The 288358-nt window shown below is 41.8% G+C and overlaps 1 protein-coding gene across 1 annotated transcript; it reads left to right on the forward strand.

Moving 5' to 3' along the window:
- Positions 1–50295: 50295 nt before the first annotated feature.
- On the forward strand, positions 50296–205859 carry XYLT1 (xylosyltransferase 1). Its single transcript, XM_030460103.1, has 11 exons — positions 50296–50732; positions 130348–130876; positions 156717–156889; positions 157529–157731; positions 172648–172728; positions 183400–183616; positions 185637–185813; positions 187749–188011; positions 191354–191549; positions 197068–197401; positions 205425–205859. Exons 1-11 carry the CDS (start codon positions 50502–50504, stop codon positions 205745–205747), a joined length of 2727 nt encoding a protein of 908 aa, XP_030315963.1. The 5' UTR covers positions 50296–50501; the 3' UTR covers positions 205748–205859.
- Positions 205860–288358: the final 82499 nt, after the last annotated feature.

Here is a 288358-nt window from a genome sequence, read left to right on the forward strand (position 1 = left end):
CATCTATCTTGTCTGTTCCTCCCCAAAGGAGGGTTCAGGTGGGACCTCTGTATCCTCCTGGACGGTAAAATGTTTTCCTCAGAGCTGAGCAGTGTCCTTGGCTCTGCATACCAGTCTCTAGCAGTAACTATAAACATCAAGTGTTATCAATCCTAGAAACACACACTGTCTGAGAAACTTGCTGTTAATTTCAGCAGTGCAACTACTTACAAGAAACTTAGCTAAAAGCAAAAGTACAAGACAGAAAATCACCTTTATCCTGGTCCAAACCAGGACAAAATATAGTATTTCCTTCCCAAAGCAGTCTTTCTTACCATTTAAACTGAGCAACAATTGCATCCAGCATATTTTCCTCTTCCCAGAGGTACCTGCTAGCTATTTTCTTATCAGCTTTCACTTACCAGAATATTATACCTGCTGTAAGAAAGAAAAAGAAAGGGTAGCCTAGAGCTACAAATAAAGCTGGTGGCAGAGGTGGGAACTTAATAAAGGCTTGAGTACTGACTATGGGACTCACCTTTTTTTCTTTTCAAATATGCCAAGTAGGGACAGGATTATAGTCTGATTAGAAGTCATTCAGACTGGTGTCCTGAACTGTCTTGGGCACCTGTAGAAAAGCTAAGTCTCTGTAAGTAGGTAACTAATGGACATTTGCTGTCTGTTCCCAGGCATGAACCTAAAACGTTTTGATGTGTTTTGATGTTTGAGAATACGATGTAGCTTCACTACAAAAATCAATATTCTTGAATATTTCATTTGAGAACCCCAAAACAGAATATCTGATATCTATGAGGTCTCTCAGAAATCTCATCTATTGAGTCCATAAAAGATGACATTGGTAGAGAGAAAATGTTTTCTGTTTTCTGGGTTTTATAGCGTCTTATCAAAAGGTTTGTGCACAATATCTATTTTACTATGCTGCCCATTTAATTCAGAAAGTATCTAGAGAATACTTTTGCTTCTTTGCAATTGTTAATAGCACCATCAGGAGGTGAACCTAATTGTGATTAGTATCTGCTCCTCACTGATTTTTCTAATTGGAGTATTTTTTTCTGTGAAGAACCCAGAAACAGTAATTTATTAGTTGTGCCTCACACCTACCTTGGCAGGATCCTGCCATGTGCTGTACTTCCACTTCACCTCAAACCAGTGCCATTGACAAGAATTGTTCCTTCATTATGTAGATACCACAGATCAGCATGGGCATCTGGGGTCCAGGTCAGCCATTCCTTAATAATATCTTTAAGTTTTATTTAAACAATGAGATTAATGGTAAATTTAGAGGAAATTAGGATGTTGGCAGTGTATGTGTGCCTTCTTTAGAAGTACAATAACTGAGAATTTCTTAAAGGAAATATTTTCAGTACTCATACTGCTGGCAGTTGTTATAAATTAGGGCAGAGCAGTGGTTCTAGAAACACAATACTAAAGGTAAAGTAAATATCCCAAGTTTTCAGATAGTCCTTTGACTGTTCAAACAGCTCAGCCCTTGGAGTTCAAAATATGGAGTTAAAGGAAGCTTCGGTCTGACTCGATTAAGACTGTTGTAGATTTGGAGCAGTGTCATAAAGTGTCTCATGTTGTAATTTCATTGAAAAACCTGAATATTGGAGTCAAGAGTTTCAAATGAAGTAGCACTATATGCAAAAAAATGTTTCAAATAATGAGTAAGAAAGAACCTCAAGGCAATGTATAAACTATGTGCACCAACAGGACTGGAAGGAAGAAATCTTCTTGATGTAGGCACTGGCACTCAACCTGAGGCAATCCTCGATAAGGTTAAGTGGTCAAGAAAAAATTGGATCTACTTTACAAAGACTGAAGTGCCCACACTGACCCTGACTTCTCTGTAAACAGCTCTGTTATTGATCCTATGAGATGGTAATGTGGAAGGGCAGGTAAGAGCTTTTATTCAGAGGATATTTCTACTGAGCAGAAAGAAGTTCTAACTTTCAGTCAATGGAAAGGAACAGAAAATGTTGTAGTTGTTATAGCTGAAGGAATTTGGTGCTAACATGTTGATGTATTTGTTGCTGAGTATGACTTTCCCATGATGTATTATGAAAACTCCTTGTTGATGTGAGGTTTTTGGAAGCAGGTAGTGGCTGTGGGTGTCTCTCCTACCTGGCACTTTACCTGGGATGTGCTACCTGAACAAGGCTGATAAAGCTAAGTGATAATTGGTACAAACATAACTAATTTAGAGCAATGTGAAACCTTCAAGGTTCAGGCAAGTTTTTTTCCTGGATGCTGTTTGCTCCAGAAGGTAAGAGAAGGGAGAAAATCTGCTCTTGTTCTTTATCAGTTTCCAGAAATTTAAGATTACTTATATTTAACTTGAGATCCATATGTTCATCAGATAGTGATAAATGATAAATAGTTTTGAATCGTGACTGGTATTTTGAACATATGACATTCATCATCAAATTATTTTGAACAATATTGTTACAGACACACAGAACAGTTTTGATTCAAGGTGATCTACTTGAGTCACTAAAATTAGATGTTTATTTCTAGGGGAAGAAATTCTTTCTCCCTCTCCTAGAAGTCAGCAGTGGATGCCAGCATGTATTTTTACAATATTGGTTTTATAAGAACAGTTTCTCACTTTTACTCATTTGAGAACTGAATTAGTTTTTGCTGCTGCTTCACTGACTTCACAGAACATTTCCCTGCAATCATTTAACATGCTAAATTAAATTAAATTCCAGAGTATGTTGTCTATACATCTGATAATTTGATTTTGAGTGATGTTTGTGTCATTACTAAGCATCTTAGTCAGCAACAACAATGGTAGTAATATGTAGTGATGCTTTTAACAGTGAGCTCAAAAAGAGATGTAGGAACCTGAGTGCAAGGCAGGCAATGACCAGAATGGATTACTCCTGAAGCTATTATCTTCCAACAGCTTCTGAGGCTCAATTCACTTAAACTTGCTGATTTTGCATTTTCATCCATTTCTTTAGTTTCTTCTGCTTAGTACAAACTGTGCAAAATTGGATTTCAGAAATCTATTTTTAAACAGTTCAGAGCTTTGAATCTACAAAACATGAAGTAGTCTGAGGATTGTGCTTCTCTCTAGATGTCTTTATATTGCATATTGTTATTCAGGGACCCTTACACACCAGAGAAGACCTAGCAGATTATTAACTGTGGCCATCTATTTACTTTCCAGTTCTGGGTTTCATTACCCAGTGGAGCTCATTCCCCTGAAAACACATACTATTAAAACCATGCCAGTGTGAATGTATTGAGCATGAAAGATTTGATGTGTCTGAATACCAAATCTGGTGGAGAAGTTACATTGGTTTTAGCAATTTTTCATGTGGAAGATTGGTACAAAAAGGAAGAAAAAAGAAAATCCTGTTTAATCAACAGTCAGATTTATCTTTCTATTAATCTTGTCCACATTAAAGGAGAATGTGTTTATGTCTGGGGTATCATGTTACCAATCTCTCAACAGCAGTAGTAGTTTATGAGGTCTCCATCTCAACCCAAGGGCTCCTTGGTACCTTCTCCAGTGCCAGGAGGAAGTGCCTGTTCTCTGTGAGTGAGTGGTTGGGCTTCAGTGCAGATCTCTGATGTGATCCAATGAAAAGTAAAAGAACAATCAAAATACTTGTGACTAGAAGGCAACATGGCTTAAATTCACCTTTACACATTCTGGAAGTGTACAGGCGCTGCTGTGGCTCACATAAAAGCCAGCACAAGCTCACATACCAGTTGCTGGTGGTCCCAAGAGCAGGTAACTTTCTGCCTTCAGTTGGCATGTAGAAAATCCATGATCTGTTCCCATTATCACCTCTGCTCTGCTGACTTCACCATTTATGCAGAGGTTCACTGAAGAAGCTGGAGGTCTCCGCTAGGTTTTAAATTGTCTATCTGAACCTTTCTGGATTTTGTGGCAATTCAGCTTTCTTTTAATTCATTATAACACTATAATAACTAACTGAAACCACGTGCTGAAAGGAAGTGGGCTCAGCTCTGCTGGTGGTGCCATAGCTGCTGTGGGAATCATAGGAGTGAGCAGGGGCAGCACAGGAGGGGACAGGGCTGAGCCTACCCATGCCTGGCATCATTCCTAAGTCCATTCTGCTATAATGAAGGTTCAGCAAGTAAATAGGCTGAATATTGGACCCTTGGTGATCATACAGCTCTGGTTAGGACTTACCTGAACACACTTTGCTCTGGCCCAAAGGGATGTGGACATGGACTAGTTGTGGGCTTTTCTTAGTCTTCAGGCCCAGGCACTCTTCATTAGGAGGACAACCATCTAATAGAGACCATATTGCTTTGTTTGTTTTCTCTTTTTTTTTCCTGGGAAGAGGAGAGGTGATATGCTTTGATTAGCAGAAAGCCTCTTATTTTGCTCCTTGCTGGGTTTTGTGTACTTTTGGTTTCTCCCTACAAGTCTTGTCCTAGATTATTTTCCTGTGGTTTGTGAATGCTTTGCTTTGTGAACATTTAATCTGGTGTGGGCTTCAGCAGTAATCATAACGTGGATATTTGTGGAGACATTCTAACCTGCATTGTTCATGAATATTTCACCATGGTGGAAATTTCATACCCAATAAATCACTAATGAAAATGTCATTTCCCAGCCACATTTACCTGACGTGCCGTTAATCTTTCTGTGCCCATTGGAGGCAGAAATGCTGTCAGATTTGCAACACAGAAAGGAATTGATTTTTAATTAGTGACCCTGATAGTGTAGGTTAAAAATTATTTTTAAATGGTAATTTAATGGCCCTTTTCACATAATGCTGTCAGCTTCATTGCCTGTAGTGATGTTTTGTAGACTATCAATCAAGCAAATGCTTTGAAGAGCAACGTAACAACAGCTGGGATTAAGGGGAAGAGCTACGAGATGGGGCAGGTGTCTCCACAAGCAAAAGGTGTCAGAGAGACCCTGTGAAACCCTGTGAAACCCCTTGCTCTCTCTGTATTAGCCAAGCTCACAAGGCAAAAAGTCCCAGTCTCCTTGCATTTGGTCTCTCCCCAAAGAGGTCCTGAACTGGGCCATCCAACTTTGGGTGACATTTCATGAAGGCAATTATTACAAGAGAGATTATCATGTTTGAAAAGATCATAAATTGTTTTGTCTGGTTTAGGAGTTGTACCCTTGTTTGTTCATGTCCTTGATACCATTGCCAGCATTCATACAGTCAGACATCTGTCATTAAGCAGAATGGCATGGCACAAGAAGAGTGCAATTTCCCTAAGATCATCACTGCAGCTTAACTAGTTGACTGAATGAAGAAAAATTAATGAAATATTAGAATAGGATGGCTCCTGTTAAAAATGATCATGAAAAAGAATATGAATCATGCCATATGAGGGAGCTATAGCATTCTCCTTTCTTGAAAATCAGTCTTTAGCTGCATTTTATTATCCTGTATATTACTAACTGCAGATGCTCACAGTAGAAAACCCAATAAATTATTAGACACTAGTCAGTGTCTGTGAAGCTTTCAGTTCATAAATTTCTGAGAAAATCTGAATTTCCAGAAATCAAGCCCTGCTTCTAAACATATACGTGTATATACTCTTGCATAGGCAGATACTGTCAGTGTAAGTATTACAAAAACTACCTCTGCAGGCATCCAAGCCATTGTGATTAGGGAAAAGAGGAAACCTTTCTCAGAAGAAACCTTAGGATATTCACCTGAGTTTCGAGTACTTGACAATTAAGGGCTGTTTGCATCTGTGGCAGTTCAGCCCTGAGTAAGATTAGAGGCTTTGCACATGGCTACTGCTGTGACTTTTCTTGCAGGAAAGATAACCCAGATTACCTGTGGGCTAAATTTTTAGGTGTCTTACTAATTTTTCTTGTCATTAAACTGGCAGGTTTGCCACAATTTGATTTGTAGAGCAGATACCTGACACATCTAACATAAGACCTCTGCCACAAATACAAATTTAAGAGCTTGAACCAACCAAGTTCTACCAAAATAAAGCCCAGGTTTGCTGTTCATGTTGCTAGATTTTGAAGAAAAGCTTAATCCCTGAATTTAGAGTGCTCATGTTTGAGAACACTATCTTTCATGGCTAACAACTCTGTCCTGTCACAGGCCATGGAGCTGTGACATGACTAAACACCCTTTCCCAGACTGCAGGCTTTTGTGTACAGTGTAACTGGTGTTATTCACTGCCTTGAGATAACTCCTCTCTCTGAGGTACTTGCTCTGAATCAACAGTCCAAAGCCACTGTCTGTCACTGTCACCTGTTTTTAGGTGATGTTTTTCATTAACTGGAATAAATTACTCTGTGTTGGTGCAGTTTGGAAGCAGATTTGTTCCCTTTGTGCTCATTCAAGAGCTCCAAGCATCCTGACACCACTTGGGCATGGTAAGTTTGCAGAAATGGATCCCCAAACTTGTATTGTCCAACACTGACAAAATGGCAGATGAAATTCATTGCTGATAAATGTGCAGTGATGTACATGGGAGGAAAAACACACTCAGTGATGGTCTTTTCTGATTTACTGACAACTTTGAGAAAGGCAACATAAGCTGAATTCTCAAGCAGCCTTTTTTTTTCACCGGTTTTTCTTCTTAAACAGTGAAGTGAAAGGGGTAGCAGAGGAAAGCCAAGTAGGATGCGGTGTCTCCCTTCTCACTTGAAGAACTGTGGGACTGGTGGTCAGAGAAATCCTTTAAGACATTGAAGGCATTGAGGCAGGTGGTTGTGTGAAGCTGATATATATGTAGCAAATTAAACTTCTCACACAGCTCCATCTCTCTGCATGTTGTGGTACCCATCTACCTTATGAGCATCAGCAGTTGTGCTCTGGCTGAATCACTTTGTGAAGCCAAACCTGGCAGCTGACTTAGTGCTGGAAGGGGCCAGGAGCACTCACACAATCTGTTGTGGTATGGCAGGGCTGAGGGCAATAGTGAGGTCTCTAGGAGTGTGGTGTCCTGCAGCCATAGACAAATGAGTGTTTTATTACAGAGGTAACAAAGCTGTTGCTGGCATGTGAAAAGAGATTGGCACACTTCAGTATTTATCCTTTCACAGCTGCTTCATTTCAGTCTCGATCTTGGAGTTGCCCCTACTGACAGCTCACATTCCCTGTCCCCTCACTTAATGCTAAATCCTTCCCAGAATTCTTTCATTACTGAGCTTTCAAAATTTACAAATTGCTTTCTATCAGCTTGTCAGGCATAGCCACTGTTATGAATCCATTCAGCTGACCCCTACAAAACATACTTACTGCTTTAAATCCTGGTTCTCAGTGATGGGTTTACAAACTCCTATTCCCTAGGTTTCTCCCTGGTCTCCCAGGGAAGCAGTGGGCAGCAGATGGTGTCCCTAAGGTCACTCTGAACATGTCCTCATGGATACCTGTGGGAAGCACTGCTTTGCTCTTCCACACAGCAGTCTCCAAATCCCAATATTGTTCAGGTCAGAACTCTCCAGACCAGGAACACAGCATTCTCCATTCAGATAGCATTCCCCATCTGCTTTTGATCTGTTACTCTTTAGTTTGGTTTGGTGACTAAACATGAGCAATGTAGTGACTGCAGTGGGTGTCCCTGAGTCAGTGTTAGCTTTGTAATGGAATAGACACTGAGTCAAAACAGGTTTAATGATAGTAGAAATGGTGGTACAGATCTGTCATAGCCATGGTTTATAATTGAAGGTTAAGATATGCTCCTTACTCATCTTCCCTCCTCACAGTGCCTTTTGGAAAGCAAACTTGAAGGGGAGAACACTGGAAAGTGGAGCAGCTATGTGCAAAATGCTGGCACTGAGAGGGCTGGTGCATCCCTGGGTGTGTTTGGAGGGGGAGTCAAAGAGGGCACAAGGTCGATGGGACCTATTGGATTGAGAAAAGTTGTGTTGCTTTGCCTTGTTCTTCTGGGCAAAGCAATTTATGGGGAGAAAACACATAGGTTTTTGTCATTACCTAGTCAGATGGATGACTTTTTTTTACTAACTACCAGTACTAATAATTATATTAATAGTGTTACTAACTTTTTAATTACAGTAGTATTCAGAAGTGATTTTCCTGGATGGAGTATAAGTAAGTGTTTAGGAGAAGCTTAACTATCACTGTGGGTGCTGTGCTGGTAGCTCATAGCTTGACTCCAAATGCCAACACTTGTGTGACATCAGCTTCATGTCATAGCTGGTGTGGTCTGTCAGGAAGCCATTATTACAAGTGGAGGGCAGTTGCTGTATCATCCTTCATTATACCTTCCAAATAATTGGAAGATGAAACACATTTCCTCTTGGTCCATCTCTTTCCTGAAAAGACCTCATTAAAATCTGAAACTCCTGAGCAATGCAGATCACTCAGTTGTTACAAGCAGTGAATTTTAAATAAATTAGAAAGATAGGTTTTCTGGATTGGATTGAGCTGGTAGCTTCACTCCTCCCCAGGTGTACTTGCCAGAGGCAGGGTGGTCCCTACATGTCACTGATTACCCCAGCATTCCTGTGGCTCCTTTGGGAGCACACAGTAACAGAAATAACTGGAGGTCAGACAAGCTGGGGGTGGGTGCCCTGCTTGTTGTGCACTTGTGTTGCTTCCCTGGTCATTTCCCCTGGCAGTGCATGGAGCTCCCTGGTGGTGTTGCAAGCTTTGTTGTGAGTAATCTCTGAAACCCACTCCAGGGTAAAATTTGCAGGTGAAAACTTGCAGAGGTGAAGAGTGGTAACGTACTGCTTGGGCTACAGTGAACCCAGTGTCTGTGTTGCTGGAGGATGGTGCCAGTGGCATTGTTCTGGTGAGGGCTTAAGCTCATAAAGAAGTTGAACAAGCCAGCCTGTCCTTGCCCAGGGAAGGAAATTAACTTAGCACTTCAGTTTATGATAATGATGGAGACTTCTGATATGAACAGACTGTGCCTGGCATTTTATGTCTTTCACTCATCTTTGCTGTAAAAGCTGCTATAAAAAGGAATTAAAAGCGTTGCTGCACTTGGGTTAGCTCTGTGTAGCTCTTCCTCTGGGTCGTTTACTAGTTCCAGGTAACTTGTGAATCCAAATGCAGGTAAAGTGTAGGCATCTCAGCAGATGTCAGAAATCGAGGGTGCTGAATTGCAATGAACAGTGGTCTTTCTCAGCATGTAACTTAACCTGGCCTTTTGGCAAAACCAGCCTTTGCAGTCTGCAGGTATGAGAGCCTTTTTGTACAGCAGCTAACAGCTGTGTCCACTACCCAACTACTGTTTGTCCCTAGATCTGACTTTGCAGCATCACACTATTTAACTAGTAACTACACAAATGTCATAGACCTCTTCAGAGTTCAGTCCTTAGCTCTAAATCTCTTCCAAAACTAGTAAAAACACTTTGTCCCCAAGCCACTGCAACAACTGCTAGAGATACTGTACTTTCCACCCTTGACCCTTTATCAGATTTAATTGGAGTTTTAGCTCATTGCTTACACCACTGAGCACTCAGCACATGCCATCTGCTAATGACCCATCAGCTGCTGGGTACAATTAGGAGTCATCCTTAGTTGCCTGAGCATCCCCATCCCTAACAGCCACATCTGCTCAGAGTAGTGCCCATAAGGCTGTCCTGGACCCTCCCTCTCTGCTGCTATTCCAGTCTTGCTCTCTGCCTTTTACACTGCTGTTCATGTGGTATTTATCCCTACTCCACCATGGCACGCATGTAATTCACTGTCCTGCTCCTGGTTTATAATTATATTTTCTGCTTTTCATAGAAATTATTACCTCTCTGGAAGCCACATTTTTTTCATCTCCTCTCATGCCCTTTTCCACATCTGATCCCACCTGGACTCCAAAGCCCCACACCTCTGGCTAGGAGATCAAGTCCTTCATCCTCACACACAGGATGACTGCCATAGTATCCATCCAGTGCTTTCTTTGGGGAGGAAGAAGCTGTCTCACGTATGACTTGGTATTCCCAAGCAATAACTGGTTTTACTCTCTTTTCTTCCCAGTCTAATGTATAGAATTCTTCAGTTTAGCTGTGGGCCAACTGTTTGATCCCTGCCAAAAACAGAAAGGAAAAACTGGTTGCAGTCATTCTTCTCACTTCATCTTGGTAATCCTGATTGAGGTTAATTTGTCAGCAATACATTTAGGAGAAGTGCACCTGATCTGCATGGATGGAGCAAGAGAAAATACAGAGTGTTCTGATTTAAATTAATATTGATCCCACTAATAGGAATCAGAGGACCAAAATAAATTACATAAATGGAGTTAATAAAGACAAAAAATTTCCAAAGAGTAACCTTTTGTTAATGGAGCTGATTTTCCTGATGTCAAGTGAAAGACACTGAGCACTGCTGCCTCCTGCTCTGGCTGCTCAGGACTGCTGAAGTAGGGAATTATTTCTGAGGACCCAATATAGGACTTTTAAAAAATATATATTTTTTGCTATTTTATGTGACTCTCTGTGAAAATACCTAAGAGCCTGAGGCTGCCAGCATGTTTGCTGTGGCTGATTGATAGCCTGGCTTCCCTTTGTCTGAGGAGTCTCCCCAGCTTGCAGGTGGCAGTGATCTTTGGTGGCAGGGAGCCCAGGTAAGGGCACATTCAGTGCCTGTGAGCTCTGTGCTCTGCCAGAAGGGCAGAGGAGCAACACGAGCAGCAGGTTAATGGTTGGACTGGGTGATTTTAAAGGTCTTTTCCAACCAGAAAGGAACTGTGACTTTATTTATATGTTTCAGATGGCATCAAACATTGTTATATTAGTGGATGTGGAGCTGTACTGGATTGTTGTTTTTTAAATGTATTTCAGACTGCTGCTTGTTCTTGAAACCTAACATTTTTTCGTGACATTTTTTCCAACATAATAACTTCAGTCATTCAAACTTCATTAGTACTTTCTTGCATATCTAATTTATTTCAGTTTTATCTCTGCAGAGGTTGCCAAAGCATTCAGACAAAACCTTCAAAACTATAGGAAGTATGTATCTTCATTAAAAATTATAAGATTATTCCAGATATTTTCTCATGATAATGATTTCCATGTGTTAGGAAGGGAGGTTGTGTGCTGTTGTATGCTGCACGCAGAAATTCAAGGGACATAAAAGAAAGCCTGAGATAGTGAGCCAATAAAATAATATGGCTTCATAATAACTGAAAAGTTACATTATCCCAGATACTCAGAAACAAATCTGTCCTATCCATTAACTGTATTGTTACTAGCAGAGCATTTGCTATCAAAAACGAATAAAACCAGTCAGTATGGACATCTTAAAAATATTATTTGGAGGAATGCCAGGAAGTGAAGAGCAAAGCATACACATATGCAGTGTGCAGATGTTCTCCTTTGCATTATGTGGCCCACAGAAGTGTGCAAAGACAGCTCTGCTTATCATCATCATATCAAGTCAGTAATCTGCATTTAACACTCACAAGGTCTTCTATCATCTCCTTATTCCTTCCTCATTTTCACTGAAAATCCTTCCAACATTAAAATAATTGCTTCTAGCTTTGAAATGATATGTGCCCCAAATCATCTTCTGACCCCTTGAGATTACACCATGTAATAAAGAAATAAAGTTTTCAGCAGAAGAAAGCTGCTTTGCCTACCTTGAGGGTGCTCTTTGCCAATGGTGTGTGCTAGAAAAACAACTCGCAATCAATTCTTTTCCATTGCAAAGGCACTGGCACTGCTGCACCTCCATCTGCTTTTGGTACGTGGATAATTTATCTCTGGAGGACTGCAGCAGTGTAATTGCCCCCAATTATTGAGCTCACTTGAGGGGCTGATGTGTAGTATTTAATGGTTTGTGCTTTATAGAGGGGAGAGGGAAGGAGAAGGAGGACAGGGTGATTTGATAAGCAAATAACATCTTCTGAATTTTAAGTCCCATTTAATAGTTTGGGCTGTTGTTAGAGCTCAATCCATAAGAATGGTGTTAACTTGTTGAACTTTAGAAAAGTAAAAAGAAAACATAGAAAGAGATCTGCCTTGCTCTCTTTTACACCATGTTTCTGTCTCTTCCTTTGTGATGCTCAAAGGCCAAAGTAGCACTTCTTTAATTAAAGAAAATGAATGACTTAAACTCACAGTTGATGATTAGAGAACCAAAAAGAGACTCATGTACTTTCCAAACATACTTAAGTTCCCTAAAGTCTGCATCAGGGAACTGGTAAGGGCTTTTGTCTGAATTACTTGGTCTGTTGGTGTTGGTTCTTTTTTTCCCTTCTTTCACGTTATGAAATCTAACTGAAAAGGAGAAGCAAATTCACAGACTTCTGAACTTGTCGATGTGCTTGGTATGCATTACAAGTAACAGAAATAGGGCTGCTGTAAATCAGAATTGGACTTTTCTCCCTTTCCCATATCATAAAACATAATGAGTCTCTGCAGTCATGAAGGTGGCCCCATTCCCTGCCTTGTGACTGAGCCATGCTATAAACTGCAGCAGCAGAGAGCTGGCTGTGTCAGGTTTACTGGGAAAGACCTTGCTGGAATTGTTTAGGGCATATCTGCAGGTCAGACAAGAGAGCAAGCTCAGCCCAAGCTTCCATGGGGGGAGGGCTCTGGGCACCTCCTGTTTTATCACTGTGGCATTGTCCCAGGTGGGTTCAGTGGCACCAGGTTCTCTGTGCTGAAGGCTTGACATCGATTTCTAAAGTAGGGAAACTATAAGGAAATCTAACTTGCCTCCTCCTCAAGAGCATTATGAGTGTAAGTCTGTGTTGGTCTGAAAGTACTGTAAAGGAATGCTATCAGTGTTTTTATCAAAAATCAGGTGAGACTCAATGATTTACTGTACTTAAAATTACTGACAAGGTGCTTTTATCTTCCAGGTAAAATTTATATCTTCTCTAAAACAAACAAAAAATACCCAAACCCCAAGGAACTCTCTTGTACTTCAGACCCATCTTTTAGCTTAAATGAATTCTTAAAAAAAACCCAACCAACAGTCTTTCATCAAATCCCCTGAACTGCCATGGAGCTGGAATCAGTAGGTTCAGATTTACTGATCTGAATTCACTGGGCCAGCTTTTTCTAGAAAGCAGTCTGGCCTGATAAAAGTTGTGTGTTTTTGACTAAAGTTCTCATGCAAATACAGTTTAGAAGACCTTTAAATGAAGAATAAAGATCTTCTATTTCATACATGCTTTTGCATTCACATTAATCTGCAGCTAAGTTAACAAATGCCATTTTTTTGCCTTAAATACTGAGTTTGATGAAAACAGTATTTTGTGCCAAGCTGGCTCTAATGACTGTGTAATTCAGAATATATATGAGACATTAAAACTGTGACATCTCCTTCCCATGCTAAAGAGTGTAAGAGGGATTGATGGGGCCAATAAATCCATTCCCATAGGGAAGACTCTAGCAAAACAGGGAAGCAGTACAAGATACAGTCCACCTGGTAGTTTTATGGCTCTGTCTGAATGCTGTAATAATTTTTAAGAGATGCTGATTAGTATCAGCAACTGGAGTTGAATTGGCAGCATCAGTAACATCAGTTTCAAGAACAGCACTGGAGGTCCTTAAGTTGCCATTTGTGACTTGGATGCAAATTATTCATCCAGTCAGCAGATGCTGTTCAGTCTGTACTAAATCTATATAACTAACCCATGAAGGAATGCAGAATGTGCACTTAAAGAAATAATTGAATGCCTCGACTGTTACCAAAGTTCAGTTATTTGAAAGGGAATTTTAGAGTACAGACAGAAAGTAGACAAAAAAGATAGAGGCCCAGGTCTTCAGTGAAGCTACTGTGGCCACATGGGTTTATCCTAACTGTGAGTCTGGCATGGAGATGGTTCCTTCGCTTTTGTCATGAGTTTCTGCAGGTTTCAGCAGCTGCCCCTCTTCCTGAGAAATCCCAGTCAAGCAGCAGTGATTGGCTTCAGCCAGACCATCAGGAGTCATCTGCCTGGACACAAAGGAGGAAAGGCAGAATCACCCCTCCACAACCCAAGATGGGTTTCTGGTTTAGAAGCTTCATAAAAGTGTTTCATGAACCTTAAAAACCAGCTGATGGCATGAGGCCATCAGTGAGAAGAATCAATGATTATGATTTGCAGGCTATTTCTGTCTTTCTATTCAGATGCTCTCATTTGAGTTTATGTATTTTCAGTGTCTTCCTCAGTGTGCTGTCTGAGGCACAGAAATGCACACCTACAGGCATTTCTCATGAAGGGAGAAATTGACCACTGGCACTTCATTTTTTGCACTTCTTTTCCATGGAACCAGTTTCTACAGGATTTAATGACAAATTGACCTTAGATCAGCAAAGCCTTGAGTGTGCTGGCCATTGATCTTGTGGAAGAATATATTGTCCCTCTTACTCGTGGTGTTTAAGCCTATCACCATTTATTTTTTCTTCCTATGTTGCTAGTAAAAAGAGAGTGGGGAATATCTGCTGTGCTCATGACGATTTCTGTTCCCCTACTTTTCTGCTAATTTCCTGATATTTTAATTTCTTTCTTTCTCAGTTTGGTTCATTTTCCTTTAAGGCATTGTAATTAATGGACTCTTCTATTTTCCTTTGAGACAACATTCTTAATTGCTGTAATTCTCACTTATGTGTTTAAGGCATCCCTGCTGGCATTGATTCATTTCAATTTGCATTCCTGAAGCTACAACTATAAATACTCACTCGATACATGTAGCCAACTATTCTCTTGTCCTTTGGAGTGCCATGCAGGCTTTTTCTTAGATTTTTTTTGTAGCAAAACTAAATGGTGGCTTAAAGTTGTAGCATTATCTTAAAAGCTGGCATATGTTTGCTGTTGTCCTATTTGGTAGGGTGTGCTTTGAGCTGGTGGTAAAAGTGAGTGACAGAGAGTTTAATGTCATGTCTTCCACTGTGGACACCTGACATTTTGTTATTAATGTGAGAATAATAACCTCCAAGGGTTTTTTCAAACTGTGTTCTCCAAACAAAGGAGTTTTCCAGGGATAGAAATCCACGACTTGCAAATCTGGAAATAAATAATACATGCAGGTGAAACACCATTTCTTTTATAAAGTATGAATAAGGTGATATGAAGTTGAAGGTCTCCAGCTCAGGAGTTGCTGTACATCACAGCTGCCATCTCTGCCTTCTCACAGGACATGCTCACCCCAGGGATCATCCTCTCACAGTGTGGCAGGAGAAAGCAAGTCAGGGGGCTCCTGACCTCATCTTCCATTAGCTTTAGACTGAACAGCTTTGAGTAGATGTTTTTCCACTCTCCAATCATTTCTGCAGGCCACCAGAAAGTCCTCAAGGAAAATCGGTTTTATTGACAGCTGTAAATAAAAGGAAACAAAGCAAAGCAGCTGTGTCCTGTTACTAAACCTCTGAGTCACTTGATTCTCATGGTTTCTCATTTGGCCTTCCTCTCTGATACAATTACTTGTTGCAGACACAGAACTTGAAAATGAGATGAAAATTATGGATATACTTTAGAACAAGTGCATCCAGATTACTGCAAATGAAATAAAAATATCCCCTACAGAGCAGCCTTCTTTAGAGATCAGAGAAATACATCATATAATCCACTATTTTTTAGTGTTCTGCAAATGGATTCCTGAGGAAGGAACTATGAAATGTGGTTCTCTGATGAGCACTGGAAGCAGTTGCAGTTTCTGTGTTGATTAGAGAGTTGCAACATGGAAAGATTGCTGGATTGCAGTAGAATGGACAAGGATTGACCAGTTGTCTTTTCACCAGTTAAGGTGATTAATCAACAAATTAGGACAAGAATTAAAAGCCTAATGCATTAAAATAATATTTATACTGGTGATTTAAACTGCTTTCATACATTAGCTCCATTCAAATGTGTGATCAGTGCACATCATTTAAAACATCAAGCAATAGGCAGCCCACAGAACAGGCAGGAGGCAGAGAGCAAATAGATCCATGCTAATGTGGGCACCACTACCAAGCTGTCATTGTGCCCTTTTCTGTGTGTGTGCATTTGGAAGTTTTGTAATTTCTGAGTATTCTGATTTTTAATGTTTTATGGAAAGTGCTTGTGAACTATCATTGTGTTTAAGAAATTTTCCCACTTTACACCTCCCCTTCTGTTTTTGTTGTAAACTTTCCATTCACTGACAGGAATGAGTTCTGATTGCCTTGTTCTTTATGTACAGTAAATAGTTGTCATTGCAGCCAGCTTAAATGCCAATTAGGATGATATAGGACATTGACTGGCAGAAAAGCTCACCAGCCAGAAAGATTGGAGTCCAGATAAGGTAGTAATGTGCCCTGAGAACAGTCAGTGCTGCTTTTACACCTTCTGTAGTCACCTTTGCTCTTAAATGATGTGATTTTACACTGCCCAGGGGCTTTGGCTGCAGGGCATGCTGCCAGCCTCAGGCAGACACCTCTCAGGACTTCCTCTAAGAAAGAAGAAGCAGGGAAATAGTGAGGTATTATTCAGAAGTACTTTGGTAATACTTGTGGGACTGCTTACCTGTTGGTAGTTGCAGGGGACATTTTCAGGCACTTTCTGAAGAGGCTGTTGAAAAACACTGGGAAGAGGCCATGGTGTGATGTGCAGGGCTGTGGGGTTTGGGTTGCAGTGCATGTGCTCACTGAGGGTGCTGGTCTCCAGCCTCATGTGCCCCTGGATGTGAGTCTGCCAGCACTGCTGTCCTGACGTTCCAGATGTTTTGGATGAAACCTTTCAAAATGAGAGGTTGTAGTGATGAAGTGGGCTCATCTGTCTTGTGTCCCTCATCTCTTTCATTTCCACGCTCTTTCCTTTGCTTGTGTTTGGTAAGTCTTGAGATCCAGCTGCAAATCTTGCCTGAAGGCTTTTTGCTTCTGTCCTTGGCTGTTTGCTGGGGTGGGGACATGCATGGCACAGTTTGCTGAGGCCCAGTCCTGCCAGAGCCTTTAGTGGGAATGAGGAGTGGCTTTGGGGTACATGGCAGTTGCAGGAATCGGTTCCTAGTGTGGAAGGAAGGAAGTTTATTTCCTGAAGTGAAGAATATGGGAGAGTCTCAGACTCTTAAAGCCAGATCAGAACAAAATAGCATGTGTGTATAAGCTCTGCACGTTGCAAACCACCAAAGAACTTCTTTCCTAATCCACTGAAAATTAGGAAATATTTTTGCCCATGCCTTAATTGCACTGTTTTATTCATGCAATACATACTGAGTTAAAAGCAAATTCAAAACACCTAGGGCCAAGTAAGAAAGAGAGGAAGAAAGAAAAATCACGGTGAAGGCTGAAACAGATTTTGCTGTATCATGTCCCTTGTTTCCTAGTTGCCAAGGGGTGCTATTTGACAGCTTTTTCCTGCACCCAATTGTGCCAAGATAGCTGAGGATATAGCCTTGTTCTTTCCTCGACTGGGAATTTCTTTGCTTTTATGTTTTCTCATTATGCTCTTAGTGTTTTCTTATTGCAGTTTTTAGAGTGTGAATAAAACCAGTGACAGGACACGTGGCACTTAGAAAATTATATCTTGTGTGTCTAGACTTCCAGCTTCTGGTTTTTTGTTGTTGCTTCAGTGGTCTAACGTGGCTAGAGGAGACATTGTCATCTGGTTCAGATGTCTGTAATAAGGGGGAGGAGAGAAACCTTTCCTACGTGCAGAGAGGCTGAACGCTGCAACACATCATTATTCAGGTGTGCCTGCTGAAGTGCCCTGGCTGGTCAGCAGCTTTCATGTGTGCCAGATCTGAGGCTATGAATCTATGATACTGGACCTGCACTGAATTGTAAACCCAGGGGTTGGGTCTGATTCTGGGCTTCCTGAACAGAATATGTCACGTTGCAAGGAGATCAGATTGCGGGGTTTGGGTCTCTGTCTATAGCACCTTGCCTCAAGTTGGGAAACTTGAGTTGTGCTTTTTTTTTTTTCCCAATTAAATCGATATTTAATTTATTAGCAATAGCATTTAGCTTTCAGCAGTGGCAGTGTGATGCTGCAGGACACCCTGGAGTGACTGGGTTAAAGGACTGACCATCAAAAGTCAGGTTTTGCAGGGAGACCTGTAAGGCAGCAAGCAAGTGCTGCAGAAAACTTTGAAACCCTTGTTTTTTTTTTAAGAACTGAACCCTCCATGAAACTTTGGACTCGTTTCTATACCTGCCAAATGCTGCTGCTTCTGGCAGAGTATAAGTGTAGTGAGAATAGAATTCAAACAGTTTTCTACCTGTGGTATTTTGAAGGTAATTGTCAAGGAAACATAACTCTCACTCTACCCAGGAAGTATAGTATAGGTACTTCTATAAGCTGAATGTAGGTAAAGCAGTGGTTTTGTTACATAGCAGATGGTAAGACCCTGAACGCTTTGAATATTTGTGAAACTCTACATTTTTCCAAACATATATAAATTTTATTTGAGAACCAAAGCTTATTTCTGGAGTTACTCTCCACACTTTGATGTCTTTATAAATGCTGCAAAAATGTCTCCCTGTCTGCTGTGGCTCTACATTTATATCCTGCTCACAGCAAAATCCTCTTTCTGTTTGTAGTTGTAAAAACTCCCAAGCTGATCCTTAAATAGATCTGATTTCTCTGTACTTCTTACTGCCTCAATTTGTCTTAAAAATATTGGTCTCTCCTTTCTAGTCATTAAATATATGCCCCTTCTGTCTGCCACCAAGGATTTCTGTGCTGCGAGTACTCTGTGGAGAGTATTCCATATTTTCCACGTGGGGATTAGAAGAGGCTTAGTAGAGTGTCAATCTTTCTAGAATAAACAGATCTCTGCCTCTTCGAGAATTAATTTTGTTCATTAATTTGCAGCAGGTCTAGCAGACCTGCCCTTGGGATCAGTGAGACCTGAGGTCAAGAACTGCTGGAAATGAAGGAGCAGAGACAAGCTGAAGTTATAGCAGGTTTTCCAGAGCTGATTGAGAAGTGCTGTCCTCTTTCTTAAGAAGCCTCAATGCATGGAGCTGCTCCACGTCTCTGAGGTCTTTAAGAGACCTGGCTATTGTTTTTATTTCTTTAGGTATTACTTACCACTGGCTTGAAATGCCAGCATTTCAATAGGAGACACATTTTAAATTCTGAATGTGGTATAAGGAATTAAACATCTAGAGAAAAAGTAAATTAAAAAAATTTAAATCCAAAGTTTTTTGAAAAAGGATTTGTGGCTTTTCATGTAGCCTGTTTATAGACTGTGCTATTTGTAAGCTCTGGCCCAGGGGAGTGGTTTGTCTGGAGCAGCAGTGGTTTGTCCAACAAACCTCCCTGCCCCATCCAAAGCAGTCCCAGGAGGAGCACTGGGCCAGAGCCTTCCTGGAGTAAACCAGCTTCACCAGCTTGGGTCCCTGCCAGTCCCTGCCACAGTGAAGAGCTTGTGGCTCTTCAGCTCTTCTACAGCTGGTATTTCTACAGCCATCAAACAGCCATCATTTAAATGGAACCATAAGGTACTTTTTGTAATTGATTTTGAGGTCAGAAAGATGTTTTGGTTAGGTTTTCATTTGGTGCTTTTACAGTTTCTCCTGGCATCATCCATGGTGCTGTTTTGACATCCCAGATTGGGTTTCCCAGGTAGAAGAATTAATGTCACATCAATTTGACTCCTGGAGGCACACTGCAATTCTGCTGGTGCCACTGTGAGCTAAACATAATGTATTCTCTTCTCCTTTGGTGCTGCAAACTGACATTAATAGGCATGCTTATTTATGATAAAGAAATTATCAGAAGCATTCTGCTACTTAAAACCCTATTGTTTGTTTTCCTCGTGCTCTCTATGTTTAGCTCTTTAATTCACGCTTAGGAAAAGAGTCTGTGGCAGAGTGACCCGAGATCTCTGGGATCAATGGGGAATTTTGTGTCAGTAATTTGTTTAAAATATGCCTTAGAAGAAGTTTGGAGGGAAGGAGGAATCTATCAAGTGGTTTGAAAGAAATTGAAAGAGTGGAGGAAGCTGGTGAGTAATTAGGTGCTGTTGCTGATAGATATACAGACATTTCTCTGAAAAAAATGACAAATAGCCAGGTGCTGAGATCTGGTTTTGTAAAGAATGGGGCTGTCTGTCTCCGAGAGAAGAGGCATACATACATACATGCTTTTGAAGCCCAATATTGCTGCGGGCTTTACAGATTTTGCCAGGGAAGGCATTTTTTTTAGGAGCTGTCACTGTAGAGCATGTCACTCCTCCAGAGATGTCCCCATGCCAAGAACTCTCCTTCCTGAGAAAACTTTGCACACCTGCAGTGGCAGACATTGAGACTATGCACTGTCCTTTATCAATCTCTTACAGCATCCCACTGTTTTGTTTTGTTTTTTTTTAATAGAAATATTGTATGGGATAAAACTCATTAGTTTCTTCCTTTCTAGCTTTTTAATCAGAAATTGTGGGAGCAATGTGTCATCCCTGTATGGTCTCTGGTTGAAGTCTGTAGTGATATCCCAGAGATGCCTGCAGTTCTTTCCAGTGCAAGTGATCTCACAATAGCTACTGTTGTTCATACCAGCTGCCTTGTTTATAACCTTCACCTCTCCCTATTAAAGAAACAGCTGAAAATACCTGTTTTCATTTTAGAGGAACTTGCAACTTATGTTTTGTCCCTCTGAGATATTTAAAGCTCAAGTGCTGTGCAGTGTTTTAACATAATTGTTGTGTACAGTTCTCCCCGTGTACTGGCTCACCTCAGCAAAAAGAATTGCACATCATTGATGTATAGAGTCTGCAAAATTTATTCCCTAGGGTTGTTTATACACTATGCTTGTTTTATTTTTCTCTCCCAATGCGCATATCTGCCAGATGACAGCTGGGAAATTCAAGATAGTGGTGCCTATGAAATGAGAAACCATTTTCCTTTGGTCTAATAGACAAGGCAGCAGTTCTAGGATGAAAAAAACACTGTTTCATCTTCCCCAATTTATGACCTGGCAATGAACAAACAAACAAGCTGTGTATTTCTTGTTCACTGTGAAGTGATCTTCCTGTGCAGGCAGCAGTGAGATCAAGTCTGGTAGCCCAGGCTGGAACAAGAATTGTCCCCAGGTTTTAGGTGGGCAGCCAGGTAGTTGTGACATTTAAGTGTCAGCTGAAGGTTGGTCCAAATCTTGTTCTGAAGCAATGATCACATGGAAGATATTTTGCATTCATGTAGGTGATAATGACCCATATGAAGGTCAATACTGCTTGAGAGCGATTAGTCAGGTACCAAGTGCTCAGATCTCCTTCTGTCAAAAAGAATCCAAGAGATTTCTGCTTCAGTTGCTTAAAGGAAGTGTAAAGGGGAAATACCATCTAAGATCTGGTGGCCTCAAAGGAGCAAATAACTCAATACAGAATAGTTGTTAAAATTTGGGAATCCCATCACGGGAAGGCAGCTTATCTGGTAGCTTCTTTGCACATGATCTTCCTTTTCAGTTTTGCAAAGTTAGATATTTGGTCCCACCCAAGCACACAAACCTATGAAACCCAGCAGGAGGATATGACTAACAGCCTAGTTTTCAGGTAGGCTGTCAGACTTTGAAGAAGTCCTAAATGAGTTCACAGTTAGTCTGAAGCAACATGAGTGAAGCAGATGGGGGTTGCTGCATATGAGCAAAGGAGAATCAGATTTATTGCCTGGAATTAGGTGTGTTTCTGAAATGTAGGCTATGAATAGGTGTATATACATACCTTGCACAAGAACATGTGTGTTCATTGAAAACAGAGTCCTTACCTCTTCACAAGTGTAAGAGATCAATAAGATGTTTTCATTTGCAGTGTCTTAAAAATCCATTCTCCTTTAGCCATCTCTGTTGATATGAGTTGCTAGTTTTGTTAATACTAAGAATCAAGCTCTTGTGTAGTGTGATTAATGAAGTTTTCAAAGATGTAAAAAATGCTACCACTCACCTAGTAATTACTAGCAGCTTGGCTGACTGAAGAAAAGTTGTGGAATTTTATCTCACAGGAAAATATCGCATCTGGGGGAGGTACTTTCTGTTCACTGGGTGGTTTCTGTAGGTGGCATGAGAGGAAGGGATGGGATAACGTTTTCCAGTTGAAATCTCTCCAATGCCTACAAATTGAATGGAGTTTGATGTTTTTTCAGTTGACAGCTCCACGCACAGACACAGTTTGGGATGGTCAGTGGGTGAGGAGGGATGCTACTTCAGAGCTTAGGATAAATCATTCTGTTTGCCTTTTTTTTCCTGTCAGACTTTAAATTTGACAATTTTCTGCATGGCTTTTGTGTCATTTCCTCCACCAAGATGAAATGAAATTATTTCATGCATGATAAATAAATCCCTGGTCAGTTCTGTTCTGAGAGAACAGTGTTGGAAGCTTTTAGAGTGAGATAAGTGAAAAGATGACGTAGCTTTTCAATATCTATTTCAAAGACTTTTTTCCCCGCTTAATCTTCAAAGACTTTTATTTTGCCACAGTTGACATAGTTTTCATCACTAATGTATCCACAATGCTCTCTGCACAGATTGTGGGCTTTCAGAGATGATGGGGGCTGGGATCTGTCCTTACTGACACGGAGGTACCAGTCACCTGCAAGATGAATGGTGATCTCCAGTGTTTGTGGTATCCTCTTAAGCACAGGTAAAAGCAAAGTGAACTTGGGATTCAATGCAAGCCTGACCATAGTCAACAAAAAACCTAAATAAATAAGCCCACTCCAAACCCTCAAGAGGCATAAGATTGGAAGCAAGTGGTCCAGCAATTAATTTCATAAAAATTTCTAAATGCAGAAAAAGCTTCATGCCTCTGAGTACTAATTGGAAAAGTTCAATTATTTCTGTGTGCATTTGTGACAGGCAGCAGTTGCTGAAGCAGTGTGGCTTGATGCTGGGTGCCCAGTGGGCTGGCACTGGCCTCACAAAGTGGATTTTGTGTCTGATGTTGGCTCACCCCTCTTGGGCAAATGCCAGTGGAATGATGCTGCTGCAGACTGACTGCAGGTCACTGGTAGTCTTACCACACTGTGAGGCTCTGTCTGGTTTTTTAGGAACTCCTGTTACACCTGAAAGCAAGGAATTTCAGTGTTTCCCTGGACTGTGTCTAAAATAGTTTCCCCATCCCATGGAACTGGACACTGGGGATTTCTCAGTGCTCAGATCTTGCACACCTCTGGCTCTGTGTGTGTGTGGCCAGGCTGCCCAGGGACCGGGGAGACACTGCAGGACACCCTGGACAGGAGCACCAACCAGAGGTCCCTCACACTCTGTCATGAGCTCATGGTTTTGAAAGTATACAAAGCCTACTCAGCCTTATTTACAGCAGGAAATTTTCATTTTTTTAGTGCTCTAGGAACAATTCCTTATCTCCATGTAACCCTGTTTATAAAAATGATACTTATGCAGGCATCTCTTCTGCCTCGAAAGGCTCAGCATCCTTCAAGCATTATGTTCCCCTTTAAATACACATCCTGTTTCCAGCACAGCACCCTGCCTCACCACAGGACTCAACCTTCTGCCATGCCTTCAGCCTTTGAATGACAGCAGGGAATCTGCAGCTCATTCCCATCCATGCAGAAGCAAAGCTGATCATTAGCTGCTTCCAACCCAGTGCCTCTTACCTGAGATAAAAATCTGTCCTTCACAAGGCAGCACGTGAAACGTGTCAGAAGAACAAGGTATCACACAGCCAGACTTGTCATGTTAGAGGAGAGTCTGATCTCTCCTTCAGACCCTGTCATTCCATGTTACAGACCAGCCCGAGCAGCTGCAGGGCTCTCTCATTAGCATTCCCTGTATTTAGTACAGAATTGTAAAGCATTGAACTCAAATGAAAACAGAATGCCTCGAGTTATGTGGCCAGCTACAGTCTGTCCTAGGAACACGCATTCTTCCTGTGATGGTGGAGCAGCATTAGGCCAAATGTGAATGCTTGTGGGTTTATTCAGAAGTACTTTGGTAATACTTGTGGGACTGCTTACCTGTTGGCAGTTGCAGGGGACATTTTCAGGCACTTTCTGAAGAGGCTGTTGAAAAACACAGTGGGACAAAGGAGAGAGGGAGGGGTTCTGAGCACTCCTGGGGGGCTGAGTGCCCTCAGCCTTGCAGCTCTGCTGGGCCTTTACTGCCCTGGCTTGATTCCACATACTGGGAGGCTTTCAAAATTACAAATGAAAGAAGAAAATTTGTCCCTGGCCACAGTCACAGTAGAAATATCAGCACTAGCTGCTTACAGGGGGAGTGAAAGAAAATGGAAAAAGGCAAAAAGGAAGAAAGACTGAGCAGACCTGGTGTCTCTGGGCTCTCTGACAGACCAAGTGCTGGCACAGCCAGGCATGGAGGTTTAACAGGATCCAGCAGGGATCCAGCTGACAGCCTGGGCAGGAGCAGGGAGCTCCTTGCAGTAGTGGGGAGGCACCTTGAGCTGTGCTGGGCTTGCCCTGGTTACTGCTTTCTGAATTCCAGTCCAGGTGCTGCATTCATCCAGTTTGCAGTCAGTCCTGTGCCATGTTTGCCACCATTGTGTCACTGTGGAATTCAGATCTGAGCAATCTGAAATGGAGCAGACAGGAGCCATTGGCTCCACGCTGACCTCAGCGCAGGCTCAGGCAGGCACTGTGAGGGAAGGAGCTTTGCTCTCCCTGCTCTTAGTGTTTGGGTACCTCCAGCTTTGCAGACCCTGCTAGCACCAGCCTGTTCTGGGACATATTAAATGCCACAGTACTGAAAACACACCAAGAAATTCTCCGGGGCTCAGCTTCATCAGTGAATGGCACAACTTGTAATTCATCCTGTCGATAAGTGGGTGGGTTAATCAGGGGGAAAATCTGGGCAATTGGCTGATTTTGATTCCAATTAATTTCCCATTAACAGATTTCCTAAATCATTAACAGGATGCCTACTTACAGATGATGCCAATAACTCCTTGGCACATACGGCCTTCCTGCCATCATGGGAGGGAGTGGGCTGCTGCAGTCTGAAGGGAGAACTTTCAGGATCCTGGTTCTTTTTTAAAAGTAAGGGTTTCTTACCTGAATATTTTTGTAGAGGGGTCTGCTTACTGCAAGACTTGTATGTTGGTTAAGGTTGATCTCCTTCTAAAGGGAAATAAGGCTTTTTGTGATAAGAAAAATTTTATAGTAGCATATGTATTGTGAAGTTAGATAATTTTTATTTCTATCTGTAATTATTCTGGCTCTGTGTAAACCTGAAAAATGTCATGTTCCATTTTTATCCCTTTTTTTCCGAAATGATGAAGGCTTTTCATACTGTAAATGCCTCGGGGTAGGTGTGGGATGGGATGGGGTGTGTATTATTTTAGTGAATCAAATCTGTCCTTTTCTATCCATCCTAAAAAAATAGATTAATGGCTACGGAAAAGCACTTTGGAACTGTTAATAATTGGAGGTAATAATTAGGTGGCAGGGAGTCAAGATTCTGGCTTATGATTCAGAAGACTTGCTACAGGATCAGATCTCTAAGAAGTGTAGTGCTCAGTGTGTCAGAGAAGGAAGAAAGCTGAGTGTGTGTAGGTATTTTAAAAGTTTTACAGTTCCTGCTGTTTCACAGTGCTCCACTGTTGAAGAGTTCCCATTAAACTCAACCTACCAGGTGGGGTTCTCAGTTGAGAGGAAGTTTTGGGAGCTGCAACTTGCTGAGTAGGAACACAGATTTAGAAAATGAGCAGGATGGCACAGCAAAGTAAATTAGTTTTCATGTAATCGTTTTATATGTCTGGATATTTTAAAAAGTCCCTTATATTAGATATTGGTTGTTAGAAATAAAGCCTTTTTTTTTTCATGTGGGAGTTGTGCTGTGGATTACAGCTGCTGGAAGAGTGATTTTATCCTTCAGCTCTGTGGTTTGCAGTGAGTCAGCAGGGTTCACCCCCACTAATGGACAGTCTAATTTGGGCTGCTTTTGGCTTCTAGCTGTGCTATAGACCACTGAGGAAGGAGTATTGGAAAATAAAACTTTTAGGGCTGACCCCAGTGAAGTTAAGAATGGTATCTTCTGTTGTGGGGGTCTTTATTCAGAGTGTCCATCTCAGGGGACCTTGGTGTTGTTCCTGTTGTTGGGGGTTGGTTCTGGTTAGAGTTCCTGTATCTCTGTTTTATGCACATTTGTTGTCTCTCTCTCTCCGCTTGGAAATCATGTTTGAACTGTCTATTTTCTGTGTTTCTGGGTATGTGGCAGCCCCTGCTGTGTTGTACAGTGACAGAGTATATGCATAACATCACAAGTCAACATGAAATAACTTAAATAGTCCTTTGACTCTGTCGTAAATGGCAGACTTTAGTTTAATCATGATCCTCTTTCAGCAAATTTCAGACTTAAATGCTTACAAGTGAGGTTTAGGACCCTGGCAGTGCATGCAGCTTTACTAATGAACCCTGCATTAACTACTGGCCCTGGGAGCACTGCAGTAGGACCTCACAGCTCGGTTACACAGCCCTGGAATTTAAAACAGCAGCATGACAAAGAAGAAAAAAAAATCCAGAGCAAATAGTCTGACTGAAAATAATTTTCTTCTATAATTAAGTTACAAAAGAGGATGACAGACTTCATAAGCTGAGTCCTGTTTCCCTAGACAAGCCAATTAATGTACAAGGTTGGAATGATAGGTGTTTTAACAAGCAGCATGAAAAATAGTGTGTTCCATGTTAGGAAAGTTGTATTCAAAGCCTTTAACGTGCCCAGTCAGCTAGGTGTACAATGCCAAGACATCTATCTTAACAAGCTTTTAAAATATATTTGGAGTAATGAGGAGAAAATATAGGAGGACTTATAAAAACACATGAAAATAATTCCAGCAGTTATAGATTGCATAGCACAGGGAAAGTATTTTAGTTACTGAGCAGCAGTAAAACGTGTTGACTGTTTAATTTGTACACAGTTTTGTTTTATAGCATTTTAAAAGTTGCCTTTTGGCAGAGAGAATATGTAAGGATGTAGCCTTATTGAAAGGCAAATGACTGATGAGAGCTCATCTAATCTTCAAGGTTAGAACTATTGTGAGAGAATAATGCTTCTGAGGATTGGGATGTACATGGCTGTGTCTATAATCACTTCCACTGATCCCACCAGCAAGGGCATACTTGGATCCCTGCAATTCATTAACAGCTGTGTTTCAGATGCTTTGCAGGGCCTGATCCCAGCCTCCTGCTGGATAGCCTGTTCTTTAGTCTATGGACTTCAGATGGGTCTTTTAATGACAAATTGTCCTTTTACAAATGTGCTGTGATCAAATAGAACAGGTTCCTCTTTTTTGTTTGTGAAATGACTGTGACTTCCTGCATGTTCTTTTTTATCTACCAACCACAGAGAAGTTCCAGAGTCCTTATGAGGTATTGAAACTTCGTTACAGATGATTTTACAGTTGGAATCTTCAAGAATAGCTGATTTTTTAAATAATGCATTTTGAAAAGTATATAGTAGTTCTTCACCCTAGCCAAGAAGTTTGGGTTCCATCCTTCCATCTGAGAGGCAAGAGCTTTTGAGTCATAAAAGCAGTAGTTAGCAAGACAATGACAAAGTTCTATAGATCTCCTTGATTGTGTCTCAAGTTCCTGTTGCAGGGTGGGCAGCTGTTAAGTCTACTTAAGAGCTCGTGTGCCAGGAAAGGGAAAGAAGATGGCAATGTTTGACTTATCTTCAGGTCTTGAGAGGAGGCATCAGTCCATAGTAACTAAATAGCAATAAAAATGGGCAAGAACAAACCTTACACTTAATAGCTGAGAACAGTGCTCTCTCTGCACACTACAAGGCTTATTTATGGATTTTCTCCTCCCCTACCCTGGCAATGCCTAAGGAGATAGTATCTGAGCTGGAGGTGGGTGAAAGGGCCAACCTGGTTCTGGTCAAGAGCAGACCTGAGCTCCTCTGAATTTGGAGCCCTGGAAGAGCTGTGCCATGGGAGTGCCTGTGGCTGTTCTGTGTCCTGTAGGGAACACTTGGCCATTTGGACTTGATACCAACTGAAATGGAGCCATCAGTGTTTCAACTTGAAAGTGTTAGATCAGGGGTCACAAATCTCTTGTTCTCATTTGTTGTAATCATTAAAATGTTATTTGTTGATTGCTCTAAGCTAAATGTATGTGATTAGCAGCACTGTTACACATTATTGGGTTTTATGCTGATCCTGGATTTCACACATGACTCCCAAACACTGTAGGCACAAGCCAAGAGTCCTGGACAAGCTCCATCAAACCCATGAAAGGCACTATTCAGTTGTGGTGTTACTGCTGAGCTAATGGCTGGAGGAAAGCTCTGCTGTCCTGAAGATTAATATGAGCTCTCAAATAGCAGGCCAAACTTTACCTCTCTTTTTGGTTAGGTGCAGTGTCCTATGAATCAGTGCTGGTTACGGCTGTTTCCACCTATTTATTTTTTTCCCCCCTCCATGAGATAAAAGCCCAGGGCCTCACCCTCCTTGAGTAACAAAGTTTCACCAGCAGTTCCTCACCACCTGTAGATGGACAAACTCACTTCTCTGAGCTGGTGGCCAGTTTGCAGCCATCTCTAGGCCGACTTACATCATAGCATCTCGTTGTCATTGTATGAAAGTGAGTAGGCATGGCTTTTCTGGCTCTCTCACACTTCTGCTCAGCTGGACTCCAAAATGTGGAGAGAAGCTCCTTGCAGAAGTGTGAGACCAGAAATTGGCCACTTTCTATCTTGCCTACTCCCTCTGGTGTGGTGGGCAGGATCAGCATTCCTGTTCCTCCCAGGGTTAACCTGCTGCTGCAAACAGAAACCTGCCTGGAACCCCACAAAACCCCTTTGTAGTGTTCTGGCTGCTGCCAGGCACTGTTTGGGGGAGGAGCAGAAAGCAGCCTTTAGTGAGAAGTACTGAGGGGCAGTGTTCATTCCATGCTGTTGCTCATTCCCATCCCTTGGTATCTGGGTGTGCAGTGCTAAGAACTCCATGTTGTGCATCCATTGTACTCCATGGGAACTCCGTGTTGTGCATCCTTTGCTTTCTCCACTGCTTAACTGATACGTAAAAGAAGTATGAAACCAAACTGCTACAGCCTCCATCTGTTCTCCTTTAATCTCTAATCCCTTAAAACACCTCTGCATGTGTTTAGTGCTCAGTGTGCTCTGGTTGTCTCCCTGATGTTAAAGATCTGGGTGTTCAGCCATGTGCAGGGATTGCATGGGAATTCCAGGAGAGAGAGTGGTGTAGGCACAATTGCCACCTTTAAAGCCTTAGTCAGTAAATATCCTTGCTGTGTTTTAGTCTGTTACTCTTCCCAGCATATATCATCTGTTGACATCTCTTCTTTGAACCACAACACCAAGTGTGTACTTCTTGGTACAAGAAAAAAGTAATGTGTAGGTGAGCTTGACTTCCATGATGCACAGAAGCCTTAAATGTAACCTGACATCCCTTGATGACAATCCCTTAAATGTAACCCAAAAAAAGGAAAATAGATCACTATTCCTGTTTAAGTTGGTAGCTTCATTTCTCTGGCTTTCTATGTATTTGTCTCTACTTTCAAAATTCCTCATGCAAATTATCACTGACTCTGTTTAACTCTGTTTATCTAATTGGTACTTGTATATGCAAGATTAGTGATCAAGTATATTAATATTGTTGACCCCTGTTTGCCTTCTAGTACTATCTGTTTTTCCCAGGTGAATGCAAGTAGAGCATAATTAATTATCAAATAGCTGTGTTCCTTTTATTCTGAACACTGTAACAATTACACACTGAGATTGGCACAAAATCCTGAATAAATAATTCATCGGTTTGTGCTTTCCCTATAGAATCTATGGGAGATTTGCTAGAAAACAGACACAAGTATCTGATACATAATGTATTTAAAGACCTATAAAAGTTTCGTCTTTAGGGTCCACTGGGAATAGGATGGTTTGAATTTAACTTTTAATTGTATAGCTGAGAAACAAAATACAGATAAAGGGATGATTAGAGCTACTGGCACCAGACCAAAATAAATGTCAGACCCAGCTGTCCATAGTCTTGAATACATGAATAACTTGATGCTCTTGGGTTGTTTAATTGGATTCTGTGGGACTGTGAATTTGAGTAAAAGTATTCATGCATGGGTGTTTTTCAAGATCAGGCTGTTGCAAGTATTGTCATTGTTGAACAAAGGAAAAAAATTCACAGTGACTGAAGATGAAACCACGTTTGACTCTGGGGGGTGTCAGTTCTGCTCCCATCCATCCTGCATCAGTGCACAGGAATCCCACTTACCTGGATAGCAGCTGACTTCAGGTGCTGAGCACTGTGGCCATAGCAGCTACTAAAATTGCAACATTAGAAGAAGAAATTATTTCTGTGCTGTTTTCAAGGCCAAATCTGAATGTAAAATGGTTTCTTCAGTTCAAGTAAAAATAGTGATGAATTTAAAGTCTATGTGCTTGGTAAAGATACCTCATTAGCCACCCAAAACATCACAGGCCGGGAGCTACATCAGCTTTACATATCTTGTCCAAATCAACCCTGGATGCTCATCGTGGTGCAGGGTGCCTGTTCCTGACCTGCTGCTGAGCCCCAAGCTCCAGTACTGTAGGGAGAGGCCATGGCCACAGTGATCCTGGGCAGGAATCAGACCTTTTCTGTGCCTGCTTTATCCCAGTTTATCCAAACTTTTTCTGCTAGTAAGACAGTAACATAAATGTTCTTTTAATGAAGTACTTTGAGATTATTTTTTATTATTATTACTGTGACAGCCTGGGATCTGAGAGCAAAAACATATGAAAAAGCACAGTGTTTCCTTAAATTTTAATTACTGTTTTGAAATGTGGGTTTAAATTACAAAAAAGGGGAAAATGACCCGTTGATGATCTTTGTTTCTCCCTCCACCCCTCCCCAGATGAATTTAATAGATCTCGGTGTCTCTGGCCAGACCACCTGCTGCCCAGGCTGCTTTAGAGATGCGGCTGTCGGGCTTGGTTTGTGTCCCGATTCCTTTCCCTTCCTTTGCCCTTGCAGATCAGGGAGCAAAACGCCGAACCAGCAACCGCCGTTCCCTGTCCGGGACGCGTTCCCCGCGCAGTTCCGGCCCGGCCCGGCTGGGGCTGCGGCCCCGGCCCGGTTCTGGTGCTGCGGCGCCACCTGGCGGGTCCCAGCTCCTGTGCAACCGAACCCTTGCCAGCAGCCCGGCCCGGTTGTCCCAACCTCAGCGCTTCCCTGCGGAGCGCAGGAGCAGGCGGTAGCGCTGAGTCCCCAGCAGGGTTTCTGCAGCCCTCATTTGGTGACCCCGCTGCAGGGCTCTGTCGGGTCACCCGCCCGTGGTGTTCGTAGCAGCTAGGAATTGGTATTCGAGAGAAAAAGAAGCCTAGTTCCCTGCTTTAATAATTTTCAAGGAATTTTCTAGGAGAGGTGCTCTGCTAATGCTGAGCGCAGCTTTCCATGGTAAGTTTTACTTGTTGGAGATGGAAAATTGCTGTTAAAATGAGGAGGTGGAGAGGGAGGAAAAAGAAAACATCCAAACTCGAGCAATGACTGCTTGGATTACAACTGGCTGAACTCCTCCTGGCTGGAAAGGCCTGAAATACTGATGACTGCAGGAGACTTTGGGAATGATACTACAAATATATTCCATATTGCCCCAAAGTTTTAATTTGTAGGGCCAAATTTCATTGGTAGAACCACATCAGGGAGCTCTGCATATATTTATTCTCTTTTGTCCTTGTACCTATATATATTTTTTCTAACATAAACATGTATTTGAATATGTGCTGGGCAGTTATAAAATTCCTGTGGTGGATACCTGTCACAAATTAGGATTTCAAGGTTTTATAAAGTTACTGCTCCTCTTGCCAACTTAATATGGCTGAGAACTTCTGCACCATGCAGCCCAGCTTCCTCATATCCATAAACATGTCCATGATCAGAAGGAATGATTCCAGGTCCATCAGCTGTCCATGTGGCCTTAATGATTCCAACTTCAGTTTTTTCTTTGTCAGAATCTGAATTGAATAGAGCATCAAGCCTGCCTGTCTTTAACTCCTTCTTATTATCACAAATATCAATGCATGAGGGTAAAGCTTCTTCCCTTAAAGAGGGTTTGTTTATCTGGCTGTCATGGTAAAATAACTCCAGAACAATATCTGGAGGTACCAGACCTTTCCTTTTTCAGCTGTATCACTTGGAAATTGCTCATTTGCTGTATGAAGGTTATTCAGGATTGACCCAAGCCTCTGGATCAGGCATGTGTCCTTCCACTCGTTTTCAGTGGAATTTGCATGAGAAAAGATTACATTCTCTGCTCTCATGTACTTTTATTTCTGCTTCTCATTCAGAGTTTTTCTTAGTTTCTTGCAGTTCTAAAGAATTGCTTTTTCTCTTCGTTTAGGGAAGGCTGTTGTCTTTGACAGCTGCCAAGGTATACAGAGTCTGTCACTCCCAATAGCAAGTCACTATAACTAAAATTCTGGCTGCATCTCTCCAAATAGGTCAGGTAGTTAGCTGAAGCATTAACAGAGCCATTCCTATAAATTATGATTAATTGAGCATGAATTATGAATTACAGTTCACATTTGGTGCTCAGCATGCTGCTTAAGAACACTTGTCACATGTGGTACTATTCCATTTTCCAGAGAGAATTAAAAGATGTTTATAGAGGAGAAGGAAGTATTTTGATGTTACTGTGGCATAAATTGGAAAAGCTCCATTATGCAGTGATTTTAATCTAGATTTCATCCAGCATTACTTAAGAGATAATTTTACCCAATTTCTATTGTATTTCTTCCTTAGATGCTTTATTTTGTTGTTGTCATTCTTGTTGGTTTGTGGATTGCCATCTCTCCACTCCCATCTCAAGTCAGTTCCTGATGCTCAGCTTTGTGACTTCATCTTTGTTCCAAGTGTCTGTGTTATAGAGGCCAATGATAGTTCTGTTTTGGGGGTGGAGAAATAAGTTTTAGGCTTTTCATCTATTTTTTGAACCAGGCAGAAAATGAGAGCTTTAAAATAAATGTTATTTCACTACATCATTAACATAATGATAGTGAGGATGAAAGAACTGTAGTGAGCCCAAAAGAAAAATTTAAAAATATAATATACTGAATTAGATGTTAGTCAGGAGAGGTATTTATTTCACAGTTAAAATGTATATTATGGGTACATATAAATAAATATACCTGTTAGGACTGAAGACATTGTTCTGTTCTCATGTAGTGCTAACATGAGATTTTTCAATTGAGTTCTAAATAGAAGAATTCTGGTTAAATAGAAAAAATATGGTAATTTAACCAAACTCTCCCCAGTTTCTGAATCTTCTCATCTCAGTCCTACCCTGCTTTTCCATCTTACATATCTCTCCAGGATACCTCTGTCCTCTTAGCTCCACCTGTCACCTTCTGCAAAATCCTTGGTGCAGAAACTGGATTGGTTGGGCTGGAGGCAAAAGCTGATTTAATGCCAGTGTTGTTGTAGGACTTTCAGGACCAACACAAATGTGACATAGCAATTTCTGTTATTGAAGCCTGAGGGGCTGATCCAAACACTTGTTTTAGCTGAACTGATTTGCACTTCATTACACATTACAAATGACTTAAATCTTCTTTAGGATTTGTTCTTTCTTCATTTTTTTTTTTGTTATTAAAATAACCATCAACACTTACAGGTCCACAATGAGATGAAGTGAGGAAAGAGCTCTTCAAGTCACTGATTCCTTTTTGAAATAATGCTGCCCTACACTTACATATATAGATATATGCTTGGTCCTGATTAAAAGAGCTATAATTGCATGAAAATGGGTGTTTGCTTCATACTGGGGTCTTGAAACTTCTTTGTGAGCCTTGTGCTCTCCCATGGGATCTTGTCCAGGGATATTATCCCCATGGATAATCAGACCTGGGCAATCAATTGCAAAGCACAAATTCTGACAGTGACATAAGTTGCAAGAGTCTAATTGTTAAGTAATTGTTAAGAGAAAATTCAGAAGAAAATGTTGTGTGTTTGTAGAAAGCTGCTGATCAGAGAAAGCTTTTAGATTATGTTCTAAATTGGGATTGTTGAAAATGGTTCACCCAGGTTTAGAGACCTTGCTTTCACAGGCTCTAATACTTTTGATTTTAAGGAAGATCTTGTGAAATAAGATGTTATTTCTCCTGCTGTGTGAAGCTGTGTGAGCTTCCTGGTTTCAGTTCAATGACTCTTATCTGTGTAACTCAGCAGAATGTTGCCCTAAATTCTGGAAAACTGGATTGCATTTCTTTCTGCTTAATACATACTTTTCAATTGAGAATATTGCTAAAGTTTATCTTTAAGATTCCCACAGTAATCTAAGCAAACAACTTCAAGGCTAAGAGCTCCATTTATTCACAATGTGGACTTTCTCATCCATGCTTCATTTCCTCCAGACAACATTATTGTAACATGTTGCTGAGTGCTCTTTCTGTTCCCCCCCCAGATCCTGCAGATAGGACTGGAACCAGAAAACAAGGTCTCATCTTTATCTGCCAGCCCCAATAGATTGATTCCCATTTCAAACACATTGATTTTTGCAGCACTTACAGGATTTTGCTCTCTGTGCTTTGTACCCTTGACTGATCAGTGTTGGTCTTCAGCTGGAGGCATGGAGGTATCTCTGCTATGAACTTCAGCTTCATGTTCATTTAGTGCTCACCAGCCTGAAATACAAGTGGTTATCAGCAGCTCAAAAGGGAGGCTTGTCCTGAAAATACGTAGGAACACAACAGTTGCTGGGTCAGATGAATCAGGTTGTGTCTTCAGCCACATCTTCTTGTGTCACTCCTTTACAGTCACTCTGTCTTTGGCAGTGCAAATCATCACAAGTGGTAGAAGTGAGTGCTGCCTCCTGACCTGACACCACACCAGGCACAGAAAAAAAAAAAAAATTTAACTGCCTTGGTCAAGTACTGAATTGAAGGGAGTGCTTTTTGTAAGTCTTCTGGTCTGCAAATATTTCCCTGGAAAAGTATCCTGTTCTTCCTCTGCATATGACAGCCTAAATTTATTTAGAGGCAAATATGTGCCAGGAGGGTACAGAATGTAAACTAGAAAATGTAGAATTACAGTGAAATCTGAATTAAGTGAATCAAAGAATATAGCATCAAACTTCTCATTCATCAAAGACAGAAAGATGGAAGGAAGGGTCATCCAGTTGCTACCCACAGGTTCTTCTAGACACATCTCAGCAAAGCCTAGAAAACTACTGTTATTTATTATCTAAAGGTCAAGAGTACATTAGCAGGGGAAACAGGACATATTACTTGGAATGTAAATGTTTCAGAGGTAGTTATGGTTATTGTATACAGAGGATAAATGTACATTAACAGCATTCTTGAAGAAGTAGAATTGGGTTGCTCTGGAAGTTCTCAGTTAATGTTCTCAGTTCCTACAAACTGGCCACGTACCTGTTGGTACTTAATGTCACACTCAACTTGTCCTATCTTATAATATTTTCATTACTTTTTGTTTCTGTAACACTAATAGTTACAACTTTAAATGTGTGAACTAATTTGAAATTCTTTATAGTTGAAGTATAAATCTTTAAATTTATATTGGTATAAATTGGTTACTAAAACTGGTAATCTGTCTAGGAAATCTTTTCCCTGTGTTCATAAACTAAAAAAATAAATCACAGGGACCATTTTTATAATCTTCTCTTAGCTTGCACAGACATGGATTAATTATGTCTTGAACCTTTTAGGGGCAATTTTTTTTCCTGAAACCTGCCTTGATATGACCTTTAAACTACAGATGATGAGTATTCCCTAAGAGTCCTCAATGAGAAGTTGTATGAGCTGCTTCAATCACTGCTGCCAGCCTTTCCTTAAGATGCCCACCTGCAGTCTGTCTTGCTGACCTTCTCTGCCATGCCAAATAACCTGGTCTCAATTTTTGTCTGAATTTGTACCAGTGATTTAATTCTCCTTTAAATAAACCTTTTCAGCCTCCAGAAACTTTCAGCAGAAAGGGTGTTCCTCCCACGCCCCACTCCCTTTTTATTATTTCTTGAGGTTTATTTTTTCTAGTCCCTTTCAATGTATTAACTTCACCCACTGTGAATTCTGGTGCTGGATATGGTATTCTGACAGTGGCTGGGACAGTGTAGGGTCTATATAACTTAACTATTTTACATGCTTGAGGCACATCAAGGTCATATAAAGCTGTCTTTATTTTGGCCAGGAGGAGGGATAAAAGAAGGACAAAGATGGCCAGTGCCCACAAGACTTCTCCAGTTTCTGTGCCTACTGTTTTCATCTGAGCTTGTATTGTACCTTTCCTGCTGATAGATTTTCTTGCCCAGGGAGGATATGCTGCAGTACTTCATCTTCTCTGTGCTTGTGCTGGCTCTTAGGGGATATTTGGTCTTTTTAGTATGCAGTTCAAACACTGTCTGCAAATGCATCATGGTTCATATAATAATTTTTCAAACAAATACAATACACTGATTTCCCTGGCATGAGGAAACTCTGAAGAAACTGTGTAATCCAAGATGCACCTAAAGGGTAACTTGTTTGAATTTACTGAACCCAAATTGAGAAGAGATCAGTTTTTTTTCTAACTTCATGTCATATTTGAGAATCAAATAAGCAATTACATGAAAATAAGTTGGATTTATTTCAATATCAGATTTGCAGTCCACTTGTTTTATTTGTTTGAGAGAAAATAGGCCTTCATTTCAGAGTAACCATGCTCAAATACTGTATTTCTTCCTTGCCTTCTTCTGAGCTTGTAGTTGCTCAGCCTTAAATTGGAAATATTGCTGATACTAAACAGTAACCAACTCACATAACACCAGAAACCCTTCCTGTATTAAGGTGGTGAATTGACCTGAATCTCTTTTTCTCTGTGATGGTTCAGCCTGATGATACAACTGTTGCCAGTGGATTCATGTCTTCTTCTGTCATTTGCATTTACCAATCCCCAAAATTTGAATATAAAATAGGACCTCACATATAATGTATCTGCTTAGTCCATAGATGCAGTCGTGTAACTCTAGGCTAACATTATATGACACAGAAAGGGTGCAATTGTATCTTTTGCTTTAGAAAATAAGGCATTTTCAGATTCTTCCTGGGCTTTTCCAGATGTTCAGATGCCTCCAAATTGTCCTACTTAAAGTATGTAGATGTCAGCAGTCTCCTTTCTGTTGTTCAGCAAAGAGCTTTTGTTCTAATTCGTTTTTCTAGTTGTGATTTACACAAATGTTTCTGCTCCCTAACACTATGTAAGAATCCTAGGCAGCTCAAAGGATTACTGAAAGAAAACTTAATGGTTCACCTCTAGACCTCCTCATCACGATTAATGGTAACAGAATTGCTTCCTTCCCCTGCTTTCACCCACAATGGATGCTGCAAAATGTCGTCATTCTCTTCCAGTTCCATGTGTTATCTGAATTAATTCCCATGGTGGAGGGACAAAGATAATTTTGCTTTAATCTTAGTTTATCTTCTATACAGAATTATTTTGGAACACATTCTATTACAAAATTACTTCTGTATAAAAAAGCACATTCTTCATCTGGAATTATAACGCCCCTCTAGGCCAAACAGAATTTTGGTGAAATATGTGAAGCTCTTTGCCAAATCCCCGAGCCACTGCAAGTCACTCCATTCTACACAAATCAAACTCTTGCATTTATAATTACCATTAAAGAAACTCCAAACATGACAACTGAGGTTTTAGCAGCCTGAAAATTATAGCCTGACCATGATAACTAAAGTTCTGAGAGCAATGAAACTGAAATTTGGCTGCCAAAAGCTGTATTTAGCTGTTCCTTCTAATGGCTGTAATCACCATGATTTCTGAGGGGAATTTGCAGTCTCAGTCCAGTTGTGGCAGTGTGTGGAACCTGCACTAAACAGGCCAGGGAGCTACATGCAAAATAACAAATAAGGAATCTCAGTCAATGAAAGGCTAAATCAGACTCAAGGAGCTCCTCAGAGGAGGTGCCTGCAGAAGCCCAGGCTGAAGCTCAGGGGTGCTGCTTTATCCCATACTCATTGCCTTACTGGGTGCTGGCAGCTTTTCAGAAACACTGAATTCACATCTCCTGATAGATAAACAATACTCTGTGCAAACATCTCTTAAGCCATGATTTGGACATTATTACAATTGTTTCTTCACATCCTTTCAGTAAAATCATTGTTTGTTACTACATATGGCTTTGAAAGTGTTTTTCTGGCATCCCATAATTTTCAGATGAACCACTGGGTTCATCTGTGTTTCCATGTGGAACTTGGCAGGGCTCCTGTCCCTTTCATTCACCCACTAGCATATTCTGTAGAATCATTTAATATGGGGTGAGAAGGGATCTTGAAAGTTTGTTTTACCCTCAGGGAAAATCAGAAACACCTAAGCCATTCCTGATAGCTTATTTATCTAACCTGTGCTTGTGGAGATTTCACAACCTCCAAAGATTATCTCAGTGTTTAGAAAGTTTTTTTTAATATCTGTGTACACATTTTTTTAGTAGCTCTCTTGTCCTGTTTTGATTTAGGACTCAGAGAACAATTTATTGCCTTTCTCTTTTCAATAGTCTTACACATATTTAAGGGCCATGAGCATATTTACTAATATTTGGTCCAAGATATATATGTTTTCATTTATCTTTTCTTTTTGCATCACAGGACATGCAGTCATCTAGGTTGTGTCATATAAATGACCATCTCCAGTGTAACTCCATACTGTGTTAAGGACTCTGATAAAGAGTTCACCCTCTGCCTTTATCAAAAAGTGGTACAAACCCTCATCATCCCAGGAGCAGGCCAATAAAGTTCTTACTGTTCTACCCCCTTGGGTGCCTCACTGCTTCAGTCAGGAAGTAATTTTCTTGGGTCTACACGTTGTGTGCACATTGCTTCTCAGATGTAGGAACTGAGTTGTTACGGCTGCTTTGGTGGTGGCAGCAGGAAGGATTAAAACCCAATCTTTTACTCAGATCTGGTGCATGAGGCCTGGTGCAACCTGGTGTAGTGGAAGGTATCTCTGCCCATGCAGGGGGATTGCATCTTGATGATCTTTAAAGTCCCTTCCAATCCAAACTATTCTATGATTCTGTGAAAACTTTCTTCCTGCCCTGCTCTTTTCCTGCTGGAGCTATGGGGGTGTCTCCTGACCACAGAGACAAGTCAGACTTAAGATCTACACCTGCCTAAGGACTTGGCTCCATTACTCTCTGTAGATCTCTTCAGTAGCAGGAGCAGCCCACGTAAGCACAGTGTTTCATAATCTGCATCCATCTTTATTGCTTTGTGTTGCCTGAGTTCCACCACTTTTTTTTTTTTAACTTCTCACCTTTGAGCTATCTTGGGCAATAACTCAAAGTGCAACCAGCTGAACTGTTTGTATATAAAAAATGAGAGAGACATTTTGAGATGTTCGAAGCTTTTTTGTCAATGTGAAAGGCTTTCTGTATGTACTGCTATGTACCAAGTGCAAATCTATTGTGTGATTCTCTTTTCTAACTATTTACGGTCCTTTTGTGATATTCCATGTCAGTTCTAATTTGCACCACTGCTGGAGTTATCTGACAGAAAATTAGAATTCTAACTTGCAGTTACAGTGGTGTAAACAAGATCTCATCTTACTGATAAAGAAAGCCAGCCTGAGATGCTCCTCTTCAAGATTAACACAGCAGCAGATGAGAGTATTTCCTGAGGCTTTATAAAGAGTATAGGGTTTTTTCCTCCAAAGGTTTTTTATAGCTCCCATGGTATTTGTGCTCTTGTTTATGGGTCTCAGTAATTTTCCTGGTTTGATGAAAATATTCCACAGGTTAATTCAAAAGGGGAACCAGATGGCAACGTGAGACAAACAGCAGCAGATCTAGAAGTGGTCCTCCTTAGTCAGAATACTGGGTTTTGTTTCTCTATAGTGAGACTAAGTGGTTTTTTCAGAATTTTTTCACAATTATTTTGAACCCTGGAGAGGAGTTGCTCTTTGCACTCCTTTCCATTTCCTTCCCAATCCAGCTCTGTCAGAGGACAAGGTCACCATCCTCAAATGCTCTTTACTACCACTCTGAAGGAGAGCATTTTTTTGAGAATGCAAATAGGCAGTCTCACAAAGCTCAGAAAAGAGTCAACTGGACACCTTTAAACTGTTTTAAAATGGATGGCTTGAGCTACCTCAGACAAGTTTGGTTGAAAATCTGTAGGAGACTTCCCATAGATATATTCAAGAGAGTTATCTCCACCAAGGAGTGGTGATGAGGGGCTGGCAGTGATGATCCCTCATCACTAAGGGATAGGGAGATGATCCCTGTCTCCAGCACGGTCCCCAAGCCAGCAGTAAGTGCCATTGGCTGTATCTTCAGAGGTGCCTTGTCTGCATGTGAATGTTTTATCAGTCAAATGTTCTCTGTTGATGCTGAATTTCTCAGTTAATTGTTAACCTTTCCCTAAATACCTAAAACTAAAACAGAAGACCCTGTTAACCTTCCAGGAATTAAGGTGGTATAAACAGTAATGGCAATTTACTCCTGAGTTTAGTCCAGTGTAACTTTTCTTTGCATCTTGGAGCTTGCTGTGCATTGGCTGAATTACATGAGCTTACCCTATATGTGCTTTTAGCCAATGCTAAATTTGGTGATTTCATCTCAGTCATGCAGTAATAAAAAATAAATGTATCAGATCATTTAAAGGCATTGTGACTATTTCCAAATGAATCTCCACCTATTGTTTGCAATGACTTTGCTATCTGAACAAACATTCAGTTTGAAAATTGAAAGTGGGGGAGAGATGGGAAGAATCATTGAATCATAGAATCGACTGGGTTGGAAGGGACCTCAGAGATCATCAAATCCAACCCTTGATCCACTACCGTTGCAGTTACTAGACCATGGCAGTGAGTGCCACATCCAGTCCCTTTTTAAATATCTCCAGACACAGAGAATCCACTACTTCCCTGGGCAGCCCATTCCAATGTCTGATCACCCTCTCCATAAAGAAACTCTTTCTAATATCCAACCTAAACCTCCCCTGGCACAACTTAAGACCGTGTCTTAAGCACTTGAAACTGTTATTTTCATGTTATTTTCATGTCACTATGCACAGCAAAAATGGATTAAGGACCTGTTTCTGACTTAGGGTAGTAACTGTGATTCATACCAAATTTAAAACCTATGTGATGTCTAGTTTCTTCATGTTTAATTATTAGTGAAATATTCTGTTTACAATGACACACGTGCCAAATAAATTAATCCTAATCTAAGCTAGTGATGATAAAGGAAACATGAGAGAAAAAGGAAAAAAATTAATGAAATGCAGTATTACAAATTTCACCTACATTGATCTGGAATTATCCAATCCATCCTGCACTCAATCTTTAGAATGCTTCCTCTGCATTTAGAGCTCATATGGCAGAGTGATTCATTTTGTCATCATTAAATCAGGTAGCACTTGAGGCTGCTTAAGCAGTGCAGTGATTGCAGTTGGATGGGTGGCATAACCCCTCTGAAGGTTATTCTGGTGCCTTGGTACTGTACCATGTGAAACAGAAAATGCCTATTGTAATTCACCTGGTTATTTTGCCATTTAGAACACCAAAATGACTCTATCTGGCTAACAAGTCCTTGTGTGTCCATTCCATACACCAGGTTAGCATCACTTAGGCAGCAAAGGTTACACCGTCATTCTTCAAAGAGGCTTAAATTGGGGATGTGCGTTCAGCATCCAGTGAAACTCAGTGGCATTTGGGCACCAGATTCACTCATGCACTCCTAAAGACTTCAGTCTTAATGAGCAATAAACTTCAGAATGCTATTTAATCAACCAGCAATCCTCTACCTAGTCTTAGTTTTGTTCTCAAATATCTTTGTGTGTGAAATAAGTGGAACTCATGCCAAGAGACCTCCTTAATGCAGTAATCTAGCAATTTTGTGTTATGGATGTGAGCCTGGCTTTCAAGCAACTCCTCCTTTGTTTTGCTTAGGGTTCTAATATTAGCACTTAACATCTTTGATGGACTAGTGAGTGAAAACAAGGCTGTTGTGATATGCCTCTGGATCTGTGTCTCTTAAAGCTTCTTGTGGCAAAGCTGGTTCATAAGGTTTCAGAGGCACAGGGAGCAATGAAATTTTTAATATGTACTCAGGTACACATACTCAGAATCTTGATGTCTTTGGAAGAAAACTTGGCTTTTCTCCACAGCATTAGAAAAATTGATAGTTTAGAGTGTGGAGAAACAAGAAGAGTGCTAGTCAACAACATGAAAAAAAAAAAAATTAGGCTTGAGACCCAGAAATACTAAAGGTTGAGATCCTGCCACGGTACTGGTTTTAGGGGAATGCTCACAAGCCAAAACACTATGAATAGGCAGCAGTTTTTTGCAAAGGAAGGGTCTGAAGCCTGAAGTATCTCACTCGAATTGGTGTAAGTTAGGAACAAGCACAGGGAAGTACAAAGATACACACTGCTGTAAGAGCAGAGTCAGACATCATTTCTGTGTCCTGTGGGATTTATTTGCTGTTCAGGATTTACAGTCATGTCTGACAATTGCTTCTTTCAGCCACAAACCCAAGAACATCTTACACTGAAGCACAGCAATAACAAGATTTGAATGTCATTAGGGGCTGCTCCTACACATCTTGTATTAAAGCAGCTAAGTGTTTAACCCATGAATAGAGCTGCTATTATCTTTGCTTTTAAAAACTTAGTATAGATCACTTAACCACTCTGCAAGAAATCCCATTAGACCAACAACAGCAGGGTACAGAGTCAAGCAGAAAGGATTGTATCTGGTAGAGCTTTTTAAACATATTGTTAATATCAGTGCAGAGTCACCATGAATATTACTCTTTCTATAGATTAACCTAAGGCAGATTTCTGGTGGGCATGAAGCTGTAACAGAATTTGGCCAGCTGGTTTTTCACTGAAAAGCTCTGACAATTATCTGCAGCACAAACAAGAGACTAATGCATTAAATGCATAATATGCCTCCTTCTTCACAACATGGGGCTTGAAAAAACACATGACAGATCCTATTTGCATTTTCTGTCTGTGCTCAGGTAAATCCAAGTCTAAAATAAGAGTAAGTTATGCTGTAATAAATCTAGCAATGATCTACATATTTGTGGGTTCAGTTTTCAGGCAAAGAACTGAGAAATTTCAGTGCTGTATAGGATCAGACTTCAGTCTTAACATCTGGAGGAACTGAGGTTGAAGAGGTAAAAGAAGTACCTGTATATATACTGTACTTATTATATAAGTAGTTATATATTACCTGTATATAACTGATTGAGAAGAAACCTAGAGCCTTTCAGCTGTCTAGCAAAGACATTTTAATATATTTTATAAATAATAACTGATCATTAACAAATGCAGAGTACCCTGGCTTTTTACTTATGTTATAATGCTTTAAAAAGATTTCAGATTGACAGTACATTGAAAAGATATCTTTGTTTAGTCACAGAAAAAGTTATGTACCAAAACTAGTGAAAAAGTCTCTTTTTTTCCTCTAGCCTTAACCCAGTGACTTAGGAGCACTGGCTTGAAGAGGCTCCTTCCAAAGGAGGATAGGGTCAGGCTCCAGCATTCCTTCTGAGTTTGCAAACAATTGTGATAATGGAAGTTGTGTGCAGAGTGGGGTGAAGAGATTAAGGCTATGAAATGTAATCAAGCTACCAGACAGCTGCAACCTACTCTTTTTATGAGTGCATTTGCAACAATGTTATGGCAATAGTTTTATAAATTAAAGGTAGAGCTACGAAGGGGCTTGCAGATGCATGCATAAAATCTGTTAAGAGCATGCTGTGTCCTGCTTCCTGGAGAAGCAACTGTTCTGGAAAAGAGATTTGGGATCATAATATGCTGTGAACCTTCCTGCACACTGTATCAGATCATTTTCAGAGTACTTTTGGCATGAACTGATTATGGACTAGACTAGCTCTCAGTCTGGATGTCACCATGGGACTTAGATACAAATGCACCTCTCTTGGGAAATGTGGGGGTGTTCACTGTTAGTGAGAGGAATTACAGAATCTCATACCCTAAGCAAAAGCTTAGTAAGCCACTGCTAAGCAAGGAGAAATGGAGGTGCTGACTCCCCCTCTTTATTCTGCTTCTCTGAGGTTTCTACGGTAAGTTTGAAATGAAGGAGAAATACATTTCTTCTCAGAAACAAGGATAAGGTCTTATTGAGTTGAGAGGTGGTTTTCCACAGGCAGAGCTCATCCAAAGACAACAAACATGTTGCATAGGAATTTCCAGGAGAAAAGACCTTGCACCTACTGGTCAACAGCAACCTGAAAAATGTTTCTGAATATGCAGGTAGGAGAAAAACTACTTTAAAAAAAGATGCAGTTATTTTACAAATGCATAAAAAAGAGCGTAAGAAATCACTCTCCTTCAATTGTTACATTCAGTTTCAAGCCAAGTTTAGTTCCTACATATTTTAAAACTGGTTTGCATAGCATCAGTCAGTAAGGCCTCAGTTCAGCAAAGCTCCTAAGCCTATGCTTTATTTGAAGCACTTGCATATGCCACCAAATTCAATAGGATCATGTATGTCACTAAATGCTTTTCTGGGCTGAGACCTTATTCTTTGAATTTACAGGAATTTCCAGGTGCTTATTTAGGTCATAAGAGATTTGAAATATTTTATAGTAAGTTCTTTAGTAGAAGAAAAACCTAATGCAAAACTTTGCTGCCACTATTCAGCAAGAAATATGTGTCCCACTATTACATCGAATTGCAACTATGTATTAGAACCCATTCTAGGGGAAAAAAAGCACCTTGAATTGCAATAGGCACTTTGAGAATGTAGATTTTATTGAATTGGATTGTTTATGTGTTGTCAAAATTTACTACATGGTTCAGAATTAAAATTTTCCAGTGTAGCATTTTGCTTGATCTTAGGGTGGCTTGCACGTTATATACACATACATTGCTGTAGTAACTTCCTGAAGAATCAATTTTATACTGTAATTTAGTGTAAAAGACTTAGAGACAATAGTGATATCTTAGAATTGTTTTACTAGCACAGTGTAATCACTGTAGGGTCTACTTATTTTCCCTTTCAGTAATATCAAGTGTCTTTTCTAAATCTTCTCTGTCTTTACAAGAGAAGTAACACTTAGTAATGGCACTCCTGGAGCAAACTACTGTAATTTAAGTTCCAACCTAATCTGTATTTGGTCAGCTAAGGTGTTTTACCCATGGCATCTCTTTGCCTATTTAAAAAATGTTCTTACATGAGAAGTGGATGTCTCCACCTGGCAAACAGACTTGATAATACCATGTGTGGAAGGAGCCAGTGATTTTGGTGCTGATTTCTCATCGCAAGATGTCTCATTAAGTTTGGACATGTGGAAAATGTCACAGGTGACCAGCAGAACTCTCTACATATACTTTGCATTGGTATGTCACTATAATAAATGTAGGTTAAAAAAACTCTCTGGGGTTTTGACAAACTGGCAAATTATGCAAACACAACCTACAGTGCCACTCTTCCTGAAAGAAGTCTTTTTTTTCCATCCCTTTCCTTTTTGGGGTGCCAGATGTCTTTTTCCATCAAATTGGTAGACAGAAATACAAACAACAAAAAACCCCAAGATGCAGAATGAAAGCCCAAGCTACAGAAACCAGTTCCTTCTGCATCTAAACAAAGTGCTGTGTGCAACAGTCAGTGGCTGGTTTTAACTTAGATAACCCAACATGGGTCACCTTGTGAGTCAGCCAGACCTCCCAACTTAGGAACTCAGAAGGATAGTAATATAATTTTTAGTTAACGAGAGAATATCAGATAAAAGGACTGCAGGAGGCTGTGAACTGCTTGCTGTATCTCCTTACTGAAGACAGAATGCCACATGTCAAGAGCAGATGGGTAATCCTTCCATCATTATCCTCTGCCACTGGCTGGAAGGAAAAGCTGGCATAACAGTGGGGGCTATAAAGTACATTTACATGATATCCCTCCTCATTGGTGGTAAAAGGTTATATATGCTAAGAGATTATAAAGCCAAAGTGATGTTTTAATGTAATGGTGAAGGGAATAATTCTTCTTTTTGCCTTTACTTCCTGAAGTGGAGCAGGTACTGAACTGCCAAGGTCCTGAACTAAATCTGCTTCCCAGAAGGAAGAATTATTATATATACCACATGCATATTATTTATTTTATATAAATTGAACACAGAAAAGTGTTTGCTTTTATTGCCTTTGACTTTGCTGTCCCAGAAGTGAAAAATAAGGATTATTTCTGTTGCTAATTTATAAGTAATGTTACCAGAACTAAATGTTTGTGTTTAAAATTTGGGTTTTGTATATACATTTGCAGCAGAGTGTGTTTTTGCTAAGTATAAAGATATAAAATGGAATAAGAGTGGATTAAGAATGGCTTGCTGGAATCTCAAGTTTTACCAGAACTAAAGGCATTTCTGCATAGGAGTCACATCTCCATTGTCTTTAGCTCTGCCAGTGCAGGCTAAGAGAGAACCTGGTGTTTGTAACTCGTGTGGGAGCAGCATTTCCCCTACCTTTAAAATACAGTGACAGAAGAGTGTTCAAGAACAAAAAGCAGTATGCTGAGAACTTGTTGCAGGGCAGACACTGAACTGTGGTCTGGGATGGTGAAATTCTTGAAGAGTAATTCTCCACCCTGTTTTGCTCTTCCAGGTTTGACACACAGAGCAGTAGGACTGCCAGCCTCCCAAGGAAAAGGTATGTGTCCTCCATATGCATCACACTGACATGACTATGGGTGCTGTGTTGTCCTGGCTAGTGAAAGAAATAAAACCAAAACCAAACAAAGCAAATTTGCCACTTTACAGGAAAAGTCCAAACCTCAGGAAGGTGCCTCTGCTGCAGATTATGCATAAAACACTGCTCACACTTATGTCCAATTTTCAATATTTCCTCTTCCTATAGTGCATTCCTTATGTGCTATGATTTTTTTAAATCATAGGAATATAATCAAATTTGCTAATTGTTCTGGATTCTTCACAGGTTTTCTTTTAAGATTGATTACATTAGAGGCACCTATCCTTAGACAAATCAGTTCATTCCCAGATACTCCTTTTTCCCGTTGCCTCTGGTAGCACATATCTGGAATCTAAATTTTGATGTGATAGGGACATGACTGTCTTTACAAGAAATGCAAATCTTTGCTCTGAAATAACTTAGTCTTTCACTGATTAGAGAATGTGCTTCTAAATGGCCTATGAGTCAGTCTGTGAGTTGGAGTCCAGCTAAGCCTGTAGCGTTTGCTCACCAGATGGCCCATAAGCTCTTCAGAGGAGAGGAGAGGATATTGCTTATTAATGTTGCTCTCAACTTCACTTATTTCTTTGTACAAAGTCTGGTTACTTGATGCAATTTTAGACTACGTGTACACTGTAAGGAGGAAATTTTTTTTCTAATGGGATAGGTAAATCTAGTGATGTAAATCAGAGTACAGATTTTACTGGAATGGATTATGGTTCTTGTTTTACATCATTCTGAGTAGCTAAGACTGATACCCACCTCCTCTCTGACACACCATGGCTGAATTTACTTCCTTATGGAGTTGTAAAAAATATTTAAGGCAATTGACTGCTAGGGTTTTAGAGCAAATTAGCCAAGTCACATTAATTAACCTTGCTCAAAATGCCATCACTTTGACAATTAAGTGTAACCATGATAATACTTGTCTGTTAAGAATCAAATCCATTTTTTCTCTTACATATTTTGTGCTAGATACTAATAGTCTCACATAACAAATGCATTGTCAGGAACTTTCAGTGGTAACTCTCAAATGTCCTCTGTGTAACCAGATTAAGTATTTTCTGATGCAACATAGCTCACTCAAGATGCCATTAATCATTAATGTGATAATAAGAAAAGTCCATTTTATGGTTTTTACTCTGATTTTAGTTTGTTCTTTGGATTTGTACAGTTTTTTTTTGTTTGGTTTTTGTTTTTTTTTTTCATCTCCAAATTAACAAGAAGCCCAGCCTTGCCCTTTTTAATTTTCAGATTGAATCAGCATAGGAAAAATGTAGTTAAATTATTGTTCTTCTTACTTCTATTTCTCTAGCAACAGAAAAAGGAGGTTCTCAGCAGTTAGCAGTCATTTGTCATAGCACAGTTTTAAAAATGAATGCCATCCCTACTGCACTCTCTAGATTGTACATAATCTCTATAAATACAGGGAAAGGAGGATGTCAGAGAGGAAGCCTGCTCTCCTCTGCCTGCTATGCTTTTTCCCTCTCTGCAGATGTGTCTCATACTGAGGCTCCCACCCCTTCGCAGGGCTGACTTCACACTGAAGACTCAGATCTTTATGGCCTATAAATTATTGTGGTTTGCATACAAAGCTTCTCTCCTGATACGATTTCAGGAAGACACATGTGAGACTAAGCATGCATTGCTCTTCCTCACTCTAATCAGTCACAGTAATTATATGCAGAAATTAGGAAAAAACAAAGGCACTTTCTAGTATAAAAATTGCCTCTGAAAATCTGGAGTAAATTTTCTGATAGGTAATAAAAGTTTTAAGGAACATGGATCACGATTTGGTCATAATTGCTGCTGTGCTTCTTTTACAGAGATCAGTGTTAACCCTGTGCTAAAACATGGCCTGGCTTGAGTGTTGATTTTAGGGCTTTTAGCCACTTTGGAGCATCCATTTGAATGTGTCACCCCTTTCACAATGAGGTGTGCAGGATCACAGAAACTGATGTTTGTGGCTCTTCAGAGCTCTTGGTGGTTTGGCCAGTTGAAAGTCTGTTTTTCCTGGCTCCTGAAAGCTGGAAAGAAGGCTGGATGGGGCAGCCACATGCTAAGATCACAGCTTCCTTTTGAAGAGTAAGGCATTTAATCCCAAGTGGGAGATACATCTCTCGAGTAGCAGACTTGCTTAAGTGTATTTAGAATGCCCAATTATTTGAATAAAAATTCTTCATCAACTTCTGCACATCAACTGCACATTAACTGTGCTGACTCTTTCAGAATATTCAGTAACACTTTGAATCTTTCTTTTTCTTATTCTGTCTTGGTTTTTGTTTAAGCAGCTCAGTTCACTGCACTGTGTGACCAGCAGATCAGATGCATGTACAACTGGTGTGGAAGCCTGGCACTGTCCAAATTTGTTATCACGGGCTCTGTGCCCATAAAGAGCAGTTTGCCATCACCACAGATGGCAAAAATGGACACTGTGCCATTGCACAAATTGAAGGTCAGGCAGATGATGCTCAGCCTTCACACAGAAAGAAGCCTTTTCCGTGCTGACTTTACTCAAAGTTCCTAATGATTGATGTACTTTGACTTCCCTGTTTAGAGACACCTTGAAGTCAGTGATCTTTGATTGTGACTCTTTGGAACTGTGTGTGGGCATTTGGGCCTCATTAAGATTTCGCTGCAGTGTACATGAGGAGTGACTGCATTGCCTAGTGGCCATCATTTAAAAAAAAAAAAAAAGCAACGGAGGATATCAGAGGATATTATTTTTCACATTTGGATTTCTTTTGTAAAGTAGAATTAGGCTTACAAAAAAACTCCAAAACAACCAACAACAACAAAACACAAATACACAAACAAACCCAACACAATGCACAACTGTGCCGGCAGATTAAAACAACCTCCCTACTTCAATACCATCAGGTAGTGAGATCTTTCGGATTATAAAGCCAGTACCAGTATGGGAGAAAAAGGCAACTGCAGTCATCCATTACATACGCTTTTTGAGACACTGGGCATTTAATTACAGCCACCTGTGCCTATGCCTGGTACTTGAAAACTTCGCAGGGCTGTGGGGGCTGCACCTCCCTCTCCTTCTCACTCCTCTGGGGCCAAATGGATTTGGATCATTCCTGTTTGCACGCATTTGCGCCAGACTTGTCTGTGGGGTTGCTGTGCAGCAGCCGTGGGACAGGGACAGTCCTCAAGCTCCCCTGTGCCGCCAGCGCTAGGACCTCGTGTCCCGCAGCGCTGCGTGTCACCCGTGGGTCTCTTCGGGCAGTCCCAGAACAGTCTCTCCAAGGGAAAGGTTGGGCAATAGCCACAGATAGTTTTATTGAGGGGACGCGGAGTTGCAGCTAAGCTGTGGAAGTTTGACTATTTATTGATTAAATTTTCTTTCATTCAGGACCGTTCTGCTGCGGCCATTTTTAGCGCGACCAACGGAACCGAAAAAGCTCCACCTGGAACGGCTGGAGGTCAGTCCGGTGCCATCGGCTCCAAGTCGGTTAAGAAATAAATGTATAACAATAGTAGTGACAGCAAAAGGGGGTTAGAGGGAGGGAGGGAGCATCGCACAGGGACCCACCCGGGACGGGGTCTGAGGCGGCACCTGGGACGCGGCCCCACCCGCCAGGTGTCTCCTCGCGCGGGTCTCCTCCCGCCAGCGGCGCGCGGCAGCTTTCCCTCAGAAGATGGCAGTCGCCTCACGCCCCGGCCGCCCGCCGCCCCCTCCCCTCTCCCGCCCGCCGTGAGGCGCGGAGCCGCCCCGGCCCGGCCCCCTTCCCCTCACGCAGCTCGCCCGTCGCCGGCGGCAGCAGCAACCTCTGTTTGCCGCTCCTCCTCCGTCTCCAGCTCCCCCCCACCCTCCCCCTTCTCCTCCTCTTTCCTCTTCCTCCGCCAACCCCACCCCTCGCCCCGGGCTGGCCCGGCCGCGGGCTGCCGCGCCGCCAGGGCTCCCCGCCGGCTTCCCTCACCCCCACGCACCGCACACACCTCCTCCGCCCGCCCTTCTTCCCCACCCCCGCCCTCCTCCCACACCTCCGCCCTCCTCCTGCTGACGTCTGGCTCTGCCCGGCTGAAAACTCCGTGCCGCGGCGGATGCGGCGGCTCTCGGGAGCGCGGCAGCAGCGAAGATGGTGGCCGCTCCGTGCGCCCGGCGGCTGGCGCGGCGCTCCCGCTCGGCGCTGGTGGCGGCGCTCACTGTGCTGCTCTTGCAGACCCTCCTCGTCTGGAATTTCACCTCCCTCGACGCCGGCGAGGAGCAGCGCGGCGGCACCAACGGCCGCGAGAAGCGGGACCGCGGAGGAGACCAGAGGGAGCACCCGCAGCGCCGTGGACCCGGCGCCCCGCACGGCAAGGCGATGGTAGGCGCGGACGGGGGCCAGCGGGAGGGCGAGCGGCTGCGCTCCGGTTTTACGGTCTTTCTGCGCTGCTGCAGAGGGGGCTGCCCGGGAGCCGCGGGGAAGTTGGGCGAGTGAGGCGCCGTCGCCCGGGTTTCGGGTCCCCCCACCCCGCCTGGACGGCTCCCGCCTCCCCGCAGGTGCTGCGGTGCGGGTCCGGTCCCGCCGCGCGGGCTCCCACCCCCGTCCGGGGTCCCGGCCCCACGGAGGGGCCTCAAGGGAGAGCTCGGGGGTGGCGGCGGCTGCAGCGCCAGAAATGCATCAGCGCGATCCTCTCCCCACTGCCCCTTCGGCACTGCCCGCCTCCGCAGCGGGCGCCTCGGCATCCCCGAACTTGGCTGGGGGGCCGCCCGGCCGGTATGTTCCGGGGGGTTTAATTCACTACTACTCTTTTTTTCTCGACCTCAAGCCCGCCCAGGCGCTATTCTTTATTGCACAGCTTTATCAGGCCCAGTGGGTGACAGGCAATGAAATCTAATGCAATGATTTCATTCGCTGCTTAAAACTCAAGGATACTGAAACCGTGCTGTCTCGCACTGTCTCTTACTTTATTTTGCAAACTCACAAGTTTTCATTTAAATGACTGGAACCTGGAACTGCAAAGAGTTGGAAAGCCAGCACTAATGCTAGTTGCGTTTCTGAATTTTCTGACAGCCATGTGAAAAAGCATCTATGTTCTTGATCAATTAATGCTAACCTTGGAAATCCATGTTAGCATGTGCCTCTGGTATCCAGTATTCTTCAGTTTAGGAGAAGCATCTTTTTGTTTCTGTTAAATTCTTTTAGCGGTAGGCTTATGTTAAATAAGGGTGGTCAAAGTATGTGTGTGTGGTTTTGTTTCTGCATTTCTGTCTACATCTTGAGAGAAAGCAAAAGCCTGGAGCTCAGTGATGACTTATCCTCATCCTCAAATGTCTGTGGGTGTGTCGGCCACAGTCTGCAGAGAACCATGTCCTGAGCACACGTGTTCTCTGTCACTGACATTGGGATAAGTTTCTTAAAGGTAGTACGTACCCATCCAGTGCGTGCAGATCCTGCTGTACTTTCTAGATGTGAAAATTCAATTGTTGAGTTCAGTTTTTGTCTTAGTGTGTAACCTTATGTTGGTACTTGGTGTATTCATAAATGTAACTATTCAGGGTCCATTCTTTTATTATGTATTTTTATTATTTTAATATTTTGTCTCTCATTCTTCTCCAGCATTTTTCCTTCTTAGTGTCTCCACTGTGGGTCATAAAAGAGTGTGATGTACTTGCACCCAGGCGGATAGGGGGCCGGGAGGGGGCAGGCTGTCTAGCCCTACTCTGGAGCTCATCACTTTTAGGAAATAATCGTTCTCTGTGGGCTATGGGGCAGCATCAGGCTGAGTACTCTTAGCAGTTGTCCTACAATTGTCCTGGCATAGCATCCGGTTTGTGCCCAGTGTGCTACAACAAACCCTGAGAGCTGCTTCTGTCTGTGCTGGTGACACGGGGATGTAGAATATGCTTATTTTGATGCTGGCAGTAATGAATCATGCCTTTGTGCAGACAGATTTGATCAGACCTAAAGATGGAGCACTGGGGTTCTGAGTAGAAAACGTGTTTTAAAACACATGCTGAATGTACCTATTTCCCCATCATTATCTAAATGACCAGTATGAGTGTTCCACAATGTCTGACATTGATGTTAAAAAAAAAACTACAATGCTCAAGACAAGTGTCAATGTACTTTGTCTAGATGTGATTTGGCAATACTTCTTCAAGATGACTTGATGATACTTGTGGCTTTGCTTAACCATGCACTGGGAAGTGGTCACCATCCTTAAAATCACAAAATCCCACACTTAAAACATCTGCTTATTGGTGAAAATGTGTTCTTGTTGGCAAAGTGCATGGGAAATTGGATTTGTGTAGATTTCTGCCTTAACAACCTGAGAACTTGCTTAAATTGGTAAGAGAATTTCGTGCACCTCCTGATGTGTTATTGTTGATTTATCTAACTCTGCCTATGTCCTACCTGTCTTGGAGGCAGGACCAGTTTCCATATCAGACTCTCTTTATGAGGGAAATATCTGTTTAATGGATATCTGTACCTGGTACAGAATCAGTGTGAAAGAAGGTAGGGATTTTTTTTGTTTCTTTTTTCCACTTTACGATACAATTTATGTAATGCCCAAGTGAAGTTGCTGTCGTCAGTTGAGGTGTCCCATTGTGTACATCAAAATGTTGTGTAAAAGTTGGAGAATCTGAGCGGTGTGAATACAGTAGTCCTGTTTCATCTGAATGACTTTGGGTCAAGCCCATCTGAGAGGCCTCGCAAGGATTTTTCAAAGATTTATTTCTTTCTTTTAACAACAACAACAAAACCAAAAAAACCCCACAAAAACCAAAACCCAAGCAATTAGAAAACAAAACACAAAAAAAATCCCCAAACAAAGGCCATTAATTTTAATGCGTCTTTGGTGTGTTAATGGACTGGTATGTTTAATACCTTTTTGGGGACCATTCTCTCAAAAGGCTGCTAGATGTTTGTGTGTGATGTAATACCTTTTTTTTTTTTGTCACTGAAGAGAGCCTTTAACACATGGATGCCCTGACTGCCTTTACAATAGCCTTTATCCTAAATAGTTATGCAAACAGATTTTGGACATTTTGCATAAGATTTTGCTTCTCAAACTTATGTCTGATATTGGCCATATGAAGCTACAGTGGTTTTATTTATTTTGGTTTTGGTTTATCTCTGGCCCATATGTAAGACTAACGTGGTGGTATGTGTTTCATTTACTGAGCCAGACATAAATAGTGTGAGGGCTTTTTAATTTGGGTCTATGCAAAAAGAAACACAGTCCTTTGAACCAGGTGTTTAAGAGGTATTTAGAATTTTATTAAATGCTGTCAGATATGCATAATAAGCTATTTCATTTGGAAAATGAAATATCATCATACCATAGTAAAAAAATGTTGCCACTGTACCTGTGCATAATTGAACATGAATTGCCAGCTTGGCAGGAAGAAACAATTTTGAATTGAGCTGTTCTGTGACTGAAAACGTTTACTGTGGTAGCTCCCCTGGCTAGCTCTGTCTGGAGCTTTCATTGCTATGAAGCAGGTTCCTGCAGTTGTTCCACATGTAATTAAACCAGGTTATAGATATCTTTAAAGAAATCTGAATTTTGTTGGTAGTGGTGACTTCAGCAAATGTTTGCAACCGTGTACAATTTTTGCAGCTGTTCAGCACCCTTTGCACAAACATTATTCATTCCACAAAACTTGAGCATCAAAAGCAAGCAAGAATTAAGCTACCTTTGGAGATTGGGTTGTTTTTTCCCTACCAGCCTTTATCTTTGAAAAGTATGCAACAGCTTTTTGTGAAAATATCACAATGATGCTGCTGAGCCTTGGGCTTCTTTAACACAGCCTGCTAGCAATGGTGGAAAGAGCTCCTTGATGGATGCTGAGTGTTGGGAGCCCAGAGGAAGGAGGAATGCAAATCCCTGCTTCAGGGCTGCAGGTGACAGGAGGGATGTGACAGCAGAGCATGTGTCATGGTGTGGTCTTAGCTCATGCACAACACTGCACTGAGAGGCAGTTGTGTGTCACAGTGCTCTGCTCCTGGTACCAGCTGTGGCCTCTGCTTTGGGATGAGGTGTCAGAGGCAAGGGCTGTGGGTTAGTGATGCTCCTCTGTGCCCTGTGGCACTGCTGGGATTTCATTACTGCCTGCTTTACCATAAAGCAGAAATGCCAGTGCATTGTTACTGTGTTAGATGAGTGAAATACAGCTCTTGCCTGCTGGTGTGGGATCAAAGTATTTATTTAGTTTGCAAGTTTGTGTATTCAATTTAAAGAAATGCCATGTTTCTTGCAGCATGAAGCTGTCAAAGGAAATCAATGGATTGGAACCTTCAGAACTGTAAAATGAAAACGAAGTGTCGTTTGTTTGGGAATAGTGAGGATTAGCTACTCAAAAGTTAAGCTAGGGAGGACAATCCTGAGGCTCTCTATTGCCTCTCCTTATTTTCATTTTTGTAGTGGGGAATGTGGTATTCTTCTGAGAATGTGGAGAGTAGGGCTGGGTCCATTGCTTCTCCATGGGTTGGTCAGCTGTATGTGCACAAGTAGATGATGTTTCTTATTGCTTGTTTCTTCTGGCTGACTTAGGTGATGCATACTGAGATCCACCAGGTTAAAGATGTAAGAAGCCAGAAGGTATTATCTGTAATACCTGTTGGTTACAGAAACTAGTGAGGGAATCCAGTTGCTACTCTACTCAACACTTACAGTTATAAAAACAGTGATTGGTTGTTGTGACTGAATGCAACAGTAGCAGCCATTCTTTTGTGTTGTAGCAAACTAAGGGAAGAAAAGAAAAATATACATGTATATGATATAGGAAAGAAAACCCAGGAAACTTTACTTCACTTTCTCTTAAGTCCACCCATCAAATATTCCCCCCTACCTTTTCCATCTGCACTGGAGTGGGAGCAAGCTGGGCATCTGTGGAGGGAGCTGCTGCCTTTGGCAAGGAGCTGGAGTGCTCACTATGGTTGGTTGCTGGGAATTTGTTCTACAGACTTGCAGTAAAGCAAAAAATAATTTTTTTTCTCCAGTAAACAAAAGTGATTTCAAGGCAGAAATTATTATTTCACCCCTAATTTTTCTGTTTTCTTTTTTTTTTTTTAATTGGTGAATGTATAGGTTTCATATATTATGAAACAACCACATGATTCCTATTTGAACATCTTCCTCTGTAAGTAGTTTGCTGATTTAGAAATGTGGCCTCAGTAATTTCATCTCTTAACACAAGAAAGGAGGGAAAAAAGTTTTTGGAAAAATTTCTAGACCTGAAAGGTGCAAGGGAGCTTAATGTGAGCTGGTTATTTATAAGTGAAACTTCAGACCAGTGTGAATAAAACTCTGGAAACTGGTTCCTCACATGTTTTAGTCCACCTGCTGGTCTCAGTGAAACAGCTTAGTTAAAGTACTTTAGAGTGAATAAAATTAATGATACTGAGCTATTAGGTGGCTGAAAGTATGTATTTCTTAGGGAGTGGGTCCATAATACTGTCTCGACAGTGAAATACAGAGTTGCTTGTTAGCAGTGCCTTCATCAGGCTGCAATACAGCTTTAATAACAGTGAAAAAGGAGAAATGGAAACAACTAATCATTTTGTAATGAGAAAGTGGGGTGACAATACCAGGAAATCACATAAATTGATTGAATAAATCTGCAGCTAGAAGCTTCCTAATGATTTTTTCTAAGTATTAGCACTTAACAAGGCACATGTTAATAAAACAAACAAATCTCAGTAAGAGAGAAGTAATGTATGCATTATTTAAGAAGAGTATTAGAACCAGATTGGATTGATGGACTTCTGCAGCAGCTTCCTCGTTAAGCATCTTTTCTGTGGGGATGTGAGAAGGTATTATACAAAATGAATCTCTGTTAATTTGGTTGTGCCATCAGAAGTCTTTTTTTCAGGCCACTGGTGTATTTTTGTTTTGGTCTTTTGTTCTTTAATGTATGATGGGATTTTGCAGATGTTTCTTTTGAAATAGAAGCATTTTCATTTTTTTCAGCAAGAGAAGACCAGCTGTTGTACAGGAGACACACGAATCCCATTTACTTCTTGTTAGCTGTTGCAAAACAGGCACTTCTTGGTGTAAAAGGCCCTCATTACATGCCACGTCTCAGCTGTTTTGAGAAATATTTTTCAAAATTTTTTTTCCTTCAGTATAGGAAGTCCATGATATGTGATAAAGCATTTTATAAGTACTTGATGAAGGGATGGGAGTACAGTGAAAGCATGAAATGAACTTAGTTTGTAGTAACAGTCAAATTATATAACATCAAGGAATAATTTTTAAACAAACACTTCTTGCTTTTTCTTTACAGTGTTAAAATAAGATCTGGCACTTCATTGGAGCTCTTCCAGTCACTCTTTAAATGGGATACAATGTCCTGTATTTTTAATTCTAATTTAGGCAAATGGGATGTCTAATTTGGGCATATGTAGGAGCATCCCTGCATGGATACTTGCTGGCACTTGTAACTGCTTATATTTGAGCAGTTTATGAGTAGCAGCACTTCCAAGCGTTCCAAGTCTGATTTTTAGACTTGGGAACCTTAGTCCTGCTTTTTTTTTTTATTCATTTATTCTTCTTTAAGCCTTTGTTGTGATGCAGAATGTGTTGAACAAGCTCTGTGGGAGCAGGGGAAGTCAGAGCCCTGGTTGCCTTCTCCCATTAGTAACTTCTTGACATCTGTAGCAGAGTGTTTAGAGCCACATAGCTAAAAGCCACTTGTAGTTTTGGGTTTTTCAGTTATTAGCTGTCCAGACTAGTCCTCTTTGGTCTGATAACTGTGTTTTGTTTTGGTTTTTTTTTTTCCTTCCACAGGAGCCGTTTCCTCTCAAGTTCCAACTTTAGTTGTCCCTTTCATGTTTGCTGCTGGTGATTATGGCTGTCTCCTTTTGAGCTCTTAAGCCTGGGCTGAGTTTCACAAGCATTGGGATAATAATTCAGACAGTGTAGGGCCTTTTAACAAGTGACAAGAGATAAGTGCCTCCAGAAAGCAATTCAGGTCACTTCAGGTCTGAATCTGCAAAAGCCTGGTCCCTACATTGACCAGGGAGAGGGTGTGTGGCACTGATGCTGAGTTAGAAGCTGTGCCCTTGTAGGAAGCCATTCCCTCACATACCAGAAGATCTGGCATTTCTCTTCCCCTGGCTGCAAAATGCACTTAATTTTAACTTCCCATCTTTCATGAAAGTGGTGTGGGTTTGAAGTACGCAGTCATTGTGAAAAACAATTCAAGATCTTCAGAAAAGACTGGAACCAGCTTGTCAGCTGCCATGCACTGGCATAGCTCCTGTCAAGTCAGTACAGACCAGCTGAGGATTCTGGACCCACAAATGTAATTATTGTTATAATAATAGCATCAAACAAGTAATCATTATTTTTACTCTCTCTTTTAATTTCAAAATGAGAAAATGATTTCCTCTTGGATCAGTGAAAGTAATTTACATTAGGCACAATAATGGTCTACATGGAAATATAATTATTATTCATTTGTATGGCACCATCTGGGCACTAGAAGCTTTACAGACACATGTAAGGAAAGGTCCCTGCCTTAAAGAGCATGCAGGCTGAATAGCAAGTAGAGATGCTAGCACTTAACAAGGGCCACACCTGTAACTTTTGCAATGTTACTGTCAGGGTCCTGTTCCACACAGGACTTCCACAAACTCCTCTTCAGTGATTTCCACTCTCTTATCAGAATTTCCCTGTGATTGGCACTATACAGTCTAAGGGTAGGATGGGTTGAAGGATTGATTGATTAGTGTACATGGATTAAGAAAGAAATCAGCAAGAGGCTGGTGTTATAAATTGCCTGCCCAGCTGTTTTCAAGGAGAATTCCAGGCTTTACTTGAAAGCAGAAAATGGTCTCTGTGCCTTCTGGACCTGTGCTTCCTATGGAGTTACTTTCAAGGTTTACATCAGATACAGCACTAAGCTTGAGATAAAAGCAAAGAGACTGGGCTTTCTAATTGTGTGGATATAAAAACTGAGCAATGTATAAAGTTGCCTAAACTTATATGTGGTGTAGCCTTGCTCACTTTATCTTTTTATGTAAAGTACCAAAAGAGTGAGTGCAGGACACTTATTTTTAGATATGATTAAAGGATTCCTCCAAGGGATGAACTATTTATAGTATGTCTATAATTGGCCTTTTTTTTTTTTTCTTTTTTCTTTTTTTTTTTGGTAATGAAAATAAAATTAACAATAAATTAATATCAGTTAGTAAAAAAAGCTAAAAAGATTTCACAGTAGTGTGTGGTTGACTCTGAGGTCAGATCTTGAACGCTTCCCACAAATATTTTTTTTTCCAAGCTACTGCTCTATTGCTGTTCTGTTCTAATATTAGACAATAAGTGGGATGCTTATTTAAAATATTTCTACAAAGCTGTACAAAACTGTAAACTTGAGTTAAACTTGGGTTTGGTTGAATGACTCATGGGCACTCATTTTTACTTCATACTGCAGCTTTTGCTTGCCCTTCAGATGTGCTTTTTGGTTGAGTTCTGTTATGTTGGTGGAATCTGAGTGTTCTTCCTAGAGTTGATGCCATTTGCTGACTTTTCTAATGGTGAGTTTTTGATTTCATGTTCTCTGAATTTTATATTTGTTCTTAAAACTCAACCTGTTTATAGTTAGCTTTGTTCTTTATAGTTGCACTCTGATTCAGGAGGACACATACTTCAGTTAAAACATCTTATTTGAAAGAAAAAGTGATGGAGGTCATGACTGTATTGACTAAAGCGAGTTCCCTGAAATCATATCCAGCTTGTTGACCCTTACCTGGGAGATGAACTGACAAACTTGAAAAATGACATTTCCATGGCAAATTTTTTGTTCTTCAGGGATGTGTCATATAGGCAAGTAGAGTCCTTGTGTCACGTGCTCTGTCTCTAAATTTTTCAGGATGAAAACTGGCCACCCTTGTTGAAGAACTCCCCAGCTGCCAGGGTCTTTATATTTTTAACTGAGAAACCTGTTTCTCAGTCTGGCAGTGTACTGGGAGCTGTAGCTAGCTAAAGGGCCATCTGCTGATTATGAAAATCTGAACTGGATTCATGTGTAGAAATGGAGTGCTACTGGTGATCTGGATCAGGGTCATCTTGAACAAGCATTTGAAGAAACAAAAATCTGTTATCAAGCTAGTATTATCTGATAGAAAACAAAAATCCTCTGACAAAAAACAACAACTTGTAACCTGCAGAGTTTTTATTTGGAAATAAATCTAGATACCTAATTGTATTGACTTAGATGCCTAAGGGGTTGCTGATGCACTAAAAACTTCCTATGGATGCCTGACACAGATGTTTAAAAATGTAAATATGGATTCAGGTGGCTACCTTAAGGCATCTAAGTTCAGCAACTTGGCCTACAGTATGTAAAACCCAGGCAAGCAAGCATAAGAGGAGTAAATGTAGTAAACAAAGCTGTTAGTGTGTATACACCAGGAGAATAATAATACTATGCACAGCTACTGTGCCTCAAATTGCTTACATTTTGGCATTCACTTGTGTTGAATTTAGTCACTCAGTTGTATAAATAGAAACTTGGAGGTGCTGTCTGCTAGCAGCATACATGGAGCAGTACCTCAGCAATGAACTAGCTTTTTGGCAGCCTTACAAGAAAAGATGTGCAAGTCTTCAGCGTAATATTTTGATAAGTCATTGGTTCTTATTAAAATAATAATTATGGCAATTATAACTGTAGTTGGCTCTGACTGAGCTGCTAACTGAGTTGGGGGTGGTGAAAGGAGGATTATGAAACATTCTTGTAAAACTGACTGAATCCTGCTTTTCTAGCACACAGATGAGGACATTTATGTCTGTATTTCTGAGGTGTCATGTGCCAGCATATGGCAGTGCCTGTGTGCTGCATGGCTCAGCATAGAAGGGGGCTGGAGATTCCTGGGCAGTCTGCCTTTCAGCTTGATCAGCATCTGTGAACAACATCATGTTTCTAATAACAGAGGTGTGGTCAAAATGGGTGATAGTATTTTATAGCAGTACAGTGATTAAATGGTGTAATAAGCTCATGGCTGCCTGGCTTTCTGTAGGTAGCACAGTGATTTTTCTGTGTCCCTGGCTTTATATCAAGGTAATGTCATATTGTTCCCAAAAGCCCAGGTCAGGCCCTGATAATATTGAAACCAAAGGAAAGTTTCCATTAGCAGGTAGCACTCTGGCTACCATGACACTTCCCTGAGCCTTTCCAATTTAATTCAGTATTAAACATTTATAGTAGCCAGGCTGCCACTCCATGACCTCCCTTGCTAAATGATTGCAAGTGATTAATGACTATTAATTTTAAAAAGTTTATCTCAAATCTGCTTGTTTTCCAGACAGTGTAAACAGTGATTTCCCCTCCTCACTCTCAAGTCCCTGTTATAATATAGGGTATTCTTCTGTTTGTTATCTTTTGAAGTTGTTTTTTCACCTGGGGATGTCTAAGAAAAACAGACAGCACTGTCTGTTTCATGCCCCCCTTACATGAGGCTGCTTCTGGAGTGTGAGTTTTGGGATGCTTGCTCCCTTTGCTTAAGGCTTCAGCAAAATACCTTATAAAATGGGCAGAAGGAAAGTCTTTTAAATTGCAGGACAGGTTTCTGTATGGGGAAGAACATTAAGTTAAGAGGTCATCTGTAAAGCTTGGTGTGACCTCTGGGAGCACAGCCAGTTTGAAAACTGAATAAATCTATATGCATTTATCACGCTTTTGGAGCACAGGAATCCTCCAGAAGTGAATCTCATTACAAGTGCTCATTTTGAGAGGTAGTTGAGTTGGAGAAAGAACAAGGTTTATTTGGTGTTTTGGGTAGGTTCATATAGCTTGGGAGTTTGGTTCTGTAGCTGCTGTGGGATCCAGGGATTTATGCACATATTTCACACAGTACAATTTGACCCAGAGGCATTTTATGTGAAAGTTTGGTTATCGGGTTTGTTTGCTTTTTACAGCAAATTATTCAGGTAAAAAGTGTTTTACGAGAGTTGATACAAGTTATTTAAGGCAGTTTGTTTTCTGTCCATTTTAGTACCATCACCAATCTGTCAGACTGAATCCATGCTATCCCTTGCTGTCAGATTGTTATCAATAGGGTGTTTCATTCTGTAGTTTAAGTTCTCCAGGGGATTTTCACTTTCTAGTTTCTCTGATGTAAATTCAGAGTAATTCTCATATCAAGGACCCATGAATGAATGCATTTGTGGAGGAAAATAAGGGTCAGATGGTTTTTCAGCACTCTCTATGTGGACATCTCAAAGATCTAGGGAGCACTTGGTTGCTTTTGAAATATCAATACCATTTATTGTCCTGTGTTCAGCAGTGATGTACAATACTCTAGATTCTTTCTGTTTGTGGGGTGTGTGTCACGTAAAAGGGGTAAGTGAAAGGAAGCCCTTGTCCTGGATTCAACTTGTAAGTTGTGTTTTCGTTTTCATTTCCAGATCTAGCCAGGCTTTGGTGTGAAGTCTGCCACATAAACAAACCTCTTCAGTTCTCTGAAGTCTCTGGTAGTCAATGGGGAGGTGCTGTTTGTTTTTCTTGTTATAGCTGTTTGTATTTTGTTGTTAGTTTTAATGTAGTCTTGTATATTAACTTCTTCCTCCCTGAACAATTGGCTCCTGTTTCTGAAGGCTTTCTCTGGCTGCAGGCTGGTTCAGGCTCTAATTTGAAGTCACTGGGTGTTAAGGCACTGACTTAGTGGCTCTGCTGGGGCTGTGCTGGTAGCATGGTTTCCAAGTGATGCAGTGTCAATGATTTCCCCCCATCCTGAATTACTAAAAATGCTCCATGCAGGAGGGCTGAGCTCTGAGCTTTCTGTTATCCTTGATGAGTGCAAATACTACGTTGATGGCAGGTGTGTTAAATGCATCTATTTTGCGTTATGCTTTTCCTCTTTTGAAATGTCATAAACTTCAGCTTACTGGGGGACTTCTTGGGTGGGGTTTCTGAACGATTTTGAAATGTCTGCTTTGTATTCAAGTGCATTACCTGTGCTGGAATTTAATTTAAATGTATTGATCCCTACTTAAGGAGATACCATTATTATTAACATGGTGGTCTGCCTGGGAATCAGCCAGGGCTAGGTTAAACCACAGACTTTTATGTTGAAGACAGTGTGTTACTCTGATCAGCTTGTACTCTGTGTCAGGCTTAACAGTTGTTTAGTGGTGGTTTTATTGGTTGGACTTGATGATCTTAAGGGTCTTTTCCAACATAAATGATTCTGTGAGTCTGCCTCTATTGAAAATAAACCAAATCCTTAGGGACTAGAAGAAAGTGCTGCATGGCAGCAACTGGATGTGGATTCAAGCCTGAGTTCTACAGGGTGCTCCTTGTGTGGCCTTCTTGTGGAGGAGGAAAATACAGGGCTGTCTGTCTCTGCTTCCCATTAGTCAAACAGAAGGACTAAGTCATTGGATACTGTACCTGGTTTGTGGTACCACTTCCTGGCAGACTACAACACATTTATTGAAGCTGCACTGAGAGGTGATGCTTGCAAAACATCCTTGTCTGATTTTTTGGGGCAAGGCAAGTATCCTGGGTAGGTAAGTCAGCCAGAGGAGCCTGAGGGTTTAAAAGGCATTCATAACCTGACCAGTGATGCACTGGGCAGAATAGAAGGAAAGGTGTATTTGCAGAAAAGTCTAAGATTTTTATTTTTTGGTTTTTTAAAATTTTTTTTTTTTTGTCAAAGTGCCTGTTAAGGATTACTGTGGTTAAGAAGACTGTGTTGGTGTATTTTGCTGTGACAAATTCTTATTCTAAGACCAGTGCAAAAAGCAGCTGTTTTATACTGCTTATATGTGTTAGACATGTGCCCACTGTAGCCCTGTGCAAGCCTTCAGAAGCAGACAAGTTCTCTTTGTTTCAGTTCCAGAGTCTTGAATTTCTTTGAACCTAAAATAAAAAATGACTGTTGACAAAACAGTTACCAGCCCTTAACCTGCCTGATGGGTTGTGCTGTATCTTTCCTACCACAGGAGAAGAGACCCTGCTTCTTCAGCTGTCTGATAGACTCTGGTTTGGTGGGGTGGATAGTCCAGGCCTGGACTGTGATAGGAGCCACTTTCTAGTTTGGTTTTGTCACTAGTTGCATGGGCTGAGGTTGTGTCTGGCTTGCCCCACAGCAGCTGATTCTGTTTCAGAGCAGCTGGTGGATGGGGACCCATTTTGTCTTCTTTCTGCTATGTCTGTAATTAGGATAATTTTTCTGTGAGCTGCACACATCTGTGGCCCAAAACCTGTGCTCAGCCCTGAGGTAGTCACTGGAAGGTGACATTTCCCTGTCTGGCATTTGCTTATCATTAGTAGAAGCTTGTGCTGCTTCACTCTTGTGCGTTTTATTTTTGAGGATCCAACACCAATACTTATGCAATCCTTTGGTTTGCACATTTCAACATAAATAAGAATATCTTCTGAATGTACCTAATGTATTGCAAGCCTAATACTCCTTGTAGGATTACTGAACTCCTTAAGCAATTGGTGTGTGTGTGTATGAAGGGGAGGGGAGAAAAAAAAGAAAACCAGAACCCTTTGGTCTTTTCAGCTGCTGTGTTTTGAGCAATAAGTCCTTGAGAAGATGCTTTCCTATTATCTCTAATGCTCTAAAGCTAGTTGAATAAACAAAATGAACACAGATGTTTCCTCAGTGGCTCATAAGACTACATGCTGAAGGCACACTCAGCTGCAACTTAAACTTCTGTCTGCAGAAATTTGTTGACCAAATGATTCAATCTTACCCAAGAAAACTTCCTGCAAATTTGAACAGACTTGTTGAGTAACACTTTTTGTGTTAGTGGTTTATTAACTATTTATTCAGTTATCTAGATGTGTTTAAATTAGCCAAGAAGCTGTTTTGACACTTTGGGTTGCTGATATTTGTCCCTCTCCTGGAGGAATGGGCTGTACCCTCTAAGTAAAAATCAGTGCTGTGCAGAAACCCTTCACTGGTGTGTTAGTTCTGGCTCAGTTCTGTTTATGCCAATTTTAACAGTTTTGTAAGGAAATTTCTTCACCCAACGAAAGAGGAGTAACTATGAATTGGTTGCATTCTGTATGCAGTAACAAAATCATTTGCTGCTACACTGATCAGGCTGCCTCTCTTCCTACTCTTTTTGCAATTATTTTCCTTGCTTAGACAATTTGTTGCAAAATTAAGATATTTAGGTTTGCAGAACAGTTTGACAGTATAGTTGGGAAGAGAAAGCCAGGAACCAACACAAACCAGTACTAGGAGACACTTGATGGCTTGTTACATTAATGTGGTTATATTGCTTGCTGCATCTGTAATGCATCCTTTGCATACTGTGGCTGATTTGTAATGTCTTGACTTGTCATTAGCATCTTATTTTGCATTTCACAGCATTTTAGTGCCATGGCTGATGCTTACTTCTGTGCAAATCCTGTGTCAAACTTATTGCAAGGTTCTCATCAAAGCAAGTGATGGGGTAAAAGCAAAGCAAATTGTGCACAGGAGTTTCTCATGGTGGTGTTTGAAATACCATGTATGTTATTAGTGGTAAAAGCATTTAATGCGTTTAATTTCTTAGGAAGGTGGTGAATTTTCTGATGCTGAAGTCTCTTAAATGAAGACTGGAGACTCTAGGGTAAATACAAGTCAGTATCCCAGGGTAATGTTCTGTGGCCTCTGTCGTGGTGGCTTTAGGGGTGTGTGTCTGTGCATGAGGTGTGTTGGAAGGTCAGAGATGAGACACAGGTGGCAGAGTCAGGGCTTTAGGTGAAATGCTGCCCTTGGATACCTCTGTGATTCATCCACACCCCTGTGCAGGAGCTCTAATGCTCCTGGTGCCAATGTTTCTATTAGCCAGGCTCAAGGACACCATAACTACTTGATATTTCTAGTTCTTGTGGTTTTGAGACCACTTAGGGTGAAATTAATCCGAGAATTTCTGTTGTCCTTTAAGATGTAGTGTCCAGTGTGAATTCTGAACTCTTCTGAAGCTGATAGAAAAATTCCAATTTACTTTGGAGGAGTAAAGATTTCACCTTAAAGCTTGAGACGTTTGCTTCAGCTTTTGTCCCTTGAGTTATAAACTCCTGACACAGATGTAGGACCTGAAACATTTAGTAGTAATTGGTTGTGACTGACTGCATTCAGAGTCACCTGGAGCCCTTCACCACTTTGACATTCGTTTTCTAAGCTCAGGTTGATGTTTCCTTTAATGTTTTTTACTCAAAATCAAGTTCAGTTTTGATTCACATTGTCAAAGAGGCATTACAAATTCTGCCTTTATCTAAAGCAGTGTGCCATGACGTGACATTTATATGATGACAGGGGCACAGACATTGTGAGCTGGTGTTTAGGGTCCTTGTGCAAAGCATTTATGGATGTTTGCCCCTGCTTATGAGATGCACTTGCCCAGAATGAGGCATAAGGAAATAGATGTGGAATGAAAGGTGTTGCCTGGGCTCCATTTATCAACAAACCAGTTGGCTTTACTGGAGTTTGTGTATGTACATATGTGTCTGTAGATACACACATACATAGATTAAGCACACATTTCCTATGGTCTGCTCAGAAGCCCAAGGGAGGAGAATTCTTGCAGTGTGAAAGTCGGAGATCAAAGGGTTTAAGCTCTCCCCCAAAGGCAGTAGGGTGTCAGGCCATCTCAGTTACTATATAAAAGGATTGATGCAGCTCTTTCATGCTGCATGAAGCAGCTTTAGACTGCCAGTGAATATTTTGTTCTGTTGCACAGAAGACAACATGGACACTGTCTCCATGGAGAGCGAATCCAGAGGCAAAAGAACTTCAGATAACAAGGTGAAATTTGTATTCATAAGTGGCTCAGGTATTTGGAGAGTATAGGTTGGGTGCAGAGGTGAGCTTCTGTGACAAACTATACCTTTTTGATTCTAACAGAATTGTTGCTATTAGTCCTGCAGCACATCCAAAAGCTCTTGTCACATTTGATTATTTGATTTCAGGTTAAAGCTGTGCAAAGCAAACTTTTTTTTTTTTTTTTTTTTTTTTTTTTTTTTTTTTTTTTTTTTTTTTTTGGCACTTACATTTTCTTGCTGTCTTAGAAGTGGTGTCTGCCTGTTAGTTGTTTGTTCTTGTAGCTTTTCTTGGTGGTGATTGTAGCAAAAACTAGCAACAAAATCTTGTTTCATGTTTGCAACATGAAAAAGGGCATCCTAGGCAGGAATTCTATCTAGCTGGAACAGAAAAAGCACAATAAAAGGCTGATTTGGAAAGGAAAGTAGCCTGGCTTTATCTAAAAGAAATGCTGATAATCTGGTGACCTTTTTAACAGCATAGAAGTGTAATATCTTGTTACTTATTTGCAGTTTTTTTTGTTTATTGAGGTTGTCAGTGGGGTCGTACCCATCTCTTGCCAATTTGTCTTTTCCCCACCAGTGTTTGTTTATGTGTTATCAGGAGTTTGAAATGTAAACAGTTCTGCTTCTGTAAAAGGAAAATGACGTCTTGCTAATCTGCCAGAAGTTATCAGCAAAATAGATGATAAAGAGGTGAAGAATTATGAATCTGCAGTGTATTATGATTTCAGTGGAGCTGCTGACAGGACACTGCTAGAGAAAGTTACTTGTCAGGACCAACATGCTGCCATGATCAGGCGTTGCCTGAAAGATTATAAATAAATGTTAAAATAAATTAATAAGTTTACTATTACAAAATGTATGTTAAGAGTTTTCTCTGATGTCCAGAAACCTGGAATAGGTTTGTAATGCTCCTGAGAGAAGGACTGTGTGCTGCTTGGTCCTTGTAACAGCTGCTCTGTCCTCGTGTGTGTGAGGCCACACTGGAGAAACTGTACCTTGAAATGTCGTTTCATTACATACAGAACCTCACTGCTCTCCACCTGGGCAGCTGCTCTTCCAGCAAATTCCTTTAGTCTGAAGACAGTGGCTGCCTGCTGCTGGAAGGTGAAGTGGGAAGCAGAAGGTTGAGAGAGAGGGTTAGGTGGGGGGAAATCCAGGGGGGAAAGGATGTAGTCTGTTGTACTGAGTCTGGTAGTCTTACTCATATATCCTCATGAAAAAACTGTGGATATTCTGACTGCAGGGACTCAAGGGGAGGGTCTTGCTCCTTTCCCCCTCTCTGGATCTTGGACCTTGAATTCCTGTCCCCTGTTATGTGCCCATGCCCACAGCCAGAACCTGGGGGTTGCCAGCCTGCTGCCCTCCTGATCCAGTTGTTGGATACAAGGGATTGCTAGGTGTCTGCTTAAAATCCAGGCTAAAATCTAGGATTGTAGAAGCTCAGGAAGAGAGGAAAACAGGTTTGACTTTCACTTCATGTTTTGTGTTCTTGCACAGCAAAATCCCAGTAGACAAAAAACAAACAAACAAAAAAAAAACCCAAAAAAACTAAGCTTGTTCTTTTTTGTGGTGCTACTGCTGACTTCTGCTTCAGATGTGTTGGAGTGCAGTTCCTTCATTCTTAAGGAGTGGTTCTTCTAATACAGACCAACAATTCCTTGCATCTCCAAGATGATAACTTAAAAAACGTATTAAAAACCACCTCTTTGTCAAAGAAATAACTTACCTTTCATCCTTGACTTTCCTTTTTTCCCCTCTTCTTTTAAGACATCTCAAGAAGTGTTTTTCCTTTACATATGTGCTGCTTCTCTGTATGAGGCAGAGGATGTCAGCATGAAGAAGAGATGAAGGATCCTCTTTGTAAGGAATGCTTAGAACATGTTACAGTTGAGGATACTTGGTGCAGGATGGCAGAACTTGATAACCTTAGCTAAATTAATGCCTAATGAGAAGTATCACTTTGGATGTGGAGACATGATGCCAGTTAAAACCACACAGGAACTGCTGCACAAGGTAACTCTTAGTTGTGTATTTTTTATGAGCCTGTATTTCCAGTTGCCTGTTGGCATCTCTCTAGCTTGAAAAAAATTGAAAGGGCTGATATAATAGCAAAATATAGCATGCAGAGGCCTCAGAGTATTCTCATAGAAAATAAAATGTGATTGCAGTTAGACAAACATGTTATTTTATACCCCAAATTTAGTTCTGTTGTAAACTTGGAGAAATACAAGATGACATTGCAAGTGAGGTGCTGACTTTGTTAGTTTTTCTTTGTCATCTGGCAGTTTTTCAGGAACTACCACTGTATATATTAGTCACTATTTTAATAGTTCTTGTTGTCATTTTAAAGTTGTATTGTTTTCTGTAGAGTGGTATTTTCAGTGTTGTATCTTAGGGTGAGAATATAGACTGAATCCATCACTATTCATGATAGAACAGCCAAAGATAAACTACTACTACATGAAGACTCTCTAGTTTTATAATTTCAAATTAATTCATAGCCTGATTTTTTTGTTGTTGTTGTTTACTAAAGCAATAATTTACTAAACCATTAGTTTCTGAGTTCTAGTAATAATTTCAAAATTATGTAACAAGTTGCAGTTCAGGCCCTTTAGTGAAGTTGTCCAGTACCTCTGTAGTAACTTCACCTTAGTCAAATTAAATAGTGATCTTTTGTCCTTAACTCCTGCTGAGAAGTGAACTTTACACTTCAGCTTTGTGAAGAAGTCTATATACCCATGACTTTTGTTCTGAACAGTGCAAGAGCAGCTTCTCTCATTGTCCTGTGTCTCCTCCTGAGTTCAGAGGATGTTACACTTCATTCCTGGGAGTGGGAGAAAGGATCAGATGATGCTGAGAGACCTCTTGACTCTGCAGGGGTAATACTGGATACAGGGGGACAGGACTCAAGTTTTACTCTTGCTGACCTTTTTTGTGGCCTTTGGTAGCCTCTGTGCCTCTGTTTCTTTCTTCATTTAGTCTTTTGTCTCTGTGGATCTTGTAAGTTGTCTTTGAAGCATGAATGTTATTTTACCATTATGTTTAGCACAGAGAGGCCCCACTCACAGCAGGGGCATTCAGGGGCTTTTGTGTTTAGATGTAATGAACAGTCTGTATTGTAAAAAAGGCAAAGTAAACAAGCAGACAAGTGTATGTGTTTCAGATTTGAAGGCAGGTTTGTGCATAAATATCTTTTCAACTGTAGGAAAGTGAAGGGTATTACAGAAAAAAATGTATAGCTCTAGCTTTTTCCCCTAGTCCTCCCTGCATCTTAATTGCCCAGCAAAATGGCTCTTTCAAATAATTATTTTGCTTTTCTAATGTGTAATCGATTTTAGGACTTTTATAAAGTTATCATTAGAAGCAAACTGTTTCCTTTTCATTGGATTTTCTGCTGTTTTGGGGTTTGTTTTGTAACTTAACTGAAAGACTTTTACAGCTTTGGTGTTTCCTGAAGTTATGCTTTCTAGTGTTCTTCTGTCACTTCAAGGCTCTGTGTCATCCTATTTGTATCCATTTTCGTAGAACTATTCTCCAATATACTGTCTACTAGAAATTTCCATTCACCAAGCACTTTTTGTCTCCCAGCAGGCTGATTTACAAACACTGACTGAGACATGTTGCTATTTGCTGTTGTCAGAAATGCAGTCATGTTGGAAATTGCCTAATTATGATAGTTAAACCAGTCCTTGAACTGCAGGGATGGTAAACCTTTTAAACCTTGAATCTTACCTCGGAGGTCTATTAGGCTGTGAGAAAATAAATTATTTATAACATTTTCTGCCAAGATGTTCTTCCTTTAGCTTTCTGATTATTCATTGACATGTCAGATTCCAGCTGCCATTTATCCTTTTGTATTAAAAATCATAAGTTTTTATTGATTTGCTAAATGTTTCTAGTTTGGAAGAGAATAGGTTTGGGAGCTCTGAAGCTGTTGCTACAATACCAGCTCCTGAGAAGTGCTGTGGTTTTGAATACTGATTCCAGGAAAAATTGGTTTGGAACATTATTTCTCTGTTAAATGCTGCTCCATAAAATTCTCAGGGATCTCACATAAACATTTAATTCGTACAGACAAAGCCCCAAGCAGATGCTTTATCTAACTCATTCAAAGTTAAAAAAAAAATTAGTGCTCTCTTTGGAGTGAACCTGCAGGAGTTTGGAGGAGTCACTTTATTAATGTGATTGATTTTTACTTCAAGGATAAATCTTTCCTTTAACACCCAAATGCAAAGGTTCACATGCCTGCATAGAATAAATAAGTATGTGCATGATTTCAAAGTCTTCAGGAGGCAGAGTAATAGAGTGTTTCCAAACAAAAATGCCAGTTCTGTTTCTCTGGAGAGCAAGAGGCTGTGTGTGGATTCTGTCAGGGAGAAAATTCTGGTAGGTTTTACTTCAGTATTATTTTTTGTGGGCTTCTGTAGAACACAGCTCTTCCTCCTCTGGGGACTCTCATGAGTGGTGGCTTCATTTGCATTTGGCCATTTTTTGCAGGTGCTGCTTGGGATGTGATGCTTCAGTCATCCTGTAAAATCCGAATGATAAACATGGGCTCACTTGCAGCAGCATCTCAAAAACACTCAACCCCAAATACTGTCAGAATTGTATCACTGCAGAACTCAGCACTGCAGAAGAGTAGTGGAGAGCCCATCAGTATTCCAGCCACATGGACTTGCCTTGGACAGACCTTGCTAATGGGCTCTGAACCAGCCCACTGCCAGCCTCTGCGGGATGGTGTGGGACTGGGAATGGGGCTGCCTGGGAGTTCCAGCAGCCAGTGCCTACCAGCACCACACTGCATCAGGGTCAGGAGGCAGCTTAATGTGATATCAGGCAGCAGCAGCTATGCAGGGAGTGTTCTTGGAGCATGTGCTGCAGGGAAAAAGGGATGTTACACAGTGTCTGCTGTGCTTTTATAGGAGTGGAGTGAAGAGATTATTTGTTAATAAATAAATTTGCTTCTTTCTGCCAAAATATTCTAGGCATAGCTGATGGAAAAAAATAAGTTAACAATGTACTTACCTAAGACCTGTTAGCCTCTGGCTTCATCTGCATCTTTGCATTTAGGAAGCATCTCAGAAGTTTTGCTAGTCTCATCCAAGATAAACAGGTTATACATCCTGCACACCTGCAGGTTTTGTTTGTATTTGGCTGCAGTCATACTCTGAACACTGCAAACTGTTTCTGAGTTAATTACTGACCATTAGTGTGTTGGTATCAATTTCTCAGTTGCAGCAGGCCTGTATGTTGGGTGGTGGTCCAGAGGCTGAAATTAGGATGTACTGCTCTTACTCCTTACTGTGTTAATTGGAAATACTTCCAGCATGGCTTACTTGCTTAAAATCTGTAATTTGCACTATACAGGTTTGTGTAACAGTAGCCTTCCATACTGCTACTTGGATAACAAGAAGGTGAATGCTTAAATGTGAGTAAATGACAAATCAGGAGTTATATTGGGTGTAGGGGAGCTGTTCTGTGCTGGAATATTGCCATTTCACCTGCCTGTTGAGAAAAGGATGGTTTTCTCATCGTTTTTCACTGGAAATCCAATTCATGCATGGCTGAAAGTCTTGAGCAAAGGGATTGTAGATGTTATGCAGAGGATTCCCTGAAGACATTTATGACAAAGCTGCAATATAGGTTATCGGATGTTAGTTACCTGTTTCTAGGCCTGTTTTTTCTTCAAAGGGAATTTTAGAGGTGTCACACAGCTGCAAATTTTGAAATTCTAATCCTTTGGATAAGGTAGCAGGGGCATCTTTAATGAAAACTGTGTTGGAAACAGCTAGGACTACATGTTTCTTTGCACTCGAAATGATTGATGGTAGGAGACGAGCAGAAAAGCAAACATCAGAGGATTACGTTTCAGGGCACAGCTTAAGCGTCGGGGAAGAAGATTTTATTTTTGCTGAAGTGTCTGTCATGAAGGTGACATCAGTGTTCAGTGCTTCGCTGTGCTCTGGGAGCCCCTTTAAAACAGGTAGATGCTCAAGAATATGAGCTCACTTTTGTGCATCCTATAAAAATCCTTCTCAGCTTTCCTCTTTTAAACTTTCTGTCTTACGTGGTTTTCTCATATCTCTATCCTGGTCTCTGTTCTCCTAGTTGCTGCCTAGTGGTATCACTGTTCCTCATCCTCTAGCCCTTTTTTTTTTTTTTTTTAATTTCTCCCCCAGCCCATGTAAATCCCAGCAGCACGTGTGCTGCAACGTTTCCTGGTGAGGGTTTCTGTGAGGTGCCTCAGCCTGGCTGCTGCTGCCTGCTCACAGAACCATCCTCCGGGGCACAGCCACAGTTCCTGTTTCCTCTTGGTGCTTCACCGTGGGCACAGAACCTCGTGGTTGTGGGGCTGCCCAGTGCTGCCAGGTTTGTGCTTCTGTTCTTCACATACACCCTGGATACTCAGCACAGAACATCAGAGTAATTATCAGTGAAGCAGTTGACACTGGAAAATGCTGTTGCATGGAGAACACCACACCTGGCATGTGTGAAAATCCAGTGTAAGATTTAAAATAGATGGAGACCAGAAGAGGCAATTCTGTCTTTCCATCCTTATAGCACTGTTGTCTTCTTTCATTCTAAACCATTAGTTACAACATAGGCTGAATATATATGCCTAATAATAACAACTATATGTGGATAAGATTTTTTTTTCGTAGAGTTACATTTAAATTTTTCAACTTCTGTTTCATAATAAGAATTCATTTTAGCTTCAAAGCATCAGACTTGGTGTGTACTGGAAGATCCATTTTCTGTCCACATCCTCAAACAATAGTTGAGCAGATACATACTTCAGCTCTAATAGTTGTGTCTGAAATCTTATTTTATTGTTTCACTGTGTGGAAGGGCATAAGACAATGTCTGTGGTTTTGCCAAATGGAAAGAATTTCATCAGGAAATGTCTCCACTGCAGATACATTCGGGTTTTCTTTACTGCAATCAATGCAGTTATTCATGGGTCTCTGCTCCCAGCTCACTCGCGGCTGTATTTAACTTGTGTCACTGTGCTGGGCTACATCGTTTGGAGAATACTTTTTATTGTTGTACAGATGTGTGTTGCAGTGAGGCCGGTGTTGTATACAGCCAGAGTGCTGTATAAATCTGTCTCCTGCTCCTGTAAACACGAGCAGGGGTGCTGTGTGTGTTTGGTTTTGCTGATGGTTGATGTCTGTTTTAAATTCCTGTAGTGGCTGAAGCCAGCTCAGCAGATCATCCTTGGTGTATGTTCAGCAGGCTTGCAGCTTTGCATAAATAATTGCTGGGATGATCTACATAGTTTGTGTAGTGCTGAAAATAATTTGCATTTGCTGATGATGAGGCCTATAGCATTAGATATCTGCTTGTTGTGATGATGTGTCCTCTGTTGACTGAACAGGTTGGGTTTTTTCCCCAGGAATTTTGAATCCTGTGAATTGGAATTAATTTTGACTGACTACTTTCTTTTAAAGTTCAATGGTTTTACCGACACAGTTAGGACCAACTCTGCTGTTTTTATTGAACCAATATTACCTATAAAAAGCAAATACTTTTTTTTCTTTTTCTCTCTCATCTGTTGCTTCCAGATGATATTTATTCAAATGCGATGCCAGCCCGTAGAGTTAATTAGATTTAAAGCAAGGACTCCTCCCAAGATGAACTTTGGGATTTTTTGGGAATCCAGTTTGTATAGATGCCAGCTACCCATGGTTTTCAAGAACTTCAGTAAAGGCTGAAGATCTCTGGCACCATCCAGAGGGCATTTTTAGTCGGGTCCCAGATGAATATTTGTTAACACCTGTAATTTTGGAGAGTGTGTGACACTTAGGCATATGGATACTATTAATTTTGAGTGAAGTTGGGTCCTTTTGAAAATCTCAACTGTGTGTCCTTCAGTGCTAAGATTGGGATCACCAGTTGCTTCTCCCTTAAGCCAAGTTTGGATCCCCCAGTTTCTCACACTTTTTTCCCCTTAGTAACTCACCAGCATTACCTGCAAGAAGTCATATTGCTTCATTCTACAAAAATGGCATTTAAGTAAATAAAGTAATAATGAAACCCCCCCGTTCTATTACTTGTTTACTCAGACAATGCTGTTGTACATGGGATCTGGGGTCAGCACCTAATATACTTGGTTAGGATTGTAGTAGGTGTTAAGCAGCCCATGTGGTGTCTTCTGTAGCAAGGTGAAGATTTGCAGCTCCCCTGCAGCTGTTATGAAGTGCTCAATGAGCTGCATGAGGAAACACCCTCAGAAGCAGGGAGTGTGTTTGTGGTTTTTTGTACAGATGTTTGAGACACATTTGTTGTTCTGAGCCACAGAATGCTGGTGCCAGTAGATGTTTGATGGGTAGTAGTGGTTTAACTTGGTTCATTTCCACAATTCTCTCCTAATACGATGCAGCTTAATAAGGTAGAGAGCATGGACTGGCTGGAAACTACCTTTGATTAATACAGCCAAATTTACTCCTAAGTTATAGGTAGGAATTAAGTTTTTTATTACTTACTTTTATGCTCCCACAGTTATATGTAATAGACTGTTGTGGAGTTACATTTATATTAATTTCAGGTGTCAGCCCTTTAGGGTAAAGCCATAATACATGATTTTGAAAAAGAAGATAAATGCAGATATGATAACAAAAATAATTTTCATCACTTCAGTTGCTCTGTTTCAGACTGCAGGTTACAATTTGAGAAGTAAACAGGGTTGCAGCCTTTTTTGAAATGCTGTCACACCTGTTTTTGTGGTAAGCCTTTGATCTCTGAGAGGAAGAGAGCCCTCAGGGGAAGGAGGTACCTCCTCTTTGTACCATGATATTTTTCTGAGGTTGGGCTATAGCATGAATTTGAAATATCTCATATTTTTGCCATCAAATTGATTTAGTTTGAATCAGTATCTAGTAATCCACTTCACAATAATGCTGGGAATCTGGTAAAATGACAGATCAATATTTGATTGGTTTTCTTCTTTTACTTTTTCTCCTTTCAAGACAGTGTGTAATACCAGCAACAGTAGAAGTAAGTACTGGTGAGATTGTGGGAGCAGTAAGCCTTTTCTTTGCTTCATTGAATCCAAAGCTTTCAGTAAACACTAGGGCAAAATTAAGACTCCTCCTTTTCTTTGCTGTCAGTCCAAGTGTAATGCCTTGCACATGTACATGAGTATGTTGCCATATCTGATGAAGGAACTGCTACAGAAAGGTGTGCCTGAGGCCTCACAAAGGGGTGGTGGCAGATTCAGAATAAGAAATCAAGACCTCTTAAGTACCCGAATTTGCTCTCTGGATCCCTGCTTTCTTTTCATCAAAGGCAACGTGTATCTCTCCCCACCATCCACAGCTAAGAGTGCCTTTAGCCATTGCAGACCCAGCAGTTTGGAAAAATTCCCAGGTATTCACCATGAATAAAAAAATGTATTGGTGCTGCTGGCTGCTAGAATTGTGACCCAAGGGTGTGGCCAAGTGTCAGGGGGTCTGGCTTCCTGTAAGTGTCACTGTCAGCAGCTGATGTCATGTGTGTGCATGCATCATTCTTAACCAAAACCAAATCCCCTTTCATTTTCAGGATTGTGGTGCCCTGTGTCCCAGCCTGGCTGCTGTCAGTGGGACAGCTGAGGCAGCCCTAGCCCATAGCTGGAGCTCTCCCACAGGAGAGTCTGATAGTGAGAGCTGCCAGGAGGACAAACCTGTTTTGTGGGAGCAGCTCAGCTCCTCATGGTTTTAACTCAGCTACCTGCACAGGGTTGACTTAACCCTCCCCCTTCATTTTAAATAAACATGGTAGCTCTGAATGTGGAAGTACAACTTCAGTGTGTGAAGTGATTCCATTGTTGCAATAAGGGTTTTTCATTTAATTCAAATCACAACTGGCCATGGTTTACATAGTGGGCATAAATTGAGCTCTACAGACAGCGCTGTGTTGCCTCTGTGACATAAAAGAGTGTGTCAGGCAGAAATATTTCCATACATCCTGCAAAAATACCCAACAAGTCCTCTCCTGCTAAGCACTTGGTGTAGGCTGGAGTTATTAATAAAATTGTTTATCTTAGTTATTTACTGATTCATAGGCATGCAGTTTGTATCATCTTGTGAGCTACACAAATTGTTCTTGGTGACAATTTTTGGTGGCCATGTATAAAAGGTTTTAAGGAGCATCTGTATGACCTTGAGCTGGCTGTGTGGTTAAGATGGCTGTGGTGTGGCCATTCATCTGTGACAAGTGGTACCACTGGCATCCAGCAGTTGTCTGTTCCTGGGAGGATATGAATAAGGACATTCTAATTGATAGCCTTGTGAGTAATCAGCTTAGCCCTGTTATTTTTTTATGGGGCAGACTGAGGAGCTTCTGTGTTTAATATTATAAGTGTAGGAGTGCTTTCTTTTTTTTTTTTTTTAACTGGAGATCCTTTTTACCAATTTTTTCTTTCAGAATACTCCCTGGTGACATGCATCAGACTTTGGCTGTTTCTGATATTCACACCTGACAGTTAAGCAGACATGTAAATTATGTAGCATGCCTAATATCACTGTTTTCTCTTTTGCATCTGATTAAATGCTTTAAGAACTAGACAGAGCAATATGGGGATCTCTCGGGCTGCTGACTGGGCTGGGTTTGCCCTGGGTCCCTTTGGGAGCTGAGCAGCAGAACATTGCAGAGTGCCCCACACCGTGTGCCTCCTGCATCACTGCAGGTTGCTTCCACTCCTGTCTGTGTCCCAGCACCACTCATGAGCAGCTCAGAATTGTTCTGGTTGCCTTCCACTGCTCTTTGTAATTTGTTCTTGCTGCAAAACTTGTCCTGAGCTTTGAGATGCTGCGAGAATGTTTGTTTGGTTCATTTTTTTGCAAGACAGTCCTGTTTCTGGGCTGATCTGCAATCATGTGTTGGAAGTACATTTTTACTTTGTGAGGGCATGTAAGAATACAAAATCAAATGTCAGGATACATGGCTGGAAGAGAAACCAACCGAGTCTGAGGCAGGTTCCTGTGCCATGAGGAAGCAGCAAAAATTTGTGTTGGCACTTTGAACTTCTTTTTCCCCCAGAAAAATATTTTTTTCTTCACTGGTCTTGAAAGTGGTGTCCTTTAGTGAGTATAGTGTTAGCCAGATGGTGAAGTTTGGTTCAGTTTGCAGCTTGAATAGAGCTCTATGGTTGATTTACCTAGAAATGAAATAGTACTGCCACTAAACTGACTTCCTGCAAACCCAGTATTTATTACAGGAGGTCTTGAAACTTTCACTTAAATGTTTACATTTATAAACTTTGAACTTAGCTGAGTATCTAGGCAGGATACTTTGAGATACAACCATGCTATCTGCAGGCAATTGGGAAGGTCAGTTCTTTAAGTAGTTAGCAGAATAAAAAAGCCAAACCAATAACACAAGTCAGGTGCATTTGCTACTAGCAATCCATTACCTTGATGAAATTCTAGGGGTGCCTAGTATCAGCTCTCAGATATTTAACTATAGTATAAAATTTTAGGTCTGGTACATGTGGAATATATATGTATATATATATACAGTTTCATATTGTGAACTTGAATGGGCTTGGCTGTTGGTATCTCTGTGCCCATTAGAAAGTATTTTGAAAACACTGTTCATAGCCCTCTAAAAGTTGAAAAGCAAATACACCAGTTGTTGAATAAAGCATAGCCAAAAGAGAGAACTTTTGGCTAGTGTTTTGCAAGACCTGTAGGCAAAGTGGTGTGTAAATATAGTGAGAGAACATGGCATGTCTTCAGGTGTAGTGCTGTCTTCAGGTGTAGTTCTGTCTCAGGTGTAATTTGAGCAGCTGAAGGTTGGATCTCAGTATAACTCCTAATTTCAAGATTCAGTCCCAGTTCCCTTTGCCCAGCAGGCCTTACTGTGTGGGGTTCAGTGAACTAATTTTTCATCCAAGAAAAAGAACAAGAGAGGCTTCATAACTTCCAAAACTGCTGTATTTAAAACCTCATCATCATTATTCATTTAATTTGGCCAACTCACTTTTTAATTTTAATAATCCCAAGTGTTCCCCTGTCACCCTGGGCTCTCGCAGGTGAGTGCAGTTTCACAAGGAGCCCTCTCTCTGCCCCTGCTTCCCTGGGATGCTGCCTGAGCCTGGGCTGTGTGTTGGCAGGCAGGCTCAATGGCTGCTTTCACCAACGTGTAAAACTTGGCTGTAAGGCAAATTTGGAAAGACACACTGCCTTGCTGTTGCACAAAGAAAATTGTTGCTCCTTGGGGAAATAACAAAGTTAGAGCAGTGGTGCCAAGTGTTATAGGATGCCGGCACAGCGAGTGTTTGCTCTCAGAGATCTCTGCCTTGCTATTAACAAGGACTGATTGTGCAGGAGGAAGGAATTTGCTTTGACTTCAAGACCTGTGTAGCAGTGAGCAGAATTGCCATTGGAGTTTATTCATCGCCTGATACTTTTTTCTTAGACACCATCAGCTGGCATACTTGGATTTAAATTGGAAGGAATTTGGAATAGATTGCTGTAAAGTAATACAATAATCTCCCTGTTCAGTAAAAATCTGATTTATATGCCATCGTTTTCATCCCAGGATGTACATGTGAAAGACAAGAACATCCTAATTGCTCCTACATCCCATGCAGTAAGAAAGTGGATTTTGGAGAAGTTAATGCTAAAAGCCAAGTTGCTGAGTAGTTAAAGGTATTTTTAAAGTGTTAAGCATTACAAAACGTCCTCTTGGCTCCTGAGTAGGTGATCAACTTGTGCAATTACATGTAGAGCTTTGTTAAAAATGGCACTTTTGGTTTTTCATTGGCAATCATGCTCAAGGCTGTGTTATGGCCTTAACAGGGCTTTTGAAGATACAATCTGTTCTGGTGAATTCAGAGAAAGGTTTTCAAAGCTGTCCTGGTGCAGAATAAGAAGGAAAATTATCCAGTCCATGGCAGGTTTTCTGGGATTATGGTTAGAAACGCATCACAGAGTGCCCTCAGGTAGTAGAAAGGGTGTAGACACGAATGAGCAGTTCCTGTAGAGTAGTGCTCTGAAACTGAGAGTTCTGTATTAATGGATACAGATGAGCAAAACATTGGAACTTCCTTAATATTAAAGAGGCATTTTGGACTTTCTGGGAGTACTGTTGCAGCACAGCAGGGCTTGAATGTATGCATTTGAGTGATCAGGAACAATAATGCTGTCTTTTTTCTGCAGTGCATTTGAGTGAGGTATTCATCTACTACATGTGTCAAACCTGACTTCATGGTGTGTTTTCCTCTTCATCAGTGATGTTCTTTCATCCTGTCCAGTTATGTGTAGATCTGTACTTTATGAACCAAGTAAAACTTTGCAAGCCTGGCAGTAACCTGCCAGCTGCAAAATAAAATGAGAAATACCTTCCTTGGATTCTTACTTTTATTTTTTTTCTGAAGCACTTACTTCATGGGTAGTATTGCCATTAGCAGTATAATGTTCAGTAAATTATCTGTCTCTGACAGAGCAAGTGTTTATTTATGCTTTTTATTATTGATGGTATCTTCAAAAATAGAGATGTTGTTATGTCTAGCTATTTGATATTTATTTTTGCTAAGCCTGGCTAATCAGTCCACACACACACTCATCTCTGGAAGTGCTGTGTTTGTTCCAGCACGTAAGAAACTCTTCCTTGGGCTTTCCTGAGAACCTGGCTGCAGCTTCCAATAGTTAACAGTTTCTGTGTTTGCTTACTGTAATGTGTTGTGTCGAAAACTGAAGTACATGTTTCTCAGATTTGGGGTTTTTTTGGTTTTTTGTTTGTTTGGTTTTGGTTTTGCTTTTTAAGTGGTCTTTCTCCTGAACCAGGCTGCCAGGAAGATGTTGCATTTGTGTTCACACTCCTCCTAACTAACTTCAGTTGTGTTTTAAAGGCAATTCACAGTTCTCAGGACAGTAAAAAAACCCAAAACCAACCAAACAAAAAAACCTTATCCAAAAACCCCAGTACAAACCTGCTTTTTTCTCTGTGAGCATACCACAGTAGTTCCTACTACACAGTGGAAATTTTGCATCATAGCAGAGGGTAAATTGTTGTACATGTAGATCTGAAATGGCACCTGTGACAGTCCTCATCTCAAAAGCCTAACTCACCTAGTTCTTTAAGTATTTACTTTCTGGTAGTCAGAGTTTTTTGTGCAGCTAAGATGGGAACTAGAAGTTGTGTAAGTCAGTCTTGCTGTACCATCATATTTTTCATTCACTGTAGTAATTCACTGCCCAAGATAACAGCACTGACTTGTTGGCAGAAAGCGTGCAGGGACTATTTTTGTGTCCAAAAGGCATTCTAAGTGGCAGAGAAGTGAGGGCTTTGTGCCTTCATGTTCAGTGATACCATCTCAGCGGATTTCTTGGCTACAAAGGAGTTCCTCTCTGAAACAATAATGTGCTGTTTGCATCCCAGCCATCTGTATGCTGTTATGAATGCCATGTGTTTTCTTCCATGAATTGAAAGGAAGTTGTAGTTTCACAAGGACCTAGTTGCCTTTCATTCCATAAGGAAGAAAATGGAATTTATTTTGTTTTCTTTTCTTTACTGAGTCAGCAATTATAGCATAAAAGGTGTATGGCTGCAGTGATTAAGATGATTGAGCTAAAACATTTATCAAGCTACTAAAGCTATGAAATCATAGAGTTAGTGGTGAAGTGGTAACAGCAAGCTGGCCTTTCATCTCAATGCACAGTTCAGATTTTTCATTCAGAGAAGTAGAGTAGAAAGTCCAATTCTTAACAGTTGATAGAATATTTGCACAAGCAAATCTTCAAAACTAAGAAACCCTGTGGGTAGTGGAATGCTGCTGTTCACTGTCAGAGGTGATCATGGGAGCACAGTTATAATTGTGTGTGCAAAGGAGCACTGTCCAGCCTTGGTAACTTACCGCTGGAGTGCTCAGCCCAAGAGAGACTTAAAAAGGAGTTTTTTCATATGGAATGTTCTGTTTATATTGTGTTTGTATTATGCCATAAAGATACAGCCCTTAAAATTGCAGTCAAATCAATAGGAGCTGAAAGAGAAATAGGTTACATTTCAAACAGAAATCTAAAGGCAGTTTTAAGTGCTTCAATTCCAGCAACATCTGGCTGTCTCTTGTAACGTGGATATTTTGCAAGAGCTTTGCATTTTAAAGGATAGTTCTTTATTCATGTAGTTTCAGACCAAAGACTGAACTAAATTAAAAGTCTGGTTTTGAATCAGACATGAATCTCTGCTACATGGAGGTAAGGCCTCTATGTCAAGATATGTTGATGTCCTCATGGCATGTCGTTTGCTCTCACCGTAACTTGAGAATGTAGCTCTGATCTACTTAAGCAGCTATTGAACTTATTCAGACTGTGCTATTACAGGATTTACAGAGAGCCTGTATTAGCCCATAAATTCAGCCTTCAGTCTCTCCCAAATCAGGTATTATGGAGGAAAACCTTTCAGCACTGGATCCTGAATGCAGCAATAATGTACTTGCTTATATGGTTTTTCAGGCTGCTTTGAGAGCTGCTAAAAGTGTAGGCAGATTTCAAACGATGATTTAATTGTTTACACGTGAGTGTTTTCTGCAGCATACAAAAGAGATGAACTAATCCCAGAAGGCTTTTTGATATAACTTGAACAGATGATTTCCTGACATTGTTATATATCCTGGTTTAAGGCAATGAATAATTAGCTATTTAAGTTTAAAAAAAAAATACCTTGAGAACTAGATGTCAGCTGAAAAGCTGTCAGTAAATTTGGAACAGCTTTGCATGTCAAGTTGATTATAGCAATGAATAAAAGGAATTACCAGGAAAATGAACCGTGCAGTGTGCAGTCTTTAACTTCAGTCTCCCCACAGTTTCTCCTGTCTCATTCTCCAGATTCCTGGGGTGCTTGTGATATTTTCAAGATGTGGAGTTCCCTTTCACAAAATCCTTTACTGTGGGCAACTCTTTCTTGCTATTTACTCCACTTCATCAATGTGCAGTCACTTGAAACTTTACATTCAAGGATTTTTTCCCCCTCCAGACCCAGTTGCCATTAATAGCATCTTTTGTCTGACATCCTGAAATCTGGAAAGCCACTTACTGTACAGCCTCACTTCCAGGCGACTGCCTGGGACCGAGCAGCTCAGCTGAGGGCAGTGGGCAGGGGCTTCTGCTCTCCTCCAGGTCTAGAAAGCTGCGGTGTTTACCCTCTTGTAACAGAGGTTACTTTGTTTCTGGAGTAGCTGCTCTGCCTCTTGCTTGGTCTGAGCTGAGCAGTTTGCAGGCTTAGTGGGATGGTTCTACGTGAATTTAAATATAGAGGTTTTGAATCCTTTCTAACAAGAGCATTAAGTTATAATTGAAGGTATGAACACTGCTTGTGGCTGTGCATAAAGGGGCACTATGGACACAGAAGCCAGCAAATCAGGGTCTTAAAAACATGGTTCATTTATGTAAGTGGGACTGAATTAATGTTCTATGAATTATTTAGCTTGGAAATAAAATTGAGCATCTCCATTAAAGCCAGGAATTTAGGTGGGCCAAAGCTCCTGACACTGACATGTGTGGAAGCAGTACTGGATTGTGCAGTGACTGGAGATGCTTTGGCAGGAACTGTGAGGCTTTGTTCATGTTCTTACATGAGCAGTGATCACCTGGATGCAGCATGGCATCTGAAGGGAAGTGCAAACAGGAGCTGCTGGAGGGCCATCTCATGTCTAGATGACAACTGCTGTTTATCCCTGGTATGCTGGAGTGGTGCCTTTCACCCATCCTCATGACTGTAGTGAGCCAAAGCAGTCCTGGAAACCTGTTCCAGAAGAGAGAGGGAGGTTCTGGCAGAAGCAGCTGTGCTGTTTGTGAAGGGACAGTTTATAGAAAATAAATTGCAGTTGGTTTGACAGCAGTGGTTCACAGAAGAAAGTTGAGGGGGAAGCAAGGAAAAGAAGGAAAATGTGGAAATTAAGGATGGGGATGAAAAGATCTTTGCTGACTGCTTCTCCATTCAATGAGTGAGCACTGGATATAAACTGGATTACTGCACTTTGCACTGGATATTCCTGCAGCCCTTTTGTTTGCCTGTGCCTATTTCTTGCCATTTAAATGCGTGATGTGAAACAGGACTTGTTCAAGAATGCTTTGAAATTACTGGAATTTCCCATTTTAGTACAACCATCTTGGCTTCAGCCAGTCAGTTATCACATGGGCATGCTTCCCATGTGTTGAAAATTAATGATAATTTAAAATTGTGTTAATTTTCACACTAATGCAGCATTAATACAGTAGCAGTGTATACTAGTGTATAGTGATAGTAATGTGGTCTGTACTGGAATAGTGATACAAAACCAAAGTCTTACAGTGCATTACTAAGTATTTGGCTGTTTATGAGGGGCTTAATGGCATCACATGAATGGATTGGTAGTTAAATGAAGGATTGACTAAGCTAATCTCTGTGAGAATCCTCTTTAATGAGTTAATGAGGTGTTCTTATGGACTGCCTGCACACACAGATGCTAATGAGAGTTTTTCCAACTTTACAAGTGATGAAACTTGGATCTGCAACCAGGCTGCTAATAAAAATTATGAACAGGTTCTGTTACTTGGGAAAAATATGTTTGAGTTCAGGCATAAGAACTGCATAAAGGAACCTAAATTGCTGTTCTACCTGCATCTTCTTTATCTTTTCCCATAGCATATTGGTTAAACTCAGAGCCTTTTCAGACCTACGAAGTCTGCAAATCAGTAGCTGTACTAAAAAAAAAATGTCTGTAATTTAATCATTTAAAGATCAGCATTACCAAATTCCATGTTTAGAAATTTTCGTGGAAGACCTGGGTTTGGTTTGGCAGAGGGGGGGGGAGGGAGGGGTGTATTTTGCTCCTTTTTTATGCAGAGGAAGTGAATGGTGCTAAACTGATTTATAAAGTTTAAGCCATACCAGGGAAATGGAGTAAATCTTGGTGCAATTTAAGGTACTGTGTTATTTGCAGTGGTGGGATACTGTGCTTTCTGGTTGTGCCTGAATCAGGGGTCTCACCCTTCCTGCTGTCAGTGAGCTCCCACATACCTGACATCTACTAAGGACTGAATTCCTGCCGTGCATCCTGACTCAGGAAACAAGGTGAGGTTATTTACAGGTGGCTGGTGGTTAATGAGGAGATGATGATGTACAGTGCCTGTGTCTTTGGGAGAGGGACAAGGGAGATGATGAGTGGCTGTGGCCAATTCAGTGTCTGCTCTGCCTGCCAAGGATCTGGTGCCACTATCCTGATGCTGGATGTGTCCTTTTCACCTCATGGCAGGATCGTGTCCATCGTACACAATCTCTCTTTAATGTAATCTTCAGATTTCCTTAGTGTGCTCTCTAACCCCTGTTCCAGGTCATTAATACACTTGCTGAACAAACCTCCTCTCAACTGCCATTTATCATTATCATTTGTTTACATTTGTGCAGCCCATTCTCTATTCCAGTGCTGTGCACTGATCCTTCCCAAGTCTTTTTGAATTAATTTTTCAATTAGGATTTCATGAGACACAGTATAAGATGCTGTCCTAAAATCCAAAACCCAAAATCCTAGCACTTCTGCTGTGTTCCTTTAATCTACTTGGTAACTTTATCAAAGAACAAACAAAGCAATTAACTTTGTCTGGCAGGCTTTATTTTGTTTAAAGCTGTACTTTATGCTGCTCATTCTATTACGCTCAAGATTTTTAGCTGGATTTCCTTCATGAGGCTGACTTCCCCTGGTCGTTGGTTTTGTTTTGTTTTGTTTTTCCCTTTCCCTCCTTCAAGACCTAGGCCACTTCCTGGCCTTCTGAAAGATCCTGCAGGTGAGAATAGCAAGATGGAAACACTCAAGGCATATGTGACCCAGGCTCAGTGCCAGGCTCTGCCCCCTTTCCATAGGCATCTGTGTGATTGCAGGAGGGTGCAGGATGGTGTGGAGCCGAACCTCCTGCTCAGAGCCTTCAGTGACTCCAGTGTGGCTGTCACTGTACAGCCATGCATTGCTCTGCTATGAGACCAGAGATTACATGGGTGTCTTTTTCTCTGTGCAGTGCAAAAGCTGGTGAAAATGTGTTTTCTTTCTTCTATTGTTACTGGCATTGTGCAGACATCACTTAAGCTGGCCTACCACCAAATCTTTCTTTTCCAAGTGCTTTGATGCAGATTTCCATCTTGATTACCTGTGATAGCTGCAAGCAAGATGTGCAGCTCTTCAGCCAGCTGGCTGACTTCAGTTGACACCACAGCAGTGCCTGACTCAGCTGAGAAGCCTGTCATGACTGAAGTCTGTCCTCCTCAGCTGTTCATTTAAGTTTTGGATATTTTCCTTAGTGCAGGCTTTAATTTTTTTCCTGGTAACTTATTTGTCTGGAAAATTTAAGTGATCCTGCATCTTGAATTCTGTCACTGCCTTCCTGCTTATTTTCCACACTGTGTCCTGTTCCAGATAATATTCAGGCAGAGCAGTTTGGGATTGTTTTTGCACGAGATGACAACTGGAGCAGTTGTCAGCCAGGACAGTTCTTTTTCCTTTAAATGCTGTGCTTATACACTGAAATGAATGTCTCCTTCCACGTGCTCATTTTTATGCAGCTTTTTATAATACTTAGGTACTGTATAAATACATGTCTATTAAAGCTGTGAAAATGTTGCATAAGGACATGCATATCTTTGTTTTTTCTTTTGCCTTTCTATCACTGCAAATCCATGTGCCTGAATGTAGTTATGCTCAAAATCATACCTTGGCTCTACCTCCTGGAGTGTCTTCTTTGAAGCTTCCATGGCAGCAGATGCTGGGGAAGTGGTCACAAAACTGTCTCACAACAGCAAGGAGCTGTGGGGCTTTCAGAGAGAAGCTGATACATTGAGAAGAGAGGAAAACATATTTTTCAGGATCATCTGATACACTTTGCCATCTCTAAACAACCTGGTTGTATTGTTCCATTATCCTGGTATTCCTCACCTTTTTACACATTTGCATTTTGTGCTGAAATGTGGTTTATGCCTGAAAGAAGTTGCCCAGTTAAGTTACTTGACTTAGTAACTTAATCCCCAGATAAGTCACTGTGTGTGAGTTAACTGGTGGTGTAGATGTGACTGGTAATGGGACTTATACCTAAGGGTTACAATTAAGGTTACTGAGCACTTCCTGTAATAAGCTGTGGGGTTTTGTTGTAGGGCCATACTGCACCCCCTCTGTCTGCAAAGAAGCTCCTGACATTGGTGCCCTGGGGTGCTCCTGCCACCTCTGTCCTTGTCATGAGTGGGAGGTTCCCCCTCATGAGTGGTGAGATGGGAAGAAATGTGGGGAAATGGCAGTCTAGGAGGTCCCTTTCAACCCTGCTTTTATTTTTTTGTTTGATTTTGTTTCATTTTGTTGTTGTTGTTGCTTTGAGCCAAATTTGAGCGTAGGATGGAAACCACAGGCTGGCAGGGTAACAAACCCCTAGGTCATAAAATGAGTCAGCAGAAGAGACAAAGCCACAGTGCCTTGGGATAACTGTAGTGCTCAAGTGCAGTTTGTAAAAACAGCACTGCCCACACAGGGAGCTGCTCTTATGTGGTCCTGCCTTGCAGGCAGCAGAGCTGTTGGAGAGAACTTGTGAAATGTCAGGTTTAGGTGGATGTTTTGTGTCTTCCTAAGAAACTGTGGTTTCAAGGGAAGAAGTATTTGGTGTTGCTGGCATCTGTTACTGCTGCTTGCTTCCTTACCCTGTCCCCAACCACTGGTTCTTTCTTCGTCTCCATTTTTTCATGTCCTTCATTTTTTCTAAGGTAATTCAGAAGCAAACAAACCATGACATGTGTATGATGTGTGTTCTTAATGATGGGGGCACACAGGTCCCCCTGCTATGGTACAGTGCAGTTGACCATCATAACGTACAAGTTAATCCCAGTAACTATAGCCAAAATGAGGAGGAGTAAAATAAACAGGAAAAACTGTAGCATCACAGTCCAGTAGGCCCATGCTGGTGCATCATGTTCCACATGGTGGAATAATGCTATTCAAAATCTTGTTTATATATTTCAATTTTAGTTAGTCAAGAAGGCTCTTGATATTAATAATTACTGTAAGAAATCTGTTTTGTTTAGCAAGCACTGAACTTTGTCAAACTAAAATAGTCTCTAAGCCTTATCTATGACAGGAATCCCCTGAACTTTCCAGGATGTTTTATACGTACAGTAGCTGCTTCCTCTTATAGAAATAATGTCATTTGGAAATGAACAGTACATGCTGAAAAAGCTTTTGTCTGAAGTCAAATTGGCAGCTACTGAGAAAATCCAGATGATCTCCCAAAGGGGAGTCTGTGCAGCTGGGCCATTCTTTGTTACAGAAGTAGTTTGCTCTATTTAAAGACACTTTGTATTCTCTCTGCCACACACACCTGCCAGTATTGTGATCTTCCTGCTAGGATACAAACATGAGCGGGACAATGCAATTCGTGTTGTGATCAAGCTAGCATCATTTAGAGTCCAGCTGCAAAATGGCTGAGTTTATCCCTGCTAAGTCTGTGAGAAAAGCTGTGAGTGTTGACATAATTTGTTTCTAGAAATGTGAAGCTATCCAAGGTCAAGATTCCTCTCACCTTTGTTTGATTTTTTTTCCCCTAACTTAGCTGATGACATATTTGGATTTCACTGAGATTTCTTGGTTGCCCTCCAGTCTTGATATCATTTTGCCCATTGTCAGATAATTTCTACTACATGTCTATGATACAGGTTCTCTGGTGTTAGAACACACTGAGGAAAGATTGTGTTTGAGTTAGTTGTGTGACAGAGGTGATCATAGACTTTTCCACCCAGGCACAGTGTGCTGCCTGGCCCATGACTTTCTGGATGGAAGAAAGTTGTATTAAGGGTTTCAAGGCCAATTCCTCTTTGACTTTTTTCCTGGGTTAATAGTTTGTTTCTTCATTACTATTTTTACAGTGAATACTAAAGCAAAAGCTGCCTTATAGGCATAATTAAAAGGAATATAATTGCTCAGAGGAAAGCCAGATTATTTTTGTTTCTTTCTGTTCTGTGGTTTGGCCAAAATGAGAATCACAGTGGCCTTGGGGGTATCAGAACTCAAAATTAGTCTCAGGAGCCCTACAATCTGACAGACAAGAATTTACTGAACTAAAGCTAATTTCCATACATGTGATGGATTAAAGAGAAAGCATCATTGGCCTGGTTCCACTCTGTTAGACTTTTTAATTTAATGGGATGTTGTAGAAAGTGAGACCTTGTGGAGTACTTACCTGGACTGAGGTTTTAGATGTCCTTTATACTTTAAAAGATGTTCCTTTAAAGATTTTGCTTGAGCACTAATCCCAGAACACTAGTGATGGAGTCACCTGTAAGAATGTTTTCTCTTTCTAACCTCTTAATTAACAAGCTAAATAGACATATTTTTTTTTTGTGCATTTGTGTTTAGAAACTCTTTAATGAGGTTTGAATTGTCTGGCCAAGCCAAGCTAGGAGTTCAGATTTCAGCACCAAGGAAGATGCCAGACTGCACGATGCACTTCCATATATAATGTACAGAGCTGGAGAGAGTCATTAATCAGGATAAAACATTAATGGAAAATAAAAACAACCATGGCATAACTGCAGCTATTGAAAAATTTTGCCAAAACTAATGCCAGCCATCAGGTCCTGATGAACTTTCTGAAAACGTTCTAATGCCTTGAAATTTCAGGAGCACCAGTCAGTTGTAATCTAAGAAATGTAACAGAGGATTGTGATTTGATAACAAAAGATTCAAGGGCTGTGGGTGACCCAGGGTTTTTCTGTAGCAAATCTGTCTGGATTTACTTTGGTTACTGCAACTTTATTCACTCATCCAGATATTGTAGAGCTCCTTTAATTTCTGTGCAGTAGTAGGATGCCTGGGAAAGGAGGATCTCTTAAAAATATTTTTTTAAAATCCTGTCATCTTTGTTCAGGCAGGTGTGTGTGTGTTCCTTCTGTTGCTACTTTGGACCGATAATGGCTCAAAGCTCCTTCTTTTCCAGTATTGCAGAGTAATGGCTGTTTCTGTCTGCTCTTTTTGTAGATGGAACCTCCTAGTCCTTACACCAGCTTGGAGACTCAGGTTAGTAGCACCCCCACACACACCACTTCTTTCTTACAAGAGATTTTCTGAGAGGGTTGCCCTGCTGTTGCTTCCCACATGTGTGATAATCAAACTGTGTTAAATATTCTGGTGCACCTGGAGAATGTGCAATTGGAACAGCAGGAGCAGTACCTCCCAACATGACTGACTAGACAAGAAGAGAACTAAACTCTTCTCAGGAAACAGTAGGGGCAGATGGTGAGGAAGGACTTGTCTTACAGCTGGACAGCAGCAGCAGAGACTTGTGTTTGTAAGAGAGGGTGCAGCTCTCAAGGCAGAGCAAGCACCCACCCCTGAGCTTCTCATGGCTTTTTGTGTACTCAGCTTCCCAGCTTTTGTTAGGATCTCTGCTGCCAGAGTCTTGCTCTAAAATACTGTTGTGCTGCCAGGTTTCTCATTAGACATTACAATGAATGGTAATGAATTCATGGAGATACCTGGCACCAGAAGGTCAAAGTGACAGAAGGGATTTTACAAAGTCACTGGTGTTTTGATTTGTGTTTTTTAACAAGGCAGGATCATTGATTTCCGTTCTTGCTGATCTCTGGGAGACAGCAGAGTCTATGGTACTTGCATACCAAAGGTTTTTCAGAACATGCATTTCCAATGTCCCTTAGTGACTGTATAAATATTTCTACCCTTGTCTTCTGCTGTCCTTTCTCTGGGGAAAGCTTCTGACTGTTTTGTTATTTGTTTCAACAAGCCTAGTACATCTTGTTTATGGACTTCACTTTGGAGCCAAGCCTTTGTGAATTGAAACTGGCAAGGAAGGACTGCACAGAGATTGTTATACCCAGTGGCATTATTAAAGTGGTATTAAAACACAGTACCTAATAAAGTACTTGTCTGAGGATGATGTAGAGCTAGAAATATACAGTAATGAGACTTGTTTTAGTACTAAAACCAGTGTAAGAACATCAACGTTTGTTGGTGAAGTTAATAGGGGAGAATGCACATGTGAGAACGAGGGAGATAATTTCACACTTGGAGGAGAAAGAGGTGAAAGGGACATCATCAGCTGCAGCTGGTAGAGCTGCCAGCTGCAGCAGGTTAGTGGCTGATGTGATGCCTTCAGCCCCAGAATGCCACTTCCTTGTCCTGCTCTGCCAGGCTGCACATTGCCTGCCCTGCACAACCTTTGCCTCCTTGTGAAGATTGTCAGCAGAAGTGCCAGGTGACTCCAAAAATTTTCTATTCTTTCAAGGTGCCTTAATATTTTTTGGGTTAGGGAGGGCATAAATGCATTGCTTAATGTATAATGAAGGTAGAAATTAAATGTATGCTTATATGTGTTGTGGCTTTCAGTATAACTGAAAGAAATGATCACTTTTGAATCAATTTTCTGTAGAAAACTGCTCACTTCTGACCTTGAGATAGATGAGGAGGGACAAACCCAAGTTTTTATACTTCAGAACACAAGTTTTAAAATACTCTAGACTCCTGGGGACTGCTCAGATGTAGGAATAGAGACCAGGCAGGTATGGGTGGGAAGGGACTGTCTCTCTCTGAGAGCTGGAAGTAAATCAGGTATCACAGCTGAAGTTTAGGCCATGGCTTTAGATTCTAGAGTTATATTTCTCATCAGATGAAGTGGTCAAACCCATTTGGATTACCAGTGGAAGTTGTCATTTTATATCTAGACTGAGATGTTAGCAGTTTGAGAGTGGGCCACAGACTTAGCTGCAAGTGTCTTATTTACTCTGCTGTGGAAAACACTGTGAAAACAATAACAGCAGCTTAAATGTTTTGCCAACTTGAACAGGATGTTAACTAATATGGTTAGTAAAGAATCCTCAAATTTGCAGAAGTTTCCTTGCATGTTTTATTCACTTCCTTTTTCTTTGGGGACAAAGGGGAGCAAAGAGTAGTGCTGCATTCATTTGAGAGAAGTTAAGTAGACTTGTGAGCAGCCTCTCTGCTTTAGTGGTGTCCTGCACAATCTTGGAATGAATCGACTCATTGGAGAGTTTCTCTCCACTGTCCTCTTGTTTCCTGTCTCAACTTGAGTTTGGTCAATATTTTAAATATGAGCATTTCAAACTCATGCTGTGTGCTGAAAAAAGGGATGATATCATGGAGGCTTTCTAATGAGTTTGTCATATAATTTCTCCTTTCCTTAGTCTTCCAGTCAGCTGTTCAGCTACTAAAATTTTACAGGTATATCTGCAACTGATTTCCTAAAGAGAGAGTGGGCACACTTCCCATTCAGCTCAGCTTCAACACTTCTCTCTGAATTTCTCTGTAAAGATATATTTTGGGTTGTGCATAACTGAACAGAGAGGAAGAATTTCCTTGAGAGCTAAGGAAGTGTTTTGGCCTGGTATTTTTCAAGGAAAAGACAACAGTTATGGTGGATTTCCTTCATGTTCTTGTCTCTTTCAGAGACCTATAAAAAACCCCTATATTCAAATTGGACCTGCCAAATGGTACTGCTCATGTTCACCTCATAGCAGTATATTACAGATGGGTCTGATATGTTTATATCTGCCTGTGTTGGGACTGTGTCAAAAGATGATGCAGTAGGAAGTTCCTATTCTCCCTGTTTTCTTTTTGTCTGCTTGTTTGTCTGTTATTTTGAGATTTTTTTCTAAGTGGGATTATATAGCTCACAACAAGTGTTCTTTAGCTTCTCTCATGTTAAATGGTGTGTAACAAGCATGAATCCTGTATTAATTTGCAGCAGATTAACAGCTATTTAGTCAGCTGTGTTCAAAGGAGTAGGATGTGGCAAATTTATTTCACTGTTGCAAAATGATACTCGTCTAGACTGAAACCCAGGAACTTTGTCTTTACTGTATTGAAAAAAATAGTTTTAAACCAAACTTCCCAAATTTCTTGTCTCTAAATGTCATTGTGTGCTAATGCCAACAACAGATATCCCCAAACATCCTTGAGGTGTTTGATAAGGTCATATTGTCAGGGTTCATTTGGAGGGTTCAGGGGTGTTCATCTGTACTCTCATGCAAAGAGAAGCAGGGTGTGATTTGAGGAGAATGAAGAAAATTAAGAGACAATGAAAGCTGTTTGTAGCAGCTGAGGTAGTTGTACCTTAGATCGGATACAGCTGTGACTCCCAGTACTTCTCTCAAGAAGCCTTCAGAAGCTAAATCCATCAATTAAATTATAGCTGTTTGCATTTTGCACTTTCCATCCTTCATTTCACAAAAATATCAGGACCAAATGGCTCCTGCAGCAGTTAGCCCGGATTTGGCCCAATTTTTCATTACCTCAGAGCAATGGAGTTTATTATCCTCTTTGGGTTACAGAGATCAGTATCTGTCTCCTTGCAAAACTGCAGCTTTGTGACTGTTAAAAGTTGTTTGCCTGGGTGCTGGGGAGCTTCACTGCTAGGAGCCCATGGAATATTGCCCCTGGCAGAGGGAATGAGGCTCTGTGTTAGCAGGTGGTGGGACTGAGGAGTTGGTTCAGCAATCCCAGTCCTTCCCTTTGCCTTCAGAGAGGTGAATGTCTTTCCCTTTGGACCCTCCTGGGCCCCCTCCCCAAGAGCCACCATCTGCAGGGTGCTGTGGTAGGCAGGGTCTACCCTTGGGTCTTTGGGATGAGCCCACAGTGGCTTTCCACTGCTTGGAAGTCAGCAGCATGTCTTAAGATTATATTAATAGTTTTAAAAATATGTAGTTCTTCATGGAATATAGAATATTGCTTTTTCCTGTTATGTTAGAAGTCAAAATATGAACAGATTTCTGCTTTGCAGTTTGAGAAGGTGCTCTCAGTGGTGTAGCTTAGTGTGTGCAAGAGCAGCTGGTGTCTTGCAGCCTCCCTTTAAGTTGTGGGGGCAGTGCCCAGGTGCTACTGATGTGTAAAACTTGGAAATTGCTAAAATAATGGGTACACTCAGAATCCAAACAGCCAACCTTTGTATTATGCATAGGCTGTGCCAGGAGGATTTCAGCTGAAAAGTTACCTTAGCTGTGGGGGGGTGCCAGTCCTGAGAGGATTATGTTGGCAAAAAGCCAGCACGAGAGATTCTTTGAAGGCCTCTTCCCATGGAACATAAAAGCTCTCCCACCTTGAAGTAAATATTGAGTATGGGCAGCCATGTGCTTCTCCTAATACAGCAAAAGCAGACTGCTTTTTTCATACCCTTCTGTAATTAAGGTGTACCCTGCCTGCAGTGTAGCAGCTCAGTACCTCTTACCTATGTCAACCTCTTTTCCTAGAGAACAGCTCAGATGCTAATTGCTCCCAGAACAAGTTTGTGCTTTAATAGTAATGCCTTTAAGGATACCAAGGGAGAAAACTGCTTGTTATTGTCCTCTCTACCACTTAATTTCTTTTAAGAATGAGCTCTTTTTAGAACAAAAATGTCCTACCCTGGAGAGCATCTTGTAAGGAACAAAAATTGTCATATTAGAAGGTATTTATTATCCTGTAATTCCTTTCTCTGAAATGGATTTCTGGCTAATTCAATAACAGACTGGGAACTGCAGGTTTGTGGTGTGCCATGCTGGTGTGGGTGTTGCACTTCACAATGAGGTGGCTGCTTTGGGCAGCAGAAGTGTTCTCATGGTGTGTGTTTGTGCATACCTGGAAAGATGCTTTTGTCGTGGGGTATGAATCAAATAACTCCATTGCCTGTCGAGCTCTTTAAATAATCTTATGCTCAGTTCTTTGGCCGTGAATTATTTCTTCTGCTCAACCCAGAAATTTAAAACCATAGCCCCCAGCTGCATGTGCTAAGAGGGCCCCAGGTCTGTGATCTGCCCTGGTAGCCTGCAGGCAGGAGAGAGGCTCCAGGGCCAGGCTGCTGCCTGGAAAGCTCTCACACTTTTTACCTGCTTCTTGTCTGGGAAGGATGAGGAGCTGTCAGCCCTGCTTGGATCCAGAGCACAAGGATGGCACCAGCAGCAGCTGTACCAGTTGCCTAATAATGCATCTCCAGAGATGACTGCAGGCAAATGAGTGTTTTGCCCTTTGTGCATGGACTTGGGCAGCATTTGCTTTGCTGGGGGCTGTGACAGCTGATTTCATCTGAGTGCCAGGTGATCAGCATTTCCCATTGCTAACTTACTGGTTTCCCACCAGCAGAAACCCTCCCTGTGTTGTCTGTTAGAGTATCATGTGGAAGAGTCATGAAATAATAGACAAAATGGTTTTTAAAAGGATATGGATAAAAATAGTCTTTTGTGTCTCTGGTTTTGTGTGTGTTTGGGATTACTTTCCGAGTTACTTCACAAGTTAGAAACTTGGGGATTTGTCTGGCTTTAGTTAATATTAATAAAAAAAAAATCTGGAATCTTGGAAGCTGTAGAAGAGAGTCTTGCAATTTTGGTGACAAGATGCTTCTGGTTAGTAGCACTGTGGAGTCTTTCATAAAATCATCTTGCGAAGATAAAGTAAACTTCCAGGGTATTTGCTCTGTAAAATGCAGATAAATAGTTTTTGTCTAATTCATGAGTTTTTGGGGCAAGGAGGGGTGCATGCCATTTGATAAGGGGCTGAAGTGAGTAAAGACCTGAAATACCTGTGGGATATATGGCCAGTAGGGAAGATTCTTCAATTTCTTGTGGCGACTACTCCTTTTAATTGAGTGTTTTACATTCTGCTGTCAAAGTGAGGAGGAAACAGTATGTTTTCTTTCCTGCTGAGAAACATGGAAATACAAGTAGAATTCATGGGCTAACCTCTGAAATCTTTGCAGTGCAGTCCCCATAGAAACATCAGGTGCAATCAAATAGCTGGTATGTTATTGTATCATGATCAGATAGACTGATTTTGGCAAAGATAAATCCAGAAACAGCAACTATTAATGTCTTCATTGTTAAATCACAGAAGAAAGAGAATTGACATCTTTTTAGGAGAATGAATCTTTCAAATCTGTGTGTTGAATGGGGCTTTTTTTGATACAGCAGCATTAGCCAGGTATTGTTTGCATTGAAGATACCTAGGTACAGCCTCATTCAGCATTTTGGAAAGTTTCACCTTCTGCTCCACACAGTCATTGTGTGCTGTTAGAGTGTGTACATAGAGAGAGAAAGGAAGAGCTCATGGCTTTGAACTTGCATTTTCTGCCTTGTATCCATGAAGAGCCTGGGTGAGAAGTTTGGCACTGAAGGCCAATGGAGTCCTTTGCAACAATCTGTTGCATGAAGAGGGTGCACACCATGTGTCACTTAAATTCCTTCCTACAAATGCTCTGAAACCTGAGGGTTTTAGGAAGGACAGAAAAAGCCTAGAAAGCTTTCTCACTTACATAGAAAAAAAAAAAAAAGGTGCTTAGCTGTCAGTTCACCATGGCTTGAGTGCTGTGTAATAATGTAATTCCTTTTTCATGTTCTGTGGAGGATATTTGATATTTTCAGCATGTTTTCAGTCTACTTGTTGCTTTTAAAAGCTGTCCCATGGACTGCACTGAGAATGAGATCTCCACACCACCACAGAGGTACAGCTTGGGCAAACTTCACACACCCAGTACATGGAGAAGGAAATTTTTCTGATGAGTTGAGATTCTATTCTGAGTTCTGCTCTGAGCTCTGTTCAGAGCTCCCTTGCTTTCATTTATTTGAGCCTGAACTGTAGTTCATATTCTCTGGATGTCAGCTGTGTGCTGGTTTTGGTTGGGTTTGTTCTGGGTTTTTTTGCCCTCAGAAGTATTAATGACCTGTCCAGTGAGTTTGAGTTGTCTGTCCCTCTTAATACTCATTTAAGAAAATATTCTTGTCCTTTCTAGAAACAAGAACGCTTTGAATTGTCGAAGTCCATTTGTGTGTGATGCAGCTTCAGGAGCATGAGATGCTGCTCTTATGAAGTTGTCTTTAATTACAAATATTTTTAATAGTAGCCCTACCAAAGCCCTATGCTCCCAGGCTAAGATCTTGAAAAAGATAAAAGTTCTGGTATTTCCCAGCAGAAACCAATTTGCCAGAAGTCCTTTTATTTGAACAGCATTCCAAATGCTTACCAGCAGTATCTAATGTTTATGAAGTGTTTATCTCTGAGGGAAAAAAAACATTGTAAAATTTAGTTCTGTGCTTGCCCATTTTTATTGTATCAAGGAAACTAGCAGAATGGAAGATAACATAATTTATGGTAGTTACAATCAATTACCATCAGAACCAAATGGTTTGTTATGATTGTTTCTTTGCTGTACAGTAAAGCCACTGTATTTTATAATGCTCTGCACTTCAAATGACATCACAGAACAGGAAAATTCTTGATTATTCCAGAATAATGGTAAGTGGGCTAGAGGAGAAAAGATAAATATTTGATAGGATGAGGTCTGGCTAATTGCTTAAATAAAGCCTAATGCAAAACTGTTCTGACAACAAAAAGAATTGTGCCAACTAACAGAAATTTTTTGAGACTAATTGAATCCTTGAGTAAGTGAGGTATGTTTAGAAGTTGTTCTGATAAATCTGTCTCGAAATAAGGAAGTATTTTATATCTTACAGACTGAAAATGCACCATGTATTTCTGGGAGCTGCAATATTGCAGTGAGGGGTTGAGTTTTACACTTCTTTTTCTAGTGCAGAATAGCAAGATAGGAGGAATTGATGTTGCTTTTCAGTTAAATGTTAGTCCCCTGCCTCAAGAGAGGACTTATTGTATGGATGTGAGCAGGGAGTAAAATGAAGGTCAAGTTGCCAGCGTGACTGGTGTGGAGCTATGGGAGATTGTGTAGCAAGGAGAACAAAAAGCTGCCTGCAGGTAACTGGTGTGTGATGTTACCACTTGTGCAGTGTTTTCTGTGCACCATTTCTTGGGTGACATCTGGGATGTGTCTCACGTTGGGATTGGTTTAAATCATACTGAAATATGGGGTCTGTTTCTGTTTTATTTCTTTTTCTGTAACAGCAAATGAAAAGGCTTTTGTGATGCTGCTTCCCTGCTCTCCCCCCCACCCTCTCAGTTTTTCTCTGGTGATGCTGTGATTAGACCTCAATGGCATAAATAGCCCTTCTGTATCAAAGTGGATTAAAGTAATAATTCCATTTGTTGGGCGGTGAATCATAGCTCAGAAAATAAAATGCACAAATAGTTTCCTAAAAACAATGGGATAGTAATTGGGTAAATACAGACATGTACAGCTGTGTTTTGCATGCAGCATTTCCCAGATCTTGTTACAATAATTTTGTAGCCAGAGCAACTTCGAAATGGCTACATCCACTTTCATGTAACACGCTGAGAATTTTTTCTGGTTTTGTAATTACCCGGTCCTTCAAGTACTGGAGACCACAGTACAAGGGGAACCTGCTTCTAAAGCTGTTGTTCTCAATTTACAGGAGTAGGATGAGTTATGCAGAAGGTTCCTTTGCTCAGATGCCTGGGCTGCTGCCCAGGTTGCACGTGTCCCTTTTCACGATCATGTTGCTCCTCCTATGAGTGCTTTGTTTTACAGCCTTGTTGACATAGCTTTGTATTCCCTGTAGTTTTGTTTCATTGTCAGAGTTCACTGGTATTGCTAGAAGAGGAATTAACTGGGCCACAGGCTGGCAAATAAAAGTGTATGACTGGCTGGTAAATCAAATGGAGATATGAAGCTAACATCTGTATTACCTTCATGGGTATCTTGTGTTCTGATTGGGAAAATTACTGCAACTGGATATTGCAGTGCTCAAGCTAAAACAAGATTTAAAAGAAAAAGATGCAAACGTTTTACTGTCTTGAGTTACAACTATGTTTATTGATGCAGTTGGTGTTGATGCTGGGGTGATGTGATGGTTGGTTGGCACTCCCATGGGTGCTAACTGAACATTTGCAGGAATGATGGAATTTGTTTGAAAGCTGTTTTCCATAGAAAACTAGAAAGTAAGATAGTAACCTGGTTACTTGAAATATTCCCTATGCTTGCTCTTCAGGAATAAGACACCAAATTGTGACTTGCTGTTCTGGACCCTTGTTAATACTGCTGGAAACTGTGTGGTTCCATGTAATTTCCGTGACCAGGGCATTCTGGCTGTGGTAACAGCACAACCCCTGTGTGCCAGCTGCTCTCCCTCCCCTTCAGATTTCTTTTTTTTTTTTTTTTTTTTTTTTTGTGGCTTCCCAGTCATGATGATGAGGGTGGTCCTGCCCATGAAGCATTGCATCCAGTAGTCACCTAGGCAGCCCTCAGCCCCTATCAGGTATGTTTCAACTGCATCCAGCCACAACAGAATTTGTGTTAGATAAGGTTAGCTGAAGAGCATGAACATTTGGAGGCTGCATCCATTAATCAGCAGAGCATCTGAATTTGAGGCTTTTCTTTCAAAGCTAAAGCCAGACCCTGTATTATTGCCTAAGCTCTGTGTATTGTGCGTGTGTAGAGAGCTGTCAGCCTCAGAGCAGGATTAGCAAAATCTGTCATGCAGTGAAAATACTGAGAATGTGAGATTTCTGAACCTGGTGCCACCCTAGCCCTTGGGCAGAGCCAGAACCTGCTCTCTCTGGCTCTTTGCCATGTGCAGCCCCCTCCCCAGAGCTCTGCTTACCATTTTCTGAGGAAAAGGAACCCAAAGACAATACCTTGCCAAGGCTTACTGCTTCCCCTGAAAGGTGTGGGATTTTCTTCCATGGGATTTGCTTGTTCAGGAGGTGGGAGCCCCAGGGGACCCTTTCCTTAGGCTGGCAGGGTGCAGTGTTCTGTGCCAGTGTCCCAGGGTGTCCTGGGCACCCAGCCCTGCACCACCCGAGTGCTGTGCGGGGGCTTTGCAGATTGCAAGATGTGCTCACCCTCAAGGGAAGGGTCAGTTCCCTGCTCCATGCTGCAAGATTGTTTCTCTACTTTGTACGTGCTGATAAAAAGGAGGAAAAATATCTGCAGTTTTAAGATTCATATCAAGATGAAAAATGATGTCTGGGGAGCCTCTGGTGTTGGCTCCTGTGAGGGAGCAAGTGCCAAGTGCTGACATTCATAATGGGTTAATAATTTGTATGCATTACAAAAAAGCCAATCTTGAAGGGAAGTTCCAAGAAAGGCATTAATTATTTTGTTATACATATTCCATGACTTCACAGGAGCCAGAAAGAATTTTTATTTTTGTTCCTGTGTCTTTTGGCATTTAATTGTACCTTATCCTACGTAGTAAATGTTTCCTAATGTTTGTAGTTGCTTACGTCTCTAATGTTTGCCATTACATACAGCAAACAAAATATTTTTAGTGCTGATAATGAAATCATCATACTTGAAGGGCAAGCACTTAGTGCCTATAAAATGACACTAAGTTCATTATTTGCAAGTTATCTAGATGCTAATTTGGTTGTGGCCTTCAGTATCATTTGGTTTCTTGGTAGGCAGGAAACGTGCAGTGTTTGATCGTAGCTTTCAGAGCCCCTTCCTGGCAGCTCAGCTTTGAACTTGTGTTGGCACTTTTATCATGGTGCCTTGTAGCTAGACAAAGTGTCTTACAAAGGTCAAAAAGCTAGCTTTGACTAATGGTTTTGACTAATGGTTTTTTAAAAAGGGGTGAAAAGCAAGACAATTTTTAAAAAACCCAAATCAGTGAAGCTTGTTTTATCACTAAGTGCCAGATCAGGCTCATAGTAGCCTTTCTCAAGGCTTGCTGCGTGTTCCTTGCCTGTGAAAACACAGAAATAAATATCAAATGGAGTCAATGGAGGTCATTGCTTTTTTATTTTAGACAGCAAACTGATGGCTGATGTACTTTTCTTGTTCATTGTTTTTTTCCAGTCACAGTAGCTCATTATAGCCTAGCCTTTCAAAACTGATACAGAGACATAAAACTTTTAATGTTTTGTGTATTATTTTTAAATACTGATATGATTAAATTAGAACACACCCAGGTCTTTGCTCCAGATTTGTTGTCACCCTCTGTGGGAGTCCCTTTCTGAGCAGTGTGGCTGGCAGTGCTGTACCCTCCCAGTCACACAGCAGTTTTGGGAGCCTGGGCTGGAAAGCAGTGCTGATGTGCCAGTGCTCTCATAGCAGATGTTTACAGATTGTAACTGTATATATACTATATATAAACATCTTTTTAAATGTAAGTCTCACACTGTTTTGTCCTGTGGTGCTATTACTGATATTTTTGGTAAAATTTTGTTCCAGCTTAGAAGCAACAGTTTTTTCCCTGTACATAGTACCACTGTGCTACATGCACTGGTTTGGAAGCTGCCCCTCTACTGTGCAATGAAATAAATTATTAAAGGCCTGTTTTGTTTTGTTTTTATGCAGAGTGCCAGTATCATGTCTGATCCATGGGTCTGTGCCACTTTTGAGTATTACCTGAAAATTCACTCTGTTAAACTATGAGAGCATTATTCCAGATTACACTTACTCAGAGTGAATTGGGAGGCTTTGGCAGAGTGCCTAGTTTACACTAAGCTTGCCAGCAGAGGAAGTTAATCAAGAATTGTTGGTCCAAGGTGAGTTCTTGCTCTGTTTTAGCTTGAATGGCTCTCCACAGTAGATGGTCCTACATCTTGAGCTAATCTGTGTAAGCCTAATTTCTTTGAAGATACTCCTGAAACAGCCAGCTGAGTCTGTCTGCTCTCTCGTTCTCAGCTGTGTTGCTCTGTGCAGCCAGAAGCTCCAACACCAAATATTGGCTTCATTTGGAAAACATTACCCCATTTGCTCTCCTGATTTTTTTCCAAGTGAGGGAGTCTGAGACTGAAGCTCTTCAGTGGGAGAACAGGCATTGAAAAGAGTCAGTAAAGGACCTGGTGTGTCCTGCCTGCCTGTTTTCATTTTTTATTGGGATCATCAAGCCACCTACCCCCCACCCACAAGATTTTAGCCAGTCATGAGAACAGAGCATTAGCAAGCTGGAGAAGGGCATCCTGGGCACTGAAGCTGTAGAGGGTCAACAGAGTTTGCCACTTGGCTGAGAGGAAGGTTTGCTGTCTGGTGGAGTTGCTGGTTTCCCAAAAGGATGTTTATTTTGTCATTAAGTGCCCTTTTTGTGTCCCTCTTCAGTCATTGCTGCCCTCCTTTGTCACTCCTGACATAATTGTTCTGGTTCTTATGACATATGCTGCTTCTTTAAGTTTTCATGGTTTTAATTTGGTTTTCAATTTTAGTATGATTTTTCCCATTACCTGAATACTTTTTAAAAATGAGATTTCTTTAGCTTAATATCTGTCTTCTGTGGCAGTTTGTGTTGTTTTGTATAGGTAAAAGTACTGGCTGGAGCAAAATACTTTCTCAGTGTCCTTATTTTCATTATTGTCTGTCTGTGTACATAGCTGAATAATTAAGTTTTTTGATACCTGAAACAAAACACACTGGGGCTAAATGCTGTCAGTGCTGTTTGTTGGAAAATGCTTTTTTTTTCTATTCTGATAGAAAATAATAGGAGTTGGGCCCAAATGAGACTTGTAGCTTGCCTTGCTGGTTATGAAGCTGTTGTTTTCAGTGGATATTTTGGAATCTTGAATAACTGCATGTTTCCACGAGGGAGAAAGTTTCCAGAGCTGGGGACCAGCCCTTACTTAGCAAAGCATAGGGTGACTTCCAGGTTGGGCAGTGGAAGATATTGTTTAAGTGTTTTCCTGATTCTGGCCCTTGATGCAAAACATTTGCTTATAATTTTGGTGAATTGGCTTTTGCTGTCTGAAGAGACTTTTTAATTATTTAGTGGCAGTAATGCTGAAAGGGAGTGAATTTCAAAGATGCATGCACTTTAAGTCAACACAGGAGAATAAAATAACTGGATTTAAAATGCCTGCTTCAGCAATCAGGAGGGAAGAAGGATCCATTAGGGCAGTCACAGGAGTGCAAATGCTGTGGTGCAAAGGCATATGGTGAAGTTCCTAAAAATGCTGAGGGATGTTTGCCAGAGTGCTTAAAGGCCTCCAGCCCTGCTTTTTGAATCAGAGACTGGTAGAGCTGAGTAGGAAAGACTTTTCTTAGCAGTTACAAGTTTTAGAGGTTTGAAGTGGTTTTTCACTTCAAAATAAAACCAGATCTTTTGATATTTTCATAACAGATGAGCAGAGGAGACTCCTTAAATACAGTGCTGTGTTATGCATGCATGTACCAGAGAAATCCTAAAGGTTCAGGTATTCTCCTCGCTGACCTACTGCTGAGCAGGAGGCTGTGTGAATAATGAGTCAGCAGGTAACACAAATTTCAGAGGTTTTTCCTTTCCTGGCCTTTGGAGCACAGTGAAAATGCGTCCTATTGCTGGAGAGCAGTAGCATCTGTGCTGCACCCTCCTGGTCCTAAGCATCCATTTAACCTCCAGTAATTCCTTGGGGAAAAATGAGAAGTTAGAGCAGTGATTTTATTTTCTCAGTCCCCTACTTGTTACGCTTTTACCATAAACCTCAGCAATGCAATAGCAAAGATTGAAAGTCTGCCCCAACCTGAGGGTTCACTGAGGGCCAGAGCTCTGGCTCAGAGGCTGGGCAGCAGCCCAGAAGTGGTAGGTGGTATCTCTGTAAATGTAAGTGCCAGGTAGCCTGACCAATAGCCAGAGGCATAGTCTTACATTACAGGTTTAATTAAAGAGTCTTGGGGAATATGCATCATCTGAACATTAGAATGCTCAGCAGGAACTTTGAGTCAAAGCCAAAGGATAATAAGGATTAAACCACATTTTAACCATGTACATTACAAGGTTTTATGTTCTTTGCTGGAGCTGAATAATGCATTACTGTAGTGCTGTAACTGGTGTTATATATGACCTTATAAAATGTTGTGATCCTTTCAAGCATTTACTACGAAATAAAACAAGTATTTTTTGCAGCTATCCCTCTTTCATAGTTTTTCCAAGTTTAAAATTGGTTTTGGAACATAGCCTGGAAAGAACAATTACACTACCATCGTTATTTTTAGGAAAATTTGCATAGCTTACTTTTCCATGGGCATATAAAGATGTTACAGTACTATATGTAGAAGGGAAGCTGAAAAGTGCTTTGCTTTTCTTTGCCAAAATTTCATTTAAGCATAAGATATCATCTCAGTGATGGAGAGCAAACTTGTAATTTCAGAGCAAAATATGAAAGCTGCTTCTTTAGTTTGAACTTCTGTTATGTGTTACCAGAAGCTAACAAAAGTAATAGGAAATAACAGCTTAAAACAAAGAATATTACATGTCCATGTAATAAAGCCTGTGCGCTTTTGTGCAAGAAAGTGCTCAAAAAGGAATCACCACAGTCAATTATTACCAATCACAGTTTGATCAGGTGAAGAAGAAATGGAGTCCCAAAGCACTTGCAGTATTTTTTTCAAGATCACTGTCAGTCAGCAGCCAGGCCCCTAAGTGTTTATTAAGGTTTTTGGTTCTCCTGTTACAGCCACTGCTCCTTACAGACCAATAAGGACAATGTCTGACTGATTGGCCATAAGGACAATGTGGGATTGTTTTCTTGATTGCTGCTGTTGATTTCCAGGCATTGCAAGGTGCTAAAATAACTGTTGAAGCTTGTCTTTGATAAATGCAGTTAGAAAAATGGAACTAAATGCAAAGAATGATTATAGCTCTGGAAATAAAGAGAAGAAAAAGTAGCAGTTCAGCATGACTCAGGGCAAAATATAGATGGTGAACCCTCAGCTGAATCTCTGAGGTCTCTGGAGTTTCGAGTCTGAGAATCCTCTGCAAACTCTGAAAACTGCAGTGAATTAATGTAAGTTAGGGCTGGGACTGTTCACATGAGTCCCTGTCTACCTCTGTGAAAAGAACTGACACTGGGGTAATAGAGAGCTGTACTGGCAGAGGACATGGCTGCACTGTCCTGGACTTGTCCCCTGGTGGCAGAGGGTAAAAGAGGTTCTGAGGAGATGGTTCCCACCTCTCACTGGTGGTGTTTTCATAACAAAAGCCAACACAGTGTAACACTTTGTGCCCAGGCTGGCTGTTTCTTGAGCACCTGAGCATTTCCTCCCAGGGATGGCTCTGCTAACTGGACTTTTTCCACAAGAACCTTTTATTTTTATTTTTTTTTTATTTTGATTCAGTCTTTCAAACTGTACCCATGACATGTCTAAAGCAGGACTGCTGTGTAACCTGTAAGCCTATGTGTTAGGTAGAAGGTGAGCATATTTCCCTTTTCTTTGGTCTCTGATTTTTTTTCTAGTAGATCTACTGAACTTTCAATTGTTTACCAAAAGCTTGGAAACATCTCATTGTTCTGTGCCTTCCTCTGGATCACCTGGCAGCAGTCCCCAGTTCCTTAAATACTTTCCTTTAACATAAACATTGCTGGTCCTGAGTGCAGTCTCCCTGCTTTTTATTATGATTTATTGTTGCTTATTAGATAGATTTACTTAGTATATAATGCTAACAAAAATGTTTGTGCTTCAGCAGGAATATTTGTTTTGTTTTGTCTTTCTGGTTTACAGTCTTGGCATAGCTGTGTTGTACCAATATCAACTTCATATGAGTTATGTCCAGTTGCTGGTATCAGTGAAAATAAGTCAGTGCTGATGTTTCTCCAGAAAGCTCCATAAATCCAAAATCTCTTGGCATCCATGTACCAGGATCCCCTTGTTATTTAACAAAGTATTAAGCATTTGTAAAGAGAGAGTAGTAACAACCTTCAGGCAGATTTCTAAACACCAAAACAAGCTTAGGTATTTCTGTATCACCCTTCATTTCCTATTCTTTGGCTTTGTTTTCTTCTTGTGTGACTCATAAGCAAATGGTAGCCAAGAATAAACATGCTAATTTTTATTTTTGTCATTATATAGTATGGCTGAGTAACTACACTTGTACTGGATGTGATGCTGTGGTCTGAGCTTGAGTAAGTGGTCTGCTGATTGCTCTTCTGTAGCTGGGGCCCTACAGTAGCCAGAGTACCAGATAAACTCAGACAAGGCTTGATTTTGCATACATTTTTGCCCTAACTGGGCAGATGGAAATTTGTCTTGAACTTCTAGGTGTCATAAAATAACTGCTATTTGTGCCAGCTCTTTACTCTCATCTTGATGAAAGGGGTTTGAGCCCCATCTTATTCTTCAGTAGTGACCTGATGTGTCATTGGGTGCAATTCTGTGCTTTTCACAAGTAACTTCCTTATTTTTTTATGCCAGTGTTTAAATCTGAGTTCTGTTGCTTCTGGTGTTTATCTGACATCTTGAACAATGATGCCTTTGGAAGGGATGTTGGTACTCTGAGTGCCTCATCAGGCCCTACTCCAGGAACTGAGTCCCACACTTAGCAGAAGATAGTAAGTTGTGAGGCAACTGCAGTGCAGACTGTATATCCAGCTTCAGCTAAATAATTTGCTGTGCACTGTTTCTCTGTTTATGATTCAGTTTTAAAGGCCCTTTTAAGTGAAATTGGATACACTACAAAGTGTTGGTTTCATGTGTTTTATTTGCAGTTTAATCAGCGTGATCCAGCTGCCAGTGCAGGGGAAACTGGAGCTCGATTTTTAATTATCCCTGCTTTGCCTGAGTTAGGAATTCCCAATAGTGCTTTCTGAGAAAAGATGCCAAAACCCGCATTGTTCTTTAATTAGCTGTTGTAATTGTTTCAGTCTAATCTCTGTGATTAGCAGCAGCATTAAATACAGCAGTAAGAATAGATCTGCCCTCTTTGTGCTGCCCTAGTAAACACAATATTCTTACTTCTGGAGAGGGACATAATATAAAATCAATTAGGAGCCAACTACTGTTGATTGGAAAATGATAAAGAGCAGCTACCATGAAGTGCAGATTGCTTTGTAAAGTTGCTTTATAACCATACTTCTGGGATGGCTTTATTGCCCAGCTTTGGGGGAAAGCACTAGAATAACAACCTATGTTGCAAAGAAGCCTTTGGGGATCTCACAGACTCCATCCTGTATGAAACCCCAATAAAAGCTTCAGAAAGTCTTGGCTGTCTCTAAGGGCAGTGCCAGTCCACTGTTTAGGAGAGGGTTGTTCTTATCACCCTGCAAAGCAAGTGTGTTGTCAAACTTGAGTGACTGGAGAATATTCCCTAAAGAGACAAGTTTTTATTGTGTGCTTATCTGAGTTATTGTGAGGTTCAAAGCTGCTCTGCCATGGTACATTTGTAGCAGGGAATTCTGCTTTGCAAGGGACTTTTTTTCACAAGCATGTGTGTTAGAGCCCTTTCAGAGTGGATGATGGTATTTAAACATGAAGATACAAGTACTTTGTGAACTAGAAGTACAACTCCCATGCCTCTTTTGGTGGTACCTGCTAAAGTACCAGTTATTGTCTTCAAGTCCCTAAATAGCTTGTAAATTTACAACTTCAAGTATCACTGCATGTGGGGAAAGAAGGAATAATACTCTTGGAAAATGCAGACTTGAGGTAGGTCATGCAGTTTAAAATGAACATTTGTGAGTGTAAAATGAGCACTTGTAGGGAAATGTAATTGCAGTACTAATGGCTGTAGTCACAGACTGTGGAGATATGAATATTTTGGCTGGTGCTATGTTTTTTGTAAAGTAATTGCTACAACTTCTTGTGTCTTTTGATAACATCTATCACAGCCACTATGCTCAAGTGTCACCAGCAGAACTGGCATCTTAAATTCAGGTTTAGTGTGTCAAAGTGCAAGTGTGGGAGGCTCAGGGGCTTGAGGAATTTATTCTTACTTAAGCATATGAAATAAGGTTATCTTACTGCAATTAGGAGATTACAGAAATCAGCATTTGTTGCACCTAACGCAGATTTCCTCAATCTAAACCTAGTGCTTTGGGGAAAAAACAAACCAACAACAACAAACAAAAAACCCCCCACACAACAAAAAGCCCCCAATCCAACTAAACTTCCAGAAAAGCAGTTGCAGTTATGGATGAACTAATGAAAGAATAGAAGTGAGCTCGTATATGTATCATATTACTCTGTGTATCAAGATTACTCCAGTATACAGATACAAAATATTGTAATTTCCTGAATTTAACTGCACAGTTTTTTTGTTCACTGCTTTGTTATCTGAAGAGTTCTCTCTGATTTTTAAAAGGGTCAGGTGAGTACCTCCAAGCTAGTGTCTGATGTCCTGTTTGAATAGGACTGTAGAGGAGTGAATCCAGGTTTACAGAAGAAATCCATTTCAGTTAAACCACTAACAAATCAGGCTTGAGTACTTGTCCAGTGTGAAATAAACTCAGTTAAAATCTCAATGGATTTATTATTTCATTTGAAAATAGCTTGTGCACAAAAGCAAATCTCTTGTGACCGTGGTCATTGTGCAAATCCTTAATGTTGTGAAGCTGAATGTTACTGAAATCAGAAATTCTCCACAGAATTGATTAAATAGTTCTTGGCTTTATACTACTGTTTTATTCTTTCTGCCTATAATATCAATATGGAAGAAGAGAAGAAAAATGCTTTTTTTCCTTATCAGTTTATCTATAATTTCCAGTTTATAGACCTGATTAAAAATAGAGAAAATAACCATGCGTAATCCTGGTGACCTTAAAAACATGTGTAACCACGTTTGCTCCATCAAAAGCAGCATTTGATATATCCAATTTAATGCCAGTTTCACTATTTGCTTTACACTAACATTATTAAAATAGATCAGTTGAAGCAGGTCTGTACCTGGGAAGGACTGAAAGCTAAATTCTGCGTGGCAGTGACACAATCTTCCCATACTATTTATCATCTAGGGTTTCTTCTGTTTTCTTTTCATGGTGTTGCAAAATGTCAATCTATTTAGCTAAAACATGCACTTGGCTTTTATAGTAGTGTCTGATTTCACTCAGAAGATAATAAGCTCCAAGGTGTGTACCTGTGGAGAAACAGAGGACAGTTTCTCCACCAAGCAGCCTGTCTGTCCAGTTGAAGTTAAGCAACAGAGCCCAGCTACCACCAGGCTGCTGCTGTGTCTCACTTAGAGCTCAAGAAGGCTCCTAATGAGGCAGAACACTGCTAGGTCTTGGGCTGTGTGTAAGCAGGGAGGGGACACAGACTTATGCTTTAAGGAGATACTAAACATTATAGGGTGGTTAAAGTATTGAAGAGTTGAATCAATGTAAGATGGAAAAGGTTGGAAAATTAAGTCTGGTTTCTCTGCAAGAAGCAGTTATTGCTTTCCATCAGTCACAGGAGGAGGCTGAACTAGGCATTAATTGGGTGACAGTTTATATTTATGCTGAGGTGCAACCCTGTGAAGATTTGTTTAAATCAGTGTAAATAAGCTTGGCTGGTTTTAGTGCTTCCTCGATTAAAGCCGGGGGATTTTGGAATAGAGGAATTCTGAGATGTCAGGAAATGTGAGCTGGTACAGCAGCTGGGTTTTTGGTTGAAGTTTCTGCCAGTATTTAGGAACCAGCATCTGACGTGTGTTGTGGACTCTGAATGTCTTCCTACCAGCTCTGAAATCACAGTAAATGTAAACAACTTGGAACCAACTGCTTCTGACACAGTATGTTCATACTATTTTGAGTTCCTGCAAGAGAAATTACAGACTTAGCAGGCTATGCTGAATATAAGAAGTTTTCTGCACAAAAGCTGAAGGGAGCTATGTGTAAATTATTATGTTGCATTCCTCCAACTGCCAAAAATCATGGATCTTGCTGTAAGTTAAAATCATTGCAGTATTTTCTTCATATTTCAGGCAATGTCTTGAAAACAACCAAGTCAGGACAGTTAACAAGCTCGATACCATTCACACCATTTGCATGGGCTTAAAATGGGCAGAGGATTTGAAGGTACAGAAAACAGCAGCATCAGATTTTTACGTTAGCCCTTTCCTCTCAGAGGTAAGCCAAAACCTTCCACTTGATGGAAGCTATTATTGCTTCTATAGAGGAAAGATTTCTGACTGTCATGGCTTTCAGTTTAGCAAACTTCACAGAAATTCTTTCATAAATAAACCCCTGATATTTCTGATTGGAATGAATAGAGAGCAGCAGAGTACTGCTGTGCAGTGGAGGGATTGTTAGCTTTTGTAAATACTTAACGTATTGGACATGATACATTGTGGTAAGCATGAAATATCTCATTGCTATAAATGTATATTGATTCTGTACTTTCCTATTCTGCAGAACACTGCTAGAAAGAGAAGCTGAATTACCCAAAAGAAGCAAAAGGGCAGAGGCCAGCAGGCAGGGTTGGTGCTGGCAGCAATGAGCTGTGTTCAAGAGGGTTTGCAGGAACTGCAGAGATTTGGGGCAGTGGGAGGCAAATGCCCTTTCTGACAGTAAGTGCTCTCTGGTGTTTGACACTCCTGAGAGGCACCTGGGAAGGGTGGATGGATGCTCCTTATGTTTTTTTCATACTTCTGTATGAAGTTAAGTAATTCTAACCCCACTTAGGCTCAGCAGCCATGCATCTAAACAGCAGGACTGTAAAACCTGCTTTGTTTGGTGTAAAATTACCTGCAATGTCATTGCACTTGTGTAATCCTGTCTTGTGGCTGTTATTAAAGAAAATGTGTTTCTGAACAGGAGTTTAAATAACTCATTACCATGCAAGCACCGATTGCATAAATGCTGCAGGGGTCTTCCTGCTGCTTTCAGCAGTGGTCAGGCTGTTCTGGGGAGAACCACCTCCTCCTCCTAGGAGCTCTGGCAGCCTTGGCAGGCCTGTGAGGAAATCCTCATTGCCTAATCTTGCATCTAGAAACAAGCCATACGCAGTAATTGGCTGCCTAAACTTTTTGAAACTGTTATTTTAAGATTTTCAGTTAGCAACAAAGAACATGAAACTTTCTGTTCTTTGCTTCTTGGGTTGCGGTGCAATTACGCCGCTGATCTGCTCATTATAATTTGTCTTCAGTAATCCTCAGGGACTCCAGAGAGCTGCTTCCATTAGCCTATTTAAAGTTCAGGCTGCACCAGCTGTATCAACCAGCAGAGTTTCTCTTTATAGATAAAATTGCATTAGAATCAGAGTAAATTTATTTTGAATTCCGCTCATGCAGATCTTGCTGTGGGAGTTTCTGTGGAGCTTGCTTAAAAGATAATACTTAGTTTTCTGTTAAAACAGGCATCACTTTGCTTGTTGTTCAGTTATGGGCTACCATGAGCTGAGGGTGTGGAAGAGATGATTTCATCAGCCCCAGGGCCAGGTCCTTTCCCAGCCAGGGCACACCCCACTCTGTTCAATAAAGAGAGCTCCTGCAGTTCTGAAATGTGCAAGAATCTTCTCAAATAAATATAATTTGGCCTTCAATTGTAGGAATGTCTGTGGGGTTCTTGCTAGTTTAGTGCTCTGTAGTGCATAGTTTTGTAAAGTACCCCAAAAGTTTGTGTGATTGAGAAAAGCCAGGGCCTTTGGTAGCAAGCAGGTAATCTGAAGTGACCGAGGTCCTTGAGGCCATAACCATGTAGATAGGGGGTGAGGGCCTGTCAAGCCATGCAGCAGGACCAGGAAAACTGTTACTTTCTACTTGTTCTGTCACCATCACTACCTATAAAACAACTGAGTGAAATAAATGGAAATCAATTTGCTCCATCCAAGCATTTTTCTGGTTTAAACTCAGTTCTTTACTCAGCAGCATAGCTTCTCTGATTTACCAGCTGAAGATCTGTCCTGACAGAGGAGGCTTTGTTTGGATTTTTTCTTTGAGGACTTTTTTCTGTACTTTTAAATTTTTTTTTAAACATAACTGCTGAGTGTTGTGTGAATTTCCAATTAGTCGCAGGAGCAATTATGGATATCAAAGGCTTCTACACAGAGCAGCTAACAAGCTACTTTTTAGAGACTTACATTGAGGAGTACCCTGAAAGCATCCACAGGGAGATTGTCTTTCTGCAGTTCTGGGGGATGGTAACAAACCCACTGGTTCTGAGACCCACACTCTCCTCAGAGCTGGCCTGGGGATTTGGACTCGTTCCCCTCTCAACCAGACCCGGTGTGTGCAGCGATGCTGGCAGAGCTGGACCCTTCCTCTGCCTGCAGCTCTGCTCTCTCTGAGCTCTGTGCTCTGTGCTCTGTGCTCTGTGCACAGCCCCTTCTTGGCATCCTGAGACTTGAGGGCTTGGTCAGGGATTGCTTCCCAGGGCTACGCGGGGAGGGTGAGGATTGCATCAGGCAGGTCCTGCTTGGGGCTGCAGCTGCAGACAGGGAGCTCTTTCTTTCAGCAGCTGGGTGACAGTCACCTTATTCTTTCAGCAAATGCAGGACTTCGAACCAAATCTCCAAGGTAGAATCTGTGGGGGGGAAAAAAAAATCAGCAGTGAACATGAATTTTCAGAGGAAAAATATACTGTACCAAAGGAAACTTTGTTAGCCTGAGTTAACACTGGTACTAGGTGGTGCTTCTTTTAGCTCTGAAAATATTTGCATTTATCTATTCCACGTTTGTTTGCACCTTAATGACATACCTGGTCTTAAAAATCCTAATTGTCTTCTTGCCTCCTTTTCTGTTGTGTCCTGGTTGTTACAGTTCTGACTCCAGAACTGTCACTCCAGAATTGGGTGACAGTTTCGGGTTTGTCTCTGCTCAAAATACCAACTAAAAAAGAGAACTTCTGAAATGAATGAGAAAGAAAGGGCGAGGTAAAAGTGGCAGACTGGTTAACTGGAGGACACAGCAATGAGTTTGTATTTTATAGCCTCCATGGCTGCAGTATAGAAGTTAAGATCTTTAACTAGGGGTATAAACCTGTCATTACCCAGCATATTATCCTTTAGGTGTATCTGTCACTCCATAAATAATTTCATAATGTGTTTTCCAGCATTCTAGGTGAAAGGTAAATATAGAAAATCCAGAACTTCAAGAAAAAGAGATCGTAATTTTCCTGGTCATCTCTGTTTCACATACATTAAGGCTGGAAGAAAAGATTTTAAAAGAAATTAGAATTTTATAGATGCTTTCTTGCTAAGCATGGTGTTTTTTTAAAAAAACTATTGAATATATTAATTATTTATCTCATTATTTGAAAAAATTCTTTGAAGATGCTGAGAAATCATGTAAGAGTTTAGTCTTTGTAGCTTTTGCACAAGCTATAGATTTCCTCAGGAGCTAGAACATGGACAGAGCCCGTGGAAATGTGCCAGTGATGAGCCACCAGGTCATTTCCAGTTCCTGGCTTCCTCCTGGCACTGCAGAGGGCTATTGCTTTGGGCTATTGCTTTGTAAAGGCTGTTAAGAGTAAGCACATGAGTATAGTTTTGATTAGTCAAACACACTAACCAGAAGAAATAGCACAGGACCAATCCTTTCTTCTCTAGGTTTTCCCACATCCTTCCAACTTAAAGGAACAATTTTTAGTGCTGTGATACATCTGTGTCCCCCCCCCCAGTTTTGCAGGTAACTTTAGAGCCTTGACCATCATTCGTTTTTTATATATTTATGTGAGTAAATAAAGTAGAAAGAATTTAGGAGGTACATACCTCACAGACTAACTCTATAAAACTTCAGTCTGGATTGGTACCTACTTGGGCCCCTGATTAGACTCATGCTTTTTCTGCATTAGGAAACTTCTTCACATGGCAGTTTCTTCACATGGCATTAAGAAACTTCTTCACGTGTGGACTTGAAAAAGCATTCTCATAATAGCTTATTTGTTAAAAACCCAGGACCTGCCAAAAGCAAAGCTCTCATTCATTATCTGTGAGCCCTTATGCTCCTTCAAATTGCCACAGGAATTGAGAGCCATTTGTACATACCATTTTACAGCTTCTCTCAGTTATTTCGCAATTTGTGTTATTCTTCTTGCATAGCAGACTCTACATCTTAAATTATTCACATTCCCATCAGTTCCAAAAGAAAATCTAAACAAAGAATTATTTCCTGACTTGACTCAGTCTCACTGTGTTTGGCCCTGCAGTGAGGTTCCCAGGGTGGCAAACTGCTGCATTCTCCTGTGCTAACGTGAGCAGGAGCGCTCCTGTGCCAGGAGTTTCATACAACATGAGGCTGTGGAAGCACAAGAAGCTTCTGTGGGAAACTTAAAATCAACTACAGAGGGGTATTTCTTTCAAGAAGAAAGTTCCTGAAGTTGATGTTTTCATGTCAGCAATGAGCTGGCATGTCCTCAGAGGCCTCTTGCTCAGAGTTGTCCTGCATGGGAGGGGTGTGCACCATGTGGGAGGTGGTTCTTACCCCAAACTGGTTTTAAGACAGGGGTCTGATTCTAAGAAAGGGTTATCACTACAGGTGGGAATAGAAGACCTAATGTGTTCCTGTCTGTCTGGTTGTTTTAATAGCTACTAAGATACTACTAGGTGAAGAGAATGATCTTGATGAGATGTGTAAGTCCTGGAAAATTCCTCATTTTGATACTGTTTTCCAATTTAACCCATCTTATCCTTGTGGAAAAAGTAACTTGATTTCCTGAGCTTTATGTGTGAGAAATACAGCACTGCATGTCTTCTGTTGTATTCCAGAAGGTAAAATTACTGAAAAGGGTAGGCAGTTCTGTTGGGAGGCACATGGGTGGGCTTCTGCCATGGCCTAGGAGGTGGCCAGCAGGTTTATCCATACCTTCCAGTGCTTGCTGACTAAATAAATCCCAAAAGGCAGGGAGGAAACTTGGTATGCAGGTTGCTGGCACTACTGAAAGACTGACAGTGAAGGAAACAGCAGTTGAGGATGATCAGCAGCACTGGCCAAGGCTAGCTCAGGTTTGCAGGGAGCATGGAGGCTGTGTCAGTGACTGGACACATGTATGTGTGGTACATGATATTGATGGTTTCTAAGCTGACCCATGAATGTTTGTGTCACATCTGCTGTCTGCATAAGAGCTGTGACAGTTGCAGCTTTCTGATCTCTGGGACTCTTTGGGACCAAGCAAGGTTGGCAGCCAGATAATTAAACACTCTCCAGTATTAGGTGACAGTTACCATTTATCTGATGTTCATTAGCTATCAAAATATCATACTTATTATATATCATACTTATTATAGAAGTTGCTTCTTCAGGCCCTGACATATGAAAACCATGATGTCCCTGATATCCTTCCTCTTACATTTCTCCTTTCTGTCACTTCTTTATGTGCATGTGTGGTTTTCCATTTCTTCATCTCGCATGCAACAGGAGAGAGCACAATAATTCAGTGATGTCCATGGGTTATTCAGAAGCTTCTTGGTCCTGATTTCTGTGCCTCAGAGTAACCAGTGTGGTTCCCTGGACACCTCATTCCTTGCTGCAGGTGAACAATCATGATAGCAGGCATTGCTTGTTTCTGCTCAGTAGTTTTTAAACAAATGATGTCATCTGAGTACAGCAGTTGCATCTCTTATTATAGCAGCATACTTTTGCTATATTGGTGGCTAAAATCAGCTGCAGACCATATGGGGCTTCTAAGCTCTTTTGGATTTGCTAAAGTATTGCTTAATGATTGTGTACTCAAATGTCTCGCTTCACAGTGTCTATTATTTGACCTATAAAATCAGTGAAACACAAACTGTCAGCTGCCAGAACTCTGTCAGAAAGACTTCATGGCTTATCTAAATTTAGATGTTGGTGTAGATTCTCATTTTATATGGACTTTGTGAATTCTCCCTGATGTAAAATGAGCTACAAGTCCAAATGAGATTGTTGAGATTTTTTAGAAAGGGAATGTTACTTGTAGGAGTCCTGTTTTGGTATTTATATAGCATGCTTAACTGGAAGTCTTTTGCCCACCAGCTTTTTCCAAACCAGCTCAGAAAAAAAAATTGTAGATTTTTGTGGTAGAAATTTTTTATTATTTTTTCTAGTATTGGAATGCCCAGTATTTCAGTGGAGATCTGTTTGTGGAGTGTTTGGGATGAAAGTTGCATTAGACACTTATTGCATTTTGGTGATAGCTGGCCACAGGCTGCAGCAAGAGTTCAGACACAAATCATCCTTGTTTTCTCCCTTTGAATTTGCTGAATCTGCAAACCTATTTCACTGCCTTTTATTTTGTTCAGTTGAGCTGTGGTTTTCCCATGGAAAGTGCCTTTCATTTCTCTTAGAGATCTGGACAAGTGTCTCACCTGTTTCTTTCTGATTTTTGAATTCTCACAAAAGCTATTTAGTTAAGTGTGTACTGCTTCAGGTTGTTCTGCTTACACAGTGCTGTGCTACAGATTTTCTATGCCTCAGGCCTCATTCTGGACTGATCTCTGCCTGTGTCCAGCACAGTTTGTAGATGCCTGAAGGAAATGTCTTCAGGAGTTGGGCTGCTGGAAAAGGAGTGTGAACTGGTAGCCTCCCTGAGCTGTAGCTGGTCTGTGCAGGCTCTCATCTAGCTCTAGTGTGGGTTTTTTTTATTTGCTATTTTATGCACGTATTAGTTTTAGTGAGATGTATGTCAGCTGCATGATAATTACAGCTATCCTCACTTCAAAATTAAAAAAAAAAAAGAGACACCAAAAAGCCCTAGGCTTCCTTGGGAGCCCAGGCTGCATCAGCAGCCATGAGTCACCAGGAATTGCTTAAATGTATGAGATGAAGCAAGTGTGATGAGTTTTTCCTTTGTTCCCTGACCTTTTCTGAATAAGCAGGAATTGTCTCTCTGCGCCTTAGCACCTAAAATTTCACTGGGGCATGAAAAGCTTCCAATCACAAACCTTGTTATTCTTGAACATGGTGTTCAAATACTGGGAAAATGCCACATCAGCTTTATCTGTTGCCGCTGCAAAACAGCAAATAATGTTCCTACATTTTAACTACCTGTTGGAATATCCAGCTCCCCTTAACAGGATCAGCACGGAGGATACCTGTCAGAAAAGTTTTTTTCCTTCCACCCACACTTTTGCTTGTTTTGTTGTAAACTGGATTCTTCATAAGTGGGGCTGCAAATTTGTGAGGTTGCAGTGAAGACAAACAGGCTTTTCCCAAGTTTTGTTTAAAAAATTATTTGATGCATAAATCTGTTGATATTAAAAAAAAATCAGGAAATGAGTAGTATGTAAATTATATGTAAAATGCAAACACATAAGTAAACGTAATAATGTCATCTGCTGGTTTTATTTTGGCCTTTAGCATACGTAGTGTATCTCAGTTTTAAAAATAGTTCCATTGGACAAGGGGTAATGGGTGTAAATTGGAGCATAGGAGGTTCAAGTTGAATATTCGAAAAAATTTTTTTCCTGTGAGGGTGACAGAGCCCTGGAACAGGCTGCCCAGGGGGGTCGTGGAGTCTCCTTCACTGGAGACATTCAAAACCCGCCTGGACACGTTCCTATGCGAAGTGCTCTAGGTGGCCCTGCTCTGGCAGGGGGGGGTTGGACTAGATGATCTATCGAGGTCCCTTCCAACCCCAAGGATTCTATGATTCTATGATTCTATGATTCTTAAGGACTGTAATGGGACTTGAAAAGTAGGAGGAAGGTCTCTGGTATAAACCCATTAAGGGAGTGGTAAATCAACAGAGATTGGGACTGTGGTGTTAGAGATGGTGGGTGAAAGGAAGGCAGAAAGTTGTGAAAACACTTTGTGATCTTCCACATCGAGTCTGCTGGCTAAAGGTCATTACCAGCAGAACAGAGACTTGCAGGGTGTCAAAAATTTGGCTGAAATGTCTGGAAAAGGAGCAAGGAATCCATTTTTATTTATTTTCTGTGATAACATAAGCCAGATTTTAGAGGGACAAAGTTTTTAGATTGAAGCAGCTTTATCCTGACTTTGAATTGTTTATCTCTTCATTTTACATGTATGAAAATATCCCTGTTAAATAATATATGTGGTCTGCATGCCTGTTTGAATGCCTCTTTCTTGTCTTTCCAAGACCACCATCATACTTGTGTAAGGGAGATTGATTAATACGACTTCATTAAAGATCTACATAAACATAGACATAGTGTTACCATGCAGTGAGTGTAACCTCAAAGCATTTTCCCTGTAACAGGACAAAATAGGTATTTCTTTGAACACTGGGAACTGCTACGTCCTGCTGTGGGGTAATAAGGGTCTACAGCTCCAGCAGATCTGTTGTTGCTGTAGTGAGCTGGCTTTGCAGCACTATGGTATATAGGATTTATTGATTAGCTTTGGTTTAGGACACTGTTAGCTTTTCCACTGACTTCCATTTTGCTCTAGCCCCCACTTCCTTCATACCAATGTCATGGCCACAATGGTTGTGGCTGTAATACCGCTTCAGTCTGCTCTTTGTGTCACTGGGGGGGAGTCTGTTTCCTGTGGACCAACACAGCCTGCAAATTCATTTCATGTGGGTGGAGGCTGTATTTTTTTCCAGTGTACTGCAGTATGTGGCCTGTGTATTTGGAAAGCCCTAGGAACCCTGGGCAAAGCCAGGACTCCCACCCTCATTTCAGCTTTGCATGGGGCAGTCTCAAAGCTTGCTTTTGACAACAATGGAAATGCAATAATGTCCTGGAGAGTTAACTGCTAGAAATGTCAAATCCATGTTTTCATTTATACTCAAATTACTTGTGGTTGGACTAATAAGCCTTTAGATTTAAACCACTAGACTCATTGTGAAAATGTTATTTTAACAAGAGCTTTGGAAAGACTGGTAAAGTGTTGGGTGCCAATTTGTTGGGTCACTCAGAAAGAAGAGGTAAGATTTTGAGTTTGAGGGTTATTAGGGAGAAACCTGTCAATTCTGTTTGGCAACTTGCATTGCTGACAAAGAACTGAAAAATGCTACAGGCTTTTTTGATCCCAGCATGTCTCTGGGTGGTTTTGTTCAGTCAGCCTGGCAGAGCAGGGATGTTAAGTCCTGATAAACTCCTGAGCCACGTTGGCAATGAAGCCTTTTCTTGGTGCAGCTCTGCCAGTCCAGCAGTGCCAGAGGCAGCTTCATGTGGATTTAGTGTAAACACAGATGGGGTAGGGAGGGAACTGTCCTGGTGCACTTGTCCCTTGCTTTGATGTCTTGTCCTCACCTGAAGCTGTGTTACAGCTTTGAGGCTGAAAAGTTTTTGGAGATTTCATCTCCTTTCACCAGTGAGCCAGCAGATGAGGAAGCCTGACTCATCTTGACAGCACTTCACAGAATCTGGATGCTGTTGTAACTTCAAGCAAAACCTGACCCATGGCTATTTTTGTGTTCCCTTATCTATTTAGAAAAGAGTCTTTTGTTCCTTGCCTGACAGGTCTGCAGATCTGCAAAGGTTAGGACCTGAGCAATCAGACAAAAGGTGAACTATGGAACACCAAAGCAGAAGCCCAGAGGTGTGACAAGATTAAAAGACAAACACAGAGGGCATTGTATCAGCTGTAGATGGCATCTGACAGGAAGGCTGCCCAATAGCAAGGTTCAAGATTGGGTCACATATTACAGTCTGAAGGGGATAGAGAGCTAAATAGTGTTAAGTAGACAATCCAGAGTTCATTCGTTTAAACTGTCCAAGTTTCCTACAGAATAATCTTAAATATTTATTCATGGAACTCCTCATTCTTACTGTTTATACCGTGTAGCTTCTGATAAATGTGTGTAACTTTTATTACATACACATTTACACATACTACGTTTACTGTATTTTAGAAAGCTGCCTGCTTAGTGCTTTTCTGCTTTCTTGCCATGTTTTGTAAAATGCTCAGGACCTCAGAGGTTGTTTAGCATGTCTGAAAGCTGCCTTCATATCCACACCTGCTGAGGTCAGAGACTGCATTTACCTGATGTAAGTTACCATTGAAGATTTCCCCCCCACACCCCTCCCCTCGTAACTCCTTTTTCTGAAGCATACATTGCTCTTGCTTTTGTACATTTTGCCATTAAATCTGCTTGACCTTTTTTTGTATTTACAAGAACTATGACACTCTAGCCTCTGGCAATTGCACTGTCAGTTTCTCTAAACAAATAAATACAATCTGCACAAGAGAGGTAAGTGAATAGTCTGTTGGTTTGCTTGCCAGCCCAGAATTGAACTCTGAGAAAAATACTGGAATTCCTGGGAAAATTTATCCCTTGAAGAAAAAAAAAGTGCTCCTAGACAGAGTGGCACAGGATTTTCTAAATCTGGGAAATTGTTGTTTCAGCCTTGTTACTTCAGTGTTCCTTTTGCTTCATATTCTTTGTAATGAAAAGTGACAGTTGTTTCACAAACTGGAAAATCTTGCATGATTGGTCTTGGCTCAGTATCTGCAGGAGGAAATTAAGATTACACTACCCACACATTAGTGATGAAGTTCCCATGGCTTTTTAATGGCATTTTACTTTATATACAAAGGCACTGTGTTGGTGAACAAGATCACTGCAGTAAATCCTAATGATCATGATCAGATCGTATTTGTGTTAATATGATCTGTAATTTAAAACTACTCCTCTGTAATATGAATTAAAGCATTCCGTGAGTAATTATATGCTGCTTCATGAAGACTTTTTTATTGCATTTAATGAATGTCAGACTGACAGTGTTAAAAAACTTCCTGCAAATACTCATCAGTTGATTTTTCATGTCACTTGCCCTGCAGTTGGCACGTTTGGCACTGCCCTTGCCCTGTTTGTTGGGCTGTGTATTTGTGTCTTTACTCCTCTGTAGTGGCTATGCCCTTTCCTTGCACAGATTAATTTTTTTATCAGACTTTGTGCATGGCTTTTGTCTGGTGTTAGATATTCTTCATTTTACTGGTCTCACATGCTCTGCTACCCCAAATGCCTAGAAGAGCAGTGGAAGTAATTCCACATTTCTGCTCATGTTTATGACAACTTTGTTACAGCCTTGTCCCTGCACTGATGGGCCCATGAGATCTCTCTGCTCCTGTGGATCCCATTTGCTTGGGAATTTCTCCAGCATAGGTGCCGCCTCCTTCAGTGGACTGAATCCTATAAAACATCTTCGAGACACTAAAGGAGGTGGTGAGGAGGTGAATGGCAGCAGATATATTTCCTGCTGTTTCATTGCTCCCCACTATGTGCACTGTTCTCTGCTTGTGCAGATGTTGCTGTAGAGAACCTGATGTGGAGTTTGTGGTCAAAGAATTTCTGTGTAATAAAAGCAGTGGGATAAGGAGCAAGGGGAGTAGAAAGCTCATTCTTTGGCAAGTTTCTCATGCAGTGTCATCCTGTTTGTTAGTGATTCCTTGCTAAGAAGTCTGTTACTTTGGACATACTTGGAAGTAATTTCCATGTGGTATATTTGTTTAGAGCTTCAGAAATTTCTGTGCCAGCCAGGTCACCAAACAGCTTTAAAATATTTGGAGATATGTTGGAAGAAAGTACTGCTTTCTACTAGGAGATTGCATGGAAATATGGGCATTGCATAGAATAATTAGCATTGCAGTTAATCCAGTCACGTAGTACACTTAAAAACATGCACTTAATTCACTTCTTTGCTTTTAGACCATGAGGTTTTGCTGATGATAGGAATTTTTTAGCTTTAAATTAGAAAAAAACCCCACCCTATTTTAACCTAGCAGTTGTCCTTTATGATTTAAAAAAACAGTCCACAGCTGGCATCTTTGAATGGACCAAGAGCTGAATGATATTGCTGGATCAGCTGTAGAAGTGTGGTGATGCAGGTGGGAGGCAGCCTCGGCCATGTTTGGACCTGCTGCTTGGGCAGGTGCATGTGCAGCCAGTCTGGTGCTGTCTGATGCTGGGCACAGGAGCTCTGATGGCTCTGGGTTGTAGCTCATGATGGGGACTTGCTCTGAGCTCAGTCACTGCCTTCCCCTCCAGTGAATTCCCTGCTCTAACGTGCTGGATCTACATGGGGCCAATGTGGCTTGCCAGCAGGGACAGGCTGACTTTCTCCTTTCTGTTGACTGCTGGGTGGGGGCTGCCAGAATTTCATCTTGATTTGTAAAACTGGCACTGAAGTAATTAATTTATATGTGGGAACAGTCTTGTTAACTGTACAGCTAGAGGAATTAGTGTTTATAGCTGTTGTGTAACATTGTCATTCCCTCTTTTCATGGGCAATTGATGACAGATAAGGTGAATAGGGTTTTTTTCAAGTACCACTTCCTCCTGCTACAATATACTGTGTCAATGGGGACTTCTGGCAAAATAGCACACGCTTTTTTCACAAAAAAAGGAAGGAAAAATAATTCAAGTGGCCCATTACATCTTTTAATCACTTCTATGAAATTGTCCCAAACCACTTGATTACTGGAAGCAGCCCAGCTCATGCATTGGGTCAAAGAGTAAAGGATGATAATAATCTTATTGCTTTTCCCAAAACATTCATTATCTTAGACTTCCAAGTGTTGCCTAATAGATTCCAATGTCTCTGCTCTTTTTGATTTTCCTTGAGCAAGGATAGGAGCCAATAATAGCACATATACTTTGTAACAGTCAGTGTCTTTACTTTGAGAGGAATGTAAAATTTCTCTGGGAATAAACTGAGAATCTGGGCCACATTCAGGGCATAACATTGCATCTTTGTGATAAAAGCTTTTGCTGTTATAAAGGACAACTCATGAATTAAAGTAAGTGAAGACAGCAGCTCATTCTTTGCTTTCTTCACATGCAAAATGCATCCTTGACATCAGTATTTACAGCAGAGTTCTGCTTGCATCAGATTTCTTCATATCTGCTTGGCTGACATAATTTGATGCTAATGAAGAGTAATAAAGGGCAACAATTTCAGATGTCATGACAATAATGCCTGGTCCTGCTTTTATAAGTGTTAGGAACCTCCAGCTTGTTTTCCTAGAGGAGCCTCCTGTCCCACCAGGGCTGAGCTCCAGCACTGCCATGCTCTGAATTGCAATGGGGTACCTGCTGGGAAAGCTCATCTCCGGCTATTTGTTTCTTTCATGGGAGAGGGTTTTTTTCCCTCCTTCCTGTTTGCTTTTTAGCCCATTGCTGGGCTGCATTGGTATTCCAGCCAGCACACCCTTGGGTAAACATTTCTGTGCCATCCCTCTTGTGCAGCAGGGCTTGCCCAGCAGGGAGGTGGTGGGGAAGGAGTGGGGGAAGCAAGAGCAGGGGAGTTGGTAAAGCCCTGGTTTTCAGCATCTTTCCCAGGATTTTTCTCCTTAAACTCCCTGAAGTTCAGAAAGTGAATTACGTGCAATCTGTCACCACAAAGGTCTTTTCCAGGAAAGTCTTGAGGCATCTGTAGGTTTTACAGGTTGCTTCCATGGGAGGGGCAGTGCTGCCTGGCAGGTGTGCCCAAGGACCCCAAATCCTGAAACTTGCTGCATTTACTTCTATCATAGCATTATGTCACTGAGAGACAGTAGGTAATTAGACAAAGTAGGAGAATAATAGTTGTTTTTTTCTTGGATATAGGGAGAGCAAACAACCAAAGCCTGCAAACAGACAGTACAGATCCACAATGCATGTCTGTGTCTCTTTGGGATTGCTTCCTGTAGAGCTGCTGATATATTCATCCTTGCAAACCATGGGTTAGAAACTGTTAACTCCAAATCTGTACTACTGTTAGTTCCTGTAGGCTGATTCCTGGCACTGTTTTGATCTTTGCAGTTTATGCATCCTAGCTAAGATTTTAGAGATTTTCTTTGTAACTAAAGGTGTCATAGCCTTTCACTGTGTCACAGGGCTGAGATTTAATGAGTGCTGCAAAATCAAGAAAAACATCCAGATGACCAAAGAGCAACTGGTTAGAAAGCCAAAGGTAGTAACTTTCATTCCTGCATGCTTGGTTCAAAGACTTCTTGTGGTGCTGGGCAGGTGAAAAAAGATGTGATTGAATCTATTTCTTGTAGTGCTGCTCATAATAATAGGCTTTGTTCTTCGTGCTTGTTGCATTGTAATTTTGATTTAACAACGTTTATCACTGGAAGATCACTGCAGGGTCTTTAATGATTGTAGTTGTTCAAGCTGATAGTCTGAGACTGTTAAATAAGCTCCAATTACTTCCCATTTGTTTGTGTTGTTTTCTCCCTCCAAGTAACAAAATGTAATCCTGAAGTTCATTATTATTCTTTGCATTGTATTAATCTAAATAGATTTTCTACCTAATTAAGGCTGAATACATTTGTGCTAAACTGACCGTATTTTACAAGGTTGTTTTCATTTGTCTGTGAGGGCGTCTTTGGTTTCTATCATCCATATTTTAATTATGTTTAATTTCTGTAGCTGCCAGAGATCCTATTGTGTGTCTCAGCAATTCACCCCGGGCTGCTCGAGATTGTTTAGATTGGAGTTGGAATAGGCCTCCAGATGAATTTAGTTGGAATCCAGTTAATAACAAGTCACCAGGAAGCAATTCCGAGTGCTTACTACTGCTTTGAAAAATATACAGTGTATATTGGCTGCATTTGGGGTGAAAGAAACGGAGATGAAAGCAGAGGAATTCAGTTCATACTAGCTGTGGTGTGTTTTATGGGGTGGGTTAATGAGGGGGAGAGGTAGGAAAAAAAATTGATGCACAGGTTGGCTGTTAATGGGCATTTTCATTGTGGTTATCGTATTCATATTCTGAACATTCAAATGATTGAGCTTTATTCCTCTGTTTATTTTGTGATATTTATATATGATTGCTTTGGGGCCCCTTTGTCAAATAATGAAGCAGGACCCATTTTTTTTCTATATCAGAGTCCCCCTTTTAAGTAAAATTATTGCTTTTCCTCATAACCTTTTTACACGGCTGAAAGGGACAGCTGTGTCCTACCTCTTTACCAGCCGGTGAGTTCAAAGCCAATACATTTGTTTTTGCCTTTTGTATCTTCCTCTTTAACTTACTATATATTTAACTATGCATTTCTCACAAAATGTTTCTCATGTCTTCAGCCACTGACAATTAAAGCACAGTGTCCTTAATACAGCAAAACAGAAAAACATATGGAAAATTCTAGCTACATTAGCATCTGCTGCCTTTCTTCCATCTGCTGTCTTTGGCCGTGCTTTTGTCCAAACCTGCCAAAAACTCTAGTTTTCCAAGGGTCTCCAGACACATCAGCCACGTCTTCACCATTCTTGAAGTTCAGAATTTCTGGTTTGTTTTGATGGCCTGGCAAGAGGTCTGCACCCCTGTGGCTGCAGGATGACTTCAAACAGGGCAATGGTTGTTTTGTAGTTTGAAAGCTGTGGATGTGGTAGCACAGGCAACAATAGGGTGAGGCCTCTACCAGTTGATTTTGTATTGGCAGGGTCCAACCCTAACTGGAAATGCACCCTCATTGACCCAGTAGCCTTTTGAGCCATTGAAATGAGTGTCTGAAAGCTGTAGAAATCCATGCAATGGAGCACAGGAGATGATACCTGCTGTGATGCTTGTGGATGGACCACTGTGGGCTGCAACATACAGGGGAGGTGCCTGAAGCTCCTGCAGAGCCAGCAGTGTCAGCCCTGCACACTCAGTCAGCCTGGGGAATGAATGGGCTTGCTTGATCTGACAGTGGGAAGGGGGAGGAGACCTAACCCATTCTCCTGCTTGGCTCAGCAATTCTTTGCTCTGACTTTTTTGTTTGTTTTAAAGTTATTTTTATTCTAATGCTGACCATCCTTCTGTATGTCACCAGGAGAGGCTGAGCTTTTGGACAATTCCATGCAAATACCCCATGGTTTTACTTTACAGCGATGGGGAGAGATGGTTTTTCTTGGACTCCTGCAGATACGTAGGACGGATAGAAACTGCTTCCCATGACAGCCTTGGTAATCAACTGTGGGGCTTAAGTTGCTGTGCTCCTGCAGCTGTCTGTTGAATGGGTGGTGTGAAGAAGTTGCTGTGGCCATGTGCCAAGGGAGATGAGTACCCAGCTGTTTCAAAAAAAGGGGATGAGATTGGATTTTTGAGCCCACTGGTGCATGAGGAGTATTTACAATTTCTGCTCTCAGTCTGAGGACTATAGTGTAACATTTGTAGTTCTGCTGGAGGGAAAGGTTTTGATTTCAACTAAGAATATGCAAAGGTTAGAGCAGAAATAAAAATATTTCATCCAGGTGCAGCCGTTGCTTGTAGAGATGCCATCCTCCAACTCCTCTGGCAACTGGAAGGTATAATTATTGAATAATTAACAAGCATTACAAAATAGTATGTTATGGAGCTGTAATTGATACTGAACAGAAATTTGTTTTAATTATTTTATAATAGTGGTGTTTAAATTCTTAGTTGCAGGATAAGTAAAATAGATGTTCCTATATAACCTGAGCAGGTCTCTTCCAGGTGCTGGTGCCTGATGCAGATTTTGAAGCTGTTCAGAACCTCCTCAAGCTTTGAGCTTGTTTGGAGCCTGCAGTGCCCCAGCTCAGCCCAGCAAAGTGCCAGATGTCTGCACCAGCTCTGAGTCTATCAAGACATGGGTGATCCTGCCCAAGGGCTGCATATTTTCAGATGTGAGCAGTAATTGTTATGTATTATGTGACAGAAATGAGAAGAAAAAAAAAAAAGTGGTTTTATAATACACAGGTTTGATTTTTACCAGGTCCTCAAGGCCAGCACGTTGGGTATTTTGTATTCAGGGGAAGGTCTGTGTGTTTTCTTGTTGCTCAGTGTTTGTTTTGCTGGTTTGTTTTGCTCTGCCTTTAAGGTACCAAGATTTGCCAGGGGAAGAACGTGAGAAATATGTTCCTAGTACAAAAAGACAACAAATCCCTCCATGCTGGGTAGAAAATCGGTTGTGTCAGATAAACTGAAACTGTGAAAGTTTGCCATTCAGGGCTTGATTGCACATGGTCCATCCATCTGGGTGGTATTTAAAGGACTTCCTTGAGACAGAAATCATACAGTGAGTGATTTTTTCTGAGAAGTTTTATTGTTGGGAGGAAATGCTCTGCACGATGCAATGAAGGCACATTGCAGATGAACACCAGCTTTTCCTGCGTGCCTTTGGGATCTGATCAGGGGTTCCTGGAACTTTCCTACAAAGCTTCTACACCAGGAGCCATCTAGTGGCACTGTATTTCCACAGGTGGGTACCAAGTGATGCTGGAGCCTCCCTGCTCAGTGTGGGCTCTTCCTCGTGGTTTTGTGTCTTGACTTGGATCCCTCAGCCACACAAAACCTGCCTGCCCTTTCTGGGGTGCATCAAGCTGCTGATGTTTCAGTCTGCTGTTTTATATGTGCTTTGTTACCTCTCTGAAAGTACATTTGAAATTGGCCTGGTGTTAGCTCTTTGCACTGCCAAATCCTGGCTGCTGGCAGTGGCAGCCCTTCCAGCATCGGTCTGAAACTGGGTTGGTTCCTGATGGCTTTTTAGTGTATTCTAGTCTTAGGGCAGGATACCCCACAGAGAAAGCACTGGTTGATTGTGTTTTGCTTGGTCAATATTGCAACCCAAATGCACATTTATACTGGAACATATTTAACTTAGAAGCAAATGTACATGACAGATGCAAGTGAAAAACATGTGGAGAGAGACAGTGGGCAGGTATGTGAAGTACCTGGGGTCTGACTGAGCAGGTGTGTGTGTTACTTGAAAAAACCTTTGAGAGTGTTAACAAGCTGCCATTAAAATCCATTCATCACTGCAGATGGCTGTGAAGTTCTTCTGTATTTGTGCTACATGCAGTGAGCTGCAGCTGCTGTTGCATCTGCAGTAGGTGACAGCATCAGTTTATTACATGGTCTTCTCAGTAGGTAGTAAAGGTGGTAGTAAAGTTCCTTGTCTGCAGGAAGCTGGGTTTTCTCCTCTGAGGTAGATGGGACTTGGAATTCAGTCAGGCTCACAGTACCTGATTCCCAGACCCTCAACCTCTGTAGAAATAGTGGGTAATATACCACAGAGCACATGTTTTGTGTGAAAGATTTTAATAAATCACACTGAAGGTGGGATTTGGGGAATTAAAACCCATGCATTCAACAAGGAGCAGAATTTGGAGCAGAATTCAAACTCCTTCATTACATGCAGTGGCTCTGAGCTTATAATGTTATTTTTGCATTAATATTATACTATTATTTTTTAGCATCAGTGGCAATCAGTAATGGGCAATGATCTCATGCACACTTCTGGGTACAAGCTGTTCTTTCCAAGTTTGGGAGTATTTGTTTGTTATTGCTGAATTGCAGTGTGCATACATGCAGAAGAGGCCACCCTGTTATTAAAACAGTTCCTTTTACCATCCAGTACTTGGCAATTAACTTCTCCATGTGTCTCTTGAGGTCCAGTTAAAGTTAGGACTGAAAATTTCTGTCTCTGGAAATCCTTCTCTCAGGCCTGTGTTCTGTGATTGTCCTCAGTGTCATGATTGAGCCTTGAAATACAAAGTGATGAAAAGCTTTCAAAGGTGTCTCTATAAAGGCTGTAAACAGAGTTGCCTTTTAAAATGTAGGAAAAAATGCTTTGACCCAATCCTGCACTTCTCAGCCGGAGTGGAATGTTTTTCCTTGGTGTCAGGAGTGGCACTGGGTCATCACTGAGGTACAGACACCACCCCTGATGGAAAAGATGCTCAGATTTCTCTGTTAGTCCCCCAAGGGAGGCTGTGTCACTCTGAGTCTGCTGGAGAAGCACATGTAGGATCACACATACAGGGAGTGTTTTGCCAGCACTGGAAGCACAGTTGAAATGCATGGTCTTGGATGGAATGTGTTGTGCTTGACTTGTAATTTTTATAGAGTAGCCTCCCAAATGAGCTGGCTCAGGATACAGCCTCTTCTGATCTATGTCTGTTCTAAAGAGAATTTCTGCACTGCAAAGACCCAAGTGGTGTTTTCCACAATTTTTTTTGTGTATTCTGTGGATCAGATTAGGACCATACAACAACAAAGAATAGCAGGGTCAGGTATTGGTTTCAAAATACCATACTTTCATATTTGACTGTGGATATGTACAGGCTGTATTTATATGTTCTCTGCTTCTAATTTAATCCTACTATAACCTTCCTTTTTTCAGTGTATTTAATGTGATTTGTGAGCACAATGAGACATAAGAAGGGGGCTGCTAATGAATGGCTGGGCAGGAGTTGAAAAAGATGATGCTCAAAACAGTGAACTTGCTGATGTGCTCCCCTGGTGCTGTCAGAACCAAGAACATGGTTTCATGATCATCTTTCTCCAGGATGACTTTGTCTAGATTTGGATGTCTTAGACATCCGTGGCAAATAAAGCCTGCTATTAATCCAGCAATGTAAAAATTAAAAATTGCAGAAAAAAGTAAACCCCATCTTTCCATAGCCAGCTGAAAACCAGATGTGCTGCTTTTGTTTGTACCTCTGAACTTCACGAACAAACACAAAAATTTATTGTCAGCAGCTGCTGCTGTGTTAAGCTCAGAGTTCTGAGCTTCATTTCCCGTGCACTGCCAATATGGGTACATTGTGCTGTCAAGAATGGATCCTCTCTTGAGATCACTGTGCAGTAAAAGTAATGCTTGGCTTTGGTGGAAGTTATCATGAGAGAGGAATGCAGATAAAGGTGGATGCAGATTTCTGGCTATGTGGCACTTGTGTATGGACAGGTGTGGTGGGATCACGTGAGGCTGGAGTTTGTCCAGCTGGGGGATTTGGTACGTGTCCTTATTTTTCAGTGTAAGTCTATAGCTCCTGGTTGGTGCAGTTATTGTACAAACTGTGCTTTATTTTTAATCCTTTAGTCCTGCTCACATCTCTGCAGACTTCGGGAGTCCTCTGTGGTGGGGAGGTTTTCACTGCCCCAGTGGGCAGGGTAGAGTCACAGCCAGCTGAGGTTTGTGTCTGCCTTTGAAGCATTTCAGATTCCTTTGTCTTTTCAAATTCCAGCATGTGGATTTGGAAAAGCATTCCCCGAGGGGGGCAAAGCGCTTGAAGGAGGAAAACAGTTCAAAGAGGTGACCCATACACCAGTAAACCTGCTGTTTACTTTGCTTTTTTCTCCTGAGGTTCCATCACAGCTCTCTACCCCTCTCTGAGAGCATAGTGCATCAGCTGGCAGGGAACACTCTACTTAAGCACCCGGAGCTGCACCATGGTGGGATGCTCCAGTTATTGATAAAAAGTGCTTTAAGTTGCATTAATGACAAAAACTAATGATAAAGTTACTTTGCATTTCTATGGAGTGGTGCCCCTCTAGCTATGTGCACACTGCTGCTGTTGAAACCCAACAAATCAAGTTCACATTTGCTCTTCCATAGTTTCCTTCATATTTGACATCCTTAACCCTTTAAAGTTCAAGGACTGCTTATAAAGAATAGCTCAGGCTGTGTTTGGGTTTGAAAATCTATATTAACAAAAATAATTTGATAATACTTGTCTCAACCCTTTTCTTGTCTCAGTTGTTTTGGTTTATACATCCAGATATCTGCAGCTCTTAGTGTTCCTACCTCCACTGGAGGACTTGTACAGGGTCCCTCTGTCAGAAAGGGAACAGTATATATGTGTTAAAGGGTAACTGCAGTGTGTTTGCTCTGATTGTGGTCAGTGTGATTCAAATAGTGTATATAGCTGTGTACATACATGTAGACACAGAGTCATATATACATATATATATGCACAAAAGTGCAGAGCATTTTGCATTTAATTTTATAAGGGAAATAGGTGAATTCAGGCACTAGCTTAGAATAAATGTGACAGCACAGGTTTTAAAGTTAGAAGTATCTCCCATGTACAAATCCAAATGCATGAAAATGAAGCAAGTCAAATACACAGATGGCATAACTGAGCTTTTAGAGTTGGGTGAACAATAAAGGGAACATGACAATTATGGAATGTCTGAAGTCTTAGAGCAGTGACACCTCAGTGGAGGTGTTTGGGGTATGGTGGCAATACACTTAACCTTTGCTTTGCTCTGCTTGTAGCTTGCTGCTGCATTTGAAGTGGTCTTTTTATTTGAAGATACATCGGAGATAGAGCCTAAGTGAAGGGAGTTGGGCTCCCTGAGCTGAGTTGTGTTGGGTTTTTACTTTGGGCATTCATGTGAATAAGGACTGTCTTAACTCGTTTGGGTTTTTTTCTGGTTGGTATTGTAAGCTTGCTCTCCTGTTGATGGGCAAGGATGAGTTCCTGTGATAATAGATGGAGGCAGGGGTGAAATTGTGAATTATAAATTACATGATATATCTTAAATATTGCAACATTATGGTCTCTGTATTTATGAAAGTACACCCGTTATGGAGAAGAGGAACATGGTGGTAAGAGCCAACATCCCACTCAGGGCTTGCTGCTGCCAGAGCTTCCTGTCTGCAGCAAGGCTGGAATGCACCTCATGGGGAACACTTCTCCAAAGCTTTACAGTGTAGAAGTTAAAGATAGGAAGGAAGTGTTTTGTTTGTGGCAAAGTTACTTCACTGAAAGAAAGCTCAGGCTGTCAAGTTCCATGGCACTTTATGCAGAGGAGTGAGGCAGTTCCTGGAATACCTAACTCTGATCATCAATGCAAGGAGTGAAGGAAAGCATCAGAGAACCTGCTCTCACTCCACTGAAACCTCTGTCAGCTTTGCCATTGATTTCTAACAGCATCAGGTTGAATTCTCTGGTTAATCATTGCTCAGAAAAATTGCTGTGTAGAACCTCCCTGCTCCATCTCAGGGGAGGATTGAACTCTGGAGGTGCAGGCAGTTGTTGTCTGCACTAACTTGGGCAGCTCAGAGGCCTCTCTCAGCTCCATCTTTCTGTTGTTAACCCTAACATGGGGATTTTTTGCAATATGTTGGGTTGTCATTGATCTGTGTTCTCATGTAAGAAATGATGTGACAATTTTTAGTAAGATAAGTATAATTTTTCTCCTCATTTATAGGCTGGCTATTTTTCCCACCGACCGAAAGAGAAAACACGAACAGACAGCAATAATGAAAATTCAGTCCCCAAGGACTTTGAAAATATTGATAACAGTAACTTTGCTCCCAGGACTCAGGGGCAAAATCACCAGTCTGAGCTGGTGAAAAAACCCCTCAGCAAGCAAAAGGAGCACTTGAGAAAGAAACTGGAAGAGGAGAAAATGAAGGAAAACTTGGTGCTGGGGAAGAACTCCAATGAGGTTGTGCAGTTCAGTGATCACCCCGGAAAAAACACCAGCAGCAGCAACAACGATTTGAAGGAGATTCACTTGTCTCCCAGACAGCATCATTTGAAAAAAATTGGAAGCAGCTCCCCTGAACTGAGATACGATCAACCACCCAAGTGTGAGGTAACAGGCAAGGAGGCAATTTCAGCCATGTCCCGCTCCAAATCCAAGCAGTGTCGGCAGGAGATCTCAGAGGTGTATTGTCAGCACAAGCTGGGAAAGCTGATGCCAGAGAAGGTGACACGTTTCTGTACACTGGAGGGTAAGTTGGGAGATGGTGAAGGAAAAATAACATGGTATCTTGGGGGAAGGATTCTGTCTCATTGAAATGGCCTTCTGATGACAAAAAATGACTTTGTTGCAGGAATGTATAATGTACTTAGTCTGTGAAAACAAGGGAGGGTTTGGGGATGTTTTAAAGAGGGAGTAATATGGATGTCTCATCATCCTTGGTAGATTCCTATAGAATTTCTTTTCACTTCCACAAGGTTTTTATTACACTGTGTGACCTAGGAATTAAGCTACTGCTTCTGTTTCCTTTACTTCTTAATCTACAGACGCAGAGAACAGTCAAAGTCTTGTTGTTCTGTAGAGGGTGTGTGTGCTTTTGGGGATCAGGGAACAGCCATGTTCAATGTTAGTGCCCTGTGCTAACCAGTAAGTGAGTGGCATTCCTCTTGGGGCCATTGTTGTGGCACAGTGTTGTCTTAGTGAATAACCTGGACTGCTAAATATTGTAATAACACAAATAATTACCAAAAGTATAATATAAAAATAATCCAAAAGTGTGGGGAAAAAATATAATTCTGTGGCTCTCTTCTATTTTTAGTGCTCTTCAATCAGTAAAAGTAATTTTCAAAATCACTGTTGTATAAAGTCAGTTACCTCTGCTGGTTTAAGCCCTAGCTTTTATTTGTTGCTTTTAGTTTCTCCATGAGGTGTTTCTCAGCTCGCTGTCCCCTTGCAGCTGTGAGCTGGGCTTTTCCTACTTTTTGAGAGTGTTTCATGTGTCACCATTCATTTAGCTGTAAAGTGCTTTTTCTTTTCTTGCTTTTTTTTTTAGTATTGATTAATTGATCAAAGTAAGTATTGATCAAGGAAGAGCATTATTATACACAGCAGCACTTGTTTATCCAGCAGTCATCCTGTTAGTGGCACCTCAACCTGTGTGTGAGGATATACTGATGGCTTTGTCCCAGTGGAAAGTGCAGAGGAACTTTTACAAATGAGAATAGATCTTGCTTTGAGATGGTGCAGTGAACATGGTGAGCTGTGGATAGGTGATGTTTAGTGTCTTTCATTAGGAATATTAAGTTACATCCTCTAAACCCCATGGCTTACCTGTTAATTCCACCATCACAAAACAGTGGTTACTGTTGGGTGATTTCACAGGGGGAGGGAGGAGGATCCTTGTTGTCATTGTCTAAATTAGGAGGCTGAACTCTGTACAGACAGTGGAAAAAAGGTGTCCCAGAGGATGTTTCCAAGCAATAGCATCTCTCTGTAATTAGGCTTTTGATACAGATCCATATTACCAGAATAAATATGTGAGCACCCCATTTCCCATCCCAGTGCAGCTGTGACTGGTTGGTTTGGTTTGCTTAATTTGGATTTTACCGTATCTCTTTTGATGTTTTCTCTCAATTTATTATCATGGTAATACTCAAAATCATTAAGCTGGGTGGGCAAGCATTGGAGATAAAGACTTAATGGAGCAGGCAGAAAATTTGGCACTCAGTGGAAAGCAAGGAGAGGGACAGCAAAGGCAGCACAAGTTGATGGGAAAATAAAATAAAATAACTGTAGAGAGAGGTAGGAATTCAGCAAAACCACACAGGTACTCCTGAAGTTCCACTGGTGGAATCCACTGTGATAACTGTGTCCTTGGTATCCTTCCCCCTACTTCTCTAATGACAGGAGAGTCAGCTCTGTTTTGTGAGAAAGCTGATGGAGGTCTTGCAGATGCTGTCCTACACTTTTTGGGATGAAGGAGGTATCTTAGTAAAGTCATCAGTGCTGTATACTTTGTGTAGGGTAAATAACTCATCACATATGCAAATATGCAAGTGATATCCTGGAGAGACCTGGAAGATGTATTGTTATTTGTGTGGCTGCACACTAAAGCTGAGTGCAGTTTTGCACACACCTGTGATTCCATCCTCTGCCTGGTAATCTGTCTCCAAAAAATGCAGGGTGATTTTTCAGAAGTTTGAAACATCTGCCATCCTTAAAAGTAGTTTTTTTAGAGAAGCATTTACTGCCACTTTTTTGAATATAGAATGTATCTCCTCCCCACTGTAGAACATAAGTACTGGTGCTGTTCACTCATGTGCTGGCTCCATCCCTCATCAAAGATGTCTTCATCAGCTCCAGAGGTCCTTTCAGGGAGCTGAACTTGATTAGGAGATGTCTGTGAATCACTGGCCATCAGGTTTTGAGGATATAAGTCACTGCATTGTTAAGATTGCTCCTAGGAGGTCTTTATGCATCAAAAAAGCTGTGTGCTGCTTGTTAGCCAAAGTCCAGGCACTGAGTCTATGTATTCAGCATGTGAGTGCTGTTCCCTTCAGTGTGGTTTGAAAAAAAGTTTTCCTGTCTGTTTTCAGCAGAGCTGTTAAGTATTTATGCATTGGAGCAGCACATTCATCCATTATCCCAACATATTAACATTTTCCCAGTCCTGTGGTTTCCATTGAGATGTCATCCAGCATTTAATCCCCTTGGATCCTGTCTCAGCTGATCAAAACCACAAAGTTGCTAAGTGTAGCTATCAATCATGGACGTGACTCCATCCAGCTGGATTTTCATAAATGTTAAGTGATGTGTTCATCTGGATGGTTATCAGGGACCTTATCCCATTTATCTGAATGGAAACAGGACCTTACAGGCTGTTTCTTAAGTATGTTACTGTTTCCAAAGGCGAAAGGCAAAGGAAGTCAAATATAGGTGTCTTCATTGTAGAAAAGGAAGGACTGTTAAACCAAAAACATCATGTTTACTACCTGTTTGACATGGCAGGTGTTATTTCCAGGAGAACAAGAGGACACAGGCTGCAGTCCCTCTGAGGACATCACTGAAAGACAACACTGCTGAACCAGCTAAATGAGGCATGGCAATTTCACCAGTTACCTGACTTGCAGAGCACATGAGCTGGCTTTTCCCAGCAAGTCAGCCCTGAAAACAGGGTACAAATGCTGTGGAACAGTGGACTGATGTCAAATACTTTTTAGGTGCAGCCTTACTCAAACTCATGGCTGAGATCAAAGCAAGAAGCAGCTTGCAAGTCCCTGTTCACTCAGAAGGGAATGTTTGGAGTTTGGATAAGTGTGCTTTGAGGGGAAATGCAGACCAGGTTCAGCACAGAGTTAGGTGAGGACAGGACAAATACATCTCTGTGCAGGTTGAGGGTATGGGGAGACATAATGTTGGAGAGTTCATTTCTTCTCATGATCTGGAGCTCAACAACCTGTGAACAGACACAGTGTTTGCTGAGGCCATCTCCAGCCTGGTCCTCTGTAGGCTGAACTAGAGACACTGATGTGCCAGACTTCCTTCTACTTAACAAAGTTGTTGGTGGACCTGGACCAGCTGCCTCCTTTCCTGTCTGTCATGGAACGTGGCCCTCCTCTTCTCCAGAGGTACTGGGATGAAGCAGATGTTCCAATGACAGTTCTGGGCTCTCAAATAAGCCTCACTCTCTACCTTAGATAAACTCCTCTTTGACAAAACATAAGTGGCCTGATTTCTGCCATGTTTTCTTAAGCAGAATCCCTTGGAACTGTGGTCAGGAGTACACTTTATAATGGCTGCTGTAACCATCAGTGCTGAGATGACTGCCTGGATTTTGGGGCAGGAATGCAGTTATGATTACACAACTCCACATTTCAACATACATATGAAAGTTGTGACTTGTACTTGCAGTCATCTTTCCATGGTGACTGTGATGAAAAAAACCCATCTCCTGACCCACTGGCTGGGATCAGCCCTCAAGTCCTCTGTTTTCACTTCCACGTGGATTGTTGGTAGCTCTGAATCCCTGGCCTTGCACATTTCCTGGATGTGCAGCAGGGTTTCTCCTGAGTCATTGGCACCTCATGGGAGTCTGGCCAGGAGTCACGACAGGCACTGTGCCAAGTGGCATCTGCATTGGTCCTTCTCTGGGCCAGCTTTTCTAGGCTGCCATAGCCCCAGGGGAGGCTCTGGCCCAATGCTTATCATTAGTTACCCCATTGCTTTTATATTTAACTGAGACCTATGGCCCTAAATAGACCAAAAGTATGCAACCATGTTTTTTGAGAGGTGTTTTCTTAGATACAGTTATGGTAAAAGAAAGTCCCTATGAAAGCAGAGGGTCTCAAGTGAACCTAATTTATTTCCCCTTGGTTCTTCTGTTATCTTTTCTTAGTTAATAAATCAGACAGGTTTTCTGCTACCTTCATCCCTATGGGCTGAACCTAACTAATAAATGAAGTAGAAAAATAATCAAGCTACCCTCATTCAACTTCATTCATCAGCACTGAAAGAGTTCTTTGCAGATCAGACTTTCTCCCTATTTGCTTACTGCTAATGCTGCTCTGGCAGACTGAAGCAAGAGTTTTCAGTTTCTTAAAGGCCACCGAGAAGAAATTTTTCCATTTCCTTTTAGAAAACACAGCCTTCTTTTGGTTTTCAAATGAAGAGAAAAGGGCTCCAGAGCTCTGTTTACTGAGTGATGCACAAAGGTAATAGCAATCTGTACTTTTTTGTCTGGTTACTTCAAAGCACTCAGCAGAAAGAGGTAAGATTTACAGGAAAGGAGAGGATAAGCCACTAAGATGCCAAATATGTGTGGTTTGGAGCAGAGCAGTTCTTGAAGGCATGAAAATGGGAGCAGCCTCTATATAATTTTTAAAAATTGAGAGGTGTAACTAAGCAAATAGAGAATTTCATCTGCTTAGTGTGCATGTGTATGTGCACAGTGACAGATCAATGTATGGCTTGGCTTTGCTTTCACGTTTTGAGCAATGCATTTTTTGACTCACTGGATTTAATTTAAAGATTACTTAAACCACAATCTGGCTTTGTTTGTTGTTTTGGTTTGGGTTTTTTTCCTCATTAACTGAGGATTCCTAATTACTTTGGCTGCTGCTGCTTTTCTGTATGTTTAAACTGTTAGTGTGACAAAATGACTGTGGTGAGCTGTATCCAGTTTAAGGAGCATGTAAGAGCCACTGCATATGCAGCCCAGACAGCATTTTAATTTGCTGCACCACAGATGACTTGTTGCAATAAGTTTATTGTGAGTAGACTAATTGCAAAATAACCCTAATTGAGTAGTTATCAGTGAACAGCATCCTGTGGAACAAAACTGCTTACAATTTATAGTGTTTAAGCCATACACTGGTATTCTGCAGACCACTAAGATGTAATTACACCATGTACAGAGATTGTGTTTTGTTCTGGAAGCCATGTTTCCAGCACTTGTTTCATTAGGAAGGGACGTTTCAAGATTCAGTACTTGAATTTTAGGTGAAATGAGTTTATGAAATGTGTGGTGTGTCCCTTCTCTGCCCTTACATGTGTAAAGCAGAACCAAATCTAATAAAATCAGTGAAGCTGTGGCACTGTAAGGAGAAAAATTAGATCTCAGGAAGAATATATATATTGCCAGTGATTCTAAGTTAATTGCTTAGTGTAAATTTGGGTGCAAGTGTTGAAAAGACACTTGATTGTTTTGGCTGAAGGTGTACCCTGCCTCACTGTGTGGACAAGAACTGGAGTATATCATTTATGTGATGAAAATGCATGTAAGTGGTAGGGTCCAAAGTGCACAGAAGCTCCTGTCAGAAGGCTGGGTGTGCAGGCTGGTGTCCCAGCACAGGCTGCCTGCCTGGCTGTTGGGTGACCAGTGCATTCTGGTCATTTAAAGGGAGTCAGGAGGCAGCCTTGATGTAAGAGAGGCCAAAACACTTTCCCCTGCTCACAGCTGAGTTGTTTCTGAGGCAGAGGACCAAATGAAAGCAGATCAGAAACTGGACAGGTTTCTTTGCAAAAGGAAGATCTGTGTACACCTTTGAAGGAAGCTGGAATTGCTGGCAAAGTCTTCGTGGCATCCCAGAACAGGGCAGCATAATTTTACCACCTCACTGCATCTCTGGGACAGCTGCAGTGTGGAGGACAGGAGGCTGATGTTTCTCAGGGATGGATGAGCTTGTGGTGTTGCAGAGCTAGGGAATCTGCTTCCCAAAATAAGGCTTCAAAATAAGAGCACAGACTGGTTCTGTCAGTGCTGTCTCATGTAGTTTCAGTTCTGGTTTTAGAAGAAATTCAGTGAGGGGAATACTATTTTGGGTGTCTGTTAGTCCTTTAATTTAAATACAGAAATTTGTGTCAAGATCATCTTTAAGTTTAGAAATGGAAGAATGAAATCAGACTGATATTTCTGTTTTTTTTTTTCCACATGATGGTACTGCCTGGTCACATTTTCCACCCAGGACCTGTGTGGTTACCTGTGGATTTGTTGCCTGCAGAGTTGGTGCCTGGCAGGCCAGGGCAGCAGATTTGCAGAAAATCATCATGACAAATGATGGCATCTTAAGAAAATGCTGAAAACAATGCATGACATGAGGAACGGAGGGCAGAAGAGGTGGAAAATTTGTGGTCAGCAGCCCTAGTTCTCACCAAGCCTCTGTTTTGGAAAACTATATTATTTTCTGGAGAATTAAAGGGGGAGCATGGGCAAGCGTGGGAGAGGATAATGGCTGAGTGTGCTCACTGCAAACCTCCTGAGAAGGAAGCACAAGGGTAACAGAAGCTCAGAGACTATTTTGATAAAGTTTACTGTCTATGTAGAGATAAGAAAAGTATTTAAGTGATGGAAATGCTTCCTAGTGACCTGAAACAAGTGGAGAGTGTTGTGTGGGAGAGTCAAATACATCTATGTTTAGAGAAAATTATTGGTACGATGGGATGAATGGGGAGGGGGATGAGAAAAGAAAGACAAACCAAAGCCACCAAACACAACCTCTCTCTGTAGTAGGAAAACTTGAGCTAAACTGGCCCACAGTTGTGATTTTTTTAAATATTAAATTTGTGTTGAACTGGTGTTAACTCATTACAGTGACTTTAGTAGACAGAGAAGAAACGTGGCACCTAAATCTTCTTTTGATATAGTGCTAAGCAAGCAGTTGTGCAATGTAAATGCATGGTAATACTGAACTGAACTTGAGTTAAGGGTGCACAATCAGTCTCAATGTTATGTTCTTCTCTAGTTAGACTTTGGAACCATAATAAAACTGTTAGACTGTCATTGTTAGTACTGGTTGTAAGCTGGCAACAGCAATTCTCAGATTTACTTTTTGGCTTATGTCGAAAATGTCAGCAGGGACACAAAGAGATTGCTGGGCATGACTTCTGTAGAAAAAGTCAATTATAAGAATCTGTAGCTGAGCAAACTTGGAAAAGATTTCTAAACTGCTCAATATATATTTAGTCTTCCAAATGAATTCTCATCTTTCGTAACTTGAAAGCATGTTAGAAGCGAATAGCCCTGATTCCTTCCTCTCACTATTTTAATATCCGTGATAAGTCACAGATATATCATCTAGTTGTGTCATCTAGTTCCTTTGTAAGGAAGAACAGAATACTCCTAGCTCCCAGGAATGCTGTCACCATTGGGCTTAGTTTAATGCACATTAAACTCTGAAGTGTGCTATTTACAGTTTTACTGTAAAATACTGCTTTTAAAGAGGGGTTTTACTGAGAGGTCCATGGGAAAAGTCCCTCATTTTCCTACTCTAGGGTGACCAAAAGACTTTTTCAGTTTTCTTCTTGAGCTTGCTGAAGCTGGATCATCACCACCATCTCTTGCTTTTGGTTCATACCCATCAGTTTTCTTCCCATGGATGTCACTATAAGAATGGGGGGAAGCTTAAACTAAAAAACAGAATTATGCTGCAGGAAAAACATTATCTATTAACTCAGACTGTACAGTTTGTTGGAAATAATTTGAATAGCAATTATTTGTTCTTTCAAATTACAAAATTCATAGAATTTTGAGTTCTGCAGGACTCAATTGCTTGTTCCCTTTTAAAAACATATTTTCTCCATATTGTTGTTCTTGTGATAAAACATGGTCCTCTACAGGCAGCACTGCCAGTAGAACATTGGCTGCATTCCCCTGCCACACCACCTTCTGTTATGCTGCTTGAAGAAAGGCCCTGCTACCTCCTAACAATGTGCTTTTTCTAGACTGAGGAGAGTGGGTGCAGTTTGTCAGTGGGTGGTACACATTAAGCTTGTTGGGAAGCCTATGAAGGCTCAGTTCAGGCTTGGGTTCAGGTTTTCTATTCATCATTACTGTGTCTACATGCTGGCAATGTTTTGGGGAGTCTGTATTGTTCTCTACAGGCAGTGAAATTCAGGAAAAACTTCAACTTCACACGTTTATCAACAGCAGTATGGATTTTGCCTTTGAGTTATGACAGGAGTTTAGGAAAAATAAAAAGCACCCTCATGAAAAGCTTTTTTTTTAGACGTTGCTCTCCTTACCTTGGCTTATTCCCTGAGGAATCACTACCATGGCAAATGAAGACTCTTGGAGGAGGGCACTCTTCTGACTGCTGTCCTGCTGATGGTTTGGGGACCAGTTCTGTGAGTTTGAACACGAAATCTTTATGAGACTGTAAAGATACCACGTCAGCTTTGCATGGATCAGCTCAAAGAAGCTCATGGCTCATCTCCCACTATATTGCCAATTCCTTCTGCATGCATTTCCTGACTTTAATGACCAGTTGTCCTTGAGGAATGATGGTCTGTAACACTTGTAGGTCTTGTCAAGGAGAACCACAAAAAAAGCTGTAGAAAAAATCTTTTTCTGTAAATCTCATTAAAAAGCTCATTATTCAACTGGAGTTCAAGGCAGTCCTCCATATAGCTAGAATATAAGTGCTGGTATCATTTTCTTTGTTGCAAGGTGATTGCTTCTCTTTTGTAGAGATTTTCTTGCTGAAACAAATGATGAAGTGTTTTGTTGCTGTCTTGATTCACTCATGTAACTCATTAAAAGTTTAAAGATAAATGCTTCAGTGATGAGCATGGACCCTTGTTTGTCACCAGCTGTAAATAGCAGTTTAAGCAGTCTGGCTCCTTGCTCACCTGGGTTTTTAATTGGAAATAAATATTTACATCTAGCCAATGGACATTACTGTGCAGTAGAGTATTTGATACCACGCAACTTTTAAGCTGAAATTGTCTGCCTGTGCAGTGTGTTACTGTGCTGCATCATGTTTAGCTTGACAGTAGCACAACTAAACAGAACCATCCAGTGTCCTGTTAGCTGTTGATTTCTGGGCTGTGATTAAGGCTGGGCAATTTACTGAAGAGTAGAGAGGATAAGGGATTTTGAAAAGAACAGTTTCCAGCAATAGGTATTTTACCCATTTGTACTTCCTCCTTTGCATGGATGTAGGTTCTCTTAAAGAGTTTCACTGTTACATTTCTTTAGTCTGTGAGCAGGTGTGAGGGTCTCCTAAAGTCATTCTCTCTGTCTGAGAGTCATGTTCTTTGGTGGCTCATTCAGAGGCACTGTAAGGAACAGACCCCCTTACAGGAGTGGAAGCTGGACAGAGCTGGTTCTGATGCCTACCATCAGAACCCAGCCTGGTTCTGATGCCTACCTTGCCAGAGGAAGCAAGTGGATAATGAGAGGTGTGGCTGAGATGAGATGTTTCTAGGACTTGTACATAACACACACTGCCTTTGCCAAGCCACAGCAGACTGAGGCTACATGGACATGGTATCTTTTTGTAAATGATTCTACTGTTTTCTGCCAGATGAAGACAAACCAAAGCTTCTCATGAAGTTACAAAAGCAAAAGGGTCTAGAGGTTTAACTGATATATATTGCACTGGGAATAATACAAGTAGGTTTCTGACATCTCTGGCATTCTTCACCTAGTCAGAGAAAAGGAAATTATTTAAAATGGTCGACTTCTGGATTTTCTTAATAAGAAATCCCATTAGATCCAGCTCCCATCATTCACAAAGAAAAGACTGCAGTTAACATGCAAGCTCACGTTTTCATTTTTCTCAATCATTTGTGACCATCAGTATGTATAATTTGCCAGGCATGCAGACAAGGTCATTTTTGTGTTTTTCTTGGTGTTTGCTTTCTATTTCTGCAGACTGCAAAAATTTAGGAAAGAAATAATAGTAATATTAGAGAGCCCCAGTTCAAGCCTGAAATGGCTGTGGGAATTATGCTGGAGTCCATCCAGGCTGAGGTCTCATTTAGATCAAGAAGGAAAAAAGAAGGAAATATTCTTTTGTCCCTATGATGAAAAAATATTTTTCAAAGTCTATTTATTGTGTTGTCATCACAGGGGATGTGATTATTCAGAGAAGTCATTAGCTCCCAACTAAGGAGTGATGGACTGTTCTTTAACAGCAGAATGTGCTCCATTACACAAGATCATTACCCAGCCATAGAAACACAAATGGGGAAGTGAGCCCTAGACTGGCATTGTGGAAACTTGAGTTTCATTCCTTGCTGTGTCACAGGCTTGTTGGGACCCCTCAAGAAATCCATGTTGTGTTCAGACCAGGGATGACAGGTACTTAACTCCATAGCAAGTACAGGCAGAGGAAAAACGCTGTGTAGTGGTGGTGTTGGTTTGGTATTTCAGTGGATTTTCAATCCAGTTTATCAAGAGACTTGGAAATAAAATTATTACAAAATAGTAACAAACTTCCAGTCTTCTAAAAGAGTCTTTTTAACAAAAGTATCTTTAAGGAACAAAATGGTAACCAAGTTGCTCTGGAGCCACTTAAGTACCTAGAATCCATTGTTCTATCTCTGGAAATCCCTGGTATTTTGCTGGTGCTGGAGGGGCTGGAAGCAGCTGTCCTGCTGTAGTTGTAGTCTGGCTCTCTGCACCTCCAGCAAACTGATCCACACAGCCGTGGGCTTGGTTCTCCAGCTTTGCACCTGGTGATGCATAAGAAACTAGAGGAATAGTTTTTTGTCATGTTTCCCCTCCATTTTACTCTGCTCATCTCTGCAGCTTCAGCTTGTTACAGGAGGGTGTGTGGGGGGCACTGGTTGTTGCTTTGTGAGCAGGGTGTCAATTGGTGACCTGGGCAGTGCATGGGGGTGCTGGCTCTGGTAGCTGTTGCATGTCTGATATTAGTGCACCAAAACAAAGCTGTTTCCTTTGTTTTAGGATGGCTAGGAAGGGAGCTGTGTTTTTAATTATCATACATTTCAAAGGGTGTCTGTTGCTCTATTCATTTTCACAGTAAATTTCCTAAGGTAAAGTGACAAAAAAGTAATTTTTCCTTATGAATCAGCTATCCATGAAAGATTGGATTTAGGTCAGAATTTATTACCCTATGGAACTGAAGCCAATATTTAACATAATGTCAGCTGTCTTGATAGTGGAGAATTTTAATGGCTGTGCAATTTTATTAGATGATGAAGTTATTTCAGTTGTGTAGTATATGTCATGGCAATTTGATGTACAGAGCCTTGAGATGAAAATTGGATAAACATGGAAAATGGCAATTGATTGGTGGAAGGTTGCAATAATGTCTGCCTTGATATACCTTTTATTGTTAAATTATTTATCTAATGCAATCTCCTACACTTTTAGGAGTCTTTAAGTTGGCATTAAATCGATGTTTAAATCTTCACAGTCAGAAGGGCCTCATAACTCAAACTGATAAATATCTTCTAACATATCAGGAGGAATAATGATCCATCTTAATATCTGAAAGTAGGAAAGATATTATTCTTTCTGTTTGCTATCAATCCCTGTAGAAGGACTGAGCCATAAAGCAGAAGAATTAAGATTAGGAGACAGAAAGAAGTATTAGAAAGAAAAAGTATAATAGCAGTTTGCTGGGGAAATGAGCAAATTCTGTTTGCTTTGAAAGATGAGTATAAGTTTTCACCAAGACTGACCAGGATAGGGTGAGTTGACATTACCACAGTGACTGTCCTCAGGGGGCACACACAAATCAGTCCAGAAGGCTGTAGGGTGGCTTATTCCAGGAGGCAAAGGGGGCAAAAGGGCCACAATGACTTTGCCAAACATACCGAGTATCTACTCCAGATGTCTAAGCTTCTGTTTGATTTGTGCTCAGGATATCAAAGGTACATGGTAGATTATGGAAGAGACCTGGGAAGAGCTGGAAATAAAAGCAGAGGATGGCACTTGGATTTGTCCCTCAAAGCTACTGGGTAAGACTCAGTGCATGCAGGTGGCCATAGACACTCTTGGCCATACAACTCATGTACTGAGGAGCCTTGATCCACTTGTGCTCTGCCCTGCACACACTCTCACATGTGTTCTTTTGCCAAGAGTTTGCCTAAATGCAGATTAATAATTTTGTGTTTCATTGTTCAGAAAACAGTGTAGATATTGTGGGGTTTTTTTCTCATCTACCAAATGTTGTATGACAAGGGCCTTGATTATTTATCTAGAAGGCAGACAATAGGATCAGCAAGCACAGCTGAACCTGCCTTTTTGTTGTCTTTGTACCAGTTTTAAGACTAGAAAGAAATTTTAAGTACAGTCAATAGGCAAAAAAATAGAATTCTCATTCTCGGGAAGAGTGAAAAGGAGGTGCAGGTTCCTTTCTTCCTTAAAGTTTGCAATATTGTTGACTACTGATGCTGGAATTTTGTTTTGAATTGAAGGAAGCTTTCTAATTTTTGAGGTGGAGATAGAAAAAATATCCTATAGATAAATACAAACTCCAAGTGGCTTTTCAACTTCAAGTATTACAAATTTATTTTAACCTATAGCCAATACTAGCCAGCTATAAAAGCAAAGTGCTAAATAAACCTTCAGACCTTCCTATGTCCAGAATTCAAGCAGAATGTAGAAACCTTGCATCACCCATGAATAAAAGATTTCAAAGCTGATGAAACCTATTTCATCATGTGCATAAATCTTGAGTTAAAATAATTGCATTTTGACATTTTTCTTTTCATTATCTAGGTCGAGAACTGAAAATGATAATTGTTAGCTGGCCTCAATGTGTGTAGCTTCATTTGGGGAAAGCAGTGAACCTCACTGACCCTGCAGCATTTCTGAAATGCCATCATCTCCCTTTCAAACAGCATTTGCCTATGCTGAGGCAAAATGCAAAAAATCTCCATTTCTTCATATTAATTGGATTAAGCTAGACTGGAAATTACATAATACTACACAGTAGGCATTTAGCATCCCTAAAACTTCAAGCTTCAAAGAGCAGTTTCCCCAGCAGTTCAGGCTCCCTACCTGGCCATGTTTATTGCTTTGAACATGCAGATATACTTTTATGGTTCATAATCATCCATAAAGAAATTCAGCTGTTATTTAAAATGCCCTGTTGGGAAGGCTCAGTACTTATTAATTAATAATGCATCAGTAAAGCAACAAAAAGGCACATAAAGATGCAGTTAGAAGTATTGGCTGGGTCTCTGCTGCCTTCAAAATTGTGTTTATGTCTCATTTCCCCAGGGTTAGCTCACTGGTGTGTATTGACTCTGGGTTCTCCTCCTTGTACTCCAGGCACTTTCTTTAGAAAATGCTGACGGGTGCTTGAATATGCCCATAATTAAAAGTAAATAAAAGTGTGTGTTAGCATATTGGTGTGGGTTAAGAGGTATAAACTGACTCAGAATATTTTCTATTCTAAGAAATTCTAAGAAATTATGATTTCTAAGAAGTCTGTTAGGGATTTGTAGGAAGGATACACAGAAACACTCAGCAACATCTTTGAAATGCAGAAAATTTAAGGCTAAGTACAAAAAGGAAAAAAAAGCCCACCATAATCTGGTTTGTACTGCTCTCATAAATGGTTGGATAGAATTAGCAATTGAAGCCTGGACTTAAACTAACTACTGAGGTCTGTAGACAACAATGTGTCCACTTGGTTATGGTGCTGGTGAGGATCAGCATGGTGAAAGTCAGTGCAAACCTGGTGTAAGTAGGGCTGGAGTTTGACCAGCTGGGTGCTGCTGGTTTTGAAGAGAAAGGATCAACTATTTGGAGATATCCTGTACCTACTGCTGGCTCAGAGTTGAGCTGTATTTAGCAATATTTTGTTTGCATCTTACTTCCATGCTGATTACCCCATTTGCAGTGTGTCCTATTTTTGTCTGGTAATTGGTAATCTGAAAAACTTGGTGTGCAAGATTTAATATTAGTTCTTGCTGTCATGCTGACAATGAATTAGCTTTTTGGACTCCATCGTATGTTCTCAGCAGGCACATATGTAATTAAAAAGAGCACACGTTGGGTTTCGTATTAACACTCTAATCACCTTTGGCAAAAGGTCTCTGTGCTTTGGGGATTATACACAAGGGCAATGTAATTACAGTGTCAGGAATAATTGTTATTTTTAAATAGTTCTTGATTTAATGTAACATTAACCCTTTCCATACTAGCTGAGTTTTGGATTTGGAGAGTGATTTTATTCTTGTAAACGGGTTGCCAGTAAACAGGCATTGTAATTCATATGCTGTCTTCAGCTCTGTCAAAGTTGTCTTGTTGAACAGTAACTATTTATTGTCTTAAGCAATGAGTTAATTTACAGAAAGAGTCATTCCAGAAATTAAAAGTGCAACTGAAAACTCTTCTAAGCATCCTCAACAAGCTACTTTGGCCCCTATTTTTGAGAATATTAACTCAGTCTTCCAGCACTTTAAATGAGTGTGGCAGGACCCAGATGCTCGGATTGGAAGGGAGCTGTTTGCCAGAGGGAGGTATCTCTGGGGCACAAGGAGAAGGATCCTCAGGAATTATTCAGTTTTATTGGTGACTGGGTGATGGGTTCTGCCCTGTCAGTCTCACAGAAGGAAGGGACAGAGTGAGTGGTGTATGAGTAAAAAATTCACCTTCTAATAATACCGTCTTGAGAGCTAATATGTAGAGATTTTTCATCATTCTTTTAGTGTAAAAATAAAGGTATTTGAAAAGAAATTATATTTGAAGGAAATTGCAGCTCAGTTGTACTTGATTCTTTTAGCTAAAATGGAGGATTGTTAAGGAAGCTCAAAGTTAATCTGCATTTATATAGATCAAGAATTGCTCTGAGCTGGAACATGAGCAAATTGAACGGTATTTGGTTCACACTTGCTAAATCTCTCTTGATACTTACTTTACACTGTTGATTCTCCAGTGATTTCAGATGGATGTCTCCTTCTGCATAGCAGGAGATGGACTGAAAGGAAGTCAGCAGTTGAACTGGAAAGACTTTTGTGGCTACTACTCTTTAACTCCTTGCCTTAAAAAGTTACATTTATCCTTTGTTACAATTAAAAATAATTAGGGGGGTGGGAGTGGTGTTAGCTTTTAAAATAGGAAGGATGAATTTCTGGTAGTCCCAGAGCCACATGGAGGTTTTTGCAGCAGCAGCTGCTGGGGTAATTTGAGACCTCAATGGTTCCTGACTCCCTGGTGCTGTGGTTTTGTACCTTTCTGTACCTGGAGCTGTAGCATTAGGATTCTTGCTGATCCTACCCTTGCAGATCATTAAGTATATAACTTTTTTTGCAGCAAACCTGTTGCAACTTTTTTCTGTCTCTCTCCCCCCCTCCACCTCCTCACCCTCCTCTTCCAGAGGATGGGAAAACTGATGAACTGACTGAACCTGTCCTGTGCTGCTATAGGTGCTGGCACTCAGGTGCTCGATGTCTGAGGGCTGCAGGGCACCTGCTCTTCAGCCCAGGAGTTTGCAGATGCTGCCAAGCTGTAACCAACTGAGAGCCAGGGAGTCTTTTGGTTGTAATTACTATGCTGTGCCAATATTTCTTATTTTCCCTGGCCTCTTTTTAAAATAAACATGTCACTTTACAATCTGTGAGATGCTTCTTGTGTTTCACGCGTTTTCATCTCCTAAATTAGTTTTACTTAGCAGTTTTGCTGCCAGTTGATGACTTTTATGTCCTACTGTACTGCAAAAGCCAGATTGTGAATTAATTTGTTCAGTTTGGGGCCCTGTCTTATTGGAGGAGGAGGAGAAACTGTGAGTTACAGTTGAATGCAATATTTTTGCTTTTTTGGAGTTTTTGCTGTTTGGTTTTGGGTTTTTTTGTTTTTGTAAACCTCACCTTGTGAGAGGACTGGTCAGATAACTTGCGTATGAGTGAGCAGGTGGCAGGAAAAAACCCAATTATATTGGAAGCCAGTGGTGCTGAATTACATCTAGAGCTTGGGGGCATTTTTTTTTACCTAATTAAAATGCATAACTACTTGGACAAGTGCCCTGTCTCATAGTATGCTGCACTGTTAAGTTATTCCTAGAGATTCATGCTAATACGTCATGCTCACTGCTGTCAGATTCCCCAAATTCAGTGGTGTGGGATAAGCTGTGCACAAGCAGGGCCTCCCTGAAGGCAAAGTCCTGCTAAAAGCTTGGCAGCACAGGGGTGGCAGCATTGGAAGGGAAGGATCAGTCCCAGCTGCAGTAAATGGGAACTGCCTGGTGACAAATTTAGTGCCTCCGACTGCTGACGTGGAGAGTGTCTGGATGGGGAGACAGACTCTTAAGAGCAGAGATAAAATTATTTTATAAATAATGTCCACTATTGTTTTTGTCAATAAAAGGCCAGGATTTTTTTAATTTACTTTAAATATTGCACAGATATTCCTCTCTTGCAAGACAGAGTAGACTTCCTTTGCAAGGCATTGTTTTAAGCAGCTCCTTGACATCCAAGGGCATCATAGCCTTGTTAAAAGCTGAGCAAAATTTATAACTCTGGTTTATAAATGATGGTGTTATTGCAAGAATGTATTCTGCATACAGATTCTCCCCAGATGCTTGCAGTGGCAGCCAGTAGCTTACTTTGTCAATAAAATGACATTTGCTGCACTTTGGGTTTTTTAACAACAAAACCGAAATGTCTGGTGAAATACAGAAAAATTGCTTCATTTTATTTTTGTTGAACATTTCCCTTTGCCAGCAATTCCATTTTCCTTTGTTTTCCTCTAGTGGTATGTTAATGGGATCATTTTATACTGTGATGGAGTAATAGAGTGCAAGTTCTTCATTTTAGCAACATGACTATGCTGTTGCTTTCTAGTCTTTGGCCATAAATGTAAGTGTGAATATACATCCTTGTGGAAGCCAGCCCGAGTATGACATGTTCAAAAAAATCAAACCCAGTTAAGATGGAATGGGTAGTCATCTGCTCCTTGCTTGCAAAAACACTGTATTAGGAATTGTGTTTCCCACAACGTTAAAAAGTCAGAATCCACATCTACCTGCTAAGGCTGTGGTCCACTTTTTCTCACCAATGGTGTCTCTAAGCAACTGCTATTCAGGTGTGAAATGGGAAGTCAAAATGATGTCTTTGGTTTCTCATCTGTGTATTGATGTTTATGAATGAAAGAAATGTTGCCTATCTAAAACCTACTACTGCCTGGGGGGCTTTTAACATTTCTAGGAGTGCTCACCCTGCCTGAGGAGCTGGGGTGGGGCTGCTCCTGCAGCCCTGGGGCAGCCTCTTGGTGGGCAGGGTTGGGGGTTCCTGGCAGCCAAGGGCAGAGAGCAGACTGGAGAGCAGGGGAGGCATCCAGCAGCTGCCTTGTGAATGGATGGTTCAGTCACACAGAACCCATCCCAGGAAAGTATGGAATTCAAGATAGGATTTTCAAGGCGCCCTAATTGGATTAGAGGGATTGTATTAAAGATATGTTGGCTATGAAATGTTTAGAGGATTAATGCTTGATGATTTTCCTCTTAAGCCATCTTTACTAATCCCTCTTGATCAGAAGCAGCTTCTGGAAAGCATTCCAGGCAGGAAGGAGAGCCCAGCCTTACCTTTCCTGTCTCCATGTAGGTTGTTACACACCATGCATAGAACAGATTCTCCATTTCAATTAGATCCTGAGTGCTTCCTGTCATTTCTGCTTGTTTTTTCTAAAACTCTGCATATTTCCCTCTTGAACATTTTCCATGTTAATGAGCAATTTTTGCAGTGTGTGGCCTGTGCAAGAATTTACATCTGTCTTTTTCTCCTGTGTTTTGACCCGTCTGTATATTAAAATGTAGCTAAAATAGTGAGGTGTTATTTATTATTCAAATGTTACTATCACTTAGCATACCATATGAGTAATCTTTTGAAGTCTGCCAAAGGAACCAGTGTTAATTGCTTACAGCAAAATCTATTTGCAGTTGGAAATGTCACAATATAATTATGTTGCATTCCTCTCCCTGACAAGTAATATACCAAGAAAAGATTGGTTCTCTTTTTCTCCTGTGCTGAGTAATATTATTCACACTCATCCTTTAAGTAGTACACATGGTAGCAAGTTTCTAAAGTACAAGAAATGATCAGTGATAAAAATAATTCATGTGTTATTATTCAGATGGACAAATGAGAAGTACTTTATAAAGGGAGTATTAGGTAGACAATGTAAGGTCATATATTTCTTTAGAAATGTGAATTACACAGTTAGCTCACTTAATGCACATAATAGAGAGAAAAGAAAAAATTATCATATGGGTTATTGCCAATATTAAGGGAAAGCACAGATCTCAGAGCAGTATTTAATGCTCTAATTCCTGTCTTATGGTTCCCATTTAGCCTTATCTAAAGGACATTTTCACCTGAAGAGCCTTGGGTGACAAGCTAAGGAGCTTCATGTAGGGAGGCTGGAAATGTCCAGGTCTTGCTAGGAGTACTTGAGCTGAGCCTTGGCATCTGGAGAGCTGGAAGTGAATCTGCTAATGCTGGCTTTGCTGACCAGAGAGAAAAAATCCCAGGTGCTTTAGGGGAAAGCCTGCAGGAATGGGATGGCCACAATTCTGCTGCTCTCTTGCTTGGGAGATTTACTTTGGGTCATTTGGGGGAAATCTTTGATATAAAGGATACCTGACAGTAGTTGTGCATAAGTGCACAGATGCTGAAAAGTGTACACTCTGAATGCAGAAACCAAATTTGTTTCTGTGGAAGGCTGGATTTTCAGGTGTGGTTTTTTTCATTTAAATATTTCAATTCCAATTATTTCCTAACTAACCTTTCAGTATATACAGTGTGTGTGTACACACCCAGGGCATATTTATGGTACATACACGTACATCCATCTGACATTGCCCACATCCTTTATTGCCACACTGTGAGATTCTTAGAAGCACTCAGCTGTGTCCCAGCCCTGCAGCTTTTGAAATCCATAAAGCTTGACTCAAAGGGATGATGCAAAGGAAGCAAACCCTGGCACCTTTGGAGTGAATCTGCACAGATGTGCTATTTATCTTTGTCTCTCTTTTGACTCTACTGTAAAATTCATATTAATTTCACTTGTTGTGCAGCTCGTGTCAGCTAAATTAGACTAAACTTTTACATTTTACAAGACATGGACACAAGGCACAGGTATGTGGGTTTGGCTTTTGCTAGTTAGTCTTTAGCCTTGCTACTTAACTGGACCTTTTCAAACTAGCTATGTCAAGTAGCTGTGAAAGTCTTGACTTTTTTGGTCTGTTTCCAACATTATGTTCATAATTGTCTTGAGCACAGAACAAAGGCAGACTTTGTCTCTCTAATTCTGCATTTTAAAAATGGGATACAGATGTAATGGGAAACTCAAAGGAAGGAATAATTTTGATTTAGCAGACCAGAGCCTCATATGGTATAAATTAACTTGATCCTGACCTTACATCAACTGTTAATAGTGATTAACTGTTCGTAACTTCAGAATATCTAAGAGAAAAGAGACTTTGCAAAGGACTTAAAAGATGACAGCACAGTAAAACAGAATAGGAAGACATTGATCAGACAGGTAACAAACATGCTTTTATCTACCTGTTCATTCTTATTAGTCTCAGCAGTACAGAAAATACCTCCTGGGAGGGTGTGTGAAGTAGAGACTTATTTTAACTATGTAATTGCTTATGTTTTACTCCTTATTGATTATTTGTGCTGTGAGCACAACAGGAAGAGATGGAGTAAAGGTTACTGATGTGCCAGCAGAGCACAGAAACAGCACTGGGGCAGCAAAGGCTGCCTCAGATGCTAATTTGAGGCATGAGGCTTTACAGAGCTCTGTTGCTGTTATGCTTGGGATTTGTTCTGTTGAGATTGTTGCTGTCTTGTTTAATGTATGCCTTGGCTGCTTTGTAGTAACTGGTGGGCTTTCAAGTTTCTGTTCTTTGAAGGATTAAACTTGCTGATGATTTGAGGCAGAAGAGAAAGTCTGAATGAAATGAGAACATTTCCTGTTTTCTTCTTCTCATGCACAAGAAATCTAAAGGTTTCTCTGGCAGGGATGGGAGCAAAGTGCATCAGTGTAGAGAAGAGCTGACTCCGAAGCCCAGAATTGGTTTTGGCAGTGAGCCTGTCATTGGTGTCCAAGTTGGGATGTAACCCAAATGAGAGGGCTGGCATTCTCTGGTGTGTCATTCAGGCCACCCAAATTAAACTGTCTGGCTTAGCTGCCCCTAGGGCAAACAGCAGGACCCAATGAGGAGCTGTACTGTACCAGGGGAGACTCCTGTACATACAGTCTGACACTATGGCCTGAGAGAAACCTGAATCAGCAGCAGAAAGGAGCCTTGTAAAGAGACTTGTTGCCATTCTGGACAATTCTGACTCCACTGCTGTCACCTGCACAGCCTCTGGAGAGTCATTCTGTTTTCTTGGGCTTTTTAGAAAGGCTGATGTGTTAAATTAGGCACCTAAATCATGTTGGTGCACTTATGCAGTGTGAATCTCGCTGCTCTGAGCGATTAGAGGTGCAGGAGAGTGCAGGTAGCTGGATCACCAGAAGGATGAGGAGGATGTGCTGGTACCCTGCAGCATGCAGCACCTGACAAGCTGCCCAGAGGAACCAGGTACCTTTCAGTGCTGCAGGGCTGGTTTTGGAGAAGCCAGAGTGTTGCTGGCACAGCTTTAATTCTGCCCAGAAAATGCAAACAGTGGTTGAGGTTTTCAGTTTGGGTTTGTGTCATCAGTTTCTTTGGAGTTGTGGGGGTGACTTATCTCATCTGACAAATTCCTGTTCTCATCAGTTTTGTACTGTTGAAAGGAGCATCCTTAGCAACAGTTAGTGGTGGGTAAGATATCTAAACATATGTCTCACCCCTTCCACTACTTTCTTCTTTTTGTAACCTCTACCACCTCAAGGTTTCCCTGACACCATTCACTCTGCTGGGTGGGAGTCAGCTCTTGGGCCTCAAGACCTGGCTGGCTGAAGTGTCACCCTGCAGTGACCTTGCTGGAAGAGGAGGAGGGTGGCTCCACACATTGAGAAAACCCTCACACCTTATGTATTAACCATAAAAAACAGGACTGGATTTTTTCCTTTTGTCTTGAGGGTATTGGCACACAACTGGCACACTCAGGAATTACTTGGTGGGCTGCTTGGTTTCCACGGGTTTTGACTCTGAGCTGGGGGGGGGGTCCCACTGTGAATGGGCTGCTGGTTAGTCCTGAGAGCCAAGCTGGGAAAAGCTCTTTCATTAGAGCATTTTCTTAGACCTCTAATGGCACAGGTACCTGTGAATAGCCATTTTTCTCTGTTTTTTTGTGGTTTCCAAGTGTGTTGCCTCCCAAATGTTAAATTGAAATGTGTAAGGTGTAATAGGATGGAATAGTCTTTGCAAGGAATATTTTTGTCTGCTGTTGGATCTGCTTTATATTATCTTTAAAGTCCAGTAATGCAACCAAATGTGGTAAAAATAACCTAATGTTCACCTAGAAGGCAATTTATATTCATGCTAATAATGCTGATAATGATGTGCTAATTGGCTGTTAATTGATATGATAAATATTAGGAAATTCTAATTCAACATTAATTAATTTACTGCTTCTTTTGAGTGTTATTTATTTATTCATGAGAGTCAGTGGGAAAGGGAGAAAATGCTTGGCTAACACACTCCAGCAAAACTACAAATAATTGAGATTTGTCTCCCAGGAATGCTACAATTTTCATAATTAGAATAGTTAGAGAAGCAAGCTTGTTACTGAGATTATTGGCCTGTAGATGAGTATCGTAGTAAATTAAGTTTAGTGTGTGTTGCAAGTGGGGTATGGCAGTATCTGATAATGAGGGGGTCATTTGCAAATCATAAAAGCAGTTTCAGTAACTACTTGAGCCTGACTGCAAGACAGAATGAAGTTGAAATACGTCAGGCTGCTTCAGACCAAATGCTCCCTGGTTCTGTGTGAAACCCAACGTGCTATTGCAGCACACACGTGTGCGTGGGGAGACATCACCGGAACTTCTGCGCTGAGCTGTCTGGTGTTAACCCAAGTGCTTTCACAGGTTTTGTGAGAGAAAGTATTTGTCTTTGTTCTCTAGATTCTTCTGTTTCTTCTTTTACCATGAATCCTTCAAATCAGGTAAAAAACATTCACAAAGTTTTGTGGTGCAGGGTGTCTTTCTGGATTTGCTGGATGGACAATACCTGTCCCAGTGGGTTCTTGAGTGAGTCTTGGAAGTGGTGCATGCAGCACAAATGTTTCATAGCACTTACAGAAGGATGACAAAGCTGGCTCAGAACAATCAAATCCCAAACCAGAGAATTACCTTTTTTTTTTTTTTTCCTTTGGGAAAAGATAGAAACAGTTCATCTTCTGATGATCCAACTGTGAATATGAATCAGTTCTAGAACTGTTGTCTATCATCCTGTCTTCCTTCTTTTATGCACTTTATTTTTCTGCTCACAGACAAGATAGAAATCTCTCCATCAGAGGAACTGTAGCAGAACTCAAATCTGTAATGACAATGGGTTTCCCTTTTTATATCAAATCTGCTTACCAGTTTGCAGAGTCACTGTAGAGAAATTTCCAGTGTTCTCCTGAAGAGAATTGACCATCTAAGTCAATAGCTCTTCTCTGACTGCCCTAAGTTTATACTGTCACCCTCTGAAGTGATTATTGCAGCTGGAAAATGCCCACCTCAGCAGCCCCTTTGTTCCAAGCCAGGGCTTCTGCTCAGCATGGCAAGAATGTTACTGAAATCTGTCTCTTTGGTGTTAAATGAACATTGAGTGCTTGTAAATTGTCTCGCTGTTTCCCACCTATCTTCCATTGATTTTTGCTTATGGATTACTTGATCACATGAACTTACATAGGATCATAAATTGCTTCCACAATTCATGATAAAGTCTGAGATTGAAAAGTACTAGAGCAAGGTTGTTGAGAAAGAACATTACTGCAAAAAGATCTCCACTTCTCAATAGCAGTATGATTTCTGAAACTTTAGCCAAAGTGCTCAGTGCTGACTCACAGATGAAAAGTGTGGGTAACAGCAGTTCTGAGGAAATCTACAGAACATAACCAGCCACGTTTCCTTTCCTAAACAATAACCACCCCTCTCAAATCCTTGTGCCCCACGGGGCAGTTGCACAGAAGATCTTGTCAGCAGATCTGACCTCTCCTACTTTGCCGAGCAAGTTGAAAACCACTGTAAGAAACCACACACAGGAGCAGTCATGGTAAATGTCTTCATCAGGAACTTGGTTTGTTTTGGTGGGGTTGAAAGCCAGCACTTCTTTGACCTGGGCAGTGGATGTGCTCAGCCAGCAGGCAAAGTTGCAGGTGCCCGAGGATGCTGAATGTAATCAGCTCATGTCACTCCTTAGAGGCACAGAAAAGCAAGTGATGGCCTGGCAGCAAATGGGACATGGCTGGGACACACAGAGCTTTGGCTGGCTGCTTGCTTCTCAGGATACATATTCACCAAAATTGCACGTGCTGCTCAGCCCAGTTTTTGGTGAATACCATTATTTGTCAGGGGGGTCTTCTACACTTCTACTGGACCAGTGGGCCTTTTACATGAAAATAGGAATAATAGCTAAATATGTATAAACATATATATATATAAACAATGCTCAGAAAAAATCTTTTCCTTCAGTAAAGATGTCCATAAAGCCCACCATGGAAACAAATGAATTATTCCTTATATGGGAGATGAAAATTGGCATTCCAGAGTTGGAGTTAATCTTGCTGAAGATAGTTTTCTAGCTTTCTGGCATAGGAAAAATTTCTTTTTCATTTAAGGATGATTAACACGTGCTGTGCTTCAGGAGTTACCTTGTCTTGAGGGTACTGCAGGAAGACAGAACATCCCCTCTTGAGCCTGGTGGCAAAGGAGGCACTTGCTGTAATGGATCATTGGGCCTTAACTCCAGCAAGAGTTCTAGATAAGTCCAGATAAATGTTGCTATTATTAAGCCCTAAGACAAAGACTTCTTGTCAGATCCTGATGGCTTACTGGTAAATTGTTTAGTGAAGTTTTTCATTCTTTTTATGTAATTCCACCTACTTGGTTACTAGGTTTGTTACCAAAATTGGGTTTTCTAAATGAAGGAATGTATTTTCTTAGCCTTTTGGTAATTTGAACAAAGGAAAACTGGTCTTGCTCAAACCAAAAATGAAAAACATTTTCAGACAAAAGCCAAGCCTTGAAATTTTCATCCTGCTGTGTTGTTCTAAGTTGTGAGCAATTGAAAAGAAGGAGTTTATGGCAGAAATCTGCGTTCAGCATCAACCACTCAGCTGCCTGCAGAAATGGTCCTGCTGAAGGGAATGGGGCTGCTCCTGTGAGTTTAAGTAGAGCTTGCAGAGCTCTGCCTCTTCAGAGTGATTATGGCCACTACTGCTATAACCACAGGGCCCCTGATTGCATTTATGGATGTAATGGCAGTAAATAATGTGCTGAACTACACAGCAATAACTCTTGTGGTGTCCTCTATCCATTGATTCATGCTATCAAGGCAGAGTACACACAGACACACAGAGCTGTGCTGAGATAAAGTCAGCAGCACCCAGGTATCTGTGCAGAGGTCTTCTGCTCAACAGGCAGGACAATACCAAGCTGAGAGCAAAAGCTGCTGGGTTGATTTACAGGCTCACAAAGTTCTCTAAAAGATTGCTGTGTGCTGCTAGAGAAGTCTGATGTTGTAATTAAGAAGCCATAGGAGTGAAAGATTAGCAGGTTGGCTTTGAGTTAGATTGGTGGATGGCTGAGCATAGTGCAGCACCACAACAAATATGAAAGTGATTGGGCTCTGTTATTCTGGCATTTAGTAATACTGCAGTAGTTGAAGATTAAACTCTTAATTATGAGTATTGATTACTCTGGTGTCTAGAAGGTTGAAAATGCACTAGAGCTGAGATTCTTCTGTTACCTGCAAGAATAGACATGGGTTTTCCTTCTCACATATGGTGATGTCTGCCCTGTCATTCGTTGAGGGGTAACTTTCAGTAAGTTTGTTAGAGGCATTTAGTCACAGAGCAAAATTCTACATTTCTTTTTCTGCCCTAGACACCTGGAACTCTGCTAAATGGCATCAGTTTATTGGTCCTGTCCCACTTGTGGTTGTTAACTTGGGGAGGTTTTTCTGAGCTTGTTATTTCTTGAGAACAGAGGTGTGCATTGAGTTGGAAGTCTCTTATTTGGCCGAAGTGTTGTGTATGGCTGAAAGGAGCCATGTTCATGGCCTTGTACATGATGCAGCTGATGCTTCTAGCTGGCTCAGCTCATGTGTGGCCATTTCTCTGTTCAATTGAACACATGCTTTAAACAGAATTGTCAAAGCCCCTGTCCCATATGAAGAAGTAAAGGTAGGTAGGTTCCCATTTAAATGTTGCAAGATTCATCTGCTGTTCCAAATAAATGCTATCAATTGAGATAATCCTGAGCAGCTGTCAAGCAGCAGAGTTTCAGCAGCTTCTCAGCAGAGCTGTACTGATCTTTTGATAAATGGGGGGATTAATTTCTAGGGGAGCAGGAGGAAGTTGACCTCAGCGTTTTTTGAATATTTTGAACAGAGCTTTAAGCTGATTCCTTTGAAAATGAAAATGTTCATACCCAGATAGAGCTTGGGCCAACTCATAAACACGTGTAGGTACTTACCCATGTTCATCCAGCCTCCTCCAGGTTGAGGCAGGAAGGCAGAGTCTGTGGGGAAGGCTGGCATGGCTGTTGCCTGTGGGGTGAAGACCCTGTACAGGGATGGAGGAGAGGGGTAGGATTCTGATGGCATGCAGGCTGCCACCCCTCATGAGTTCCCTCTTCTCCTTAGAAACTCTTTTTCAAGAAAGAACTGAGGTGAAATGTGTACTGCTCTCTGCACCCCTGCCTTGTGGATACACTCAGAGATGTCCTGTGTTTTGTTTTCAAACAGGAAAAGCCAACAACAATGTGCAGTGGGATGAGGACTCCATAGAATACATGCCAGCCAACCCAGTCAGGATCGCATTTGTCTTGGTTGTTCATGGCAGAGCCTCTCGGCAGCTCCAACGCATGTTTAAGGCTATTTACCATAAAGACCATTTTTATTACATTCATGTTGACAAGGTAATATATCACTGGTTATAAATTGCCTGTCTCACCATCTGTCAGTCCTACCCATCGTTGTCATCATCTTCATCTTTTTACCTCTGCTGCGTAGAGTGCGTGTCACTTTTTGTCTCTCCATCTGTTATATGTTTGGAGCCTCTCTTTTTTTTTTTTTTTTTTCCTTCTTCTCAGTGTGACAGCCTTCATTTCTCTCCATGTGTCTACAGGTGTCTGTGTCTGTCTGTTGTACATTTAGTTAACAGTAATTGATGATGTGAACTGACAGTGCAGGCCCACTGGATAGAGAGCTGACCCAAGGTGCTATGGGCAAATTATTTTGCTTCACACTGTAAAAGGGAGGTAGTAACAGTGACCTCCTTCATGGGAGCCCTTCAGTATCTACTGATGAGAAATTATATGTAAGAGCAAGTTACACTGATTAGGGATTACTGTAGCTGTAATAAAAAGAATTATACGAGGATACCTGTACATTTCCAACTTAGCACTCAGCAAAAGAAAGTTGTGCAGCAAAGTTAGTGAGGGCAAAGCAACAGCAGTGCTCAGTGAGGCAAGAAGTAGAGTTGGTTGTTAGTGAATACAAGGAGGGGCAATTTTGGACAGAGTAACTTGAATATATTACTTTTTTCTCCTGTAAAGAGATCCAATTACTTACACCGACAAGTGCTCCAGTTTGCCAACCAGTACCCAAACGTGAGAGTCACTTCTTGGAGAATGGCAACTATCTGGGGAGGAGCAAGCCTTTTGTCCACCTACCTGCAGACCATGAGGGACTTAATGGAGATGAATGACTGGCCATGGGATTTCTTCATCAACCTCAGTGCTGCTGACTACCCAATCAGGTACAATGAGTATTTTAAGAATATGTGTGTTCTGTTCCTAAATGAAACAGATATTGAAGGATATAAGGAATGGCAAGTCCTGGAAGTACTGGAGCTCAGCAAGGAACTCCAGGTGTGGAGAGATTCTTCCCTACCAGGGCTCTGATAAACAGTTTGATTGAATGTCTCAGAAAGTGTTGCAGGTATGAATATAGATTCAGCAAAGGTAATATCCTCTTCTTCCTTTTTTCAGTACTTTTTCTGCAGAGGATAATGGTGGCAGAAGTGACAAATAAGCTGCTAGGAGTCAATTATATCTTCAGTGCCAACTATTGCCTGAATATCTTTATTCAGATGGCGTCAAGCAAAGAACTTCACACACTGCCACATGGCAAGGCTCATGATTCTAAGTTAAATTTCTGGATTTACATAATCCATGCCTTACCTCCTCATTCTGTAAGGTTTACTGCACTGAACAAAAGTTGATAGCCTGTAAGAGAGGAGAGAAGAGAAGAGACCTCCCAAAAAACCAAGTGTCCCTTAAGTGGTTGGTTTTAGAATTATCAAAAAAGGGAAAGAGGAAATTCTTCTTGGGACTTTTCTTTCCTTCCATTTGAAATGAATTGGTGAAAGGGGAAGTAACTTTCTTGGGTGATTTTCTGATGAGTGATGACATAACATGCTTTTAATACTCATTGAAAAGCAACAAATTATTTCATTGCCTTTTGCTGATTACATTTCTGCGAGGTCTCTCAAAGCATGAGTCCCTTCCTGAAGCTGCTACTCAGGAATCCCCACTGAAGTGAAAAATGAAAAAACCATGAGCATGAGGCTTAGGAAGGATTTTGTGACAACTGGCAATAGGCTTTTGGTGGTGGTGCCCATTTCCAATCATTGTCAGTGAAATGCAACACATTTGGGGGTTGAGAAAAATCAAGGGAAAGCATCACAGAGATTGCATTGGGATTGGAATATGGGTATTTTAATTAAGAAATGAAAATATTTTGTCTTGCATCTGATTTATACTTTTGGTGTCCAACAGGAAGACACCTAACAATTTTGTCATATCTCTGTGTGCAAGGGGAAGGGTGTAGGTGTCTGCATATCTTCTGAGTTGTGACTGCTGAAGAATGCTGCACTGATGATAAAAAGTAGACTAACCCAAGACCATAAAGGGAGAGGTGGGTGATAGTCCTTCAAATGCAAGTAAGATACATTGTAGGAGAGTAATTCCTGAAGATCTAGTGTAATTATAGAGTACTTTGAGCAAATGTATCCAGTTATTCTGTGGTGTTGAGTATAAACATCATGTAATGCTGAGGCCATGACCTGTGGTGATCTCAACTGCTTTTAGTTCCCTGTGGAGCAAGTTAAACCACAAGGCCAAGTGGGATCAGTCACTTGTAGACATGGCCATAAACAATCACAGGATTTGTTGACTAGACTGTAGTCAGTTTGGTGTTAATGGGTTCTTTGTAATAATGCTGTGGTATCTTGCAGTCATTCAAACTCTAAACAAGTGCCATTCATCTGGAAGAATTCCAGGCACTCATCTCTTATGAAGCTCCTGAAGGTCAGGCTCCTCCTGCAGCCACTTTCAGAGCTGCATGGTTGGCCCTTGGCAGCTGGGCAGGCATCTGAAGTGCTCACTTCCCTTTCTGTCCAAGTATCCTATTACCAGAACTGATGGAAATGTGCTTCCTCTCCACACCAGGCACTTCAACAAAATGTAAAAAGCCTTTTTCAGTGCTGCAACTTCAATGATAGTGACTTATAGGTACTGATATTTTTTTTAATATGGAATATTACAGCTTATAAACCCTAGAAAATGTCATCAAGTATATGTAGGAGTCCATTTCATTTTCATAGTGAAGTTGACATAAATTAATATTATTTATAATGTTTAGGAAGGCATTACCTCTCTGCATACTCCACAGAGAGCTTTTTGTTTTTCCAGGAAACAGTAAATAGTGTTTGAGGGTTTTTTCTTCCTTTCAGACTTTGTGCTATGATTTGTCAGATAATGGGCTAGGGGCAGTTTACACTTCTTTCACTGGTTAGTCATATTGCAGTGGTTTTTGCTAGGCTTCCCTGCATACAAACATATGAATTTTGTGGATTAATAGTTTTTATCCAGACCTGCTTCATATGAAACTTTTGCTTCCCATCTGCCATTCCATCTGTGACACTCAAACCTTTACTACTTCTCTTCTGATAATAAAAGCTAATCCAGCCTTATAAGCCAGAAAACCACATTCAGTATGGGGGGGTTAATACTATATGATGAAGCCTAAATCTGTCCAGGGAGTAGTCTGGTGTGTTGACAGGCTACAGGAGCCTTTCATCCTTGAGAAGAAATGTCTAGAAGCAGATGTCAAGAATCACACCATAGAAAGGCAGGGGAGAAATTAGAAGCATTCATTTTGGGAGGGAAACAATTAAAAATGTGTAAAATAGAACATATGGAAGTCAGGAAAACTCATATACACCTATTATTCTTTCTCATGCCTTTAATATTAAGCTTGTGTAGTTGAGCCTGTAGGTCCTACACCTAGTGCAAAGACAGCCCTAATCCATGTGGAATCAGTGTGCTATTTATTGGCCTAAGTGAAATGATGTGGTGCATTATCCAACCCTAACCCCATTCACCTCGGTTTCAACATTCTCAGCAGGAAGGCAGTGGATGGAAAAGCCAAAGGCAAACTCCAGAAGTGACTCTGAGGTGTCTAGGAGGCTGAGTGTTGTGTGACTGCCCCTCCTTTTGCTCTGAGGTTGTGAATAAAATAGGACACATGCCCCAAGGTTCTCAAGTAATCATCTCTAACAGTCGTTACATTGCCAGAGAAACGAGAGAGCCTCCCTTCCTTTTTTTAAACTTTTTTTTTTCAATTTTAGTGACATTTTTTTCATGATTTTAAAAAGTCTTTTCTTTTGAGATTCACTTTCAAAACTCAATGGAAAGCTACTGTTGTCTTTAACCTCTTAGTTTACATGGGCATCTATCTGCATTATTTATTGTCTTTGATAAACAGCATCAGGTTGTCAACCTTGTGTTCAGGGACTGAAATTTCACTCCCAACAAGGTGAACTCTGGTAGAGCATCTACTAATGCTGAATGTTTCATGTGCATTGCAGGAGTCCATGGATAGTGTGGCAGCTGAAGTGTTTCACCACTTAAATTAAGAAGTTTAATGAGACCATTTAGCAGTGAATGTCATGTTGGTGCTTACCTGGCTGCAAAGCTTGTAGAAAGAGTAAGCATAATGAAACATTTGAACTATTTATAATTTATAGTAAATCACTGAGCCTCAGTCACCACAGGGATCACCAGATCTAATCACTGGCTAATGCTTGGTCTTTAATGAAGGTCAAGCAAAATGATTAGCAGAAGCTTGGGGAGTGCTTCTGAAGAGTAAGAAAATAGAGTGGCTTATTGATGGATCTAGGAGTGCAGATCTGACTACATTTTCAATTATCAGCAGTAAGGTGTAACATGGTGACATTAAAGAAACCCAGTGAAAATACTTTCCTCTTTGGTTCTGTTTCAGGCTAACGGCTGGAGAGCCACATTTTTCATAAAAGCAGCCTGTGTGGTGAAGATGTGGTCAAGCACAACACATTCAGTAGAGGTTTAGGTCTGGAACTGTTTTTCAGGTGCCAGAAGTACCTGGGAAAACAATTTGTTTCACTCACTCGCTTAGATACATCCCCTGGAAAACACAGATGACTGCCACTCTTATATAAAATGCATCAAGGGTGCTTTTTACTCTTTCAAATTTACCATGAGCTCTTTTCAAATTTACCAAATTTACCAATTGACCAAATGACAACTTTTGGAGCACGTGACTGGGAGAAAACTGAGAGAATGTAGTTTGCATGGTGTGAGTAAACCAGACTCAAGCTGTCCACTTGCTTTTGCAAAGCTTCTCAGCTTTTGAAATATGCAGGTTTGAAATGCAGTATTAGAAATGCAGAAAGATCTCTTCTTAGAACTGAAATAAAGATCTTAGTTTAGCTTCTACATGCAGCACTTCAGCTTTGTGAGGAATGTCTGAAGCTCAGTTGTGGTTGGTGATGATTGTGACTTGGTGGCTATGAACTTAGAAATCCTAAAGCCATCTGGGAAGCTGTGTAATGGCAAATAGGCTCACCCAACCCATTGCCTCAAAAGGAGGGACCCCACTTTCTCTCTCTGACTTCTTATCAATTTGACTTTATCAATTTTATACCTCAATTTAAACCTGCTGAGGTGCAGGTTTCCAAGCTCAAAGTCTCTCAAAGATATTTTCTGCCAATTCATAGGCTGATGCTGGATGTGAAAGCCTATACAAAATATGCTGACTACCCATGGCTGAATTTGACCTTCCACCTGACATGCAGTGCAGCTCTGTATGGCAGGCCTTGCCACCAGAATGATGTACCTGGCAGCAGGTAAATAGTACAGCATTCTGGAAGTGCCCTTTGGAATGTTATCCTGAACTGAAGCACAGCAAATGGTATCTGTACAGCCAGCTGGAAATACAGCACAGGTAACTTCTGCAGTACAGCATGTGTTCAGCTGCCAGTGCCTGAGGTTTCTATCACAGTATTGTCACTGACATTGTCTGCAGTTTTGTTTGCTCAGAACATCTTTATCTGGTGAGCCAGATGTCAATCCACTCTTCAGAGGGAATCTTTTTTTCTATCCAAAAAGGACCCTTATCAGTGTTTTTCTTGAATCTGCATTCTCTGAGAATTTCAGATGCGCTTCTTAAATCCCTTAAATCCCCTTAAATAACTTTTCTCCTCCACTTTTCTCACTTTGCCAGCACAATTGCTTGAGAATTATATAAATTTTGAAGGTTATCTTTTTGCTTTGCTGTCCCACTTCCCTGTTTTACTGTTAAATTATCAGTGGTTGGCAAAGCAGTGGTTTTGCACATGGTCACATATGGGTGGGGTGAAATGTTGAAATTATTGTGGCTTAAAAATTTTATTTACATCTGATCTTAACATTGTTCTTTTTCCAACCTGGCAAATGTTTAGTGATGGGAGGGTTCAGCTTTTCTGTGTGCAGCCAAAGCAGCTGAGGTTACTCTTTCTCCACCTCCCCTCCTGGAGTTAAAGATACAAAGCAGCTTTTGGGGAACTGTGATATCTGCAGCTGTTAGGAACTGGATATTTGGATATTTAGGAATTCTGAAACGTTCTTCATAGCAGCCTCAGTCTAGCAACAGAAATAAGTGCACCTCAAACTGGGGACTGGTTTGGCTATCCAGGCATCTCTGCAGTGCATGCAGATTAAAGATGTATCAACAGAGCACATTTTTAGAATAGCAGTATTACTCAAAGTACCCTTATACTTGGCAGCCCATTATCATCTTGATTACAGCACTAAACATTCAGCCCTTCATCTCTTCCTGTGTGAACTGAAGCATCTGAGCCAGTGTCTGAGACTCTGGGAGCCCTGCCTGGCAGCTGAAAGCCCCAACTGCCAACCTTCCCAGTTTGATGGGCATTGCAGCATCTCAGTGCTTGCTGGGCTGCTGGCTGGTGTCCCCTTCTTCTCTGGCTTGGCTTTGGGGCTGCTCACAGGGAGGTTCTCCAGCAAACAGCCAAAGGGTTTTCATCTGTTTGCCATTTGCTTTCTTGATGCAGTTTAATTTTACTTTTCCAACAAGAATGAGATGTGAGTCTTCACTGGATGCCATTCAGCTTCATCTCTAAAAAACAGCAGTACAGGTGTTGTGATAAAGGGCAACACAGTTGTGTCTCTTGTCTTCAAGATGCTAGAATGCTGGTTTTGTAAGGGTAACTGATGTGTTGAGGCTGAGGAAGGCAGTGAGGTGAATGGAGGAGCTTGCCAGCCCAGCTATTTCTCCTTCACAGCCCCAGGGCTATTTTTGAAACCTGGTTTTCACTTCCAACTTGTCTTTGTAGTCTGGGATAACCAAATCAGATAAAGGGTCCTTCATGCAGAGTGGCTCTTGTACTTAATGTCCATGGTTAGCAAAGTTCCCCAGCAGCTCAAATAGTGGCAGCTATGTGGTACTCAGCTGCTCATTGAATTCCTGTCTCCAGTGGGGTTTGAGGGTGTAGCAGGAAAATCCCACGTGTGACTTTATCTCCTGGGCATTAATCATACAGTGGGTAAGAGAAATTACAGAAATATCAGTCCTTGCAGTGTCTACCTGGGTTTTATGAGCAGAATCTCTGTCTTTAATATCTCTTCAGTTGGGTTTTGGAGGTGGTTTTTTTTTTTTTTTAGAAAGTTCAGTAAAATAATTATCAAATTCCAAAAGCTAAAATGGCTTTTGAGAGAAGAGGGAAGAATTCCTATTATAGCATTGCATTTTAAACATGCTCTCCCTTCGTGGCCTCACTGAATTCTCTCAGGAAATTAAAAATCTGTGGAAATTGCTACTAAGACACTTTTTTGTTTAGACTTCAGGATGCCAGTTACAATAAAACAGCTGCAAAATAATATCTGGTGGCAGTTCTAAGTGAAGATAAAACAACAACATGTGCTATTATACCTTTCCCAAGTCATTGTTAAATAGTTACAAACCAAAAGGTCATTAAAGGGTGGGTTTAAAGTTTTTCTGATTCAGTTTTTTTAGTGGTGATATTGAAATAAGAGGAGGGGAATAAATGAACTCTCTTCCTCCAAAATAGGGCCAAAAATGTAAAATTTGAGTGGTATTGGATGTTAAAGATTTTTTTCAAGCAATTTATACATAAATTCTGGTCTTGTCTTGGTATTGAATTATGCACTTTGACCTGGTTTTGATTCAGAATTATGGCATGTAAACGAGCTGAAGGGCTGATTTGAATTAAATAAATCTTAACAGAATTAAAGATGCTTTGGAACAACAGTTATTCTTTAAAAGCTCTGTATAAATAAATGGCAGTAGTAATGAACTGTGGTTACAGAGCAAGTGGTGGCACAAGAGTGCAGTCACAATTGCCTCTTCCCTTTACTCTGATCCAGTAGAAACTCCTTTTCCCCACAATCACAGTGCAAGGTAAGAGCCAGCTGGCCACCAGCTGCCACTTTCCCTGGGATTTATGGGAAGTACTGATAGGAAATTCCGTATCAGCTTGTACAGAGGCATCCAGCATTGCTCCATCTGGCTGCTGCTCTCACTCAGTGAAGTCCAGAAGACCCATGCCATGTGCTGATGCTCCAGTCTGCAGGTTCCAGGAGGTGTGGGATGGAGAAGGGTGGTTGCCAGACAGAGGTGGGAAGTATGAGGCTGAGATCTTCCAGTTCATTCTGTTACATGGAAGTTGCTTAAGAGGTTCCTTCACCTTCATTTTCTTCTGCAGGAAACAAACCCTACTTCATCAGGCTGTAAATGCTGCAGAGGAGGCACAGCTCAGCTCTCATGTCTCCAGACCAAAAGCAAATATTTATGTTCATGTTCAGTGCTGCAGAATGTGGCTTTCTACAAAGGTGTTATTTTTCTTTTGTTTTTAATGGTCCTGACTATTGCTGACAGGTCAAAATTTAAGATCTTGAGATATTGTGCTAGCTTTGACCTGGTGGAGCAGAAATTCAAGGCTTATATTTTGCTGTGCAGTCCCAGGTAGAATTAGTGGCAAGTTGGCTTTTACAGTTGCACCTTGTTACAACTGGTTCATTCCTGCTCATCCTGCACAGCACTGTAAGTCACAATGCATTTATATGATATTTCTGAATCTATCCTTATATCAGTGGTGGTGCTGAATACCATTGACTGTTTCTGACTGCACTTCTGTAGTTTCAGGCTGATCAGAGGGGCTGAGGCCTTAAATAGTTCATTGTAGCACACATTCCACTCTGCTGCACACTGTTTAATTATATCCATCATTCAGCATTACTTGATGAACCAGCTGTAGGCACAAGCATCCCTAACCTTTCATCAGGATAATTGCACTCTTTGCCACATTAGGAACTGGTTTGGGGCCAAGTCTTTTCCAAATACAGAGTTCATCTCTGTTTAAAAGTTTGCTGCCCCACAGTAGTTTCCAGCAAGTAATCTTGCAGCTATGCATTCCTGGGCCAGCTGAAGACTTAAATGTCTATACTGGATTTGTGCCACATTATGTCTTTAAATAATTGGGGCAGCCCAGGAGAATGTTTTAGCATTGTATTCTGAAGGTGGGATGCTCCATGGCAGTCAGGTGCAAGTCAGGTGCAATCTTCCAGAGGATTTCTGTGGCAATACTCTGGGAGGGTCGATGTCATTGCTAAATCTTTGCATTGTGTAGGCACTGAAACTGTTCCTGCAGTCACATTGCTGGTGACAGCTGCAGAACTACAGCTGAAGGCTGAAACACCCCAATCTTTGTTCTGTACCTGAAACTGGTACATGTGGTGTTTCAAGAGACACCAGTGCTGGGTGTCATCACTAAGTGCCTGGAGGACCTCTGGGTTTGTGAAGTGTTGCAGCTCAGGAGGGGAGAGGCAACCAGCACATCACTCCAGGTCACCTACTGTCTGTGAGGCAGTAAGGACTTGGCAGGGTCAGAAGACCAGATGGTGACAAATTCTACTTAAATTTCCTTGTCATTTGTATAGTCTTTTCTTGAGTTGAAGTGAACCACTGGTTCTTTGCTGGTCTTGTGATTAAATAAGACTATATTGGTGGCAGCTCTGTTGAGCACAGCAGTGAGTTGGGAGCACCAGCCTCCCACCCTTCCAGTTGTCTTCCTGTCAGCCTGGTTACATCAGTTAATGGATCTATACATTCCCTTTGTGGTTTTCTCAGACCTCCTCTCTGCCACATGCTTGTGCCCCTCATCCTGGTGCTACGTTCTTCACTGACTCACTGCAAAACAGTCCCAATGAAGAGTAGGGCAGGTCATCACTGGCACAGATTGTCAAAATAAGATTATTGCTCAACCCAAATATAGGTAACAAAATGTGACTTTCTGTTGTTAAAACCTATTAAATTTATTTCCATCAGCTCTCAATTCATTATCCCTTTCACCCTCCAGGCCCTGTTCTTCCATCTTCTCAGGCTTGGTGCAGAATTAACATTAAATCCCATTTGCCTGACCCTGTTTTCCCATTTTGCCTTCTAGTCCTTTAAATTGATGTGTTCTGACAGGTTGATTCGGCATCCAGGGATCAAAGGGAGTGGCAGGCCCACAAGGAGCTTCAGGAAGAGCTTGGTTTGCTCTTAAAATGAGGTTTGTGGAAGGGCTCAGCAGTGGGGTCTCAGCAGGAGGAGGAAGGGCTCTCAGCTGCATCCCTCGTGCAGAGAGCACTGCATGGCCCCTCTGCTACTGGGATGCCCACTACTCATTTCTTGGGATAAACTCTAGTTGGAATATTCATCGGTATCATTGGCTTAGTGTATTTGCCCTCTTGCCTTATCCTTCGAATTTGTGGGATGGGAAAAAGGTTTCTTTACCCAAGTACATCTTTCTGCTGCCACAGAAGGACCATGAGAAATGTGAAGACTGTATTGGCCATTTTTTGTCTAGGTTTATACCACAAATCAAGCAGGGAGATGGCAAGACCCAATACCAGTATGAAGTGACTAAGCTGGTTGTTGTGGCTTCTTAGAAAGCAATTCTCCAGCAGTGAGATGGGCTCAAATTCCCTGCTGCTTGAAAGCTTAAAAAAAAAAGTTAGTGATGTGCTGGTCATTCATAAACATAAATAGAGAAATAAGCAGAAATTTGCTTAACAAATCAGGGTGAAACATTTCCTTCCTTTCTACCAAAATGCTGCTGAGTTGACTGCATCAAACCAGGTTATTTAGGGAATAATTTGTCCTGCATGTAGCTGATTTTCTCTGATTATTTTCATTTGTACCAGATTCTGTGCAGTTGTACATTTGGGAGGAGCTATTCAAGTTTTTTCCATGCATACATTATTGATAAGCATCTGTATAATCTAGGCTGAGCAATCACATAAGATTAGATTTATGAAAGGAAAACTACAGTAACACATCTCATAATTTTACTGTAAAATACATAGCTTACTTCAAAATTGGGGCAAAAAAGAGTTGCATATGACATGGTATTACAGCAGAGTGGTTTTCCTATTTCTTTACTTTTCATTGCAGGATTAGGGATGCTTAGAAAATATCATTGCCACAGAGTTCCTAAGATGGGTACTCCTGGGATTGAGATAGTTTGTTAAAATGTTTTCTGAACATCAGTGAATTAAAACTTGAACCATCAGTGAATTGTGTGATGGATCTGTGGTGGAGATGGATAAACTGAGGTACAACTGGTTTGACCTCCCAGGAAAAGTCTTCTTAATAAGTGTACTTGTGTGCCTGAGAGATCTGAGGTTAGTTAAAGGAGAACTCCCAGCTCTTTACTTGTATGTAATCATTGCACAGGTTGCTTCCTCACACATGGACATGTAGACCCTTGCCCATAAAATAACTTCTGAGGATATAGTATGAAAGTCACACTGATCAGAACAGCTACAAGCATGGCACAGCTAAGCAGATGCTGCTACGTCCTCTGCCAGACCAGAGATCCAGTGATTGCTCTGTAGGATGGTGTGTTTGATAAGATCTTGGATAATTTAAATGCTTGCATTGAAAATTCACTATAAAATAATTGGAAATTGAGTAGATTACTTTATGCCTGGCAAATAGCTAAAGAAAGTCAAAAGCACCAAGTTAAGAAGTTTTAATGAGTGCATATGGTGAGTATTTTATTATCATAAAAGCTGCAGGGCTTATTTAGCTCATAGAGGGCTGGAGTTTTTCATTAGCTAAAGGCATTTCAGGGTTTCATGGGATATAGCTGGAAAACATTCCAAACATGAATATTCTGTTTTAAAAGAATAATGAGACGTTGAGGGTTTTTATAAACTCCCAAGTTTGCTAAACCAATATATCTAATTAGATGAAGAAATTCTCTATAGAGGCTTTGCATCAATGGCTGAGCACATAGCAAATGTTTGAAGCATTTACATATCAAATACTGCTGGCAGTGTTCTGGCTGCAGTCCAGAGTCGTAGATAGTTTTAATCACATTTGTTCATTAATCCTTGGTGGAATTCTCTTATATGGTCTCTTTAGGGTTTTCATTAAAGCATGTACTGCTGCTGCTTGTCAGCAATGGGCTTATTTATTTATTTTATGAATGCTATCTGAAGCCTTGAATTTATAGAAAATGAGTTGTGGAGTAGCTCAGGAAGCAGCCGATGGAGTATATTCTTTTTCTCTCAGTAGTTCCCCTTTGTACCCAGGCATTTATGTATTCTCACTAGTAAGAGGTTTATTCAGCAGTGTGACATTTAAAGAAGACTTTCACTCTTTTGTGGCTGTTAGTTCTTTTCTTTTCCATGGGAAGCAGACAATGGTTGAATGGGAAGCAATAATTGAAAGTACAGTGAAGATGATTGTATTGCTAATAAAATGTCTTAAGAGTCGTCCTACACTGAGAGTAGCTGCATCCCCTGTGATGACTGATCCCTGCCTGGAGCATCAAAATGCAGAAAGCAAATGCTTTGAAATACACGGGTGTGTTCCCAACCCAGATGGCAGTGCTGTTGCTGGAGCAGAACTCTTAATCTCTCAAGTACTCCAGCAAGCTGAGCTGCTAAAGCAGTAGTTTTCTTCCGTAGTCTTGTTCCTCTGTTAAACCTGACTTGAAAGACAAAACAAGTCATTTAAGACAACACTGTTGTAAAAGCAGAGGTGTTAATAGTCACCTAGAGCCTTCCACACGAAGTTGGCCTCTGAAATCATATCTGTCATTCTCATTTTTATGGTACGTTTAACAAAAGACTGCTGTTATGGGAATCAGCTTCTCTGAGAAATGCCTGCCATGCTAATATTTGTTCTGTGATAGATAGCAAGAACTAAATATAGCCTTCTCCTTTCTTTTCATTTTAAGATGACAGGGGTTTTGTTTTGTTTTATTTTTGTTTTGTTTTCCCTCTCCCTACTGTCAGTGTCAGGCTCCTCTCAGCCTCCTCTTTCACTAAATTGTTTTTGGGGAGAGAGGTGGGGTTGAGAGCATCAGTGGGAGGGTCAAAATGCATATCCATGGTCTGAGAGCTGAATGAGAGGTTTTTCCCTCCAATGGGAGTTTTTCCTCTGTGTTGTTATGCTGCATTTCTGTGGTTCATCATTTTGCTGTAAGAAAAGAGATCTTGCAGGTTTTTGCTGCTTTTCTGCTGAATCATTCTGCTGTTGGATCCTTTTGGTAGGTTTTAGCCACACCCACACCTTGGCTAGCTGGCCAGTATGGGTCAGGGTCCCTCACTGGAGAGGAGGATCCCACCCAGCATCACTGCCAGGTGCTGCCATCTCCCCAGTAGACGTGGGAGCGAAGCTTTCAGGCTGCACTGAACACTGTACAGGTGTAGGTGGGAATTTCCAATAATTCTTCCCCATCTCCTGGATTGCTCTCCTGCCTCCACACCTCCTCAGCACCTTGCAGCAATGCAGAGCTGCTGGCAGCTGCAGAAGCTGGGGTCTGGTCTGAACACATGCACTCCTTGTGTAAGAGGGAGGGGGCACCAGCTTGGGATAGCCCCAGGCTAGAAATAGAGAAGGAGCTCTTCTGCCACAGGGGTCTTGGCAATGGTGACAAGTCCTAACACTTTACAATAATCTGTTAAGTAACATTAAATTTATCATGTATTGAAGTCAATGAGCTTAATCATAATTATTGGAATTTATTGAAAAGAAGGTAGCAAAATCAAAGGCACTCAGCTCTTCCACTTCTGAGCTCTTGTGTGCACATCTGCATGGTTAACCATGGAGTAATGGCATGCTGAGCTCCATAGATGAGGTTGCCCCATAGTTCCATTTTTCTTCTCAGAAGTCTTTTTCATCTCTGGAGACCTTCTAGAAATAGTTTCTTGGCAAAGAGCTGTGGGTTTGCTGTACATCTGGGCTCTGTAGGGCTCTGCCTTTGCACAGTCACAGTGATCCTGGGAAAGGAAACTGGAGAGGAGTTATGTGGCAGAGAGGCTGCTGCCACCCTGCATGACAAGTGTGGTAGCAATCCCCACCTGAGGCATTTAAGAAATGTGCCCCTGGAGAGAAAGTTTTCTGACTGTGAAAGGAGGATTTTAGCAACTGCATTAGTGTCTGTGGCATGTTCAATACCTTTGATTTTCTTTTAATATCATGTGGTGGAATAATTGGGAGGTGATGTGCAGCATCCTCATGATATTGGGGCCAGAAGAAGCAGTTTGAGTGAGAGTTTAATAGAAATTCAGTGAGCTCCCATGCTGAGCACAGAATTGGTTTGCTGCATAAATCTAAATGTCAAAAAAGTAGGAAGCTCTATAAAGTAGGAAGCTCTATCAAATGGAAATGTGATGGTTTATTTCCATATTGTCAAAACATGAAAAGAAGCATATTTGACAAAGAGTAAAACTCTATATAACTTTTTTTTTTTTTTTTTAAATAATATTAAAAGTAGGGCCAAGATGGCACCAGTGTTTTAACAAAATGGGAAAATGGAGAGCTAGACATGGTGTGGGCATGTATAATTGTTATCTAAAAAGTGAAAGACATTGAAAAGTTTGTGTGGCAGCCCCAAGTCCAAATACATTTGGCAAAGCATTGCTGAACAGCAGAATGCAGGTTGGTGAGCAATCTAGAAATGTTTTATTGAGTGGTGTGGACTGTTACTTCGGTTGATTTGATTTTTATCCTGTAAGGGAATTACAGCTAAAGCACTTCCAAACCTGGTTATTTTTCTAAGGATCATCTTTGCATGCCAGCTTTTGCCTAGAAACTCACCCGAAGATGTCAACCATTGAAACCATTTCATGTGGAAGCATTGCTAAGTAAATTCACTAAATGCCTATTCATCCCAGTAAGATGGGGAATCACTGGAGCAGCAAATGTGAAAATCTGCACAGCTTACTATACAGAAAGCAGTTTTCTGAGGTTGTCAAATTGGGATGCAGTCTGACCCTGGGAGGAATTACAACTCCCATGAGTGAGCACAAGGAGGAGGGTCTCAGGTGCTTGTAGCCTGCTGGTTCTGGCTGGTGGATGGGCAGAGCCTTCATTTGGTCCAGAGAAACACAGTGAGATTATGAAGATAGTTTACAGGGCTGATAACACTTCCAAGTTGTTTCTGAACCCAGAAGTTAAACACATCTTGGACAGGACTCTGGTTAAACCAAACTTTATTTTCTGTGGCTTATAATGTGAAATGTTTTTGAGATAAAAGCACTGCTGACAGCTGTTTCATCTTTAGTTTTTCTGCCATTGCAGACCATTGCTTCAAAGGTCTTGTATCTATGATGTTGTGGGTTTGACTGTAACTCAGCATATAAGATCTTTGTAATATGATCTGTTCAGTTTTCCTAAATATGCTGACCTAGATAAATCCAGAACATGTATTCTCCACTGTTAAAGAAATAACAGACCACAAAAGCTGTCATGTGTAAATACATTCTTGGACTTGTCAGCTGAAATTTTGAAAATGTTGGTGTCAGATTGCCAGTCACACTAATTGGAATTTATCTTCTAAATTCCTTTGTTCCTATTAATTAAATTGGCTTTTTGACATCCAAATTGTATTGCTTTATGCATTCCAACCTTGGCCTCTTCTCTGTTACAAGGATGAAAACATGAAATGCCAGTAGCTGCTTAACCAGATTCCTTCAGAAAGATCTAGCAAAGCAAGTAAAATAGGACTATCAGTGCAGTCATCTCCCAGATGGGTTTTCATAGTTTAAAAGTACAAAGCAGTGTTATGTAATACATACTCATACAATACTTAAAGTATCTGCCAGGAGTTGATAGGAAATTTAAGCTGTAACAAAGCTGTAATGCTTTCCAAGGAAACTTCCCAGCATACAGGGAGGCACTGAAGTTCAGCAGTGGGATGGAAGTTTTTTCGGCAACTGCCTCCTTCAAAAAGCCTTCAAGAGGTCCCCAAATGAGAACAGTAAGTGTATAAATGACTGTAGACATGGTAACTTTCACACTGTAATTTGTGTATCTTCTGTTCTTCCTCTTGCAGGACAAATGACCAGCTAGTGGCATTCCTGTCCAGGTATCGTGATATGAACTTCCTGAAATCACACGGGAGGGACAATGCCAGGTAAGTGACCTTTTCCTCCGCTTGTTGTATCCATGGCACTGACATTTGTTGTACAGTGATGATTTTTCTGGTCGGAAATCCCTCGTTCAAGAAAGAGAAAGTGAATGAGAAGGAAACGTTCTCCTGAGGACAGTTGTTTATTGGTCAGAATGGCTCCTTCCCTGAACTGGGCTGCAAAGATGCTGTTGTTGGGAGGAAGATGTGGAGCAGACTGATGCTTGTTCCCTCCCTGGGGCTTGGCACAAGTAGATGTTTCAGGAGGAAGCTGAGAGTAGAACATCTCTGCCAGGGGTGGGAGCCTGTACCAGCCTGCGCATGCTAGCAAGGGGGAGGATGGTAGCAGAAGAGTTATCATGATCTGCTGCAGTTTTGGAGTCCTTGGATCAATGTTCCTCTTCATTCACCCTGCACAGCTCTTGGGGAGAAGGGAATGTGTTGTGTTTCCCACAGCACATCAGTAATAATTACAGCTTTGTGGTTTGAGAAGCAATGACCAAACACTGTGTTTCCAAAGATTTAAAGAACCTCTGCAGGTGGAAAATCTTTCCTGTCTGATTGCAGTGGGATTTCCCCTTTATTGATACTCTTACTTTTCCTCTATATTGCTACTTTTGTAGCAGTCTTCCAACAGTTCCAGTAACTACATGTACTTCAGCCCCAGTAGCTTTGCAGCTAAAAATATTGTTTTATTCTACTTGGGTCACCAGGTCATCTCTTTATTCTGTAATATGTCAAGCACCCTGTAAGGCTGGGTTCAGACAGTGTACACTGAGAATGTGACACAGCAAGTCCCAGGTTCAGCACAGCAGGAGGTTAGAATAACACACAGGTCTTGCTTCTGAGCTGCTGTTGCTCTCATCATGAAATTTATCAATTCTGTTGTGTTTCTGTTCAAATGAAGTCCTCACAAGCATTCATCTTCAGCATGCAGAATTTTCTGTAAAAAATAATACTGTAAGGAATAATATTTGAATGAGTGGACAGTTTTCACAGGAGAGTCTCTGGTTTGGGGAGTGCAGAGTGCCTGAGTGCCTGGCAGGCTCAGGTCTAGCTGGTAATAGTGATCAACAGCAGGTTAAGTAGAAAGGGAAAGAGAAGAGGCCAGGGAAAAGCAGTCAGGCTCCTCCACTTTTTTGCTCCTCTGGTCCACTTGGTTCTTCTCAAATTCCTCAAGCAGGGTAAGGGAAATAACTACTGAATTACGACATGTCTGCATCAGGCTGGTTTGAACATGCCAACTTCAGCTGGGTTAGAACAATTTAGATCAATTAAACACACTAATCTGGTATTAATTTAATAATAAAATGAGCTAATGTGCCACTTGCTGTCCTCTCACAGGAATAACAGTCCATTTTGTTGAGTGGTTCCCTTTGACTGTATAAACAACTGAATACCTTCTGGTTTATTACAACATGTCATTGTGTTGGTTCTTTTTTTCCTGGATTTCTACCATAAAATCTCTGTGCATCAGGGAACATAGTGTAGGACATCAGTGCAGATTTGCCAGCCCTGTGTGCTGTGGTTGTGAGTCCCCAAGTCTCAGAGGTGTTCCCACTGCTGACCACTGGATGAGTGGATCCTTTCACAGCACCCCCTGGCAGCTTCCCAGAATCTCTATCAGGGAGGTGGGGCAGCTCCCCAGGAGAGACAGGACTTGGGCTGCAGCTGCCTCTGAGTAATATTGGTATTTGGGAAGAATCAGATAGTGCTGGTGTCAGAAGCTGATCACAAAGCAGTTAGTCCTCCATGTTGCAGGTGAATTTCCAGCTCTGCCTTCACCTGCTGAGAGAGAAATTATCTCAAATGTGAAGATCTCTAGCCTGATCTCTCAGTTTTCATGTTTTGGTAACTCAGATGTGTTTAAACTGGTGAATGTACCACCTGTCCTGCCCACTTTACAGATAATTCCCAACAGACTTCCCTTTAATGCCTGAGGTGTGTAAGCTGTAGTCATACCAGTGAAGTTTATCTTTGTAGTTAGAATGATTCAAGCTTCTGAACTGAAATACCTTGGATAAGCACAGGCAGGTGAGACATGACTTATCAGGGCTGTCACCCTGTGTCCTGCTGCCTGCAGCCTCTGTACCAGAGGAGCAGAAGAAGAGGGTAGTGGGGCTTCCTTACAATATTCTCCCAGCCTCCTGTGACCCTTGTATGGAGAATTTCCACAGCCAGACTTGGTGACTTTCTTATTTAAGAGTAAGAGATGTAGAGAAACAAGATAAACCAGGTGCCTCGAGTTGCCAAAGAGTGGGTGTGAGTCCACCTGTGCCTGGTTAGGGCAGGCCCCCTATTACCAGGGGGCAATAAAGGTGGGACACACACCCACAAGGAGGAAGCTCACTCTGGTGCGAGGCAATGCAGAGGCTAGCAGCTCGTCGAGCTTCAGGAGCAAGAAAGGCTCCTCCTGCTACAAAGAGATGTATGTATTTTTTTTCCCCACTAGTTTTCCCACTTACTTTTTAAATTTTGCTGTTTGCTTTGCCTTGTCACAGCTCTGTGTAAAAGAAATATCCCATGGGGAGAATGTTATGGCCCAGAGCATGGTAGGTTCAAGGTTTGGCAACAAAAGTTTTAAAATAAATAGATAAGACAGCTTTTGGAAAGGATTTAAGACACAAGCCCACCTCCAAGTTATTGGGCAACTCCCTTGGGACATCCCATTTCAAAACAGACTGAAAAAGGATTTTTTATTCAAAATGGCAAGGGAAGGAATACTTCCCATGTACAATTATAATTTTGCTGTTCCAAGGTGTTTTTCTCAAAACATGTTGAACTAATAATACAGGAAGTCAGCATTTAAGTATCACCAAAACCAATATATAAACTTTGCTTCAGCTTTTTTTTTTTTTTTAATTTGTGGATGAATAACAGTTCCAAAACAATGGGCTTTTCAACTGAGTCTGCTTTGTAAACAACTGGAAACTGAATTTTAAGTCATTGTAGTCTTTGGATTGTACAACAGAGAGAAAGAGATGAGAAGTGCCATCTTAAAACTGAAAAGCTTATACAGCTCAATTACAATGTACTTTGTATTCAAGCCATGTTCACAATCAGTACATGTTTCACTGCCAAATAGGGAGAGAAACCAGGCTTCCTTTTATAGACTGAAGTTTGCTTTTAGTTATGCCAAAGCCATTAAAAAGTGCATCACTGATTTTTCTTTAGTGGCTACAGAAGAGGGAATGGACATGAAAATGGCTCCTTAACTCAGCTGGAGAAGCATTATTTCCTTAGAGAGCTTGATGTAGCAAATGAAATTGCATATAGTGGCTGGTGCTGTTACACAGTACTTAGTGGGCAACACATAAGATTTTCTTCACTTTTCAGTGCCTCAGACTATGAAAAGCAAAAGAATAACCCAGGAGTGTATGAGCAATTACAATCTGCAACACCCAGAGATTTGTGTTTTTGACAGGAGCAGCACCTGGCTGGTGTATTATAAAATATAAAGACAGTCAAATGTGACATCTTCAATGGCAGACAGGAAAAAGGGCTTTTTACAGAAACCTGGTCACAGTAGTCATTTGGGAGACAGTGTAAGCATGCTGTGAAGGCTGGATGCAGCAACATCTTAGAGGAATATGGAGCTGATGGGCAGAATACAAACAGCTGAAGAAAAGGCCATTAAATGTTTGTAATGTATCTGAGTTCTTGTTTCTTCTCCTCATTAATGCTATTCTTTGAAGTTTTGTCCTCCCCTTTCTGACTCCTGGGTTCCAGACACTTTCAGAGCTGCGGGGCTATTAGTTAAGGAGCATTGCAAGCCCATCCCAGTTCTCAGAGGCTGGAGAGACCTTAACTCCTGAAGGGCAGGAGCACGTTCCCAAAATCTCCACTTCTTTCAGCCCAGCTCTGCTGACGTTTATCTGTTTCATGACCTTTTCAACATGCCTTTTTTTCCACCATGGCACATTCTGGTCACTGGTGTTCTGTACACTGGATTGATGGTGGTTTGGTGGTTGGTTAGAAAATGGATCACCCAGTACATGCTGTTGCATATTGCATTAATTAATTTGCCCAGTAAGTACCCAAATACTAGGAAAAAAAAAATATTATCCCTGCTGTTGGTTTAACCACTTAGTTCCCAGCAGCACTTATCTTGCTGCTTATTTGAAATACCTGGTGATTCATTTGGCTCAAGTTTCACTCAGCCATACTTTTTTGGTTAATGTTTTTTTAAACACTTGAATGTTGTGAAGCACACAGACCAAGGAGATCTATTTTTGCTTGTCTGTAGTTCAGGCCCAACAGTTGCATGTGAACTGCAGTGACTGAAATAGCAACATGCATCTTCTTTGCAGAGACTGCACTTAAAACCTGTGGCCATTACAGCTTGCTCTCAAATGTTCCTTATTGCTTTATGCTAAGCATTATGGAAGCCATAAAGCTTTTACTGCTTCAGCTGGACAATTTGCCTCCTCATAGGGCTTTTAGTTTTGCTTGCTTTTGGAAAACTATGCTAAATTGTCAATGCAAAGAAAAACACAAATAAATTGAAGATTATAGGAGGATGCAGTAAAAACAACCATTATCTTGACATGAGACAAAAGAGGGAGTTTTTTGGTCTTGGTAGAGTATAAAAGGCTAGATCATCCTCAAGTTCAGGAAGGTGAAATAAGTGAGAAGGTTTTAAGTAGCCATAATTCTTGGGGCAGGGCAGCAATTAGGAAGTGAAAGCTAAGGGACCAGTGAAGTAGTCAGAAATGTTATTGCTACCAATGAACATTGATCTGCACACTTCATGTTCAGTGGCAGAAGTAGTGACATTTGGGTCCTTTTAACTGAGGTCCTGAGACACTTTATAAAATAACTATGCCAGGGAACACCCTGTTAAGTTGGACAGATATTGCTGGCCCTGTTTTACCCACAGGTCAATAAGCCCAGCTTGAAAACCCTCCTGGAAGGCACCCACACTTGCCCTCAATCACTTGGAAGGTTTGAATGCCCAGCAGAAACACCCATGAGATGCTACTGGGGACACCAGGGTGTGCTCTGCCCCAGATGTCCCTTTTTATTAGTGCCTGTGGTGTGTGGCTCCAGCAGCAGCATGCAGATAGATGGCTTCCAGCTCAGTCACTCAGCCCCAGCAGCATTTGCAGAGCAGAGACTGCTCAGTCCTGTGGGTGTTGGGAAGAAAATGAGGTGAGGGACCAGAAATCTTCTAGAGAAGACATTTATTTGAGACAAACAGATGGCAAAATGTCAGGTTTCATATTAGAGTCTGCCTGTGCTGAATTCATGCCACATCTCTCTGCACTATCATTTGCAGGTTGGTTTTTTTTTTCCTACTTTATATGAAAAGAAAATAGAAATCACTTATGTTGTGGCCTCCCTGATTGTGAGTGGAAGCCATTACAGTTTTATCCCTGTAAAACTTGTTCCAGTGTTTCTTAAAATTATCATAAGTGAAGAGTCATACAAAGAAACCCACAGGAAAGTCTCTGAGACTCCCTCCCAAGCCTTGTACTCACCAGGGACTGTATGGAACTGTTACCAAACCAAGGCAAATCCTAGTAGTCATTACTGGGGGAAAAAAAAAAAAAAAAGACTCTGGAAGTCTCCTACAACTAATAACAATTTCAGAGGGGTGGGTTTTAGGGTTTTTTTTATATGCTTGAAGAGTTTTCTCCCTGGCCTGCAACATTAAAATACTGAGAAACATTAAGGTTTGGCTTTTGCATGTCAAATAAGCCAGATAAGAGAGTGCTATCTCACTGTAGCTATTTCAATCAAGAAATAAATTCTTAGGATATTTTTGTTGTCTGTTTTGTGCATTGGCATTAGATGATTGTTAGGATCACATTTTAATATTTTCCTCAGAGTAAGAGAATTAAAGATAAGAATTTTACTTTTGACCTCATAACATCTGCATTCTGGACACTGCAGTTTAAAAGCATTGGAAAAGGAGGTTACATTTTTTTTCCTTTTTATCTTCCACCATTTTGTCTATTCTGTTTTTTTCATAGCCTTTTGAAACAGCAGGAATTGTGCATTCTGTGTTTTCTGCCAGCTGCCTTTTATACTGGGAGGAAATTTTTCTCATCTTGACAGACTTAAGTAGGTACTATTTCTTTTTGACATTGTTCCCCTTTTCAAGCTTCAGCTTCATTTTGGGAGTGGGGGGTCAGCCCTGGAGGCTGACAGCCTGAAGGCACAACAAAAAGAGGTCTTGGGAAATGCACTGCAGCATCACAGCTTTACAAAAGCAGATGCTTGTCTGGTGCAGTATAGATTTTGTGCTTAAATAGTCAATTGCTAATTATTTCAGATTTTTAAAATGCTTTGTAACTCTTCACAGAACTCCTGGGAATGGGGTGAAGTCAGGCTTGTGGCACAGGCAACTGGAAGTTCATCACTGAACTGAATAGGGATTAGGATTTCCAGCCTGCAGCAGGCAGGGAATGAAATGGCTCTGTGCTGGTTTGGGTTTTATGAACTTGCTTATTACAAAGAATTATTCAGTGAGTGGTTTATGGAGATGTATTGTAGCCTAGAGATTGCTCACTAATTACTTGTTACAACTGTTGCACTCAGGATTGTCAAATTACTGTTCTGTGCTTTCTACTTGGTCACTGAAATTGCAAGTTACTGTTCTGTTCTTCCCCACTGAGTGACTCTGGTAAAGGTTTCCAAGGTGGCTGTTCAAACACAGCCTCTGGTATTTCTCATCCCTAAGAATATTTACCTGACTTTTCCCCCCAAAAGTGACCAACTTCTTCAAGTTTATTGTCTGAAGAGAGTTAACAGAGGAGATAGAGGCAAAACAAAGTGCAGAATTTGTACACATACATAAAGGAGAATATCAAGGTGCTAGTGGAGCTTCAAGCTGTGCAGATCCTTGCTTTGGCATTGACTTCTGACTTGTAATGAATTACTTTGCTGATGTTTAGTTAACTTGTATGCTCCTCTTGTATAATGAGCAATGATGCTGAGGTCCTGCGAGGGGCACCTGGTTAACAGTTAAATGTCAATGGGAGGTTTTCTAGGCAAGAGGCCAAAACCAGTAAAACACTTTAGAAGAAACCTTTTCACCCAAAAAAATGTATTTTGAGACATAAGCCTTTTAGGGATGATGTTAATGCTATGTAACATTTAGCAAGCTGCTCATCTCTGATATTTCAGAAAGTTTTATTCATTCCTAGTCACCAGCAAACAGTGAGCTCTTTGTCTGACTGTGCAACAGTATTTATTAGTAGTTAAAACACATCATCAGAAGAGCTGAGCTATGTGTTTATATTCATGTTGCAGGAGCGTGTGCTAAACATCTTACAAATGCTTTGTGTGTGATACAATCCCAGAGTCTCATTTGAAATGCATTTATAAATATTTAAATACACTACAAAGTAAGAGGAGTTCCCAAAGCTGGATTGCAATCATGAGCTGTCTGGACAATTAACTATCTAGACTCAACTTACAGACCATGTGCTGCAGGCAGTGGGGTTTTTTAACCAAGTATAAAAATAACCACCCAGAACCATGTAGACCCCGAGGGTGCATCCAGGGAGCTGGGGCCAAAGGGCACCTTCCAGACACTCAGATTGCAGAGCTGAGCTGACAGGACATGGGCATGTTGGGCTGGCTTTGATGCTTGCTTCCAAGTGTAATCCAGGCTCCTCAAAATTGGAAGTTCTTTAGGAATAGAGTTAAAATGGCTTAAGGAAAAGCATAAAATGCCTTAGATGAAGTGTTGTATAAAATAAGGTAAAATGGCATGTTTTTATTTAACCCTAGCTTTATTTAGTTTTATTTTCTCTTGGTTGACAGTCTGTTCTCATAATAGTAATTTTCTTCCTGTTTGTGTTAGATCAGGAGAAAGGCTGATGGCAATCCCCACTGTATTTGGCTAACCAGACCTTGGTGCAGCTGTGTGTCACTGCCCTGGCAACTTCAGGGACAGTGTGAGACATGTGCTGGTCTTTCCTGAAGTTCAAGGAAGCATCTGAGTTATGTGCTGGATGTCCTGTAAAGCCTAAGTGAGAAAGACTTGCTGGGAAAAATCACCATTTTTTGCATTTCATTTTTCTCTCTGAAGCTTGGCACTTCTTTATAAAATGCACTGCTTTGGTATTATATTAACTGTAACCAGAAACTAAGGAAACGCAGCATTAGACTAGAAACAAATGACAGGGTCATGCTTTGCCCTCCATCTTCTTATCTTTTTAGAGATGGCTGCTGCAAGCACTGTTGGATGGCTTGTCAAGAATCTTTATGAACTGTTTGTAGCGTTTGAGTGGGTTTTATCTTGAAAAGGCCTACATGGCATAAAGATAGCACCTTTCCCTTTCCCTCAGGCAATATCCAATATGCTTAGAGTAAGTTCTTCCCTCTCTGAGCACCAAAATCACTATAGCTGGAGTAGCTAGCTGCATCAGTCATCCTAGAAGAGAGACTGGAGGGGAAAAAAAAATAAATGAAAGCTTCATCTACCATTTCCACTTTGGTTGCAACTCAGCCTCCTGTGCCAGCAGCACAGCCAGGGCTTGCTGAGGTGGCACACTGCCTTCTCAGGAAGGATCATTCAGCCTCTGGCCATCTAAAATTTGTTTGGTCCCCTTGGCTCCCAAGAACATAAATGAATAGTAAGCAGTGATCCAATGGAAAGCTGCTTCTATAATTTATTGCTTCATAGATAAAAGGAAATTATTTGCTATGCTAATGCATTATTTATTACAAGTGTAATGACTGTGTGAAGCAGGCCCAGTAAGGGTGAGGCTTCTGAGAAATAAACATCTGCTTCCTATTTGGTTGTTGCAGGTATTTAAAACCCAATACAATTTTTCTAGGAAGGTTTCAAGAAGGAAGTGTAAGGAAATGGGTCATCTCTTTTCAGGTCTCTAAAGGTTTCACTGCTCCTCAGTTGAGCTGTGCTGCCTTGCTGGAGGATGAATGGTTGGAAAGTATGTTGAGTTTTATTCTATTGACCTTGTTGTATTGGATTTTAGGACTGGTGTTTGTTGTGAAATTGTCAAATTTGACTCCATATGCCAAGATTTACTTATTCTAGCCATTAACTCAAGAAAGTCATAGAACTGTGTACATATGGGGAAAAAATGCAGCCTGAGAACTCTTCTGGAAAGCATAAAGATTTGCTGGGACCTTCTCATCTGGAGTGTGGCCACACTCTTCTATTGCCAGTGTCAGACACTAAAGCAGAAGTTGTATAACTGAGCTCTCTGGGATCATTTCACTGTAAGCCCTAAAATGGAAATAGGCAGAGGGTGTTTGTAAATAGAGGATTTTTTTTTTAAATGGTCAGGTGGAGTTTTTTTGTTTGGGTGTTTCTGTTGCAGTCAAGGAAACTGCAATTTGAATATGGGAATAAAGGGTGACAAACTGGTAGAGGTAGCAGCTGAAAGAAATTATTTAATGGAAAAGAACTTTGCATTCCTATTTAAATACGGTCCATAAAGTTATTTTCTTAAAACAATTAAACAAGCATTTACTTTTGAGGGAAATAAAGAAATGGCCAAACTTTTCAGGTACATTAATATTTGATTTGGAGATAACTGCATAAATATTGAATTTGAAGATTGCATTCCAGAGCATGCATTAAAATGGCATGGCCTTTCTATTATCCTTCATAATGGAACATGAAATTAAAAACTTGTTCATGGAAAGAAAAATTTCTCCCCTCTCATCTGCACATTTTCTGCACTGTTGTGTTAACAGAGGAGCTCTCCCTCTCATACTGTGAAAAGAGACATAGCTATCAGTAGGACATAGACCCTGAAGTCATTTATGGTCCTTTTGAGAATTAGTGTCTGCCATTTCATAATTGCATCTCAGTTCTGTGATAGGTATAGAACAAAACTTTCTTCAGTTGCATGTGTTTGAGGACCACTAAAATGCCTTCTAGTCTGTCTAAACCTAAAACATTTCTGGGAATCCTGGTGTAGCTCTGTGTCCCCCAGCAAAGAAACCTGAGTGTCAGTGTCCTCCTCTCCTGTCACCCGCTGAGATCTGTGCTCCTGTGAGTGCTGGGCTGCCTGGATTGCTGCTCAGAACATGTGGGATGTGTTCAGTGTTAAGAGCCCTCAGTCCCCTTGTGCAGGGTGTGCTAATTCATGACTGCTCTGCTTCCCTTTCTGGGAAATAATTCTGGATATGGAATAACAAAAAGACACGTGGATCAGTCAGTCTCAAAACATGTGTGGGCATCCAGTCCAAAGTGTTTTCAAACACTGAGTGATTTTTCCAACTCTTTTTCATCTAATGCTGGTCTCAGATAATTATTTCCATAACTTTGCAATTCTGCAGTTCCTCCTCTTATTCATGGTTCAGCAATAACAAAACATTGTTCCCCTAACACTGGAAAATGGAACAGACATACTCATTGTACAGCAAAGAGCAATGCAATTGTATTTCTTTCTAATTAACTATAGCCCAATAGAAAAATGTGTAGAATAATAGCATAGGATAAAATTGGTTATTTTACCTGTATGGTTTAAATGATATTCAAAGGCAATCTGTTGATCTTTGCCCCTATAACCAAATGTATAACGGATCAATTATTTATTAAACCTCTCTACATTATTTATGAGCAGAACCGCAATACAAACAAGTGACCTTTTTATCCTTTTTTGTTTGAGCAAGTAGCTTCTTTCTATAGAGAGCTTGTGATGATAAAATACAAATTAACTTTTAATGACTGCTTTTGTATTCCCTCAGATTTATCAGAAAGCAAGGACTGGATCGGCTTTTCCTGGAATGTGACACCCACATGTGGCGCCTGGGGGACAGGAAGATCCCAGAGGGAATCGCAGTTGATGGAGGCTCAGACTGGTTCCTCCTGAACAGGAAGTTTGTGGAATATGTCACTTTTTCTAATGATGATCTGGTAACAAAGATGAAGAGGTTTTACTCTTACACTTTGCTTCCTGCTGAGGTAGGTGAATTCAAAGCAATTCCTCTCTGTGCTCAGAACAGCAAAGTTTGTGCTTGCCCAAGTGATCACCCAAGTCAGAGAGGCTTTTGCTGGGTTTTGTTGAGCTTGAAATCATTCCACAGTGGGTAATGAGAATCTTAGTCCCATGACGAGTAAATCTTCCATGTTGGAACAACTTTTGCAGTTGTTTAGTTGGTTTATTTGTTTGTGGGACCTTTTTGTAAGGAGTGGCTTTGTTTTATACTTCGATGTCTATTAATCTATTACTGAACAACCTAAAATCCAGCTGCCCTCAGTTGTCTTCGTAAGTCGCTTTCCTTGCTATTATCCATCCCTTTTCTTTAAAAAGAAAAACCTTACAAAAAAAGGTTGATTTTTCTGTTCAAAACTCAGCTAGAAGGCATCATCACAAAGCATTTAGATCACTCAGGAGTTGCTCTGGCTACAAGTGATGCAGATGCACACCAGGAGGGGTTTCTGCCTAGCATGCAGCAGTGTGCCAGGGAGAGGTGCATTCCCTGCAGCTGGAGGAGGGAGCCTGGTGGCAGCCACCCTGTGCTGCCCCTGCCCCAGCAGCTTCAGGGCTCCCCTGGCTTGTCCAGCTCTGCTCCCAAGGAAGCACCAAGGAAGATCAGACAACTGTCTTTAAAATGGCACCTTACTTCCTTGCTGCTGCCCCTGAACATTGAGGGATTGATGAAACCAAACTTGCAAATCTGGGCTTATTAGCTTGCAGTGGAGAGCAGTGACTGTCAGCTTTTGATAGGGGTTTATTATTCCACACACATGTTGGATAATCTTGCTTTAATTCCATTTCTGTAAAAAATTACCTTTTCTCTCAACTCAGATAACCTTTTCATCCATTATCCAGGAGAAATTTCTGGATCATTATATAAGGACACAGGGCAGTGGGTAATTGGGAAGCTTTTTTTTTTCCCTTTCCTCTTGCTTGAATGAGAATGGAAGCCTCTATGGGTTTAACCAAACAGTTCAAGCATAAAATCCATACTCACTGGGCTGTCATTTAACGTTAAAAGAGCAGGGGGATTATTTGGGGAGCAGCCATGCTAATGTTATGCTGGTTACTTATGGGTCTTACTGTTGCTGATTTTAAAGAGAAGTTACTGCTCTAAAAATAATCTCTTGCTAATTTTGATCATATTCTATAGCTTCTTTCTCTAAAGTTTTCTTTGCAAGATACATAGTTGGTTTCTTTAAATCACCCTGCCTCCACTGACCTGTTAACCTGCTATATCAGTCCCCATTACACACGATTTATGAAATAGCTGATGTTATGATGATATAATTAGGATAGCCCAATAGGAATTCCTTGCTGCCTCGAGTCAGCAAATAAGAGAGTTATGATTCCAGATGTAATCACAAGAGTCAGAATGTCCTTCTGGTGCCTGTAGTGAACTGTGTATTTCAGAACAAGGACATTCAACTAGCAATGCATTTCAGAGTGCTGGAGATGGAGACACCCACAGAAGAGATATCAGAAACTTTTTTTCATAGTAACCAGGCTGATGGTGAAGGTTTGGGAATTGTCTTAGGAAACAGCTTGAGATATATCATTAACACATTGCTCAGGAAAACAGTCTTAAACCTGATAGATCAGAGTAATTTGCTGAAGAGAAATGGGAATTTCTCAGAATTGCTCATACTGCTGAAATAAAACCAAAATAATTTGCTGGAGCTGATGCCTTCCCTACAGTCCTTTGGTCTCCCAATGCCCAAAGGTGGTCATGACAAAAGTGCAATTATTCTGTGCCAGGTTACTGTGTTACTACAGTTTGGCCAGGTCTGTAACGTGTTGTGATTTTTCTCATGCTCTCTGTGCATACGTGGAGAGTGCTTCTCATACATGGCAGAAAAACAGAGCTTGGTAATTCTGCCATTTCAAAAGAAAGTCAGTCACCTGCATTAGGTTTAGGCCCATGGGCTGAAGCAAAGGAGATCACAGCAGTCTGAAGAACTGAATGTACTGATAATGTGGCAATCTGCTCACTCTTTCTTGCAGTCCTTCTTCCACACAGTTCTGGAGAACAGCCCATACTGTGACTCCATGGTGGACAACAACTTGCGCATCACAAACTGGAACCGAAAACTTGGTTGCAAGTGTCAGTACAAGCACATTGTTGACTGGTGTGGCTGTTCACCAAATGACTTCAAACCATCAGACTTCCACCGATTCCAGGTAACTGAACCTCTTCTCCAATACCTCCACTGGGGTGTGGAGAGCCATCTGTCTGCATAGCTGCAGCAGGGAGTAGGAAGGGAAGCCTTTACCCATCAAATGTGGAGAAAGAGGTGAGAGGAAGCTCTGCTTTTAATTTCAGGAGAATAAAAGATTGGTTCCCCTGTGTTTGGCCCTTGTGACTTAGTACTGAGTCATAAGGTCACAAAGAAGCTCTCTGGACTATGAGATCTGCTAGCAGATCTGTTGTTCTAGAAAGGAGGGAAGCTTGACACATCCCTCACTGTATCAATATTATTTGGTAACTCTTGTGAATTGACTTTAAATGGTTTACTCAGAAGTTCCAGCTCAGACCCTTTCATCATCAGTTCATGAAGCTCCTGGCTTTTATTGTTAAGCAGCGTTTTTCGTCTTTGAAAAAAGCTTAAAAGTTTACTAGATGCTTGTGTAGCAGAAGGCAAATCAGCTTTCATGATTACATTCATCAACATGATTGTATTTAAGTTTTCTCTCATGGTTTTGGGTGCCAAAATCATGAGGTTTTGATCACCCAGGCTTGGCAGGACCTCCTTAAAAAGTTTAATCAGTTCCTTTGTGATACTGTTTCCTGAAGGCAGACATGAGAGCAAATCCTTGCTCAAGGGTGCACTCCATCTCAAGACTGTATCTGGCCTGTGTATCTTCTATTAAGAATGAACAAGCACTTGTTTCAAGGTCACCAGATTTGCAATTCCATCCCTGCAGCTCCTCAGAGTTCCCTGCATAAAGCGTGTTTGTTCAGGCTTTGTGTGGGATGGGGAATGTTTTGCCCTACAGCCCAAAAATGATGACTGCTCTGAAACAGAGATCTTTTCTTTATAAAGAAATGTGGTGCCTACCAGATGTGGTTGAAGTTGGTGACACAGGCACTCAAAAAAAGAGCAAATGAGACATTGTCTAGGGGAGGCTCTGCTGTCCCAAACACCAACCCCAGGGAAGTCTCCAGCACAGAATAAATGAGAAGACTTTAAAAACTTCTGCCAGTCTGCAGAGGCTGACGTGCTCCAGGCAGGGAAAACAACCAGGAACGACCTTTCAGAAAACAATCAGGTAAACTGAGCTCCAAGTTCAAATTTAGAATAGATGTAAAGGCAACTTCTGGTATTTGCCTGATGAGAGAGCTGCTCAGATGAACACACAGCTCCAGAAGGCTTGCTTGGGATTCCCATGGAGGCACAAAGCAGGCTGCAGAGGGAGTGATCAGAGAGCCCACATCATGCACTGTCTCAGCGTAAAACTGAGCCTCCTCAAAAGAATTTTTCAGCCCTCTGGGGCACTTTTGAGTGGGACCCATACTCAAATATAAGCAAGGCAAAGCAAAGGCTTTTAGGAAAAGCTAATGGTAGTTGAGTAGCTCATTAACTGGTAATATACCCAAGATTGTGTCAAGTGCAGAGCAAAAAATTTGTATGGCACCAGTCAAAAGCTGGGAAACCTCAGCCACAGGTGGCATCTCTCTGAGTCTTCCTCCACCTTGTAGCAGCAAATCCATTCACTCCTAATGCTGCTCTGCCTCTTCTGAGCTCCTCTGCCACAAGACACTTTGCTCCCTGCCTGACCTCCAGTACCAGGTGCCAGTTCTGGGCTGTCCCCAGTCAAGCGGGTGCTTTAGAGAGCTCTTCCCACCCCTCTGGCACCAGAGAGCCCTCCCCAGCACAGCAGCAAGGGGCATTGGTACAAAGGCATCAGCACACCTCACGTTTTCCTTGTGTAATTCTGTAGTTTTGAACTGAATCTTAATGACACTTTTAATGACAAATGTTCACAGAGGTCACTTTTGCCCACAGGGAGAACTGGTGCATGTCCCCAGCTCCAATCAGCGGCTTAGGACGAAAGTGTCACGGCTGAAAACAGCCACTCCCTCACTCGGTGTCTTTTCCTTTTGTGTCACCACAGCAGACTGCCAGGCCCACCTTCTTTGCCCGCAAATTTGAAGCCGTAGTGAACCAAGAGATAATTGGCCAGCTGGACTACTACTTGTATGGCAACTACCCCTCTGGCACCCCCGGCCTCCGCTCCTACTGGGAGAACGTCTACGATGAGCCCGACGGCATCCGCACCCTCAGCGACGTGGCCCTCACCATGTACCAGGCCTTCTCCCGCCTGGGCCTGAGGAGAGCTGAGAGCTCCTTCCATGCTGCTGGGGACAATAGCTGCCGGTGAGGCTGGGGCTGCCTTCTTCTGGGTGTTGCAGGGGACACAGACTGCAGGGTGCCAGCAGAGGTTCGGCTGCTTGGCCGTGCTGGCTGGAGCACATTGTCACAAACAGGGCCAGGCAACTACTAAGCACTTATTTCCAGGAGTATATATGCCCATAATAAAGCATTGGTTATTCAGGGTTAACATTATGTCACCTGTTTGCTGCACCTTTAAGGAGCTCCTCTCTGCTTGATGGAGACTGACAGGATCTAGTTGGGCAGTGCTATCCCCACTGCTTTGCTTGCTTGATTATTTTCAGCAAGTGCATAATACCTGCAGCTCCCAAATGCTGTGTGTGATCACAGCAGAGGTTATCTTTACTTCTATTATGCTTATCAAAAGCAGAGGACAGGATTTCAGGATTAATCTGAACACAGGCAGGCTAATGGTCCTTGCTTGTTTGTTCCCCTGGGTGCATACTTGGAGTACAGAGAACTACTTGCCTGAGCTCCGTTTTCTGGCTTGGTCTGTGCCAAGTGTTTCCACTGATATGATCTATAGGCATCAAATACATAAAATGTGTGTGTATATATAGCAAATAAAGGTCCTTATTCTTTAAAGGGAACACCCACCCAATTTTAGATTCCCTTTTAACCTGTAAGCCTACCAAAGAAGAGTTCATTTTAAAAGGGATTTGAGGGAACAGCTCCTGGAGTTCGACTTGCACAGAAAAGTCTCTCTTCGTGGTAGATGTTTGCTGCCTGCACACACATCTGAAGCTGTTTACATTCAAAGGAGAGAGGGTTCATGTTTTAAAGTCTTACTTTACAGTCTTGTAATTCGTTCTTCAGAATATATTTTTGGATCCTGCCCATTTTCATCCTAATAGAAAACACAGCCTAAGTCAGCAAATACTGAAGATACTCCTTGTGCTTTGATGGATGGGCTTTGCCCCTCTTGTGTTCTCAGGAGGGAACCAAATGTGCCTTGACCTTCCTACTTAGTCTTGGAAGTGCTGAGCAATGTCCCATTTAGAAAGATGTGGCAATATGTGATCCAGATTCCTATTACAGCTTTGCCAGTAAAGGTTACTGGTGCAAAGCAATAAAAGATCAATAACAATTAGACAGAAATCACTAGTAGAAATCACTTCCTTATATGAAATAAAGGCAGACCTGAAGTTGTCCAGGGTCATTTGTCCTTTAAAGTGAAGCCAGCAGAGAGGATGGAAGCTGTGTGTACCCAGTACTGAAATAATCTGACAGTTACTTTTGTGCTTATTCCTTTTTCCAGTGTTCTGATGATGATTTATATCAATAATCAGTTTTGTTTCTGGGGAGCTTTTCATTGCACGGGAACTCAAGGTGCTTTTCAAGCTTGCTCAGATTACAGAAAGGGAAGCCATGTCATCCCCAGCTGATGGCAGCTGTCCCCAGGATAAAGCCTGGCTCCTCTGCAGTGGGCTGGAGCCTCACGAGACTGTGCAGGGAGGAACTGTGAGCAGTGATATGGAGTGGAGGCTTCATTCTCACACCTACATGAGCCCCCTCAAAATACTGAGTCAGCATCCAGTTTAAATTATGGAGAGGTGGAAAATCTTCAGGTTTATGATTCACATCTCTTTTGTGGTTGTCCTTCTAGATGTATGCATATATATGTGTGTGTGTGTGTGTTTGTGCATATATATATATATACACACACACATCCTCTTTCTCTCTCATGACTGTGAATGTCTCCAAGGCAGTGATAGCAGGGACACTTTTGGGCTGAGCACCTGGCCAGGATTCCCTTTGCTGTTAGGGCCAGCACAGCTGATGGTGCAGCCACCACCCCAGCTCTTTCTCACTGCTGCAGGCACTGTGAGCAAAGTCTCACTGGGAGTCAGTCCTGTGCTGCCCCCCGCAGAGGCCCAGGAGATTTGATAGGAGAAGCTGCCTTACAGACTCTTCTAACAAGGGCTTCAGGAAGCTGTGCCCCCCACAGACTGCTCTGCTACCAAATGAGATTGCACATCAGCATCTTCACTGGAAGCAACATTAATTTGCGATTGAGATTTAATTTATTTCTCTCTGTCTCTAGGCATTCTTACTCACTGCTGCCAAGAGACAATTTGCTCAGACTATTTCAAGGATAATGTAAATATTTGCTGCTGCACACATATGAAACGGGAGGCCTTAGTACTTGGAACAGAAGTCAGATTGTTGCTGGTATTGGCTGGGTAGCTTTGCTGTGTTATTGCTCAGTCCATCAGTGCTGCCCCTGTCTGTACCCCATCTTGTTATGTTTATTTCTCGAGCTCCAGAGATTTCCTCCTGGGTGTTGCTGGTTTCATGTAACAGAAAGTCCATCCTGGTCAGCTCCTCTCATTGCTAATGCCTTGAGCTGCAATCCCAGCATGAGGAGTCAGACCTAGCTGACTTGACTGGGAAGGTGTGACACTGGTTGGTTTTAAATGTGCTGTAAACACATTTGTTTCACAATAAATATCAATGCTGTAAAGTAGCAAAAATATTTCAGAGCTATGAATAATGTGGGTTTAATTATTTATGCATCCATATGCACACAAACAGCATTACAGATGTTTCTGAGACTAGCAGACAACTCACCATGAATTTTAATTATATAAAACTATTACTACAATGTCTTTAAACACAAACTGTGAGTGAAGGCTCCTGATAATAAGTTTTTCCTGTTCATTTGAACTTTTTTCATGAGTAAAAAGTCCAGAGCAAAAGCAACCTCAAATCTTTAAGGAATGTTAAGTTTATTTCCTGAAATGTAAGGGATTTCCTAAAATGGGGATTGGATCCTGGTGTCCTTAGCTGTAGTGATACAGAGCTCTGTCCTTGGGGAATCAGCTGGGGATCAGATTTATGTGCAGGAAGGGAATGGGGCATCAGTGGCCCCAGCACCCTCTGCTGTCCCCAGCCTGCTGCTGGCCCCTGCTGCCACTGCTGGACATCTCTAGTGTCCTACCCCCTCTGAAGGTGGGAAGAAAAGCAGGCCACCTGATCCTAACAAAGGGTGCCACAGCCTGACTGTGTGTATCTCTGGGTAGCACTTTATACCCAGAAGAGATAGTAAGAAAAAAGAGTTTTCTGGCATGCAGAGGTATCTCCTGGAGAGCTTAGAGCTGTGAATATGTTCTAAATGAGCATATATTCTTAGTAACATTTTTTATGTTCAGGGTAATTGGAACAGCATAAGAAGATTTGATAATGAGTCATGAGCACATTTGAAATCTCTTAATGTACAGTGGTGAATTTTCTGTTTGAAATGAATGCTTCCTGAGCCATTAGCTCCAAGTAAACGGGGATTTCATGTCTCTCCTGGGTCACTGATGAGCATGTGCTCTTTTACAGATACTACCCCATGGGCTACCCAGTTTCTGTCCATCTTTACTTCCTGGCTGACCGGTTCCAGGGCTTCCTCATCAGACACCATGCAACCAATCTGGCTGTCAGCAAACTGGAAACTTTGGAGACATGGGTGATGCCAAAGAAAGTCTTTAAGATCGCAAGTCCACCGAGCGATTTTGGAAGGTTACAGTTCTCTGAGGTAGGTGTTCCCAGTCACCCATGCAGAATGTCATGAGCCTCAGGAGGGATTTCATTCTAGTTCTGCAGCCTTTGGAATCTGCATTTCCATGTAACTTCAGGTTTTAGATTAATGCACACCCTCTTCACTGAAGGAGATGCTGTTGCCAGTTCAGATGCCACTTAGGTTACTCAGAGTATCCTCACTCCCTCTTGTTTTAAGAACATACTGAAGGCATTTATAGTTGTAAATGGGGAAAAGTTTTGTGACTGTGAATGTTGTGAGAGAGGCTCAGGAAAAATGTCATGTTTCTGCAGCTTCAGATGCAAATGGGGATACGTGGTAAGCATTCCTCTCAAGAGTATACTGAAAAAAACATCATAAAATTATTTGACAGTCAAGCACCAGTGCCACATGTGAGCAGAATGTTGATGCTGTAACACAAAAGAGAAAATTATCACAGCAGTGGCTGAGATTTCCCACCAATCCTGTTATTTCTTCTAAGGATTTATCTCAGGATCTGACATAGTTTTTAAAATATGTACCCTAAAATATATCAGGAAAGTTGACCACTAATAGAACACGACATCTGTGTTCTGTTTTAAAGATATAACTGTCTGAGCAGTTAATTTCCTGATTTTTCTTGCTAAGCCACAAATTTCAATTAAGGTATAAAATTGATTGAACAAATGTGTTCCAGTCATTATGGCCAAGTCCATAAATTACTGTCTTCTTGGGCAATTAAGAAATGCTTAGGTGTAGGATTCAGTGTTTTGGTGTGCACGGCAAATCCATGACACTAATGTGCCATTAAAGAGATGGATGGAAAGTGGGTTTCATTTATCAGTGTGTCGGATGGTAGGCTTGCCATTTCATGCAGTGATAAATGGTGATACAAGCTTTAATTCTTGTGATTTGTAGGAGTATTTCTGCTGTTTGTTTGGTACCTTTAATCTCACTTTCAGCCTGATGCCTGCTCTGAGTCCTTCTTTTGAAAGCAACCAGCCTAGCAGCAGGAAGGGATTTTTCTAATTGTATGATGAAAATAAGTGTTTTGATCTTGGTCTTCTGGTACTGAATTCTTTGGAAGGAATAAACACATCTGCCTTCATCTCAGTTTGGAGCGAGGAAACAAACCTGGGATCAGAATTTACTTGCTGGCTACTTGCCAGGTCCCCCTCCTGGCTCCAATGCACTGAAACCAAATCTTTTTTCCCTGAAACCAGCCCTGCCACAACTGTGAGCCTGATTAACAGAAGTCCTGCAGCAGCAGTGCCCCGTGACAGCCTCCCCTGACAGTCCCATGTCAGTGGCCTTGCTGTGCCCACAGCTCTGAGGAGTGTGTCACCCTGTCACCCTGCAGGAAGGGTCCCCAGGTCCACAGGACGAATGGGCTGCTCCTCACAGCCTCAGAGGCCACAGCTGGTCCATAACCAGCCCTGTAGGAACTGCTCCTGCAGGATGCTGTGTGGGTGCTGAGCATGGGAAGGATTTAATCACTGGTGAGCTTTTTTGCAGGCTAAGGAAACTTTTTTTTCTATTTGGAAAGCACAAAAGAGTTCTGTTGGCTATTTACTTGTTTTTATTATTTCTCTTTAGTTGTCCTCTCTCTTTATAGATGTTTCACATTTTAAAAGACCAGGAGGTACAAAGCAAATAATTTAATGTTGTGCATTTTGCTTTCTGCTTTCCCTGTCCCTCTGAGGCAAACTACTCTCTCTGTTATCCTGGAATAAATCCCACTTTAACCTCTTCAGCATCAGTGTGGCCAGAAAGCTTCTGATCTGCTACTGCATATTAAAATGGCATTTCTTGTCAAAGTCCAGCAAGTGTGAAATAAACCTAGCAGTTCAACTAAGCACCAGAAAATAAACTTAAGACTTGTGCATACTGGGACATTTTTTCACCAACTTTCACCCCATGTTCTGGCAGAAATGTAAAACTGAATAGGTCCTTTTTAACTTGAGAGCTTTCTGCCAACAGGACAGACAGGATGAGCACAAATCTGCTGCTGCCTTCATTATGCTCCCAGCTGGATTTGTGACCCTCATGCACCAGGCAACCCTTCCTGCCCTCTGCTCCTTTGCTTTGCTTCTCAGACTTTGCTTCCCAAGTAGCAGATTTCCCCAGACACCATGAAAAGAAAGACAAGTGGGGAAAAAACCAGCCAGCTGGGCTACTGACTGGCCAGTGGGGCTACTGAGAGCATTTCCTGGCACATGGTGCCTGCACTCAGTCTTGGGCTGAGCAAAAGTAAAGAGACTTCCAGGAAATCCAAGAGAGATGATTACCAAGCATGAAACTCCCACATCTCCTAAAATTGGCTTGTGCACAGTGCACACAGTGTGTATCCTGCCAGCCTGGGCTCATGAAAACTTTTACATGGAGGGCAGAAGATTGATTTGCTGAGCAGTGCTAAAAGTCTCAGCTCAGCGTGTATCAGTTGAGCACTAAGTTCATTTCTAGTCTTGTTAAGACTTGTGATTCATCACAGAGAATAAAATAAACTAGGTGGCAGGCAATTAGTGTGCATTGTGTGAACCTAATGGTCCTGTTTGTGGTGAGCAATGAGACACAAACCCATAATCAAGGCATAATTTGTCTTGGGAAAATTTTATCTTGGGACTGAACAGAGATAGAAACAGGAGTTTTAAGCCAATGAGAGACTTCAGCTTTCCAAACGTACCCTGTGCACAGTGCCTCCTCCTGAAGCTCAAAACCATGGTGATTAAAATAATGATGTGGAAAATATCAGTCTCTGAGCCACATCCCATCACAATTTTTCAGATATTCATTACTGCTTGATTCCATCCCATATTTTTTTGCATTCTATTTGGAGTAAAAGCCTACTTACAATGTTTTAAGGAGCTATGAAAAATGTTGCAGAACTGTAGTAACTCTTGGGTATAAAACCAGAGCTCTGAGTACTAGGAATTCAGCTGTGTAGAGCTGAAGGGAAGAGAGATACAGACATCTAGTGCTTTAAGTAAAATTCCAGTTAAAATACTGTGCTTCTAAACCTGGTTTGTACTGTAAGCTGTGCAGCAGAGGAAAATCCATCCCCTGGCTGGACACAGGACATAAAGGGCAGATCCTGTCAACAGGCCTGGTGTGACAGCCTCTCATGGGAAGCAGTTGCCACCAGCCTGAGAATTGCCCCTTCCTCCCTCTCTTCCACTCTTTTGGCTTACATTAGGGAACCCAGTGACAAAGCTTAACCACCCAGCAATTCTCTTGCAATTTTTCCCTAAAATCAACCTTCACTTCACTAATAAACCTTTGCACATATGAACACATCTCAGCATCTTTTGTGCAATGTTGTTGTTGAGCAATGTCACCAGCAGGTTGGAGCATGGGGATGACAACTTTCTGATTTCTTTGCCCAGAGATGAGAGACTAAAGAGGAGGAAGTAGTTGTACACTGGGGATGAATGTTTATTTTTGTAAGCTTTCTTTGAGGAGTTCTTTAGTAATATTGAATGTGGTGAAAAGAGCTTTCTTGTAGGGTTTTCTTAGCCCAGGAGGGTGTAGATTTGTTCCATGCATTGTAGCTTTATTATTTCCAGGTCGCTTGAGCTCCCGTAGCTGTGACATGGCCACACTCAGCGAAGGTTGGCAGAGTAGATAATAAGATCTGGTCAGGAAATTTTCTTTCTCTGCTTATTTCCATACATATTCAGTCAGTCTTGTCAGGAAAGTATGCACTGACAGCTCCTCGAGGCAGTTGATGCTTGGGTCTGATATCTGGGCTATGCTGTCTGGTTTGATTAGCTGGTGTGCTGGGTGAAATACCTCTGAAATACCAGCAGCTCTGCTGTGCTGATTGCAGAGCAGTGGAAAGCTCATTTTGTCTCATATTCTGCAGTGTCATAGTCCAGTAGGAGGAATTGGTGTGATGACAGATGGATTTAGGATGGGAGGTTTTTATTCTACTGGCCTTGTAGCTTTTTTCCTTTAGTTCTCCTGCAATTTTTCTGCCAGCCACAGCAATTTGTTTTAGAAGGGTTTGGGGACTGGACAGTTTCCAGGTATCAGTGGTGGTAGGCATCAGGTAGTTGTTAGGTTTTATGGATTTGATGGACTTGGGCATTATATTGCAACCACTTATTCTCATCAAATGAGGCAAAATATAGAAGAGCTACAATTATTTGTTTTGCCTTCAGGAAGGAACGTTCTGGTTATGCCCACATGAGGGGAAGATTAGGGACAAGGACAGCTCTCTCTTCAATGTCCATATATGCTGAAAGAGAGGATCCTGTTTGTGTGTGCATCAGGCTCTGGAGATTGCTCCAGAGAATCCCATGTCTTCTGTAAAGGGAATAAATCAACTCTTAGATCATCTACAGTGTGTTTTTGGAGATGTAAGGACTCTGAGGTATTTCAGAACCAGGCTGGCCAAAACATCTGTATATCTCTCCAAGGAATGATGTCTGCTTGGCTCCAAAAGCAGCCAAGGGGTTCTCCTGTTCTTCAGTTGAAATGGGATCCCTCAAATCTCCTCATGTTTGATATTGATCACTTTTGATTTGAGGTCATGGCACAGGACCTCATGGGACAAGTGGGGTGGCCATTTCCTCCAGCAGCAAACAGGCAGCCTTTGATGCTGCAGACCACCAGGTTGCCTTTTAAAGGACTGATGGAAGTTGGTTTGTTAATGGTCAGCCCCATAAACACATGGTAGATTTAGTGCTGGGATAGTAAAATGTCTTTCAGTTGGCCTATGAATGCCAGTTAATAGATTTTCATGCTGTCTTTTTAAAGATACTTATTTTTAGTAGTGTACAAGTGTTAATGCCAACAGCTCATAAGTTTGTATCATCCCATGGGTTATGGGTGAACCATTAAATTTATATAAAGAGCAGTGAAATATGAAAGCTGTGAGGAAAAAGGAAGGGCCATTAAATATTTACACTAGATAGCAAACCAGCTGCTTTACTGTTAGTTAGTGAATAAATAAAAACCAATCTTATGGCAGTTAGGAAAGTGTTTACCAGAAATAGCCTCCTACATCAGGCAGGCAGGGTGTGGAGGGCGGCAGCAGCTCGTGGACAGATTGGAATAAAGGGCCTGATGTGACTTGTCCTGAAGTCAGCAAAAGCCTTTTCCTTGCCCTTAGGAGTTGGGTAGATCTTGACTGCAGGGTCCCTCTCTCAAATGTCTCAAATCTTCTTTTCATGATACAGGAGATGATGAGTCCTATCTTGCTCTACGCATAACCTGTGCTAGGCTTGGTCCTTTGTTGACTGTTTTCATGGTGGAGGAAAAGGGGAGCTGTATTAGCCTGTTACATCACTCCTAAAGAAACCCCTTGTATCAATCAGAGTTGTATAACTGGACCACAAATACCAGCCTAGCATTCAAGATTGTTTCAGTTTGTGTATATATTGTGATCTTAGTTCATGTTGCCATGAGCCTTTATACGTATGTGTAATTCATGTCATGAAATGATTCATGTGGCTTGTCTTGAGCCCCCTTATTTGACACAGGGGTCTTAGACACTTACAGATGATGGTAGCAGTAACATGCTCTTCAATTTCAGATTGGCACCGAGTGGGATGCCAAGGAAAGGCTTTTCCGGAATTTCGGAGGACTCCTGGGGCCCATGGATGAGCCAGTTGGGATGCAGAAATGGGGAAAAGGCCCCAACGTCACCGTCACTGTCATTTGGGTGGATCCTGTTAATGTCATTGCAGCAACATATGATATTCTGATTGAATCCAGTGCTGAGTTTACTCACTACAAACCACCTTTGAATTTGCCTCTCCGACCTGGTGTCTGGACAATAAAAATTCTGCACCACTGGGTACAGGTGGCTGAAACCAAATTCCTTGTTACTCCTCTCACCTTCTCCAATCAGCAGCCTATCAAACAAGGTAAGTTTTCTATTTGGTGCAGGAATAATACAGCTGTTGTGTCTGTAGTTATTGTAAATGCTTCTGTTAAAAATTAAGTAGCGTTGGGTTGGATGGGGAGAAAAGAAAGGAATTTTATACTAAATCAGAAGAAATTGTTGCACAAAGACAAGCAGGAGTGTCTGTATCCAGTCTGTGAAACACAGCCTCTTTGAACAATAGGCTATTTATATCTTTAAAATATGCATAGTTTGTAATCCAGTGAGCTTCAGACTCTCAGTGATGTAACAGCTATCATAAAAGCTATCATTTAGAAATAGAAAGAAAAATGGACCTCTGCTGCTTTTCATTCACATTTGCTCATGAAGAGTTACAGATGTCTAAACTGCTGCCTTGACAAAGTCTGTGTGTTTAATGATAAAAGCACTAATACACAAAATGCTGAACTGGACAAAACTCCCCTAGGCCAAAGCTCACCTGGCACATTGTCAGGTTCAGACGTTTGCTCTTCCCTGATACCTGCCAGACCCCACTCAGTACCTGTAAAGAAGGTTCCGTGGAAATGGTGATCCTGGTGAGTGCACTGTCAGACCCATGCTGACATTTATTAGAAAGAAATCATTTTCTTCCCTGCCACAGCAGCCCTGAGTATCCACATATAGAGGTGTCTGCAGGCACCCAGCAGCAGCCTGCAGTGGCACAGGCATTGTTTGAGCGCTCGGGTCTTCAGCCAGTGCCAAGGACACTGGGCTGGGAGAAGAGAGAAGCTTCTATAGCCACACCTGTTTTCTTATTCAGTAAGATCAAAACAAGTTGTTTGCTATGAATATCTTCACTATTCTTAACACGCTCAAGTGCTTCCATCTGCCCAGGATTAATATTCATAACTTTAAACATCTTAAGGTTGCGAGATATGTGAATGGATCCTATTAAGTTTTCAGAAGTTCTTCCTGACAAGGCAGCAAATAAACTGAGTCAGGCATTTACCTTTCAGCATAACGTGCTGCTTCTGTAATGCAAACACCACCAGACAACTGCTGGGAGCTAATGCAGCCCTTATCTTGCTCAACAGGAGCTTGATTCTGCACATTTCTCTGCAGAAGAGCTGGCTTACTCATTTCTTCTTCTAACATTTGGTGGCATTGTTTCTTCAGCAGAAACTAAACCACCAGGCTGCTGCTGTTGTTAGCTAATAGGCAATGATAAATTGTGAAGAAATGCCATGTGTTGCAGGAATAAATTTTTTAAGTTGGAGACAGCCTACTTCTAAGAACAGCTGTTACTGATGCACCTCCTGGAAATGAATAAATCTGTGTTCTTTGCTAATTTAACTGTTAGGCATGAATTGGATGGAAAATGGGGCATATAGCTATTAACCTGGCTGCTTTTCCCTATGACATGAGAGCCCTGTGGACAGTTAAGGATGTCTTAAACTTCAAACATTAGCCCACCTTTTATGATTTAAAGGCATAAATTCCTTTGGTCCAAACTGAATCTGGAAAAATTCCACTGAAAATGCAGAGTTACTTTGTATTACACAGCAATACTTGGAGAAGGGCTGGCTCATATTTTTTGATAAAAGAGCCCTGTTCATTCATATGGTAACCAGAATCCACTATAGGAATGAAATATAAAGCTTGGGAACAATATTATCTAGGAAAAAAGCCTCAGGAGTGATTTGCTAGTGATGATATGATGTATGATCTCCAGATGTCTTAGGCATGAAGGTAAAGAAAATTAATTACAGGGGCAGATAGTGATACTCCAGTGTAGTTAGAATTATATTTACAATGCAAATTGCTGCTGGGTTTTTAAAAGTTTTTCTGTGGCAGTGAGACTGTTGTGCTCTGTATTGACAGTTGTCATTTAGCTTTGATTTCCAGCTTTTGTCAGCTTGTCACCTCTTTATTATTTACATATATTCTTCTCTGCCAAATAAAGGGATTGTGAGAGTATGACAGAAGAATTAGACCTTGCAAAAGAACCATTTCTGTTACTGTTGAAAATAATGCAAAAGTTGCCAAAAATTTTCTAAAATGAAGGGATAGAATTATTGTGTGGTCTTAACACTGAAAATAAAGTAGCTATGAGAATTAGACAGGAGTTGTCAGCAGAGGAGGGGGTTATGTTTTATTAGGGATTTCTTCAAAATTTTGTTCTTTCAACCATCTTTCCACTCTCACCACCCAAAAAAAAAAAAAAGAAAAAAAAAAAGAAAAAAAGAAGCTATAGCCCTTGTAAGAAAGATTACCCTGGAAAGTAATTTGCTACTTCAGAAGTTTTTTTTAACAATTGGTACATTTCATACCACTTTGCATGTCATTTGCTGCATAACTCTCATACTCCAGATATGGAAACCAGAGCCTGCACAGTCACATCACTCTGTGAGCCCCTCTTTGACTGTGTCTAAAAACCATAAAAACCATTTGCACAAATCTGGCAGCAGGCAGTAAAATCTCCTATCTTGAGAGCATGCACACAGCAGTCTCTGTATTTCTTAAATCATTACTTACCTACACATCACTTCAGCACAGAGCACAAGACAAAGTTGCTTTTGGTTTTCCAGCATCATGAAGGAGCCACTGGAACCTCTGTGAATAATCAAAGCAAAACAAAAAATTCATGCCTGTATTATGGCTCTCAAAATTCAAAATTAAGCATGGGCTAGCTACCACCAAAGATGTTTTCTTTAGCAGTTTACAAAAGCACATGCAGCTCATTTATTCATTTTCTATTCCCATTTATTTATTAATTTTGGCCTGAAGCCTGTGCATACAAGTAAAGCCATAAAGGGAAATCAAGAGCAGGTGTTTTCTTTGATATTGTGTCCAGATGTGCATAATTGCCTGAATGTAAATTGTTTTAAGAACAAAGATTCACTGACCTTTTTAAAACCTGGATCTGTAACAGCTAAAGAGATCAGTTCTTATACGGATTTGCTGAGTGCACTGGGAGGTCTGGGGTATTTCCACTGTAAACGAGGCTCCCAAAGCTATTTTAGTGTAAAGTCTAGAATCTGATCTTACTCTTTCTTGCTTCTCTTCCCCCTCCAGTCATCCAACTCTGTCTGTTTTCTCTAGTGTGAGTTGTGTCTCTGATCAGCTCTGGCTCAAGAATGCCTTCAAATATTTGCCTGGTTGGAGAAAGAAAAAAAGAAAAGGAAAATTAGCTTAATTTGTGAGATAAATCATTTGGAGAAACCAGGTTCACTTGCTCCACCAGTGTCTTCTTCACTCAATGGCCTGCACAACCAGATTCTGTTTTATTCTTCTTCTAAATGGCAATTTTGAGTTTCTCACCATATGGCTGATTGTGTTAAAGCCAAGTACTTCATGCTTACTGTAAGGACATGGGAGGGCTGCCAAGGACCAGCAGGACACCCCAGGATTAAACTGTGCCAAGACGGAGAGGGAATGTAACATGTGGAGGAGACAGCACAGGGAGATCAGCAGATCACCAGCAGTGCTGACAGAAATAGGGGGTTGATTTAGGCAGCCTGAATTTAAGTGCATTTCAGAGACTCAGGCCAGATGTCCAGGTCCCCTGCATAGGGGCTGGAGAGGCAGAGCCAAACAAGAGGTATAATTCAGAGCATTTGGCCAGTAGTTAACAGACCATAATCCAAGCTACTAAAAGAGTGAATTCAGTAGAGGCTGGCACTGCATCCCCATCATCCCACTTTCCCACCCTTCCATGCTCCACAAAGTCCATGTGAAGCAGTTGTGCCAAGTGTGATCACACGTGTCTCCCAGGGGCACTCAGAGGGCAGAGAAAAAGCCAAAGCAATTTCATTTTTAAAATTGAGTTTATATTCATGGCAAAGTTTCCACAGCATCTCCCAGCTGGAGTGATGATAATGAATTGTTGAGTGTTTAATGTATAGAACCTGTTTCATTAAAACTAAATAGGTTACTGAGAGCCAGTGGAGAAATTCACTTGTGGTGGAGACTTCAAGCTGATACCAAATATTGGAATGAAAAGAAGTCAATAAATAAAACTATTATTCCTTCCAACAAGGGGGGCAGTGAAGAAGAGCATCACCTTCTTCACCTTGGAGAAACCTTTCATGTTCAGTTCCCCAGACATGGAGCTTCTGCTCTCAGGTGCTCCACAAGAGGACAGGGAGCCTTAGAGGCTCCCTCCTGCTCCCTGTGCCCTCCCTTCAGCTGCAGCAACCTCTGTCAAAGCTTTGACAGCATGAGCAGACATCCTGCAATGCACACATGTATCTCGAAGGCCTTTTAACTTAATCCATATTTATAGATCATCTTAAGTATAGATATATAGATCATCTGAGAAACCTTTGTTTTGCCATTGGTTGCTTGCAGTGGCTCAATCAGTTCTAATTGCATTGGTACAGATGTGGGTGGCAACTTCTCTCAGAACTGCTGTGATTTCTTTAAATTAGCCAGAGGTAACACAACATGTTCTTGAAAAATGCTGTAATAGCAGCAGGCAAGTGCATGGCTGCAGAAGAGTAGACATGCCCCAGAATTGTCATTCTGAGAAAACCCTGAAGACAGGGATTTGCTTCAAAAGTTAGTTCAGATCTAGATGACAAAGGGTCTGTTGGCTTCCCAGTGATGAAATGCAGCACTGCCCTGTTTGCTGCAAGAGAAAACAAACAAAATGTCAATTAAAAAATTACCTCTTTGGCAGAGGGTTTCACTACAATTCAAGTCAAGAAAAAAAGCTGCGTGTTCTATGTTGCTTTAAAAAAACCTTTATGTGTACCAAGGTAACCACATTTTTCATTCCTTAGCCCACTTTGTGTTAAACTCATTTGCTTTTTCTGCAAAATGAAGAACCCATACAAAAACACTGAACTGCCAGGTTTGTGTGGCTGACTTCAGCCTGTGCTTTAGGTCTACAGAAGTTATACTAAGACAAGTCAGTTGAGAAATAAAGTGCAAACAAAAAGAGGGGAGAAAAAATAACTTTTAAGCAATAGCTTAGAGTCAAGGGAATATTTTTTGCATTGGAACCTGTCTGAGGGCTATTTTGATATGTGTTACAGCATAAAAATCTGGATTAATGTCTGCAATTCAACTTAGGTTTGAATTGGTCCCTTTTTACTGTACAGATTTAAATGTCTAAACACACATTGGGTAAGCCTCTTCCTTGTTTTTTCATGATCAGGACTGAATGTGAGTGTTTTAAAAGCACATCTGGTATCTCCAGCCTCCTTTTATGCAGTATTTCAGGACTTGGGATCCACGCTGTCCCTCTTTTGTCCCAGCCCAGATGGTTATAAAGTCATAGTTACCCATCTTTTTGTTTTTCCTCGATGCCACAAGCAACATCCCACATCACCTGTAGCTTCACTTTTTCTGTGGACTTTTTAACAAAGATTTGGAGAGTCCAGGAGAGGGTTTAGGGTTGAATCCTCAGCAATTCCTATTAATTAGTATAGGTAGCACTGCACTCCAATTGCTGTTACCTATCTCTTTCTTTATAGGACACCTAACTTAGGGTGTTCCTTCTGCTCTGGGACCCAGCAGACCCCTACCAGGTCAGGGTTTCATTGTGTCTCACATCAGAGAACACATTTTCCCTGTGGGTAGCAGTAGCACTGATAAACATTATGTTTTGTTCACTCTAGTACTGTCCTCAGCAGTCTTGTCTTTTGCTATCTGCTGGTGTTTGTGGCTTTTCAAAACAGTTTTCGTCAGTGCCATAAACACTCTTGGTGTTGTACCTGCCAGGCAGCCCTTGCAGTGCAGCCAGTTCTGGAGCAGAGCCCAGCAGTCACTTGGTGCTGCAGACAGCTGTGTTGGGGCTCTGTTGGTGGGAGAAGCACAGTGTATCCCACACAGTTACTGTAATAGCAAGATTGGAGAAATTTAAATTTGATGAAGATGTTGCCTTACTTTACCAAAGCAGCCCACTGCTCTTAAACAAGGGTCACAGACTCAGAAAAAGCTGCTCTCCTGCTGCATCTTCAGCACTGCCTTTTACAATTTCTGTAGGTTTCATTCCTTCTGGTCCTGATAATCCACCAAGCTTGAGTTCTGCTTCGTCCTGCTGCTTGTCAGAAAAAAGGTGTCTCTTGTTCCAGGCACTAAACACATGCACAACAGACTGCATTCAACAAGCACTGTGGATTGCCTGTATCCATCAGATGATCTTGCTAGTAATGCCAACTCTTTGTTGTTTTGGGATTTTTACTTAGAATGTTCCTATTTAATTAATATGTTGACAAACAATCTTCCATATTTAATTGCTTCCAAAGGAGGAAATTTAATTATGTGTACTTGTTCTGTTTCTTAAGCTGCAGTGCTCTGGCAGAGCACACTCCTGCCACGTGCAGGGGATGAACTCATTTTGACTGGAGGTTGTTGTGGATATCTACCATTTAAAATAAAAGGAGGGGTTTAGTTGAATGCAGGAACAGTTAAATGATGTATAATAGTGATGAGGATGTGCTGAACTAATTTAATTGGGGATTTTAAGTAATAGACTTGCAGAGCATTTGACATTATAGACTGCAAATGTAACAGCAAAGCTCCAGTTAACTGTCCCTTTTCCCTCTAAATAAATGTAGTGATTTATTGCCAGTGCCTGAGATGGTGTCCTCTGCATGGAAGAAAGGACTCAGTGTCAGGCTGCAGAGCAGGCAGTGAGGACGTGTGGAAGGAATTGTAGCCCTGAATATATAATTCCTGGCCTTTAAATGCAATCCGAGCAGGGTGGCTTTCCCAGCCTGGAGCACCCTGAATGGGCTCATTTTGTGTTCTAGACTCTGTGTATGTTGGCAGAGCTGAACAGATCCTCTGTGCTGCTGGAGCAAGGATGGTAGGGAAGTCAGCTGAGAACAGAAAAAAGGGATTGAAAACTCACTCCCAAGAAGCAGGCAGTGAACACTTTGGAGGCTCCCGTTCTGATTTGATGAGCAGCACCTTGGTCTGCTCTTGGACCTTAAGACAGCCAACCTTGGATGAGGGTGTTCTGACCCCCAGTGTCCAGTTCAGGATCTTCAAAGGCCTTGTCACAGCCTGGCCGTGATTTTTACTGCAATACTCTGGAGCTGGGGCAATCTACTGCTTCCTGATGGGGTAGGAGAGTTACTGTATGGAAAGCAAGCACTTTGCAAAGAGAAGTGGCATTAGGAAGTGGTTGTGATCAGTTATTTTGGCACAAGAGCTTGAAATATAATTGTAATTAGAGCATACTTTCCCAGAGAGACTGAAGCACTTCCAGGAAGGATGTTGGGTCTTACAGATATGTTGTTATGGGTCCAGTCTGTCCAAGGCCATGGTGCTATCCTTCCAGTCCAAGGAATGCCATCACACAGGTTTTGGTGGCAGGCGAGCTAACAAATACTGTGACTTTTCCATAGCAGGGCAACGTTCATCAGTTCAGAAAGCAAAACAGGGTGAGATCTTGGCTCTCCCATCTAGACAAATCAGTGTTAGCACTTGAAAGTCTGCTGAGGGTCAGTAGCCTTCTCACCTGAGTGTCCTTGATGTGTTTCCTAATTTCAAAGCACAGCCTTCCCTGGCTGTCCCCATGAGTGACTATAGCTGCACAGGCCTTATCTTCCAGGCTGCTTCTGCAGTGAAAGAGGAAACATGAGCTTCTCCTGAATGCAAAATGGGTTTCTCCTGAGAAGGAGCTGCATGTTGATCAGGCTCCGGGTACAGACAGCAGCTCCTAGCTGGGAAGCCCTTGAGGCTGGGTCTGCCTCTTCGTTCTGCAGTGCCAAACAGCTCTTTGCTGTGCCTGGGGGTTACACAGCTCTGGGGACTGCAGCTGAATGTGAGGACAGTAAGGACAGTGCTGCTGCCAGCCTCTGTGCTTCGCCCTGCTCATGCCCTACTGGCAGGTTCAGCATCATGGTGAGAGGAGCTCGTATGGTGAGTGTGAGGAGCTCAAGAGCTGAGCATCGTCCTTGGGGTGCAGTGTGTCCTCAGCACTGTACTGTACGCACTGTAGACAGCCACCATCTTTTGCCTTTTTGTTTGCCTGTACCCTTAGATCCTGAAGGTTTGGGGTGGTGGTTGTTTTAACACACTAACTTTTGGGTTTATTTCTTCATTTCCAGAGGAAGCTATGAAGTATCACAGCGGCCCTCCAAAGAATGCCTACATGGAGCAGAGCTTCCAGGGCTTGAACCCCGTCCTGAACATCCCCATCAGCGCCGCCCGCGTAGACCAGGCCAAGAGGAACGCGGGGCTGGTGGGTGCCCGGCTGGAGGCTTGGGTGGACTCCCTGGTCAGCAGTGTCTGGTCAGCTGTGGACATCTGCAGCACAGGCCCCAGTGCCTGCCCTGTCATGCAGGGCTGTGCTCAGACAGCCTGGAGCTCCCTCAGCCCGGACCCCAAATCTGAGTTGGGCCCTGTCAAACCCGACGGGCGCCTGAGGTAGCACCCGGTGCGCTCTCCTCCGGCATAGGTTTTTAAAAGGGAATTTAACCTTGGTCACATGTGAATCTCTCAAGGGAACGTTATACTTTTGTGTTTCTTATTGCAATATAATTCATCTATTTAAAAAAAAAAAAAAAAGAAAGAAAGAAAAAAAAAAAAAGGTTCTGACAAGGCTTTGGTGCTGCCCCCTCCATCAGCTCTGTCAGGAGCAGCCCCGGCTGTCCCATGGGGCCTGGGCCGTACCCTGGCTGCTTCTGCAGGTTTTGAAACAGCAGCAGTAACAGGAGCCATGGAGAGGGCAGTGAAGGAGCAGCTGCTAAAGTGTTTTTTAAAAATAAATTTGTCTGTACCTCTGCTGTTACATAGGCTTTCATTACTTTGCTACCATGAATGAATCACTGCAAAATCCCCTTCTATTTAGGCTTCCTGGGTAGGGTGGTTACTGCAGGCTGCAGCCTGTGTGACCACACTACCTCATGGAACGTGGAATAATTATGGTACATGCTCACTTTTTTTTTTTTTTTTAATAACACATAGTAATTCAGGGCTCAGCTAATGTCTGTTGTTGTCCTAGTCAGAGGAAAAGAGCAAAAGCAGAAACTTTCAGATAGCTTTCAGAGATTTTTTAGACTAATCTCATTATAAGCACTTAACTGAAGCAGTGTTTTGCTGTATTAGCCTTTTATGTCTCATGCAGTCAGGGGCAGGGTCTGGGTACTATGAGTATTAGCTCAAAGAACAAAGAATCACTTGGGGTTTCAAACGTTTCAAATCTGCAGGGGCTTCTTCTAAGCCCACCAGCACCTAAGCATTTCTGCAGATTTTCAGTACAGCAAGTACTGTGCAGCCTGGGGTGGGTTGTGTTGTGTCTATTCAGACCCTTTGCTGATTTTGCTGGTGAGCTGGGTTTTTTCCCTTAGGCAGTGGAGTTGTGTAGAACCAGTAAAATTGGGACCTACATCTGCAACACATTTCTTCCTTAATTTGAGTTGTGGCTACGAAGTCTTGACACTAATTCTCTCCCTTGATTTCTGCTCTGTGAGCTCTTCCAGGCTTGTGCAGGGCATCTGGAAGGCTGGGCAGAACAGGGGGTCCTGGCCAAAGCTACAAGCTGAATGTGAAGGAGAGCAATGCTGTGTTTCTCGGTGCTTTTACTTTATTCTGTCAAGAAACTTTAGCCCCTGCCTGTCTTCAGAATTTCTAGCAGGCTGCATCTTGTTTTAAATAGGCACCTTTTGCATTATTTGCATTTTTCCACAGCAGGAAAAACAATTCCCTTACATTCCAGTAATTTTCAAAAGTATACGTTTTATATGCAAATTCATCTCCAACTAATGCATTTAACATTAGCATAAAGCATGCACTTTGTTTTTTGTTGCTGTATTAATTTCTTGTTACCAATATAACAAAAAAAAAAAAGGCTATTAAAAGCTATTGGGTTAATTAGGGGAAAAACCAAAAACCTCTTGATGTAATCAAGGTATCTGTTTACCCTTCTGTGTTCATGGCTAACTTTCTGCTGATTCATGTTAAGAGGCCCCATCAGGAGGGAAATAGAGCCTTAAATCATTCTGTAACCACATCTCACAGAAAGGTTGAATTCCCTTTTAAATAACAGTTGCAAGGTGACCGTAACACACAGATCCCAGTGACTTGTAGTGTCTCTTTCCATACTATGGGTTTAAAGCTACTTGCAGTTTGCTTTGGACTTGAAATTGTGGTGTCAGCTGTGCTGGCATCAAAGCAGAGCATTGAAATGTTTATCTGGCACAAAAATGGATGCATAGAAGGAACAATTTAGGTATTTATTATTTATGTTTTAGTCAATGACTAATGAGTAGGTGCTGCTTTTGCAGCTTGAAGATTACATTATCTTACTAACTGGAGCTGCCTTTATTAAGAAAAGGCCTTCCTCCCCTCACACCTCCCTTTCTTTTTTGTCTCTTGATTTTGACATGAGAGCAGTAGTTTTAGGACAGCTTATAGAGATGAGAGCTGGTTGAAGTATTTCAGTGAAGGGAATGTTGCAGATTTTCAACCAGCTCTAGAGGCAAGTATGTTTAAAAGCAGGGTTGCCAACAGGTTGATATAACAGAATCACAGTGTTATTCCTTATTCAGTAGGATCTTTTTAACACTGCTTGGTTTTAATCTAACATTCCTTTGTGAATTTCAACTGTTCTGGGGACCTCCACTCCTCACTGTGAAATCCAGGGCTTTAGTCACACTGATGCAATGGCAACTGCATGGTTCAGGCCCTGCAGATTAAATGAAGATCATATTTAGGGAACACAATAAAACCCATTACCAATCCTGGCCAGTGATTGTTCTCAGTAAGACTACTGGGGTAGTCTCAAAATCTTTGGTCTCTCTTGCACATAAGCACACGTACAAGGGTGCACCCACACATGCACATGCAGATAATTGTTTTTTAAATTTGATACTTTTTTTTTATTCTTAAGCAGGAATGTTTTTAAGTGCTTTGTTGGTAAGTTTTCATTATTAACTAGACCAAGCAAGTGGCAACTATCCCATCTATTGTGGTTAGAAGGAAACCTGCCACTTTTATCATATGAAATGTTGAGGCAAGTTATTTTGTTTTAGTATAAAAAAGGGAAAGAAAGCAAATGGTTGCTGATATATCTGTTTACATTATGTGCTACATTTAAAATAGCTCTAAACAGAATTTAGATTGGGTGTCTTTCTGAAAGAGAAAAAGCATCTACACAAAGAAGTTTTGTAGCAAGCTGGCAATCCCAGTGCTGCTGATAAAACATATGGTGTGGAAGTGAAGAGACTGGTCCTGAAGGGCTCCTCAGGGAAAACTTCCCTGGGTGGCTGACACTAAGGACTTCAGAGGGAAGTCCAACACAAATAAATGGTGTGGCATTATGCTGTGAGTAAATACTGTCTGCCTTTGAAGTCATCAAAGGCTGAGCTGCCATGTTTGACACATCTTCTAGGGGCAGAGTCAAATTTTGGACCCAAACAATCTCTACTATAGCTATGAATATACAGACATGGATAGATAAGTTACATATGGGGCTCTGTGTCTGTTACAAAGTGCTGTAGCTGTGAAGAAAAACCATGGAAAAATAAAATGTTTGAAGCAGGGATCAGAGCTTGCTCCAAGCTGATGCTGTGGTAGTGCTGCTAAGAGTGACAGCCCTGCTGAGTGGCTTTTCTGGTTCTGAAATGGCACTTGGAGCATGGGATGGACATTATGTATTGTTAGAATAACTTCAGCCGTGTTACGTTTGGTGGAAAGGAGAGTTCAGAGCAGGAACCCACAGTTAGTACAAAGCAAGCAGGTTATGCATCTTCATTTGAATGTGAAAGTGTCACTTCTTCCCAGTCACACTGGCCAGTGCTTGCTGAAAGCCAGTTTTGATCAAAACCCCTTTCAGAAGGAGAGGATGTATTTCCACACACACGTTTGTCCTCTGTATAACGCTTTGCTTGTGTAAATTCCCTGCATGGTAGGCAGGTAATGCTTCTGTGATTCTGTCAGCATGGAACAGAAAGGGAACGTGGCACATCGCAGGAAATTCTAAGTATGTGATTTAATGAATTATGTCCAAAGTCAGCCTGTTTATATGGCAATGTTAAGCCTTGAGGCTAACAGCTCAAATGACAATTTATTTTCAGATTTGTCCAATACTTTCTTTGATGACATTTGGACATAGAGCAGAAAGATTTGTTTTCTTTTTTTATTTTATTTTATTTTTTATTTTCAAGGGTTTTAGAATTGGAATAATGTCTTCACTCTTTGTGCTCTCGGTAAGCAGATAATTTTAACAATTCCTTCATGATATCAGGTGTTATACAGGGAAGTTCATCTGTATCTCTGTTGCTAAGCCTTTGTTACTGCTGAGCCTGGAGATACAGGACTGGGCATCCATGTGTTAAATTTGACTTTCCTACATGTTGGCTTCAATGCACAAGGCACATACAGTTGTTTAGCAGAGTATTAACAGTGATCCTGCAGCACCTTCAAAAGGACCAACAAATGTGTATTCACTTTCTGTCCATCTCCTCCAGTACTAATTCCACTGATGAAGTCTCACTCTTAGGTACAATTATAGTGAATAGAGTAGTAAAGTCAGTGAATCACAAATATTCTGAACCTGACCAAAAGGAGAGCGAAAGAGTAAAGAAGATGCTAAAACTTTGCAAAAGTTTTACACAATTCTGCTGCAACAAACAAAAGTTTGAACAAGCTGGGCACCTTCTGCACAGCAAGGCTGAGAAATGTTGATACCTTGAGATCTCCTCTTTGACTTTATAGATAAAAAGGAAAGAAGATCCAGATTTTTATTGCAGCCAGGCAGTGAGGACCAACTTTCTGTTGATTTCTCTGTTTCTCTTTCATCACAGCTGTCAGGGAACTGCCAGACTGCCACCAACTATCACACCCTCCTTCTTGTCTTCCCAGATCCCAAAGCTTCAGGAGCTGCCCACGTGAAACCCTGCCCAACTCCACTGCTTTCTATTGAGCAGGAAGCTTTGTACTTGTGTAAGGCAGATCCCTTTGGCTTCTTCCAAAGCCCAAGCTGCAGATCAGAGAAGTTTGTTTTTCAGGTCAGCCTTCAGTCAGTGCAGCACTACCACACACGAAGGAGTGGGTAAAAGTGAGAGCAATTCTCTGCCTGATTTTTCAGGCATGCTCATATTACCTATATGTAATATTAGGTTTGATTATTTCAGCAGCAGGGGAAGACTGGCATAAAGTTGTGAGCAGCCTTTTCCACTGGCTTTTGCTTCAGTCTGGGTGTGAAAAGATAATGATCCCCATGTGCTTTTCTTTCATCTGTTCAAGGCCTCCAAGACAGTCTTCAAGATTCACAGGACATTACATTAAACCCATATTAAATTACAATTGAAGACGTGATGTAAAAAAAGTCTTTTTTTTGGACCAAGCCCTCAGGCTTTTGCCAAGACAGCTCTGGGGATGAAGCCCAGAGAGGGCAGGAGTGATGCAGTGTTGGAAGGAGCAGGATACTGTCCCTTTAGAGGCCCAGCAGGAGTTACTGGGAGCAGGAACTGCTGAGTGCATTTGCTGCTGCAGCCAGGCAGAGGAGACAAATAAATATGAATTAGGCTTAAGGGCAGCAAGGAGGTATTTATAGGGAAATCGGTTTTGCCTGCATTTTTTTTACCCTTATTCCTTTACTCTTTAAGAGCAAGCAAATGCTCTGATTTGCAACTCCCTTTGAAGGCACAGAGTAGAAGAAAGCCTTGGGAAACCTTCGCCACCACTATCACAGTCAGGAAAAGAAGAATCAGGCTTAGTGCATTAAAAATTGAGGCAACAAGATCTTACAGCCCATGTTACCCAGGTCCGTGGCAGCATTAGGCTGTCTCCACTTCCATGTAGTGTTGGCAGCAGTTAACCCTCATGATGTGATACTGCAGGTACCATTTTGATTTTGCTCCTTTATAACAACCCTAGTGTGTAGATCCCTCTCTGCTTCTGCCTTGGTTACCTTCTTTTGCTCATGGGTGCTATCACAGCTGCTACCTCACTGTGTCTGCAAACACGTTTACCTGATAACAACAACAACAACAAAAAAAGAAAAGGTACCAGAAATTTCCTTGAACTGAATGTACAATCTATGCAAATTCTCTTTCTACTTTGTTAAAACCTAAAAGTATTACTTTTAACCTTGCCAAACAAACAGCAAGATTCTGTACAGGTGCCTCTGATACCAGAGTGAGGATTTTCGGCGCGGTTCATTGCGCTGCATTTGTATATTGTAGTGACTTGAGTTGTCTTTGGTTCTGTTGTAATTAACACCCTGACTGAGAAGACAGCAATCTCTTGCTAGGAGAGCACCTTCAGTTTGCTGGGAATATTCTGGAGGAGAGTATCTATGGCATTTCATGTTTTTTAAATTTCCTGCTTACATCTAAAAGAAGGCACAGACCTGCTGGCCAAATTTAGGATGTTGTTTCAGCTTTTCCTTGGGTGAATCCTGTCAGCTTTGGATCGCTTGCTCTCTGTTCCTATTGTGGCATCCAGTGTGTTGCCCCTTAAAGAAAGCCTTACTTTCATCCTTTCTAAATGTGGCCTTAAACTGTGTTAGGAATTAAGTGTTGTCTGTCTTGCTTACTTTTTCTGTTTGTTGTGGAAGGAATAAAAGGCACCTTGAGATTTCTATTACAGCTCAGTTGTGTTGCTGTCAGCCTACACTTCACAAATACAATAGAAATTGCTTACAAATGCAGTCCTTAAGGGAAGAAAATGACCTTCCCTGTGGGCAAAAGGAAGGCTCAAATGTTTATATAAACCTTAGGAAATTATGAGCTCTGTCTTTTGCAGCTCACTAGATAAGGAAAGTTGATTTAATTACCCACAAAATACAAACTTAATAACCTTTAATTTATCTTCAGACTACAACAGGGCAGATTGCTGTAGATGCACAGGACAATTTCTAGAGTAATTTCACTCATTTTGACATGATGTAATAGCATTCCTTTCAGCTTTGTGCTGTTAGCTGGGAGAAGATCCATCCTCTTAATGGCATGGTTGTAGCATCTGAAGGAGTTCACTACATTTTGAGTGATGGTTGGGAATCAGACTTAAAAGACAAAGGAGTCTTGGCTGTATCCTGAAAGTCATAAATGCATTTCTCAGAATCTGGCTTTTGGAGTTCCATCCAAAAAGTTGAAGTCATCAGAAGCCAAGGACTTGTGCTAAGGCTTGGATCTTTAATACTTCTCCCCAGAGAACTGTTATGTTTCTGTAGCTCCAATATTCCCGGCAGGCTGCAGTGCTTTTAGGAATCCCTAATCCTATCCTGGTCTGGTATTCAGATGTGGGTAGAACCCAAAGGCAACTGGAAAGGTTTTACATAGCAAACAAGCTTTGTGAAATGAAAAGAATTAATTTGAGTTAATGAAATCATTTTTCTGACTTTGTCATTTTGGTTTTGTTTTGAGTTGATTGGATTTTTGTATTGCCTAACATAGTCCATAATAAGTTCTTTCTATTCAGTCATTTTCAAAGACTGGTGGTAATATAGTTTTAAGAAATAACTATTTTGTTATAGATCATTATATGCATTAAAACTGTACAGAAATATTTTGTAAGCTATTGAATAAGAAAAAGAAAAACCATGTATATACAGCAAAGTTTAAAAAAAATTGGAAAATCAACTGAAACACACTGAAAGATGTAGATATTTTGCTATTTATTTAAAGGAGTATTTTATGAAATATTGAAATGTCTTAAATTGACCAGTACTCAAAGTTCAAAGTCAGAATGCTTTTCTTGTAGTAGAATGTGATTTTCAGCAATTATTGCACTACCCGTTTTTGCACCCTTTTGTCTTTCATTTAGCAGAAAACAATGTGCCTTAGCTGTATTCTTTGTCGATGGGAGTTTGGTTTTTTTGTCTGACAAAGCAAATTTTTTTGCAGAAGAAGAAATGGATGTATTAAAAACTGTATTATACCAAAAACACTGCAGTTGTATATAAATGCTTTCTGTCATACTGTGTTTTCAGATGCAGAATTTTAAAATAATAATAAAAAAAAAGGCTGTCTTTAGGAACAGATGTGCATCTGGTATTATTTTCCACTTCCCTAATGTAAGTCTTTATTTAAAAGAAGTTGGCTGCTTGGTGATATTTAAGAGGAAAAATGGGATCAAGCACTCCTGATCTGTGATCCCAGTGCTGATGCCAATACACTGCCCAGTCAGTCAGCTCTCAGGCTCCATTTCCCAGCTGCAGCCACTCAGGGGGAAACATTCTCAGACTTTCAGAAATCCATTTTTTGCTGGTAGAGGGGCTTGGCTGGCAGGCACAGTGATGCTGGCAGCCTGAGGGATGCAGGCATGAGGGGTGTTGGAGCAGTTTCTTCCACACATCCTCACCACCTACATCATCCCAGAAGAAGGACCCACTCCTCAACATAAGAATGAATAGGCAGCTGGGTGCAGAAATAGGAATTAATATCAGGGCTGGCTGGTTACAAGGACAGCAAAGTATGGGTCCCTTGCCTTTACTGAAAGGATGAGCTGAGGAAGACAAAGGTTTTCAGAGGGGATGACAGACCCAAACCAGCCACTGTCTAATGTTCACCCACTACACACACTTAAATTCATTTTCTTAACCACAGGCTCCACTCTGAGCACTGATTTCTTAGAGCTGCTTCCATGGATACAATGGAGAAAAACAGTTAAAGTCTCCTACAAGTGACTTATCTTTAGCACTATCCTCATGATGTACTGCAGGTTTCTCTCCTAGTGCTGCTTTTTGATGTGGATGCTTAAAAAAAACCAAAAACCAAACCAAAAAAACCAAAACAAAAACCACCACCATACACACACACACACACAAAAACCCCAAACCAAACCCTCCTTGATGCCCTTCCAAATGTCTTTGACACCACTAGGAGTCTGTGTGACTTTTTCATGCACCTTCAAGCACTGCTGCAGCTTCTCTTGGCAGCCAGAAGTGCTTTTGATCTTGTTTTCTTTTCACCTGCTGTTCATGAATTCCACTTTTGTTGGCACTTAGATGCAATGAAGTCTGTTTCAACAGAGGAGGGAACACAGAGCTAATATTTTAGTCCTGATCCAAAGAAAAGAATTTTTGTGGAGGGGAAAAAGGATAAAAGTTCTCTCAGGTTTGAAGCCTGGTTTTATTTATAAATGGTACAAGAAGCATGCTGGGTTTTTGCTGGCTTATTCCTCATCCAGATGTTAACACTAATGGCATACTTAAAAAGGCTCAACCTCTGTTTTAATTATCTCCAAATGTACCATTGGCTGCCACTTAAAAGAAGAAGCAAAAAAAAAACAAACAAAAAAAAAACAACCCACAAAACAAAAACAAAGGAGCATCAAGCTACCAGGTGGGTGAGGAGGTTATTTTCTTTGTGGACTTCAGCTAGAATGTGCATGCTTTTTCTGAGACTAAGCACAAAAATCCTAATAGATCATGTAAAGGTCTGGCTGAGCTGTCTGCAGCATCTTACTGGCTTGAAAGGCTGTGTATCAGCTGTCTGCTTGAGATAGCATCATCACATGTCTGCAGCTGCCATGCCTAATGATTGTAATCCTATTTATGGAGTGTATAAGATGGTTAATTCACAGTAATGACACCAAACTTACTGCAGAGCAGTTTGCCAATGGGAAAGCCCAGTAAAGCAAGTGCAAGAGGAAGGAGGTATTTAATTGCCTTGACAATGGGGATTTCATTTCAGTGCTAGGAGATGACATTTTTCATCTGTTACTAAAGAATCTGCAGCCTATTTTCTAAAATCAGAACCTGTTAGTAATCTGAGGCTTCACAAATGCAAACAGCTGTAAATCTTTGCCATCTAGTAATGATTAAAAAGCAGAAGATTCATGAGGTTCTGCTATAGTTAACAACCAGACACTGATTGCAATTTTTCACTCCTTTATGAAAGATGAGCTTGGCTATTCTGATACCAAGTCAGCATTTCTCTAGGGGTTGTGTCTTCTTCACCAGGCACCCTTGGCTGGAAGCCCTGGTTTGCAGGGCTATGAAGCAGGCACCAGACACTAAACCCACCCAGCTGAGGAGGGGCTGAACCTGGAGCTGGGGGCAAACTGGGTAGGAAGGGTCAAACACTGAATCACTTGGCATCCACTGCCAAACACAGGCTGACTGCGTGCAGCTCAACACCAAAGTGGCTTCACAGAAAGAGTCCTAATTTCATGGCCAAGGAGTTTCAAGTTAATTTATTAAAAGCATTGACATGATTCAGAAACACATTGACAGGATGGAGCTGACACCCTCACCATGCACCAGCACTGGGTGAGGGACTGTCAAAGACCTTTCCAAGAGCACCTGATTCATCTCATTGCCTCTAAACTGCCCACACAGTCCCTTGAGAGGGCTCTGGGCTGGTTTGGGGCTGCCCCAAGGCCACCAGTTCAGCCCTTTTGGTCTTTCACAGCCACAGCAGCAGCAGAAGCCACAGTCCACCAACACATCACTGGGGAGTCACAGTCAGAGGTGATGGGGCTGCAGGAGAGCAGCTCAAATGCTGATCTGATAGCTGGGAAGACACGTTACAAACAAGGGTTTGTTTGTTGGGTTTTTTTGTTTTGCTGTTGAAGGGGGGTGGGGTCCAAGCAGTCCCTTAGGTTACACACTGCTCCCAGCTACTGTAAGAGAATTCAGAGCCCCCCAGGCAGCTCTGGAAAGGGCAATAACAATTTACAAAAGTTCTACAGCTCGGTGTATTCAGCCCCTGTGTCTGTCTATCTATCTGTCTGTCTGTCAGCAGCCCCATGCTACATAAACCACCAGGTATTCCAGAGCTGGAAGCACAGCTATGCTGGAGCAACCTCTTCCCAAAAGCATTTTAGTATTGCAGAATGTACACCCTTCAAACAGGAGCAGTATTTCACTTGTATAATGGGTTAAAATAATTTACTCAGTCTGCTTCTGTAATTGTTTCTTTTTCCTAACTAGGACTTGCATAACAATAGAAGAGATTTGCCTAGAAAGTAAAGTACATTTTAATGCAATCTCGTTTATGAAAGTCTATCACTGGATACATATGGCAGAGAAATGAAAGTATTCTTATAACAGATTAATAACCAAGATCAAATATTTCACTTTCTAATAGAGTCTGCCTATATGTGCTTTTAATTCCTCACTATATTTGAATTTAAAAGGCTTGGGGTTTTTTTGTTCACTGAAAGCAAGCCCCTGCCTTGCATGGCATCCCTGATTTTCCATTACTGCTCACTGATGGTTTGCATTCAAGAGCAGGCAACGACTCTGGCCCTGGTCTTCAGAGGAGGAAATTATTTTTTCCTCCAGGAAAAAAGAAGAAGTGCTGTGAGCCACAGCTGGACCTGCCAAGCCAGGGGGCTGGGGACAGGGAGGGCCAGCACAGGGGACACACTGGGCCTGTGCTTTGCCCATCATAGGGAGGGGCTGTGGTTGTGCCTTGTCCCATGGCAGTGAGCTGGGGGAATTCCTGGAAGGATTTTTGCTCCTGCCCCATGCAGCCTTCACATCTACCAGATACCACTTTTTTAAAAAAACACCTTGTTCCAAACTGCTCTTCCTTAAGACAGCTTTGCAGAGAGTAACAGATGAAAAACAAAGAGGACAAGGGCCCCAGTGGCTGAGCAGGTGGTGAGGAGTGCTGCAAGGATGGGCCTTGCAAGACCTGTGTCCTCATTTAATGGTCCCCATGGTTAATGTCCATCATTTATGGTTAAATGATTTAAAGATTGAGCCAATTAAAAGACTGGGAAATGTGGAACTGGGACCTGCTGTATGAGGAGCAGTACTGCAGAGACCTTACACCTTCTGGACTATTAATGCAATGTCTGAATGCATTTAAAAGCATGCACCAGCTTTCCAAAAATGCCCTGTTTGGAAGCTTTTCTCTCTGATTTAGTCCTTCTCTCTGTGGAGCAAACAGGTCCTTAACCTAAGGGTTGCCAGACTGCCACCTCCTATTTCCCAGGCTCTCTCTCAGGGTTCCACCACTACACTGATTGCTGAGTGGGACCACAGTCCCTTTCTTTTACCTGGGAAAATAAGTGATGATTTATTTTATTTTCATTCATTTAAGTAATTAGCATAAATTAAAGTGGTATCATTATAAGAATGCACTGAGAACTACCACAGACTGTGTACTTGGTTGCTCAGCATGCCTCAGTGTCTGTATGAACTGTACCAAAGCACCCAGAATGCTGTGGATCCCTCCAGCAAATGACACTGATTTGTAACAGCTGGATCTTCCTCCAGCCTTAAAAGTAAAAATTTTCTCCCCATTTGCATGGCCTTGAAGATGTTATAAAACAAACCAAGAAATATCAATGAGAGACTAAGAGAGCAGTGATGCTCTGGGTTTATTTTTAGCCAAGCTCTGCCTGGTGCTGCTCAGCCCGTGCCTGATGTGCGTCACACAGAACTGAAGGGATTTGAAAGTGGCACTGCCATAATTGGACCCAGCTCACCCCCCCAGATTTCCCTTTTCTCATCCTTATTAATGGAATCCTTATTAAGAAGCTGTTGTGCCAGGAATAGGGCAGTGGGACACACTCTCTTCACCCTACAGGGAAGATTATATTTTTTTTAGGTGGGGGTAAACCCATAAACCACCTGTTTTTTAAGAGCTGCCCGTTTCACTCAGCTCCCTGGGCGTGGAAAATGGAAAGTGATGGTTGGTTGAACACACTTAACAACATATTTACCCTTAAAACTGGGGTGGCTGCAGAGCTGAGCTTGGAGCTTGCCCTGCTGTCAGAAGCTTTGCCCACCAACCCTTCCCAAATCACCTCTGTGCTGTCGTGACACTTGGCTGCCAGGCCAATTAATTATAAAAAATAGGGCAAGATGAGGAGTAGTGAAGCAGACATCTGATTCTGCATCTGAGCTTTAATTTCAGTGTGTGGGCATCCCCATGCACATATACGAAATGCATTTTAAAAGCTCAGTGGTAATGATTTTCATTTCAGGCTCAGAAGGAAGCCTGGCACTGCCAGTGGGAACTGGTGGCATTTCCTTCCCAGGCTCCAAGCTCTGGTGCCCAGAGAGCTCAGGCAATGCCATGTGTCAGGGATTAACCACACTTGAAAGTCTGAATTAGTCACGGTAAATAAATAACTTCAAAACAATAGCTGGCTATGAACTCTAGTTCACGTTACAGCCATATTTTTAAGTCTTAAGAATTTCCTTTTCTCTCCTTCAATCTGGATAAAAAGTGTCATTAACCCCAAACACTGGTGCTCTCACACAGGCAGGGTGGGTTTCTTTCTGTTTGCCCAGTGGCTTGGCTCCACTGCTGACCACCCTCAGCTTCTTTTTCTCACTCTAATTGCTTTCAAATTTTTTAGATGGATTGAGCAGAATCCACAACAAAAAAAGACCATGCATTGAAAATGTATTGCAATAACCCCCTAAACTGTTGTGAAAACAAAAGCAGAGCCTGGCACTTTGCCACATCCATATTATATTAGGGTACAATTTGTGTCTGCTGACAAGTTCATCCACGTTTTCTAGTGCAGCTCTGCAAAAACCTGACCATTCTCTAATAGCTCCCACAGAACACAACCAATGATTGCCAAAATGTCCCCAGGCAGTCCCTCTGCTTTGCAGAGAACCCATCAGGGTGACAGCAGTGTGGCCATCCCACACACCCTGCAGCACTTGGGATGCCACTGTGGTCCCACTGGGTCTGGATGGGGATGAAGGAGCAGTTTGGATCAGCCTGGCCCTGTCCCAGCCAGGGGAAGGAGGGCAAGATTTATTCCTCCTGCAAGAAGTGGGGAGCACGTCCCTGGGAAGTGGAGTGGAGCACTTTGCCTCAGCTGACCACTGCAATTTGTTGCTAAGAGTCCATGAAGTGGTGGCCATTGGAACATCCCAAAACCCAGGTGTGCCCATCCAGCCCCAGGGCTGTGTGTAGCCAGGCAGGTGCTGAACTCACCTCCAGCATGTGCTGGTGTGATCATGGGATTTCTGCTGCCATCCAAAAGCAGCTCTGTCTCCCAAGGGAAGAAAAATCTGCATTGACTCAGTTCTTTTGATTCCATTTCCAAACAAGCTTAATTTTTATTTGCAAGTGATTCATTCCCTGCTTTGCAAGTGGTTCTCCTCCCACAATTAACAGCAAGACTAATTCAGATGAGTTACATTGCAAATATAGTTAAAGGAATTTTTCTGATATGCTGGAAGGACCACAGTGCCATGGAGGAGATCCCCTCCATCCAAGGGGCCAGCATCAGCATGAAACCAGGCATGGGAGGGCTCCAGACCAAGCCTGAATGGTCTCCTCTGAAGTGTTTAAAAAGAAGGGATGAGAACGTGTGAGATAAAACTGCTTAAAGGGAAATAAAACCAGATGAAGTGTACGCCCAAAGCAGAGCACAGTCTATAACTCTGTAGGATTTTTGTACTGTTTTGAGTTCTCTAGTCCTAATAGTAAAAAAAAAAACACCTCTCTTCTGAGGGCTCAGAGGGAGAAGGTGCCAAAACACAGGTAGGTTTGGCCTTTGGTGGGTGAGGGCTGAAATCCCTCTTGTGCAGGTGCTGAACAACTTTGAACATTAAATTCTCCATGGGACATTTCTGACTGTGTTGGGACAAACCCTTTAACTTCTCCCCATCCAGCAGAATATTTCAGCAATGAATGACACTGAGGAATCCCATTTTCTTCTGGATTCCAGCAACCCTGGGGCTCGAGTTACTCAGAGTCCTGTTTTTTAACAGATGCCTTTTAGCAAAACACCAGTCAATACTCTGATGAGAAAACTGTCTCCTGAGACAGCCTTGATCAGGAGCTCGGGAGTTTTGCTTACTGTATCACTTTCTAACAACTGTAGAAAGAGCACAGCTGAGTGACAGTGCTGTCATCTCCAAACCTAACTGGGAAATCAGGTGCAGCCTCAGGAGAGCAACACTGACACAAACTTGTGAGGGCTGCACAGCTCCCTCTGCCAGCTGGAGAGCCCAGGCTCCTAAACTCCTAAAGCCAGAGCCTGGGGCTGGCTCAGCAGCAGGGCTGAGCCCCATACAAATCCTCCTGCTCTGTCCAAGGGCTCAGCCCTGCTCCAGGCACATCCCAGGACTCATTTTAGGCAGCATAAATCTGTACCTGCATGGCCTCGGGGGCTAACAAAAAGTCCCTGAGACAAGGTCCCTAAATCTCCCAGAAAATCCTTTAGGGCAGCACAAGGCAGAAAAAGAAATTTTTTTCATGAGCTGGTGATTGTGGATGTTTTAGTGCCTCAGATGAAATCTCACTGGAGAACTCCTGCTCACACACTGAACTCTGCCAATCCCCCTTACATTCTTTGTAGGCAGATATGTTGGCAGCAAACCAGCACTGAACCCATAACCCTTGTATTTTTCTTATTAGAAAAATATTTTTCTTTAGAGGGTGGAGATAAAAGTGAGTCCAATTTAAACCAATTCCTTCAGTTTTGAATAAGAGGGATGGAAGACTATATCAAAAAACACTGACAATGTTCATTCCTCAATGAAATCAAGGCTTTCCCATCCAAAGGAACAGGATTTTGCTCAGCACCACTTTATAAGGAGTTAACCAACATTTAAAGGTTCATTGTTTGAAATCAGTCCAAAGAACCCAACCACTTCCATAGCTTGGTTTCCTCAGGCCTCAGTTAACTGCATGCTCCTCAGCAAGAAAAAATTCCTGTTTGATCTCTGGTGGGAATTATTGACTCTTTATTTTCCTATTTTTATTTTCAACCCCAGATTAACTCACAGAAATACCTTATGCTTCTCCATTTAAACATTAAACTAAAAGCTCAGTCTGATGTAGAGTCTATCAGGATCTAAACGTAAAGACAGATAGAAATATATCCCTCAATGCATATAACATAACACTGAGTTTATCAGGGTGTGTTTCACCACAAGTCAGAGAAGGTAGGATCCTGCCTTCCCTTTTTGGCCACACTGAATGAAGAGAGGGGGAAAGGCTCTGAGTGCTCTGAGATACTCGACTGCTGTGGCTTTCTCTGTATTTCTGGAGCAGATATGGGTGACAAAAATATTTTGCTTTTTTTTTTTTTTTTTTTTTTTTCCCCCCAGATTGTTCACATCAGAGAAAACAGAGACAAATTTTGCCCATATTTATTTCCAAGTACTGCAGGCAGGCTTTCCCATGTATTCATTTACATTACTCTTTGCTTGGGAGGTTCCCAAAGCAAGACACAGCCTGGACATCTGATGAGCAATGCACTGTCCACTGCTTTTCCCAAATAATCCCTATTTATGACCAAAAAGCACACTCTCCACTTCCTTAAACAACACTACTTGTAGTGATTTAAAGCTTTAATTTTCTTCTAGGTTATCAGAAAGAGACTGGGGAAGACAGTGACCAGGAGCACAACTTCTCAGCCATGACTCTTTCCTTGCCTCCAGTGAGCTTAGGATCAAGTCTCACATATCTCAGGAATTTATGTCCTGATTTGCTGGTGCTGTACGGTTCTTTCCTCCTCATGAGGGGGAAGTATATATCCTTTACAATGCAATAATGCCTCTGCCTGATAAAGCAATAAATAATGGGAGATTTAACAATATGTGGCCCTTCTGTGTGCCCTGCAGGTTTAAACTTTGATGTGAATATTTATGCACTTGATTTACTGCCTTGATTATTTGCCATTTTGTGAAACTCTCACAACAGGAGGATGAATCTTCTTTACCTAATGCTCTGGGCATCAGCCACCCAAGCAGCAAGAGGAGGCACTTGGAGGGATGCAAGCACTGCAATATGAACACGACTTAATAACCATAACTGCATAGAAATCCTACAGGCAGCTGAATGCCAAGAGAAGGTAAGCTACACTGAACAAAGGATCAAAGCAGAGAAAAGAAAGTAAATTATGCCATTTTTTTGAGAAGGGAAAGTTTAGCTAGAAATTCTTAGTAGTGTGTGGATTAGCAGGTTGTACTGATTTCCAAGATGGGGAAATGTACCTTAAAGAAAGGAAGGGCTGAAGGGAGAAGCAGTATTTCTATTTCCATTGCACAGGAAGAAATTGCTGTTGCCATGTGCATTGCAGCCAAGCTGAGGACACCTCTGTGCCAGATGCCAGTGGTGACCCAAACGCTCTGCAAGGACCAGTGTGGGAGGGAATTATTAATGATCCCAAGAGATACAAAGTCAACTGATACTGAATTGACATCAGCTGCAATACACCAGGCAGGCATAACTTCAATGCACCAAATGTTAATTTATAATTTACTTTACATCTGTACAGAAGGAGATAGATTTTGCTGTAAGGGCTTGATAGGCTAAACAAGCACAATAAATCTTAAAGGGTGGCAGGAAAGAATAAAAGGGCAGAAGTCACAAGCTGAACATACACAAATGCATGGCAGAACTGGGAACAGGACCTGGGCTTTGAATCACAACCTCAAGGCAAAGCTCCTGCAGCCCCAGGACTTTCTCTCAGCAAAGGCAGCAAACTCTGAGGCTCCATCCCAGCACTGAGCCCCAGGCAAGCCCCTGTGCTCTGCTGCTGCCTCCACAGGAGATACCAACCCAGGAGCTGGATCTCCCCTCCACAGCTGAATCCCCCTGCCAAGAGGTTCACTCTATATATTTATATATAGGTATATTTCTTTGTCCCCAGACTCCAAATACATACATGTATACATATATACTTTATTGTACCTTATGTACATAATGTGGAATACAGACCTAGGCCAAACCAGGGAGCTAAGTAGCTATGTCTGCCTTAAAGGAATGGGACCCCTAAAAGGCATGGGAGAGATTTATTACCCTATGCAAGAACAAATCTGAAGCCCTGCAGGTGATATTACTAAAAGCAGACACTCGAGCTTCACAACCCCCCTAAATATTAAACTGCTCCATGTGGTGCACAAACACAAACAGGTTGTAAATAAATCCCCCCAGCCTCTGGCCATGTGACACCTTCCTAAACTAAACACAGATAAAACCAAATTTCCATCACAACAACCTAAAACAGCTCTGTCTCCAAGAAAGTAAGTTCAGTCTTTCCATTGGCTTTAGGAAGGGAATAGCCTTGTCCTTCTCAGGCCCAGGGCTGCACAGATAGCCACGAGTGCTGGGTTTTTAGCAAGCCCATGCTTGAAGCTCTGGGCTTTGCAGGTCCACACAGATGAGTGACACTCATCAGGCACTTGTGTGTGCATTTTCCTGCTGAGCCACACACCCAGTTAGCACCTAGAATTGCAAACAGGTATTATGCAGGTTTCTGATGTCTCTGACCAGCATTTGTGCCAACTTGTGTAGCTGAGTATGCAAGTAGTTCCAGCAGGCTCAGGGCTGTGTGTGCTTAATGGCTTCAAGATTTTTGGAGCTTAATGCAAGCAACCCAAGGAAGATAAGGGTTTATCTTTAACTTCAGCATGAGCTAAAGGGGTGTTCTTGTAGAGAACCACACAAAACATGTATTTCCTTTATGATGCAAAGGACTTAAAAAGACAGATGTAATGAAAAAAGGAAGCAACATAATATTCCTATCAGAGGATATCACAAAGCTAAGTTGGTCCTTACAACCCTGTGAAAACCTGTAGGCCCCAGGACCTTACAAAGAGAGCACTGCCACTGTATTTTCCTGTATTTAGCAAGCTAGCTACATGCTTTCCACATAGTTCTGCTGCAGTCCTACAATATTAGCAGATGGAGCCTGTTGCACTGACCTGTGTGCTGAGATTCCACATCCTTGGGTTAACTGAGTTGTGTAGATGTCAGAAAGCAATTTCAGAGAAGTGTTCTTCTAGGGAGAGTCTGTTCCAGTAGTCTCTCAATAGCTGCACATACGTCCCTCCCTGCAAATGAAAGACATGAACATTAGTGGGATCCTTCTGATTCACAGCACAGCCCAACACTGCTGGGAAGCACATTCAGCACAAACACACATCCCATGATGTAGAGAGACACAGAAAGTCCATCCATGCTCAGGGAAAGTACTTCTGCCTCTCATTTTTTTCTCCCAGACTTCATGTCTGGAGCAGCTCATGGCAAGAGACTCAAACCCTTATTGTGGCTGCAAAGGAAGCTGGAGATTCACAGCACCACCCCCAGCCCTCCCTCCAGAATAGTGTGATAGTTATACACAATAGTGCAGATACTAAGTTATGATCAGTGAGCAAGAACAGAGAGACAAACTCAGCCTTTTCTTTGGCCCCTGCAGCCTGGTGGGATACAGGCAGCTCCAAATAGATGTATGGAAGCAGCACAGGAGGTCAGGACACGACTTGGGACATGAAGATGAAAATGTCTCATGTACCTTTTCCCTCCTACGAGGAGACATGGGGTAATGAGCAAGCATGGCTGAGTACAGAACACCCCTTTGCCTGACCTTCAAGGCCCTGATGCTGGGTAGGTTGCTTTTACCCCCAGCACACCTGTAGGAACCACCCACATGCAGTTACCAGGAATGACACACGACTGCCACCAGTAACAACCTGCTTTGCACTATGCTGCAGAAAAGATGCACAGATGCCCTCAAAGCATGTTTTTCTCTGCCCTGTGGATCACTTCTTCTCTTCATCATTTTCTTGAGTTAACTGGAAAATCAACTTATTTTGAAGTTGTTCTCAAAGGCAGATAGATATTTCTTTTTTTTTTGTTTTTTTGCTGACAGCTTTAATTATTCAGCACCGCTGCAGTGCCAGATGAAAAATAATCACTAGAAAGGGCTGCTTACACCACAAGTAATAGCCAGTTGTGAGGATGGCAGGTGAAAATCAGCAGTGAAAAACTGCTTATACTCTCTGACCTCTACCCAGTCAAATCCCACTATCACTCTAGTTGCTATTCCAGAACAAGTGTTATTTCTTTTAGCTGAGAGCCACTTGTGAGAGAAAAGAAAAACATTGCCTTTCCTCGCATCTTTTCTGTGGCCCCAAGTCATTATAGCTTATCAGTGGACTGATTATTTATTTAAAATATAAAACTCTTTAAAAAGGTAATTTTCTCTTGTACCCCCCTTGATGCACATTTTCCATTTCTCCCATGGAGACACAGTGACTCTTTAACATCCTGAAAATCCTTATGAAATAGAAAAAAATTCCAACTAGAATGTGATCTGGGCACTGGTATTCCTCAGAACTGAACCACCACAGCAACTGTGGGTGGCCCCACAGCTGTAAATATCAAACCCACAGCACAGGAAAACCAGTTGCTCACTGCCTGGTAAGAGGATGCAGTAACACAGCAAAGTTTGCCTCTCAGTGCCAGAGGCAGCCAGTAATTCCTGGCACAGCATCCTTGCATTTTGTCCTGTCCATAGACCAGCTACCATGTTTTGCAACATCTCAGGCCTTCCAGTGTCCTCACCTCCCCATCCCCCCATAAACTACATTTAAATTACATCTGGAGCTGCAGGAATTTCTGCCACCAAATGCAAAACCAACATTTCTTTTTTATCAGTTATGGGAGCTTAAGAAAAATAAGACTTCTACCTTCCTTCCATTTAGGTCAAAGCTTTTTGAGCCCTCTGAGCTTTCCTGACAAATTTATGAGATTTCCTTTGGCTTCCTTAAAACATGTGCTGGAAGGCAGAAACTCTAGCCTGGAGGTTCCAGGTGCCACACCAAGAGGATCCAAACCCCTCCAAAACAACTCCAAAGTTTAGAAGTGACCCACAACAAGAAAGTAAAACAAAGCTCAAACATGAGTGGAAAAACATTGTTAAGTGTTCCTGAAACCTTGCAGAAATTGGGAATGCCAGAAGAAGTGGCAGGACCTTTGTCTACAACCACGGGGATGTCACCAGTAGGGTCAAGCAGCACAGAGCTGATGGAAGGGAAATGGTCATCACCCTGCCTGGCAGCAATGCATCATGGCACTCAAACCATTCCAAGCAATTTCCTGCTTTGGTCATTAATATTTTTAAAGTGATTTTCAGTACTGGAGTGCTAGAAGTCCAGGATGGAAAATAATTATATCTAAGGTAAGATGGAAAGAATGTGGCAAGGAGGAGGACATTGCTGAGTCCCTTGACTGAAAAGTGTGGTTGGTTTTCCATCTGGCAAAACTCCAAAATACTGGCTGGGAAATTCACGTAGTTAAGAAGAGAATGAAGAGCAAGAACAAGTAATTAAGGTTCACATTATCCTTTGAGCCTGGCATCTGCTTAAATTAGCTCATTTGATCTCTACTTTCTCCTTTAATCTGAATAGTTTTGAAAGAGTTATTACAAGGCACAGGTCTCTGATTTGGTTTACTTTTGGCCCCACTGTTTATCTAATTTATTTGTTGGGCATTTTAAATTCCTTCGCCTGCTTTCCCAGCTTTCCCTCTGTGCCCTACCCGGACTTTTTGCTCATGTTCTCAGCTTCCTTCCCATATGTGTGAATGCTTTTGGGTCTGGGCTTGTTTCAAATTTATTTATTTATTGGTTGGTTGGTTGGTTATTAAAGGAATGTCCAGTTATTAAGATTGAAACTGTTCTATCATAGCAAGAGGAGAAAGCCAGGCAAGCTGCCTTACAGAGAGTGAACCCTGGGCACTGTGGGGCAAGCATCAGCTCTCTTTGCTCTGCCCAACTCCTGTCCTGCTCTGACTCTGCTCCCCACAACCCCAAGGTCACCCAAATCTGTTTTCCCTTCCCAGCTCTGTAAACTCATTGGCAGCCTGGATAATTTTAGAGTTGTCCTGAGCAATGCACAAAAGAGAACCAAATCTACGTTTTCTAGGCAGTTTTCTTTGCAGTCTATCACCAGGGAGCACCGTGGCTTGGGGAGGGCTGGGCAGTACCTGCACACAGGGGTTTCCATGCAGGTCAGACAGAGTTCAGCCCTGCTTGGGTTATCTGGAAGCATGGCAGGTTTCACTAACCAGGTGCCAGAGGTCACTTTCTGGCAGGAAAAGCAGTGTAAGGATTCAATAGAGTGGCAGCCTTGGGCTCTGACCTGAAAATCTTTCTCTCTCACCACTCTACTCCTTGCTGGACACGTTATCAAAGTTAAAATGAGGTCTATTGAATCTTAGTAGCAATTTTCTACTTTGTTAGTGATTTCACACTACCTATTAACATTTATTTTTAATACGTTGTTATCACTCATCACAAAAGGCCAACTCCAGTAATACTTTCCATGCTGCATCACAGAACACAAACAAAAGCTGATTCCTCACACTGCCTCTCTCAGGTATCTACAGACAGCACACTTACCCCTGCACACTCTGCCAGCACTGCCCAACAGGACAAGTTCAAGCCACTGCTGGTTGGAAGGAGCCACACAAAACGTACTCAGATGTGTGAAAATGAGAGGAAATGAGCTCTCATTTGTAAGCTGTGCAAAGAGATACTCTTTTATGTACAGGAGCATCCTATTGAATCTAATCCAAAGCATTATGTTTCCTGTTGGGATTTCTTTAAAAAGTAAATATTGCCAACAGCCCATACTATCATATTTAAGTTTGATTTTTAACTACAAATACAAACAAATTCACTTTAGTGAAATCACAAAGTAAGTATCTTATGGATGCACCTACTTGATTCATCTCCTACTAAATACTATAAGACATTTTCTACAAGAGTCATTCATGCTTGTGGATACATTTACAAATGCATTGGATGCAGTATTTAAAATGGAAGTATAATGGTCTTTGTGAGGAGAGAATTTATGAGTCAGACTTTTGGCTAAATATCCACTATCTTTAAACTAATGTTTTCCTTTCTTTGTCACCCTGCAATTCATTATGGGGTATAAAGCAGTAACATCAAAACATGACAAATGGTGATAATCTCACCAAAGGGTGAACTGTGCTGCTCAGGATGGGACCTGGTAATTCCTTATGGCATGTGTACTGTGCTGAGCCCTGTGTTAGTCCATAGGTACATAATATTCAAAAGTCTGAGGAAATCATTATGATATTCTGCAGGAGCTCAGTAAAAAAGGCCCAAATGTTTGCCCTGTGCAGCAGAGCAAGTTTTCCCCTGGCTGCTGTATTTGCATTCAGAACTTTTAGGTTTTATCACCCTTTCACATTTGGGACCACATTCACGTGGCTTCCATTTAATCCAGGGACTATCAGGAGAAGGAGAAAGGGGCATGTCTTCTGCATAGTGGCTTTGAAATTACCCTTATCCTGTAATATATTAAAATTGAAGTGCTCTAAATTTCTGTTGTCATGGAGATATTTGCCATGCCACTCCAGGATTGGCCGTCTGAATTCACTTTCCTTTGGGTTTTCCAGCCTAATTAACTGTTATATTTTTTGCCAGCAGAGAGGAAAAGCCCACATGAATGGGTTTTGGTCTGTGACTGCATCCCTTATGGAACAAGTTTCATTTCTGTCTGCTATTAAAGGCAAAAAGCATAAGCAGGGCTCGTATTTAGAGTGCAGAAGATGCAGGAATGCTCAGGCAGGAGTCAAGCCTTATCAGGTCTGAGCACACACCTGTTATTTATATCTCAATAAGATGAAGCAATGCCACCCTGGTTAGCACTTCATATGACACCTTAACAGTGCAGGACAAGGACAAGGACACGGTTTGGGTGGTGGGAGCTGGGCAGAGAGCAGGGGGACAGCATGAAACCTGGGCCTATGGCAATGGGGTGGCCTCAAACTGCACCAAAACAACAGCATTCCCCTCCCCAGTGCCACTTCTGACACCTACAGACAAGTTCAGGATTCAGGCACCAGAACAGGACCTCTGGGCAGGGTACAAAGCAGACTTGGGTGAATTATAAAAATATTGTGGTTACTCGTGGCCTTGTTCTCCTCACCCTCGTGTCACTGGCTTCTCCAAAATTTATTTCAGGGTTCAAGAATGACCAGGCCTGCCAGATTTCAAGAATGGACTGGAGCAGCCTCAATCATTTAAGTTTATATCCCCACAAAATTCCAGGCTATCTGTATCCTTCCAAGAATCAGGTGAAACAAAGTAAATACCCATGTGGTGAGGTGCTATTTGATGAAAATCCCTGGTGTTGCAGATTCATCCAACCCACTCCCTTTTGGCATGATTCATAATAAATTCCAAGCTAATTTATCATCTGCTGTATGTTCTGTAACATGGATAGGGCTTGAAATCAGCTTTCCTTAGCTTTTCAAATTAAAGCTTCTTTGATGTACTTCTCTTCCTGCCTTTGACAATTTAGAGCACAGTGGCAACTAACTGAATGATTTGGTACTAAACAGATTCCCCTCCCTTTTCCCCCGAGAGAATTAGCATCAGGTCTTAATTTAGTAATGGACTATAGACATCCATTAATGTAGTAATTAATTCAGTGCTAAAGTGCCTGTAAGATGGAACCACGCTGAGAGCACAGGGAACAAAATGACAAGTGACATCTTCCCAGTGAGCATATCAGGAGGCTTGGGTGGAAAAGTTAGTTTAACAAATAAATAATAGTGCAATTTATTCCTTCTCTGCAGCTCTCTGTCCAACTACAGCATTTGGCAACAACCCTGTGCTCAGATCTGAATTTTTGGACAGGTGCCCAGTTTTTTCCACCTTTCAGAAATTAAACATGGAAGAGGTTCATACCAGCATGAACAACTGGAGCTCTCTCTGAGTTTGGTGGAGCAGTGTAAGCAGCCTGGCAGGATGCTGGCTCATTCCTGCTCACAAACCCCACAGGAAACCTCCAGAGTCAACATCAGAGCTCCTGCAGCCAACCTGCAACAGTGACATGGGTGGTTTTGTGCATACACCTCCTGATTGGTGTCTTCCATCCACAGCTTCCAAAAGTGGGCTGTGCTGCAACCTCTGGGCTAGCAGCACCTTTCATTGCTCCTTCTAGATCTGCCTTTGGGGTTGCTGGTGGAGGAGAGGGTTTCCAGTGTCTGGGAATGTGCCCTCAGCTTCTCCAAACCTCACCACCAGCCCTGCAAGGAGAAGCTGAGTGTTTGTCACACCAGCTGTTTGTCACACAGCTGCTTTTGTTGGCATTTTGAGCAGAGCAGAGAGGTGTTCCTCACGTTTCAGATTCCCTCTGCTGATTGAAATTAGCCACCTTCTTGAAAATAATTGCTGCCAGTGGCAATTATTACACTTAAAATGTTCACTAATGGTTTGCAATGCCCACTAAGCTCGGCACCATGTACCAGGTCATGAATGAACTTAATTAGATGTTATTTAGAAGTACGTCTTGGTTCATAAATTAAAAACCTTTCTATCTCTCTTCATTTGTAAAGTATCCATAGCATTCAAATGAGAAAGACACAAGTAACAGAGCAGTTTTCACTTAGAGCCATTCAAAGCATAATGAAGCACTCAGAAATTTTTAAAAAAATGCTAGATTACCTATTTTAGGAACACATGGGCCAATTTAAATAAACACACCGAATTCAAGAGGCACAATAATTAAGTGAGCTCAGGGCTGACTAACATGAGCTTTCAATTTGATTTCATGCAGTAGAGTTTCATTTGGATGAAGAACCTGGACTGCAGAGGATAGCACAACCTTGAAAAAAAACTGCATTAGGTTGAGGTTTGTGGTGCTGATAGACACACATGGCTTTTATCTTCATTTGTGCTTCAATTTGAAAGAGCACAAGCAGGCTCTGCTTCTGCACACAACTCCCAGTAAAGTGATTGCTCCTAACTGGTAAAATGTCAGAGGCAGTGACTACACATCATGGTTTGATTGTACCAATAGGACAATGATTTCATAAAAGTTTCATAAAGCACTGTTGATGTGAAGGGATGATGTGTGTACTTCAGTATCCATGTTACCTGTGATGCTCCCTGACAGCTCAAGCAAGATTAAGGAATTACACAGAGAGAGGGATACAAGCAACCAGTATCTGATGCTTTGTTGTGCATGCACAGGGACACCAGTTGTGTCATGCCTTGTTTGGTCTCAGTATTGACACAAAATGATGCTACAGATGTGTAAATAATTTATCTGCACCAGGGAAAAGGCTACATGAGCTCAGAAGTTTTATGTTTATCCATGCCAGTTGAATTGCCTTGCTACCTTCAAACCACACCATGAGCATGTCCTGGTTAGCTACCAGCATAAATCCTTCAGAAATCCCTTTGCCTTCAAGTCCATGCTTTCTATTAAAATCAGGCAAAGGAGTTGACTCTGGTGAGGGCTTATAGCTGTACAAAATAGGTACAAATGGATTATTTATATGGCTATGGAGAACCTTTGCTATTGTGGACCTTGGCATGGTGAGCACCATTTGCTCAAGAAATCCTATTACAACCTTACTCAGTGAATATGGTCTCATGGCTTTTAGACAAGGTATTTCAGAGGAAACTGTCCTATTTTCTTTTCTGAGGAGCTCTCTTGGGCCTGGCACTGTGCTACTTCACCATGCTGCCTGTGGCACCTTGCCTGGGAGAGCCAAGGGCAGGCATCAGCCTCCCTAGCTGAGCCCACTTGTAGCAGAGGTTTCTATTCCAGACCCCAGCAGTTTTCCTACTGACAGCCCAGCATCCTGGCTTCCTATTTATCACCCACTCAGTGCCACCCAACAGCAGGGGACTTCACATCTCTGCTTTAATTCTTTGCTAGAACAAAAGTAGCTCAGCTCCCAAGAACACATTTAACTTCAAAGCTCTTGTGACCCCTGTGTGACACAGACACAGGATTAGGAATCCATTTGTCAGCCAGAGCTACAATGGTGCTTGCAGCACAGTGTTATCATTGTCAGGAGCTGGCATGGCATGAATATGCAGGTGAGAGGGTGGGCATGCTGGTACAGAGGTACTTACATGTTCTAGCTGGGAGTATCTGTGATAACCTCATAGCCCAGTGCTAGAGATGTGCTACCTGTAAATAGAGGTGGAAGAAGATCTGCTGCTGCTTTCCTGGCCCATGTCAGCTTCTGGATCAGGACCTCAGATATTTTTTTGAAGTTAAAATAAACATTAAAGCTGTCAGAAGCATTTTGAAAGTTGGTATCTTGGCATTTCTCTCTACTTCTGCCACTGAAAAGCTGAAGATAGTGTTTTCATTCAAAGCACAGCTCCTTCAGTTAGAAAGAATGGATCAAAGGAGATCAGAGATGACTGATGCCTATAAATATCATACTTAAATTTGTTGCAGACAGAAAGGAACGTCCACTGGAGCTGTGTTTACTCTCTGTGCTACTGACAGCCACAGCTGGACTAGCACAAAGCAGAGCAGGAAAATCTCCCCCAAGGCTCTTGCCTCTGCAGTTTTAGGCAGGCTATTCCAGAACACTTTATTGAGTATCTAGTAAATAATTTTAAGCCTTATGCAGGCTGGAGCCAGCAATGCTCAGCACTCCATTTTCTTCTTCCAATCAATTGTCTGTAAAGTTGAAAGCTGATTTTTATCTTCCTAACACACTTATCTCGTGTTAATGGGGAGGCAGTAGAGGAAATTAAAAACCCAGAGAAGATTATGACACCATGCTAGGCAAAAAGGAGCTGCTTCCTACTTCTTAAAGTTCATTCTTGGTTGAGAGAGAAGTGAATAGCCTAGACAGAAATGTGAGACACCTCCCTTGATCCCTGGCTGGATGCTAGACTCACACAGCTTGTCCAATGGCACAGAGCCAATCCCCACCTATGTAAGAATTCATCACACCAGTTGTACCAGTAAACAAGCACAGGCATCCATGACCCATCAGCTCTGCACCCTGGCTACAGACAGCTTGTCTGAAGCTTGTCTGGGGCACCTGGCCAGACACAAGCTCCAGTCCTAAGAAGAAATGTCCCCAGATGCCCATAAATGCAGCATTCTGTCCTGTAACCACTCAGTTCACTGCAGCCTGAGCCATGGGGGGTGCCAGCCCAGCTCCCCAGCCTGGGTTGTGACACAGCACTGAAACCCAGCTTTACATCCATCAGTGCCTGAGCCAGAGCAGTGCCTCTGCCCAGAGCAGAGGAGTGGTTACCCAGCAGCAGTCAGCTATCCCACAGCCTGCAGAAATGGGGAAAGTCACTTTTTTTAACAACATACCCTTTAAACCCTGAACCTTGAAAGCCAAAATACACCTGATGAATGTCATGAATCACAAAGCTGCAGCGATGACCTTCAGACATGGGCATTGCTATCAGAGGTAACCAGAAACCCTTCTCTGGGAGTCACCAACATTCTCCTGACGCTCTGTAAAACCAGAGCTGTGAGGAGCCATGGTCCAGAGCAGAGCACCAAGTGAAGTGGGATGCATCTTCTCAGGAGCTCCTAAACCACACAGCAAGATTTCAGCCTGCTCTCTGTGAACTACAGACAAATTCAGGCCAGAAGGAAAAGACCTGTGAAGTTTTAAATTCTTCAACAGAAGCTCTTCCCCCACTTCAAGGCCAAGGAAAACAAACTGGCCTCACAGCATGGAGTGGAGAGGAGGAGAAAAAAAAAACAAAACCCCTCCTAATTAGACCAAAATTCAATAAGCCGTAGGCTTGTTTTAAATGAAAATGCTACAACTTTTTGCAGCAATGACCTTACATTTACCTTGAGGATTACTACAAAGCACAGCAGCATCTGCAGTCAATGTTTTCAGTGAAACTGCCTGGGAGCATGTGAAGTTTGGAAGATGCTGGCTTTTTGGAGGAGGTTGGAGTTTTCTCACAGAGGCTGTGACTAATTTCCTTCAGTTTTCTTTAACTGTCTCTCAGCTCTGCATAGCTCAGCTCAGCAGCCAGCCTGCTCCCACATACTCTACAAACACCCATTGAGTCCCACAGCTCCCTGTGGGGACAGCAGAAACATCACTGCCTTCCAGGCACAACACTGAGGCTGCAGAGGCAGGGGCAGGGCTAAATCAGATTTAAATCAGACAGCTGTTTCTTTCCAGACCTGGTTGCTGTGTATGACAGTAGCTAATTTAGACACACCTGAGCTGGGTATAATTAGCTGAGTGTATCAGATATTACTCAATATATTATTAAGTGAATGAGATTATAATTTTCCTGTGAGTTTGCATAACACAGCAGGATGAGGAGGTGCTAATCTGTACCTCCAGCTCTCACTTGCCAGCCTAATATTAATATGATGACTTAATACATTATTTGTTATATCAATATTATATTCATGTCTGAATTAATGCAATCAGAATACTAATAATACTTGCAATTAGAAATGCTCAGGACTCATATAAGCAGACACCTCTCTTTTTCCTGAGGACCCATCCATCCACCATGATGTGACCATGGGCACAATCTGAGAAATATCAAAGTCCCTGAGGTGCCTGAATGAGCCATTATTCCAGAATTTCACCTACTTCTCTGCACCCCTATTCTGCTCAAAATCACAGAGTTATCCAAAATACCCCTCCTTTGTGCCACACTGTGCTTTCATGATCATACACTGATGATGAAGTTTTCTTGTCAAGCATCCCTCAGCACACTCTGCTCTGGCACTGGTTTATAGGTTCCCTTCCCTGCTGGTACTTCATGGTGCATGGCATGAAGTGCTTGGCAGGATCTTGAGGATGAAGAGGCCTTATTTACAGCAAACTTCTACATCAAATCATTAGCCATGTCAAGACGTTGACTCCTGACAGCCTCTTGGCTGACAGCAGCAGCACAGACAGCCTGCAGATGTCCTGCTCTCTGCCCAACATTAGCATCATAGGCAGGGTACTGCCCAGGTTATCTTTGTAAGGATTATTCTCTCAAATCTCACTGCCACTGGTGGAGGCAAAGGGTCGTGCAACTCTTTCTCACATCCAAAAGGCATTTGTACAACTTGCTGTGGCTGCCAGATGACTGGAAGACCAACAAATGTCCCTGATAGTCCATGAGAGCCATGGCACTGCTTATGATGCTGTGTTTGCTGAGGGTGATCAGGTGAGTTGCAATATGGGAGCACCACTTCCCATATTTCCTAGTGCCTCCATAGAGCTCAGTTCCCAGTGCTGTCAGACTAGAGTGGAACTGGGGATGAACACTTCATGGAATTATCAAGGTTGGAAAAAACCTTCCAGATCATCAAGTCCAACACCACTGTAACCACTAAACCATTTCCTTGAAGCTCAAACCACTAACACAGCCACTATGGGCATCCCCAGGAAGTTACTTAAGGACCTGCTTGTGGTGACAGAAAAATAAAGCACTGGAGCTAGGAAAAAAATAGCTCAAAATCTATGTCAATATTACAGAAGCAGTTGAGCAGACCTGGAGCTGCTACTGAAGCTTCTTTTTTTCAGCTATGAAACTCTATTTGAAGGGAAGGTCAAGGACTTTTTTCCTCCCCAGTTTTCTATTACATGTTATTCACATTTTCATGTGATAGTTTCTATGAGAAATGCACACCTTCCAGCAACTAATAGAAAATCCAGATAATAAAGACTGCAGTTCTTGATAAAAATTCTCCAGGAATGAATTAGCTCTACACAGTATTACCCTCTGCTTTTAAATTCATGTTTATATAGAAGGAAAAGAAGCCAGCTGCTCTGAGAAATCATAGATCCACTACAAATTACAAGTCATGAAATAATGTACCTTGAAGGTGAAAGTGGGACCATTTTTAATATACAGAGCCACATGTCTTTGTTTTACCTGCCCAGACATGTTTTTTGTAATAGAGCAGCCAGTTGTAATGCCATTTCTTATTTCAGCTGGCCATTTGTCAAAGTGGGTTTTCTTCCAGGTGTGGTAGCACAGAAGAAGTCCAAGCCTAGGAACTTAATGTCTCTGTTCTTTGTTTCTTTCTTTAGTTCTCAGATTCTCATGTTTCCTGATACTACATGAATCCAAGCAAATGGATTTTCTCCTTTCCAACTGTGCAATTCATTTCTGCAGATGAAGTGCAGAAAACTCTGTGCCTGAAAGATGCCTGGGAGCTGTTCTGATGTCCTTCTGAGTAGATGCAAAAGAGGGCCTGAAGAGCAGCTGCAGGATGCTCTTCCAGTGGGCCATGTGTTCATTAAATCTGGCTTCTGCAGTATTTGGGCAGCTTTTCCAAAGAATAGGGTCAGGGCAGCAAAGCTCTAGGTAGCAGAGGCTATAGGGTCCTCTTCATCCATTGCAGTCCCCTAAAATCTCATCTTTCCAGAGAGATGTGTGTCTGTTCACCCTCTCTTTCACCTATTAAAAGAGTTGGAAAAGAAAAATACTCTCCACTGACTTTCCAGAGGGACTCAAGATGGAGAAGAAAGAGATGCCTCTGGAAATCTAATTTTAATACTCAATGTTTCAGAGCTCCCAAATCCTACATTTTTGCTGGTACCATTTGTAGCAGGTTTGGTTTTTTTTTCTGTGTAAAACATTCAGAAATTCTCCCAGGGACAAGCAGAAGCCCAATTTCTGTTGCAGCCCCTCTGCCAGAGTTTGTCCTCTGGGTCACTGTCATTCCCAGTGCCACATGCCATTTTCCAATCCAGTTAATTCAGGCTTCTGGTAACAAGTGGTTGTGCTGGGACTCAGGAGCGGGCACTGGCTCCCAGTGCGTGGGATCCCAGCTGGCAGCAGCACATAGCTGGAGGCTGAGGAGGTTCTACAAGCAGAGACAAAACACTGCTGCTAGCTGGCACTACAAAGCCAGTCTCAGATAGTGTGTTGTCCCTTGGAGGTACAGAGATGAAAAAACGAAGATGTGAAGAACTTAAATATTTCATCACAGACTTCTCTCCATTTTGTTCTTCGTTTACATTAGTAAGTGGCAAGTGGCACACACTTTTAAGTTGAAAAAAAAGAAAAGAAAAAAGAAAAAGAGCATTCCTTGGTTGTCATCTTGTTAACGGTTGGGATGCCAAAAAGCATCTAATTCCACCCCCTAAATCTCAGGAGCAATGAATAAGTACCAGCTAAACAGGTCTCCACTGGGAATGGCTGTGTCCACAGTGCTCCTCCATCAGCCCCAGGCCACACACAGAGCTGCAGCTCTCTGGGATTCAAAGCCAGGCTTCTCATAAACACCAGGGACTGCAGATTACCTCCCAAACAAGTACTTTTATATGCTGAAGTACCAGATGCTCTGTCAGAGACCTGAAAAGTCCACCCAGTGCAGGCTGGGGATGCCACGAGCACACAGCACTGCCACTGTCACCTCCAGCCCAGCCACAGCCAGGGCACCCTCAAGGGAGGGAGAGGGGATGTGGAGCCAGAAAAAAAGGGACAGAAAAAACAGAGTCAATTGTGGCAACTAGGAAGGAGCTGCTTTAAAGAGGAATTCTTTTCTTTTGCAGAGGAAATTTGGGAAATAATTAGAAATGGGAAAGAAAATTCAAGCCAATAGTGAAGCAGGAAATAATAGTGGAATATAATAAAAGACATTATGCCATTAAAAACTCCATCTCTCACTTGGAATCAGTGCCTGAAGTAGCAGTTGTGCAGTGTGTTTGTGCCAGCTTTCTGAGCAGTCCTGGGAATGAAGGAGAAATAGTCCCCAAACAGCTTCGCAAAGTGCTGTTGTAGGACTGCAGCTTCAAAGAGCATCCTGCAGCAGCAAGCTGAAAACTTTAACAGTACAAACTCCACCATCATTCTGGTGAGAATAGAAAATAACAAAATCCATTTTATATAGCAGAAGATCCTGGAGGAGCAGCTCAGACCTGAGGGCCATTCAAAAGTTAATATCTGTCAATTATTTAGGGCCTCACTGAAATCTCCTTGTAGTGTTTCCAGGGCTTTTTGTCTCCCCCACTGCAACTCCATGCCAAGAGCAGAGTTTCACACTTCAAATCACCTGCCCTGAGCAGGGGTTGAAGATGGTGACTTCCAGGGGTCCATTCCAGCCTCTGTTATTTTATGATTCCAGGAAAAATCAATTTCCTCTCAGTGAAATCTAACAGCAGGATTTCAGGAGGGATGTAAGAGGTAGGTTACCAAAACTCAAAAGAACTTAGAAGGCATTTTGGTTCCTAAATCCCACACACTCTAACAATTCCCTGGCCATTTCTTAAAGGTCAATGTCATTTCTTCTTTAGCCCAAATGATCACAAAGCTGTTCAAGTTAGAAACCCTGCTGCTCAGTGACCAGGAACCAGCCTGAATGCTCTTATCAGTCTCTTTCAGTGCTAAAAATGTGTTGCTAATTGCAAAAAGGAAGCAACTAAAAGTGCTAAAAGGGAGATTATGCTAGCTGCAAAATGCTACTGTGCTTGAAGGAGTCATCTGCAGGATCTAATGCCTTGTTTAATGTTTCCAGCATCTGTTTAGAGTGCAGCAGAAGCCTTGTATCTATCAGTTGACTAAAATAATGGCAGCACACAGGACTTTTCCCACAGCGGGGCAGAGCTTTTGTAACCACTGCAGGTAACCACCAGCAGAGGATTATGGAGGGACATGGGCCACCAAAGAGGAGCCACCATCATGTCTGAGGCATAGGTGCCACTTCAGTAGGCACCATGGACTGAAAGCCAAAGCTTGTGCTGTACAAGTCAGAAGGTGGAAGATGGAGCAGCCAAGGAGCTTGAGGAAATGATCTTCCCATGTGCTGGAAACAGCATCACACTGGGATTTGTTGCAGTGTAAGGAGGGTATTGTGGCTCTTCCAACAAATCCATCTCACACCAGGATCAACTTGCATGTTGTATGCCCATGAAATCAGAGCTATCGGGTTCTGTCAGCTGGGGATTTGCTTAATCTGAAACATCAAATGCAAACAGTCCCTGACACAACAGACCAAAAGGTCAATAAAGTGATACAAACTTAGGCTTTTTCCCTTTTTCTGACACCACATTATTCAGGTGAATGGTCTGCAGAAAGAGATCTGTGGCTACCAGACATCCTGTGCAGCTGGCCAGGTGCTCACAGAATGGGCTGCAGCCTGGGTGCTGCTTCCCCAGCACCCTGAGCCCAGCAAGCAAATGTGGCTACTGGAACTGAAGAGAAAGGGCAGAGTCATATGGTCAGAGAGCAAAGATCTAAAGGCAACTCTTTTCCTTGTACTCATTTCATCCCTGAGAGCCTCCAGTGAGTGACCTCATGCAGCCATGGTGCATGGTCTGGACAATACAGCCAAATAATCCAGAAACCAGGGGAGGAAATGACCATGTTGACCATTTGCAAAGTAATTGTTAATTACATCACATGTATTTTGAGTCTTCAGACCACCCTGGGAAGATAGGTTACAAGCCACAATTTCTTCACCTTGCCACTTTCTTCACTTAATCCACGGAGGAAAAAAATACCCAGAGTGAAGCAGTTGATGCAGTGCATGCTTTGGGCACGTACTCTGCTGCAGGATGTCAGAATGTTCTCATGAATGTCTCCTGATCAGTGTATGAGTCATTTTAAACTGGTTTTGAGTTTTAAGGTAGCATGGCTCAATCTTCACGTAATAGTTGGTATCTCCTGGGAGTAATCACTGCCTGTGACCAAGACATGCCCTGCAGTTGTCAGTGGATGCTATGAAACAGGAATTGCTGTTTAAACTCACTCAGAAGCCAACTATTACCAACACCACCATGTTCAAGGAAGCATTTGAGTGTAGAGCTGACTGAAAGCATGAGACACTTTTAGGAATATGACAATTTCTGCTGAATTTGTAGAAGCAGAATGCCCTTGTTGCAGACTAAAAACATCATCTTGAGAATCAGAAAACACCAGTTCAGTTCTCCACTCTATCCAGGCTTGCTGTGCACTCTCTAGCAAGTCCTTTAACCTCTGTTTCCATTTTAATGCATAAAAAAGAGCTCACTCTCTGGTCTTTTCCCCCTCTCTTTGTTACTTTTAATCTCTCTGGTGCAGGGACTATCTCAAAGTATGTGATTCATTTAGTGCAAATGGTGACTCCTGCTGCACCTTTGATTCCCACTAGTTTCAAGGGGTGCAAATATACAGCAGCTCTTTCAAGGACTTTAACCTCTGAATCCTTGGGTTGCCAGAGAGGTTCTGTATGTCCCATCTATGGAGACATTCAAGGTCAGGTAGAGAGGGCTTTGAGAAACCTGATATAGCTGAAGATGTCCCTGCTCATTGCAGGGGTTGTACTAGATGATCTCTAAAGGTCCCTTCCAACCCATTCTATGGTTCTATGACTTGCTCAGAGCCTGGTTCAGCTGGAGACTTCTCATCCCATTAAGATGTTTCTGTTGTTTTTACCCAATGAAGGAAAACCTGCAGTATTACATAACTAGAAAAGATTAAATATTGCACAGGGGATTCCCCAGAGCTGAGCAAAACTGTCTGCAAGAAAGCATCTGCTCTTAATCTTGAAAGCCATTAACACAGAGCACTTCCCATGAAAAGCCTTCATATTCTGCAAGGGAGATTACAAGCCCCAAAATTCAGTGCTTAGAGTTTGCCTGAGTACTCTAAAACCACCTGTGTAACTCTAACATTCCTGCCTTTTGGAGGAGCACTGCAAAAGAATTTCTAAGGTGAGAAATACCCAGGAATTATTTCTTCCACTGGGATTTGCAGGACTGAAAGCTGCTCATCACCTGCTAAGGGGTGCCCACACCCTTCAGAAGCACTGTCAGCAAAAAGGCCGCAAACTGAGAGATTAATCCAGCTGAATATAATCCAAATTGTCCTAAACCTTTCTTCAGTCTGTTACCAAGCCAGAGCCCAACCCTTCCACATGCTCCAGGGCATGTAGCTGACTCTGGCTTCATGTTTGCACACTGTCCCAGCAGCCACCCGGACCAGAGCCAAACCTCTCCCAGATTCAGGGATGGTTTTGGAGGCCAGAAGCAGATGTGCTGAAAGACTGTGAGAGCCTGATCTTGAGGGGTCTCCAGGGAGGCTGGAAGCAGAAAGCAATGAAAATCTAGCGAGACTTTCTGCTTGCTTAAGTTTCACCCTCGTGTTTGAAAAGTGAATGAGGTAAAATTATTAGGAAAAAAACCCCAGTAAAAATAGGAAGCATGACACTTTCTCTCCTTTCCTTCAAATGAGTTCAGTAGCTTCCCTCATTTCAAAACCATCTTTTGTTCCATTTTCTCACAGAGACACTTCCTGTCCTGGCTCTCCTGAGCCCTTTCCATAAACTGACTGAGCCCATCACTCCCTCCTCCTTCTTCAGCCCTTCCAATCTGGTTAAATTTGCTTCTTCCTCCCTGTGCCAAAGATAACTTCAAAACAGTCCTTCCCCACCTTTTCACATTAATGCTCCTCAGTAATTTTCAAAATTCAAACCCCAAAGTTTTTGCCATGCTTTTAACTGTTCCATTTTTCCCATTTCCATGTGTTCCCATCCCCCAGCTGCTGCTCAGTGTTTGCAGTGCTGTTAGGGTGACAACCATCAGCCACACAGCTGGGCTCTCTTGTGCAATACTCTGCAGCCTGAGACTCACCACACATTGTGAATAATCCTCAATAGATTCTTCTGGGGGTTCCAACTCTCCATTTGCAGACAGACACCCAGAAGGCAGACAGCAGCCTACAGCCCTTTCTCCCTCTTCCTGACTTTTTTTTTTTCCCCAAGAACTGATGTCAGTAATGAATCTAAGGACCAGCTCCACTTAATCCACAGAGTTTTCTGTCTGTTTGGACTGGGCATGAAAAGATTTGTATTTTCCCATATTTTCCCTCTGGAGGAAGAAACCTTTAAGAACAACTGACATCACTATGTATTACTGAGTTACTTCCTCTCAGGCCAATCATGACTTTATCTGCTCAGCCACTAACACCACAAAGGTAAACCAAACCATGAGAGAAATTCACCATGAAGGAGTGCAGCTCGTGAAAATAAAATTTCAGGAGGGACAAACCACAAATGCTGGGAAAGGAAGTGACCTTAGGAGTACAGAAAAGAAAAATTCTAGACCTCACTTTCTGATATTATAAGCTTACAAGTGAATTAAACTGGTATAATTTTCCAGAATGAGCAATGGGACAGGCTGAAAAGCACCTTGCTGTAGTCACACTGGCACAAACATTAAAATTTCAGCAAATGAACAACAATTAAAAAAAAATAGAAGAGAGGGTGGTGTGTCAAAAAAAGGTGAAGAAAAATATCTGACCACTTGTTTTTTTATTCAACATCACAGAGACAAGATACATCATACTGCCATTCCCTGTGACACTACTGAACCCTCGGGTTACACCATGAGCTGGCTCAGACTTTGTTTCAGCCCCTTGAAAAATGAGGCTGCCCAAAGCTCTCCAACTCAGCTCTCTCCTCCCCAGTACCAGAAAGTGCAGCCACCCAGTGTGAGTCATCTATGAGGCTGATGTAAGAGCCTGGAGAGAATCCCACACCTTTCCTGATGGGAGACCTAAGAATATCCACTGGGGGTACTTCCTGAATCAGCCTTGGAGGAACAAAAACTGTCTCAAACTGGACAGGAGTGTCTATAAGGGTTACAATCGTTCATTCATGCAACATGTCCAGGGACTTCTGGGCTCTGCATGGGTGATGTGACTGCTAACTTGGTAACTGGGATAAGGGACAGGAGGGCACAGGCAGATGTGTGCCCTGCTCAGTGTCTGCACTGCCCCAGCACCTGCTTAAAGTGAGGAGATAGGGACAAAGCTGGGATGCTCTGGTGTTTTCATGAATTCTACTTCTGTAAGAGCACCTGTTGTGGCTGGTGCTGTGCACACACAGCTCCATGGAGGCAATCCAGCCAAAGAGAACAGGGCAGGAGAGACAAGGGTAGAGGCAGAGAGATGGAAGACTACGGAGAACTGACAAGGGGATGCATGAATTTACATGACAGGAAGCATTTTAATGGTTTTGGGTTGGTTTTTTTTTCTCTTTTTTTTTTTTTTTTTTTTTTTTTTTTTTTTTTTTTTTTTGTGGAGAGTAAGAGAACTTAAACAGGCTTTAGAGAACAATTGCTTGCAACAGGCACATCATTTTTGGAGAAACATCAGCCCCCTGAAGGACCAGGCAACACCCAGGCGTTATGGTTGATTTAAAAGTTTGATGTTGAAAGACCTCAGCCCTGGGAAAAAAAGTTGCAAATGCCTGTCTTAGCTCTTCTTTAACAGCCCTAGGTGGAGACGTGGGAAAAATACATGCTGTTTCTGATTGAAGTACATAGTGAAGTATGAGTTAAGCCTCAAACTTAATCTTTGTCAGAGAACTCAACAAAATAAAAAAAAAAACCAAACCCACACCAAACACCCATAAACAAGTAAACCCGTGGCAAAATTCAAACTTGCCAACAAAAGTTACCAGCTACTTCAGCCAAATTCAAGCATGCAGAGAGCAGATAGCTCGAAGTTGAGGTGCTTTACGAAGGCAGGGAACCAGGAGGCTGGGGCTGTGGGAATGTTTTATCTGAGCAGATGTCACCGCCCTCGGTACCGTCCGGTGCCAACTGGCAGCAGCCCCGCCGCCGCTCCTCCCCGGGGCCCTCCTTGCTCCAGGCAGGACCCGGCCCCGCTCCCCCTGCCAAAAACCCCGGGCAGGGAGGCAGAGCCTGGGCAGGGGCTGCGGAGAGAGGGAGGGAAGAGGAGATGTGGCAGGAATACGGCCCCTTGGCTGCCGAGCTGGAGCAGGGTGGGGGGGATGTCCCCGGGAGGCTGGGTGCTCCCCTCATCCGTGCCAGGGACATGAAGTGTCCTTCATCGTACATAGAGGATTGGTAGTGGGTTTCACTGCAGTGAGATACCCTGGGCAAGGGCAGAGCTTGGGAGAAACCCAGTGGGAAAGCCACAAAGCCCAGGTAGCAATGCTCAGGAGAAATAAAGAGTTACTGGGGTATTAGTGTCTTTTACTTAAAGAGCAAGAAAAGTTGGGACCATCCAAGTGAAACTTGTGAGTAGGCTGCCCCACTTAGGAAGGTGGGGTAAGCTCTTGCCTTGGGTAGGTTACAGTAAAGCATTCAGAAAGGTGACTGCAAGGGTCACAAAGTTCTTAGGTTGCTGTCAGTTGTTTTTTTTTTTATCTGCCAATGAGGTTTCTCAGTGTCTTTCACTACATTAAAAAAAAAGAAGCCAAATAAATTAATTCTCCACCCATCCATATCTCACATTAAGCTCCACAGAAACGTAGGAATTACTAAATATTTTCCCTTTCAAACATATAAAAAAGGGCTATTAAACAATTCAGACCCTTCCTCCACCAGTCAGCACCAAGCCAGGCAGACCCCTCTGACTGCTCATTTCCCAATCCCAAACCCAACATCTGGTGTCTGATCAGCAATGAAAAAGTCATCGAGAATTTCAGAACCTGCCACTTCCCTTGAGGCTACTTCAAGGGAATCCCTGAAAGCTTAGAAATTGTGACTCAATCATGAAGTAATAATTGCATGAAAAATCACCACAGGAAGTACCTTCAAAACTAGAGGCAGTGAGCTTGTGATGAGGCAGAGCTGAAGCTTCAAGTACTGTAAAATGTCCTTTGGGTAATTTTCCCCACAGTTCAGTAGGTTTCAGCCTTGAGAATTGCTATGAAATGATGAGTGTCTCCCACACAGGGTATGTGAACAAGCAGTCAGTACCCCGACAGGAGAGCAATGAGGTTGTTTGAGATCCCTCCCAGTGTGGCAGCTTTCCAGGTATGAAATCCAGGAGTGCAGTTTTCCTCCCTGCCATGCTCTAGCTAGCAGTGTAATTCTGTGCCACCTCAGCACCATCAGACCCTTCCCAGGTGCCTTTCTTGGGAGCCTAAGAAAGAGTTAAAGATCTGCAAGAGAGGGATGCTGTGAGCAAGGGGCTGACACCTGCCCTTCAATATGCATGCCCTGCTCCTGCTGTCAAGGTAGATCAATGTTTAATGCAATGGCCTTGACAGAATGCCATTAATAAAGATACAGAGAGCAAACAACAAAAACATTTGAAATAGCAAGGCCACACCACACGGCTTGTTCTTCAGGGATCTGAGCTATTTTGCAGTTAATTTATGGCAAGCATTTTAAAAGTCTATAAATAAGGGCCTCATCCTAGACCACTATCTCAAGTAATGTTCTTCTCCATCTCCAGCCACATTACAGGAGAGCAGGAGATCCGTGGCCACCCATCTGCCCTGACCAGTGGTGCACAGGGAAAAGGGGAACAGTGCTGGGGGACCCTGGTGGCCCTGCACTCCCCCCCTTCTGCTGTCCTTGCCTGCACATGGAGCACATTTCCTGGCCCACATGGGATGGGAATGACATTACTTACATCATATAGCACGGGTTACCTTCTAGAATAAGTTGCCATTCACAGTTTGCTTTCCTATTGGAATATTTGCCAAATATAGAAGCTAAAAGTTGCATGGCAAAAGACTGAGTGGCAATTTATGCAGGCATAAATCTTGTTAAAAGAGATAGATGCTGGATGTCTAAAGCAGTGGGAGGTTTTGACCCTTTAAACCAGTAATGGGATTTGTGCTCAGAATTTCAGCTTGGTTTTCTGAAAGCCTGCCCAAATAGTGCTTACTAGAAAGTCTGATTTGGGACAGTAAATATGTGTGTGCAGAACACAAACCAGGCAGTTCTGGCTGAGCTGCAGACAGGAATGAATCCATGGGGTGCTGGTCAGGGCAGCAGCAGGGAGCAGGGAACAGCAGGGGTGACTGCAAGCTCATGGTCTTCTGATCAATCAGGGTATGGCTCTGACCCCACAAATAACAAGATCTGGACAACACATCTCTCATCTCTCTCTCTACCCATTGATTTCTTCTCTCTGCCTCAACCTCTCACCTGCACACTCTGAGAGCTACACGTGTCTCCCACAACACAGCCAGATCCACATCTCTGCTTTACAAATCACATCTTCTATGAATCCTCATTGTCAATCTCCCCAACAGTAAGTTTTGCACTAAATCCCTGAGATGAATTACCTGATTGGTGTGCAGGCCAGACAAACCCACAGGCCTAAAGGCTCCTCAGTTCAAGGACCACAGCTAATTTTTGCCTTGTAGGCACCAGGCACTTTAAGGAGTTTATTAATATTGATAATTAATAGGGCTTTATTCTTTGCACTGAGACTAAACAAAATTCCTTTTTTTTTTTTTTTTTTTTTTTTCCAGTTCAGGGATTTATCCAGACATCTGGATGCTTACTCGCAGTTTCTCCAGATTTTCTTGGCTGGTACACTGCACTGGAAATCATGAGATTTCCAACAGATTTTTGGTTTTTATCCAATTGGAAGTACTGCAAGAGTAGTTTTTCCTTTCAACCTTCCAGGATTTCTAAATGCATGTGCTGCCTGGAATCAGCGTATAAAGAGGGGCACAAAAAGAATGCCTTGATCAAGAAAAGCTGAAGAAATATTTGTTCTTCAAAGGTATCATTTCAGCTTGAGGTGATGGTTCTAATTAGTTTGTAGGGAATTGAAGCTGATGAAGCCTTACTTGGTGTGACTGTTCTGATGATCACTCAGAGAGGATGAGGACACTTGAGGAGACAAGACCTGGACCTGTGCCAAGCTGGTGTTGGTGTGTGATGGGTAACTGAGTTACCTGGTTTTGGATCAGAGAGAGACTATCTCAGTTTCTGAGCCTGTGTTCTCCTTCCTAAGGACATTTGCTGAGATTGCTTTTGCCACTTCTGCTCTGATGATTGCCCTGAGTTTAGGGGTGTTTGTCACCCTCCAGCAAAAGGATGGAGGGAAGCAGATTAATTGAAAGAGAGAAAAAACTGTGGCAATGGGAGGTCAAGGCAGAGATCAGAAACAAATGACATCAAACTCATGGACCAAATAAGGGCATAGAAAAAGGAGGAGATTGAGGACATATGGACTGAGATAATGGCAAGATCCCCAATCACACGGCCTCCTCTCCTTTCTCCAAAATCAGCCTGAGTCTGGAAAGATACTGCAAAAGACATGGGACTACATCCAAATGAGATGGTAGGAAAAATCAGCAGAGAGAAATTGTAGGAGCAAGGGAAACACTATGCTGAAGTGGGAGAAAAAAAATAAAAGGTCCATTTGGTGAGGAGGTTTATCTCCTCCTATAGAGGTGACACAAGCTACAGTGCTGGCTTGGCAGCACCCAAAAGTACCTGGTTACCATGACCAGTGAGTGGGTCGGTTTCAGCACAGCCACAGCAACACAACAGCAAGACCCTGCTGGAAGTTGTCCCTCTGTGCACTACTTCTGCTTCCAGGAAATCTGCTCTTAGTGAACTTATTAAAAACACAATTGCAGAAAAACAGATGTCATGCACTTAGAAGAATTTTGCATTATATTTAATTTCATTAGCGTGTGATGAACCAGCAGCATGTTTCAAGTGTGGGCTCTGAAAGCCATCAATGCACTTCCCAGAAAATTTAGGACACAAAGTACGGAGCACACATTCAAGGTCACCAACAGGTGACATTGCAGAGGCCATGCCTGCTGTGGCACATGCTTCCAGTGGCTGTGCTCCCACAGCAGGGCAGGGAATGCTGCTGGTGTTGAGCAGAGTGAGTGCAGTGTGATTTCTTTGAAAGCAATGCCTGTCATTGTCATGTAGGGAAAATATGGATACTTGTCTATGAATGGCTGGATTTTTCTCTTGGAGCACAGGGAGCAGAAAGCAGGGAGAACTGTTGTTAGTGCTATTCATTGTTGGGAAGTCTGCTGTGATTTTGGTATCCCACATGGCAATAGCTGTTAAATGCTATTTCCTATAAAACCCTTCTGAAAGTGGGGCCAATTCATTTCTGGAGAATCATTCACTACATGTTTTAAAACTTCCAAAGTCATGAGAGCAAACCAGAATTCATTAAAAGAGAAAATAAGATCACAATTAATTAACTTATTGAAATTTTGAATCAAGAACTACATGGGAAAGGCTATGCATCACTTTGCAAGTTATTCAGTTAATCAAATAATTGCACAGAAATATTTGCATTAATAATTGCACTGGAAAGTGCTGATCACAATGTTTAATAAATCCAGATTGCTAATTCTACAAACTCTGTTTCAAGTCTGAGCCATACATACAAAAGTTCCTTTGGTATAAAGGAAGGTTTGAGACTGTGTCATTAGTGTAATCTAATGAACAAGAATCTTTCTTCTTGTTCTACAGAAGAAACAACTTCTTTCTGTAGAGCACTCTGACACCCAGCCAGAGGGACACCTGGAAGCTCACCTACTATATGCCCCTTCCTGGCTACTGCAGAAGGTCCAGGACAAGTGGCTTTTTGAGTGACATCTCCTAAGGACAGCTTGCAACCCAACAAGACAACCCTGGGACTGAAGTAGCCAACAGCCATCCCTTACGTTTCCTAGATATAATTAACCTTGTTAGCACCTTCCCACAAAGATCAGTTCCCACTGGCACCGTCCAAACCCCATGGAGAGCCCTCATCTGTTCCTGACCTCAAGACCTTGACCTGGTCCCACATGGACCAGAGTTCAGTGGACAAGTGGAGCAGCAGCTCTGGTGGGTGTCTTGGCTGCCCAGCCTGAGCCTTTTCCTACTGCACATGTCAGATGTCTTCTCCTTGGCACCCTCATCCCACCACTAATCCCAACCCCTGGGATGAGATTTATTTAGGGGAAGGCAGGAGCCATCTGGCCAAGGAGCAGCCCTGGCTGCCTCCTGGCAGCCTCCTCCCAGCCTGCTCTCCTGCACGTCCAGGCTTTTGCTTCCTCAGCTCCCAAACCCACTGGAAGCTCTCACCATCTGCATGTGTTCAGGCTCTTAACATTTTTTCCAGCCTTTACAGACACATCTCACTCTCGACAGATGACAACACGTGGTCGAGAGTCATTCTTGCTTTCTGGCCCAGTGAAGGTTCCTCTACTTTGCCTAAAAGATCCTAATTCTATTTTGACTCTGCTATTTATCTAGTTTTATTCCTCTGCCACTTTTGAGCTTTACTGATTTGGGTGATTTGAACTTTTTGACTTTGTGGATAAAAGCAGCAGAACAACAGCCTCACCGTGTCATGAGGTCACTCAAACTACTTCAAAAAAAGAATAATTTAATTCAGCCATTTGATACAAATGCAAGGTTACAAATACACCAAGTACAGTGCTTCACTGTATCAACTTTTTCCCAGGTTACTGACATACTTTACAAGCAATATATCTTTAAGGTTTTGTTTAGCAACACCGAGAGGTAGTTTTTGCCCTTTTTGTCTTTCCTGCTCTTTTTTCCCCATAGATCTATTTGCTAAAATAAATTGAAATTGGGTAAAATAATATAAGGCACAATTTATTCTAGATATATCTGCAATTACTGACTCTGAATTAAACATATCCCTTCATGAATAATGAAGCAGAAATAGGCCAGAGAAAAAATGAGATAAGATCTTCAATCCATGTATTTTTAATTGCTTCATTATCTAAAATTCAGTATGAACAGCAGTGGATATAGTTTGCTGTTAATGCACAAAAAGAAATGAGAATTTTCATCCAAATCACAAAAGGCTATCAAAAATTAATTTTGTGTGCTGTGATCATTGGAAGTGTAAGTGATTTTGAGACAGAGTGACATAAGAAATACCATTTATATGGTAATAATGAACAAGTCATATTTTTTCTGCAAAATAAATTTTATTTTCATTTTAATGAACTGTAATGAATTATAAGCTATTTCTTTTTATCTTTAGGTAAAAGCTGGAGGAAAGATAATGAAAGGTGGACAAAAAGACTGTCCCTGAATGAAAACAGGATGGAGCAGAGTCTTGTTTTGATCTGGTCAGCTCTACTGCTGACCTCACAGTCTGCAGTCAAACGCTGCCTTTTAGAGTTCAGGTGTGCATTGCAGTGACAATGCCCACCATGGTGCAAGAAAGAGAAAATCACCCAGGAACTCAACCTTTATTTCACAGAAGCTCAAGTGTCCTCAGAAGGGGGTCTGCCATGTACTTGCTTATGGAGATGAGGCAGCTCTAAGCTTAGGGAAAACTTCTGTAACTGCAGACAAAAGCCAGGAGTGTCACAAGGCACACCAGATATATTTGCAGTCCCTGACTCTGAATTAAATGGGTTCCTTCCTGAATAATGGAAGCAAAACAGGCCAGAGGTACTAAGGAAACTGATCCAAAGCCTATTAGAGCCAACGAAACATCTCACATTGATGCATATTAATAAATCATTATGGGATGGGGCTTTTTTTTTTTTTTTTGCAGTAATTCCTAGAAGCACCAGGCACAGTCAGGCTCTTTATCACTCCAGTTACTGCACACAGCACATCCTAAAGGCATTCCAATGGCAGGGTAAGGCAAGAGATAGCAAGTTGGATGAGAGCAGTGCAGGGAACCCAAAGAAGCCATGAGATTATTGTACTCAGCAATTACGTGCAGCAGTCTTGGCATAGCAGCTGCTCCAAGACTTCTGAAACAGCCGAGCGTGTCCCAACACCAGCTAAAATCAATAGATATTGCAAACATTAAACACCCAGGAAAACACAGCTCAGCTTTTTAAAATGAGCCAGTGATAATGAAACTGCTTATCTTGTATTTACTGCTACCCATTCACATGGAGGACTTCCCTCAGGGTACCTGCACCTGCCTCCATTTGAAGTCAGCTGCTTTGTACCTCTCTTTTCATTTCAAATTCTACCTTTAACTGCTTTGTATTAATTCATATGCAGAAGACCCCAAGAATCTGTAGCAAGCAGCACTGCCAGGATCCTAAGGTCACCACGGGCACCACAGCTTCAGTTATAAATGTATCAGGTTCTGCTGCACATCCACAAACATCTGCAGAAGGAGCAGGTATCCAGCACTGTTTTCAAAACACCCACCCTAGAGACCATGGTGGATTCCAATTTACAGTTTTGCGAAGGATGAGACCTTTAAGAAGCTCATTCTAAGTAACTCCATCTCAGGAAGAGCCCTTCCATTTCTTACTTGGACGGGAGTAGTAGAGGTAGCCACATAAATGTTTATATGTTAAGCTTTGCCATGAGAAATAAGCCCAGGTTAAACCTCAGCAGAAGGCCAGGCAGCAGTGGACACAAGTTACAATATAGGAAATACTAATGAGATGATAGAAAAAGTATTTCACCCTGAAGGTACTAAACCATTGGAACAAGGATGCAGAGAGAGTGTGGGATTGATTGCTGGTCTGGGATTTATTCCAGTTTGGGCTAGACAAGCACCTACCTGTAGCTGTACCTCCCTTAACTCTTGGACTGGGCTGGAGGCCACTCAAGTTCCTTTACAACCTAAACTAACTTAAATGTTTACAGCCAGTGTCATATCACAGCAATGAGGGCTGGGTGCTACTGCTTAGAATTAGTTCTGACTCCTCTGCTCCTCCCATGCTCATGCAATTTCTGATAGACATCAAGGTCCCCCCTCTCAAGGGAACCTATTTTCAGTGTCACAGCCTGCACCCACTGCCATTCCCAACAAAACCAGCACTGTGATGTCCCTGGGAAGCTGCAGACATCCCACTTCTGTGCTGTTACTGTGCCAGTTTGATGCTCTTAGGTTTGGTGTCACACAGAAATCTATGCTGGGCTTCAACTGCAAGGTGTGAGGGTTGGAGAAAGAGATACCCCAGGTCAACAGTTCAGAATTACTCCAAACAAAGGAACTAATTACCTTCAAATAGGCTGGCAGAGGAGCTTGGCAGGTGAACACCCATGTTTGCAAACCTAGGCTGATTCTAAGTCAAACACAGCAAAAATCAGGTGCAGAAATTCATGAAGAAGTAAAAAGGATTAAGACTTTTCATAGGAGACAACTCAATAGCCCCAGGATTTCATAGCATGCCCTTATCAGCTCATCCCAAACCAGAGAAGATAGTAACAGGTTGTCATTCCCAGTAGCTGCCTATTCACCAACACTGCTTTTGCCTTCAGAGGTTAGTAGAAACTTACAAATTATTTATGTTTTCCTTTCTTTTAGTGTCTGCTTTGATTTTTCTCCTTGAGCTAAGTGTTAAAATTTCCAGTTGCTTAAGACCTCATTTGCAGACTTGATTGTGTTTTTCTGCCTCTCATGTCTGGGATCCATACAATAAGTAAACCCCATTTGACAAGATCTCCAACACAAAGCTTTATTGTAAATCCTATTGGGTTTTCCTAATTCTTTCAATTGTAATTGTGAATGTATTTGAAAATTCATTAAAAAATGAAAAGTATAAGAAAAAAGAAATGGACAAAAGACTATCTAAATGAAGCCTGAAGAGGAATCCACTGTTTTTGCTCTTGGAAATGTGCATTAAAAGGCTATGTAAGCAGTAACAGGAAAATAACAGATGTCTACAAGAGAAAAACTGAAGACGACACAAGGATATGAATAAACACAATTTGACTGAAGCAATTAGAAACATTTGTGTGGTCCAACAATGAGGTTCTGACAAGTTTTAAATTTCTGGGTTTGTTACTGTCTTGACATAGCTACTGAAAATTGCCCAGACTTTTAAGGATTTCTCCTAATCACATAAAATTGTACCATCATTTTCTTTGGCTGTTACTCTGCTCAATAGGAAATCTTGCCAAGAAGAGACATGGAGGTCTTAATCGTGCTTGAACAAGGAAGACTTACAATTCACTTCTCAATAAGACATAATGAGTCAGCCAGAAGGTGACTTGATTGTTCACATTGTTCAGGGAAATTAAAGTATAGATTTTCTACAAAAATCTCCATACGTTTTTTTCCAAAAATAATTTTGTTATTGTATTTTGTGGCTTCAATTTTTTCCACTTTTTAATGATTGTGTGAAGGTTTGTATACACTGAGAAACAGAACCAGGAAAAGAGGCAAATGCCTGCCTGCTTGACACACTTCTGTCTTTTGGTATTTTCAAGAACTAAGTGGTCAAATCTTCCAGGCTGTGTTGGGCTCCCTTCCTGACCCAGCAGCACCCACAGAGAAATTGAAGGAAACTTTTCTAAACAAAACCTGCTTTTAGATTAAAGTGGTGTTGCTTGCATCTCAGCTTCCTGTAAATCAGATGGGCAGGAGAGGACTTTTTGAGGTCTTAAGTCTCAGGAGGAAGCAGGACTCCCAGGATCCCAGGCTACAGATGCTACTGTATCCATGCAGACAGCTTGACAAAAGTATTGAAATGTTCCAGGTTAGTCAGATTTTGGCATCAATGGTCCTTACAGAGGATGAATTCAGTAGAAACCACTTTAGGATATAGTGAAAAACATACATAAAGTCTGATCCTTTCTTGATCACTATTCAGTACATCCTCCTGACTAGCAAGCACCTGCTCATCTGTCAAAGGCTTCCAGAGGTCATTTGTCACATTCCAGCCATGCATGGATCAAATGAGAAATGAACCAGAAGCAAGACTGGCAGGAGGGAAGAACACCCTCCTCACCCTACTGCTCTTTCATGTAGCACATGCCAAAAATAACCAAAAAACCTCCAGCTTCCAGTCACTGAGCACTGATTGTTGATCCAATAACCACCCAGGCTCCCCAAGTTCGTGCATAAAGAGAAGCAAAGGGATAAGTTAATGAACATATTTTCTACCCTTTCAGCCAAGTCTTGCTCTGTAATAGTATGCACAAAAGTATTGGGTGATAGATGTGACAGGAATGAGAAAATGACAGGGTGGGCACTACTATGCTGGTCCCAAATCATGCTCTGCCAATATCTCCATGATTAAGTGGCCCCAAGCACAATAGATTCTTACTGTCATTCAATCAACAACACAGCTGCCTCGAATGATCTGGGCATCTTAATTCATCAGCACCCAGGCTGAGATCTTGATGTGCTCAGCACAGGACAAACAATGTCTGGTGGATATGACTTTGTGTTCAGTAAGAAGAGAGGTGCCTCCCATTAAGGAGCTACCTGCCAAATAGAAGTTCTTTTCAACCACTTCCTGAAGGCTCTATGACTCCTTCAGAAAAAAAAGAGAAATTATATCTTTGAGAAATTTCAATATAAGTAACAGACTTTCATGTCCCTACATTTTCTGGTTTCTTTCAGATGAAATATGCTTCATTTTGGCATGAGGTCTCAAGGAGACCACTACTGGCTCTGACCACCCAGTAACAGCTGCTTTTCAAGTGACTGCAGCAGGAAAAAAAAATGCTGTGTGCACCTCAGGGCAGTTGTGTCCACACAGAGTTTTCAGCATTGCATCTTTGAAAGCAGCAGACTTTGTAGGACTAAAAGCCATAGTCAAAACCTAAATCAAACTTGTCTGAAGGAACACAGCTGCCTCAATAAATAATCTGTTAAAATAATAAATAATAAAATATAACTGTTAAAACCAGGTGAATTGAAATGCATGTGTAAGAAAACATCTGAGAGATCAGTACCTACAGCAGCCAGCTCTGCTCAGCCCCAGCTAGAGAACATGAGGAAGAGAAGATGCACAAATGCCAAGGTGTCACAGGGAGGATGTTACACTTGGAGGAAGTCTGAATGAGAAAGTTAAGTTTCAAATGAAAGTTCCAAAGGCAAAACTGAGAGCAATCATTCACTCTTGTTTTGGTTTTTCTTTTTCTTAGGAGGCTATCCTGGAGGAAATAAAATATCAGAGGAAGTCAGCATGTCATGAATTTCAGATGCATCGTTTTACACATGGAACAGACGTTGTTTCTTGCCTTGTTAATGGAAGCAAACCTCAGGTATTCTCATAACATCTTGGTATGGTGTCTAAAGAAACATGAACACTTCAGACACTTAGATCTGCCTCTTCAGAGCACTACAATGGATGCTATTTGGCAAAGAGATTTTCAAAGTGTTGCCAAGCCCCAGTCAGTTTCTGGATTTAAAATCCCAGTTGTTTAAGGCCCTGTTTACAAAACAATGCATCATGTCACAGCACAGCAGTGAAGTTGTAAATGGCTTTTTGGGAGCCAAAATTTGGATTTTGAAAAAACTCCACACCAGCCACAGTGGAATACAGATGACTGAGACACAGCCATAGCCTTTGGGAGGAAATGCAACCATTTTCCTACAGAATCTGCACACCAGCTCCTGAGCTGGTATAAATCAAAGTGACCCTTTTTCAGATAAAGGGAACAACACTTTACACACACTGAAGAATATTGAGTATCTCTTGAGTAACACTGGTCTAAGAGCCTCAGGACTGGATGACTAAGTCCTGCTAGCTGCATAGAATTAGGAAGCCAAACCCCTTCATGGAGCTGAGCCTAAGTGAAATGGCAACCTAGAGGAATGTTTCCAACGTGCAATAAATACAGGGTACTTTAATTTGTCTCCAGACTAGTTCCAGATTTGGCACCAGCAGAGCTGTGACAAGATGCCCAGGCTAACTAGCCAAGCCGCTAGGGCTGTACTTGACTAGCACAGACATCCTGCTCCCAGGAGCTGGCCAGTATCTCTGCTGAGCTCTGCCTTAAAGACATATTCACTTGCCTTGCACTGTTTCATGGCCTGCTAACACATCACATTTTCTTACAGGATATAAACCCACCCATTTGATACTCTGCTGTAGACTCCTAAAGCTGTGGAGAAGCCTGGCAAACTGCTGGGGAGAGAGCTGGGAAAGGGGAGCAGTGTTTGGGAAATCACAGCTCGGGTGCACTGCATGTGTCAGCCAAGCACAGAGCCAGCTGGGCTCTCACTGCACCCAATCCTCCAGCCCTGCTGTGCTGAGGGAGTGCAAGGGAAAAATACTCTTCAGCTCTGGCACTGAGACACAGGCAGCACTATCCCACTCCAGCCCTACAAACTCTGCATGGACTTTGCTCAGAAGGGACCTTTTTAGCAGCCAGGGAAAGGGAGACTGCCTGTAGCTGTGCTGCTCTGCCTGCTGTTGAACCAGGTCCATCTTACCTTCCCCCAGCCCTGCTCCTCAGGGTACTGCCCTCTTGAAGCCATCAGCACCCAGGGGTGTAACCTTTCACCCACTTCTGCTCAGAGGACCCGTGTTAAAAAGTAATAATAAAAAAAAGCCCTACTCATGTAAACGTTTCTATTTACGTGTATCCCCTTTGCAAAACACAGGATCATGCAGGTTGAGCAGGTTCTGCAGAAAAGACCCTGGGTAATGGTGGACCCCAAGTTGAACAGGAACCAGCCATGTGCCCTGGAGGTGAAGGCAGCCAACAGGCTGGGCTGCTGGCAGAATATCACCAGCAATCAAGGGAAGTGATTAATCACCTCTACTCAGCCCTGGCAGACATGTCCTGAGAGCTGCCTTTCCACTGGATGAGTAGGTACTGGAACAAGTCCAGGGAAGGGACACTGAGATGATTAATGGCTCTGAGCATCACCTGAGAGGAGAGGCTGAGAGAGAGGTTTGCTCAGCCTGGAGAAGAGGAGGCTCCAGGACAGTGGTGTCTTCTTTAATGTATGTAAATATCTGATGGGAAGCAATAAAACATACTAAGCCAGATTCTTCTCAGTGACAGGGCATGAAGCATACACTAAAATACAGGAAAATCCATTCGAAATTAAGAGGAAAAGTTTGGGTTGTTTTTTTTTTTTTAAAGTTTGATCCCCCACGCAAACACTGGGCTATGTTTCTCAGGCTCTGGTATCTCCATCTTTGCAGACATTCAAAACTTGAACATGACCTTGGGGAACCCTGTCTAGTTGACCCCACTTTGAGAAGGGGTTTTGGAGCAGCAGTCTCTAGAGGTGCTTTCCAATCTCAGCCTGTGACTACTCCATGGAGCTGTGCAAATGGTAACTGTGGGGCTGGAGGAAGTATCAAACCTTAGGAGGAAGGGAGAGAACAAGCTGTTGGTAATGCTAATCTTTGGACCCAAAAGGCCAGGACACCACAGCCAAGGGCAGCTCCATGCTTTAGTCTGCAGCCTGAGCCACAGAGAGTACTATGAGAGCAGCTAAGATAAACCTCAAAGGCTCCAAAGTGATTACTGACATAATAGAGGGAAATGCAAACTAAAGCAGGATTTAACTGACACCTGATGGGGTAAGCAAATTGGGACATAATTGGAGGACAGAAGTCCTAATGAGTCATTCAGCCTTTAAGTTACTTGCTGTAGAGTTTCATTACATTTTTTTCATACAAACTGAGCATGAAAGTTCCTCCTCTGATAGCAAAAAGAGAACAGATAAAACTGGGAACTCTACACAGCTTGCTGCCTCCTTCCTCTGCTGGGAAAGGATAATTATCTTGGGCTGCCTAATACTGTAGGATTTATCACAGAGGGTGTTGGTACTTTCATTGTTCTATATAGCACTGGGTTTTTTCATCCATAGATCTCAAAGTGCTTTCCTGTGGGGAAGGCAAGCAGATCTCTTCAAAAGACATCAAACTCCCTTCAAGCCAGGTACATTTTATGATATATTCATCTCTCTTGATACAGGATTGCCAGAACTGGGACAAGTGCTAGCCAAGTCCTATAAGACAGAGGGAAGTTTTTTTCATAACATGGGAGGAAAAAAGCCAGAACACCCCAAAAAGGAACATGGAACTCTGTGCCTGTTCAGAGTCAATAAGGAGGGAGCTGCAGTAGCTTTTGACCTCTTTGCCCTGTACAAGCAGTTACAGAAACCTCCCAGATCTGCAGCACCGTGTGTTTAATTCTCCACCCAAACTACCCCAGAAAGCTATGCCAGGGGCCTGTGTGACTCCTGAAGAGCTGTCTCCTTCATTCCTTCTCAGAGGAAACCTGCTCTTGCCTGGGACACCTTCACCTTTTGAAGTCTCTTCACAGTGCTCAGGTACTGCAGGAGTGAAGCCCTCACAGATGGTGCTTTGGCTTAGAAGAGGCACATGAGTCTTTTGAGTGACAGAGAACACCAAAGAGTCAAAAAGGCAAAGCAAGAAGAAAATGGCCAGACAAGTGCTTTAGTTAGCTGCAGGTCACTTCTGACCTTCCCAAGTTGCAGAAAGCAAACGATGCACCCTGTCAGAGGAGAGGGGACACACAGGCTTGGGCACACAGGACAGAACCAGCTAGGGTTGAATAAAAAGGTGCAAGAAACTTCAGGAGATTTGCAGATCTGCAGATCAAAGGAGAATTGCTTTAGGGTGATGCTAGAACTTAAATGGGTCCAGATCTGATTTCTTTAATTAATTTCTTTAATATAGTCTGGGGGGACAAGCTTCCAAGAATGTATCTTACAAGCACTGGGGACTTCTGGTCTGACTTCAGACACTGTGGACCAAACACATCATAAGTTTATTGCCCTTCAGCACTTTGATTCTCCACACAGGAGTGGTGGGTGAGATTTCTGCTTAGTGGGAAGTAGATAAACTCCATTGCAATTCAAAAGCACTGTCTCTTGCTCAGCTATTTCAACAGAATACCCACACCAATCAGCTCAGCATCCTGCCTGCCTGACAGCAACAGCTTACACAGAGTTACCAGGTGGGGACCTGAAGTACGTGAAGCAGCCACAGAGTGCTCCCACCACTAAGATTCCCCCAGCCACCAGCAGCCACCAGCTCAGGGAACTGGTAGATGGTGGTTTATGTGCACCAGCACAACTGACCCTTCAGTAACTTGCCTCATTTCTTCCTGAATCTGCTTATAACTTCAAATTCTGCACCTTCTGTGGGTGACTTCCACATCATACACATAAGTGACACAAGTGATTTATTTTTTGTGTGTTTTAAATGTTCTGCCTATTTCTCAGTTTTTCATTTACTGAGAAACAATGAAAAATCATTCCTTCTTCACCCATTCCACACCACCACTGATTTTAAGAAGCTCTACTTTACCTAAATCCTCAGTGATCACTTTTCCAGGCTAAAGATTCAGTTTGCTGAGATGGAAGCTATATAATAACATTCATGTCTGCCTCTATACTAGTCCTGGTTATATCCTTTCCAAGACGATGACTCTAACTGCATACCAAATTAGAGAGATGAGCACATCTTTATACAGTAGCATAATGTTTTCTGGTTTGCTCTCACTTCCTTTCCTAATAATTCTTAAGAGTCAATTTGCTCTTTTGACTGCTGCTAGAATTAGCTGATGCTTTCAGAGAAATATTCAGTGACCTTCAGAGCAACTTCCTCAGTGGAAATAGGTAGTCTAGAGCCCATCAAGGTATATGAATAGTTGAGGTTAATAGCTAAGGTTATTTTTTCCCCTGTGTGTTACTTTTTATTTATCAATACTGAGCTTTTGGTATCATACTGCCACTCAGTCACTTCTTCCTAACTTTCCTTTCTACAAAACCTGCTTTGAGTCTTTCTCATTGCATCATATTTATCCATGAATCCGGTTTTATTTTTACTGTAGTTTCTGTTCATTGCTTATAAAAGTCCCATCTACAGTTCTACTTTTCCAGCTATTCCCCCCGAGTCTTTCCTCAGGACTGACAATTTTCATCCCTTGCATGTTTGAATGGTCACAGCATAATTAAGCCTCTATTTTTCTGTCCTTTCTTTGTGATCTTCTACGAGAACTTTGACAACTTCTTATTTTCTTCTCCCTTCCCAAAGGATACAGAACTTGTATTATTTTACTCCTAGGGTACACTCTTACACTCATTAACACTCATTATTTCTCACCCCTCTGCTTTCGAAAAACTTTAAAAAAAACCCAACCAACAACCTTAACTTCTTAGAATGATTAAGTGCACAAAAGCAGCCTGCTTTGGGTAGTACTCATCCTCCCTGTATAAACTCACAGAAATCTAAGACAGTCTCCATTTTCTAAAAAAAAAATATGAATGAAAAATCACCCTTTCACCATTTAGAGATAATTCAAGAATGTATGAACACACTCAATTCCAACCAAACACCTGTCTCCATTATTAATGCCAGAACTTTGGATTTAGAACAGAGTTTCTTTGCCAGTTACAGATGATAAAAAAGCCTCTTCAAAGCACTTTTCTTTACAGACTGACAGCACATATGCCCTACTCCACTCACCTACAGGAAAAGATCTCTCTCAATTTGTTGGCAAGGGTGTGGTGATATGAAATGAAGTTTTATATTTATTTAATCTTTGAATACAGAAGGTGAATACAACTGGAAGAAAAGACTGACTCTTTAACATGACTTCAGCACTTGAGAGCTTTTCTTTTAATTGAGTCTCAACAGGGAAGGTAGATTATTTTATTAGATATCTCTGGGCCCTTACTTTCCCTTTTAGATTGAACAGCAATATCTGTTGTTTGGGTTTGGGTCAGGGTTTGTTTGTTTTGTTTGTTTGAAACAGGTTTTGGAGGGTTTTTTTGGTTTTTTTGTGGTTGAGTTTGCTGAAGGTCAAAGAAGGGTTTTAGATTCCTGCCCTCTTCCCATCGTACCAAGAAATCATTATTTCTGTTCTGGGTCCTGGCCCAAACCCATACAACAGGACCTTCTTGTCAATTTATTTGATGTTGACCTTAGGTTAGTCTCTTTGAGTTTCCTCAGGAAAACAGAGATGTTAATAACTAACTGGACAGGAATACCAAGAATAGAATGTTTTAGTTTCGATGATAAAGAAAAAGAAAGAAGACTTTTCCTGACAATAAGCTGTTGCAGCCCTGAATGGCTCCTAGAGCTTGAGTGCCTTTTGCAACAAGTAAAGGGCTGACCCTTCTTCAAGTTTTCACTGATCCCTCTCCTTTCCACTGCCAGAAGTCCAGAATAGAGCCTGCTATTAACTTGACATGAAGGAAGGGAGAACCAAGGCACATATTTTCAACTTTTCTGCACTAATACTTTACAGTTCAGTCTGTAATAATGTTACTTAACCCTAATGTGCAAGAGAGGCATATGTGATTTATATTGCATTATCAACCAAGGTATTTATAGATCAGCATTCCTGATCCCGAGTTTCTACCACGACAGTGTGAAAATTAGAGATTTATTTAGGTACCAAGAGAAATCTGCCAGCTCTTCATCACATAACTTGGAAAGAGCTTCATCACTGTGCAGCACACGATGCAAAGTGTTACTTAAACTGCCCTCTCCAACCTCTGAAAACTGAAGTGAGATCCATGCTCAGGGCTCAATACTACGAGGGAGCCAGAGTACGTCCTCATTTTGGCAGAGATGTCAGATGAGTATTTAAGCACCACCTGCCTTCCAAACTCACTATACAAAGAGGTACAGCAAACACACCTCTAGTTCAGCACATTTGCTAAGAAAGTTTAGGATATATGTTCTTTGATTTATATTTTAGAAGATATGTTCTTCAACTCCTACCTCCCCGTCTCTGCCTCCCAAGTGGGGAATGCTCAGCTTACCAGATCACTGAATTGCCTACAAGGACACTGGTTACCTCACCAAGTCACAGGGCCTCTACTGAAGCATTTTTAGGGAGTTCTCTGGATGGATAGAGTCCTGAGGGACCCAAGATGCTCACCTGATTAGGTGAGCAATGGCCAGGAAGCTTGAACAGTATTATCTAACATCTTGTGTGGATTTAACTAAGGCTTCTGTCCCTTCCTTATTAACGTGTAGCTGGAACTAGAGTTCTATCATTAGAATCAGCACAACCATAATATACCAGAGATGCATTTAATAAGCTACATATCTCCACTATTTGTATTTCAAGAATAAACTGGATATTGTAGGCATTGTTTCTCCAGTGCCTCTTTGAAAATAAGACTATTAAAGAGAGCATACAGTATAAAGCAGTACTTACTACTTCAGGTTTATCTTGCAGCACAGTTTACAGGTAGCTACTGACTGGTAATCTAGTTTTGTAGATGTGTAAAATGTTGCAACAAACAGATTACCATGTATTTCTAACATCAGTTGCCTTCCAAGATGTAGCAATAACTCAGTGAGATCACCAACAAGTTTTAATGGCAGTATAAAATATACTGCATTGAGTATACTGCATTTAAAACAGTAAATACATCAGAGGCAGCAAAACGTTGGAGTGAGATAAAAAAGAACAAGTCCAAAAGTTTCTATGAAATTCTTCACACCCTATGCCCCCCATTTCTTTTACACAGCAACCCAAATTAAGCCACAGGAGAGGTGACAACACTTGTAAAGAAAAGCAATCAGTCTTTACCAGAAGCATTCACAGAGAATTGCTAATGAAGCAGAGTATTTATGCCAGAGAAGTCTAACACACAACAAAAGGGCCTCATTATAAGTGGTGTTGGAAATATTTCACCATGGCAAGGCAATGCAAGGCAAGACCTCTACATCTGTAAGACAAAATGAACCACTTAAAGGCAGCGTTGTGAAAGTCCTGATTTACATTAAATGGAATTAATTGCTATATTATTAAACTGACAACTTCTGTAAAACTTGCCCCTGAGAAACACATACTGGCATCCTGCAGTTTTACCTAACTATTACTAGGCACTTCTAGTAGGTAAAACAGAAGACAGTTCAGAAAGACAACAGAAATTCGAACTGAAGGCTTCTGCCGGCCAAAAGGAACAGAAGAGAGTAAAAAAATAAAACAATGTAGTTACAAACTTGCAAACTCCATCTTTCAAAAATGTGCTCCTTGAAAAAATGAGGGTTATGAAGAAATGTTCATGTTGTCCAGGTCACTGATCTATACATTTTATCTACGTTTTAGTTTTTTGATCAACTCAAATTTCATCAGGTTTCATACATCTCTCATTCTAATGAGGACACAATGTATTTTATTTAGTAGAAGAAATGGTCAAACTCAAAATGTCCCTGCCTGGTGGACTTGATTGCCCTGGGTGCTTTGAGGCTGCTTCAACAGGGAGTTATTTTTAAGCTATTCTGGAGCACTTTGTAGGCTCCCTCTGGACAAGCACAGCTCCCACAGTGTCCACCAGCAGGAAAGCAAAAGTGGTCTTTCCCAGAGGGAATATGAAGAGAGGAATGTGCCCATAGTTCAAGTATGAATAAACAGATACTATTTACATGTGTCCAGAGAAAAAAATGCCCAAAAATAGAAGTATTACCATTTTCAAAGTAGGATTTCTCTTGGTAGTTTTTCAAAATGTGCAATTTGCTAAAAATATTAGCAACAGACTCAAAATAACACAATCATCTTGGAAAGAATAAGCAGACTCCTTCCTGGGAAATGCAGCTTTTCCTCCCTTCATGTCACAAAGGTTTGCTGTCACCATGTTTTGTGAGAAATTCAGCATTACACACATGCTCAGTGTCACCTCCATGAAGCCATCTGACTGACAACCAGAGCCCCAGTGCCCATCTGCAATGGGAACACCAGCCAAGCAGCCCCTCACCCCCTGTACATCTCACCAGCACTGCTCACCACCAGAGCTTTTCCCCTCATATATATATTTTCCATGCATTTTTCATTGATACTGCTACCAAATCATCTGTATCACTCAAGCCATAGGCTGTGCCAAGCCTAATTCCACTTCTCTTGATGAGCAGCCATGAAAACAAGCAGCCACATGGACCCACAGCCACCTCCCTGAACTGGGGTTCCAAAATGTACACGACTGAGGTGCAAGAGCCATAAGCAGAATTAGTGACCAGCATTCCAGCAGGAACTTATTATCAGGTTGACCTAAACCAATCCAGGCTCAAAGCAGAATAAAAGTTCTTTTTAATAATGGATGTATGAGTAATTTAACTAATCACTACAGTCAGTCTAGTAGAGCATATTTTTCTTGTACATAAGCAAACAGAAACCTGGGAAGTTATAAGCACTGTGCTGGCAAATTAATCTTAGAATGCAAATGTCACTGTGGAAAATTACTAATGCTTTCATTTTTCTATTTAAATTATTGGATCCTTTAAGTTGTTTTAAAGGTTTAATCTGGACCTGCTCAAACAATGAGAGTTGAGATGAGGAGGATAACAGCATCCAGCCCCACATCAGGCTGGACACAGCCTCTTCACACCCCTGCACAAGTTTTTGGAAGAGCTAGAGGGAACAGACACCAGGTTAAACATCAGCTGACACTGCTCCAGTGAAGGACAGACACCCTGGCAGAGCAGATGTGACCACTTCCATCTCCCAAGGCCAGGATCCCTACCAGATCCAGCTGTGAGAAGCCATAAACCTGAAGGCTGAATGTGGGGAGCAGCCTTCCTCTTCCAACAGCTTCACTTTGCCGTGCACAGACAGGTTTGGTCTGAAGTTAAACCTGAGCAGGAACCCTTCTCCTGCAGATGCTGCCTGAGCTCCTGCCTGCTTCAAAGAGGGGTGGGCTGGCTGGAGAATCCCCCACCCAATTTTGCCTCCTTCAGCCTTGGTTTAAGATGGATGCTGATCTTAATTTCTCTGGTTAGTCTCCATTAAACTCATTGGAAAAACCAAGATAGCTGAATCTTGAGCCACATCAGGACAGTTCCTGTGGCTATGAGTGGCAGAATCACACCCTGATTAATTAATCCTTGCAGGTTTCTAATGAGCAGAGATGGTTTGTATTCATAGACAGCATTTGCTGCTGTTTTATAATATATGCAGTAATTATGCAGCTGATGGAACCTTATGTAGCTGCTACTTCTTTCCTATACATAAATTAACAGCAGGATTTGTGTAATGACAGGATAATGAAGGCTTGGGTCATTGGTATTCATCTCTAGAAGGCCTGGAGAGGCTGGGTCAGAGACAGAAATGTTATTTGGCTAACACAGATAGAGACCATTGTTAAAATATTCATAATCTTATTCCACTCAAGACCCAAATTAACTCTCTTCATGGCTAATAAAAACAACTTTTGGGGGGCTTCTGGGGAAATTCTTTTTCTTGGTGTTTGGGGATTTTTTGTTTGCTTTGGGTTTTTGTTTGGTTTTTAGGGGTTTTTTTTTTGGTGCTTGAGGGAAGTACCTTCCTTCCAAGACCCACGCTGTGATGGATTTGCCCCACTGAGCAGCAGTTTGCCATGGTCCCAGCATGCAGAAGCAGCCAGAGAGCTGGGACAAGGGCCTTCAGGAGTTCCAGCCCCCTTTTCTTCCCACTTTTGTGTCTTCTGTTCCTCATTCGCGTTCACTCTCCACAGCTGCAGGGCTGCTCCATGGCTCTGATTTCCCCCAGAGCAGCAGGATGCTTTCCTTCAGTGAGCAAAGGCTGCATCTCAGTTGCTTGGGCAGCAGGGCTTGTATTAGGTCATGTTCAAATTTCTTGGTACCTTACTGCTTAATGTGTTGGTTTTGGCACAGCACATCCTTGCACTAAGAGAATGTCTCATTTCCTCTCTCTCCCTCCAGAGAGCCCTCAGTGCTCTGACACCCTTCTGCAGCCAAGCAATGATGGACAAGCCCCACACCAGGGCAGAGCCACTGCTCAGCCTCACATGCCCCCTCCTGCCATGCACAAGAGTAAAACATTAATGCAGATGTGCAAGGAGCAGCAGTGTGGTTGGGGAATACTTCTAGGAGAAAAACCCTGGCTGAAATGCAATCTGCAGACAGCCACACTGCTGAGCAGTGCAGCTGGGCAGCTCCCAGTAGGCAAACCTAGGGAAAACTGAAAAGCCTCATCCATGATCCAAGCAGGTCCTTGGCTCCACAGGGATGAGATTTCAGCTTTTCTGCTCCCGTTGTGGCAGGTGGCAGAAACCCTCTTTCCAAGATGCTTCATCACACATTCAAACCATTCACTCAATTCTCCTTCCCCTCACTCTTCAGCTGCTACAGCCAAGCTTCACCAGGATGCAGCTCGAAGAAGCAGATCCTGACTCAAGCAAAGCTGTGGAATCCCAGTTACAGTCAGAGAGCTGACTGGGAGTGCAGGGAACAGCAGTGCATACAGCTGCACCAGACAGGGCTCTCAGCTTCTCCTATTTCTAACCGAGGAGTGGAGAATTAAAAGTGACACTTTATGGGGTCTAGCTTGTTATGTGTGAAGGGAACCATTCCTTGTTATGCTCATCTTGAACTCCCACAAAAGCAATAAAAGGTTCTCCTGTGCCTTATTATCCACACAGTCTCCATCTGCCTCCAAATTCTTTCTAGCTAAAAGGACGATGGCTGCACTGCTGCAGAGAGGGGGGGAGGGACCAGGGAGGCAGCCCCGGACAGAGCTAAGGGAGAGCTATGTATAGATGACATCAATCTAAAAAAGATATTCCAAAACATCAGAGCAGAGGATCATCACTGGTTTACACAGGAGCCCTAGAGGCTTAAATTCCTTTTATCTACTGCACTTTCCAGTTATATCGCTTAAAATAAATATCTGGTTGACAGACATCTTTTTCTGATGGGTCTGTTGTAAAAGCACTTTGAGATCCCATGAGGAAGAGGGATGCTGTGTAACTGGCTTTAGGAACTCTTTGAACAGTCCTTTTCATGGTGCTGCTTCTGAGTGTGATGGTGATACACGAACTGATTCTTACAACCACAGTGCCCCGGGGGAGAGTTTTTGTTCAAGAGCCTTGATCCTGGGATCCACTCCCCTCTGATCCATCCCAATCCCTGGGATTTACAGCATGCAACAGCACCAGTTCCTCTAATACCACTGCCTTTGACTCATATCTTACTTCTTAACAGATAATTTTTCAGTCATTTACACCTTCCTATAAAGTATCTCTCCTTCATGTGCAATAACAGCACTCTGCTCATCTCCTACAACACCCAGCCTCGTGTTTTCTGTCATAAGCCTCCCTGATCACATTCTCCAACTTTGTTCCTCTTGTTCCCTTGACAGCACTGCTGTTAAGCCTTTCATGCTTGGATCCTTTAGGAGCTCTGCAGCTTTCTTCATCACTTCTATTCATTCCTCCCTCTTTGTACTGAAACCTACCACCCAACACACCAGCTCCAATGTGGCAGCAATGGAGTCATGCTAAATTACCTATGGTCTGCAACCTCTTCTCCAAACCTGCAAGAAATTGCTCACTGATAGAAACCAGGAAGAGAACCTTCAGCTGGTACATCATAATGCACCATGAAGGGATATTTCATCCCTTCCATTGCCTATATTACCCTTGAACCAGTCCAGAATGCCCCTGGGGAAGCCTGCAGCACTTTCCATCAAGAAAGTCAGTGTAAAGGCTCAAGGAGTAAGGTTTGCCCACTATGAGCAGAGCAGATCTTGCTCTGAAAGTGTAGGATCTGTGAGCTGAACCTCATGGCTTATGTGCCTGAGAAGAACAATGTATGCAAATGCTTTTCTCCAGATGATAAAGCAGGCAATAATAACAAGGACAATAACTGTATTAACAACAAAGTTCCAAATGGAATTCATAATTGCTAATATCAATGCTACAGATAATAATAAATTTATATAGTTCACTCAATTTTATAGAAGTCTCAAAGTTATGATCTCAGCAAATGCTCAAGTACAAAATCCCCACTTACCCAGAACCATTGACAGCATTTGAATGTGACACAGAATCTCCTGGCTCTATAACTCCAGTGACTCAGAGGAAAGGATTTGGACTTCCTTGTCATTACTAACTTAATGAGAATACCTTAGTGATTTTTTTTTCCCCAGGGTAGTTTGTAGAGGCATGCTTGGCAATGGTCAAATCTCTGGAAAACAGCTTGTTGCAACTGAGAAGAGGGAGAAAAGGGGTAGAGAAGAAGCCCTCTACTGCCTGTTATTGCTTCAGAAAGTGCTTTCCATGGTATAGGAAACTACTGGGGCAAGAAATAAGGAAACAGGAATTTCAAAGAGCAGAAAAGTCTAACATTTAAAACTGCAAAAATACGTGTGTCCACCTCTGGACAGTAATAGATGTCTGTGCGTTTTTTCTCTACAGAAGCTGTGTTACAAGTTTAGTGAAAGTAGTGAATTTTAGAGAAAGCTACAGCCTCATTTCTCATACATTAATAATGGATTCAGGATATAAAGACAGACAGCATCCCATCCCACCCTATTCCACCACCCCCCTCCTACAATCAACACATACACATGTGCTTGTGAAAAAGCACACCTCTCATTATGCTTTCCAAACCAGTTCACATTAGAGATGCCAGTATGGATTTCAGTCCCTGGAGAAAGATTCTCTAATAGCTTTGGAAGATTTAAGAACTTCATATTTTCTATTGTATTTATTATTACTTGAATAAATTTCTCAGAATAAGATTTTTGGTTTATTTGCTCCAACTGGTGTCTCTTTGCCAAGCCAGAAATCATCTTCCCAGCCTCAAAAGGTCAGGTATTGATCAGAGATACACAAGCTCCAATGACAGCAACAAACTCCCAGCCTATTGTCCTGATCACATTGTGTGACCAGCATGTCCAGATCCCCATCCAGCCACAAGAAGAACAGTAAGACCCTGGGAGTCCATGTGATCTTTGTCATGCAGATCAGATTAAAAGCTCAGGGGACAGTAATATCCTTGCTTAAATCAACCATGATGTACTATGCTATCTTCTATGAGGAGACCAGAAGACATAACAGCTTATAGTCTTCACTTGGTGTACAAATTAGCTGTACATCTGCCCAATGGCTTCTTAAAGAGTTTCCAACAGGCTTCAGTAAAATATGTTATTCTAATTGTTACTCATCAGAACATCCCAGCTAAAATGAGAAAAACATTAAGAAGTGTCTTAAAATACTCATTACAGTGGAAAATGTGTATTTCTGACATGCTGTTGTATCCAAGAAATCCCTCATTGCCAAGTATCACACTCAGTGCCAGTTCCACAATCATTGAGATCGAATGCTCCCTGAGCACAGTTCCATACACGACACCCAAATCCCCTCCTTACTCTCAACTTAAAAATATAGGAGAAAAGGTCTGACCTAACCAATGCCTGTCCCGTGAGATAGCAGAGCTGCTGATAATGAACTCTGAGGGTACAGGGATGGGGAAGCAGCCTTTCTGGGTGATTAGCAGTACCAGCACAATCCCTGCAAACCAAACCCTGAGCAGAAGGGGGTTAGAAAGCATTTAAGCCTTTAAGCCCCCAGATCTCCCTCTGAAGGTGTCCTGCTCTTCTTTTCTAATTCATTAGAGAATAAATCTGTGATAAGCAAAGTAAATTAGATTTAGTGACATTCTGCTAATTGAGTCATCTTCCTCTGCCTGGCTTGGCTGGGTTTTTAATTACCAGCTAATCTCATCAATATGGTGGATGACTGGCAGTGTGCAGATCACTGCTGCACAGCCCCAGCCAAATAGAAAGAGAAGTTCACGGCTCATTGGGTGACCCAGGTCTCTTTTGTCATACACAGAATAAATTGGGCAGATCTGCTGGTCATCCAGTGACCTCAAATTATGGAGAACAAGGAGGATAATGCAAGGTAAATAAACAAAATCAGCAAAGCTGCCGGGAAGATCTGCGGCAGTTTCAGAAATGATGGAGCAGGAGGGAAAATGGCTCTGTAAACCTGTCCTGCATTCTGACAAAGCCCTGCTAGTAAGGAAGTGGGAACAGAATGAATTGTGAAAGGGATAATTTTATGACTGAAACTGTGCTCATCTTGCCCTGCTGTAGTGAGCAATACTATGGATTCTTCCAGACAGAGCAGCACTGAGGAGCTCTGCTCTTTGCAAAGAAGAAATCTCCCGGAATTCACAAATGGAAAAACCCAAGCCTGGAACACGAGTCCAGGTAGGCACAGCTTGACAGAGCAACAGTGAATCAAGACAAAACTCTCCCCTGTAAATCTCTCATGTAGTTAGAGTTACAGCTTAACTCCATTGGTATTGTTTTCAAACTGAAACTATTGCACCTAGCTAGACAGGGGCACAACCTGCTGTCCCACAGCCCTGAGTACTCCTGTTCCAGTAAAACTTGGTTACAGGAGCAGAGTTTCAACATCAGGACATTTTTCTGTTGCAGTTTCACAGCAAAACTGATCCTCCTGTCAGATTTGCTCAGGTGGATCCCAGCACCCAGGGGTTGCTGGCTGGTCCCAGGATCCCAGCCCATTCCCTTAAAGCAGGTTCAAGGTGCACACCTATCTACATCTGTTTCTCTTCTACATTTATTTTTAGACTTAGTTCTATGACAGAAGAGCCTTGGATACCTCATTGCCTCAAATTAGAAATCTCTGGCTTAAATTCCTTAAATACATTTACAAACTTTTGCTCAACCACTTGTTTTATGAAGTAAAGAACAGGAGTATTTCTCTGTATAATTCTTCTCATGCCTCACCCTTGCACTGTTGACATCAACGGATTTTTGTATCACCTCTAGAAGGGGCAAGTCCTGACTTTTCATTTTTCTAAGGATTCTTTGAAGCAGACGAAGTCTGAAGCTCAAAATTCTTATCTGTTTTTGTCTAGCAATAGTAGGTTTATTAGGGAAACAGCCAGAAGCAGCTCTTCTGAGCAGAACATAGTCCTTTTTGTCTCTAAAGTAACTGCTAGTGGCTCAGTCTCTGGAAACAAACAAACAAATGCCTGTCCTGCAGAAATACGTTCTAACTGTATGAAGTATTTATGAATCATCCATGTCTTCTAGGAGCCTATTCTCTCATAACATGCTGTTTCAGTGAACAGCACTGACAGTAAGTGCTAAACAAGTCAGAAAATACAAACGTGGAAGAGGTGTGAGTGGCACCATAGTAAAACCATTAAATGTTAGAATCAATATCTCTATTTCAATCCCAGACAAAAAAAAAATTGTTTGGTTGATTGTGTGGTTTTTTTCCTACCATTCACTTAGATATCTTTTAAAACACAGTCCTTGGAGAACCTATTTAGGCACACACATGCTTTGCTTTCCTCTTTTCTCACCACAAATGGCAGCAGAGCTGGTGCAGCCCTACACAAAGGAGAAATATAGGAGGAAAACTGCAACAGTAAGGGCCCTGCCAGGTCATGTTTTACAGTCCAGAGTGCAAGAATGAAGTCTCTTTCATTCTGGAAGGCCCTGCACATGCCTGAGGTGAGGTGTGAGGATTAACCCTGCCACCAATGTCTGAAGGCAGCTGCAGGGTCTGCCCAGGTCCTTGCTTGGTGCCTTTTCAGGACTGTGACAGATGGGCAGAGGCACTGAAACAGCCCATCCATGTGCAACAGCTCCTGGGAGGAGAGGCCATAGAAAAGGCAGGGCATCTGCAGCCTGCAGCACAGCAAGAGTGACTTTGTGCCCTTCCCTATTAGGTCAACACTTCGCAATGCAAAACTTTCTGCTTGGATGGTGCCCCAGAGAGGGCTCAGTCCGTAAGTGCTCATTCAGCAAAAGAGGTCTTTAGATTTTGTCTGTTAATATCTGCTAAAGCATTCCCAACACCCAGCCAGCCATTTCCTTGGCTAAGTAAAAAAACCACCCAAGTGCCCACTCAGTACACCTCTGAATTCCCCCTGCTTATCTTTAGGACAGAGCTTAAAAGTAACTGTGTATAGAGTTATATAGCTACATATATTTTTCCCAAAATACTAGCCAAGGTCTGCAGACAGAGATGGATTCCCAGCAGCCAGAGAATTGCTGGCTGCATCTCTACTGTCCAAGATGGATTGATGATTATCATCCTTCAGTGGGAAACCCAGCAGATATGGCAACTTCTCACAAGCTGACTACAACACAGGGGAAACAAAAAATAAATAAATCAATATCTCAAGGTTATTCTACCTCCCCCCAAAAACAACCAACCAATCAAAAAAACCTCAATGTGAATGCTTGCTGGACAGCCATCCCACAGCCAATATTCAGAACAGGAGAGCTGGGGTTGGTTCTCATGACGTGAGGCCACTGACTTTGGCAGAAAATGTCTGCTGCAGGAAAATTAAGGATGAGAAATCAAATTTGGCCATTTCTAAGCACTCGAACAACTCACAGTAAGGGTATTCAAACACTTTCTCAATGTGCTTTACACTTCCTACAGAGGGAAGAAGAAAGTGCTACAGCCACCTTCTGGAACACAGGTGCCATTTTCTTCTCCTGTGAAAGAAAGTTGACCCCAGGTGCTTGCTGCAATAAATCTTCTTCCATTTTCTCCTTCTCTCATGCTTTTCTGTTAAAAGTTATTTGTACATTAGACTTAAATACATTATACTCATTCTCTAGGAGCCCTGACACGTTGTTAAATGACCATGAATCTATTTTAGTTGCACCTTAATTTATTAACTCTCTTGCCTGCCTTTAGTGCTGGTTCCTCTATTGTAGGATAATAGGAGGTTTGGGTTGATTATCCACCTAACTTTATTTCATATGCAGAGCCATTATTTCACTCTGCTCCATGCTTTTATAATGAAGAAAAAAGCTCTTTTTTTTTTTTTTCACTTTCAGCTCAGACTGGGAGATTGCATACCTTACAAGTTTCTTCTACATTCTTACATTGTTGTGTAGTGCAGTCAGAGAATACATATATACATATGTACAGATAATACATATATATTTTGCCTTCAAGAGCTGCTTCACAGAATTTAGGGATAGAGATAACCCTCTTTCTATCAGGTAAACTAGTGTATCTTAGCTCCTGATAGCTCTTTTCCCTATCACTGTCAGCATGCTGCCCACTTCCTTGGAGGGGTTTAATTGCCAGTCTGCCCACTGAGACACTCCTGTCTACCAGTATCATTTTCCAGCTGCCCATGAACCTCCAACAATCCAGAGCACCAGCACTGGTCATCCACCAGCTGGTCATCCCCAGCCCATCAACCAGGACTCCCCACACACAGTCCCAAAGCCAGTCCCACCCCATCACCCAGGAGTTTTGCCCTCAATAAAAGTGCAGCTCCCCTTTCTCCAAAGGAAAGCTCCTTTCAGAGAGCTCCACTTACACAAGGCTTTTCTTTACCCCAAATGCACAATTACATCCAAACTCCTCTTAAGTCTGATTTACACCACGGTTTGCAGCTCCAGTGCAAATTTACAGAGTTTATGAAATGGTGGCCACAAGTGGCTGGTTATTACTTGGTGGCCCCCATAAGTAGCCTTATGCTAGCCAGAGGGGGGTTATCCCACCTACACCAGGATCAGAGCACAAGCAAGCACACGGTGCTGCTCCTTGGGCTGGCTCCACAGCTGAGTTCCTCCTGCATGCTGGAGAAGCTATTGATTTTTCCAGCTTTTCTCAAGGGAACTCACAAGACGAAAATTATTTTAAGTTCAGGAGCAGGAGTCTGCCTTGCTAAAGGGCTTATATTCACATATAAGTTTTAGCAATTTGGCTCAAGCTGTATAATTAAAGCAATGTAAACCCCCATAGTGTGGAAAATCCTATAAAAATGCTTTACGTAGTGATAGCTATAGGACTTTAAAACACTCTCCTATCAGTATAAATACACCCCCATGAGAGCCTCTGCATATGCAGTTACTGCCCAAAAGCATACATCAAGGAATTTTATAACTCTTCAGTGACTTCTGTCACTGTATAACATTGAGTAGAGTTTAGTTCAAGCCTTCCAAACACGGGGAACAAATGAATCTTTAAAAATGCAGGAGGTAAAATAAATAAATCTGTATTTTATATAATATATTTCTATTTTATGGTTAGAGCTAATTTAAGTGCCACACAGCTATTTCTCCTTGGGTTTCTAGCTTCAGTTCAAATAGGCTTTACTATTTTCATTACAATTCAGTATGTTTATTTAGCATTAGAGCTGGCTAAACTATTCATTACTTATTTAGCCTACTTATTCATTTTTATTTATTTATGGTAAGTGAATCTTCAACTAACAAATCCTAGTTCTCCTCCCACAGTGTTCAGACTCTAGCAGCATTCCTTGGAGAGTTTGGAAGGATGATTATTCAGACCCACAGTCTACCCACATTTAACAATTCCCCATTTATCCTCTGTAGGGCCTAAGTGTTTGCAATGCCTCCTAGGAGCGCCTGCAAACTCATTTCTGGAAACAAACATTATTTCCCATTCAGTTCTGCTAAAAAAGCCCTATGATTAAAAAAAAAAAAAAAAAGAAAATGCAGTTCTCCCTCTCACACCCCATGAGAGCACTCAGAGGAGCAGTGTGACACAAAGCCATGTATTTATGTATTTTCAGTGACAATGAGCAGCTCCCTCCCGCAGCAAGCCTGCCTAATTCACAGCACTAATGCAGATCCCATTTGCATATGCAAGCTCATTCTGCCCTTGCTTCTTTCAAAGATGTAAAGAGCAGAACATTTAACAGAAATTTTAAATATCTGAGATAGCATCTGCTCTTATGATGACTGCCTCCCAATATTTACTAGCAAGGACATAAAAACCTGAACCTCACTCACCAATACTGAAGAGAAACAAAGACTGGAGAAAGATCAGATGCCACAGCATCCTCATTTTCTGGAGCTGGCTGTCCACTCCAGCAGAATTCACTGACTCAGTCTGTCTTACACACTGCCACATTTATTTGCATCCATTTACAAATGTGCACTGCTGGATGGATGTCTGCACACATCACTCCACAAGGACAGCCAGATACAAGCTGCTGTTTGCTCCTCTAACACTCAGCCCTGCACATCATGCTCATTCTGCCTAAGGTCAGGACTCTGCTTACTTTTGTGCCACATGTCTGGCTCTTGAGGTCCTTACAGAGCAAGAGCAGACAGTTCTTGACCTTAAGAACTCACTACAAACCTTTACACATCCCAGCTCGTCAAGCCCCAGAGAACCCCAGGGAAGCTCTCAAGTTTTCATGTCTGGGAAGTCCCACAGTGCTGTAGCAGTGCTGAACATGCAGCTTGGTGCAAGAGAGACCAAGCAACGCTGCCCAGATTGCTTCGCTTCCCTCTCAAACCAGTAATCCCAATTTCCCAGCAACACTGAAGATTTTTCACGTTTAATTTATCTCTTTCAGCTCTAGCAAAATATTCCATTTTTTTCCCTTGCTGTAAGAAATAAAAGCCCAAGTGAACATACTTACTATCATCAGCTGACACCAACAGTAGAAATCCAACTTATCTTTTAAACTCTGCCTTAGCAGAAGGGAAAGGGACATTCTCAGCTCTAGGCATGTTCTGTTGAGAGTTTCTCATTCCCTGGAGACATCCTCAGATTCTCCCCTCATTGATTCAGTCTCTGACCTTTCAGTGAACCAACTCCCAGGACTTAAAAACACCAAGGATTTTAATACACTTAACACAATAACAACCATTTTTGTGCATTTTTATCACAGCACAACCTTTTCCAGTTTAGTGTTCCTTTAGTGAAAGCCAAGAGTTTTACCTTCTCACCTTCCCCTCCATAGAGTCATAGAATGGGCTGGGTTGGAAGGGATGTCTGAGATCATCAAGTCCAACCATTGCTCCACTACCTCCACAGTTCCCAGCCCATGGCACTGAGTGCCACATCCAGTCTCTTTTTAAATATCTCCAGACACGGAGAATCCACTACTTCCCTGGGCAGCCCATTCCAATGTCTGATCACCCTCTCCATAAAGAAATTCTCTCTAATATCCAACCTAAACCTCCCCTGGCACAACTTGAGACCCTGCCCTCTTGTCTTACTGAGAGTTGCCTGGGAAAAGAGACCAACCCCCCCCTGGCTACAACCTCCTTTCAGGGAGTTGTAGAGAGTGATGAGGTCTCCCCTGAGTCTCCTCTTCTCCAGGCTGAACAGCCCCAGTTCCCTCAGCCTCACCTCATAGGACTTGTGCTGGAGTCCCTTCACCAGCCTGGTTGCCCTCCTTTGGACCCACTCCAGGACCTCAATCTCCTTCCTGAACTGCCCAGAACTGGACACAGTACTCGAGGTGTGGCCTCACCAGCGCTGAGTACAGGGGCAGAATCACTTCCTTGGACCTGCTGGCCACGCTGTTCCTGATACAGGCCAGGATGCCATTGGCCTTCTCGGCTACCTGGGCACACTGCTGGCTCATGTTCAGCTTCTTGGCAATCCAGACTCCCAGGTCCCTTTCTGTCTGGCTGCTCTCCAACCACTCTGTCCCCAGCCTGTAGCACTGCATGGGGTTGTTGTCACCAAAGTGCAGGACCCGGCACTTGGCCGTGTTGAACCTCATCCCGTTGGAATCAGCCCAACTCTCCAGTCTGTCCAGATCCTTCTGCAGAGCCCTCCTGCCTTCCAGCTGATCCACACTCCCCCCCAGCTTAGTGTCATCTGCAAATTTGCTGATGATGGACTCAATCCCCTCATCTAAATCATCTATAAAGATATTAAACAGCACTGGGCCCAACACTGATCCCTGGGGTCACCACTAGCGACCGGCCGCCATTTTGATGCAGCCCCGTTCACCACCACTCTCTGGGCCCGGCCCTCCAGCCAGTTCCTAACCCAGCACAGAGTGCCCCTGTCCAAGCTGTGGGCTGACAGCTTTTTCAGGGGAGAATCCTGTGGGAGATGTTGTCAAAGGCCTTGCTGAAGTCCAGGTAGACTCCATCCACAGCCTTCCCCTCATCCACCAGGTGGGTCACCTGATGATCAGGTTGGTCAGACAGGACCTGCCCTTCCTAAACCCGTGCTGGCTGGGTCTAATCCCTTGTCCATCCTGCAGGTGCTGTGTGATTGCCCCCAGGATGAGCTGCTCCATAACCTTGCCAGGCACTGAGGTCAGGCTGACGGGCCTGGAGTTTCCCAGGTTCTCCTTCTGGCCAACTTCCAATTATCTGGGATGTCCCCAGTGAGCCAGGGCTGTTGGTAGATGATAGAGAGAGGCTTGGTGAGCTCTTCTGCCAGCTCCCTCATCACCCTTGGGTGGATCCCATCTGGTCCCATAGATTTGTGGGGATCCAAGCAGCTCAGTAGGTCACTGACTGTTTCCTTCTGGATTACAGGGGGGCTGTTCAGATTCTTGTTTCTTTCTCCAAGCTCCAGAAGCCACCTGTCCTCAGGACAACCCATCTTACTGTTGAAAACTGAGGCAAAGAAGGTGTTAAATACCTCGGCCTTCTCTTCATCTTTGATAACTATATTCCCCACCCATGTCCAGTAGAGAATGGAGGTTTTCCCTGCCCCTCCTTTTGCTATTGCTGTATCTATAGAAGGACTTTTTGTCCATTCCCTCCCATCCACTTGGTTTGCTCCAACTGCCTGATGGCAGGAGGGGCAGGGCTTCGCAGTTCACAGATTGCTCCAGCTGCCTCACGAGCCCTGCCTCGCGAACTGCCGTGCCCTGCTCCTGTTTGCCACACTCCAGGTCACTGGCGCTTCTCGCAGCCCTTTATATCCCTCTCAGCAGTGCTGGGTGCCACCCCCTTAACACCTAATGGGCCACCATATGACTTCCCTTTCAGTACTGCAAATGCTGCCTCTAATAACACACTGGATTGTGTATCAATTTTCAATTTAAAATCAGTAAGTGTCCCTTTTGCTTTCAGGTTGCCAGCTCATTCATCTTCTGCTGCACCAACACCACCCATGTGATGGATCACCTTGTGCAGTTCAGGCTGTCATTGCCAATGCATCACAAACCTGGGACCCAAAACCACGTCCCTGGTTTTGCCCCAGCAGTTTCTTTGGGCTACAACACCAAGCACTGCAGGACCCTCTGCATCAGCTCTTCTCTGCAGGGCCTCTGAGCTTTGCTCACACCTTCCCCATCAGCGTTGCCAGGTCACCCATCCAGCAGGGGAGGTCAAACTGGCAGCTTGTGCTCCACAGGAAGCTGATAGTCACCGATTAATTTAAGATCTTCCTACAGATAATCTCAGGCTGGTTTGTTCCAGTTCTAATCCAGTCTTTCACTGCAAATGCCACTGGCCCTACCAAAGTTTCCAGCTACGATCTTCAGCCTCAGTCACTCATCAGTTCTGCTGCAGCCTCAAGCATCTCCCATGTCCTTGCGTTAAAAATCATCCTGAGCCGTGTTACATTAGCACAACATTCCTGAAACTGCTTCAGTACACTGACCCAAACCATGCCCCATTTTACCTGAACATTATTCAAATACATGAAATGCATCAGGGCTATCCCCCTGAGAAACATTACCTCTGGCCACCTTCCTTTGCAATGGTGCTCAGCACAAACACAGTAAAATACTGTTTAAACTTCTTCCACCTTTCTTGCAGCCTTTGGCAACTCTGCTGCTCCATTCAGACCACAAATCTCCATTTATGACATCGCACACTTGCTCAAAATTGACTCATGGTCCAATGGATTTGAAAGAACAGCTTTGCTGCATTTGCACCTGCCAAAGTGAGGTTTCTAATACCCTCTCTGTGCGACACTGTCCCAGGATGCATTCCAGTAACCATTCCCAATAACAGAGGAGGCCCAAGAAGCAGCTCAAAGCAACGCCCATGCTCATGACAGCTCTTGGTTATCAGAGCAGCCTCTTCCCTCTCATCTCTGCCTTGTGCAACAGTGGGTGCAGCAGAACTCTTCTCTGCTTTCCCTGAGAGGGGCTGTGCAGGCAATCCCACCTGCAAGTGCTGCTCCTACTGTGAGTCTGGTTCCTCCTAAGCCTGAAGGGAGTACTCAACAAACTCCACAGACAAGAGGAAGAGTGTTCAAGGGGATCTGGGAAGTGGAACACTTCAGGGATACAGAAACCATCCCTCAGTTCCTATGGAAAAGCCTCAGAATACCACCTCGCTCCAGAATTTTTCTGGGAGAATAGGTATTTTTTCTTTCTTCCTATCCATCATCCTTGTCAGTTTCCCAGACCACAGTAAAAGGAGAGTTCTTAAATTACATTCTGCCACCTAGTATGTGGGAGTAACATATCCCCTATCATCATTTTCTGCTAGAGACTTGCCTCCCTTCAAAAATACCAACTATCCAGTCTCCCCATCTAAGGCAGGTGTCCCAGAGGTAGCCACCTTGCACCTGCCCATTCTGGGGAGCCCTACAGGGACACATCTCAGTCATCTACAGGCACTCACTTTGTGTTCTGATAAAGGATGAACAGCTCATGAGGGGGGGAAAAATGGAAACTTGAAATAGTAAAATCAAACGCCACTAGTTTCCATTCAAAAATTACTTCCTTCTTCCAATTCTTTTTCTTCTCTCCATAATAATGGGAAGCAGAGCTTGTCATGGTTATGGACTCCATGACTCAACAGATGACTGAAAGTTTTCACGCACAGTAAGAGCCTGGTCTCTTCATTCACACTCTTGCCAGATCACATTTTTTGCTCATAGGCTGCAGAGTGAAGATTGAGCTGTGAGTTATCACCAGGAGAATTTCAAGAAACAGTTGATCATCTTCAACTGAGAGCCACAGCTCCAAGGTCAGCCCTCCCCTTCTCCTGACCAGAGTGTGGCTGGGAGGCTGTGACTCACAGAAAAGTCAAGAATGACATCAAGACTATGACTTTCTTTTCTGTAGGAAATGATTCAGTGCAAGATTCCTGTTCCTTTTTGTATGCTTTTTAAAAGCATCTCTTTTACTGCTGGCTTTATAGTGATGTTTCTGATCCTCTTCACCCCACAGAAGGTTTCAGATCAGAGACATTCAGGGTTAAGCATCAAGCAAAGCAATCCCAGCCACCAAAGGACAGTGTGAGGATGTGCTTTGCCAGAGATAGCCTTGAACCTTCTTCTGGGACAATAAATGGGGACCTACATCTGCTAGGAAGCTGAACAGCATGCAGTCTGCACAGCTTAATAGACACACGATTCTTCTGAGATTAACGAAGAACCCCAAGTTGAACAATTTTACTAGGAAAAGTACAATATTTCTTGCAGGTAACTTTTTCATGAGCAAAAAGGGGAAAAAAGAAAAAAAACCAAAAAAATCATTTCCTTAGTCGAACGTCAAATTGCATTTGTCAGATGTAACTTCATGGTATAAAGTTGGACCTGCATTTTTCTAACATACAGAGCTATTAAGATTCATACAAATGTTTGCATCCTCTTAAGACAGTGGTAAAACCCTGGGGTAAATCTGCATTGTCCCTGACCTCAGGACTCCTCAGAACCAAGGTCTCTGATTTTTCAGGTCCATCTGTAATCTGGGAAGGACAAAAGTTCCCCTTGCTTACCCAGCAGCCAGGTCACAGATGGGCCTCTGCAGCAGGGGATGCCAGAGGGACTCTGTACAAGGCCTGGAGTCTTGAATAATGCAGAAAGTGAGAACTGCTTTAAACAAAAATAGTTTCTGACTAAGTCTTCTCATGGAGCCTGGAGCATAAACCTGCCAACCTTGATCTGTGTCTGAGTCCCCTCACAGCAGTTCCAGTGGCCCAGCCACTTCCTGCAGGCTTGATCTGAAAAACCACTCAGCAGAAAACAGCAGCCTTTGGTATCACTCTCCCTACACCAATATCCCCCACCCTAGCATACTGAGGAGCTTATGTTTGCTAATGAAAAGCAGGAAGCAGACTGAAAGCAAACAAGTGAAGTTTACCTGCATTTCAGGTAAATAAACTAATTCTAGTTAAACAGAGGTTTTGCCATACTTCTCATTTTGAGACCCTACAACTGTACATACAAAGTGCATACAACTGAGTGTCCCAATCCCTCTGTTTTCCAGCTGTAATCCCAGCCCTAGGAGCCTCACGACAGGAACCCCTCCAGGGCAGAGCAGTGCAGATCCACCTCCCAGCACCAGTTCTCTTGGGAAGGTAAAATAAATGAATTGGCAGTAGGACAGGTTGGGTTTTGGTATTACTAAGACAAAATCCTGTCTGATTTGTTCTGTCCTAGAGACAATCCCAAATATTTCCTCCACTCCAGATCAAGCTCTAAGGAATTTATTTTATTTCTTCTCACTAAATTATTGTTTCCAAATCTTCTGCAATCCAAGCCTAAGAACAACTTTGAAAGACAACTGTAAGGACGATCTGGCAGACTACCACATGCAAGTCATGTTAGGGATCTGGGTTCTTTTGTTTGTTTTAAACCCTAAACACAATACCAGTCTGTAGACATCAGTCTGGCCATATAACTGAGATGGTCATTGAAAGAGATGAGGGTTTACAAATAAATGAAATGTTAACAAACTCATGATACCTGGTCTTTAATTCCTGACTCTGGCTTCTGAATAAACTGATACTTTCAAAGCCCCTGTTCAAGCTGCTTTCTTTCTTGCAGCAGCAGAAGATACTGGCAATATCAATACAGTGCCTGCAGCAAGAAACTTCTCAGACAGCAATGTACATCAATTCAAATAATCCTAAATGGAAGGCTTAGGAGGATTTGAGCTTTAAATAGCTTTAAACTGCTACTTTTTCCCTTTGCATCTTTTAGTCAGGAGGAAAGCTGATGTCTTTCTTGGTTGGGCAGTAGCTGGGAAATGTCATTTTGAAGTTTACAAAATACAGAGACCAAGGGAGCTGTGACAAAGGAGATTTGGCTGTGCCAGCTACCAAGGAGATCTGCTAAGTGAGGACAATTCTGATTAGCACCATGATCAAACTGCTGACCAGTGACATCTCCTCTGTACCTACTGCCTTTGTCACCTAAAAGCACCACAGAGGACCATGCCTGACTGCACAGTGCCTACACTCCTAGGAGACCTCCCACTTCTTGTAGTGAAGAAACACATCCCTGGGTTAGTTTGCACCTTTTTATTCTCAGTGTCCATGGCTTATCATTCTTACTGTTATACCACTGGTAAAATATATTTGCTCACACCCACTGCTGGAGAGACTCCAGGGCAGAGAGAAAGAGCAGAATACATCCCTGGGAATTCCTGAGGCTTCAGACTTTGGCTGTGACTTGAAACAGAAAAGACACAAGACACTGGGCAAACGAAGGTCAAGAAGATGAAAATGTTTTGACAAGGTCAAATTTATTTTGAGGAATTTTAAGCCATTCCTTTTGACTTTTATCTGATAGATGAGGTGAAGCCTAAAACATTGGCAATACTGTAGTCTAAAACTCACCAACCCGTTTCTGCTCCATATCCCTGTCCTGTAGCCTTTCCTCAAAACTTCTGCCAGGTGATGGAGACACCTTACTGGCCATGGGTGAGGGGCATTTCCCAACTCTTGGTGGCTCTACAGCAGATGTATTCTGTTACATTATAAGAAAAAAGTTTGTTTGCAGCCCTCAGATACTCAAGGATGGGCAGCCTAGACTACAAAAAGACAATTATCTACACATTTCATCTGGCTCCTGTTTCCTGCAGCAGGTGACCTAATCCTGGCAAGAATTTACCTTTGGTTTTGTGTTTCCTAGGTTCAGTGAGATGAGCAGATAATGCACCACACAAGCTTCCACTTCCCACAGGCTCATAAAGAGAATGGATGACCTGGGGAACACCAACACAATTACACAAGCCAGGGTGGTGGTATTTCACTAGATCTGCTCACTCACTTCAGGTAATCTAACACAGGGCAGAAATGTCAAAAACACCTCAAGCCCAACATTCTTTAAAATTTCAGATGATAGTAGCTGCCTCAGGCCATGATCCAAAGCCATGAGGCTCTTGAAGTGTGAGCCACAGAGCACCAGAAGGTACAGATGCACCACAGTTTGCAGAGAAGGGAAGGAGTATTTGATAAACTCCAACTCTGACAGACAATCCCATCACAACTGGGGCTTGGTGGCTTGTTTTGAAATGAGACTCAGAGCCACAACAGAAAGAAAACACAACCACTGAGTAATAGCTCTTTGCAAGATGATATGAGGAAAAATTGCTTCATTAACAAATAAAGAAAGGGCAGGCTCAGGCAGATGTTATTTAGGAGACCTGACCTGACAACTGATGTATTGATACCTTGTTATTGCCAAGGCAGGATACATAGCTCTCTTGCAGACAAAATAAATCAAATTATTCTCACAGTGACACCACAAATACTGCTTTGCATACCAGTAGCAAAGGCAGAGGGCTCAGGAAAGATGAGTGCAGCAGCAGATCATCCTGTCCAGCACAAACAAGCACTAAAACAACACATATGGGAACAGGTGATGGAGAATGTGTAACAAGTGAGACAGCCAAGTGGACTTGTCTGTGTCACGGAGACAGGAAAAACAAGTGAATAAATGTGATGGTATAAAAAGGAAATCCATATTCTTAGGTTGACTATATGCTTATCTGTGTGCAATGACCCCAGTGAATATTGCTAATGAGCCATCACTATTGCAGTGGTAATTAATTTGGAATCTAACAATAAAGTAAAATAATCAGATCATAAATCTGACAGATTAGATTATTAAAATAACAAAACAAACCTACACAATAGAACTCCAGCACTCTGTAGCAGAGAGATGCTACAAAAACATCAGATTAAATGTATTTTCAGCTGAGAGTCAGAAATGTACCTTTTTAAACAACCACATGTTGCCTTGGTGACCTGATGCTAGCTGGAGAAACCTTCAGGGTGTGACCATAGCTCCTGTCCTTTATTTCTGAGTATTCCAGTGCCATTCTATTAACCTCCCAACAAGAGCAAAAGAGTTAGTGCCAGGTTCCAACAACAGTTTTTAAAAGTATGGCCAGAGCTAAAAACTGATCAGAAATACCTTCTGCTGACCCAGCTGCTCAAACCACCACCACCACTTAAAAAACCAACCCCATCCCCCTTGCCCAGAAGCTCACCTTTAAGAAAGTACATGAAGCCAACTAAAAACTTGCAATGATGCCCTCACTCAGCTAATATAAACTATTGTGGCTCCATCAACTGCAGAAGCCCTGTGTGTCTCTGTCGAGGTGACAAGTTGTACACTGCTTATCTGCCACCCAGGCTGCACAGAGTAACAGGAGCACCTCCTGTCATCTGAGCAGAGCAAGGTGCCAAGGAGACAGAGAGAATGGGAAGCAAGACAGCAACATTTGCACAAAACCAGACCCAAAGCCATACCAAATGATGGAGGGGTCATTTGAAGCAAACATTTCCTTCCATACATCCTGAGGCTTATTAAATCAAAGTAAGGATGGCCTGGAAAAAAGCTATCATAAAAAAATAAGAAATAGCAGAAATTCATCTCTTTTCTGCCAAAGCAGATAAACTGAATGCTCAACTCCAAGCTGAAGTCTCTTCAGCCCATATGTTGCACTGCCCAGTGATTTGGCCATCCATGTGTATTTATGGAATATTACCATGGATGGATGTCTTTGACAAAAGCTGCAGCTGCTAGAAAATGTCATTACAAGAACATCACACACAGATTTTCTGACACCCTGCAAGCCAGAATGCCTCCACATTATGGATGTCTTAGTTTGAATTTACAGAGAAAACAGTTCAACAAACCACAGAGCAGAGAGAGGAGAGAAGCTTGCTGCAACAGGCTTTTCATGGCAAGAGGAAGCCAGTGGGGAACAACTGCAACAAGTTATGATCTGAGTATGATTTCCACTTCACTTTTCTATTAAAGGATAGTTGTATCCATAGTCCTTCAAAGCTCTGTTCACTTTCAGACTTCTAGAAGTGTTTATAAATATCCTCTAACCTTTTCTTTTGAGTAACTATAGAAGGACCTTGAAGGATATTTCTTCCCTTGCAGCATCCATCACTTCAGCCACAGAAAAAAATACAGCTGCGTATTTGTCTGGACCAAGAAGTACTCCAGATTCCAAACTGGTATCTCAGTAATGTTCATGACATAGTCTATCATATCTTTTCAGCTGAAGCCACCTAAACCACATTATTTTTGTATAACCAGAGTATACAAAGTAGCCCAGAAGTGCAGTTTCCTCCAGGACAGAAAGTAGCAAACAGCCAGATCCAAGACAGCCCCAACACTGTACCCTGGACAGGAGCAGGGACACCATGGCTGGGAACACCTGGGGCAAAATCACAAGGAGAACTTTGTTATTCCTTACAGGGTAGGGTCAATAGCTCTATGGAATATCAATATCAGAAAACATCTCTGCTTGGTGAAGAGCACTGATACCAGCTCTTTAGACTTTTGGTCTGTAGCAGAATTACAATGATACAAAACAATTGAAAATATGCAGAAAAAAAGGTGCAAGAAACCTTCTCCCATATGGCATCTCACCTCTCTTCTGCTGCTCAGGAGTTATTCCTTTTTATAGAGAATATTTGGCAAGGCCAAAACTTCTTGGGGGAGGATTGGATGCCTTTATCTTCTCTAGTGTCATATATCTGAGCTGCTTTTTTCAGGCTCCTTTTAGGAAGAAAATACAGAGGAAACAGCTTGACTTGTGACAGAGCCAGGCTGACAGACACTCAGCTGGTGGGATCTTCACCAACCTCAGCAAACTGCAGCTCCACCAACTCCTCCCTGCTGCACAGCCCCCTCAGCCTCTCTGCCTCTCAAGCCTGTGACCAGGCACTGCCCCACACTGACTTTTAGTAACTTATGCCAAATATCTGGCCCAAATCTGTACCTCCTAGGAAGGGAGCAAATACCAGTTCTAATGCAAGGTGCTGCAGTTAAATGGCCTAAAATGTCAACTACCACATCACAGCTTGCAAGTCAAGAGACATGGGAAACAATCAAATACTCCAAGCCAGCAATACAATTTTCCAGTTAATGATGGAGCTAAACTACAAAATTCAGATTAAAAAATGTCAAAATGCAAAATTTAAGCAAAGGTCCAGAATGACTGCAATGTATTCAAGAGTACCACCAAAGAGACAGCAAGATGAAACAAGGGGAGATGCAGTTTTTAAATGCACACCAAGTGGATTGGGGTGGAAGGGCTGAGGCAGAGGTGGAAAGTGAAGTGAAGCACTGCTGAGCAGAGAAGAAAGAGCCAGAGGGATGGAGCCAGGCTTGGGGCTGGGCTGTAGCACTGCCAAGCTGCTTACAGCAGGGGGAAATGCTTTACCTGGAGTAGCCAGGCTATCTCTGCTTGGCAGACATACTGGGAAGCTGTAGAAACTGCTTAAGGCTACATCTGAAAACTGCTGGCTTTGTGAAAGCAAGAGAAAAAACCAATAAAAAAGCAAATTTCTAATAAAAGTCAATCTTGTCAGAGCTTTTGATAAAACTGGGAATTAACACATGGAGCATAAAACACTGAGAAGAAACAAAACCCAGCCTTAGACATTCATCCATCACAGCTAAAGGGAGACATTTTTTTAGGCTTCTCTTCACCATACCACATGTACATTATTTAGAAAAACTGAATTTAGGGTCTCCTTGATTCTATTCTCACTCAAGGATACTGTCTTTTATCAGAAGACTCTCACACCTTCAGGGCAGGACCAGAATAAACCAGTTTCTCCTAGCATGAATATAAAAATAACTTTGTTAAGCCTGTTCTGCTTAGAAGTACAAATATTTGGTGTGAAATTAGTATATTATCTCCTACTCTTGAGGCAGGCAGGCTGCTGTTGACCAAGAGAAACAGCAGCTTTCAGACAGCTGATTTTAAAAGTATAAATCTGGGATTGTGCAGTTCAGGAATTCTCTTTTGAGGCACAACAAACAAGTTCCCTGTGTTGGTAGACAGGGCTGTCAGAGGTGCTGGTGTTGCTTCACTGCAGAGCTCTGACCCAACAGGAAGATGAAAAACAACTGGTGCAGCAGTGCTCTGGAATCTAAGGAAATGGATCTTGAGAAAGACATGAGCTCACCTGAATGTTTAAAGAGCAGAGCTTGAGAAACAACCCTAAAAATCACAGCACCAATTCCTCTCCTTTCCCATTCACCAAAGACACGGATGTCACTTTATTTCTGCTCTAAAAAGCTCAGTCAAAACTTGTACTTCAGTTGAGAAAACAAAACCATGACATCCTGTATTTCCTGCAAAAAAAAAAAAATTCTACAGGCCTGGCTAAGTGTTAGACATAGGCACTGCTGGGGGATTATGGATCTCTGTGAACCTGGAGCTTAATTTGAACATTAGAAGTAATGGTAGAAGTAAAGGTTACAGCAGAAACTTACAGAATGCTGCTGCACATATTGTTTCTTGGAGAGATTTTTTTCCAAAGCTTTGTTAACACTTATTTATTAAGTTCTGGAAATGCAGGGTTGGGCACTGAGTGCAGATAATACAGGTGAGGAGCAAGTGAGGAACTTGCTTAGCACCATCACTTCTTTTTGTCAAGACTCTGGTAAAAGGGTGGTGTCAGGCAAGATGAGAAGCCCATCTTTTTCCAATGGTCATACAGATCAGGCTACGTGTCAGTCCCACAGCCAGTCACAGGAGGGGCAGGAAGATCAGCATCCCTCCCAGGTAAATAGTACACAGCCAGTACTGTTAGTTACAGCAATGGGGTGAAGGATGCATCTGGTTGCAGTCCAGGAATTAGCACAGACTTTCTTTTTAGACATATCACCTGGGGTGGCCCTCTTCTCTCCAGCAAAAAAGTATAATGTGCAGAGTAATGCAGAATATAAATCACAGCTATTCATCCCTGTCTTGATTTATGTAGCATGTTGAACAAAAGCTCATCTGCCACAGGTGTACTTCTCTTATTAAGCAGCACGTGTGGCCTCGTGCAGTGTCCCTTTCCCAGGGACATGTTTTCTCTGTCACCTCTGTCACTTCAGGTCAAGATGACACTCAGCTGAGCAGCATGTGTGTGCAGGCAGAACCACTCATAAAACTTAAGTAGGGAACACCTTAAAATACAGCTTATGGTGCAGCAAAATGATGGCAAAACAGCATTTAGAGCATGTATAATGTCTATATAATACAGGTACAGAAGGTGAGAAAGGTCTATCTAGCCCCATCACTGAGCTGCCTGATAGTTTACACTCTATTTGTGCATCTAAAAAAAGCCACAATAAACCCAGTGCAAACCACCCTGTGCCTTGATGCCTTGAGAAAAGAAGATATGTGGTTACCTCCTTGTTTGGCTCACACCTGGAACCATAGTATATCCACATAACCTGAGTTTTGCCCTCTGAAGTTTTACCATAAACAGGAATAAAACTGCAGCTGCAGACCTAGAATGAACAACCTCCATTCCTCCTCTCAGGAACACTCACAGCACATGGACCAGGGTACAAATAGCCAGGTTTGTGCTGATACCAATTTACCTTCACACGTCAGCCTCCCTGACTGCTCACTCTGCTCAACATCACTCACAACTTCATAAACTCACTTCATAGCAATGAAAACTAAATGCCATCAAGTACATTTAAATGTCCTCACATAAAAAACCCATTAAATTATATTTTGTTTAATAAGATATATAGAGAGGAACATCACCAAGTCATTTCTCAGACAAGGGTGAGGAAATCTCCCTTTAGGAGTTTTATATTTTGTTGATTTGGACCATAAAAGAAACATCTTTCGCAGCAATGGACAGGTAATATCAAACCTAAGATCTGTATTTACTCCAAATAATATTTATCACATAATTTCCACTTAAATTTGCTTAACTACATAGTATTTTAAGACCTCTGTTATTTAAAGCCATCACACTAAGGTACAGCAGCTGGGGGAATAGGAAAGAGCTCACTTGCATAGGGCTCTGTACAGGAGTATGACAGAAGGCAGAAGAATATGCCCAGGACACTTGGTGAACAAAAATTGTTAGAAACCTATCACTGATTCATCTCAAAAATGCCATTAATGACTAAGACTCCATTAGAGAGGTAAAAGATTTAAATTAGAGATTTGGAATCATGTAATTCCAAGAGAAAAATCAGTATTTCGACTAAAAATGGGTTTATTAGGTGGCATCAAATCATTCTTTTTTAATCCTCTTTCAGAAATTATTAAATACATGGTAAGTTGCAGAAGTGTTGCTCTCCTCTTCTGTACAATGAACCAAAGCAGATTATGAGTCAATTACACTGAGTTACCCCATAGTTCAGACTGTAGTTGTTAATAAAAACAGATTTGTGTCCCTCTGTGCCCTATTAGTTTGTACTCATTCATGAATCTTGCATTTTCTAACAACAAAACTATTGCAAACTTCCTAAAACATTTTTATCTGTTAAAAAAAACCTAATAATGTGGTGTGTTGCAGATCAGTTGTTTTTTGACCAAAGAAACAACATATTGCCAGTAAGACACAAGTACAGGGTGAGGCTGTAAAGTCAATCTCATGTTTACTAATGTACATGTCCAAAGCTAATTTTAAATTCCCAAATGTTTTAGGATGAGGATTATAAACCATTTCTGTGATTTTTGCAGGGCAGTTTTCACTTGCTTCAGTGGAAAACACCACTAAAGCCATCAGAATGCCATTACTTTATGCTGGAAGACTGCAATTGAGGAGTTTTC

Source organism: Calypte anna, chromosome 14 (genome assembly GCF_003957555.1).
Source record: "Calypte anna isolate BGI_N300 chromosome 14, bCalAnn1_v1.p, whole genome shotgun sequence".
In the NCBI taxonomy this organism is placed as follows: Eukaryota; Metazoa; Chordata; class Aves; order Apodiformes; family Trochilidae; genus Calypte; species Calypte anna.

Excerpts from the sequence above, each read along its gene's own strand:
- XYLT1 (XM_030460103.1), top strand. The coding sequence starts at position 50,502 with ATGGTGGCCGCTCCGTGCGCCCGGCGGCTGGCGCGGCGCTCCCGCTCG. Across the intron at positions 183,617-185,636 it reads ACACTTTGCTTCCTGCTGAG|TCCTTCTTCCACACAGTTCT; the intron begins GTAGGTGAATTC and ends TCTTTCTTGCAG. Across the intron at positions 188,012-191,353 it reads GCTGGGGACAATAGCTGCCG|ATACTACCCCATGGGCTACC; the intron begins GTGAGGCTGGGG and ends GCTCTTTTACAG.